At 46.5% G+C, this 288,358-nt stretch overlaps 2 protein-coding genes and 1 long non-coding RNA gene across 4 annotated transcripts; all 3 read left to right on the top strand.

Moving 5' to 3' along the window:
- Nucleotides 1-53,460: 53,460 nt before the first annotated feature.
- LONRF1 (LON peptidase N-terminal domain and ring finger 1) lies at nt 53,461-89,019 on the top strand. Of its 2 annotated transcripts, XM_073583590.1 has the most exons (13): nt 53,461-54,028; nt 63,870-63,988; nt 64,179-64,301; nt 66,965-67,120; nt 70,409-70,649; nt 74,178-74,274; nt 74,628-74,742; nt 76,468-76,589; nt 78,475-78,633; nt 79,182-79,344; nt 79,452-79,598; nt 83,880-83,971; nt 88,509-88,640. In XM_073583590.1, the coding sequence occupies exons 1-12, from the start codon at nt 53,611-53,613 to the stop codon at nt 83,937-83,939; spliced, it is 1,920 nt and encodes a 639-aa protein (XP_073439691.1). In that variant the 5' UTR covers nt 53,461-53,610; the 3' UTR covers nt 83,940-83,971; nt 88,509-88,640. The 2 variants fall into 2 exon arrangements, with proteins under 2 accessions (XP_073439691.1, XP_073439690.1); XM_073583589.1 differs by lacking the exon at nt 83,880-83,971 and having other exon boundaries at nt 53,462-54,028; nt 88,509-89,019.
- Nucleotides 89,020-110,451: 21,432 nt separating this feature from the next.
- Nucleotides 110,452-153,540, top strand: LOC141096783 (uncharacterized). Its single transcript, XR_012233774.1, has 3 exons — nt 110,452-110,562; nt 110,663-110,722; nt 153,243-153,540. It is a non-coding gene; the product is annotated as an uncharacterized lncRNA (long non-coding RNA).
- A 14,368-nt stretch (nt 153,541-167,908) lies between these two features.
- On the top strand, nt 167,909-201,205 carry LOC141096782 (amidophosphoribosyltransferase-like). Its single transcript, XM_073583588.1, has 11 exons — nt 167,909-168,281; nt 178,856-178,922; nt 179,245-179,451; nt 185,886-185,998; nt 188,951-189,093; nt 191,599-191,671; nt 197,693-197,847; nt 198,535-198,662; nt 198,741-198,962; nt 199,629-199,749; nt 200,622-201,205. Exons 1-11 carry the CDS (start codon nt 168,154-168,156, stop codon nt 200,795-200,797), a joined length of 1,533 nt encoding a protein of 510 aa, XP_073439689.1. The 5' UTR covers nt 167,909-168,153; the 3' UTR covers nt 200,798-201,205.
- Nucleotides 201,206-288,358: the final 87,153 nt, after the last annotated feature.

Here is a 288,358-nt window from a genome sequence, read left to right as displayed (position 1 = left end):
ATTACTGTTTTGCAATGATAACAGAAAACAAACTGTAGGAGATAATATTAGTGGTAAATATTCATCCTACAAGAAGAGTCAATACTTCAGACAACAGTGCATGATTCTGGGCCTACTCAATTTATTTTCTGGCATAATTAAGAAGAACTGCTGTGCTATCACACATGCTTTTTCATGTTATGTTTTCGGTATTGAAGATGAGCTAAACCAAAGTGAAAGGAGCTGAGTAACAAGATCACACACAACTTGTGGACAGATCTGGTGCTTTTATTAAGAGAGCAGCATTTTTTCTAATCCTGGAAATCATATGAAAACAACTTAACAAGTGAGGAACCAAGGACATATTTTAAAGGAATTGGATACCTGGCTCCTAGCCTGTGTCCAGCCCTGTCTCACCTGGGTTACACTTGTTATACTATGGATGGGCTAGAGAAGAAACATGACAGGTTATTGCTGCCATATCATGTCTTTATAACATTGATTTAGTGCACATAATAGCAGGTTTTCCACCACCAATTTTTAGTTCCAGTATGTTAATGAGAAACTGATAGTGAATACATACTGCCCAAACTACGGGTGGCATGTATTATATACTGGCTGCATGATTTCAGCTGTGCTTGTTGAATTTTGAAGCACAGCGGCATTTCAGACATAACAGCAAACATACTTTAAAAGCCACTGAGGAGCAGACCACACAGAAGACTAGTTGGAAAGGCAGGTCCGTGGCGGCTTCTCTTACACTCCCCATTAAAGATTTGTGATGCATTCCTTTTTATTAACTGTTGCCGGATTAAGGGACTTGATTTGCTAATGTTCAGAGGTCCTTACCGAGAAGGACTGGGTCACCTGTGCCTAATAGGAAGAAGACGATCCAGAACTGTTTAGTTAAAATGTATTATATGATGTGTGGTGGTGGTGAAGCTGTTTTGCAGATTTTGGATGGCCGAGAACGGCCATCATTATAGAAGGAAACAATGTAAGGAAGTGGAGGTGTTGCCCAAGCTCCCCCTTGAAGATATGTGATGTGATGCATTCCTGTTTATAATCTGCATTGCTAGTGATAGATTTGTCCTCTTCCCAGGGGAAGACTTCCTTGTAGAATATCAGATAGGGATTAACTTGCAGCTATAGCAGACCTCCTCAGGTCTTGCTAGTTAGCAGAACTGCATGGAGTGGGTGTCCTAGTGGAAAGAGGCAGACAAAGAAGCTGGATAGTAAGACCCTGTAAAGAATAGACACCTGGAAGAATAGTGAGTAGCAGTCAGGAGTCGGGACAGATCTAGTGAGAAAGCAAGGGAAGAAGTATCGGGGCATGGGGCAGGAAGCCTAGCAGGTCGATAAAGGGTTAACTGTCAGAAAGGTAACAGAATGAAAATCAGAATGTACCGTTTATATTTGCCATAATTACTTATATCCTCTTGAACCTGTTGTGAGCTGCTTTCAAAATTCGGACACAGTTGTCAGCAAATATAGATTCAGGCTGCATACCGCCGACTGTGCCATCATCCCTGAAGTTCCATAATTCTGCACAAGAACCAGCATCAGATCCACATTGATGATGTGAGCCATGTTGCTGGTTTCCGTTGTGGCGTGTGTCAAATGATGAGCTTCCTAGGTTGTCCTAATGCAATTTTCTGGTTTTGGATATATAGGTACGTTTTAAACGGACCCATTATGAATGGCATACGCATGGTCTGTATGCTGTTCGATTTTTTTCTTGAACTATTGACTTGTCTTGCCGAGTCTCGTACGAAATACGCGGCCACTCGCAGCATGCTGCAATTGTTTTCTCGGTCCAATAGACACAAAATCATTGACTAACATTAGTGAGAGTGCAATACGATTTTTTTATTGGATTACACTAGTCCGTTTTAAATGCAGAAGAGTATGAGCCCTAACAGTTTACAGTTTTTGAGCCCTGTAAATAACTCAGCACACGGTCTAAACCGCTTGCAACAAAAGTGAGTACACCCTTAAGTGAAAATGGCCAAATTGTGTCCAAAGTACATATTTTTTCGACCACAATTATTCTCAAGCACGGCCTTAACTTTCCTGGGCATAGCGTTAACTATAGCTTCAAAGGTTGCCAGTAGAATCCTGTTTCACTCCTCCATTACAACATCCCAACTTTGGTGGATGTTGGAGACCTTGCATTCCTCTACCTTCTATTTGATGATGCTCAATAGGGCTTAGGTCTGGATACGTGGTTGGCCAGTTCAGCACTTTTAATCTCGGTTTCTTTAGCAAGGCAGTGGTAATTTTGGAGGTGTGTTTGGGGTCATTTTCATGTTGAAATATTGCTCTGTGCCCCAGTTTTCAAAAGGAAGGGATCATGCCTTGCCACAGTATGTCACAGTACATGTTGGTATTCATGGTTCCCTCAATGAACAGTAGCTCCCCACAGCCGACAGCACTCATGCAGTCCCAAACCATGACACTTCCACCACCATGCTTGACTGGAGGCAAGACACACTTGTCTTTTGTACTCCTCACCTGGTTGCCACCACACACTGACACTAACTGAACCAAATAATTTTCTCTTGGTCTCATCAGACCACAGGACATGGTTCCAGTAATCCATGTCCTTAGTATGCGTGTCTTCAGCAAACTGCGGGCTTTCTTGTGCATCATCTTTAGAAGAGGCTTCCTTTTGGGACATCAGCCATGCAGACCAATTTGATTCAGTGTGCTGCCTATGGCCTGAGCACTGACAGGCTGACTCACCACCCCTTTATCCTCTGCAGCAATGTTGGCAGCACTCAAACTTCTATTGTGAAAAGACAACCTCTGGATATGATGCTGAGCACGTGAATTCAACTGCTTTGGTCGACCTTGGCGAAGCTAGTTCTGAGTGGACCCTGTCTTCTTAACCTGCTATATGGTCTTGGCCACCATGCTGCAGATCAATTTCAGGGTGTTAACAATCTTCTTATACCCTAGGCCATCTTTATGTAGAGGAACAATTCTTTTTTTCATATCCTCAGAGATTTATTTGCCATGAGGTGCCATGTTGGACTTTCAGTGACCAGTCTGTGGGAGTGTGAGAGTGATAACACAAAAATTAACACCCCTGCTCCCCATTCACACCTGAGACCTTGTAACACTAATGAGTCATATGACATCGGAGAGGCAAAATGGCTAATTGGGAACAATTTGGCCATTTTCTATTACGAGTGTACTCACTTTTGTTGCCAGTGCTTTAGACCAGTGGTCCCCAACCTTTTTTGCACCAGGGACCGGCTTCAAGCAAGACCATTCTTCCATGGCCCGGCGGGGCGGGGATGGAGGTGTGACAGGGGTGGGGCTTTGGTCATAAGGGGGCGGGGCTATGGACGCGGTTGTAGTTTAGCAGTGCATACTTATCATTTAATTATAACTTTTATAATGTGACTCAACTCACCATAGGTTTTGAAGGAGTGGGAGCACCTGGCTTGTTTCTCTGTTTCAGTGGGAGCACTGGGCTACTTCTACTGATGACCGTCACTGCTAATGATGATTGGAACCTACAAGGAAATGGCGCATTGAGCACTTATGAAAGATTGTACTGGAGTACTGTACATGCTGATTATTTTCTAATAATCAGACAATGTATGTGTGGTTCCCCCCGTCCTGTCCAGCTCTGTGTGGCTCCCCCTGTTGTATGCATGACTCCCCTGTCCCATCCCTGTATACATGGCTCTGCTCCCACTCTCCCTCCCTTGTATACATGGCTCTGCTCCCATCCTCCCATCCTTGCATACATGGCTCCGCTCCCACTCTCCCATCCTGTATATATGGCTCCGCTCCCACCCTCCCATCCTGTATACATGGCTCCGCTCCCACTCTCCCATCCTGTATACATGGCTCTGCTCCCACTCTCCCATCCTGTATACATGGCTCTGCTCCCATCCTCCCATCCTTGCATACATGGCTCTGCTCCCACCCTCCCATCCTGTATACATGGCTCCCCTGTCCCATCCTGTATACATGGCTCCCCTGTCCCATCCTGTATACATGGCTCCCCTCCGACTCTCCCTCCCTTTCATATATGGCTCTGCTCCCACTCTCCCTCCCTTGTATATATGGCTCTGCTTCCACTCTCCCGGCCTCCCCTGTATATACAGCTCCGCTCCCACTCTCCCTCCCTTATATATGGTTCCGCTCCCACTCTCCCTCCCTTGTATATATGGCTCCGCTGCCACTCTCCCTCCCTTATATATATGGCTCCGCTCCCACTCTCCCTCCCTTATATATGGCTCCGCTCCCACTCTCCCTCCCTTATATATGGCTCCGCTTCCACTCTCCCTCCCTTGTATATATGGCTCCGCTTCCACTCTCCCTCCCTTGTATATATGGCTCCGCTTCCACTCTCCCTTCCTTGTACAGTATATATGGCTCCGCTCCCACTCTCCCTCCCTTGTATATATGGCCTCCGCTCCCACTCTCCCTCCCTTGTATATATGGCTCCGCTCGGCTTCCCCTTCCTCCCCCATCATACTTACCCTCACATCGCTGACCTTCCTTCGGCTGAACTTCCCTCCCTGCATCTCGCGGCACTTCAGCTCCTGTGCGGAGCGGTCACGTGCTACCGCTCATTAACGTCTATGAATATGGACGCCACGCCTATGGGAGATGAGTGGAGTCCATATTCATGACCTTAAATGAGCGGTACACTTGACCGCTCAGCGCTGGATGAAGCCGCCGCGCCGACAGGGACCGCTAGGTGAGTATCAGCTGCTGCACCGCCGCCAGCTCCCCTTGTGTCCGCGGACCAGCAAGGGCACTGTAACGGCCCGGTGCTGGGCCGTGGACCGGTGGTTGGGGACCCCTGCTTTAGACATTAATGGTTGTTGAGTTATTTAGAGGGCACACCAAATTTGCACTATTATATAAGCTTTACACTGACTACTTTACGTTGTATCAAAGTGTCAGATCTTCCAAGTTGTCCCATGGAAAAATATAAAATATTTAAGAAAATGTGTGGGGAGTACTCACTTTTGTGATATTTATACTGTATGTAGGAATTTTAGTTAAAACATCCTATTAAAGATGGCAAATCAGATTACATAACAGAGTGCGATGAAATCAGGTTTCAGCTTGTAGCTCTATAGCTTCACTCTTTAGAGAGACAGTTGCATAATCACTGATTATATAAAATCTCTTTATCTATATAACTAGCTTTTCTACTCCAAAACTGTCCTGTATGGCACTTCTTGGAGCACAATATTACATGAATCACATTTCTCAGTTATTCACTACATACAATGCTCTCTGTTATGTGCTTCCTTGGTACATGGATCTGCATTTTAAGATCACATGTTTAAAGATTTTACAGAACCATTTCTGCAAAAAGCATATTCAATGTTGAATAAGGACAAGGTTTATCTGGAACTTTAACATTCACAATGCCATTTCTCAGAGCCATAACAGTGATATATTTGAAAAGGTTTACAGAGTGGATGGAGTGACGAGACACAAGACACCCTCCAGCCTGGGAGTGGAACGTGATTCTAAATCTTTCATGTATAGTCACGAGTCACCCTACCTGGTGCCCTCCTGATGCCTCCTTCTCATGAATGTGCCACATTCTGCTGGCACCTGTAGTACATTTGAGATTAGAAGATCGTGGCAATTAGCTGACCACAGGTCCTTTTAAAATCCTCACGGTCATTCATGAGTTAATAGGTTTCTTGTGGCATGGAAATTGTATAGAGTTCTGATCTTGGGGGTGAAGTATTGAAGGCTCAGGGGGACACTCCTGTTTCTAGTCCTTCAAGAACTTAAAATTTTTAAATGTAATGGAAGTAATATCCATTACATTTTACATTTAAAAATTTTAAGTTCTTGAGGATCATCCTGGTAGCAAGGCTATTGTGGGTCTAATTTCTCATTGTTTCTGGGCGACTAGGCTGGGTGAGGATATGGTGGATTTTGTGTCTACCTGTAATACTTGTGTGCGTTTTAAGACCCTGCATACTCGTCTGTCCAGGTCTCTCCTACCTTTAGTTACAGTGGGGAAAAAAAGTATTTAGTCAGTCAGCAATAGTGCAAGTTCCACCACTTAAAAAGATGAGAGGCGTCTGTAATTTACATCATAGGTAGACCTCAACTATGGGAGACAAACTGAGAAAAAAAATCCAGAAAATCACATTGTCTGTTTTTTTTTTCATTTTATTTGCATATTATGGTGGAAAATAAGTATTTGGTCAGAAACAAGCAATCAAGATTTCTGGCTCTCACAGACCTGTAACTTCTTCTTTAAGAGTCTCCTCTTTCCTCCACTCATTACCTGTAGTAATGGCACCTGTTTAAACTTGTTATCAGTATAAAAAGACACCTGTGCACACCCTCAAACAGTCTGACTCCAAACTCCACTATGGTGAAGACCAAAGAGCTGTCAAAGGATACCAGAAACAAAATTGTAGCCCTGCACCAGGCTGGGAAGACTGAATCTGCAATAGCCAACCAGCTTGGAGTGAAGAAATCAACTGTGGGAGCAATAATTAGAAAATGGAAGACATACAAGACCACTGATAATCTCCCTCGATCTGGTGCTCCACGCAAAATCCCACCCCGTGGGGTCAGAATGATCACAAGAACGGTGAGCAAAAATCCCAGAACCACACGGGGGGACCTAGTGAATGAACTGCAGAGAGCTGGGACCAATGTAACAAGGCCTACCATAAGTAACACACTATGCCACCATGGACTCAGATCCTGCAGTGCCAGACGTGTCCCACTGCTTAAGCCTGTACATTTCCGGGCCCGTCTGAAGTTTGCTAGAGAGCATTTGGATGATCCAGAGGAGTTTTGGGAGAATGTCCTATGGTCTGATGAAACCAAACTGGAACTGTTTGGTAGAAACACAACTTGTCGTGTTTGGAGGAAAAAGAATACTGAGTTGCATCCATCAAACACCATACCTACTGTAAAGCATGGTGGTGGAAACATCATGCTTTGGGGCTGTTTCTCTGCCAAGGGGCCAGGACGACTGATCCGGGTACATGAAAGAATGAATGGGGCCAGGTATCGTGAGATTTTGAGTGCAAACCTCCTTCCATCAGCAAGGGCATTGAAGATGAAACATGGCTGGGTCTTTCAACATGACAATGATCCAAAGCACACCGCCAGAGCAACGAAGGAGTGGCTTCGTAAGAAGCATTTCAAGGTCCTGGAGTGGCCTAGCCAGTCTACAGATCTCAACCCTATAGAAAACCTTTGGAGGGAGTTGAAAGTCCGTGTTGCCAAGCGAAAAGCCAAAAACATCACTGCTCTAGAGGAGATCTGCATGGAGGAATGGGCCAACATACCAACAACAGTGTGTGGCAACCTTGTGAAGACTTACAGAAAACGTTTGACCTCTGTCATTGCCAATAAAGGATATATCACAAAGTATTGAGATGAAATTTTGTTTCTGACCAAATACTTATTTTCCACCATAATATGCAAATAAAATGAAAAAAAAAACCGACAATGTGATTTTCTGGATTTTTTTTTCTCAGTTTGTCTCCCATAGTTGAGGTCTACCTATGATGTAAATTACAGACGCCTCTCATCTTTTTAAGTGGTGGAACTTGCACTATTGCTGACTGACTAAATACTTTTTTTCCCCATTGTATACCTAATAGACCATGGACTCATCTATTCATGGATTTTATTACCGACCTTCAGGCATCTGCAAGTAAAACGGTGATTTTAATTATTGTGGATTGGTTCAGTAAAATGGCACATTTACCAGCTATGCTGAGTTCAAATGTTCATCAGCGAGATCATGAAGCTTCACAAGGTTCCGTCCAATGTGGTCTCAGATCAGGGGACCCAGTTTTGTCCCTAAAATTTGGAGGGCTTTTATTCTCAGTTGGGAGTGCATCAATCATTTTTCTCTGCAATTCATCCTCATTCAAATGGTCAGAATGAACATATGAACCGAAGACTAGAGACATACCTTAGGTGTGTTGTTTCTTAGAATCAGGAGGATTGGTCACCATTCCTTGATGCAAACGTGCTTTACCCGCAGTTCTGTACTTTCAGTAGGGAGGAGTTTTCAAGGGCTCCTGGGGAAGAAAGTTTCCCTTTGTCGCTCTTTTCCATGTGGCAAGGTGTACCGAACAACTTGAAGGTGATGGGAGAAAGATACAAACTCATGACGGATAAAAAACATATTTCAGATCTGGACCTTTGTTTGAATGACTATGTGTGGTTGTCCACCAGGAACATTAAGTTGAAGGTTCCTCCCTGGAAACTTGGTCCTAAGTTCATTGGTTCATATAAGATAATTGCCATTATCAATCAGGTGGATTTTTATTTTCAGTTGCCACTAGCACTTAAAATCCATAATGTTTTCTATAGCTCTTTGTTCAAAAAATAAATGGGGTCATCTGAACCGGTACTTTTACCTTCACCTCCTGTCATTGTAACTGGCAATTTAGAATTTCAGGTTTATAAAATTGTCAACTCTCGTCTTGTCTGTTGCTCTCTCCAGTACCTGGTGGAAAGTTATGATCCTGTGAGGGACGGAGAGGGCTGTAGTCGTGGCTATGAACCTGCAACAGTGTGCCCTGGCCTCCCATCACATGAACACGCTGCCTATCACTCAGCATACCTACAGCACCTTTCTCACCTTCATCAGGGTCCTTTGTACGTTTCTGGAGGACTTTGGGAAATAACGGAGTCACAGTCCAGTTCAACTTTAAGCGGAACAACTTTACTGAGACTTGTACACAGCATATTCATATTCTTTCCATCGTCATCATCAGTGTTCACAGCATACAACTCCTCTTCTGTCCCTTTCCTCCTCTCTCTATCACTAGGCCCGCTTCCGGGACGGACCGTGTCGAAAGGTCCCACAACATCTTCAGTGCCCAGCCACACTCCAGTCAGGTGTTCCTTCAGACGTTTTGCCCCGGCTTTGAAGGCATCAGCCCACGAGATAAGCTGCCACATGAGGAGTGTTGTGCCCATACTGCCTAGTCTTCACCTGCAACTGCAGACTCACTTTAACTGCACTGCACTGCTGCTGCAACTCCTTCCTGTAACAATCCCGGTCACAAATATATGCTGGGTTCTGAGCTTGCCAAACGTTATGTGGCACAGTGTGGCCTAGGGCTAGTAAACCCTCCTGAGCTAATGGCTGTCCTCACCCCGACTGACTCCTATCAGGAAGTATCCTGCACCTTTCTATACTATGTACTACAATTCCCCCATCTAGTGGCCCATCTGGGGGTAATGCTCCCCTTTTACATTATGCCCCATCTAGTGGCCGGCGAGGGGAAACTCACATAAATATAACATGCATTTGACACAACATACATAGCAGTACAATAGACAAAACAACTTACAGAGTTATGTACTTTAGATACACTAAGATAAACATGCATAGCGAGCTTAAAGGGGTTAAAGAGAAATGCCATACTTTGCAACCCTTTACAGTTTGGAAGAGAAAACATGGGTACCCACATCCGAAGTTAATGCCGGTAGATTCATTCGTACTTTCCATATAACAAATCTGATATACCTGGTCCTGAGGCCCATCATAGAAGAGGGGGTATTGTAATGAATGAAGCCACATTAATGTGTGGGTCAATTTTGACAATTCTGACCACTTTATGAGGTAATAAATCTGGAACGCTTCAACGGATCTTGGTGATTCTGAGATTATTTTTTCATGACATATTGTACTTCACATTAGTGGTAAAATTTCTTTGATACAACTTGCGTTTATTTGTGTAAAAAAACAGAAATTTGGCGAAAATTTAGCAATTTTCAAACTTAGAATTTTTATGCCCTTAAAACAGAGAAATATGTCATGTCAAAATAGTAAATAAATAACATTTCCCACATGTCTACTTTACATCAGCACAAATTTTGAAACAAAAACTTTTTTTGTTAGGAAGTTATAAGGGTTAAAATTTGACCAGTCATTTTTCATTTTTGCAACAAAATTTACAAAACCATTTTTTTAGTGTCCACCTCACATTTGAAGTCGCTTTGAGGTGTCTATATGGCAGAAAATACGCAAAAGTGACACCATTGTAAAAATTGCACCCCTCAAGCTGATCAAAATTACATTCAAGAAGTTTATTAACCCTTCAGGTGTTTCACAGGAGCAGAAGCAACGTGGAAGGAAAAAATGAACATTTAAACTTTTTAGTCACAAAAATGATCTTTCAGCAACAATTTTTTTATTTTCACAAGGGTAAAAGGAGAAAATGGACATATAACGTTGTTTTCCAATTTGTCCTGAGTACGCTGATACCCCATATGCGGGTGGAAACCACTGTTTAGGTGCACAGCAGAGCTTGGAAGGGAAGGAGCGCCGTTTGACATTTTCAAACCAAAATTGGCTGGAATTGAGATTGGATACCATGTCGTGTTTGGAGAGCCCCTGATGTGCCTAAACAGAGGAAATCCCCCACAAGTGACCCCATTTTGGAAACTAGACCCCCCAAGGAACTTATCTAGATGTGTAGTGAGCACATTGAACCCCCAAGTATTTCACTAAAGTTTCTAACGTCCGGACGTGAAAATAAAAAATCATATTTTCCACAAACATTATCTTTAGTCCCAAATTTTTTTTATTTTCCAAAGGGTAACAGAAGATATTGGACCCCAAAGGTTGCTGTCCAATTTGTCTTGAGTACGCTGATATATCATATGTGGGGAGGAACCACTGTTTGGGCGCACGGCAGAGCTCAGAAGGGAATGAACGCCGTTTAACTTTTTCAAACCAAAATTGGCTGGAATTGAGATCGGATGCCATGTTGTGTTTGGAGAGCCCCTGATGTGCCTAAACTGCTTTGAACCCCAAACTGTTTCACCTAAGCTTATAACGCCCGGGTGTGAAGATAAAAAATCATATTTTTTTCCACAAACATGATCTTTTAGTCCCCAATTTTTTTATTTTCCCAAGAGTCGCAGGAGAAATTGGACCCCAAAAGCTGTTGTCCAATTTGTCCTGACTACGCTAGTACCCCACATGTGGGAGAAAACTACTGTTTGGGCACACAACGAGGCTTGGAAGAGAAGTAGTGACGTTTTGGAATGCAGACTTTGAAGGAATGGTCTGCAGGCGTTATGTTCCGTTTACAGAGCCCCTGATGTGCTTAAACAGGAGAAACCCCCCACAGGTGACCCCATTTTGGAAACTAGACCCCCTAATGAACTTATCTAGATGTGTGGTGAGAACTTTGAACGACCAAGTGATTCACTCAAGTTTATAATGCCCGGTCATTTAAAAAAAAGCTAAAACATTTTTTTTCCACAAAAACAATTTTTTAGTCCCCAATTTATTTTCCCAAGGGTAACAGGAGAAATTGGACCCCAAAAGTTGTTGTCCAATTTGTCCTGACTACGCTAGTACCCCACATGTGGGAGAAAACTACTGTTTGGGCACACATCGCGGTTTGGAAGGGAAGTAGAGATGTTTTGGAATGCAGACTTTGATGGAATGGTCTGCAGGTGACATGTTCTGTCTGCAGGGCCCCTGATGTGCTTAAACAGTAGAAACCCCCCACAAGTGACCTTATTTTGGAAACTAGACCATCTAAGGAACTTATCTAGATGTGTGCTAAGAATTTTGAACCCCCAAGTGTTTCACTCAAGTTTATCATGCCCGGCCGTGAAAAAAAAAACATTTTTTTCCACAAAAATGATTTTTTAGTCCCCAATTTTTTATTTTCCCAAGGGTAACAGGAGAAATTGCACCCACAAAGTTGTTTTACAATTTGTCCTGAGTACACTGGTACCCCATATGTGGGAAAAAAACTACTGTTTGGGCACACGTCGGCGCTCAGAAGGGAAGTAGTGACGCTTTGGAATGCAGACTTTGATGTCATGGTCTGCAGGTGTCATGTTCCGTTTGCAGTGCCCCTGATGTTCTTAAGCACAAGTGACCTCATTTTGGAAACTAGACCCCCAAGGAACTTATCTAGATGTGCCTAAACAGTGGAAATGCCCCCTCTTTGGAACTAATCTACTGTTTCCTGTTATGTAAATTAGTAGTGTATGGAGGTGTGGTACAGTTTGAAGCATTCTTTCATATACAGGCCAGGTTTTTTGGGGCAGGTGTCGCATTGATAAATGGTGTCCTTGCGTATTCCCCTTTTGTAACACACTCGGCACCTTTTTTGCGACTTACCTTTTTTTCGACTTACCTTTTTTTCCAGTTTGCGGGACCTCCCCCGGGAAATAATGACCTGGTACGATACTAGCACCTTCATTTCCGGAAGTACTGGTACTGATTTTCAAAGATTAAGGGCTTAATCACTACCTCCTTGAACTGAAGGTATAACGTATTGGTGTGGCTTGCACATCATGACAGCAGGAAAGCGTTGAGCATTGCCATCTGTACGATGTGCACGGCCTGCTTTTTTGTACCACACCTTGGCCTTTCTCAAAGCACTGTACAGCTGGTGGAGTTGATCAGAGAGATCAACGCCCCCCATGTTTTTGTTGTACCCCAGTACACAGGTCGGTTTGCTGACCTGTGCAGAGGTACCTCGCACAGTGCCGAGGGCACTGCCATCACCATGTATGGTGGTCAAGAAAAAGACATCCCTCTTGTGCTTGTACTTGACCACCAGCAAGTGGTCACTACATTGGGCTCTGCTGTCACCCCTTCTGAGCATCTGCCCAAGTAGCGTTTTCGGGAGGTCGCTCTGATTTTTGCGGACAGTATGGCAGGCTGCGGTATCTCGTGCAGAGAGGCATTTGAACAGTGGAATGCTGGTATAAAAGTTATCCGTGTAGAGGTGATAACCTTTATCCAGCAGTGGGTGCACCAAATCCCACACAATTTTCCCACTCACTCCCAGGACATAGGGGCATTCAGGAAGTCGAATCCTGGTGTCCTTCTCTTTGTAAACTCTAAACCTGTGGGTGTACCCTGAGGTACTCTCACACAGTTTGTAGAGTTTAATTCCGTGCCTGACTCTCTTGCTGGGCAGGTATTGATGGAATCTGAGCTTTCCCTTAAAATAATTTAAGGACTCATCCACGCAGATGTTCCTTTGGGGCACGTACACTTAAGCAAACTTTTTTGTTGAAGTGTTCGATGACTGGCCGAACTTTGAACAGATGGTCAAAGTTGGGGTCATCTTGTGGGGGATACTGTGCATTATCGGTATAATGCAGGAATTTGTGGATGGCCTCAAAACGTGTCCGGGCCATGACCATTCGAAACACTGGAGTGTTGTATAAAACATCAACACCCCAATATTGCCAAAGTTCTGACTTTTTCAGGATCCCCATGTGAAGGACCAGGCCCCAAAACTGCATCATTTCAACCTCTGTCCTGCAACGTCTGTGTGGCGGATCAGCAGGACCTGAGGAGGAAGATGAGGAGGTGGAAGAAGAGGACAATGAATCTGAGAAATAAAAACCTGTGGTATCCTCTCCCTCGCTATCAGTGTTGGAGTCAAAGAAAGCATATGCCTCCTCCACTGAATAGTATTGTTGGGATGAACTGGATGGGCAGGACAACATTTTATGAATATGGTGATTGTGTCAGCACTTTATTTTTAAGTGTTTGTGTGTGGGGGGGATAGTGCTTGGTGCAAACTTTGTCTGAAAAGGAAAAGCTAAAAGAAAAAAAGCAAATAGGGAGAAAAAATGTCTGTGAAAAGAAAAGTGTAAAACAGCAGGCACGACCTCTGATGAGTGAACTGTGTCGTTTATCAAAGTTCGGCGGCTGCTGGATGTGCACACTGAGGTGGCGAAAATAAAAGTGTCTGAAACAGCAGACGTGAGCTCTGATGAGTGAACTGCGTCACTTATCAAAGTTCGGCGACTGCTGGATGTGCGCACGGGGGTGGTGCAAGGGGGTGAGAAATAAAAATGGAAAACAGCAGGCATAAGCTCTGTTTAGTGAACTGCGTCACTTATCAAAGTTCGGTGGCTGCTGGATGTGCGCATGGAGGTGGCGCAAAGGGGGGTGAAAAAAAGGTGGAAAACAGCGAACACGAGTGTTAATCGGTGAACTGTGTCATCAATCAATACTCGGCGGCTGCTAAATGTGCGCACGGAGGCGGCACAAAGGGGGTGGAGGGGGTAAAAAAAGGAGGAAGGGGAGAGGGAAGGGGGAGAAGGTTGTTTGGGGTGGATGAAGAGAGATCAGGCAGGGATCAGGGATCACAAAACACTTACAGTTGTTGTCTCTCTTCTTTCTTCCGTCTTGTCTTCTTTCTTCTCTGTTCTTTGTTTTTCAGCAGGGATTGTGGTCACAGGCTTCTATGGCACCACAAGACCCAGCACAGAAGCACAGCAGAAGATTCTGTAGCGTGACCGCTCTGCAGGAATCCTCAGCAAGTGTGAAGACCTGCAGTGCGGTCGCAGACAGGTGAAAAGACAGGTCACAGACTGGTCATACCGCTGCTCTGACCTGTCATTGGTGTGATTGATGATGACATCGATCACACCAATTAAAGCTGGCCCTGGTAACCCTGACAACAGTCTAAGATCAGAGCTCACAACTCATGCCGCGGCTTTGCCTGCGATTGGCGCGATCGATGTGATCGCAATCGCGCCGATCTGGGTGCTTTCCGGCCATGCCTGGCGTTGCCAGGCACCAGCCTAGGATCGGTGCTCAATCCTAGGCTGGGACATCAGTGTTTCAGCCAATCTGATTGGCTGAAATACTGATAAACGCTGCGATTGGCTGTTCAGAATTGAACAGCCAATCACTGCGATCGTGGGAGCAGAAGGGTGGCAACACCCCCCAGGATGACGGCACTATCCATCCACAGGTAAGATGGCGCCAGAATTTTAATGAGATCACCGCGACTTCAGTCCCATTGTCGCATTAAAGATATGACGTAATATTCCGTCCATGGTCAAATTGTCCCAGGTCACATGGATGGAATATTACATCGGATGTCAGAAAGGGGTTAAAGGGAACTTGTCAGCAGGATTGTGCACTGTAACCTACATACAGTTTCAGGTCGGCTCTGTTGTACTGATAAGGGCTCATACCCACGTGTGAGAAAAAAGCGGTCCGTAATCTGGACCGAAAAAATGGAGGAGTGTCATGCGAGTACAATGCGATTTTTACACCTAGCATCCGATTTACATCAGAGTATAGTGCAATTGCTATCCGATTGTAATGCGATTTTAACATGAGCAGTTCTCTGTCATTTACACATTGTTTTCAAAGGAAATATTCGGCAAAACACACAAACACACATACATATAATTTACAGGTAGATAGATAGACAAAATACGACCAGCACCTCCTAATGTGAACACGTACAAGCTGCCAAACTGCATTGCATAGACAAAAAAGAGCACAGTAGCACATGTGCATGAATCTAGGCCATGTGAAAACACAGAAAAACATTAAAAAACATTGAATTTAGATTATACTTTTTGAAAAAAATCTCTGCAGAATGTTTTATTTTACGTATATAGATATTCATTATGCAAACTAGGGGGCAGGTCAGTAAGGGTGACCTGTCAGCAGTCTGCATTATGAATACCTAGTCAGAGCACCACATATACATACACCACCTTAGGGCACAAGAATCTCATTAACACAAAATTGAAAATAAAGATTAAATAACAACCATAAGATTTCATCAACTCAAGTAACATTTTAATCAGTATAATGACGCCGACCTGACACTGTCTGTAGGTTACTGTACCCAATTCTGCTGACAGGTTCCCTTTAAATCCTCACAGTCATTCATGACTTAATAGGTTTCTTGTGGCATGGGAAGGGATTAGAGCTACTCATAATCAATTGGCTATTCTGCTTATTAGAACCACACCCTTCCATTCTATAAACCTGTGTCTGGCTTCTCTCCACATGAGCAACAGAATCTTCATTCTGTTCTTGGCTGCATTGGAGAAGGTGTTTCTGGAGTGTCACGCTTGTCTTCTTGAGATGGTTGCATGCGGTTTGTTGTGAATACCTTCCTTCTTCTTGTTGGCATTCCTTTGTGTTACTTTTCTGCCGAGTTACTGTGTGCCCATTTTCTCTTTGTATTTTACCTTGTGTGTCTGTTGTTTGTGTTATGCGCCGGGATCCTGCAGCTGCACAGCGTGAATCCAGAGCCTTGCATCCTGCGGTCTCCCATTCTTCTCCAACCGCTCATGAGCCTGCACAGCAATCTCGGCGTCACAGGCGCTCTGCTCAGACCAGCTCTGTAGGACTGGTTGTTGCTGCCACCTCTGGGTCAGCAATAGCAGTGCAGGCTGCCCTGCAGCAAGCCACTCTAGTGGCTGTCCTCTCGTCACGCTACTGCGCATGCTCATGAGATGATCTCCCATTGGAGATTGGGAGTCACGTGCTCAGGTCCTTCTCCTGATCTGATTGGTCCATCCCAGAGATCTGGAAGGTCCCGCACGGCTATAAACAGTCCGCATGGCCGCTTGGCCATGCGCTAGTGTAGTCTCTAATTGCTACTGTGTGAATGATGATGGATGCATGAACCTCTGATATTACGTGTGTGGATAGGGACTTAGCCTTAGAGTCAGCGCCAGTCAGTGGCATGCTACAAGTCACAGTGCTCATCTCCACAGAGCTAGTGTCCGACAGTGCGCCCCTCCTGGGCATTGTCGTATAGCGGCTGAGTCAGTTGCCATGCTGCGGTCAGCAGCACTTGTGGGCGTCCGCAGTAGCGACGCCGCACGCACGGTAGGTCTAGACGGACACCGACCCTGTGTCTTGGGCCCGAGTCCTGTGAGGTCAACAGGCTCGGCATTTATATTGATGTCTTAAAGCGACTCTGTGAATATAACAGAGTACACCCAGTGCACACCGGGTGACGTTCAACCCGTGTGCGATATACCGCCATATTGTGCGTCTACCATTATATAGCAGCAGTTTAACACCTCTGCACGGTGGACCCCGGGCGGCGAACGCACTTTCTATTATTTTATATTTAGTGCGTTCCACCGTCCCTAACAGTTTGATTGTGCCTTAGTTTGCCCGTCTGTCCAGCTAGTGTTACCCCTTATACTCCAGCCCTTTCCGTCATTGGAGGAAGGGTGGAAGTTGCATAGGATTTCATAGCAGCACAGAGAGGTATGAGAACCAGGCATCTCCACCTTCAGGAGAAACTCTGGGGTTAGGACTTCCTTAAAGACAGTATAGGTGTCATGATCCAGGACGGGGTTTCGCTTTGGCCCGTCCTGATCAGACTGGGGGTTAATTGTTCCGCCTCTCTCTGGCAGAGGGCGGCTATTTAATGCTCACTGGACCTAGGTCCGGTGTCAGTTATACTCCTGCCCTCGGCTGAGTTAGTTGACCTTGTGCGTACATGTGCCTTGTGCCTGATTTCTTGCTTGCTTGTTTGGTTTTGATCCGGTTCTGTCCCTGTTACGAGTTCTGCCTGGCCCTCTTGTACTGCGCTACCTCTCGTGTATGACTCTCTGCTTGTGACCCGACTTCTCTCTGCTCGTCCCCTTCGTACCACATCGCCTTCTTGTGTATGACCTTTGGCTTTGTCTGACCAACCGTCTGTTTGTCCCTCCTGTGCCTCGTTTGCCCGTACTGTTGTGACCTCCGTTTTGCCTGACTCTGAGTTGTTGTATGGTGTCCTGTCATATCTGAAAGGACGCTAACCCCGCCCCCTTGCAGTCACCTGACCATACTTCCTGTGCCAGCTTGCTAATTTCAGTGTCCGCAGGTCCTGTGCCTCTTTACTTTCTAGCGCTGACTGGACCCTGACACTAATAGTTTGAAGCACGCATTGTCACCTCTGCTGCCCTGCTCCACAGGTAACTTTTAGCACTGTTTCTGTACTCAGGACACGCGCACTGGCTCTGTGAGCGTGTGTAGTGCGGTGTCTCTGACATTATAACTGACCCATACCATTTTTTTTTCTCTGCTCCCATTCTCCTGTGTATGTGATGGATCCTATGCACGCTCTTTCTGAGCAGGTGAGACACCTGACTCAGATGTCTCTGAAACTCCTTGGAGAACGAGTCTTGGCTCAGTCGCAGCAGCTGATCGCTGACACTGTGCAGGGGGTATTCTCATCGGGGGCTTGGGATGTTACATTAGTTTCCCCTGAGTCTCCGGTTAAGTTACCAGATACCTTTTCTGGAGATAAAAGGAAATTCAGAGTTTTCAAGGAGGGCTGTAAGCTTTTTTTTTCATTGAGACCACACTCTTCTGGGGATGAAGGTCAGAGAGTGGGGGTCATTATGTCTCTGTTTAGGGGAGCCCCCCAAGATTGGGCTTTCTCCCTTCCGACCACGGCCCCTGAGCGTATGAATGTGGATGCATTTTTTGAAGCCCTGGGGCATATTTATGATGAGCCTGATCGAATGCGTATGGCTGAGGACATGGTGATGAGTGTGTGCCAGGGAAAGCACTCAGCCGAGTGGTTTTGCTCAGAGTTCAGACGCTGGGCTGCTGAGGTCTGCTGGAATGACACCGCCCTCCGGGGTTTGCTCCGTAGAGGCCTGTCTGAACATCTGAAAGATGCCTTGGCTCTCCACCCTCCGCCTGATTCCCTGGAAGAGGCTATGACACAGGCCGTCCGAATGGATCGCAGGCTACGGGCGAGGGGAGTGGTGCAAATTGAGAGACCGTTATTGTCCCAAGGAAGGGGAGCCAGTCATACATTGGAAGTCACGGAGATGGGAACCATCGACCTCAAAGAAAATGAAAGGAGACAACGGCGCATGGGAAAATGCTGTTTTCACTGTGGCGATTCTGGACATTGGAAAAAGGATTGCCCCTCCGGTCCACTGACCAACAAGCGACTGAGCCCGGGTGATTGTCATGGAGGTCACACAGGCTCTCAGGTACCCTTTTCTGCCTTCTCTAAAATGTTGTTACAAGTGGAACTTTGTTGTGGGAGTGTCTCTACATCCACTTCTGCCTTCGTGGATTGCGGTTCATCATTGAACTTTATTGACTCGGACTTGGTGGCCAGGTGTAAGTTAGGGACAGTCAGGTTGGAGACTCCTATTCGCATTGTTGCCATTGACAAAACACCACTGGTTAAGAATAACGTTATGTTTCGCACTGAAGAGTTTCTCCTTAAAGTGAGTTCCTTACACCAGGAACATATTTCATGTTTTGTTATGGACAACCTGCCTGCAGGACTGGTGTTAGGGTTCCCCTGGTTACAATTGCATAATCCTGTAATTAATTGGGAATATCGGGACATTGTTAAATGGGGTCCCTATTGTTCTGAAAAATGTCTTGTTACGGTGTCTGTGTCGTCCGTGGGTCTGGAAGGTATTCCGGAGTGCTTTAAAACTATACGGACGTTTTCTCCGAAAAAGAGGCTGAGGTTTTACCACCACACCGCCCATTTGATTGTGCCGTTGACCTGGTTCCAGGTGATAAATTGCCCAAAGCCCGCTTGTATAACCTTTCGGGTCCAGAACGGGCCGCGATGAAAGAATATATTTCCGAGAGTCTCCGTAAGGGACACATTCGTCCTTCTGTTTCTCCCGTAGCGGCGGGGTTCTTTTTTGTAAAGAAAAAAGATGGTGGTTTATGCCCATGCCTCGATTTTCGTGAGTTAAATAAGATAACTGTGAGGAATACGTATCCCCTTCCACTTATTCCTGATTTATACAATCAGTTGTCCGGAGCTAAGTGGTTTTCAAAGTTAGATCTATGGGGAGCGTATAACCTTATCCGAGTCCGGGACGGAGATGAGTGGAAAACCGCTTTTCTCACTACTGAAGGGTTGTTTGAAAACTTGGTCATGCCTTTCGGTCTGACCAATGCTCCAGCAGTTTTCCAAAAATTCATTAATCATGTGTTCTCTGATTTCATTGGATGTTTTAAGGTGGTATATTTGGATGACATATTGATCTACTCTCCTGATAAACAGGCTCACATTGGTCATGTTCGGGCAGTTCTCCAAAGGCTCCGGGAGAACTGTCTCTTTGCTAAATTAGAAAAATGCTTATTTTTTGTCCAGGAACTGTCTTTTCTGGGGTTCATTGTGTCTGCTGAGGGGTATCGCATAGATCCTAATAAGGTGCAGGCCATTGTCGAGCGCGTTCAGCCTTGTGATTTGAAGGCTCTGCAGCGTTTCCTAGGATTCGCCAATTATTACCGTAAATTTATAAGGGGGTTCTCACAGGTGGTTAAACCCCTCACAGACATGACTCAAAAGGGGGCCGATATCAAGAATTGGTCAACCGCAGCGGTAGCGGCGTTTCAGTTTTTAAAAAAATATTTCATGTCTGCCCCGGTTCTTATTCAACCGGACCCGTCAGAACCATTTATTGTTGAGGTAGATGCCTCAGAGGTGGGGGTGGGGGTGGTATTGTCCCAGGGACCCGCCACTTTGACCAATTTGAGACCTTACGCCTTTTTCTCAAAGAAGTTCTCCCCTGCGGAGAGAAACTATGATGTGGGGAATCAAGAACTTCTGGCCGTAAAGTTGGCCTTTGAAGAATGGAGGCATTTTTTGGAGGGGGCTGTCCATCCTATAACAGTAATTACGGACCACAAAAACCTAGCTTACATTGAGTCAGCTAAAAGGTTGACTCCCAGACAGGCTAGATGGTCACTTTTTTCTTCTCCCGGTTCAGTTTCTCGATCACTTTTCGGCCAGGTCTAAAAATGTAAGAGCGGATGCCATGTCACGCAGTCTAGATCCGGTGTCCCCCCCGGAACCTCCGTCCTCCATTCTTCAGCCTGGGGTGGTGGTGGCAGATATTTCTAATATGTTGGAACGGGAGATTCGGGAGGCTCAGTCTCTGGCACCTCCGACTAAGCCGGTGGATAAGCTTTTTGTGCCAGCTCAGTTTCGCCTCAAGGTCCTCCAGGAGTTCCATGACTCAGTTCTGGGTGGACATCCAGGGATCTCAGCTACCCGGAAGGCCATTGCTACAGTATTCTGGTGGTCTGCTTTAGCCTCTGATGTTGGGGAATGTGTCTGCTTGTGATGTTTGTGCCCGTGCGAAAACTCCCCATAACCGGCCGGCCGGGGAATTCGTACCACTGCCAATTCCTGAGAGACCATGGACTCATTTGTCCATGGATTTCATCACCAACCTTCCCCCCTCCAAGGGTAATACCGTCGTTTGGGTTGTGGTGGACAGGTTTAGTAAGCAGGCACATTTTGTACCTTTGGCAGCTCTACCTAATGCGGAAACGTTGTCCAGATTGTTCGTTGAGCATGTGGTGCGGTTGCATGGGGTACCCTTGAATGTGGTGTCAGATAGAGGAGTGCAATTTGTTTCCAGATTTTGGAGGGCTTTTTGCAAGAGGTTGGGTATTGGTCTGTCCTTTTCATCCATTTATCATCATGAGACTAATGGGCAGACCGAGCGGACCAATCAATCTCTGGAGCAAATTTTGCGTTGCTTGACCTCAGCCCGACAGGATGATTGGTGTTCTGTGTTACCATTGGCCGAGTTTGCATTTAACAACCGTATTAACCAGTCTACGGGTACATCTCCCTGTTTCTGTAATTATGGGTTTCATCCTCATTTTGGAGAATTTTCCCATTTGAATTCTGGGTGTCCTGGGGCGGATAAGACGATCCAGCGGTTGGGGGAGGTATGGCGGGAGGTCCAGAGTAACATTACGAAGGCCCAGGACAAATTTAAGCTTTTTGCGGACAAAAAGCGATCCGCGGGACCGGTGTTTCAGATTGAGGATAAGGTATGGTTGTCCACCAAGAATATAAGGCTCAAGGTCCCCTCTGCGAAGCTTGGACCCAAGTTTATAGGTCCCTATGTAATTACCGAAGCAGTTAACCCGGTGGCTTTTCGGTTGCGGCTCCCGCCATCTCTGCGTTTCCCAAATGTTTTCCATAAGACCCTTTTGAAACCTGTGAGGTCCGGTGGGGAGGGATCATCAGCTTCCCCACCACCGCTTTTGGTAGACGGGCAGTCGGAGTACGAGGTGGAACGAATCATCGACTCTAGGTTGGTCCGTCGTGCCCTTCAATATCTGATACATTGGAAAGGCTACGGTCCTGAAGAACGGTCGTGGGTTCCTGCTCGATCGGTCCATGCGGATCGGTTGGTCCGGGCCTTTCACGCCAAGTACCCTGAGAGACCTGGGGGTCCGGTGGCCCACCATTGAGAGGAGGGTACTGTCATGATCCAGGACGGGGTTTCACTTTGGCCCGTCCTGATCAGACTGGGGGTTAATTGTTCCGCCTCTCTCTGGCAGAGGGCGGCTATTTAATGCTCACTGGACCTAGGTCCGGTGTCAGTTATACTCCTGCCCTCGGCTGAGTTAGTTGACCTTGTGCGTACGTGTGCCTTGTGCCTAATTTCTTGCTTGCTTGTTTGGTTTTGATCCGGTTCTGTCCCTGTTATGAGTTCTGCCTGGCCCTCTTGTACTGCGCTACCTCTCATGTATGACTCTTTGCTTGTGACCCGACTTCTCTCTGCTCGTCCCCTTGGTACCACGTCGCCCTCTTGTATATGACCTTTGGCTTTGTCTGACTACCCGTCTGTTTGTCCCTCCTGTGCCTCGTTTGCCCGTACTGTTGTGACCTCCGTTTTGCCTGACTCTGAGTTGTTGTATGGTGTCTGTCATATCTGAAAGCAGGACGCTAAGCCCCGCCCCCTTGCAGTCACCTGACCATAGGTCCTGTGCCATCTTGCTAATTTCAGTGTCCGCAGGTCCTGTGCCTCTTTACTTTCCGGAGCTCACTGGACCCTGACACTAATAGTTTGAAGCATGCATTGTCACCTCTGCTGCCCTGCTCCACAGGTATCTTTTAGCACTGTTTCTGTACTCAGGACACGCGCACTGGCTCTGTGAGCGAGTGTAGTGCGGTGTCTCTGACAATAGGGTCCCTCTTCCCCGGCATTCTCATGGTCGCAGCGTGTCACGCCTCTGTTCAGGTCAGAGATCTTTACCTTCTGCTTATAAAATGGCAGCCAGTTTTGTCAGGTGGAATATTCCCAAATTCCGACAAACTATTGTGAGAAGCTAGTGGAAGGATATCCCAAACGTTTGACCCAAGTCATTCAGTTTAAGGGCAATGGTACCAAATACTAATGAAATGTATGTAAACTTTTGACTTTGCAATAAGTAATAAAAATGCATCAAACATTCTCTCTCTCTCATTATTCTGGCATTTGGAAAATATTAATTATGGTAATCCTAATTGACCTAAAATGGGAAAAAAAATTCTGATTTCATGTCAGATATTGAGGAAAAACATGCATGTGTCTTTTTATATAGTGTATGCAAACTTCTTTGTTTGATTTGCTTTTTTACTGAAACCCAACATTATACGTTAAAAAAAATCTAAATGTGTGATTTTAAATAATTATATGTAGTGTGATGAAACACTCCGGGATCGCCTTTGCTAGGGTCAAAGGTCACGTGCATTCAGCATGAAACTCAGGCGCAGAGCTGGGAGTCGGGTATAACTGACCCTGGGTCAGGTTTATTAACGGTGAAAGCAATGCAAAAGGAAATAAAACATAAAACAAATCCTTGCCTGTCCGGCACTAACTAAACAATGGACAACCTAACTACCAACTGGCGGGCTTCTCCCGTCCAGCCAAACCACAGTTGCAGTGGGCACTGCTTTCACTCACGCGTGTCTCTCACACAGACAGGCTCTCTGTGTTCCCAGGCTGAGACACTCACACAACCACCTGGCATCCTTTTATATCCACCTCCCATTATCCATTAGCAAGCAGGTGCGATACTGACCAGACTAGGCCACATAGGAAAGGTATCTGGGCGAGATATACCTGCCCTCATCCACTATTCCCACATGATTCTCACATATCCCCCCCCCTCTGCTCAGACCACTCCGGTCGAGCAATGACACCCGCCAAACAGTGCACTCGGGACAGGGCATCTGCATTTCCCATCTGTACTCCTGGGCGGTGCTCCACCGTAAAAGTGTAGGCCTGCAGGGCAAGGAACCACCGGGGCAGCCGGCTATTCCGTTCCTTGTTCAAGTGCATCCACTTGAGAGGGGCATGGTCAGTGATCAGCCTGAACTTTCGGCCGACCAGGTAATATTTGAGGGCCTCTAGAGCCCACTTAATGGCGAGGCACTCTTTTTCTACGACTGCATACCTTTGCTCGTGTTTATTCAGCTTCCTGCTGAGATAGAGGACTGGGTGTTCCACTCCGTCCCTCACTTGTGAGAGTACGGCCCCGATACCGGTATCAGAGGCATCTGTTTGTACCACAAACTCGCTGCAGAAGTCCGGAGTCACCAGTACGGGCTGAGAGCAAAGTGCCCGTTTTAAGCTATGGAAGGCTTCTTCAGCCGCTAAACTCCATTTAATCATGACGGAGTCTTTCCCTTTTGTAAGATCCGTCAGGGGGGTAGCGATGGCTGCAAAATTGGGTATGAACCGGCGATAATAGCCGGCGATCCCCAGGAAGGCTTGCACCTGCTTCTTGTTGACAGGTTGTGGCCAGTCCTGAACCGCCTGAATCCTATCAACCTGGGGTTTAACAACACCTCTCCCAATTACATACCCCAAATACCAGGCTTCTTCTAGCCCGATGTGACATTTCTTGGGGTTCGCGGTTAGACCTGCCTCCCACAGGTCGTCAATCACAGCTTGTACTTTCTGGAGATGAGTCTCCCAGTCCAAGCTGTAAATGACAATGTCGTCCAAATAGGCCGAAGCGTACTGCCTATGTGGCCTCAGGACTCGATCCATCAGTCTCTGGAAGGTCGCCGGTGCTCCGTGCAGTCCAAACGGCATATACACATACTGAAATAGACCTTCTGGGGTAGCAAATGCTGTCTTTTCTCTGGCAGCCTCCATCAGAGGGATCTGCCAATACCCCTTTGTTAGGTCTAGGGTCGTAATATACCGGGCTTTTCCTAACCGATCTATTAACTCGTCGACCCGGGGCATGGGGTAGGCATCAAATTTTGAGACCGCATTCAGTTTCCTGAAGTCATTGCAGAACCGGATGGTGCCATCCGGTTTAGGAATTAGCACAATCGGGCTGGACCAAGCACTGTGCGATTCCTCAATGACACCTAACTCTAACATTGCCTTCACTTCTCGGGAAACGGCTTCACGGCGCGCTTCCGGGATTCGGTAGGGCTTTACGTGAACTGTGACACCAGGTTCCGTTACGATGTCATGTTTTATTAGCGTAGTCTGCCCGGGTTTTTCTGAGAAAAACTTTTGGTTGTGAAGTAGAAACTGCCTGACCTCAGTCTTTTGCCACTCCGAGAGAGTCTCTGCAACCCGTACCTCCGGTACGGCATGCGAGCAGACAGGACGGGCCAGCTCCCCTGACAAGGCAGACCGATCCTTCCAGGGCTTTATCAGATTTACATGATAAATCTGTTCAGGTTTCCGTTTACCTGCCTGGTAGACTTTGTAGTTTACTTCACCAACTCTTTCCTTGATCTCAAAGGGGCCCTGCCACTTTGCCAGGAACTTACTGTCCACCGTGGGGACCAGGATCAACACCCTATCTCCGGGTGCAAACGTACAGATCTTGGCGCCCCTATCATAGATTCTTTTTTGGGCTCCTTGAGCCTGTATCATGTGTTCTTTGATGATAGGCATAACAGCCGCAATACGGTCCTGCATTTGTGTGACGTGATCTATCACTGTTTTAAACGGAGTGACCTGACCCTCCCAGGTTTCCTTTGCAACGTCTAACAGTCCGCGAGGACGTCGGGCGTACAATAACTCGAAAGGCGAGAATGCCGTGGAAGACTGGGGTACTTCCCTGATGGCAAAAAGCAAATACGGAAGTAAATAGTCCCAGTTCTTCCCATCCTTGTCTATCACCTTTCTCAGCATCTGCTTCAGAGTTTTATTGAACCGTTCGACCAACCCGTCTGTTTGAGGGTGATACACGGATGTGCGTAACGGTTCGATTTGTAACAATCGGCAGAGCTCCTTCATTACCCTGGACATAAAGGGGGTCCCCTGGTCGGTGAGTATCTGTTTTGGTATACCGACCCGACTAAACATATGCACCAGTTCCTTGGCAATCGTCTTGGTGGCCGTGTTACGCAAAGGGCTGGCCTCCGGGTAACGAGTGGCATAATCCAAGATGACCAGGATATGTTGGTGTCCACGTGCAGACCGTGGAAGGGGCCCAACTAAATCCATCCCAATCCTCTCAAACGGGACTTCAATAATAGGTAGGGGTACCAAAGGGCTACAGAACCGGGGCTTAGGTGCAGAGGCTTGGCAGTCAGGACAAGACTCACAATATACACGGATATCATGATGCATGCCTGGCCAAACAAAACAGTGTAATATCCTTTCGGTGGTTTTCTGGACTCCCAGGTGACCTCCCATCACATGTCCGTGGGCCAGGTCCAGCACCTGCCGCCGGTAGGGTTTTGGCACGACTAATAGTTGCACCGTATCTTCCCCCTTTTTCTCTATCTGATAGAGTAAATCATTCTCCAGAACCATGTAAGGATATGCCAGCCTAGAGCCAGGTTCTACGGGTACCCCATTTATCACTTTTACATTTGTCCTAGCCTGAGAAAGGGTAGGATCCTTTATTTGCTCGCTTTGGAAGTCATCTTTCTGAACTTCTAAATCCGGCAAACGGGGAGGTGGACGGCTGTCAGCCTCCTCCTCTTCCCCGGTCTCCTCCATATCACCCTCCATGACTGAAAACGGGAACTGCAGGTCATTTCCCGCAGACTCTTCCCCCGAGTCTTCCGGGGAGACCTCTTCCCGGGGTTCGGGACCCACACGCGCCCTGGGAGAAGAATCATGTACACTATTACCCGAAGGCATCAACTGATTCTCCCACAATTGCCAGAAGTGGGGAAAATCCCGGCCCAGGATAACATCATGCAATAACGCCGGGACGAGTCCCACTTTATGTTGCACAGACCCATAGGAAGTTGTAATGCATATGACCGTGGTGAGGTACGAACAGGTGTCTCCATGCACACACGTTACAGAAAATTTGTCTGATGGTCCAGTCGGGGCTGACACCAGACTGGCCTTCACCAGAGTCACCACACTTCCCGAATCTAACAATGCCACCACATTTTTGCCATCAACAGTTAAATCACACAAGTGTCTTTCCACATCCTTTTGACCGGCATTCACACTCACTACCCGTGCAACCATAGACATGCGGTTTTTGACCGGACAGTTCGCAGCAATATGTCCCATCTCTTGGCAGCGGAAACACCTAACGGGCCCCTTGCTTAGACCATAGTTCGTTACTCTCGGCCTCGCAGTGCGGGCAGTCCCGTTTTCCTCCCCCACTGTCTTAGGGATTTTTCCATCTCCCCTACTCCCTGGAACAGTCTTACCGGTTGCACGTGGAGATGATGAAGAACGAGGTGGGGTAGCGTCGTCTCGGAGTCCTTCCGCCACGGAGTAACGTTCAACCAGATCCACCAGTTGATCTGTCGTCGTAGGATTTCCATGGCTTACCCACTTCCTCAGGGCTGGCGGTAGAGCTCTCAGGTACTTGTCCATGACGACTCTCTGGATTATCTCTGGCGATGTCAGCACCTCGGGTTGTAGCCACTTCTTCGTCACGTGGATCAGGTCGAACATCTGTGACCGCGGTGGTTTATCCGGCTGATAAGTCCATTGATGCACTCTCTGTGCACGGACAGCGGTCGTCACTCCCAGCCGGGCCAAGATCTCGGCTTTCAGTTTGTCAAAGTCCTGCGCAGCTTCAGGCTCTAAGTCATAATAAGCCTTTTGGGCCTCACCGGAAAGAAACGGGGCAATCAGGCCAGTCCATCTTGCCTTCGGCCATTTTTCTCGCAACGCCGCCCGTTCAAACGTAGTCAGGTATGCCTCGACGTCATCTTCTGTCGTCATCTTCTGCCAGTACCGACTCACGTGAATCACTCTCGACTCGGCTTCCAGGTTAACCTCAGGTAAGCTTGCCAAGCGCTGCTCCACCTGCTGGAGAAGCGAACGATCGGTAACTGTCATGTCCACCAACTCCTTCAGCTGGGCCATCATCACCCGATTAGCTTCTTGCTGGACGGCGGTGGACTGTACCAGCGCTTTCACCACGTCCTCCATGCTCATGCTTGCAACGTGATGCCCGCGTTCTCCACCACAATGTGATGAAACACTCCGGGATCGCCTTTGCTGGGGTCAAAGGTCACGTGCATTCAGCATGAAACTCAGGCGCAGAGCTGGGAGTCGGGTATAACTGACCCTGAGTCAGGTTTATTAACGGTGAAAGCAATGCAAAAGGAAATAAAACATAAAACAAATCCTTGCCTGTCCGGCACTAACTAAACAATGGACAACCTAACTACCAACTGGCGGGCTTCTCCCGTCCAGCCAAACCACAGTTGCAGTGGGCACTGCTTTCACTCACGTGTGTCTCTCACACAAACAGGCTCTCTGTGTTCCCAGGCTGAGACACTCACACAACCACTTGGCATCCTTTTATATCCACCTCCCATTATCCATTAGCAAGCAGGTGCGATACTGACCAGACTAGGCCACATAGGAAAGGTATCTGGGCGAGATATACCTGCCCTCATCCACTATTCCCACATGATTCTCACAGTAGCAAAAACCATTGGTGATTGGTCATAATGACCTAACTAAACATTCATTTATTTCTCCCGTGCATGATTATACCAAATGTGTGTTTATCGATTTTTGTTCTTACTGGGCACTTGGCATGACGTAGAACAAAAGGTGCCCATTTTGACCCAAAGATTTTCAACCATCATGTTGCCTTTGCGGAGACCTTATTGTGTCAGATTTTTCAGCCTAGCATCAATGTAAATTGGGAAACCTGAGGGTAAAAATGTGTTGCCAGATCCCAAAAAATATATTGCAGCGCTATATGAAGACTAATTCAGCATTGAACCTGGAACTTTTGCAACTGAGGCATGCTCCATAGTGTTGTCAGTCCATTAAATGCTCCGCTCTGAAGTGGTTTTCATGTCAATGCCTAAATCAGAGCTTGAGGCCAGCGCTGTCTGGGAAGTCTAGTTATCTATTCATTGGAAGATTAAAATCCCCCCTATTAGTTATAGACCTTTAGCAAAGTCATTATTTTTGTAGAAAGAATCTAAGGAACCCAATCTGGGAAGAAATAGGTGCATAAACAGAGGCTATAGTAAATTGGACACTATTTAGGGAGCAGTGGAGTATAATAATAAATCTACCCTCTCGGTCTTCTATTTTGTTATGAAGGGAAAACGGAACAGTTTTTAACCAGTATACCAACACCAGCTCGCTTGTTATTGTGGCAAGGAAAACAGTCTGTGCGGGAATCTATCACTGTTTAATCTACTTGTGTCTGGTTCCTGTAGATGAGTTTCTTGGATACAGATCACATCTGCTGCCATTTTGTGGATCTCTTTCCACAGGTGGGATCTCTTACCCAGGGGGGGTCTTGGTCTTGGTTCATACTTCGGTGCCATATGAGGTGGAAGTGCGACTGGATAAGGATGGTATGTGTGTCTGGCTGCAGCGTATTTTCCGCCACCATACATAGGAACAAAATTGCATGAGATTCTGGAACTCACGGCGCACAGAGTGGGGATACTGCTGTTGATAGTTGGAGAAATGAATAATATTTTGCACCGGAAGCTGGAAAGGCATGGGGGTGGCATGAGAGGCAAGGAAGGGGACGATGAAACATCCTTTGCAAAACATATAAAAGAAGTTGGATTGGTGGACTTGTGGAGAGTTAGAAATTTAAATGTGAGATGTTACTCGTGCTTTTCGGCTTCTCACAATACCATGTCGCGAATAGATATGTCTCTTGGAGATAGACTTATAGATGCATGGGTTAGGAAGGTAGATTATTTACCTAGAGTGGCCTCAGATCATAAACCGGTAGAGGTGGTATTACAGATTGGGTCGGGAAGTGTGGGACAAAGAGGGGAGTGGAATGTTCATCCAGCCTGGTTAAAATCTATTGATTTGGAGAAAATATTGTGGAGGTGGAATTGTTTTTCCAGGATAATGAAGGGAGCGCGCATGAGGAAATTGTATAGGTCGCCATGAAGGCATTTGTTAGAGGCCTGTTCATTAGGGATATTTCCAGATGTAAGACCAAATCTAGGCGGGAGGAGCAAGAGGCGTTGGAGGACTTGAGGAGTGTAGAGAGTGAGGCGGTGAGTTGGTCCACCCCAGAGACACAGGGGCGCCTAAAGGGGGCCCAAGAAGCACTGGACAAAATTCATTTAAAAAACGCTAAAAAGAAACAGGGTTTTCAAAGGGTGTCATTCTATGAGGATGGTGAAAAAGTGGGTCATCTCTTGTCACTGATAGCGGATGCTCAGAAGGGGTCATCCTATGTGTATATTCTGCATGATGAGGAAGATAGACTGGTGGTGGAGACAAGAGATATTTTGGGTGTATTTGGAAGGTTCTATGGAGAGCTGTACAGTTCTGAGCTCTTGGCTTCTAGGGAAGAGATTTTAAGCTTTCTGGTGAGGGTGGGCCTGTTGCAGCTCAGTGCGGAGGATAGGGACAGTGTGGAAAACCACTTAACAGTAGAAGAGCTGGAGGAGGCATTGGCTTCCATGGCAAATGATAAGGCTCCTGTGGCAGATGGCCTCCCAGTTGAAGTATATAAACAGCTTAAAGATGTGTTGCTACCTAGATTATGTGATGTATTTGAGGTTGCCCTTGGGGAGGGATGGCTGCCGGAGTCTATGAGGTAGGCAACAATTTTGGTTCCGCCTAAGGAAGAGAAAGATGCTCAGAGACAGGATTCGTATAGGGCCATCTCACTTCTGTTGGTAGATATCAAATTATTGGCAAAAGTTCTGGCAGGCAGGCTGGCGAGGGTGGTTACTAGTGTGATTCACCCGGACCAGTCTGGGTTTATGCCTAATAAATAAACAGCCATCAATCTGAGGAGGCTATTATTGAATATTCAATTGCCTGCGGATAATGCAGGATGCAGAGCGGTGGCTTCTTTGGATGCTCATAAGGCGTTCGATTGTGTAGAGTTGGAGTATTTGTGGATGGTGCTTGGGTAAATGGGTCTTGTGCCAATTTTCATTTCTTGGGTAAGGCTGCTCAATTCCTCCCTGGTGGCTAGAATAAGGATAAACGGAGAGAGATTGGATAAATTTGATCTTACCAGAGGGACTTGGCAGGGATGTCTCTCTCCATTATTGTTCGCCCTAGCGATTGAGCCACTAGCTGCTCATATTAGCTAATACTAGAGAAGAGAGAGAGAGGATTCAAAAAGATATAAATAAACTGGAGAAGTGGGCAGCAACTAACAGAATGGTTTTTAACAGGGAGAAATGCAAAGTACTACATCTGGGCAATAAAAATGAAAAAAGCATATACAGAATGGGAGGAATAGGGCTAAGTGACAGCACATGTGAAAAAGACTTGGGTATACTAATAGATCACAGTATGAATATGAGTCAACAGTGTGATGCAGCAGCAAAAAATGCAAATGCAATTCTAGGATGTATTAACAGAAGCATACAGTCTAGATCACGTGAAGTCATTATTTCTCTCTACTCCTCTTTGGTCAGACCTCATCTGGAATACTGTGTCCAGTTTTGGGCACCACATTTTAAAAAAGACATCAACAAACTGGAGCAAGTTCAGAAAAGAGCGACCAGAATGGTGACCGGTCTGCAAACCCTGTCTTATGAGGAAAGGTTGCAGGATTTGTGAATGTTTAGTTTGCAAAAGAGAAGACTGAGAGGAGACTTAATAGCTGTCTACAAATATCTAAAGGGCTGTCACATTGTAGAAGGATCAACTTTATTCTCATTTGCACAAGGAAAGACTAGAAGCAATGGGATGAAACTGAAATGGAGGAGACACAGATTAGATATTAGAAAAAACTTTTTGACAGTTAGAGTGATCAAAGAGTGGAACAGGCTGCCACGAGAAGTGGTGAGTTCTCCTTCAACGGAAGTCTTCAAACAGAGGCTGGACAGACATCTGACTGGGATGATTTAGCGAATCCTGCTTTGAGCAGGGGGTTGGACCAGATGGCCCAGGAGGTCCCTTCCAACTCTACGATTCTATGATTCTATGATTCTATATTCAGAGAGCAGCTGAAGTTAAAGGCTTTAAGTATGGCCCAGTGGAGGAAAAGATTGCACTCTATGCAGATGTTCTTCTGTTTTTGGAGGATCCCCTCGAGTCATTGAGCCAGGCAGTAGCTATTGTCGAATGGTTTGGGGGAATGTCTGGATTGAACATAAATTGGGATAAACCCAATCTTATGATGGTAGCCAGGGATAGATTGGGAGAGTTGGGAGAGTTTGGATGTACTAAACTTAGATTGGTTGACCAGTTTAAATATCTAGGAATACAGATTGCTTTATCGATCACGGAATATTCTAGGCTGAATGTGCTTACGATGGCCCAGATTTGGTGCAAGCTGCGTCTCTCAGTGGTGTGTAGGACGAACCTGTCTAAAATTATACTTATGCCGAAGCTCCTATATGTACTTCATAAGTCGCCGATGTGGCTCCCGTGGGGTATATTCCAGAGACTTAATTCCATATTTCGAGACTTGGTTTGGGGTGGATTTCAACCCAGGATATGAAGATCTGTTACACACCTTTTTGATGCAACACCCTATTCGAGCACGGGACAAATGGGAGGAAGAATTGGTAGTATTGGATGATGAAATTTGGGAGTCTATTTTAGAATATATTCCAAAATTGTCACTTAGTGAGCCCAGTGGTTTGTCACAATTATTTACCTTTCAAAGAGGTTACAGATCCCCTGAGTTTGGTGTGAGAAGCACTTCTGAATGGCCGAGATGTATGAATGAGGGCGCGGGTATTTTTGGATTGTGGTGATTAGTCTGATTGAGGGGAGGTATGAATGTGTAGTGCCTAAGACTCCATTAGTGTGTGTTGGGGTACGTTGAAGAAATTGGAGTTAATACCTCAAAGAAGTTGGCTGTAGCTAGGCTGCTGTTCATGGCCAGGAAATTAATTGCCAGATATTGGGTGAGGGCTGAGCCGCCCTCTGGAAAGGAATATATCCAGCAAGTGGATTACACAGTTTGTATAGAAGGAAGTATATATTGGAGAAGGAATGCTGTAAAAACGTTTGAACAAATTTGGGCATCATGGTTGAAGATAATGTAGGGAGGTGTATGGACAATTAAGATATATTAGAGGTTGCGTTAAGGCTCCTGAGTGGAGAGTCCTGTTCCAGCTACATATTACAGAGTAGTGTGTATATTGCAAAATCTGTTGGGTTTTTTTGGTACCCAAACGGAGGTGGAAAATGTGATTGCTGTCTACTAAGGGGGGAGAGGGGAAACCAAAATCTTTTAAATGCCTAATTGTATGTTATTGTGTATACGTTGTCCTTGCTTTACTTGTTGAATAAAAAATACTGTATATACTCGAGTATAAGCCGACCCCCCTAATTTTGCCACAAAAAACTGGGAAAACTTATTGACTCCAGTATAAGCCTAGGGTGGGAAATGCTCCATAGATTATTCCCCCATATGCTGCCCCCATAAGAAGCTCCATAGATTATTCCCCCATATACTGCCCCCAATAAGAAGCTCCATAGATTGTTCCCCCATATGCTGCCCCCATTAAAAGCTCCATATTGTTCCCCCATATGCTGCCCCCATTAAAAGCTCCATATTGTTCCCCCATATACTGCCCCCCATTAGAAGCTCCATATTGTTCCCCCATATACTGCCCCCATAAGAAGCTCCATATTGTTCCCCCATATGCTGCCCCCATTAGAAGCTCCATATTGTTCCCCCATATACTGCCCCCATTAGAAGCTCCATATTGTTCCCCCATATACTGCCCCCATTAGAAGCTCCATATTGTTCCCCCATATACTGCCCCCATAAGAAGCTCCATATTGTTCCCCCATATACTGCCCCCATAAGAAGCTCCATATTGTTCCCCCATATGCTGCCCCCATTAGAAGCTCCATATTGTTACCCCATATACTGCCCCCATTAGAAGCTCCATAGATTATTCCCCCATGTGCTGCCCCCATTAGAAGCTCCTTAAGAGTATTCCCCCATGTGCTGCCGCTGCTGCAGCATGTAAAAATAAAAAAAATGACATACTCACCTCTCTGTCGCTGGGTGTCAGATACTCACCTGTCCTGCGTCCATGGCTGCTCACCGCTATCTGCCACATCATCAGTCAGTGACGATCAGACTGCAGGGGGCGCGGCACGCACTAACCACGTCACCGCGCCCTCTGCTGTCTGAAGTCACTGACCGATGACAGACACAGACAGCAGCAAGCAGCCATGGACACAGGACAGGTGAGTATCGCTATACTTACCCGTCCTGATGCTGTGTCTTGAGCCCCCAGCTTCTCCGCGCTCTCTCTTCCTGCCTTCAGCGGTCACGTGGTGCCGCTCATTAAAACTCATGAATATGCGCATATTCATGAGTTTTAATGAGCGGCACCACGTGACCGCTGAAGGCAGGAAGAGAGAGCACGGGGAGAAGCTGGGGGCTCAAGAGACAGCGTCAGGACGGGTAAGTATGACCTGACACCCCCGCCCCCCTTCCCCCTCTGACCCCCCCGGTGTATATGACTCGAATATAAGCCGAGAGGGGGACTTTCAGCCCAAAAAAATGGGCTGAAAATCTCGGCTTATATTCGAGTATATACGGTATCTGATTTTTAAAAAAAAAACAACAATTAGATTTGATCCAGGGTTGTTGGACTGATCGCCTTTTCAAGAAGGAATTTTTTCCCTGAGAAACAAATTGTCTGAAGGTGTCCTGGGGATTTTTGCCACCTTCTGGATCAACACTGTAGGCATAGGGTAGTATTAACTACTACTCCCTTCAGGACGTCGCTTCAGAGTCCCCAAATGCAGCACCAACCGCCATATGAACAGCTTCTATCCACTCTCTGTTCAACAATTAAATCGTCATGTGTAGACTATATACTGTATCTGTCTTGTTAGATGTTACTTGTTGTATCTGTTGTTATATATTATGTTGCCTCTTTGCCACAAAGAATTCCTTGTATATATGTAATATGTACTTGGCGATAATAAATTTGATTGATTGATTAGTAGTGATAGGGAAGGAGGATAATACTGTAATAAGAGAGCAAGATGCTAATATTAGTTGGAATATAAAAATAATTATAGAAGTAGCTCAATCGTTTTAAGTAGTTATAGAACAGTTAGATTAGTAATGTAATAAGATAGAAGGGCATAGGACATAAAGATAAAATCTATAAAAATAACAAAAAACTAAATCCAAATATTAATAAGATAATAAGATAACTAGTAATAACATTATTAGGTTTGATTCAGGGTTCTAGGACTGATCGCCTTTTCTCAGGGTCATGAAGGAATTTTTCCCCTGAGACACAAATTGGCTGAAGGTGTCCTGGGGTATTTGCCTCCCGCATCAAAAACCATTAGGCATTATTAGGATTTTAGTAGTACCACCATTAGAATAAGAAGGGTAATAAAAAAAAAATAACATCAGGTGTAAATTTCTAAATATAATAGTGCAGTAATAATAAAAATGTTAGAGATTCTAAGAGATTAATGAGGCTTAGTCCTAGTTAGTAAGTCAGTGTTAAGTTAGTGTAGGGACCCATATGAAGAGGTCACCTAGATGTTTGCAGATGGGCTCGCACAAACTGATCTCTATGTGCGCTAACAACCTCATATTTACTTGTAAAGAGAATATAGCAGAAATACCATTTAGAATATATATATATTGTATACATATTCCTTAGTGCTCCCAGGCTATTGTAGTTTTTGTTATAAACTGTTGTGCTGCACCAAAAGCAGCAGGTATGAGGAGCTCGTAACTAGTAATAGTGTTACAGACTAGTGATCTTATAACTCAGAGGCAGGGGTGTAGCTGTATTACACAGCCCGCTGCTTATCTGCCATGAACGGAGATGGCCCCAATTCTGGAGCCTTAACCCCCTCAACTGCCTAAGCCAATAGTGACAGCAGCATCTAGGTGGTTATACAGAAGGTGAGGACTTTCCCTGCATCTAATAGCTTCCCATAAATTTGATCAAGGGTATTGATGGATTGCTGCTGTTTATCCTTCATAGTCGAAGATGACCATGACTTCAGGGTTTAGCGGAGGATCAGTGACTGAGTCTGGAGGCCCCATGACTACCATATTACTGCCTCTTTTTGACCCTGCCAGAGACCTAATACCATACCTGTCACAGTTATGCTGACTGTTCTGCAGCTATTAGTCATAACGCTGCTGCCCATCAGCTCTGACACACTTCTGCTATATCCAATGTGAGCACTTTACAGTGTGAGCCGGCCGACATCATACACACTGCCTTTCATGTATAGGGCAGCTCGATGGTTCAGCGTTTAGCACTGTTGCTTTACCTCACTAGGGTCCTTGGTTCTAATCCCACCAAGAACAACATTTGCAGGAGTTTGTATGTTCTCCCCGTGTTTGCTACAGTTTCCTCCCACACTGCAAAGACATACTGACAGGAAATCTAGATTATGAGCCCCAATGGGGACAGCGATGACCATATTTGTAAAGTGCTACAGAATATGATGGTGTTAGGTAATTAAGCATAATAAAATAATAGACCATGAGCAGGTAAATCGACTTGATAAACAAAAATCATTGAATCCAACCTTCTGCTGTCAATTGACCCAATTGGTATATATTTTAATGAAATACTAAGTGAAGACCAGATATTTACTAAACTCCAAACTTTATTATTTTGCACTTACAGCCTTTTACAGCATGAACAGATGCCATCATGCACCGTTCTCAGGGCTGGGTTCAGGCCCCAAATGCTAACATATTGCACTATCACACAGAAGCATTTTGGTTGTACACAGCAGTCTGTGTCTCCTATCTAATGTACTGTATATACAGCAGGCTTGATGTATCCTATGTGCTGTGTATTCAGCAGTCTCAGTATATTTTATGTAATGTGTATACAGCAGTCTTAGTATTTGATCTTTATTTTTTTATATAGCGCTAACAAATTCCTCAGCGCTTTACAGTTTGCACACATTAGCATCACTGTCCCCGAAGGACTCACAATCTAAATTCCCTATCAGTATGTCTTTGGAATGTGGGAGGAAACCGGAGTACCCGGAGTAAACCCACGCAAACACGTGGAGAACATACAAACTCCTTGCAGATGATGTCCTTGATGGGATTTGAACCCAGGACCCAGCGCTGCAAGGCTGCAGCGCTAACCACTGAGCCACCGTGCCGCCCCAGTATTTCCTATGTGATGCATATCTAACAGTCTCAGTCAGGGCCGGCATTGGCGGCAGGCAGACCAGGCAGCTGCCTAGGGCCCCCTGCTCCCCCAGGGGCCCCCAGCTAGCGGCACATCACACAGCCGCTATGGGGTCCGTGAGGTAGGGGGGCCCGCCTGCCGCCAGCGCCGACTCCCCCCGCCGGCGCATTGAACTATACCGGGCGTAAGCCTTTACAGTTCAAAGCAATGATGGAGGAGAGCGTCAGCTGACACTCCCTCTCCCATCATTCCCTGCTCTGCCTCTGACACTACTCACTGTGTACCAGGCAGTGCAGGCTGAGGCAGGAGACAACCAGGAGCAGCGCGGACACGAGGAGAGGTGAGGATTGTGTTGCTTTTTTCAATGTGAGTACTGGACTGTGGGGCCATGCTCAGGGGGGTGTTGTATGCTATGTGGGGTTGTGCTGTATACCATGTGGTGCTGTGCTATATACCATGTGGTGTTGTGCTATGTACCATAGTACTGTGCTACAGTTGTGGCCAAAAGTATTGATACCCCTGCAATTTTGTCAGATAATACAAAATTATTGCAAACACAAATTCTTTGTTATTATTATCTTCATTTAATTTGTCTTAAATAAAAAAAAACAAAAAGAATTGTCCTAAAGCCAAATTGGATATAATTCCACACCAAACATAAAAAAGAGGGTGGACAAAAATATTGGCACTGTTCTAAAATCATGTGATGCTTCTCTAATTTGTGTAATTAACATCACCTGTAACTTACCTGTGGCACCTAACAGGTGTTGGCAATAACTAAATCACACTTGCAGCCAGTTGACATGGATTAAAGTTGACTCAACCTCTGTCCTGTGTCCTTGTGTGTACCACATTGAGCATGGAGAAAAGAAAGACCAAAGAACTGTCTGAGGACCTGAGAAACCAAATTGTGAGGAAGCATGAGCAATCTCAAGGCTACAAGTCCATCTCCAAAGACCTGAATGTTCCTGTGTCAACCGTGCGCAGTGTCATCAAGAAGTTTAAAGCCCATAGCACTGTGGCTAACCTCCCTAGATGTGAACGGAAAAGAAAAATTGACAAGAGATTTCAACGCAAGATTGTGCGGATGTTGGATAAAGAACCTCGACTAACATCCAAACAAGTTCAAGCTGCCCTGCAGTCCGAGGGTACAGCAGTGTCAACCCGTACTATCCGTCGGCATCTGATTGAAAAGGGACTGTATGGTAGGATACCCAGGAAGACCCCATTTCTTACCCCGAGACATAAAAAAGCCAGGCTGGAGTTTGCCAAAACTTACCTGAAAAAGCCTAAAACGTTTTGGAAGAATGTTCTCTGGTCAGATGAGACAAAAGTAGAGCTTTTTGGGCAAAGGCATCAACATAGAGATTACAGGAGAAAAAAAGAGGCATTCAAAGAAAAAAACACGGTCCCTACAGTCAAACATGGCGGAGGTTCCCTGATGTTTTGGGGTTGCTTTGCTGCCTCTGGCACTGGACTGCTTGACCGTGTACATGGCATTATGAAGTCTGAAGACTACCAACAAATTTTGCAGCATAATGTAGGGCCCAGTGTGAGAAAGATGGGTCTCCCTCAGAGGTCATGGGTCTTCCAGCAGGACAATGACCCAAAACACACTTCAAAAAGCACTAGAAAATGGTTTGAGAGAAAGCACTGGAGACTTCTAAGGTGGCCAGCAATGAGTCCAAACCTGAATCCCATAGAACACCTGTGGAGAGATCTAAAAATGGCAGTTTGGAGAAGGCACCCTTCAAATATCAGGGACCTGGAGCAGTTTGCCAAAGAAGAATGGTCTAAAATTCCAGCAGAGCATTGTAAGAAACTCATTGATGGTTACCGGAAGCGGTTGGTCGCAGTTATTTTGGCTAAAGGTTGTGCAACCAAGTATTAGGCTGAGGGTGCCAATACTTTTGTCTGGCCCATTTTTGGAGTTTTGTGTGAAATGATCAATGTTTTGCTTTTTGCTTCATTCTCTTTTGTGTTTTTTCATTTAAGACAAATTAAATGAAGATAATAATACCAAAGAATTTGTGATTGCAATCATTTTCAGGAAGAAACTGAGTATTATCTGACAAAATTGCAGCGGTGTCAATACTTTTGGCCACAACTGTATATACCATGTGAGGCTGCGCTATATACCATGTGGGGCTGTGCTATATATCATGTGGGGCTGTGTTATATACCATGTGGGGCTGTGCTATATACCATGTGGGCTGTGCTATATACCATGTGGGCTGTGCTATATACCATGTGGTGCTGTGCTATATACCATGTAGGGCTAGATTGTATTCTATGGAGGGGCTACATTATACTATATAATGGTCTACATTATGTTCTATAGGGGGCTGCATTATACTCTGAGGGGGCTGCCATATATTCTATGGAGGGGCTACATTATACTATATAAGGGTCTACATTATGTTCTATAGGGGGCTGCATTATACTCTGAGGGGGCTGCCATATATTCTATGGAGGGGCTACATTATACTATATGAGGGGGACTGCATTACATTCTATGGGGGGGTTACATTATATTCTGTGGGGCGGCTAATTGTGCTACAATATATTGTATGGCAGGGCTGCATTATACTCTGTGGTGTCTGCATTATAGTCTGTGGGGTGGCTACATTATGCTCTATGGGGTGACTGCATTATACTGTATCGAGGACTGTTAGGCGCCGGATTCCTGCAGCTACACAACAGGAATCCAGAGCCTCACATGCTGCTCTGCAGCAAGTCATTCCTGAGGCTAAGTTCCCCTGCCGCTCCACTGAGCATGCTCACGAGACGATCTCCCATTGGAGGTCGGGAGTCACGTGCGCAGGTCCTTCTCCAGATCTGATTGGTCCATCTCAGAGATCTGGAAGGTCCCGGCAGCACACAGCTATAAAAGGCCCGCATGGCCGCTCGGCCATGAGCTAGGATAGACTCTTCTTGCTAGATGTGTGAATGGTGATAGATGTATGATTCCCCTCTCTCTGATATTACGCATGTGGATAGGGAACTATAGAAAGAGTCAGCGCCAGTCAGTGGCAAGCCATAGGCCACTGTGCACACCGCACCTCTACACTAGCGTCTGGTGGTGTCTCGTCTCTCACGGCACTATCGCATAGCGGCTGTGTTTGCCGCCGAGCTGCTTTCAGCAGCACTTACCGGTGTCCGCAGTAGTGACGCCGCATGCACGGTAGGTCTAGACAGACACCGTCCCCTGTCTTGGACTCGTGTCCTGTGACCTGATACCGTGCGTGCAATTTCGCTGAGACCTGTGAGTCTAACAGGCTCAGTGTTTATGTTTATGTTACAGCGCCTCTGCGAGTTAACAGAGTTATCTCTGCGCACATCGGGTGACGTTGAACCCATGCGCATTATACCGCCATATAGCGCGTCTGCCATTAATTAGCAGCAGTGTTAACACCTTCTGCACGGTGGACTCCGAGCGGCGAACGCACTTTATTATTTATTTATTTAGTGCGTTCCGCCATTCCAAACAGAGGACTATGGGGAATACATTATACTATATGAAGAACTATAGGGTGCATTATACTATGGGAAGTGAATTGTACCACATGGATGACTGGCAGTGTATTATACTATATGGAGCACTATGAGGAGTGTATTATACTATATGGAGGACTGAGCAGTGTATTTTAATACATGGAGGACTATGAGGAGTGTATTATGTTATATGGAGGACTGGGTAGTGTATTATACTACATGGAGGACTGAGTGTATTTTAATATATGGAGGGATATGAGGAGTGTATTATACTATATGGAGAACTATGAAGAGTTTATTATCCTATATGGAAGACTATGGGGAGTGTATTATACTATATGGATGACTGAGGAGTGTATTATACTATATGGAGGACTATGGGGCACATTATATTATATGGAGGACTATAGGGAGTGTATTATACTATATGGAGGCCTATGGGGAGTAAACTGTAGATGTGCTGCTGATAACATGATACTGTATGGTGATCTGTTAGTGATCCATTAGTGACTGTTCTGTTCCCATCATTCTTTCTCAGATGGTGGAAAGAGGCCCAGAAACAAGTGTTGAACTACTTCAATAATGTCAATCACACTCATTTAGCGGCCTGAACTCAGCACACGTAAATACAATCGAAATGCTTCTGTGTGATGTTCAATATGTTAGCATTTGGGGCCCCATTTTAAACTTTGCCTAGGGCCCCACTTTACCTTAAACCAGCCCTGGTCCCAGTGTATCCTATGTGATGTGAATACAGCAGTCTGAGTGTTTTCTATGTCAGGGGCGTATCTAGGGGGGCATGAGGGTCACTTGCCCAGGGCACAGCCGACTGGGGGGGCGCCATTGGGCCCCCTTGTGCAGCTGTCTAAAATGTCTCACTGCTGGCTCCCAGTGATCAATTGTTTTGCGTCTTTCAGAAGGGAGTACAATTGAAGCGCTGACCACCGAGTCAGGGCAATATCTGCAGCATGATCAGGTCATGTGATCATGCTGCTGACATCACTCACCGACACTGCAGAGGCACAAACAAAATTGGTGGTAGATCCTCCAGTGGAACAGAAGAGTCCAGTATTTAGTGAAATGGGGATGGGGAAGATTTAAGGACACAGTTTAGGGAGCATGGAAGGGATAGGTGAAGACTCAATATGGGGAGCAGGAGAAATTTGAAGACACAATATGAGGAGCAAGAGGTGGATGTGGGCATGTATAAGGAAATAGTATGAGAGAGGATAGGTGCAGACACAGTATGATGAGTGGGAGAATGGGTGTGGAGACAGTATGAGGAGCAAAGGGGAATGTATGAGGGAACAGTATGAGAGGGGGATGACTGTGTGATACAGTATGGTGAGTGGGGGGATTGGTGCGGACACAGAATGAGGAGGATGGGTGCAGACAGAGTATGGTTAGCGAAGGCGAGAATGTATGCAAACACAGTATGAGGAGTGAGGGAGGGGATGGATGCACATACAGTATGATTATTGGGGGTTGGGTGCAGACACAGTATGGTGAGGGGGATGAGTGTGGACACAGTATAAGGACTGAAGAGGAATGTATGTGGACACAGTATGTGTAGCTAGGGAGGAATGTTTGTGGACACAGTATGAGGAGCAAGGGGCAGAATGTATGCAGACACAGTATGGGTAGCAAGGGTGATGGGATGGGTGCAGACATAGTGTAGGAAGTGAGGGAGTTGATGGGTGCAAAGCCAGTATGGTGAGAGGGGGGATGCGTGTGGACACAGTATGAGGAGACGGGAGGGGAAATGTATGTGGACACACTATGAGAAGCGAGGGAGGAATGTACATGGACACAGTATGAGGAGCAAGGGGAAGAATGTATGCAGACACAGTATGGGTAGCAAGGGTGATGGGATGGGTGCAGACATAGTGTAGGGAGTGAGGGAGTTAATGGGTGCAAACCCATTATGGTGAGAGGGGGATGGGTGCAGACACAGTATGAGAAGCAAGATGAGGAATGTATGTGGAATCACTATGAGAAGCGAGGAGGAATGTATGTGGACACAATATAGAAAACGAGGGTGATAGGATGCGTGCGGACACAGTATGGGGAGTTAGGGAGATGTGTGAGGAGGCAGTATGGAAAGGGGGGAATATATGAGGAGACAGTATGGTTAGCAGGAGGGATGTGAGAGGAGACGGTACGAGGAGAGAGGGGGAAATGTGTAGGGAGACTATTGATAGAAATAGTGTGAGGAGACAGTAAGGGGAGAAAAGTGTGAGTGGGAAAAGAATAGAGACTCAGTAGTGTGGAGGGGGTAGAATGGGGGACAGTGTAAGGGCACAGCCAGGAGGCGACAAGATGCCAAGGAGTGTGATGAGGCAACACAGTATAGAGACAGGGCCCTATAAAAAAACCACTTGGGGGGCACCAAACTGAATTCTTGCCCATATGCAGAAAAACCTAGATACACCTCTGATGTATACACACAGCAATGTCAGTGTCTCCTATATAATGTATATACAGCAGACTTGGTGTATCCTATTGATGTATGTACAGCAGTCTCAGTGTATGCTATGTAATGTGCGTACAGCAGTCTTGGTGTATCATGTGTAATGAATAGATAACCATCTGTGTATGCTATGTGATATATATATATACAGCAGTGTTAGTGTTTCCAATGTGATAGGTATACAACAGTGTCTCTATGTGATGCGTACCGCAGTGTCAGTGTCTCCTATGTGATGTATATGATGTATATGCAGCAGTATCAGTGTCTAAGTGATGTATATACAGCAGTCTCGGTGTATCCTATGTCATATATATATACAGCATTCACAGTGTATCCTATGCTATGTGTAAACAGTAGTGTTGGTGTATCCTATAGGCTTAGTAATTCATATGTGATGTATATACAGCAGTCTCAGTGTATTCTATGATGTATATACAGCAGTGTCAGTGTTTCCAATGTGATGTGTATACAGCAGTGTCTCCTATGTAATGCGTGTACAGCAGTGTCAGTGCTATGTGGTATATATGATGTATATAAAGCAGTGTCAGTGTCTCCTACAGCAGTGTCAGTGCTATGTGGTATATATGATGTATATAAAGCAGTGTCAGTGTCTCCTATGTGATGTGTAAACAGTAGTCTTGCGGTACCCTATAGGCTCGGTAAATCGGATGTGATGTATATACAGCTGTCTCAGTGTCTCCTATATAACATGTAGGCAGCAGTCTCAGTGTCTCCTATGAGATGTATATACAGACTTTTCAGTGAATTGTATGTGATGTATACACAGCAGTCTAAGTGTCTCTTATGGGATGTATATGCTGCAGTCTCAGTGTATCCTATGTGATGTATATACAGCAGTATCAGTTTCCTATGTGATGTGTAAACAGCAGTGTTGCCTACTTGCAGGGGTGAACCTAGCCTCTCTGCAGCCTGAGGCGATCAGCAAAATGACGTCCCCCCCCCTCGCACACAAAGTAAATTTTCATATCTATCCTGTAAAACTGAGTACAACAGTGGACATTTTGATTTAGATAAATAGAAAAAAAAAGGTGTCCAAACACAAGGATGTCAGCGCCATCACACGCACATACAAGAACAACACAGAAGTATCCAGAACAAGGGTCATTAATGGCAATGGTAGGCCTGGCACAGGGCCGGACTGGGACAAAAATGCAGCCCTGCCACACAAATCCCACCAGCCCACAAACTATAGCACTCATCACCCCGATCAGTGAATTTTTGCTATACTTTGTCGTCCCCATATCATTCTCTTTACAGAGTTATTTGAAGAGCCACATGTGAATGGCACCACAGTGCGTATGATTGACCACAGCTCCATTTACATGGTGCTCTTCAAAGCTATGTTACCTAGGATCATGGGGGTCCCAGTGGTCAGATCCACAACAAACAAAGTCATCCTCTATCCCCACATAATGCGCCATACAGTATTATGGGCCCCATACATTACTGCATACAGTATAATGGGCACCATATACTACTTCATAGTGTAATGGGCCCCATATATTACTGCATACAGCATAATGGGCCCCATATAATGCTCCATACAGTATAATGGACCCCATATATTACTTCATACAGTGTAATGGGCCCCATATATCACTGCATACAGCATAATGGGCCCTATATAATGCTCCATACAGTATAATGGTCCCCATATATTACTTCATACAGTATAATGGGCCCCATATATTACTTCATACAGTATAATGGGCCCCATATATTACTTCATACAATGTAATGGGCCCCATATAATTCTTCTCCCCAAACCCCGCTGCTCTGGTCTCCTCAGTGTATTCTGATCCTCCGCACTGCTTGGCACAGGGACATCATTACCTTTACGTATATAATTGTCCATTTGGACTGATAGTAATAGTGATTTGTTTGTACCCTGTTGTCTGGGGCTAGCCCTCTTTATGGGGGTGCTCAAGGCATATGATTATACACCAATAAAAAGTATGAGAGGCTCAAAGTGAGCAGTGCCACCTAGTTTCCTACCCCCCTTATTCTACTGGTACTGTGGGCACGCTGACTGGTACTGAGGAAAAGAAAGAAAGAACAGAGAGAAAAATTAAAACAGAGAGAGAAAGAAAGAACAGAGAGAGAGAAAGAAAGAAAAGAAGAAAGAAAAGAAAGAAGAAAGAACAGAGAGTGGGAGAAAGAAAAAAAGAAAGATTAGAGAGATAAAGAAACAGAGAGAGAAAGAAAGATTCTATAAAAATACTATAGCAGCCCAGCTCCCACTGTAGTGCCCACATGAGCCTCCCGATGCAGGACATATCATGATCCGCTCACATGGCCAGCATCCCCGAGTTCAAGGTGATCCTGCTATCTGCGCTGTTGGAGGAGAACACTGTGATGGATCTGAAGCATTCCCTGAAGTGCCTCCATGGTTCCGTCACAATCTCCTCCCAAAATTACCTCATTTCCGGTCAGCTTCTAGCATGTCACCTCCGGTGGAACGTCACGTGCGAATTTTAAAGTGCTCCTCGGGGCTCCGCCATGTACTCCTGTGTCCGCGGGAAAAGTGCGCTCCCGGCCGGCAGTATCTCTCAAAATCGGGACTGTCCCGCTGGGAGGTATGAATGCTCCCCACCATACACCTTGTACACGTATGGCTCCGCATACATCCTACACACACTGTTCCGCTTTTTATGCCTCGTACACACGGCTCCGTTCTGTACACCTCGCACACACACGGCTCCACTTAGTACACACATGGCTCCACTCCGTAAACCTCGTACACCTTAAACGCACGTGGCCACGCTCTGTAAACCTTGTACACAAATGGCTCCACTCCGTAAACCTATACACATGCGGTTCCGCTCCATACACCTCACACACATGCGGCGCCGCGCCATACACACACGTGCGACTCCGCTCCGTACACCTCGTACACGTGCGGCTCCGCTCCGTACAACTCACACACTCGCGGCTCTGCTCCGTACACCTCGCACACACAGCTCTGCTACATCCACACTGTAAACCCTCCCTTACCCCACACATAAACTTCACCTCATCTAGGACGATGAGAACCAGCACAGACAGCAGAGTCCTGCATAAACCAAGGGCTGATACTGGGTACTGGGGGAACATTATACTGTGTATGGGGGGGATGGCGGTACTGGGGGAACATTATACTGTGTGGGGGCTGACGGTAGTGGGGAACTATATACTGCGTGTGTGTGATGGCGGTACTGGGGGAACATTATACTGTGTATGGGGGGATGGCGGTACTGGGGGAACATTATACTGTGTGGGGGGCTGACGGTAGTGGGGAACTATATACTGCGTGTGTGGGATGGCGGTACTGTGGGAACATTATACTGTGTATGGGGGGGAAGGTAGTACTGTGGGAATATTATACTGTGTGGGGGGGTGACGGTAGTGGGGAACATTATACTGCGTGTGGGGACAGGAAAGGGACATTGCTATATGTGTTTCGTTACTTCCTATTTTCTATACTTGGGTCATATGTATATATCAGAGGAAAAGGAACAAAATGCTATGATTCTTAGAAAGTGACAACAAAAAAGTACCAAGATAGTCTCAGCTCTGAAAAGGTTACTTCCCCCTGCGCCCATTAATGGGGAGCCTCCGGCACCGACCTCCACCTGCAGAGCCCCACTCCACATAGAGAATAATGGAGCCTCCGGCACCGACCTCCACCCGCAGAGCCGCACTCCACATAGAGAATAATGGAGCCTCCAGCACTGACCTCCACCCGCAGAGCCCCACTCCACATAGAGAATAATGGGGCCTCCAGCACCGACCTCCACCCACAGAGCCGCACTCCACATAGAGAATAATGGAGCCTCCAACACCGACCTCCACCCGCAGAGCCGCACTCCACATAGAGAATAATGGGGCCTCCAGCACCGACCTCCACCCGCAGAGCCCCACTCCACATAGAGAATAATGGGGCCCCCAGCACCAACCTCCACCTGCAGAGCCACACTCCACATAGAGAATAATGGAGCCTCCGGCACCGACCTCCACCCGCAGAGCCCCACTCCACATAGAGAATAATGGAGCCTCCAGCACTGACCTCCACCCGCAGAGCCGCACTCCACATAGAGAATAATGGAGCCTCCAGCACTGACCTCCACCCGCAGAGCCACACTCCACAGAGAATAATGGAGCCTCCAGCACGGACCTCCACCCACAGAGCCGCATTCCACATAGAGAATAATGGAGCCTCCGGCACCAACCTCCACCCGCAGAGCCGCACTCCCCATAGAGAATAATGGGCCCTCCGGCACTGACCTCCACCCGCAGAGCCCCACTCCACATAGAGAATAATGGAGCCTCCGGCACCGACCTCCACCCGCAGAGCCGCACTCCACACAGAGAATAATGGAGCCTCCAGCATAGACCTCCACCCGCAGAGCCGCACTCCACACAGAGAATAATGGGGCCTCCAGCACCGACCACCCGCAGAGCCACACTCCACATAGAAAATAATGGAGCCTCCAGCACCGACCTCCACCCGCAGAGCCCCACTCCACATAGAGAATAATGGGGCCTCCAGCACCGACCTCCACCCGCAGAGCCCCACTCCACAAAGAGAATAATGGGGCCTCCAGCACCGACCTCCACCCGCAGAGCCGCACTCCACATAGAGAATAATGGAGCCTCGGCACCGACCTCCACCCGCAGAGCCGCACTCCACATAGAGAATAATGGGGCCTCCAGCACCGACCTCCACCCGCAGAGCCCCACTCCACATAGAGAATAATGGAGCCTCCAGCACTGACCTCCACCCGCAGAGCCGCACTCCACATAGAGAATAAAGGGGCCTCCAGCACCGACCTCCACCCGCAGAGCCCCACTCCACATAGAGAATAATGGAGCCTCCGGCACAGACCTCCACCCGCAGAGCCCCACTCGACATAGAGAATAATGGAGCCTCCGGCACCGACCTCCACCCGCAGAGCCCCACTCCACATAGAGAATAATGGAGCCTCCAGCACTGACCTCCACCCGCAGAGCCGCACTCCACATAGAGAATAATGGAGCCTCCAGCACCGAATTCCACCCGCAGAGCCCCACTCCACATAGAGAATAATGGAGCCTCCGGCACAGACCTCCACCCGCAGAGCCCCACTCGACATAGAGAATAATGGAGCCTCCAGCACTGACCTCCACCCGCAGAGCCACACTCCACATAGAGAATAATGGGGCCTCCAGCACCGACCTCCACCCGCAGAGCCCCACTCCACATAGAGAATAATGGAGCCCCCAGCACCGACCTCCACCCGCAGAGCAACAATCCACATAGAGAATAATGGGGCCTCCAGCACCGACCTCCACCCGCAGAGCCGCACTCCACATAGAGAATAATGGAGCCTCCGGCACCGACCTCCGACCGCAGAGCCACACTCCACAGAGAATAATGGAGCCTCCGGCGCCGACCTCCACCTGCAGAGCCGCACTCCACATAAAGAATAATGGGGCCTCCAGCACCGACCTCCACCCGCAGAGCCGCACTCCACATAGAGAATAATGGGGCCTCCAGCACCGACCTCCACCCACAGAGCCACACTCCACATAGAGAATAATGGAGCCTCCAGCACTGACCTCCACCCGCAGAGCCGCACTCCACATAGAGAATAATGGAGCCTCCAGCACCGACCTCCACCCGCAGAGCCGCACTCTACATAGAGAATAATGGAGCCTCCAGCACCGACCTCCACCCGCAGAGCCGCACTCCACATAGAGAATAATGGAGCCTCCGGCACTGACCTCCACCCGCAGAGCCGCACTCCACATAGAGAATAATGGAGCCTCCAGCACCGATCTCCACCTGCAGAGCCGCACTCCACATATATGGCTGCTCTGTGCGCACAGGACCCGTGATGAGGTCACAGGAGGGGAGGAGTCAGGGGTCACATGATCAGGGGGCCCTTACTACTTCCCTCCTGTGACCATCAATTACAGCCTCTTGCACGACCGGCCGCAGCACCAGAGTGCAGACTCAGAGGCTAAATTGTAGGTGCTGCAGGTAGAGGAGCGCATAATGCCGCCCACTGCTGCCTGCCGCTTCAGCAAGTCGCTCAACTTGGCTCATTATAGCTGCGACCCTGCCTACTTGATGTATATACAGCAGTCTCAGTGACTCCTTTGCAATATATACGAGTACACTACCGTGTAAAAGTTTAGGGTCACTTAGAAATTTCCTTATTTTTGAAAGAAAAGCACAGTTTTTTCCAATGACGCTAACATTAAATGATTCAGAAAAACACTCAATTCATTGTTAATGTGGTAAATGACTATTCTAGCAGGAAACGTCTGGTTTGTAACGCACTATCTTCATAGGTGTATAGAAGCCCATTCCCAACAACCATCACTCCAGTGTTCTTATAGTACTTTGTGTTTGCTAACTGTGTAAGAAGGCTAATGGATGGTTAGATTACCCTTGAAAACCCTTGTGCAAGTAATAGCACAGCTGATAACAGTTTGGTTGATTAGAGAAGCTATAAACCTGCTCTTCCTTTGAGCTAGTTGAGAATCTGGAGCATTACATTTGTTGGTTCCATTAAACTCTCAAAATGGCAAGAAATAAAGAACTTTCATGTGAAACTTGACAGTCTATTCTTGTTCTTAGAAATGAAGGCTAGTCCATGCGAGAAAAAGCCAAAAAACTGAAGATTTCCTACAACGGTGTGTACTACTCCCTTCAGAGCCGAGCACAAACAGGCTCTAACCAGAGTAGAAAGAGAAGTGGGAGGCCCCATTGCTCAACTGAGCAACAAGACAAGTACATTAGAGTCTGTAGAGAAAATTATTATTTCAAATGAAAATCTTTTTTTCGAAACTTGTCAATGTCTGGACTAGATTTTAAATTCATTTGGCAACTCATTTGATTAATAAAAATGAGTTTTCATGTAAAACACAAAATTGTCTGGGTGACCCCAAACTTTGGAACAGTAATGTGAATATATATACACACCATCCCCAACAGGATCGGACTGAGGCACCGGGATACCGAAGCATCTTCCAGTAGGCCCCGCCCTCAGTCCTGGCTCCTGCCTCCTTCATTAGTCACTGCCCTGCATATCAATAGTGTGTCCCCATTTTAACCCCCCCACCCGCTTTCCCACTCGTGAGTCTATTTTTTTCCGCACTGCAGTAAGATGAGCCACACGCCCCCCCAAGCACCCCATCCTCGCCCTCCTGGAGAGACCCACTGCAGCCCCTCACAGCCTGCAATGACGTCGCTAGGCTGTTCTCTTCTGTGCGTACAGGACCTGTGATGAGGTCACAGGAGGGGGGGTCACATGATCCGGGGCCTGGTGTATGCAGGACTCTGCTGTGATGGGGGAAGTTTATGTGTGGGGTCAGGAGTGGTTTACAGGGTGGATATAGCAGAGCTGTGTGTGTACAAGGTGGACCGAGCAGAGCTGTGTGTGTACGAGATGTACGGAGCAGAGACGTGTATATGGAGTGTACGGAGCAGAGCCGCGTGTGTACGGGGAGCCGCGTTTGTATGGGGTGGGCGGAGCATAGCCGCGTGTGTACAAGGTGTACGGAGCGTAGCCATGTGTGCACTTGGTGTACGGAGTGGAGCCGTGTGTACGGGGTTACGGAGCGGAGCCGTGTGTTTGGGGTGTTCGGAGCGGAGCCGTGTGTGCACTTGGTGTACGGAGTGGAGCCATGTGTGTACGAGGTGTGTATGACGTGTACGGAACCGTGTGTGTGTGCACGGAATGTAATGTGAATGTAAGTCCGCAAGGACAGGGTCCTCTCCCCTCTGCACCAGTCTGTCATTGTAAATTTGTTTACTGTTAACGATATCTATAACTTTGTATGTAACCCCCTTCTCATGTTGTCAAAGAAATGGTTAATCTTAGTTCTCTAAAGTCTAGAAAAATAACTGAAAAACAACTGGTAACCCATGACACCATTTTAATTGTTATCATCTGTCTACATGGTTGGATAATTCTGCCAGTGGTCAGTTCCAAATTCCCCTCTTTTTCCTTTGAATAATGTCTAAATATGTCAAGGCCAAATATCTTTTGGCCAAAATGTACTAACAGGATAACAGGTCTGCAAACCCTGTCTTATGAGGAAAGGTTGCAGTATTTGGGATTGTTTAGTTTGCAAAAGAGAAGACTGAGAGGAGACTTAATAGCTGTCTACAAATATCTAAAGGGCTGTCACATTGTAGAAGGATCATCTTTATTCTCATTTGCACAAGGAAAGACTAGAAGCAATGGGATGAAACTGAATGGGAGGAGACACAGATTAGTTATTAGAAAAAACTTTTTGACAGTTAGAGTGATCAATGAGTGGAACAGGCTGCCACGAGAAGTGGTGAGTTCTCCTTCATTGGAAGTCTTCAAACACAGGCTGGACAGACATCTGACTGGGATGATTTAGCGAATCCTGCTTTGAGCAGGGGGTTGGACCAGATGGCCCAGGAGGTCCCTTCCAACTCTACCATTCTATGATTCTATATGGTTCCACGAATTGTTAAATTGACATAAGGGAAATGCCAAAACCCCCACAGATATTCTCGTCAACTCCAATTAAATATATCTCATAACTCATGATGTAGTTGACATATCGTTATATAACTATCATTCTTGCCAATTATTGTGTAAGCTCTCCTCCATTTTTTTCAATTGTTGCACAATGTTACGGAATTGTCCATATTTGTTAATTTTCTCTTCTGGTTTGCTATAAAAGATCAAGCCCCCACCTTAATAAAGGATGAGATTTACTTGATAGACATGCAACCTGTGTCTCTCATTTTATTTCTCCACTCCTAGGTTCCTAGGCAAGAAAAGCTCTACCTGAGCTCCACCCGAGGTTGGTGACTAGAGAAAAAATTCCGATGCTGACAATGTACAGGACCGGTGTTATATAAATAAATAATAATAATACGGGCTGTACGGAGCGGAAGCGCGTGTGTATGGCATGTACGAAACGGAGCCTGTGTGTACAAAGTGTACAGAGCTGAGCCCTGTGTGTACGGAGCGGAGCAGAGCCATGTGTGTACGAGGTTTACGAGTGGAGCCGTGTGTGTGCGAGGTGTACGGAGCGGAGCCATGTGTGTACAAGGCATACAAAGTGGAACCGTGTGTGTATGAGGTGTGCGGAGCCACGTGTGTACAAGGTGTATGGTGAGGAGCATTCCAAGGAGCACTTTAAAACTTGCACGTGACGTTCCATCGGACGTGACATGCTGGAAGCTGACCGGAAATTAGATAATTTCGTGAGGAGATTGTGACGGAACAATGGAGGCATTTCAGGGAATGCTTCAGATCCATCATCGCGTCCTCCTCCGACAGCGCGGACAGCGTGATTGTCTTGGAATCGGGGATGACGGCCATGTGAGCAGATCATGCTATGTCCTGCATCTGGAGGCTCAGGTGGGCACTACAATGGGAGCTGCTATAGTATCTTTATAGAATCTTTCTTCTCTGTTTCTTTCTCTCTTTGTTCTTTTTCCTCTCTAATCTTTCCTTCTCTCTGTTTTTCTTTGTTTTTTGCTGTTTCTTTCTCTCTCTCTCTGTTCTTTCTTTCCTTCTCTAATCTTTCATTCATTCTCTCTGTTCTTTCTTTCCCTCTCTAATCTTTCTCTCTGTTCTTTTCTCTCTGTGTTCTTTCTTTCCCTTCTTTCTTTCCCCTCTTTCTGTTTTCTTTCTTTCCCCTTTCTCTCTGTTCTTTCTCTCTAATCTTTCTTTCTGTTCTTTGTTTTCTTTCTCTCTCGTTTCTTTCCCTTCTTTCATTCCCCTCTTTCTTTCTCTCTGTTTTCTTTCTCTCTGTTCTTTCTCTCTCCCTTTCTTTCTCTCTGTTCTTTCTTTCTCTCTATGGTCTTTGTTTTTCTGTTCTTTCTTTCACCTTTCTCTCTCTGTTCTTTCTCTGTTCTCTCTTTGTTTTGCTGTCTGTTCTTTCTCTCTTTCTTTCTTCTCCCTCTCTGTTCTTTCTTTTCCTCAGTACCAGTCAGTGTACCCATAATGCCAGCCTCTGTGCCCTCAGCACCAGTCAGTGTAATCAGCAGTGCTAAATGGGTGCAGGGGCGTGGCCTAAAATTCAGCCTTGTCCCTCTTTGCCTTCTTCAAAAGTTGGGAGGTATGATGGTGGGCCCCAAGAATGATTTTTCTCTGGTGGGCCCAATGTACTCCAGGCTGACGCTGATCCCCCGGCTTAGCCCAGTTGATGAGTGAAGCCTCTGTGACTGCAGATTGTCCGTCACGACTCCTTGTTGCATGCTGTTCCAGTACAGTTTGTGAAGCCTATCACTATCCCGGTTTGGCAGCTCCCTGCAACAAGTGCCGCGGGCCCTCCGAGCTCGGGCGCCCGTTACATAAACTGCTGTCTCCGTGTTTACACAACACGGGAGCCCTGGTGATTCCCGGCGGGGCGGGGCCATGATTACATATACGCGCTTACGGGCCGCCCCGGTCTCTTTACGTCTTGTTATGAAACTGGGCAGCGACGTGTTTTGTATCCTTCATCCGCGCCCTAGCCAATCACAAGTGTCTCCGACGGTCAGCTGACCGGCTGGTCGCGCGGCACGTTATGTAATGCGGGTGATGCGCCGAGCAGTGTGTGCGGCTGACAGCGCTCACAGTTATGTCTGCGGCCACTCCGCGCTGCGCCCTCATAGACTCCCTCAGCACGTCCCGCCCGGTGCAGCTGGAGCCGCTGCTGGAGTGTCTGCTGCGGCGGTACCGGGGCTCCGTCATCGTCCGGGAGGAGGCGGCTTTTGTGCTGCGGTGTCCGGGCTGTGGCTGCTTCCTGCGGGACCCGGTGTCAGTGCAGTGCGGGCACACCTACTGCTGGCCCTGCCTGCGGGGAGAACCCAGGAGGCGCTGCCGGCTGTGCCAGGGGGACACGGGGCATCCTCCCCGCCGGACCTGCGTCCTGCTCAAGCGGCTGGCAGACAAGTGTCTTCCCGGGAGGAGCTGGCAGCACCGGGACATCGCCGAGCTGCTGGAGGCCGGGGAGCACCGAGAGGCCCTGCACCGGATCCGCTCCGTCCTGCAGACAGGTAATGCCCGGGCTAGGCAGTACCCCCCCCAGCTGATGGGCAGCAGCGCCCCCCCCAGCTGATGGGCAGTAACCCCCCCCCAGCTGATGGGCAGCAGCGCCCCCCCCCAGCTGATGGGCAGCAGCGCCCCCCCCCAGCTGATGGGCAGTAACCCCCCCCCAGCTGATGGGCAACAGCAGCAGCCCCCCCCCCCCAGCTGATGGGCAACAGCAGCAGCCCCCCCCCCCCAGCTGATGGGCAACAGCAGCAGCCCCCCCCCCCCCAGCTGATGGGCAACAGCAGCAGCCCCCCCCCCCAGCTGATGGGCAACAGCAGCAGCCCCCCCCCCCCAGCTGATGGGCAACAGCAGCAGCCCCCCCCCCCAGCTGATGGGCAACAGCAGCAGCCCCCCCCCAGCTGATGGGCAACAGCAGCAGCCCCCCCCCCCCCCAGCTGATGGGCAACAGCAGCAGCCCCCCCCCCCCCCCAGCTGATGGGCAACAGCAGCAGCCCCCCCCCCCCCAGCTGATGGGCAACAGCAGCAGCCCCCCCCCCCCAGCTGATGGGCAACAGCAGCAGCCCCCCCCCCCCCCCCAGCTGATGGGCAACAGCAGCAGCCCCCCCCCCCCCCCCCCAGCTGATGGGCAACAGCAGCAGCCCCCCCCCCCCCCAGCTGATGGGCAACAGCAGCAGCCCCCCCCCCCCCCCCCCCCCCAGCTGATGGGCAACAGCAGCAGCCCCCCCCCCCCCAGCTGATGGGCAACAGCAGCAGCCCCCCAGCTGATGGGCAACAGCAGCAGCCCCCCAGCTGATGGGCAACAGCAGCAGCCCCCCAGCTGATGGGCAACAGCAGCAGCCCCCCAGCTGATGGGCAACAGCAGCAGCCCCCCCCCCCCCCCCCCCCCCCCAGCTGATGGGCAACAGCAGCAGCCCCCCCCCCCCAGCTGATGGGCAACAGCAGCAGCCCCCCCCCCCAGCTGATGGGCAACAGCAGCAGCCCCCCCCCCCAGCTGATGGGCAACAGCAGCAGCCCCCCCAGCTGATGGGCAACAGCAGCAGCCCCCCAGCTGATGGGCAACAGCAGCAGCCCCCCAGCTGATGGGCAACAGCAGCAGCCCCCCAGCTGATGGGCAACAGCAGCAGCCCCCCCAGCTGATGGGCAACAGCAGCAGCCCCCCCGCTGATGGGCAACAGCAGCAGCCCCCCCGCTGATGGGCAACAGCAGCAGCCCCCCCGCTGATGGGCAACAGCAGCAGCCCCCCCGCTGATGGGCAACAGCAGCAGCCCCCCCGCTGATGGGCAACAGCAGCAGCCCCCCCGCTGATGGGCAACAGCAGCAGCCCCCCCGCTGATGGGCAACAGCAGCAGCCCCCCCGCTGATGGGCAACAGCAGCAGCCCCCCCGCTGATGGGCAACAGCAGCAGCCCCCCCGCTGATGGGCAACAGCAGCAGCCCCCCCGCTGATGGGCAACAGCAGCAGCCCCCCCGCTGATGGGCAACAGCAGCAGCCCCCCCGCTGATGGGCAACAGCAGCAGCCCCCCCGCTGATGGGCAACAGCAGCAGCCCCCCCGCTGATGGGCAACAGCAGCAGCCCCCCCGCTGATGGGCAACAGCAGCAGCCCCCCCCGCTGATGGGCAACAGCAGCAGCCCCCCCGCTGATGGGCAACAGCAGCAGCCCCCCCCGCTGATGGGCAACAGCAGCAGCCCCCCCCGCTGATGGGCAACAGCAGCAGCCCCCCCCGCTGATGGGCAACAGCAGCAGCCCCCCCCGCTGATGGGCAACAGCAGCAGCCCCCCCCGCTGATGGGCAACAGCAGCAGCCCCCCCCGCTGATGGGCAACAGCAGCAGCCCCCCCCGCTGATGGGCAACAGCAGCAGCCCCCCCCGCTGATGGGCAACAGCAGCAGCCCCCCCCGCTGATGGGCAACAGCAGCAGCCCCCCCCGCTGATGGGCAACAGCAGCAGCCCCCCCCGCTGATGGGCAACAGCAGCAGCCCCCCCCGCTGATGGGCAACAGCAGCAGCCCCCCCCGCTGATGGGCAACAGCAGCAGCCCCCCCCGCTGATGGGCAACAGCAGCAGCCCCCCCCGCTGATGGGCAACAGCAGCAGCCCCCCCCGCTGATGGGCAACAGCAGCAGCCCCCCCCGCTGATGGGCAACAGCAGCAGCCCCCCCCGCTGATGGGCAACAGCAGCAGCCCCCCCCGCTGATGGGCAACAGCAGCAGCCCCCCCCGCTGATGGGCAACAGCAGCAGCCCCCCCCGCTGATGGGCAACAGCAGCAGCCCCCCCCGCTGATGGGCAACAGCAGCAGCCCCCCCCCGCTGATGGGCAACAGCAGCAGCCCCCCCCGCTGATGGGCAACAGCAGCAGCCCCCCCCGCTGATGGGCAACAGCAGCAGCCCCCCCCGCTGATGGGCAACAGCAGCAGCCCCCCCCGCTGATGGGCAACAGCAGCAGCCCCCCCCGCTGATGGGCAACAGCAGCAGCCCCCCCCGCTGATGGGCAACAGCAGCAGCCCCCCCCGCTGATGGGCAACAGCAGCAGCCCCCCCCGCTGATGGGCAACAGCAGCAGCCCCCCCCGCTGATGGGCAACAGCAGCAGCCCCCCCCGCTGATGGGCAACAGCAGCAGCCCCCCCCGCTGATGGGCAACAGCAGCAGCCCCCCCCGCTGATGGGCAACAGCAGCAGCCCCCCCCGCTGATGGGCAACAGCAGCAGCCCCCCCCGCTGATGGGCAACAGCAGCAGCCCCCCCCGCTGATGGGCAACAGCAGCAGCCCCCCCCGCTGATGGGCAACAGCAGCAGCCCCCCCCGCTGATGGGCAACAGCAGCAGCCCCCCCCGCTGATGGGCAACAGCAGCAGCCCCCCCCGCTGATGGGCAACAGCAGCAGCCCCCCCCGCTGATGGGCAACAGCAGCAGCCCCCCCCGCTGATGGGCAACAGCAGCAGCCCCCCCCGCTGATGGGCAACAGCAGCAGCCCCCCCCGCTGATGGGCAACAGCAGCAGCCCCCCCCGCTGATGGGCAACAGCAGCAGCCCCCCCCGCTGATGGGCAACAGCAGCAGCCCCCCCCGCTGATGGGCAACAGCAGCAGCCCCCCCCGCTGATGGGCAACAGCAGCAGCCCCCCCCGCTGATGGGCAACAGCAGCAGCCCCCCCCGCTGATGGGCAACAGCAGCAGCCCCCCCCGCTGATGGGCAACAGCAGCAGCCCCCCCCGCTGATGGGCAACAGCAGCAGCCCCCCCCGCTGATGGGCAACAGCAGCAGCCCCCCCCGCTGATGGGCAACAGCAGCAGCCCCCCCCCGCTGATGGGCAACAGCAGCAGCCCCCCCCGCTGATGGGCAACAGCAGCAGCCCCCCCCGCTGATGGGCAACAGCAGCAGCCCCCCCCGCTGATGGGCAACAGCAGCAGCCCCCCCCGCTGATGGGCAACAGCAGCAGCCCCCCCCCGCTGATGGGCAACAGCAGCAGCCCCCCCCCGCTGATGGGCAACAGCAGCAGCCCCCCCCCGCTGATGGGCAACAGCAGCAGCCCCCCCCCGCTGATGGGCAACAGCAGCAGCCCCCCCCGCTGATGGGCAACAGCAGCAGCCCCCCCCGCTGATGGGCAACAGCAGCAGCCCCCCCCGCTGATGGGCAACAGCAGCAGCCCCCCCCGCTGATGGGCAACAGCAGCAGCCCCCCCCGCTGATGGGCAACAGCAGCAGCCCCCCCCGCTGATGGGCAACAGCAGCAGCCCCCCCCGCTGATGGGCAACAGCAGCAGCCCCCCCCGCTGATGGGCAACAGCAGCAGCCCCCCCCGCTGATGGGCAACAGCAGCAGCCCCCCCCGCTGATGGGCAACAGCAGCAGCCCCCCCCGCTGATGGGCAACAGCAGCAGCCCCCCCCGCTGATGGGCAACAGCAGCAGCCCCCCCCGCTGATGGGCAACAGCAGCAGCCCCCCCCGCTGATGGGCAACAGCAGCAGCCCCCCCCGCTGATGGGCAACAGCAGCAGCCCCCCCCGCTGATGGGCAACAGCAGCAGCCCCCCCCGCTGATGGGCAACAGCAGCAGCCCCCCCCGCTGATGGGCAACAGCAGCAGCCCCCCCCGCTGATGGGCAACAGCAGCAGCCCCCCCCGCTGATGGGCAACAGCAGCAGCCCCCCCCGCTGATGGGCAACAGCAGCAGCCCCCCCCGCTGATGGGCAACAGCAGCAGCCCCCCCCGCTGATGGGCAACAGCAGCAGCCCCCCCCGCTGATGGGCAACAGCAGCAGCCCCCCCCGCTGATGGGCAACAGCAGCAGCCCCCCCCGCTGATGGGCAACAGCAGCAGCCCCCCCCGCTGATGGGCAACAGCAGCAGCCCCCCCCGCTGATGGGCAACAGCAGCAGCCCCCCCCGCTGATGGGCAACAGCAGCAGCCCCCCCCGCTGATGGGCAACAGCAGCAGCCCCCCCCGCTGATGGGCAACAGCAGCAGCCCCCCCCGCTGATGGGCAACAGCAGCAGCCCCCCCCGCTGATGGGCAACAGCAGCAGCCCCCCCCCGCTGATGGGCAACAGCAGCAGCCCCCCCCGCTGATGGGCAACAGCAGCAGCCCCCCCCGCTGATGGGCAACAGCAGCAGCCCCCCCCGCTGATGGGCAACAGCAGCAGCCCCCCCCGCTGATGGGCAACAGCAGCAGCCCCCCCCGCTGATGGGCAACAGCAGCAGCCCCCCCCGCTGATGGGCAACAGCAGCAGCCCCCCCCCCCACCAGCTGATGGGCAACAGCAGCAGCCCCACCAGCTGATGGGCAACAGCAGCAGCCCCCCCGCTGATGGGCAACAGCAGCAGCCCCCCCGCTGATGGGCAACAGCAGCAGCCCCCCCGCTGATGGGCAACAGCAGCAGCCCCCCCCGCTGATGGGCAACAGCAGCAGCCCCCCCCCCCACCAGCTGATGGGCAACAGCAGCAGCCCCCCCCCACCAGCTGATGGGCAACAGCAGCAGCCCCACCAGCTGATGGGCAACAGCAGCAGCCCCCCCGCTGATGGGCAACAGCAGCAGCCCCCCCGCTGATGGGCAACAGCAGCAGCCCCCCCGCTGATGGGCAACAGCAGCAGCCCCCCCGCTGATGGGCAACAGCAGCAGCCCCCCCGCTGATGGGCAACAGCAGCAGCCCCCCCCGCTGATGGGCAACAGCAGCAGCCCCCCCGCTGATGGGCAACAGCAGCAGCCCCCCCGCTGATGGGCAACAGCAGCAGCCCCCCCGCTGATGGGCAACAGCAGCAGCCCCCCCCGCTGATGGGCAACAGCAGCAGCCCCCCCCGCTGATGGGCAACAGCAGCAGCCCCCCCCGCTGATGGGCAACAGCAGCAGCCCCCCCGCTGATGGGCAACAGCAGCAGCCCCCCCGCTGATGGGCAACAGCAGCAGCCCCCCCCCCCACCAGCTGATGGGCAACAGCAGCAGCCCCACCAGCTGATGGGCAACAGCAGCAGCCCCCCCGCTGATGGGCAACAGCAGCAGCCCCCCCGCTGATGGGCAACAGCAGCAGCCCCCCCGCTGATGGGCAACAGCAGCAGCCCCCCCCCCCACCAGCTGATGGGCAACAGCAGCAGCCCCCCCCCACCAGCTGATGGGCAACAGCAGCAGCCCCACCAGCTGATGGGCAACAGCAGCAGCCCCCCCGCTGATGGGCAACAGCAGCAGCCCCCCCGCTGATGGGCAACAGCAGCAGCCCCCCCGCTGATGGGCAACAGCAGCAGCCCCCCCGCTGATGGGCAACAGCAGCAGCCCCCCCGCTGATGGGCAACAGCAGCAGCCCCCCCGCTGATGGGCAACAGCAGCAGCCCCCCCGCTGATGGGCAACAGCAGCAGCCCCCCCGCTGATGGGCAACAGCAGCAGCCCCCCCGCTGATGGGCAACAGCAGCAGCCCCCCCCGCTGATGGGCAACAGCAGCAGCCCCCCCGCTGATGGGCAACAGCAGCAGCCCCCCCCCCACCAGCTGATGGGCAGCAGCCCCCCCCCCACCAGCTGATGGGCAACAGCAGCAGCCCCCCCCCACCAGCTGATGGGCAACAGCAGCAGCCCCCCCCCCACCAGCTGATGGGCAACAGCAGCAGCCCCCCCCCCCACCAGCTGATGGGCAACAGCAGCAGCCCCCCCCCCCACCAGCTGATGGGCAACAGCAGCAGCCCCCCCCCCCCACCAGCTGATGGGCAACAGCAGCAGCCCCCCCCCCCACCAGCTGATGGGCAACAGCAGCAGCCCCCCCCCCCCCACCAGCTGATGGGCAACAGCAGCAGCCCCCCCCCCCACCAGCTGATGGGCAACAGCAGCAGCCCCCCCCCCCCCCACCAGCTGATGGGCAACAGCAGCAGCCCCCCCCCCCCCCACCAGCTGATGGGCAACAGCAGCAGCCCCCCCCCCCACCAGCTGATGGGCAACAGCAGCAGCCCCCCCCCCCCAGCTGATGGGCAGCAGCGCCCCCTGCCACCCCAAGACAGGCTGTGACTTGCAGAGGTTCCCATGTAAGTGTCAGCTCTGTGTGCCGTCCCTGCCCTTTATGTGAGTGGGTGAGTGCACGGCCTGGCTGTCTGCTCTTACGTCTGTGCTAACGCTGTGTGAACAGGGCCAACGTCTGGGGTTCTGTCAGACAGTGGCACCACCTGACAGCTGCAGACTGCAGCGAGGTGACCGTTGTCCTCCATTTGTGTACTTTGCTTTTTGAAGTGTCGTCTTTTCAGACCGGCACCAGAATATATCAACCTACAAAGAGCGATAGTGTAACTATGAGGAGGGTGCGTTACTGCGCAGAGCGTGCACACACGAGTGAGAGGAGCAACGAGACTTGGGGCGTGAAAGAAAACTGCTCCTCTTTTCTTTCACTAGTATGGTTACACACATTGTTGTGCTCGTCTGGAAAGACACGAAGGATACGATATATAATTGAGATTTTAAAAAAAGTGTTTGCTTTTTTTTGTTTTGTTTTTTTTTATTTATTTTCTTTTATTTGGGGTGGGGGGGGGGGGGTATATATTTTTCTTCCTTGACATGAGGTCCTCCTAAAGATCAATGTGACCAGCCCCATAGATTGTGATGGGGATACATGTTCTCTCTGTGAAAAAACACTGCACCGTCTGAACGAGGCCTAAGGCGCCTTCTCGCGCTTCAGTGCCCATTGACACAAGTTGGGGAGGTTCCTGAGCAATCCATCCAGAGATCGTTCTCAGCAGGCGGAGGTGATTTTCGGGACCCGCAGTGATGTCATACATGGTCTGATCAGTGATGTCATGGCAATGTTCTGAAGTCGTTGGGTTGGGTTGATTTTGAGTTGGTATATTTTCTGACTCCAGTATTAAAAAAAATACATCCATTACTGACATTGGCTAATTAAATGTTAGTAATATAAACACTTATTAGTTGTAGTGGGGGAAAAATGTGATCAGGATCGGGGAACCTTTGCTTTCTGACTCCTAAATCATGTGTCGCCATACAGGAATACCGCAATGATGTCACAACGTATAAAGGCACCCAGTGATGTCCTATCATAGGGAGACGGCAGGCCGTGCATGTCTGAGTGCAGGGACAAGTGACTATTCCCATCATTCCTGTAGGCTCCGCACCTGTCAGTCACAAGATGCATGAAATTCCGATAGATGCAGGGAGGTATAGGAGTCACATCTTGTATGAATTTACACAGATACCATCGAAAACATTTATGTGCTAAACTTGTGCATGACTGAATATATGTAGAACAGGTGTAATAATCTCACTGATCAGTTTTTTACATCAGTATGTCTAAGCCAAAGACAAGAGTGGGTGATCAATGCAGAAGTGGTGCCGTGTCTCTATTATACTTTCCTCTGAATATTCCATTCCTGGTTTTGGCTTATAAATGCTGATGTAAAATGCTCAGTGTGTGATTGTAGTCTTCTCCTGTATCCAGCACCCCTCTGGTCCTCTTCTGAGTCACATAACGGAAGTTCACACCTTCTGGGTCACACTGTGCTCTGCGTGACCTGGAAGTGGGTTCTACAATGTAAGCCTATGGCGCGTCAGAACAAGGCTCCATAGCCTTACATTGTGAAAGAGTCCTCCGGCTCACATATAGAAGCGCGGTGTGATCCGGGAAGTCAGAATAGCCGCCATGTGACCCCAAAGAGGGTCCAAGAATATTCACCAGATTTCCAGCACAGCTACAATCACCTGGAATATGCAGTTCAGTTCTGGGCATCAGTTGGTAAAAAGAATAGACTGGAGCTAGAAAAGGTAGAAAGAAGAGGCACAAGACTGGTCAGGGACATGGAGGATATTGGTTAAGAGGAAAAATTAAAAGCATTTTAGTCTTGAGAAGAGATGAATAAGAGGGGTCATTATTAACTTGTACAAGTACATAAGTGGCCCATACAGGAAATATGAGCAAGCAAAAGCTGTTTCATGTAAACCCCCTCAAAATATAAGGGGACACTCCCTCCATCTGGAGCAAAACAGGCTCCCTCTCCCTTAGGCCTGTTTCACACATCAGTTTTTTCTGTCAGTCCAAATCCGCCAAAATAGCGGAAAACGGATCGGCAGGCGGATGTACGGATCCGCCGATGGTAAAAATTTAAAGGAACCGCGGCAGGGAAAAATAAAAAAAAATTAATACCGGTCATCTCGCGGGATGGGGCTGGAGATCACGCGGTCATCTCGTGGGATGGGGCTCGTGTGACCATGTCGCGCAGTGGGGCTGGAGATCGGTCATCGCGCGATCAGAGATGGGGGTTGGAGATCCCATCGCGTGAAAGGAATGGAGGTTGCGGGTAAGGAGAGAGAGAGATGAATTTTCAACCAGGAGTGAGACTTTTTTCGGGGTTAAAAGGCAAAAATGTGGATCTGGACTGCAAAAAAAAAACGTTGCATGGTCCGTTCGGTGATCTCTGCGGACGCCAAAATTTTGGCGGATCCGCAGAAATACGGATGCAACGGACAGTCATCAGTCAAAATCCGCCGATAATGAAAGTCTATGGGGAAAAAAACGGATCCACAAGGAAAATTGGCGGATCCGTTTTTTTCACAAAACGGCGGATCTTGACTGTGAAAAACTGAAGTGTGAAACAGGCCTTAGACAGCAGGTCTGTACTGTGAGAGCTATAATCTGTGGAATTGTTCCTGGACCTACACAACATGGCAAGTCCTTTTTTTTTTTTTTTTTTTTTTTTTTTTTTTTTTTTCCCCATTGTGTATATCCGATCTTCGTTGTTTCTGACTTTTTCTCGCCTATAACTAGATGTGCAGCCTTGTTTCTCTGTATGGGTCTTTCTCGTTTGATACTTGGTTGGCTGGCACTCCACATTCCATAAGTGGTGCCCACTCGTGTTAGGACCTCCATACATGCAGCACTGTTCTCAGTGTTTATATAGTTGCTTCAAGAAAGGCGTGTAAGTCCACGTTCAGGCCATGAGGGATGTGATAGCGTCTGGTGTGAGCAGGTATAACCTTCTGCCCGGGGATGAAGCCGGCTGTCTGGGCTCACGTGACTGCTGGTTATGAAATAATCCTCTTGTGATGTCATATGTTATACAACTAGCACCCGGGAGAGCAGAGGAGGGCGAGGGTATCGCCGGTGTGTCCGCTCCTGGATTACACTGTAACTCACTCATTGTGTGCTCTCATTATGTCTGAATTTGTCTTTCTACCCTCAATATTTCAGCATCTTCTAGCACACCATGATAAAACAAAAACATACGATACCATAGACTATAATGGGCTGCGTATTCTGTCCATGAAAAAATGGGGCTAGAACCACCTACGTGACACCGATGTCTGTGTGAGGCCTGGATTTGGGAATTGTGCACCATGTAAATCCCCATTCCCAATGCTTGTTCTGATACGAGTTCCCCTCTTGCAGATCCCGGTGACTTGACACTTCGTGTTTACAGAGCAGAGTCCTATGCCGCACTATTTGAGTATGGGAAAGCACATGAGGATCTGGACTTCGTCCTTTCAAAGCAACGTGACTGGCCAGAGGTGAGAACATGTGAGGAAATGTCCTCTCTGAATTATCTTGAGAGATGTAACTTAGAGTGGTTTTGGTATTGTAACTTTACAGCACATGAGAGGGGGCTGTCCGAGTACTTGTGCAGTGCCACATTCCCACCTAATTTTTGCCTTTAGCTTGTTTTGAGGTAACGTTCAATCACTTTGTTTGCTTCCATAGGTGTACTTCAGGAAAGCCAAAGTACTGCAGGAGACTGGCAATCTGTACGAATCATTAACCTTTTATCTCCAGTGCCTGGCTTTAGATAAGGAGTTTACATCTGCCAGGAGCGAGATAGAGAAGGTAACTGCTCATTGTTTGCGATTTGTCTGATCGCCTCTATAAAGTCTATAATGTTCTGCCTGCCATGTGCCCCGTAGTAAATCTGGCTTTCCCTTTACCGTGCGCCTCATGAAGTATAGCATTGCTGGAAAGCTGGCATGTAAAGTAGCTTTTCATATGAGCTAATAAGTTCAACCAGTATTAGGCCGAGGATTAAGACATGATAAAGTCGTACGTTGAGGTTGTGAATGGATTTCACGTGCTCGCACCATCTAATATGCAGAGCTAAACTGCGTATCTCAAGGAAACAAGAGGCCCATTGATTTCTACATTCATTAAATCCCCAGGTAGAAATGTTTGATCATGCAGAGGACCTACAGGAAGGGGTTCTGAGCCAGGCGACAATTATAAGACTTCACCACTATTGCCCTTATTTTATGTTTTGTGTTTTTATTGTACAATTCTCTTAATGGGAACCTGTCCCCCCCCCCCCCCCCCCCCCCCCCAGGGCGTTAAGTTAAAAGAACCACCTTCCGCAGCACCAAGGCTGCAGTCTGTGAAGGTGGCTCTTCTGTTCTGATCCCCAGGAACGCCAAAATATTAACTTTTATAAATGTCCCCATATCTGTAATACGTCCCATAGGTATGGTGCGTCCCCCTGTAGCAGCCGCCTCCCCGCCGTCAATCATGCCCGCCCTGCGCCGCCTCCTCCTGCCTGGCTTTCGTTACATGGCACAGCACAGGCGCCCGCCGGCAATGGTTCTCGGGCATGCACAGTGCAGGCAGTAGCCTGATGTTAGTGCGGGAACTGACATCAGGCTATCGTGCCTGCGTGTTTCGCAGGCGCCAGATCTCGCCCCGCAGTGTGTTATAATATGTTATGTTATAATGTATTCACACTGCAGGGCTGGGAATCTGAAGCCTGCAAAACACGCACTGCACTGTGCCATGTAACGGCGACAGCAAGGCAGGAGGAGGCGGCGCAGGGCAGGCATGATTGACGGCGGGAAGGCGGCTGCTACAGGGGGACGCACCTTGAAAAATCTGGTGGTTCAGCCCTATCTCCCCTACCTGCACTTTAAGGCCAGGTTCATACTGCGTTAATGCAGTCTGTTAAACGCATAGCGTTGACGGACTGCATTAATGCTATAGCATAACGCGTTCGTTGTGACGGACCCTCTGATGCTGCAGACCGCGTCCAAGGGTCCGTCACAGAATGACGGCACATCGCTAGCGCATGCCGATTATGGCATGTGTTAGCAATGCGCTCATTAATGGGAGTGAATGGCTGCAGTAACGGATTGCGTTACATCGCGTTATGCCACGGTGTAACGCAATCCGTTAAACGGACTGGATTAACGCAGTATGAACCCAGCCTAAGTAAGACTTATTTCAGTCACTGTTTCAGTAAAAATCCCTAATTTTGGCACACAATGAAGCAGATCAAACCATTTGCTTTATACCTCAAAATATTCAAAAAGGTACATTTTAAGGGGGTTGTCCTGTACTTTTTTTTATATTTATGACTCGCCCATCGATCTAATATTGATGATCTATCCTATGGATATCTGGCACCCCACTGATTAGCTATGATCACCTGTAGTGGTGGCTGGATGTAGGCAGTGTAACCGCAGTGCCCCTTACAATGTTTAGTCTCCACCTCTGGGCACTGAAGACAGGCTCTTATTGGAAAGAATAGGCGCTGAGCTTTAGTACCCGGCAGCAGTGTAAACGAGGTATGGAGCTGTGCTGTTCACTCCGTTCATTGCTTACATCCGACTGCCACCTGGGGGCGGTACTGGGTATTGGACCCTCACTAATCTGGTACTGATGACCTATCCAGTCTATAGGCAGTCAATATACAAGACAACCCCTTTAATCTACTGATGTGAGTACGAAGGGTGAAGTACACAACATTGGAAGGTGAGATTCCTGAATCAGATTGAATATTAAACCTCTATTTCGGGTTTATAGGTATATGTTTAATGGTGGGATATGATAAGCGCTGGGTTTTGCCTGCTTCTTGACATTTATAATCCAAGGTTATATTAATACATGATCTGAACCTGCTGCTTGATACCTGATGTAAAGGCCCTGTCGCACTAAGCGAGATCGCTAGCGATATCACTTAAGCGTCACCGATTTTGTGACGCAGCAGCGATATTGCTAGCGATATCGCTATGTGTGATACCTCCGACCGGCTCCCTCGCTGATCGCGCGAGAACGTCCAGGGCCGTTTCTCGTCGGCCGCTTCCTGCTGGCGTGGATGCGGGCGGGAAGACGTCTTCATCGCCGCGTCTGACAGATAAGTAACGACCGCTGCTACGTGGCTGGTGAGATCTGCCTGTTTGGCAGCTCACTAGCGACCATTTAGCGATGCACCAGCGATCCTGACCGGGTCGTATCGCTGGTGCATCGCTAAATGTGACGGTACCCTAAGACTAGTCATTGTACAGAAAATGCTATACAATGATCGCCCTATCAGTCCTGATACATGCCCAGAGGGCCTTTTTTTTTTTTTTTTTTTTTTTTTTTTTTTTTTTATATATATATTGGGCCAGCTGCTGCCTTGCACTCTTCATGGGTTACATCAGTCGCTATGTATTAGCACAATGTCACTATAAACCAGTTCCTGTGGCCGTTCTGCACTAAACGTGGCGGTGTCTATTGATTTCTCCACGCAGATTCTCCGCGACTTCCTCTTTCCTGTTCCAGAAACCATAGAAGATATTCTGCGAGATCTGGAAATAAAGCCTTTGCCAAATCTGCCACCGAAACCTTTTGTATTAGAAACTGATAGAAAAGAAACTACATATCATTTGCACACAAGTCGGGAACAGGTAACTCTCTGAAGCGTGCCTTCATTACGGATTGAATCTCCTGTTATCGCTTGTGCTGTTATTTATACACTAGAGGTGTGCCCAATGCTATCGCATCTGGAGGGATGTGTGTGTGTGTCCCGCAGCTGCCTGCCCACCCACCTCTGTGCAGTCACAGACGGCAGGAAAGAGGGTGGTTTGCGGCCTGTGCTGAAGATGTGAGTATGTGTGTGTATATGTACATGGTTGGCAGGCAGTGGCGGGTCCGGCGACATGACCAGCAGCGGGGGGGTTTAGCGGTGGCAGGGGTCCTGGTGGCAGCCAGCCGGCAGGAAAGACCACGGTTTGCGGCCTGTACTGGAGATGGGGTGCGGCGCAAGCCACAGTCTTTCCTGCCGGCTGTGACAGAGGTGGGTGGGTCGTCAGGCTGCGGCGGGGGGTCCCGGCGGTGTCCCGCTGGTGGTACTGTGGAAGGGCCTAGGTACCACCAGCGGGTGCTATATTGGAATACCCATCACTTGGGTATTCCAATATGGCGGTTGGCGTACTCCCGATGCGGTGGATTGTGGGATTCGGGGACATCCAGACGGAAGTGGATGACAGGCAAATAATAAATATATACGCGCGCGCTGAAGAGCCCGGTGCTGCCCGGGCATAGTTGCTAACTGTGGTTATAACAAATTATAATTATCCTCCATCCCATAGTCCCGTGCCCATATACCCATCATACATATCCACCATCCCATAGGCCCGTGCCCATATACCCATCATACATATCCTCCATCCCATAGTCGAGTGCCCATATACCCATCACACATCCTCCATCCCATAGTCCCATGCCCATATACCCATCATACATATTCGCCATCCCATAGTCGAGTGCACATACACCCATCACCCATCCTTCATCTCATAGTCCCATGCCCATATACCCATCATACATATCCTCCATCCCATAGTCCCGTGCCCATATACCCGTCATACATATCCGCCATCCCATAGTCCAGTGCCCATGTACCCATCACACCACCTCCATCCCATAGTCAACCATTATGACATCATAATGAGAGGCGGGGCTTGCAACCTATGATGACATCAGCGTCGCCATGGCAACCATTATGACATCATAATGAAGGGACGGGGCTTGACACACACACACTTTTTCCACATTATGTAGATAGGGGCAAAAATGTTTGGTGAATTGGAACGCGCGGGGTTAAAATTTCACCTCACAACATAGCTTAGGACACTCTCGGGGTCCAGACGTGTGACTGTGCCAAATTTTTTGGCTGTAGCTGCGACGGTGCGGATGCCAATCCCGGACATACACATATACACACTATATATATATATATATATATATATATATATATATATATATATATAATATATATATATATATATATAATATATATATAATATTAGTGCCTACAAGTAGTATTCAACCCCCTGCAGGTTTGATAAGATGCAAATAAGTTAGAGCCTTCAAACTTCACACAAGATCAGGATTTATTAACAGATGCATAAATCTTACAAACCAAAAAGTTATGTTGCTCAGTTAAATTTTAATAAATCTTAAACATACAAGTGTGGGTCAATTATTATTCAACCCCTAAGTTTAATATTTTGTGGAATAACCCTTGTTTGCAATTACAGCTAATAATCGTCTTTTATAAGACCTGATCAGGCCGGCACAGGTCTCTGGAGTTATCTTGGCCCACTCCTCCATGCAGATCTTCTCCAAGTTATCTAGGTTCTTTGGGTGTCTCATGTGGACTTTAATCTTGAGCTCCTTCCACAAGTTTTCAATTGGGTTAAGGTCAGGAGACTGACTAGGCCACTCCAACACCTTGATTTTTTGCCTCTTGAACCAGGCCTTGGTTTTCTTGGCTGTGTGCTTTGGGTCGTTGTCTTGTTGAAAGATGAAATGACGACCCATCTTAAGATCCTTGATGGAGGAGCGGAGGTTCTTGGCCAAAATCTCCAGGTAGGCCGTGCTATCCATCTTCCCATGGATGCGGACCAGATGGCCAGGCCCCTTGGCTGAGAAACAGCCCCACAGCATGATGCTGCCACCATCATGCTTGACTGTAGGGATGGTATTCTTGGGGTCGTATGCAGTGCCATCCATCCAAACGTCACGTGTGTGGTTGGCACCAAAGATCTCGATCTTGGTCTCATCAGACCAGAGAACCTTGAACCAGTCTGTCTCAGAGTCCTCCAAGTGATCATGAGAAAACTGTAGACGAGCCTTGACATGACGCTTTGAAAGTAAAGGTACCTTACGGGCTCGTCTGGAACGGAGACCATTGCGGTGGAGTACGTTACTTATGGTATTGACTGAAACCAATGTCCCCACAGCCATGAGATCTTCCCGGAGCTCCTTCCTTGTTGTCCTTGGGTTAGCCTTGACTCTTCGGACAAGCCTGGCCTCGGCACAGGAGGAAACTTTCAAAGGCTGTCCAGGCCGTGGAAGGCTAACAGTAGTTCCATAAGCCTTCCACTTCTGGATGATGCTCCCAACAGTGGAGACAGGTAGGCCCAACTCCTTGGAAAGGGTTTTGTACCCCTTGCCAGCCTTGTGACCCTCCACGATCTTGTCTCTGATGGCCTTGGAATGCTCCTTTGTCTTTCCCATGTTGACCATGTATGAGTGCTGTTCACAAGTTTGGGGAGGGTCTTAAATAGTCAGAAAAGGCTGGAAAAAGAGATAATTAATCCAAACATGTGAAGCTCATTGTTCTTTGTGCCTGAAATACTTCTTAATACTTTAGGGGAACCAAACAGAATTCTGGTGGTTTGAGGGGTTGAATAATAAATGACCCTCTGAATAAACTTTTCACAATTTAAAAAAAAATTAAACAAATAACATTCTTTTTTGCTGCAGTGCATTTCACACTTCCAGGCTGATCTACAGTCCAAATGTCACAATGCCAAGTTAATTCCGAATGTGTAAACCTGCTAAATCTGCAGGGGGTTGAATACTACTTGTAGGCAATATATATATATATATATATATATATATATATATATATATATTATATATTTTACACACTTTATAGTCATTTATCAAAAAGGACTGAAAAATGTGGTTACTGTGGGTAAAAGTGATTGGAGCTCAGCCTTAATTTCCTAAACTGATCTGGAAAAATGAGGGCTGCACAGGGAACGGTGGAAAGTCGCTGCATGGCTTTTATAAATTGGGCCTGTTGCTTTACTAGGTGGATCTTCTGTCCCTCATTTACATATATTGATTGAATGTAGGCAAGGTATGTCTTGTGTTAGTTACTCATTTGTGTTCACTTACAGCAGGAGGGCCCACCAGAACTAATGAAGAGCCCGAGCAGTAGTGGCCTGCAGCGTGCACGGTCTGTGCATGTTCTGCATTGTGAGGAGAAGACAGACTCTGAGGAAGGCTTGAAAAGGGTTGCGTCAGAACCCCTCTTATCAAGCCAAGAAAATGGCGCATTGCTAAAAAGAAAGTTTTCCCTCTCTGAGCAAGATGCAAATAGATGTGAAGACGGTCGTAAGAAGCATTTACGTCATGGAGGTAAAAACTCTACAGTAAAGTGAAAAAAAAAAAAAATGAGATGTGACATATCTACCAGTGTATTCTCTATGGGGATGCGGCGATGGCATGTGTGGAGAAAAAAAAATGCTACACAGTAAGAATTCTTTAAAACAAAAGTGTTTTTCATAGTTTGCATTTTGTTAATAAAGTGAATAAACATAGAAAAATCAAATCAATGTATAGTGTGACAACATTTTGCCTTTGTATGCCTATAGAACCCTGGAGATCAATACAGGACAGCTTTGTATGGTGTACTCAAGACCTCTGCCTTATTAGCACATGTAGGCGCTTAAATAGAAACATATTACAAAATATATACACTGCTCAAAAAAATCAAGGGAACAACAGAATATAACTCCAAGTAAATCAAACTTCTGTGAAATCAAACTCTCCACTTAGGGAGCAACACTGATTGACAATCAATTTCACATGCTGTTGTGCAAATGGAATAGACAACAGCTGGAAATCATTGGCAATTATCAAGACACCCTCAATAAAGGAGTGGTTCTGCAGGTGGGGACCACAGACCACATCTCCGCACCAATGCTTTCTGGCTGATGTTTTGGTCACTTTTGAATGTTGGTTGTGCTTTCACACTCATGGTAGCATGAGACGGACTCTGCAACCCACACAAGTGACTCAGGTAGTGCAGCTCATCCAGGACGGCACATCAATGCGAGCTGTGGCAAGAAGGTGTGCTGTGTCTGTCAGCGTAGTGTCCAGAGGCTGGAGGCGCTACCAGGAGACAGGCCAGTACACCAGGAGACGTGGAGAGGTTCGTAGGAGGGCAACAACCCAGCAGCAGGACCGCTACCTCTGCCTTTTTGCAAGGAGGAACAGGAGGAGCACTGCCAGAGCCCTGCAAAATGACCTCCAGCAGGCCACAAATGTGCATGTGTCTGCATAAACTGTTAGGCTATGTGCACACGCTGCAGATTGGTCTGCGGATTTGTATCTGCGGAACCGCAGGTAAGGCTGGTTTCACATTAGCGTTGAAACAACGCTGCGCACTGCGTCGGTAAGCCCCGCCCCGATCTGGCTCCCTGCCCGCCCCATCCGGGATCACCGCCTACTTTCGCATTTGCACGCATGCGATTGGCGCACCCTATCTTTAGCATAGGGTGCGCAGATCATGTGCTGCCAGTGTGAAAGTAGCGTGCTGCGCACTTTTGACGGTGCGCCGTGCGCGCCGAAATGCAATTTCGGCGAACCGTCAAAAGTGCGCAGCACGCTACTTTCACACTGGCAGCGCATGATCTGCACACCCTATGCTAAAGATAAGGTGCGCTGATCGCATGCGTGCAAATGCGATAGTAGGCGGTGATCCCGGATGGGGCGGGCAGGGAGCCGGATCGGGGCGGGGCTTACCGACGCAGTGCACAGCGTTGTTTCAACGCTAATGTGAAACCAGCCTAAAATGACCTGCGGATTGGCCTGCGGTTTTCCCCTGCGTTTTATCACCTCTACAATAGAGGAGATGGTAAACCGCAGTGGAATCCACAGAAAAGTGACGTGTCATTTCTTTCTGCGGATTCAAAGCCGCAGCTTTTCTGCAGTTAAAAATCCGCAGCATATGCACAGCAGATTGTAAATCACATAGTGTACAGCAACATGTAAATCTGTCTGCAGAACTACTGCAGATCCGCAGTGGCCAAAACCGCATCGGATCCGCAGAAAAAAACGCAGCGTGTGCACATAGCCTTAGAAACAGATTCCATGAGGATGGTCTGAGTGCCCAACGTCCACATATGTACTGTGACACATGCGGCTGCGGCGCTGATCAGCTGGTGCGATCCAGGAAGTCAGGTTCCCTCTAAAGCTTATTCGGTAAGCGCTATAGCTTGCTGAATAAGAGGGAACCCGAACAAATTCACTCAACTTTAGTCCAGATCATCTACTGATAATATTTCTGCACCCTGGTTCCTGTTTTTGTGCATGGTTGACTTTATTGCCCTTGTTTCCATTTCAAAGCTATAGCTTTTGTCCACAATTCTTCTATGAAGACTACTTCTGGACAGATTCTTAAAGGATTTAGCTGGGTCCCACTGATTGCTGCAAGTTCTGAGCTGATGGCATAGCTGGACATGTTGCAATTTCAAAGGGAATTTAGCATGATGCTTCTTTCCTTAGCTAACCACTGTGTCTACAGTCCGCAAAGTTGCCTGTTTCGTGGTGCTCCTTCAAAGTGCATGAAGGCACTTTTATCATGAAATCCCAATCTGCTTTAGAATCTTGGCCTTGGTGAACCTTTTGCTGATGCAGTATAACTACATTGTGTTTTGTTGCAGGGCTCAGTCTTGCCATGATGCATGAATGATTTGTGACATGAAAGGTCATCCACATGATCACCTTCTGTAGGATTTTGACTGTTCCTCACCTGGTTTTAAGTCTCCAACACAGCTTTTTTTTTTTTTTTTTTTCAGTTAATGGCTATTGTAACCCACAAGTAAAAATGATGATCATTATCACCTGTTAAAATCGATTACTTGCACACTTGACTGTAATCCTACAAAATCCCTGACTTTGCTTGCACAGGTGTGTCTAGAAAAATTGATGTTGTTTTGAAGGCAAGTGGTGGTCACATCAAATATTGATTTGACTTTAGTTCAGTCATTTTGCATTTTCTTCATTGATAAAAAATAAAAAGGTAGTTTATTTTTAACACATTCCTACTTTTTAGCATTTTCTTCCACTCCAGCCTTAAACTTTTGCACCATACTGTGTGTGTGTGTATTTGCATTTTAGTTTTCAAGCCATAGATGTTGAATGCATTATTCAGAATAGTATATCAATTGTTCAATCTGTAGAATAGATCCTCACTGATCTCATAGTGGTTGCCTAAATTGCCTGATTTTGTGACACCACAGCGATCTCGCCAGCGAGATCGCTGTGTGTGACGGGGATCAGCGATCGGCCCCCCCTGCCGGGTATCGCTGATCGTGCTCAATCGGCCTGGGCCATATTATTTATTTATTTTTTTTTTTTTATCGCTGGTCTCCCGCTGGCCAGCGCGCATCGCTGCGTGTGGCAGCGGGAGCCAACGATCAGCGAGGCTCTCAGCGCTCTAAGCAGGCGCTGGGAGCTGGTCTCTAAGGTAAATATCGGGTTACTAAGCGCGTGCCATCACTTAGTTACTCGATGTGTACCTTAGAAACCTGCGTGCTGGCAGCTCCCGGCGTGAGCACGCAGGTTTCTAAGGTACACATCGGGTAAGTAAGTGAAGCACGCTGCTTAGTAACCCGATATTTACCTTAGAGACCAGCGTCCTCGCTGGTGCTGATCGCTGGTGAAGGTGACTGTTTGGCGGCTCACCAGCGATCATGTAGCGATGCACCAGCGATCCTGACAAGGTCATATCGTTGTCGGGATTGCTGGTGCATCTTTGTGTGACGGGGCCTTAACTCTTAAGACTTCTTGCCTTTTTGGCTAAGGATTATTAAGATCTAGCCTCCACGGCCTGGTAATTATAAAATTCAGCACACTGCAATTATTTCTGTTCTGTTCTAGAAAGCTCGTATGGTGACTTCTCCAGCTTCACAGCAGACCCGTCCACCCTATATAAGCTGATTGATGGAAATGACTTTGAGTGCTCCCTTTGTATGAGGTTAGTGACAGTGTGGCAATACATTGCTATTACAAAATATTACCTGGGGCTGTATCAGGTATTGCATTCAAGTGATAAGGACTGAGCCCCGCAGTACCAGATATAGTCCTTGGACAAGAGGGGCGCTGTTTGTGTGTAGTCTCCAAATGTTGCACAACATCCTGTATGCGGATTAATTTATGACTAGAGATGAGCGAATATTGTAATCGCCGTATTTGCAATATTCACCTAACATAGCCAAACGCCATTGGAGTAAGTTGGAGTGACGTGTGTTTTGGTTGGTATTCAGATTTTTTGTTTTCTGTGTTTGCAGAATGAATTGCTGAGTTCTAAGCACATTATTCCATTTGCAGGTTATTTTATGAGCCTGTGACCACACCTTGTGGGCACACCTTCTGTAAGAAGTGCTTGGAACGCTGCTTGGATCACACACCTCAGTGCCCCCTGTGTAAGCAGAGTTTAGCAGAGGTGAGTGCTCGCTAGTAGATCAGACCTGTCTGTGCAGAGCCGCGGATCCACACCTGAGGAGTGTCTGTAGTCCATACTGCACAATCTCCCCGTCCAGGTGCATATGACCTGTGAAAACCTGTTCATACAGCATCTAGTAATCCATAGAATCTCACACTTTATCACAGTACAAGGAACAGTACATATATTATAACAGTCCTTGTGCTTCCTCTGGGTACGTTCCCATGATCAGTATTTGATGCATTATTAGGTTTCGTCTGTTTTTTACATGTGGTTTTTATCATGCTTTTCATGCTGCAGCTTTCATTTCTTTGGTATGTGCTGCATTAAATTAAGCTTTTGTTTTTTATGTTGTGTACCCTATGACGAAGGCTGGTTTCACATTGGTGTTTCACATACCGGCGTCGGTCTGCGCACGTCCTCCGGTTAGTTCCACCTATGGGCGCATGACGCTGCATGCGGCCTGCGTCCCCTATCTTTAGCATTGGGGACGCAGGCCGTGCGCAGGTATGCGTTTGGCAGTGCATGTGTCCTTTTGACGGTGCGCCAAGCGCACCAAAATGTAACAGGTTGCGTTTGGCGCTGGTCGGCGCACCGTCAAAAGGGTGCATGCCCGCCAAACGCATACCTGCGCACGGCCTGCGTCCCCAATGCTAAAGATAGGGGATGCAGTTCGCATGCAGCGTCATGCGTCCATAGGCGGAGCTAACCGGAGGAAGCGCTGCAAGGGGCGGAGCTTAGCGGCAGCCGTGCGCAGACCAACGCAGGTCTGTGAAACCAGCCTAAGAGTGCAACAAGCGCACTTGAAACGCGTCAGTTACTCATACTTTATTGCGGCAATTCAAGCCATATTAAGAATTTTTACTTCTTGGTGTGCCGTCACCTCCCTTTTTACCTTTATTTTTTATACTTCCCAGTATTTGTCTCTGACAACTTAATTGATGTGCTGATTACATGGTTTTTTTTTTTTTTGGTTTTTTTGTGCATTTCTGCAGCAAAAATGAATATGCTGCTTTTATCTGCAGACTTTCCATGTCTAATACACTTCTAAGGGTAGGTCCGTTTCACAGCGTAAAATGTGGATTAAAAAAAAAGTGCATGGGATTTAAGACCCATCATCCACTTTGGTGTAACTCGAAGGTGCAGCATTTTTTTTTTTTCTCTATGAAAATATTCAACGTTAAAAACTCGTAGTGGGAACTTGACATTAGAGGAGTTTATTTTGTTTTGCGCTTTTTATTTTTTATTATGCAGACATGCATTTTCTTGCCTTTTTCTAAAAAAATCATAAATGCATTAAGTGCGTAGAGGAGAATAAGGCTGGGATCACACATGCGAGAAATACGGCCAAGTCTCGCATGGTAATACCCGGCACTGCCGCGGGCATTCAGGAGCGGAGCGTGCGGCTGCATAGAAATAAATGGAGCCGCACACTCTGCTCCCGAGTGCTGACAGCAGTGCCGGGTATTACCATGCGAGACTCGGCCGTATTCCTCGCATGTGTGATCCCAGCCTAATGATAAAAAGCTATCAAATAGTGCTGGGGTCTGTAAATCCACTCTTATCCTAGTTAAGTCTTGAGGGTTTGCTAAGCATTTTGCTGCCCTCTTGTGGCCATGTTTGGGATCTTATGCCAATTATGAAAACATTGCCACATGTGGCCCATTGCTGATCTTGTGGACTTTTTGTGAATTCCTGCTTTTAACATTATTTCTTTGGCCTTAGTATCTGGCACGCAGAACCTTCAATGTGACCTTCTTGTTGGAAGAATTAATTAAGCAATATCTTCCTGAAGAGTTATGCGAGAGGAAAAGACTTCATGAAGAAGAAACCATAGAACTATCAGAGTAATTATATTGAGTTTGTTTTATGTGTAACGTTGCTTTGTATTTATTCTCGGAGCGGGATTAAGGGTGATGGTGCAAAGAAATCCTGATGTGAGACACCCTTTCCACCACCCCCATATTTTAAATATATACATACTGATCTACATTCAAATAGCAGCACCAAGAAGGAAGTCGTGGAATTTTGGAACTATCAGGATGGATAGACATGTTCATGATATACAAATGACTGAAACTTTTGTATCCAGTTTTAACTTCTTGATTTGTTCAGCATCGAGAATTGGCGCCATGTGCAGAAATTTGGCTGCTATCGATGAAGTTTAGTGGTTGTCTGAGGAATGTTCTGCTGTGCGGAGTGCACTTGGTCAAAATCATCAAGATCCACTGCTGGCCGCTCCTTCTGTAATTGCCAACCAATAAATCTTAATGGATCTGGAGATGCAGCAGGCCATGGTAGCACGTTTAGGCCACGCAGGCTCCTCACATTTCTGCACAAGGAATTCAAACTAGATGAAATGTTTCACTTTTCTTTTTTTATATCTTGCATATCCTTAACATGTCTATGCATCTTCTGATTTCCATGATTACCGGACTTTTCTTTTTTGCTGTGGTGTTTTGTTTTTTGTTTTTTTTTTTTTTTTTTTGTAGCTAGAACACTACATAGCTCTCCACTCTTAGTAGTGGGTAATAAAACCTCTGGGCTGCATGGCGAAATGCAGAGGGCCAGAGCTGGCAATTGACAGAAGCTGTGAAGCAAAGCTGTGAGGGGTCTAGGTGGGTGTATCAGCAGGTAGAGCAGAAGTTACCCAGGCAGAAACACTACCACAATATAGCAGACAGTCTGGGATCTATAGTTTGAGGACCAGGTTATATATATTGTATTATATAGGGGTCACTAAAGAATGGTTTGCATGGCAGCTCTTGTCACCCTGGGGTCTGTAATGTGTCTATAGGCTGTTTTATAGAAGAAAGAGGGTTGTCAAAACTGTGTAGCAAATGTTGCCTTGACCAGAGTGACTGCCCAGAGGACGTAGTTGCTGCGTCGCATAGTGTAGAGCACTTCTCTAAAAGATCATGCAGAGGGATCTTGACCCACAAGGGGCCGCCGAGTTGGCTTAAGTTCCCACAATGAGTTTGTCACACTGCTCAACAAGTGCAAAATCTCACAATTCCAGAAAAGTGGATGGGATTTATAAAAAAAAAAAATCTCATACACTCTGGTTTTTGGTTGTTTTTTGCGCTACGTAAACTGACCGGCGTTGCAGGTTTGAAATCCCCAATATGTCAATTTCTCTTGTGAGTATGCAGTTTTATGTGGTGGTCTTCCCCATGATGTTGCATTAAATGCGGAAAATCTGCAGCTGAAAAGCATGTAATCTGCACGTGACTGTATCAAGAAAGGATTTGTCAAAGGAAAATACTAGGAAATAATATTTAAAACGTGACATGCCAAAAAGACAAACTGCAGCGTTAACGCGATAAGACGCAAGTCTCTTAATTTACCGAATAGGCGGTATAAGACCCATGTAATGAAAAGATTTTGTTTCTTGCTAAAGAGTTTAGTTGGACAACACATAAACAGTCTAAGTAGTCATACGTAGACGAACGCCATCTTGCCTGCCTTACAGGCATGCCAATGCTTCCATAGCTCTTGCCTCTGGCGCTGCCAATCCTTTCTCTTGGCGACTTTGCTGCCCTCTGATACCACTGATGGCGACATCACTGCAGCAGCCCAGATTTAGGCAGGAGATCCTCACTCTGCTGCACGGGTATGGATGTTGTGGCGGCCTTGGGGCACAAGCTCTGGGTCACCTCCCAGTTAATGCTATATGTAGAACGTGCCTCATCAGATACAAAATACTCATCACCTTTTTTCCTTTTAATTTAGCTTAACAAAAAATGTGCCTATGTTTGTATGCACCATGGCCTATCCTACCGTGCCTTGTCCTCTTCACGTGTTTGAACCACGATACCGACTCATGATTCGGAGATGTATGGAGACCGGTACGAAGCAATTCGGAATGTGCATCAGTGACCCTGAAAAGAGGTAATTCTGCGTGTAATAAAGAAAATATAACCTGCCTATATACACACACACAGTGAAGCAAAACTGAAAAAAATACATACGGTTTTTATACTGAGTGTAGTTCTGGCCATTAGCTCAGACTGACATTTCAGTGTTTTTGCAGTCGGAGTATGGATTGTGATGGATGGACCGCCCATGGGTCTCCTGACCCAGACTCAACAGCAACATAGGCATAGATGAGGCTGGCAAGCTCTGATCAGAGGACTTTCAACCAATCTGTGCATCACAGTCAGAACTTAGGTGAATCTGGCTTTAAAGTCATTGCTCAGAAATGTCTACCATCCGCACGCAGCAGCATACACCTTTTCACAGTGTTTATATGTACCTGCTGTGGTGATATAATTCTTTGCAAAGGATGAAATCCATAGGAAAACTCCATGTCTGTAGCCTGCAGCATATAGACATATACACCAGACAAGCCTAAATGTTGTTGCTGTGTAATGCTGACGTCTGGCCATGTACGGACCACCTTGTCAGCGCAGATTGTGATGTACCATATCCTCCTTCAGTTTTGCAGATTATGGTTGCATGCTGCAGATTCGGAACGTACATTTTCTCCCCGATGGTCGCTCTGTGGTTGATACAGTTGGAGGAAAAAGGTTTCAGGTTTTAAATCGAGGCATGAGGGATGGTTACTGCACCGCTGACATTGACTACTTGACTGACACTCAGGTAAGTCATCGTTTGTTCCTCTCGGACTTCAAATCATTGATGTTTACTTTGCGTATATGGAAAGACTGAAAATCTGACTTTCGTGGTAATCCTAATTTTATGGATAGGTTGATGAAGAACTGCAGCAGCTCAGAGAACTTCATGATGCCGTCTACACTCAGGCTTGTCACTGGTTCCAGAACCTCAGATACAGATTTCGAAGCCAAATCCTTCATCATTTTGGCTCCATGCCGGAGAAAGAGGACAATATACAGGTACATGTAGGCTGTGTCTGGATAAACTCTGATCACTATGCATGCACTTCAGATAAAAGGTGACACATTAAAGTGAGTAGGGTAACTCTGTAATATCTTACATCATAAATGGTAAAGTTATGGTGCAGATATGGACGATGTAAACGATGAAAAGGCTGCATCACTTCATGAGCACCACCATGTGCTTGAAGAGATGATTTTGCCTTCATTGCTTTAACAACTTTCCAACGTCTGTTGCATACTTATGGCGCTTGTTGGGTGCTGGTGTGTTTGGGCTCAGGAGGTGAGCCTTCACCATGCCTGGCAGATGTTGGCAATGTTACTCAACTGGCATCTACCTGTAACAGCAATTGCTGCTGTTAACCTCTTAAATGTAGCTGTCAGTCTGACGGCATTTAAGGTGCGTGGTCCTGTGGATGCACCATTCCGCACGCCCATCGTATCCTTCCAAAGCGATCACAGGGTGTCAATGGATTGTTATATTGCAGTATATAGAACACTGGTTCAAGTCCTCTTTTTGACGGTGCGCCGGCGCAACCAAACTGCAGCAGGTTGCGCAGGTCGGCGCACCGTCAAAAGGACGCATGCGCCGCCAAACGCATACTGCGCACGGCCTGCGCCCCCAGTGCTAAAGATAGGGGGGCGCATGCAGCGTCATGCGCCGGTAGGCGGAGCTACCAGCGGGGGCGGGGCTTAGTGGCGGCCGTGCGCAGGCCGTCGCTGCGCTCAAAAATGCTAGTGTGAAACTAGCCTTAGGGAACTAAAAAAAAAAAAAAAAAAATCTAAAAATTTGAATTGCTCAAATAGGAGTGTATTCTCTTTTTGTCTTTTCTCATTCTCGGGTTCTCTACCAGAGGCCTGGGAATTTGCGGGTTTTGTGCAGGATCTTGGTTGTTCCCAACATTGCGCTTTTCTGGACAGCGAGCTCAGATGTTGCTCCTGGGATCTGTTGTAGCCATTCTTCCAACTTAGGAGCACTTGGAGCAGTGACCACTATCACCACTTGAATCACTGTTGCCTTCACCTTCCACATCTTCTCCAGTTCTCCTTTGAGGCCCTGGTATATCTCGAGCTTCTCATACTCCTTTCTGCTGTTGCTGTCACTTGTCACTGCCACATCTATTAGCATTGCCGTCTACTATGACAATGTCTGATTAGCCAACACCTGCTTATCCATCTGGATGTTGAAGTCCCACAGGGTTTTAGCCCTTTCCTTCTCCACCACTTTCTCTGGGGTCTCCCACCTGGACTTTTAGGGGGACTTGGCCCATATGCTGTGCAGATGTTCCTGCATACTTGGTTGTGGCGTTCAGTATACGCTGTTCCTGCTTGCATTTTGCATCCCGCCACTCTGTGTTGGATGGTTTCTGAGGTTTCTTTGCATAGTCTGCACCTTTGGTCTTGTCTTGTTTGATAGATTCCTGCTTCTTTTGTTCTTGTACTTAGTGCTTGCTCTTCTGCCGCTATGATTAGTGCATCTGTGCTGTCTCTGAGTCCAGCTGTCTCCAGCCATTGGTAGCATTTCTCCATGTCAGCCACTTCCATTATCTGTTGATGGTACATTCCATGCAGCAGCTTGTCTTGCCATGGCGCTTTATGTTCCTGTTCTTCCTTACAGATCTGTTGTTGTTGCTGCTTTAGGCTTTCTCTCAGCATCTGATCTTTTGATGCCGTTTTTCGGATGTATTCCTGGATACTCCTTGTTTCATCCATGATGGTGGCTTGGATGCTTATCAAGCCTTGACCACCCTCCTTTCTGTTGGTATACAATCTTTGGGTGCTAGACCTAGGGTGGAGACCTCCATGCATTGTGAGGAGCTTTCGTGTCTTCACATCTGCAGCTTCCATCTCTTCTTTTGGCCAGCACACTATGCCAGCAGGGTATCTGATAACTGGCAGGGCATATGTATTGATGGTGTGAATTTTATCATTCATTCATTATTCCCATTGAGCTGGATCTTCAGGACCTGTTTTACCCTTTGATGGTATTTGGATGTTGCGGCTTTCCTTGCCTTTTCATTATGGGATGTCGAGGTACTTCTAACATGACTGTACATCTGCTATATGCCTTGCTGGTAATTCCACTCCATCAGTCTTGACTACCTTGCCTCTCTTTACCAACCGGCCGCACTTCTCCTGTCCGAAGGACGTCCCGATGTCTTCGCTGTAGATCCTTGTCAGGTGGATCAGTGAATTGATGTCTCGTTCGTTTTTTGAATACAGCTTGATGTTATCCATGTAGAGGAGGTAGCTGATGGTGCTTTCACTCTTGAACTTGTATCCATAGCCAGACTCTGTAATTATCTGACTGAGGAGGTTCAAGCCTATGCAGAACAGCAATGGGGACAGTGCATCACCTTGGTAGATGCCGCATTTGATGGACATTTGTGATAGTTGTTTTGAGATGACTTCCAGTGTTGTTCTCCATAGCCCCATTGAGTTTCCGAGGAAGGTTCTTAATTTCCTGTTGACATTGTCGAGAGCCAAGCAGTCACAGATCCATGTGTGTGGCATTGAGTCATATGCTTTCCTGTTGTCAATCCAGGATGTGCTGAGATTGGTCTATCTATTAGGAGCTGGTGCTTAGAGCCTCTAGTGTTGGTCCCAATGCCTTTCTGAGCTGGATTCATGTACTGGTTCATATGATTCTGTAGCTTGGTGGCTATGATGCCGGACAGGATTTTCCATGTTATAAGACAGGTTATTGGGTAGTAGTTGGATGGAACTGTTCCTTTGTGAGGATCCATCATGATGTGTTGGCCAAGCTGGGTGGTAGCCTTCTTCTAGTGGTTGGTTCATCTGCTTTGCCATTCGTTCATGTACCGCTATTAATTTTTTTAGCCGGTAGGTGTGGATCATGTCTGGGCCAGGTGCTGTCCAGCTCTTCATGTTCTTGTCCTGCTGTTGATGTCTGCTTCTGTAATGGTGACTGACTCTCGCTCTAGGTCGTTGCTGTGTTTCATTCTCAAATCTTGCAGCCACATTGCACTTGTGTTGTGTATTATTTTTTTTTTTTTTTTTTTTTTTTTTTTTTTTTCCTTCTCCCATATGTTCCTCCAGTATTGTTCAGTCTCTGCTATTGGTGGAGTTGCTGCCTTTGTGCTATTGTTCTGTAGTTGGGAGTACACCTTAGATGATTCTCTGGAGAACAGGGTATTTTCTTGGCCTCAGCTTCTCTAGTGTATCTCCCTAGTCTTGCAGCGAGTGCGGTGAGCCTTTGTTTAGCAGTCTCTAGAGTTTCAGTTGGGGTCAAACCTTTGTACCTGTCCAGCTTGGTCTTATTCTTGACCTTTACACCCTTCTGTATTTCTGTTAATTGTCTGACTTCCCTTTGTGTCACCTTGATCTTTGTCTCCAGTCTTCTTTTCCAAGGGGGCACGTACTTCTGTTCTTGCTGGTTGAATAGCCAAGCATTTCCATGATTGCTGAGGCAGTAGCATAGATCAGTTTATTAGTTTGCGTAATTGTGATGGTAGGTATTGATGCAAGTGCTCTATTGGCATATTCTAGCATACTGTCTGGGGTTGTTCCTTTGCTGGGCCTTGGCAGTCGATCTCTGGTATTAATGGTATTTTGATTATGAAAGATCTTCTGTTTCAGATCAGCTGCAGTGCTCTCTATTTGCAGGATTGGATCAGGATTTTCGGGGTTGCACGTTCTTCCAGGTGTTCATGTGGGATAGATCTGCAGTGCAGTTCTTCTCAAGTTGTGAGAATCAGGGCTGTGGAGTCGGTAAGCCAAACCTGCGACTCCGACTCCTCAATTTCCCTTACACCGACTCCGACTCCAACTCCGACTCCACGACTCCGACTCCCACACATATTGCTTATATTTAAGTGAAAAATTTATTGTAGTACAATGTGAACCTCAGACATTTAATCATTTTTATGATCCCATAAACAAGATATTTAGATAGAACAGAATATATATTGGTGTACTACCCGGTTTTCATTCTTTTTGGTACAGATACGATATGGATAGACAGATATGGATAAATGGATAGATAGAGCAGATTTCTAATCTGCTTTTGCTATTGAAAACATTATCTATGAGCTCAAAAACCTTTCAGGTGATGCGGTTTTTTTAAAAAGATGATCAGCTTTTGCAGCTGAAAAACGTATCCTCAAAAAACACAGGAAAAACGCTGTGTGTGAATGTAGCCTTAGATGAGGAATAGAACAGCCATTTATAGGACATTTCATGACTTTCCCAAATTCCTATGAAAAAATATTCAGCACATCCTGCATTGAATTACTGTACCCAATTTATTATATATTTTAGGAGTCTGAGTCGGTCCATTTTATACCGACTCCAACTCCGACTCCGACTCCACCAAAATGAGCACCGACCACGACTCCGACTCCACAGCCCTGGTGAGAATAGCTTTCTCTTTATGACATTGAAACATTGGGTGACTAGTTGTTTCTCAGTCAGTGGACATGCAGGTCTTGTATCCATCCAGAGTTTCCTCACAATTCATATAGCCTCTTTCATTTGGCCTACTGCTGTAGTAGCATTTCATCAGATCCAGGCTCTCTTGCCTTGTTCATGTATGGTTTGTTCCAGTAGCCCATTTATCAGATTGTCCTGGTTCTTCAGCATCTGACGCGGAATTGTTAATCCGGGCGACGTCCGAGCCGGCATGACTTTGTTCGTGGCTCTCATGTTTGAGGTAGGCACTAGTCTTGCTCAAGTACCTCTACTGGTATAATAATTCCAACTCAACTGGGATTTGAACCCCAATCTCCCCACGGTGGTGGTTGTGCACTTTAACCATTACACTGGAACAGCCACCTAAGGTACGTATAATTGCGTTGGGAACCTAGGTATTATTTATATAGCACCATTGATTCCATGGTGCTGTACATGAGAAGGGGGTTACATACAAATTACAGATATCACTTACAGTAAACAGAAACAATAATAGACTGATACAGAGGGGAGAGGACTCTACCCTTGCGGGCTTCCATTCTACAGGATGGGGGGGGGGGGGGGGAGATTGCAGCAGCTCCGGTGATCGTGAGGCAGTAGTTCCGGTAGTGGTGAGGAGGCATTGCAGGCTGTAAGCTTTATTGAAGAGGTGGGTTTTCAGGTTCTGTGTGAAGGATCCGAATGTGGTTGATCGTCGGATGTGTTGGGACACAGAATTCCAGAGGATGGGAGATATTCGGGAGAAATCTTGGAGGCGATTAGGTGAGGAGCGAATAAGGGAGGAGAAGAGAAGGAGGTCTTCTGAGGACTGGAGATTACGTGAGGGAAGATATCGGGAGATTAGCTCAGAGATATAGGAAGGGGACCGGTTATGGATGGCTTTGTAGGTCAGTATTAGTAATTTGAACTGAATACGCTGAGGGAATGGGAGCCAGTGAAGAGATTTGCAGAGGGGAGAAGAGGAAAAGTATCGAGGAGAGAGATGAATTAGTCGGGCAGCAGAGTTAAGGATGGACCAGAGAGGTGCGAGAGTGTTGGCAGAGAGACCACAAAAGGATGTTTCAGTGTAATTGAGGCGGGAGATGATGAGGGCATGCACAAGCATTTTAGTAGATTGAGAGTTGAGGAAAGGATAGATTCTGGAAATATTTTTGAGCTGTAAGTGGAAAGAGCTTAGATGTGCAGTTTGAAGGACAGAGCAGAGTCAAGGGTTACTCCGAGGCAGCGGACTTCCGGTATGAGGGAAACCGTGATGTCATTGATTGTGATACATCAGGTAAGGAAGATCTGTGAGATGGGGGAAATATTTATTTAATTTTTCCACAGGGCAGAGCTGGGATTTGTACCTCTGTCAGTGTGTGTGTGTGTGTGTATGTATATGTATATATATATATATTATATATATATATTATGGACAAAAAGTTTGGACACACCTCATTCAAAGGGTTTTCTTTTCATGACTATGAAAGTTTGTAGATTCACTCTGAAGGCATCAAAACTATGAATTAACACATGTGGAATTATATAATTAACAAAAAAAAGTGTGAAACAACTGTAAAAATATGTCTTATATTCTAGTTTCTTCAACGCAGCCACCTTTTTGCTTTGATTACTGCTTTGCACACTCTTAGCATTCACTTGATGAGCTTCAAGAGGTAGTCACCGGAAATGGTCTTCCAACAGTCTTGAAGGAGTTCCCAGAGATGCTTAGCAATTGTTGGCCCTTTTGCCTTCACTCTGCGGTGCAGCTCACCCCAAACCATCTCGATTGGGTTCAGGTCTGGTGACTGTGGAGGCCAGGTCATCTGGCGTAGCACCCCATCACTCTCCTCCTTGGTCAAATAGCCCTTACACAGCCTGGAGGTGTGTTTGGGGTCATTGTCCTGTTGAAAAATAAATGATGGTCCAACTAAACGCAATCTGGATAGCATGCCGCTGCAAGATGCTGTGGTAGCCATGCTGTTTCAGTATGTCTTCAGTTTTGAATAAATCCCCAACAGTGTCACCAGCAAAGCACCCCCACACCATCACACCTCCATGCTTCACGGTGGGAACCAGGCATGTAGAGTCCATCCGTTCACCTTTTCTGCGTCGCACAAAGACACGGTGGTTGGAACCAAAGATCTCAAATTTGGACTCCTCAGACCAAAGCACAGAGTTCCACTGGTCTGTCCATTCCTTGTGTTCTTTAGCCCAAAACAAGTCTCTTCTGCTTGTTGCCTGTCCTTAGTAGTGGTTTCCTAGCAGCTATTTTACCATGAAGGCCTGCTGCACAAAGTGTCCTCTTAGCAGTTGTTGTAGAGATGTGTCTGCTGATAGAACTCTGTGTGGCATTGACCTGGTCTCTAATCTGAGCTGCTGTTAACCTGCGATTTCTGAGGCTGGTGACTCGGATGAACTTATCCTCTGCAGCAGAGGTGACTCTTGGTCTTCCTTTCCTGGGGCGGTCCTCATGTGAGCCAGTTTCTTTGTAGCGCTTGATAGTTTTTGCCACTGCACTCAAAAGTTTTCCCAATTTTTCAGCCTGACTGACCTTCATTTCTTAAAGTAATGATGGCCACTTGTTTTTCTTCACTTAGCTGCTTTTTTTTTCTTGCCATAATACAAATTCTAACAGTCTATTCAGTAGGATTATCAGCTGTGTTTCCACCAGACTTCTGCACAACACAACTGATGGTCCCAACCCCAGGCAAGAAATCCCAGTTAATAAACCTGACTTGGGCACACCTGTGAAGTGAAAACCATTTCCGGTGACTACCTTTTGAAGCTCATCAAGAGAATGACTTTGATTACTGCTTTGCACACTCTTGGCAAAGGTGGTTGCTTTGAAGAACCTAGAATATAAGACAAACAGTATTTTCAGTTTCACACTTTTTTGTTAATTATATAATTCCACATGTGTAAATTCATAGTTTTGATGCCTTCAGAGTGGATCTACAATATTCATAGTCATGAAAATAAAGAAATCTCTCTGAATGAGAAGGTGTGTCCAAACTTTTGGTCTGTACTGTAATATTAAAATATGCTATTTTTACCGACCATGGCAGTACCCCGTATGTGGGTGTAAACTACTGTTTGAGGGATCGGATGGGAAGGAGCGATACTTGGCATTTAGAACGCAGATTCCGTTTGAATAGATTGTGGACTTCATTAGCCGATCCCCTGAGGTGTCAGATCAGCAGAAACTTCCACAAGTGACCCTATATTGGATACTCTGTGAAATGTAACAAAAATAAAGTACATTTAAGTATTTCAAATTTTACTAAATACCTTTTTAATAGGCAATCTTTAGTGCACTTTTTGCCAATCAGGATTTTAAATGTTGTCGTCTCCCAGCTGTGAGGTTGTAGGACGGGCTAATAAAGAGGTCTGCTCGAGACATACGTTGGGTGAGGACAGCGACCTGTCAGGTTTCCTGAACACTTATCCTGTCAGGTTTGGTGGACAGAGGAATAAGTGGAGGAGTGAGTCGGACTAAAGCCAGAGATAAACATAGTCTCAACGAGCTAGAAAAGTTCTCATTGGCCTGACTGTTTATTGGGGGGCAGGAGGATGTTGTGGAGCTCCTGGAATAAGCTATACAAACTGTCTTTAGCCTATCCTTTCTAGATGAGTATAAACTGATATTGGTAACATTTTGGGGTACATAATAATTTTGATCTTTCAGCAATGGCTGGGATTACATTGTGTTCTTATGGGTTTGTGTAAATCTCACACAAATACAATTCAGATGAGACCACCGACGGAACCACTCAGTATAATGAGGCAGATGGAGACACTTTGCACTCCGTTTGCTGTCTGTTCCGGCAGCATCCTTCTTTTCAGGTGTGCACAGATCTGTGGTCGAATCTGTCACCCCTTTTTTGAGATATCATATAATGATATAATTCAATTGTGTGTCACATAAGGATTCTCTTAGTACTTTTACTTCCCCCTGACCCCGCACCTTTCATGCATAAATACCTTTATATCAGTTCAGATGTATGTAAACTGCCGCTGTCCGGTCCACTGGGCGGGGCTTATTCATCTGCTTCCCCCCTCCCTGTCTTGCTCTACACAAGAAGAAATGCGTAGAGCAAGACAGGGAGGGGGGAGCAGTTGAATAAACCCCGCCCAGCGGACCGGACCATGGCAGTTTACATACATCTGAACTGATATAAAGGTATTTATGCATGAAAGGTGCGGGGTCAGGGGGAAGCAAAAGTACTAAGAGAATCCTTATGTGACACACAATTGAATTACATGAGATCTCAAAAAAGGGGTGACAGATTCCCTTTAATACAGGAGTGCAAATGTGTCCGTTTCAGATGTACGCATGACAGTCTGCAGGATAATGTGACTGATCATGGTATGCTGACTGTGCTCTGTACATGATTTAAAAACCAAAAATGGTGCTTCCCATAGCAGCCGTTAAGAGTTTAACTATTATTTTGCAACTGTAAGGTTAAGGAAGAATAATGGCTCCCATTTTGCTTTCAGGGCTCCCCCAGTGGACCAGCGTGGTGCTGGTGGCTCCTTGCTGTGTTACCTGTGGATCCTAGGTATCAGCTCTCTGTTCTTTCAATGAGATCATTAGAGGACCGTCTACTGAAAATCCAGCATATTCTGACGTATTTTTCTAGAGACCAGACCAAATGACTAACCGCCTGGAGCTTCCTCAAAAGACATCCAGTCCTGACCCTGATCACTGCTGGAGTCTTCGCTGTCTTTGCACATATGTCATTGGTGTGACTCTGGACTATGGTGGATGACTGCCCGATGTGGAATGGATCTGCTTTTTTGTTACAAGAAACCTATTGCACTATGTATAAAGATATCATTTGTTTGTATTTTAAAGACTGTAAACTAATTTGGTATCAATTGAATTATTTGTATACTGCTGCTCTGATCACATGTGAATGAATTGTAAGAGACTGGTCCAGTGGGGAATCTGCTACCTGGTCATCTTTGTGAGGATTATTATTCTTTTATAAAACTATGCAGTATTTGAGTTCTTGCGTCCAGAGTGTTTCTTTCCAGATAAATCGCCAGAAGATGCATTGTCCCATCATTACCCTCTGTAGAGTTTGTGAATTTCACTCCAGTAGAAGTTGGGGTCATCCCTGGCATTTGCAGTATTTTGGTGCACAGTTTTTGCCCAGCTGCTCCACATGTGAACAGTATAGTTCTTGTAAATCCTGTTGGCGCCTGATATAACATGGTGGATTCTCAATGTTTTTATGGCCTTTTGTTTAAACTAGTGGTAAAAGTTTACCAGCATGGTATTTGTAAAGAAGCGGATTAATCACAGCTTTATAATGTCTTTAGTAAAGGCCCTGTCACATTAAGCGAGATCGCTACCGATATCGCTTAAGCGTCACCGATTTTGTGACACAGCAGCGATATTGCTAGCGATATCACTATGTGTGATACTTACCTCCGACCGGCTCCCCCGCTGGTTATCGCTGATCGCGCGAGAACGTCCTGGGCCGTTTCTCATCGACGAGCGACGTGTGGACGCGGGCAGGAGGACGTCTTCATCGACGCGTCTGACAGGTAAGTAACGACCGCTGACTGCTGCTACGTCGCTGGTGAGATCTGCCTGTTTGGCAGCTCTCTAGCAACCATTTAGCGATGCACCAGCGATCCTGACCGGGACATATCATTGTCAGGATCGCTGGTGCATCGCTAAATGTGACGGTGCCCTAACTTAAAGCAACCCCTCACTTTGGCAAATAAGTGACTATATTTTTTTGTAATGTATTGTCACCCTACCTGGTGGCCTTCACTTGGCTCCCACTGTCGCTCCAATCTGGCATCTAAGATGACCTCCAGAGTAGCATGGAGACCAAAGTAGGCTCAAGAGGTAGGCGGATGTCCCCTTATATACCATATAAGATCACACACAGCCCCCCCCCCCACATACAATAGGAGTCCACATAGCTCTCTATATACAGTATGAGCCCCACATAGCCTTCCTATATACATGCAAACATTTTTATTTTACTCCTTTTATATAGCACCATTAATTCTACAGCACATTAGACATCGTTACTGTCCCCATTGGGACTCACAATCTAAAGTATCAGTATGTTTTTGTATCATAGGATGAAACCAGGAAACCCAAGGGAAGAACATATAAACTCCTTGCAGAGGTTGTCCTTGAGGGGCATGGGTTCAATTCCCACCAGCGCTGCAAGAGTATAGTTCTAATCACTGAGCCACTGTGCTGCCAAACATCCCATACACATGTTTAAAAAAAAAAAAAAAAAAAAATCACACATACTGACCTTGCTCCCGTTCCCCCGGAGCTTTGCTACTGTCTCCAGTGCACTGACTACTCTGCTCTGCTCCCATCTCGGTCATAGTATCGTAAGTACGCAAAACTTTTTAGAATCTTCAAGTGAGTGAGTGGGAGTGATGTGCGTGTCAAATTTTTCTACGCTTAGGCAACCATGTCTGTCATAGTACTGTGGCAAAAAGCACGGTTTGTATTTGTGAACCCACGTGTAGGAGTAGTTTGCCAAAAGCTGCTGTGTAATCTGCAACCCTGCATCTCTGGGTATTGTGTGCCATTGGGTGTAAAATTTATCAGCTTCTGTGGGGAAAATTTTGAAGCATGCTCTGTGGGTGCACTTTTAAACAATACTGCCTGTAGTAAGCCTCCCGCCAGCTCGATCCAAGATCATGCCGCTGATGAAAAGCAGGTAATATTTCGAACAGACGTTACTAGAGCTGACATTTTGGAGATGTAGGGGTACACTGTCCCATGTTCTTTGGGTGAAATTTGTAAGTTGTTTCTGCAGGGATACTCTCTGATGTTTCTTGGTGAAATTTGTAAGCTGCTAATGTAATTTGCCCTGTGGTCTGTGGGTTAAATTTGTTGCTTCTGAGAGGGTACACTGCCCCATGTTCTGAGGGTGAAATTTGTAAGCTAATGTAGGGGTACAGTGCCCCAACTTTTTTCTTCACCTACTGACAGGAGTGTCTTAACAGTAAAGGCCATGTATAATATAGCGTGGCACTACTGCAGGGTGCGCAAGTAGGTTACCCAAACCAAAGCTCAATAGTGAAAAGTAACTTGGCACTCAACTTTAAGGGTCCATAGAAGAAAATTTCTCTAGTCACCTTCCACGACAGCTACATCGGAGGATGTCTACCCCGCCCTAATAGGGGACAGGAACAGGTTAAATATCCCTCCCCTTCCTGCAACCACCAGTGTTTTCCTGTCCCCTATGGGGCATGAAGAGGTCGACGATAGTGCTGCCGTGGCCGGCGATCGGGAGCACCCCACGCCCAGTATCAGCTGGGATACCTGTCAGATGCCGGGCAGCCGAGGTCAGGGGCCTTGCTCTCCGATGGCTGCTCCCGTCTCCGCCTGCATGGTGGGACTCGGGACTCTCCCGCCTCTCCTGTGTCTCCTTTGGGGGTAAAGCGAGGAGGTGATGTGCACGCCGGGGTCCTCCAGATAGCTCCCCGGCTTCCTCCTCCTCCGTGCTGCCGGTTCCTGGGGGTTCACGCTGGCCGGGGGTGGCGTTCCTCCACTTCAGGCGTTACTGGGTATTCCACTGGGGCGCGCGTCACTTCCGGTCTGTCCCTATGTGTTCCACGGTGGAGCGCGTTACTCCTGGGACCGGCGGTCACATTCTGGGGCGTCCTCATGTGGTTCCCCCCATTGGGCCAAAGGGAGGAGGTGCACAAACAACGTTGGATCCACGATCTTTCAAGGTCCAGGTGAGGAGATCACCAGGTAAGACCTGTCTGACACTGACTGTAGACGGCATGGACGGTGACAAGCCCTCTCTGCGTCTGCAGAGCCCAGCATACCCCCTCCTACTGTAAGTAGCAGGCGTCGGCCCTGGCTATCCAGCATTATTTTCTAAAATGGCGAAGCATACCTCTCTCTTTCTAATATGGGGAGAAAAGGTCTCTGACCCTATGAGAACCAGCCACAAGTGTAAAATGTGTGCTGCCAGACTCCCTCGACATACGGGGAAAACTCCGCCCCTCCTGTACAGAGAGGTCCTTCGCGCTGAGCAACTCTCTCTCCTGGATAGCATCAAATCCCTCATAATACAGGAGGTTCACTCCTCCATGGCTCCCTTCTCCCAGACTGCCTCCCGCTAGGAGGAGGAAGAAAGCTCTGATAGAATCAGACTCAGATGAAATTCAGTCCTCGGATTCAGAGGACGCTTGGGAGATTGAGGGTTCCTCTTCCACGTCCACCCCTAAAACCAGGGAACAAGAAATATCACTTGGTTCTGGGAATGTGGGTGAGCTAATCAGTATGGTTAAGAGCACCATAGGGGTGGAGGAGGAAGAAGTTAAATACACAGTACAGGGCGAGATGTTGGGCTGAAGCCCAAAGGAGGTGTCCTGTACACAAGAACGTACAGAATCTGATCCTCCATAAAAGGAAGCCTCCATATATAAAAATGAGGGCTCCTCCCAGCTCAAAGATCCAATGGATCGAGGAAAAATATATATATTTGAGAGCTTATCAAGGAAGTCCTGGGACACCTCTACAAATCTGCTAGAAAGCTAATATGGCTTTCACATGCCCTGTCTCTGTGATTACGCACAGACTCAGGACACCTTAGGGGGAAAGATACCTGATGCCCTACCTGTACTGCAGAAAGCAACGAGGTTCCTAGCCGATGCTTCCGCTGGCGGTCGCTAACAACTTGGGACCAGGCCGGGACCAGGAAGACCAGCCTGTAATTCGCAGGTCTCGGGTAATTCTTTAATGTATCGGTTCTTCTAGGCTGAGCATGACTGCTCTCACTAGGTCCGGGTAGCCGCAAAAGCGGCCGTCCTTTCTAACTCCTCTAGAGGAGTGCCCTGGTTAAAATCCTAGGGGAGGCGACTTATCTCCAAATGGTGCGCCATCCCCTTCCAGGGCCACTATGGGTTCAAGTCTGTCCTGGATAACATCCTGGACAGAGCTTCGGACAAAAGCATCTCTTCCGAAACATAGAAATCCTAGGAGACGGATTTTTCGTCCCTCCCGTGACCAAACCTCTGTCAACAGCTAATCTAAGCTGAATTTGCATGCCCTCATCAGATCACAGCCGCTAAGCAGCTTGAGGCTGGGCCAGTACCGGCATGAAAGACTGGCTGAGATTCCCTGGTCCTGTTGACATACTCAGGAAGAGTGTAGGGAGACAAGGGCAGGAACATCCTTGTCCCTAACCATCAACAGACCCCAGATAAGCAATGACGCCCGGTTGGGGGGTCATCTCTCGCTCTTTTTAGCCGCTGGCAGTCCATCTCCACAAATCAGTGGGTCCATCGTACCATATGAGATGGACTAAAAAAAATAAAAAAAAATTGGGTTTGAGAGTCCTTCCCCGTAATGCTTAGGGGTAACCTCCCTACAGCCTCCACTCCTTCAGGGCTCCTTACCAAAGATCTGCTCCGGTAGAATGCGAGGGTGCCAAAGCGGGAGAAGGACACGACCATTATGCACGTCCCTTCCTGGTGAGGAAGCCATCAGAGAAGAACCGAATCATCATAAACCTGAAGCCATTAAACAAATCGGTCCGGTACAGGCAAGTCAAAATGGAGTCAATCAGGGGCAGTCCCGCTCATCGGACTGAGCTCGGTAATGGCAACGGTAGAGCTGAAGGGTGCATATTACCATGTGCCAATCCATCCGACCATGTATCTCAGATCATGGCGGAAGCAGTGATTTTTATCCGGCGCCAGGGGATAGGCATTATCCCATATCTGGACAACTTCCTCTTCTCTATACCATCTATCTCATGTCAGAAGATGGACGTAGGAAAGACCCGGGGATATTAAGATCCCTGGGTTGGATACCGAACCTGGTCTATCCCTCCACGAGAGGGAAGCTTCTGGGAGTTCTCTCTGACTCAAGGGGAAAGACATCCTTCCTACCTGGTTTGTCAGGTCGACCTTGTCCACCAAGGACCTGGTTCAGGACTAGCGGGCACTGACCCTCAGAGTCAATGTATGCTCTAGGATCTCAGACCACATGCACCCAGGCGGTTTCTTGGGCACAGGCCCACAAATTGCTTTTACATTCCAGGATCCGCCTGGCCTACGCGGCTACAAATTCCATTGTACTGAAGGATTCCCCTCCCTGGTCAGGTTAAACCGGCCCTGAGGTGGTGGTTGAACTACCGAAATCTTCAGAAGGGAGTCAGCCAGAGTCAGCTTCCCCTGAAAACACTCCGCTCAGATGCCATCCAACGAGGCGGGGGCGCAGTAGTAGAGAGATCCTATTTCCAGGGGCGATGGCTGCTGAGCATCAGCACCAGTTCCTCAAATCTGAGAGAACTGAAGGCGGTAGGAAAAGCGCTAAAAGACTTCATCATCGCTAATCCAAAATCGGCACGTCTGCGCCTACTCAGACAACATGACCACAGTGGCCTATCTCCAGCCAAGGGGGTACGAAGTACGCCAGCCTGAAAGCAATAGCAACAAGGACCTTCTCCTGGTCAGTGCGTCTGAAAGGATCAGACAACACCCAGGCAGATTTCCTCAGTCAAGAAGACGTTCATCCGGAGGAGTGGTGCCTGGACCAGATGGTATTCTTGTCCCTAGCCTCAAGATGGGGTGGAGGTGGACCAAGCCACCAGCAGACAAAATGCGAAGACGGGTATTCGTCTTCCTCAACCACATGGACGGAGTGCAAGGAATAGGTGCCCTTCACCCAATGGTAGGATTCCAACCTCTCATATACCTGCCCACCCACACCGATGCGGGCAAAAAACATCTCAGGAAATCCAGACGGACCGAGTTCCCACAATACTAATCGCCCCGCAGTGGCCTGGAAGAAGTGGTACAGTGCCCTACCTGCCATGGCCCAGGAAGGTCCTGGCTTCTGCCCCAAAAAGGGCGACCTCCTTCACCAAGGTCCTCTGCTACACCCAGACGTAGGCAAAGGGAACCTGGCAGCATGGTTATTGAGGCCGAATTCCTAAGAGCCAAATAGCTCTCGGATAGGGTAATCCAAACCCTTCAGGAAAGCCAAAAACCAATAACCAAGGCCATCTATGCCATGGTCTGGGAAAGGTTTACGCCCTGGTGCTCTCCAGGCACCCCTGATCCCTTCCATCTCAGTGCAGCACAGACCCTAGATGTTTACAAAAGGTCTGGAACAGAGCCTTATCCCCCGCACTAAAGGTATAAATATCAACTCTTAGCACCTTTTTTGATCTTGACCTGGCCAGCCACCGCTGGATCCTACGGTTTATGGCTTCTGCAGCCGGGATTCATCCCATACTCCGCAGTCAGGGGCTTCCTTGGGATCTCAACACCGTACTCAAACCTAAGATCCATTTGAGCCTCTAGATTCCTTGACCATGGAAGCCTAACCCTTTAACCGTCCTCTTAGTCGCAATTACTGAGGCTAGACGTATGGGAGAATTGCAGGCCATGTCAATTCAAGAAGCTTACCTTGCAATCAATACAGATATTATCCTGAGATTAGATCATGCCTGTCTTCTCAAAATTTCATAGGAATCAGGACATTGTACTGTCCTCATTCGGCCCAAGCTCTCCCAACCCTAAGGAAGAGACCTTCCACACTCGACATTTGCAGAGTGGTCCTGTCTACCGACAATAGAGTGAAGCCTAGCGGATTCACCAGAATCTATTCATCCAGTTCTCAGGACGAAATAAGGCAAGAAGGAGTCAAAGAACACGATCGCGAATTGGATCACACAATCTATCTGCCTGACTTTCGCATCACAGAAGCTGGCTCCACCCGCCTCACTGAGGCACATTCTACCCATGCGATAGCAACATCATGAGCAAAAAAAAAAAAAGGGGAATGCTTCGTCAGAGCGGATATGCAGAACCGCCCCTGGTCGTCCATCCACACGTTCACCAGGCGTTACAGGCTAAATTTCAATGGGGATTTAACATTTGGCAGACGAGTGCTGCAGGCCGTGATTCCCCCCCTAAAGAAATTGGCTGTTGGTATTACTCCGATGTAGCTGTCGTGGAAGGTGACTAGAGAAAATAGAATTAGACTTACCGGTAATTTGGTTTCTAGGAACCTTCCACGACAGCACTAATTTCCCTCCCTATCTGATATTCTTATTGGATGATTCCTGCACTTTGGTGGTAACTATTCATACTGGTGTCCAGGAAAACGCTGGTGGTTGCAGGAAGGGGAGGGATATTTAACCTCTTCCTGTTCCTGTCCCTTATTAGGGCGGGGTAGACATCCTCCGATGTAGCTGTCGTGGAAGGTTCCTAGAAACCGAATTACCGGTAAGTCTAATTCTATTTTTATTATGCAGTCCGCAAAATGTTTCGGCCTACATGGCCTTCATCAGTCCGACTGCTTAAAAGTATTGTGGAGAAATGGGGAACAAGCGTGAGTTCCTACTGTAATGGAAAACTTGTAGGTGAGCTGTCCGGCTCCTTAGTATCGTATATTAATTCAGAATAGTTGTAGGAAGAACCTGTTACGTTGAAAAGGAGGCTTGTTACCAGTTTCTCTGTAGTTATATTAGTTGCCGTGTGGCAGTATAGCAGGTCCTGATGAGGTATGGGAGGTCAGTGGTGATGGGCGTCAGGCTGGACGCGGTTTCCTCCGCTTGTCTCGTGTCAGAGCCTGACGCCCATCACCACACGGCAACTAATATAACTACAGAGAAACTGGTAACAAGCCTCCTTTTCAACGTAACAGGTTCTTCCTACTACTATTCTGAATTAATATACGATACTAGGGAGCCGGATAGCTCACCTACAAGTTTTCCCATTACAGTAGGAACTCACGCTTTTTCCTCATTTCTCCACAATATTTTTAAGCAGGTGGACTGATGAAGGCCATGTAGGCTGAAATGTTTCACAGACTGCATAATAAAACTTTCTTCTATGGACCCTTAAGTTGAGTGCCAAGTTATTTTTCACTATTAACAGTAAATGCCAGCCTGCAGTAAGAGGTGCCTGCCCAAGGAGGGTGAAGTGGAAGGAGAAGAGGTGCCAGCAAAACCGGATGGTGCGCTGAAGGAAACGCTACCTAGTGAAAAGTGGAGCAGTGATGTAAGATGTGCAGTGACACAAAGGCTGGTGACCTTAGTCTGATGGGAGTCAAGGAGTGGATAGTACTCTGTAACGATGGTGAGAGAAGCCCAGAGAGGTGATTGCTGTGTGCTATGAATGGGTCACTAAGGAGGAAAGCACAAAAGGCTATGCCACCAGAACACCAGAGAGGTTGGTCACTCTCAGCGGATTGCAGACCCCTGATCTTAACACAACTAGCAGTAGCCATGGAGCATTTCTACGATGCCCTAGACGCTTCTTCACAGCCGGAGGACTAACTAAGCCTAAAGACAGAAAGGTGAAATCTAAACTGCCCCGGAGCAGATCCCCAAAGGAATAGACAGCCCCCAAACATATATTATCGGTGAGACAAGATGAAACACAGAAAGACAGAAAATAGACTGAGCAAATGATGGGGCCCACACTGACTAGATAGGACAGAAAAGGCACTGTCTGCAATCACGCAAAAACCCTAAAAATTCCAACACGACTGAAGCACAAAATACTGAGGTTAGCACAACCTCGCCCCCACTATATAATAATAATACATTTTATTTTTATAGCGCCGACATATTCTGCAGCACTTTACATTTCAGAGGGGATTTGTACAGACAATAGACATTACAGCATAACAATAATCACATACAGTAGATTATAACAAATACCAAGAGGAAAGAGGGCCCTGCTCGCAAGCTTACAGTCTATGAGGAAAGAGGTAGACACGAAAGGTGGGTGGTAACAATTGCCCTGATTGTATGGACCAGCCATAATGTTAAGTGTGCAACAGTACAGACACAGAGGGCTAATGGATGCATAAAGCATGTGGGAACATGATGCGGGAAACTTTTGGCTGTGCCACACAGGGATAGATTAGGTTAATGTGTTGAGGCAATAGGCCAGTCTGAATAAATGCGTTTTCAGGGCACGCTTAAAATTTTGGGGATTGGGGACTTATCGTATTGACCTGGGAAGTACATTCCAAAGAATTGGCACGGCGCGTGTAAAGTCTTGGAGACGGGAGTGGGAGGTTCTGACTATTGAGGATGCTAACCTCAGGTCATCAGCAGAACGGAGGGCGCGGGTAGGGTGGTATACTGAAACAAGGGAGGAGATGTAGGGTGGTGCTGAGCCATGGAGGGCTTTGTGGGTGAGGGTAATAAGTTTATAATGAATTCTGGAGTGGATGGGTAGCCAGTGTAATGACTGGCACAAGGTAGAGGCATCGGTGTAACGATTGGTGAGGAATATTATCCTGGCTGCAGCATTCAAGACAGATTGGAGAGGGGAGAGTTTGGTAAGAGGGAGACCGATTAGAAGAGAGTTACAATAGTCCAGACGAGAATGAATAAGAGAAACAGTAAGAGTTTTTGCAGAGTCAAAAGTAAGAAAAGGTCGAATTCTAGAAATGTTTTTGAGGTGCAGATTACAAGAGCGAGCCACTGATCGAATGTGGGGGGCAAAGGAAAGCTCGGAATCAAGTATGACCCCAAGACAGCGGGCCTGTTGCTGGGGAGTAATAGTGGAACCACACACAGAAATGGCAATGTCGGGTATAGGTACATTAGTAGAGGGAGGAAACACCAGGAGTTCAGTCTTTGACAGGTTCAGTTTCAGATATAGTGAGGACATGATGTTAGACACAGCGTTTAAACAATCGCCGGTGTTTTCTAGAAAGGCTGGCGTGATGTCAGGAGAAGAAGCGTATAATTGGGTGTCATCAGCATAGAGATGGTACTGGAAACCAAATCTACTGATTGTTTGACCAATAGGGGCAGTGTACAAGGAGAAGAGGAGGGGGCCTAGAACTGATCCTTGGGGGACCCCAACAGTAAGGGGAAGGTGAGAGGAGGAGGAACCGGCAAAAGATACAGTAAAGGAGCGGTCGGAGAGATAGGAGGAGAACCAGGAGAGAACGGTGTCCTTGAGGCCAATGGAACGGAGCATAGTGAGGAGGAGCTGATGATCCACAGTGTCGAATGCTGCAGAGAGATCCAAGAGAATTAGCATGGAGTAATGACCATTTGATTTAGCTGTTAGCAGATCATTAGAGACTTTGGTGAGGGCAGTTTCAGTGGAGTGTAAAGAGCTGAAACCGGATTGGAGAGGGTCGAGAACAGAGTTTTCTGAGAGATAGCGGATAAGACGGGAGTGGACCAGACGTTCCAGGAGTTTACAGATGAAGGGAAGATTAGAGACAGGTCTATAATTAGCTGCACAGTTTTGATCGAGGGATGGTTTTTTAAGTAGTGGATGTATGATGGCATGCTTAAATGAGGAGGGAAAAATACCAGAAGAGAGAGAGAGGTTAAATATTTTAGTTAGGTGAGGGGTGACAGCAGGGGACAGGGACTGGAGGAGATGTGACGGAAATGGGTCACTGGTGCAAGTAGTTGGGCGAGAAGATGCAAGGAGCCTGCTAACTTCTTCTTCTGTGACTGGTTCAAAATCAGAGAGTGAGCTAGATGCAGTGGGGGAGGGAGGACAGTGCATGGTATGAGATGATTGGGAGATAATTTCCTGTCGAATCTGGTCAATTTTTTCTTTGAAGTAATTGGCCAGATCGTTAGCTCGGAGCTCTGTGGTTGGGGCCTGTACTCTTGGATTGAGTAGAGAATGAAAAGTGTCAAAGAGACGTTTCGGGTTATTGGACAGTGAGGTGATGAGGGTGTTGAAATAGATTTGTTTTGAGAGGTGAAGGGCAGTGTTGTATGTTCTAAGCATAAACTTATAATGGATGAAATCTTCGTGTAGATTGGATTTTCTCCACAGTCGTTCGGCGCACCTGGAGCACCGCTGCAGGAAACGTGTTTGCACCGTGTGCCAGGGCTGTCGCCGTCTGCGTCGTGGTGTTCTATTTATAGGGGGTGCAAATTCATCCAGGGCACTTTGAAGTGTTTCATTGTAATGCTTCAATGCAGAATCAGGACATGAGAGGGAGGAGATAGGGGCCGATGAAGACTGCAAGTTCTGCATAAGTTTCTGGGTGTTAATGGCCTGTATGTTTCTATAAGTCTGGACAGTGGGGGTGACCTGAGCGGCCTGGCAGTTCTTGATAGAGAATGAAAGAAGATTGTGGTCAGAGAGCGGGAGAGGGGAGTTTGCAAAATCATCCACTGCACAAAGCCGAGAGAAGACCAAGTCAAGGGAGTTTCCGTCTTCATGCGTTGGAGAATTAGTAAGCTACGAAAGGCCAAATGAGGAGGTTAGAGATAAAAGGTGAGTAGCAGATGGGGAGAGGGGAAGAGCAATGGGGATGTTGAAATCTCCCATGATGAGGGTAGGGATGTCACAGGAGAGAAAATGTGGAAGCCAAGTGGCAAAATGATCCAGGAACTGATGGGAGGGGCCGGGAGGACGATACACCACCGCCACTCGCATGGAGAAGGGAGTGTAGAGTCTGACGGCATGGACCTCAAAAGAAGGGAAGACTAGTGAGGGTACTTGAGGGATAACCTGAAAGGTACATTTTGGTGATAGGAGCAGACCAACGCCTCCACCTGCTCTACTGTCTGATCTTGGGGTATGAGAGAAGTGTAGCCCCCGTATGAAAGAGCAGCAGCAGCAGTAGTGTCTGACTGCTGGATCCAGGTTTCAGTAAGAGCCAGGAGGTTAAGAGAATTAGAAAGGAAAAAGTCATGGATGAAGGAGAGTTTGTTACACACTGAGCGCGAATTCCAAAGTGCACAATTAAGAGAGACAGATGGCATGCAGGGAATATTAATCAGCACTATATCAGCACTCAGGTGTGAACTGGCAGCTAGCAACAGGCTAATACAGCAGGGGACTGAGCAAACAAACACAAGATACAAAAATACAGGGCAGGAGCCAGCTGACTCCTGACAGCAAGGCAAAATCAGAGGCAAAGGATTTAGCAAATGACACTAAAGGGGGTTTTACACTAAGCGATATCGCTAGCAATATCGCTAAAACGTCACTGGTTTTGTGACGTTATAGCGATATTGCTAGCGATATCGCTAAGTGTGATACTTACCAACGACCGGCTCCCCCGCTGTCCATCGCTGATCGCGCGAGAATGTCCGGCTCCATTTCTCGTCGGGCGCTTCCTGCTGGGACTTCCTGCTGTGACGTCCAGCGACGCGTGGAGGCGGGCGGGAGGACGCAGGATCGCTGTGTGTGAATGGTAAGTATCGTGCGCTGCGTCGCTGCTGCATCGCTGTGAGGTCTTTCTGTATGAAAGCTCACTAGCGATCATTTAGCGATGCACCAGCGATCCTGACCGGGTCGGATCGCTGGTGCATCGCTAAATGTAAAAGGACCTTTAGGCTATGTGCACACGTTGCGGATTCTGCTGCGGATCCGCAGCGGATTTGGCCCTGCGGATCCGCAGCAGTTCTGCTGACATGGTACAGTACCATGTTAACCTATGGGTTTTAAAATCCGCTGTGCCCACGCAGCGTTTTTTTCCGCGCGGATTTGCTGCGGATTACAATCCGCAGCACGTCAATTGTTTGTGCGGAATCCGCAGTGGTTTCACACCTTTAACATTGTAGAGGTGTTAAACCACAGGCTAATCTGCAGATAAACCGCAGGTCTTTTGACCTGCGGATTTTGCCAAATCTGTGCAGGAAAATCCGCAGCCCAATCCGCAACGTGTGTACATAGCCTTAGCTAGAAAATGCAGGATCAGGCAGGAGACAGATATCCTCACTATGCACAGACAGGAGTATCACTGGCAGCCACTGAGTTAAGCTTGCTCGCTTATATACTCCCTGTCACTACCCCCACTTCTCCAATTATCCTCTGCAGCTGTTGGATTAACATCATGTTGACCAGCTCCACTACCAGCAGTATCCACCAGAGGGAGCCCTGCCTCAAAAGTCGGATTAATATAATGAGACTAGGAAACAAAAGAGCGCAATAGGGTCTTATCTGGTGATAAATGGAATAGATATGAAAAAAGTCTACTCACCCTTTCCAGGAGAGGTATAAGCATATAGACTCGCCGTCAGCTTGCTGCACGCCCGAAGGTCCACTGCGTGACCTCCAATGCAAATCCTTAAGGATATAAAGTTATTCTCGGGCTTACTGTGCGCTGCTTGACCGTAATGAAATCACCACAATGTAAGAAATTTGACCATTTAATTCCCTACGCGTTTCAAAGTGTAAACCACTTCTTCTTCAGGGGTTGTCAACCCCTGAAGAAGAAGTGGTTTACACTTTGAAACGCCCTACGCGTTTCAAAGTGTAAACCACTTCTTCTTCAGGGGTTGTCAACCCCTGAAGAAGAAGTGGTTTACACTTTGAAACGCGTAGGAAATTAAATGGTCAAATTTCTTACATTGTGGTGATTTCATTACGGTCAAGCAGCGCACAGTAAGCCCGAGAATAACTTTATATCCTTAAGGATTTTCAAAAGTCGGATTAAGAGAGTTCACAACAGTACCCCCCCCTTGAGGAGGGGTCTCCGAACCCTCATCCACACCACCAGGCCGATCAGGATGGGCCCGGTGAAAAGCACGAACCAATCTCTCGACATGAATATCGGAAGCAGAGACCCAAGAATTATCCTCCTGGCCATAACCTTTCCACTTGACCAAGTACTGGAGTCTTCGTCTAGCCAGACGAGTGTCCAGTATTTTCTCTACCTCATACTCCAAATTACCTTCAACCAATACAGGGTCAGGGGGATCCGCCACAGGAACTACTGGCTCCACAAACCTTTTCAACAATGATTTGTGAAAAACATTATGAATCTTGAACGTACCTGGAAGAGCCAAACGGAAAGAAACGGGGTTAAGGATTTCCAAAATCTTATAAAGTCCAATGAACCTTGGCTTGAATTTTGGAGACGCAACCTTCATTGGAATATTTTTTGAGGACAACCAAACCATATCACCCACTTTGAACCGTTGACCAAAGGTCCTATGCCGGTTGGAAAACTGTTGGGCCTTTTCCTGAGAATGGGACAACTTGTCCACTACTTGGTCCCAAATCTGCTACATTCTGTCCACCACAGAATCCACACATGGGCAAGCGGAAGCCTCCACCTGCCCCGAAAAAAATTGAGGATGAAAACCAAAATTACAGAAAAACGGAGACATCAAAGTGGCAGACCTAGCTCTATTGTTTAGAGCGAATTCGGCCAAGGGCAGAAATGAGACCCAGTCATCCTGATCAGCAGATACGAAACATCTCAAATAGGATTCCAAAGTCTGGTTTGTTCTCTCAGTTTGTCCATTGGTCTGAGGATGAAATGCAGAGGAGAAAGATAACTGAATTCCCAGTTTAGAACAAAAGGCCCTCCAAAATCTGGAAACAAATTGGACTCCTCTGTCTGACACAATATTCTCAGGAATCTCGTGCAAACGAACCACTTCTTGAAAAAAAGGGGCATCAACTCAGAAGAAGATGGCAACTTCGGGAGTGGTACAAGATGGACCATCTTGGAAAATCTATCACAAATCACCCAGATAAGTCATTCTCTGAGAGACAGGGAGATCAGAAATAAAATCCATTGAAATGGTCCATGGCCTCCTGGGCACCGGCAGGGGCATTAACAAACCACTAGAACGAGAACAGAACTTGGACCTGGAACAAGTCCCACAGGACTGCACAAAATTCCTGACATCACGAGATAAGGCAGGCCACCAAAAAGACCGATTCACCAAATCTCTGGTACCAAAAATACCCGGATGACCAGCCAGCGCGGAGCAATGAATTTCAGCCATCACTCTTTTCCTCCACTGGTCAGGGACATACAATTTCCCCACAGGGCATCGTTCAGGTTTGTCCTCCTGAAATTCCTCTAGGGCAAGTCTCAAATCGGGTGAAATGGCGGAAAGAACCACACCCTCACCTAGAATGGTAGTAGGCTCGGTCACATCATGAGAATCCGCAAAGAAACTCCTAGAAAGGGCGTCCGCCTTAACATTCTTAGTGCCTGAAAGAAAGGTGACCACAAAATTAAAACGCATGAAAAACAAGGCCCACCTAGCTTGTCTAGGGTTCAGGCGTTTGGCTGATTCAAGATAAATCAAATTCTTGTGGTCGATAAGGACCACAACTTGATGTCTAGCTCCCTCCAACCAATGTCTCCACTCTTCAAATGCCCACTTCATGGCCAACAACTCCCGATTCACCACGTCATAGTTACGTTCAGATGGGGAAAATTTTCGAGAAAAGAAGGCACAGGGATTCATCTTAGAGGTTACCGGATCCCTTTGAGATAAAACGGCTCCTGCACCAATCTCAGAAGCATCTACCTCCACCTAAAATGGAAGTGAAATATCAGGTTGCCGCAGAACCGGAGCAGAAGAAAATCTCAGCTTAAGCTCGAGACTGCCTCTGGAGGCCAATTCACCACATCAGCGCCTTTTTTGGTCAAATCTGTCAGTGGTTTAACAAAACCAGAAAAATTACTTATAAATTTACGATAGAAATTAGAAAAACCCAAAAACTTCTGGAGAGCCTTCAAAGAAGTGGGCTGAACCCAATCATGAATGGCCTGTACCTTGGCCGGGTCCATTTCAATAGCAGATGGGGACAAAATGAATCTCAAAAACGAAATCCTCTGTACAGCAAAGAGACATTTCGATCCCTTAACATACAGAGTATTTTCTCTCAAGATCCGGAACACAATCCGTACATGTTCCACATGAGAATCCCAATCACTGGAAAAAAATCAAAATATCATCCAGATAAATTATCAAAAACTTATCCACAAAGTCCCGGAAAATATCGTTCATAAAAGACTGGAAGACGGAAGGGGCATTAGTGAGCCCAAAAGGCATCACCAGGTGCTCAAAATGTCCCTTCGGAGTATTAAAAGCCGTCTTCCATTCATCCCCGTGCTTGATGCGAATAAGATTATACGCCCCTAAAGTCAAGTTTGGTAAACCAACAAGCACGTTTGACCCTGGAAAATAAATCAGAAATCAGGGGTATCGGGTACTGATATTTAACAGTGATCTTATTAAGGGAGCGATAGTCAATACATGGCCTTAATGAGCCATCTTTCTTGGCCACAAAAAAAACCCAGCACCTAAAGGTGAAGAGGATGGTCTTATATGACCCTTCTCTAATGACTCCTTGATATAAGATCGCTTAGCATCATGTTCAGGTACAGATAAGTTGAAAAGCCGACCTTTGGGAAATTTACAACCGGGCATCAACTCAGTTGCACAATCATAACTCCTATGAGGAGGCAAAGACGCGGACTTACTCTCACTAAATACATCAGAAAATCAGCCAAATAGTCAGGAACATCTTGAGATTGGGGAGCGGTGGAGAAAACAGGAGTGTCACCAAGAGCACATTGACAACCCCAACTCACCACAGACACAGATTTCCAATCCAACACAGGATTATGGGTCTGCAACCACGGAAAACCCAGTACAATAATATCATGTAAATTGTGCAACACCAAAAATTTACAATTCTCTTGGTGGTCCGGGGCGACCCGCATAATCACCTGGGTCCAAAACTGGGGTTTATTTTCCGCCAAAGGGGTAGCATCAATACCCCTCAAAGGAATAGGGGTCCGCAGGAGTACCATAGGAAAACCACAATGCTTGGCGAAGTCAAAATCCATCAGATTCAAAGCTGCTCCTGAATCCACAAACGCCTTAGCGGAAAATGTAGACAAGGAGCAGATCAAGGTAACAGCCAAAAGAAACTTAGGCTGCGCATTGCCCATCGCAAATGAGTGAGCAAAACGTTTCTCTCGTTTAGGGCAGACTGAAATAGCATGAGAAGCATCTCCTCAAAAGAAGCATAACTTATTACACCTTCTAAACTCTTGATGTTGCACCCTAGACAAAACCCTATCACATTGCATGGGTTCAGAGGTTTGTTCGAATGGTGGCACCACCTTTCGCGTAGTTTTACATTCTCGTAAACGTCGATCAACTTGAATGGCCAACGACATGGAGTCGTCAAGACCAGAGGGGACAGGAAATCCCACTATAACATCCTTTACGGATTTTGCCAGACCTGTTGTGAGTTCATTCTCTGGTTCACCAGTTGTGAGTTCTCCTTCCAGACTCCCTCTGGTGGTAACAGGAGGTAGTGAGGCTGATTTGATCGGTGGAGGTCTGCCACCTGAGAATGAGGATGACGATTGGATCTCAGGAGTCTCAGATTGGATTTAAGACAGCCGACGCCCTATTCATTTGCTGGTGATTCCTTCTGGCTTGTCAGCTCTTGGTTTTCAGCTCTGTTCCAGTCATCTAAAGCTAAGTTTTTCTGCTAATGTTCACACTTGATTTTGTTGGTCTATTCAGTGCTTTGTGTGGTCAGCCAGCCCCAGCTGGGGGCTGTGCTGAATTTCCACTCTTATTTATCTGTATTTGCCAATTTGCTTTTTGTCCCTTACTAGATTTGCCTCCTTTTGCTCTGTCTCAGAATATTTCAGAGTGCTGATATAGTGGGTGAAGTCTAGTGACTTCAGGGTTAATTTTGTAGGGTTTTGGGCAGGTTGCAGACAGTGCCTTTCCTCTCCTTTCTAGTTAGTCTGGGCCCCATCGTTTGCTCAGCCTATTTTCCTACCTGTGTTTGTGTTTTCATCTTGTTTCACCGTCAAAACATGTGTGGGGGCTGTCTATTCCTTTGGGGTCTGCTCTGGGGCAGTTAGTTTTCCCTTTTCTTGCTTTAGGCTTATTTAGTCCTCCGGCCGTGATGAGGCGTCTAGGAACATCGTAGGCACGCTCCACAGCTGCTGCTAGTTGTGTGGTAGGATCAGGGATCTGCAATCTGCATAGTTACCAACCTCTCTGGTTTTTCTGGGCTTAGCATGTTTAGGTTTTTTCCTCCTCGGCGACCCATTCATAACACAGACCTTTCTGAAAGAGAGCTGCTAGGGCATCATCATTCCATTTAGTAAGGACCGCCCACTTTTGGAATTTTTGACAATATAACTCAGCAGCATCTTGACCCTGTTTTAATGCCAATAAGGTTTTCTCAGCTTGATCAATAGCATTAGGCTCATCATACAATAACCCCAGGGCTTGAAAAACTGCATCTACATTAGCCAGAATAGGATCTCCAGGTGTCAGAAAAGGCCCAGTCCTGAGGATCGCTGCGCAGCAGGGAAATTACAATTTTAACCTGCTGCACCGAGCTCCCCAAGGAGTTAGGCTTCAAAGCAAGAAATAGTTTAAAATTATTCTTAAAGTTCAGAAATTTTGACCAATCCCCAGAAAACACATCAGGAGTAGGGATCTTAGGTTCTACAACAGATGATTGAGCAAGATCAGCAGATTCTCCGCACTTCAGCAGCGAGCTGCTCAACACAATTGGACAATTGCTTTGTCTCCATTAAAGGGGTTGTCCGGGCTTTTCACATAATCTCAATACATATCTGGGCTGCAGAATTATGACAATAAGTAATTTACTTTCTGTCACTAGTTTGCACAGTTTCCTAGATATTCTGAACAGAATGTCCAAGGGGGGGTGTGTTATGGCATTGAAATGAGAACTAGTCGTAACCTCCTACTCTACTTCAAACATGCCCTCTTTAGCAACAACCCCACCCTCCATAGCTACAGGCCCTCCCTGTCCACATGAAGAAGCCCTCATCACACAGTAATGAATTCTTCCCCTCCAGCAGCCTCACTGCAGAGAGCAGCTGCTCCTCCCCCAGACACACACTGAACAGTGTTCTATGGAAAGTGAAACCAAACCAGTGAGGAGGGAAAATCGTCCTGTATTCTGGTCCACTCCATGATTACAATACATAACTCATAATCAGTAATTCCTTCCCTCACTGTCCAAGGCTGCTGGCAGAAGTGAGAACAGACTGTGTGATGGCCAGTGATGGGGGTCTGCAGCTTCTAATCTGCACAGGGGATGGCAGTCACTGATGTAATCTGTTGTGTGACAAAGCCTCTGCTGTGTGAATGGGACAGCTCTGTGTCACTGATGTCTTCACACAGCAGCAGATTTGGTGCAGTTGTATGTGTGAGCACTGTGTCTCTAATGACACAAATACTGATGGGAGCAGCCTGTCCCAGAATACAGGACGATTTTCCCTCCTCACTAGTTTCACTTTCCATAGATCAACATGTGTCTGGGGGAGGAGCAGCTGGGTGGTCTGCTCTCTGCAGTGAGGCTGCTAGAGGGGGGAGGATTTGTTACTGTGTGATGAGGGCTTCTTCATGTGGACGGGGAGGGCCTGTAGCTATGGAGGGTGGGGTTGTTGCTATAGAGGGCATGTTTGGAGTAGAGTAGGAGGTTACGACTAGTTCTCATTTCAATGCCATAACACCCCCCCTTGGATGTTCTGTTCAGAATATCTAGAAAACCGTGCAAACTAGTGACAGAAAGTAAATTACTTATTGTCATAATTCTGCAGCCCAGATATGTACTGAGATTATGTGAAAAGCCCGGACAACCTTTTTAAGGAAAAAATCCTCCTACGACCCAGAGAAAAAGAGGGAAAAAATATATAAAAAACACTTTTTTTTTTTTTTTCAATTCTTTCCTTCTTTTCTGTACCGTAGAGTCTACAGTTTGTCCGGTGATTCTGTTATGAATGGGTCACCGAGGAGGAAAGCGCTAAAGGCTATGCCACCAGTACACCAGAGAGGTTGGTCACTCAGCGGATTGCAGACCCCGATCTTAACAACACAACTAGCAGTAGCCGTGGAGCGTTCCTACAATGCCCTAGACGCTTTGTCACAGCCGGAGGACTAACTAAGCTTAAAGACAGAAAGGTGAAGTCTAAACTGCCCCGGACCATATCCCCAAAGGAATAGACAGCCCCCAAACATATATTGTCGGAGAGACAAGATGAAACACAGACGCAGACAGAAAATAGACTGAGCAAATGATGGGGCCCATACTGACTAGCAGCGTCAGACTGGCCCACTGGAGAACTGGAGGATTCTCCGGTGGGCCCTGGCACCTGCTGGCATACAGGGCCAGCAGTTGCTTAGGGCCCCCACTGCTCCAGGGACCCCCAGCCATTGATCTGCCACTAATAGCGGCACACCACACAGCTGCTGTGGGGCCTGTGCCAGCGGAGCAGCAGCGAGTGTCAGGAGGCAGTAGAACCTGTCCCCGCTACTAAAGAGAAATGAATATTCACTGCATCCCATGCCCACATGGGCGTGGGAAGCAGTGCATATCATTTCACTCTCGGTCTCCACTCCCCTGGGGCCCCGCCCCCCAGCCTAAGCAGCCGGCGCCGCCCTCAATTGCAATGGAAGAGAGAGCGTCTCTCTCCCATCAGTCCCCTCTGCTCCTGACTCACAGCCGGTGCACAATGACGACACTTCATTGCGCACCCGCTGTGTGTCTGGCAGACGGGACAGCTTCTGAGTCTGAAGCAGGCATCAGCGTGGGAGCGAGGAGGAGAGGTGAGTATTGTGATTTTTTTTTATATCTCTATCTATGTCTATATCTATCTATCCATCCATCTATATCTATCCATCCATCCATCTATATCTATCCATCCATCCATCCATCTATATCTATCCATCCATCTATCTCTATATCTATCTCTGTATCTATTCTCTGTATCTATCTATATCTATTTCTATATCTATCTGTCTATCTCTATATATCTCTCTATCGCTCTCTGTATCGATCGATCTATCTCTATATCTATCTATCTCTATATATGAAAAGAGCACAGCAGCACCCTGTAAATGCCAAGACATATGATGTCAATGGAAATAAAAAATTTCAAACGCTCTGTCCCTCAGCAAGATGTACTTACAAAAGCGAAGGTTCTTAGCGCATGATTTCGCCAATTCATGTGTGCCCGTCAGCCGCGGCAAGGTGACACTTCTCTGACGGGTCCTGTCTAAACCCTTCCATATCCTACTGTATATGCCACTTTCTGGTTAAAAAAAAACCTACTATAATGGACAGACATGTCTCTCCTGCGCTGCAAGCCTACAAGTGAATTGGCTAGTAGAACTGGTTGAGAACACCTGCAGGTTAACCGGAGGAGTGCAAGTGTCTGGCAGAGGGAGTCACACCCCCCTATAAATAGCTATACAAAAAAACCTGACCAGCACGTCCAAGTGTGAATAGGTGCAAGCTGCAGTGACTGCAAAACATATATGAAAAAAGGAATAGGTTTTAGCATGCACTCGGTCTTATTATGAACGAGGAGCTGGTGTAACGGACCTGGTGGTCCCAATATAGAATAATTATATAATTCACCGAGAGGTTAATATCACCAACAACAGTTATACCTTATCCTGTCATCTTGCATAATGTGCCCATTTATACACTCACCAATAGCCCTGTACATATTGCCTATACTTATACTTCACCTACATTATGCTACCACTTCTATTTAGAATGCTAGTGCCATTTCTCCTATGCAGGAAAGCACACACAGCCACCACCATTTGCTATACATGTGTTGCCAATCCTCCGGCTGCCCTAGCAGCGACCATAGTATGCACACAGCAGCTGCATGACGTCACTTCCGGTCTGGGCCGCTCACTTCCGGTCCTGCGTCACACAGGGGCTTTAAAATGCTCACCAGGAGCCATGCAGGCACACACGCCGACTCGGCCAGGTGCGGGAGCGCTGCTTCAGACAGCAACCCCTGCAGGTAAAGACTCTCCACCACTCATGCTCTGCCTTGTGACTGCTCCTAGGCGCTTTGGGCTTATTTTAACTGAACACACATTTTCCTTATCTAACATTTGCAGATCCCCACTAGCCATTGATGGTGATCCGGCACCTTTATAAGGATTTTAGCATATGACTAGGTACCATACATTCCTTTTCTATGGTTTCTGTACTGTGTCTCACACATGCTAATTATTTTCACCATTCTTTGTGGTCTCTGTGACACCACAGGGATTTTCATCCCTCTTCTCTATACCCTTCTCTTGTATGGCACTGGATTAAGGTAATTACATACCTCTCTCTGCTTTTAATTATACCTCATTTGTTACCAGTTGTCTTGACAGTCTAATCAGTGTATATATATATATATATATATATATATATATATATATATATATATATATATATATGTAAATACTTTATTTAACATGTGCTCTACATGCTGTGATCCATGGATTAGTGTACAAGTATGCACCAGGATGACCTTCTTATTTATTTTTTGTTCATATTTTTATTTTTATTCTGCAAATTTTTGTTACTTATATGTCTTTTTTTACTTTACAGCGATTGTGTGATAAAGGCTCTGGTGGAGCCGAAACGTTCTATATATCGCTTCCATTGCAGTATTCTGTTACGCTCCCAGATTGTGTGTTAATAAAATTTAAACTATTTGGCATGAGAATCCACAAGAGGGTGCGGTGAATTATATAATTACTCTATATGAAAAGAGCACAGCAGCACCCTGTGAATGCCAAGACATATGATGTCAATGGAAATAAAAAATTCCAAACGCTCTGTCCCTCAGCAAGATGTACTTACAAAAGCGAAGGTTCTTAGCACATGATTTCGCCAATTCATGTGTGCCCGTCAACCGCGGCAAGGTGACACTTCTCTGACGGGTCCTGTCTAAACCCTTCCATATCCTACTGTATTTGCCACTTTCTGGTTAAAAAACCTACTATAATGGACAGACATGTCTCTCCGGAGCTGCAAGCCTACAAGTGAATGGGCTAGTAGAACTGATGGAGAACATCTATCTATGTCTATTTCTATATCTATCTATCTATCTATCTATCTATCTATCTATCTATCTATCTCTATATCTATTTATCTCTATATCTATCTATCCATCCATCTCTCTATATCTATCTATCCATCCATCTATCTATATCTCTTCTCTCTATCTATCTCTATATATCTATCTATTTCTATATCTATCTCTATATCTATCGCTCTACAATATATCTATCTATCTCTATATCTATCTATATCTCTATCTATCCATCCATCTATTTATCTATCTCTATATCTATCTCTATATCTATCGATCTATGTCTATATATATCTATCTCTATATCCATCTATCTATATCTATCTCTATATCTCTCTATGTATCTATCTATATCTCTATCTGTCTATCTCTATAGCTATCTTTCTATCTATCTGTATATCTCTCTCTATCTATATCTCTATCTATCTCTAGCTATCTATATATCTATCTCTTTATCCATTATCTGTCTATCTTCTATCTATATTGTTATACCCTATGAGGGGGCAGCATTATACCCTATGAGGAGGTACAGTTGTGGCCAAAAGTATTGACACCCCTGCAATTCTGTCAGATAATACTCAGTTTCTTCCTGAAAATGATTGCAATCACAAATTCTTTGGTATTATTATCTTCATTTAATTTGTCTTAAATGAAAAATCACAAGAGAGTAAAGCAAAAAGCAAAACATTGATCATTTCACACAAAACTCCAAAAATGGGCCAGACAAAAGTATTGGCACCCTCAGCCTAATACTTGGTTGCACAACCTTTAGCCAAAATAACTGCGACCAACCGCTTCCCGTAACCATCAATGAGTTTCTTACAATGCTCTGCTGGAATTTTAGACCATTCTTCTTTGGCAAACTGCTCCAGGTCCCTGATATTTGAAGGGTGCCTTCTCCAAACTACCATTTTTAGATCTCTCCACAGGTGTTCTATGGGATTCAGGTCTGGACTCATTGCTGGCCACCTTAGAAGTCTCCAGTGCTTTCTCTCAAACCATTTTCTAGTGCTTTTTGAAGTGTGTTTTGGGTCATTGTTCTGCTGGAAGACCCATGACCTCTGAGGGAGACCCATCTTTCTCACACTGGGCCCTACATTGTGCTGCAAAATTTGTTGGTAGTCTTCAGACTTCATAATGCCATCCACACAGTCAAGCAGTCCAGTGCCAGAGGCAGCAAAGCAACCCCAAAACATCAGGAAACCTCCGCCATGTTTGACTGTAGGGACCATGTTTTTTTCTTCGAATGCCTCTTTTTTCTCCTGTAAACTCTAGGTTGATGCCTTTGCCCAAAAAGCTCTACTTTTGTCTCATCTGACCACAGAACATTCTTCCAAAACGTTTTAGGCTTTTTCAGTTAAGTTTTGGCAAACTCCAGCCTGGCTTTTTTATGTCTCGGGGGTAAGAAGTGGGGTCTTCCTGGGTCTCCTACCATACAGTCCCTTTTCATTCAGACGCCGACGGATAGTACGGGTTGACACTGCTGTACCCTCAGACTGCAGGGCAGCTTGAACTTGTTTGGAGGTTAGTCGAGGTTCTTTATCCAACATCCGCACAATCTTGCATTGAAATCTCTTGTCAATTTTTCTTTTCCGTCCACATCTAGGGAGGTTAGCCACAGTGCCATGGGCTTTAAACTTCTTGATGACACTGCGCACGGTAGACACAGGAACATTCAGGTCTTTGGAGATGGACTTGTAGCCTTGAGATTGCTCATGCTTCCTCACAATTTGGTTTCTCAAGTCCTCAGACAGTTCTTTGGTCTTATTTCTTTTCTCCATGCTCAATGTATTACCCAGTATAGTCCCTGGTCACAGGTGAAGCCGAGTAGGTCATAGTACCACAGCGAGGGCACATAAACCTCATCTGTGCCGGCACCCGACTTCCTCGACTTCTCCACCTTGTTCAGCTCCTTATTATAAACGGTGTGGAGAGACTGGATTTTTTTTCACCTTCTTGTTTGAGTTATGACGCTTAAAGAGGCAAATCATCTTCTCATACGCCTCCCTTTTTTTGATCCTATTACTGTACTCAGCGGACTTTATTTTCCAAAGACATGGAAGTGACCGATACAGCTCAATCATCTCCCGAACGAACTCCTCACTATTGTAAGACATCTGTAAAGAAAAAAATGGGTTAACAAACTATGAACATGAATGGAACTTTGTTTAAAGTAATAAAAAGTAAACCACAAAAAAAAAATAATTACAGAAAAATACAGGGTGTTGGGTGTGTTCACTTCATACAGCCTAAAATGGCTGCCCATGCATGACCCTTTGTTCTCACAAAGAAAAGAAAAGAAATAAAAAAAACACCCTCCCATCATAGCAACTGGAGCACAAATTTAAAGAGTTTAAAAAAATAAAACAAAAAAAAAATTATATATATGTGGAAACGCTGTTGAGACCCCAAAATATACCTACCATAAAATGGCTATAGAAGCAACGCTGATGGTAAAGCAGATGAGACAATGTGGAGTCGCAGCCGTTGGATGCAAACAGGATCTGAACTAGGACACACCCGGGTCAGGAACAAAGAACTGAAGCGCTACTATGTTGGCGAGCTTTCTTTTAAAAGAAGCTAATCAGGACGCTGTAGTGACCACAAATCGGAGCAGAGGGAGGCGTGGAAATGGGAACGCAAATCCACGCCTTTGTCTTGCTTGTGAGTCGCTAATGAGGTCGCTGGGCTACGTGTCAAAAGTGACGATACAAGCGACGCTGCGGGACATGAGCGACCAAAAAAATGTCCAGACATTTCGGGCACGATCAGCGATACCCTGCAGGGGGGCCGGTCGCTGGTCACTGTCAAACACAGTGATCTCGCTGGTGAGATCGCTATAACGTCACAATACTAGTGACTCAGCAGCGATTTCGCTTAGTGTGACAGGGCCTTAATGGACAAAGAGAGTGGAGCAAGCTCAGGAAGAAACTGAATGTGTATTAAAATGTCTGATGTTCCAAAAGGAACGTCCACAAAGTTTTGCACCTGCTATCCCCTGGACATACCAATCCCTATGTTAATGTTCAATAAGACAGTTTATTTTTGAGTGGTGGTATCCCTCACTGAACTCTACAATATCTGGTTCTGACCAGCCAAAGTCACCCTTATCATGGGGTCTGCAAGGGCATAGGTCCTCTACAACTAAAGTCCACACACTCAGCCAGGACCCCCATTTTCATGTAGCATGCCGAGGCGAGAAGCATGAGTACCTCGCCCACAGCTACTGACCCGTACCACGTTACACAATGATAGTTAAAGATTGGCAATGAAGAGGCCTTTAGGAGAGAATGTGATACTGGTCCCTATAGTCTTCAGTTCAAGTACACTCACAGCTCGGTGTTACATTGATTTGGTGGTCAACCCAATGATATGGCCATTTCTCCAGTCCCACGAGATGTTTTCCAACACCACGATGCCGGGCTGCATGTTGCTTAAGCTACTATGAGCAGCCTATGTGCTGCCAGGCCATTATATTACTTTGTTTTTTTCTGTTGTTCTGTTGAATCACAATTCAATAGCAATATCTGGTTTTCATTAGTTGATATTCAGTAAGCTTTACTCCCAAGGGTGGTTTACACGCTAATGCCCGGGCCAATTTTTACAATTCTGACTACTGTCCCTTTACAAGGTCATAACTCTGGAACACTTCCATGGATCCTGCTGATTCTGACATTGTTTTCTCGTGACATATTGTACTTCATGTTAGTGGTAAAATTTAATTCATATAACTTGCGTTTATTTGTGAAAAAAAACGGAAATTTGGCAAAAGTTTTGAAAATTTTGCAATTTTCCAACTTTGAATTTTTATGCCCTTAAATCACAGAGATACGGCACACAAAAAAACTTAAGTAACATTTCCCACATGTTTACTTCACATCAGCACAATTTTGGAACCCAAATTTTTATTTTTTTAGGAAATTATAAGGGTTAAAAGTTGACCAGCGATTTTTCATTTTTACACCATTTTGTTTTTAGCGACCACTGTTTACTATGAGATATTTTTAATGGTTTCAACACTCCAATTAATTATTTTACTAATTAGATATATATCCTTCTAACCTCCTTGAACCTTCCCAGAAGGTCATTGAATCTTGTTCAACCAGATGGTCAAACTGTCCAAGCAGAACAAATAACTGGTTTCTGGTACAATCTTGACACTTATCTGCTAAAACAAAGAAGTCTTTTGAATTTCAAAGATGAGAGTATTCTAATCAGTACCTTCCCAGGAATTTTATCTTGTTAACTATATGTTAGTTAGATACTGTACAGGTATCTAAAGGCCCTTTTACATTTAGCGATGCACCAGCGATCCGACCAGCGATCCCACCCGGTCAGGATCGCTGGTGCATCGCTAAATGATCGCTAGTGAGCTTTCATACAGAAAGATCTCACAGCGATGCAGCAGCGACGCAGCGCACAATACTCACCTTTCACACACAGCGATCCTGCGTCCTCCCGCCCGCCTCCACGCGTCGCTGGACGTCACAGCAGGAAGTCTCAGCAGGAAGCGCCCGACGAGAAATGGAGCCGGACATTCTCGCGCGATCAGCGATGGACAGCGGGGGAGCCGGTCGCTGGTAAGTATCACACATAGCGATATCACTAGCAATATCGCTATAACGTCACAAAACCAGTGACGTTTTAGCGATATTGCTAGCGATATTGCTTAGTGTAAAACCCCCTTTACTAAAGGCCCCGTCTCACTAAGCGACTTACCAGCAATCCCGACACCGATATCAAGGTGTCAGGATCGCTAGTAAGTCGCTATGTGATCGCTGGTGAGCTGTCACACAGACAGCTTCACCAGCGATCAGCACAGCGATGCCGAGCGCCCGGCATTGCTGGCCATCCTGTAAAAAATAGAATCAAAATAAAAAATATAGTTATTCTCACCTTCCGACGTCCCGTTCAGTCATCCTGCCTCTCTCCACGCTCCGGTCCCAGTGATCCTTTGCACGAATGACCGCGAGATGTCACGGTCTCGCTGGATAACAAAGTCTCGCGGTCATTCGTGCAAAGGATCACTGGGACCGGAGCGTGGAGAGAGGCAGGATGACTGAACGGGACGTCGGAAGGTGAGAATAACTATATTTTTTTATTTTTTTTATTATTTTTTACACCTGATCGCTGGTCTCCCGCTGTCACACACAGCGATGTGTGCTGGCCAGCGGGAGACCAGCGACCAAAGAAATGTCCAGAGGTTTCTTCCAGCGATACCGGCAGGGGGGCTGCTCGCTGATCGCTGTCACACATAGCGATCTCGCTGGTGAGATCGCTGTTACGTCACAAAAGTTGTGACTCAGCAGCGATCTCGCTACCGAGATTGCTTAGTGAGACGGGGCCTTAACATATAGGTACACACAACTGGGGATATTAAAGGCTTTAGGCTAGTTTTACATTTGCATTTGGAGGCGCAACGGACACTTGTCGTGAAGCTCCGCCCCCTGCTGCGCTCCTCAGGTCAGCTCCGCCAGGCCAAGGAAATTAAATTAAGCTTTTTGTTACACATGTAAATGAGGTGGCAGTGTTCTACTAGAGATCTGAAGACAGTTCACACCTCCACAAGAAGGTCTTCAGATCTCTAATAGAATACTGCCACCTCATTTACATGTGTAACAAAAACCTTAACTTAATTTCCTTGGCCTGTATCACCTCATGTCCTGTTGTAATTTCTATTTAAATGTTGCCATCTCTTCTCAGTAATTCACTTGTAATCTAGCCTGATGAAGGGGCCTTCTGAGCCCTGAAAGCTTGCTTGCAAATATAATTTCTCTGGTTAGCCAATAAAGGTATCACTGCTTGAATACTTTGGGGGGGGGGGACATAAGTATTTACATCTATTTTTCTGGCTAACACGGTACCACAATATTATTTTGCATTGTACATCGCAGGAGTAAAAGAAGAAACCTTGGCCATTTAATTAACATGTAAATAGCTCATTTCTGCAGCAGTCCATCTGCCTAAAATAAGGGTACACTTAGTGATGCACCAGTGATTCCGACAACGATATGATGCGGTCAGGATCGCTGGTGCATCGCTAAGTGGTCGCTAGTGAGCTGCCAAACAGGCAGATCTCACCAGCGACATCGCAGCGGTCGGGGGTATCTACTTACCTGTAACACTAGGCGATCCTGCGTCCTCCCGCCCGCGTCCGCGCCACAGGAAGCCCAGCAGGAAGTTGACGACGAGAAACGGCCCAGGATGATCTCGCGCGATCAGCGATGGACAGCGGGGGAGCCGGTCGGAGGTAAGTATCAGACATAGCGATATCGCTAGCAATATCGCTGCTGCGTCACAAAACCAGTGATGTTATAGCAATATTGCTGGCGATATCGCTATGTGTAATGGGCCCTTAAGAAGATATCTTATTATTTATTTTTGAGTTTTTAACATTTTTTATTTTAGGCGCTCCCGTGCATATTGGGTTTTGAATAATTTATGCGTTAAAGAAATGATTTCAGTGAATGTTTGTTTGTTGATGTCAGTCTTTTGATCTTGATATAGCTTTGTTCACCTACACCTGAGTCATGCAATACAAATGTGTGGTTACTCAGTGTGTGTTTGTCTATATGTAAATGAGAATCTCTCCTGCAAACTGAATGAATGCATTAGGTGAAGCCAGAGTGTGTTGTTGATGTAATGTGAATGTTATGATGTAAAAAATAACTAATTTGCTAGAATTGGTTAATAGCATATTGGTTTGGGTTCTGTTTTCCTTAATATGTAATTGTACTTATTTTGATTGAGTAGTAACATTATCTTGTGATCTCAAATAACATGATTGTACTGGAAATTATGGTCATTATTATGCAAATGAGATTGACAAGAATTTGATGTGTTTGATATTCTGGAGTTCTGATTTATTTCTGTGTTTGTGTGTATATATATATATATATATATATATATATATATATATATATATATATATATATATATATAATATGTCCATACATATTATCTAGAAAAAAATATTTGCTACGGTAGAAAATTTCAAAGGTCATTCTGGGCACAATTAATTTGGACCAACAAACCTACAGTAATTTTGTGTTATTCATTTGATCAAGGGGTGGAAAACAAGCCACCAGGACTGAGTACAAGTTAATCTATCTTGGACTGTTGCTTTTTGACTGAGTTAGCTCTGCCAAGACTTTGGAAGTTTTTGCAAGTATGATTGTGAATTTCACTTTCCCACACTGCAGGCTGTGTCTTGTGCGTAGACTGAAGATGTCCAATTGAGCTCTGAGACTGAGCCCAGATGCTGCTGAACCGTCACCAAGGTGAAGGCCCTGAACAGTGGCAGCAATAGAAGATGAAGGGACTCTTATGCTCAGCCATGGACACCTGCACTCCCCTCACCCATTGCTTTGGAGAAACGAGGGGATAATGTCATGAAGGGCAGGGACAGATTGCTCTTTCAGGCCTCGTCACACACATCGATCTCGCCAGCGAGATCGCTGTGTGTGACGCGCCAGCGAGATCGCTGTGTGTGACAGGGATCAGCGACCGGCTCCCCTGCCGGTTATCGCTGATCATGCTTGATCGTCCTGGGACATTTTTTGATTGTTGGTCTCTCGCTGTCCAGCGCGCATCGCTGCGTGTAGCAGCGAGAGACCAGCGATCAGCGACGCTGGACACTGGTTTCCAATGTAAACATTGGGTATCTAGGAACCGCGCGGCTCCTAGACACCCAATGTTTACCTTGGAAACCAGCTTGCACACTGCTGCTGATCGCTGGAGGGGCTGTCTATGTGACAGCTCACCAGCGATCAGCTAACAATGTCCCAGCGATCCCATCCATGTCGGATCGTTGGTGGGATCGTTGGGACATCGTTATGTGTACTGGGGCCTTTAGAGTCTGTTCTTTTGCTAACCAGGGAACATAGTGTAGTCACCTTGTCATTAAGTTTTTGGTGATGAGGGCATAATACTCCCTGTGCTTCCCTGCAACAGAGATCCAATAGGATTGTGGTCTAAGAACATCTGAAGAAAGAAGATTTCTACAAAGACATTTCATATTTCAGAACCTCCTGGTCCAATGCTTGTTTTTTGTATTGTTTTTTCCCTTTTAAGCCCAGGATGTTGTTTTTTTTTACCAAAGCAGTTTTCTATTGGTAGCAAATAAATATATAGGAACAATGCAATAACTGGTATAGTTTAGTGGCAGGTTAATAAATTAAAGTGATTGAAACCAGGGGTGGAATGTATACTATGAGTTATTTTTAATGGTTTCAACACTCCAATTAATTATTTTACTAATTATATATATCAAGAGAAAATGGAACAGCACAATCCAAAATCTTCAGGTGCACAGGCCTCCCAAGCAATTATCCCAAAAGCCAAAATTCACATATGAAAAAACTGAAGGCAGCACTCCTTTTCAAAGAGTAAAAAATGTGGTTTTATTTCAGACCCACATGGTTGGTGACGTTTCGGCTCATGAAGAGACTTTATCAAGCAGTGAATCTAATACACTTGTATGTATATATATATATATATATATACACACACATGTATTTTTCAAGTGCTCCAATTAATTTACAAATGTGCATATCACATATTAATTCACATATTTTCATATTTGTAAATCATAAACAGTGATTACATAATATCCTCCGTTACATTAAATGCATTGTGCATAAAGTGCTTACAAAAAACTGTGCTAATCTTACAAAATAGTATTGCATTGCTAATCTCAAAATAGTGCAGCTGTGTACACAAAAACACTCACTTAATTCAGGAATCCACTGCACATATGGAGGACGCCATTAGCCATCTCGCATTCATTATAGTCTCTCATTCACATAACGCCAGTAACACCATGGCCAATCATATCTCTTGTGTGGCATTTCACTCAGTGCACTTGCCCAGTGCACACTATACAGCATCTCAGCGCCATCTTGGAAGAGGCATATGATCATGATTCACTATTTTTTTGCATACTAAATAAATATTTTTAATTCTATTATTTATGCCAAACGGTACTTTTAAAGTTCCAACAATCACTTCTATTTCAGCGCTGTGCATATGCTCTTATTTAACCCCTTCCTGACATCAGACGTACTATCCCGTCCATGGGACCCGGGCCTCTATGCCCATGGACGGGATAGTACGTCTAGCGCGATCGTGGCCGGGTGTCAGCTGATTATCACAGCTGACACCCGACACTATGTGTCAGGGGCGGTCACGGACTGCCCCCGACACGTTAACCCTTTGCACACCGCGATCAAACACGATGGAGGTGTACCGGGGGTTAAAGGGAAGCATCGGCAGGGAGGGGGCTCCCTCCGTGCTTCCCTGAGCCCCCCACAGCAGCGCTGCTGCGGGGGACTCTTTCCCTGCAGGCCTCCAGATCCAAGATGGCGACGGGGACCTTCGGGGGCCTGCAGGGAGCTGGCTTCCTCAGTGCCTGCAAAGCGCAGGCATGAGGAAGCCTTCTGCACTGCCTGTGACAGATTTCTGATCTGTCACAGTGATCTGTGATGTTACAGATCAGCGACCTGTCACGGGACAGTGATGTCCCCCCTGGGACAACCTAATAAAGTTAAAAAAAAGGTGTAAAAATAATTTTTTTAAAAATCGCTAAATAAAAAAAAAAAAAAATTCCCTAATAAATTCATTTTTTGGTAATAAAAAAACAAACAAACAATAAAAGTACACATATTTGGTATCGCCGTGTCCGTAACGACCTGCCCTATAAAACTGTCCCATTAGTTAACCCCTTTAGCAAACCCCTTAAAAAATAAAAATAAAAAAACGAAGCAAAAAATAATGATTTAGTATCATACCGCTGAACAAAAAGTGCAATGATGCGCAATCAAAAAGATGCATATAAATATCCATGGTACCGCTGAAAACGTCATCTTGTCCCGCAAAAAACAAGCTGCTGCACAGCATCATCAGAGAAAAAATAAAAAAGTTACAGCTCGCAGAATAAAGCGATGCAAAAATTATTATTTTTTATATAAAATTGTTTTTATTGCATAAAAGCGCCAAAACATAAAAAAATGACAAATGAGGTATCGCTGTATCCGTACTGACCCGAAGAATAAAACCGCTTTATCAATTTTACCGCACGCGGAACTGTGTAGACGCACCCCCCCAAAAGAAATTCATGAAACGCTGGATTTCGTTCATTCTGCGTCCCAAAAATCGGAATAAAAAGCGATCAAAAATTGTCACGTGCCCGAACATGATACCAATAAAAACGTCAACTCGTCCCGCAAAAAATAAGACCTCACATGACTCAGTGGGTCAAAATACGGAAAAATTATAGCTCTCAATATGTGGTGATGCAAAAACTATTTTTACAATAAAAAGCGTCTTTTAGCGTGTGACAGCTGCCAAAAATAAAACCGCCATAAATAGTAAATCAAACCCCCCGTTATCACCCCCTTAGTTAGGGAAAAATAATAAAATAAAAAATTGTATTTATTTCCATTTTCCCATTAGGGTTAGGGCTAGGGTTAGGGCTGAGATTAGGGTTAGGGGTGTGTTGGGGTTAGGGTTGGAGTTAGAATTGGGGGGTTTCCACTGTTTGGGCACATCAGGTGCTCTCCAAACGCAACATGGCGTCTGATCTCAATTCCAGCCAATTCTGCGTTGAAAAAGTCAAATGGTGCTCCTTCCCTTCCAAGCTCTGCCACGTGCCCAAACAGTGTTTTACCCCCACATATGGGGTATCAGCCTACTCAGGACAAATTGCAAAACAACTTTTGGGGTCCTATTTCTCCTGTTGCCCTTAGGAAAATAAAAAATCGAGGGCAAAAATATCATTTTTGTGGGAAAAAAATGATTTTTTTATTTTCACGCCCGGGCGTTATAAACTTCTGTGAAGCCCTTGGGGGTTCAAAGTGCTCACCACACATCTAGATAAGTTCTGTGGGGGGTCTAGTTTCCAAAATGGGGTCACTTGTGGGGAGTTTCCACTGTTTAGGTACATTAGGGGCTCTCCAAAGGCAACATGACACCCGCAGACCATTCCATCAAAGTCTGCATTCCAAAACGTCACTACTTCCCTTCCGAGCCCCGACGTGGGCCCATACAGTAGTTTTCTCCCACATATGGAGTATCAGGGTACTCAGGAAAAATTGGACAACAACTTTTGGGGTCCATTTTCTCCTGGTACCCTTGGGAAAATAAAAAAATGGGGACTAAATGATCATGTTTGTGGAAAAAATACGATTTTTTTATTTTCACGCCCGGGTGTTATAAACTTCTGTGAAGCACTGGGGGAGTTCAATGGGCTCACCACACATCTAGATAAGTTCCTTAGGGGGTCTAGTTTCCAAAATGGGGTCACTTGTGGGGGGATTCCACTGTTTAGGTACATCAGGGGCTTTCCAAACGCGACATGGTGTCCGATCTCAATTCCAGCCAAAAAAGTCAAATGGCGCTGTTTCCTTTCCGAGCTCTGCCATGCGCCCAAATAGTGGTTTACCCCCACATGTGGGGTATCAGTGTATTCAGGACAAATTGCACAATAACTTTTAGGGTCCTGTTACCCTTGGGAAAATAAAAATTGGGGGTGAAAATATCATTTTTGTGGAAAAAATATAATTTTTTAATTGTACCGCTGTACGTTATAAACTTCTGTGAAGCCCTTGTGGGTTCAAAGTTCTCACCACTTATCTAGATAAGTTCCTTGGGGGGTCTAGTTTCCAAAATTGGGTCACTTTTGGGGGGGTTTCCACTGTTTAGGTACATCAGGGGCTCTCCAAACGTGACATGGCGTCCGATCAGAATTCCAGCCAATTTTGCATTGAAAAAGTCAAACGGCGCTCCTTCCCTTCTGAGCTCTGCCATGCGCCGAAACAGTGGTTCCCCCCCACATATCAGGTATCAGCGTACTCAAGACAAATTGCACAATAACTTTTACAGTCCAATTTCTCCTTTTACCCTTGGTAAAATAAAAAAAATTGAACCTGAATTATTTTTTTTGTGAAAAAAAGTTAGATGTTCATTTTTTTTTAAATATTCAAAAAATTCCTGTGAAGCACCTGAAAGGTTAATAAACTTCTTGAATGTGGTTTTGAGCACCTTGAGGGGTGAAGTTTTTAGAATGGTGTCACTTTTGGGTATTTTCTAGACTCCTCAAAGTGGTTTCAAATGTGATGTGGTCTGTAAAAATAAAATGGTGTTGTAAAAATGAGAAATCGCTGGTCAACTTTTAACCCTTATAACTTCCTAACAAAAAAAATTTTGGTTCCAAAATTGTGCTGATGTAAAGTAAACATGTGGGAAATGTTACTTATTAAGTTTTTTGTGTGCCGTATCTCTGTGATTTAAGGGCATAAAAATTCAAAGTTGGAAAATTGCGAAATTTTCGCCAAATTTCCGTTTTGTTCACAAATAAATGTAAGTTATATGAATGAAATTTTGCCACTAACATGAAGTACAATATGTCTCGAGAAAACATTGTCAGAATCACTGGGATCTATGGAAGCGTTTCAGAGTTATTACCTCATAAAGGGACAGTGGTCAGAATTGTAAAAATTGGCCCGGTCATGAACGTGCAAACCATCCTTGGGGGTGAAGGGGTTAATAAAACCTTCGGGACTTTTTATTTTTATTTCATCCAGGTATGCTTGACGGTCCCTTACTCAGGTGACCTCCTGCAACCTTATGGATACCTCGGGTGACTCTAGTCCGCCAAGACCGAAGTGTCTCAACCAAGGTCCATATTGATGTATATTTAAAAAATCCCACATCATGCGCAATGCAACATCTCAGCGCCATCTTGGAAGAAGCATATGATCATGACTCACTATTTTAATTGCATGCTAAATAAGTGTTTTTAATTCTATTGTTCATGCCAAACGATACTTTTCAAGTTCAAACAATCACTTATATTTCAGCGCTGTGCATATATATTTTTTTTAGTAAGACCTTTGGGAATTTTTTTTACTTTTATTTTTTTCATCCAGGTATGCTTGACGGTCCCTTACTCAGGTAACCTCCTGCAACCTTATGGATACCTCGGGTGACTCCTCAGTCCGCCAAGACCGAGGTGTCTCAACCATGGTCCTTATTTTTCGGACCATAAGATGCACTTTTTTCCCCAAAAATGTTTGGGGAAAGTGGGGGGTGCATCTTATGGTCGCAATATACTCACTGGTGCGGGTGCGGCGTGGTTCTGTCGTGTGGTGGTGGTAGCGGGCTGTGCTCCGGTGCAGGGGCAGTGGCTCTCTGGTCTCCGTGGGGGGCTCCGCTGGCATTTCCTCAAAGCCGTTGCTGCCATGTTGTGGTGGCCGCCGGGAAGATGGCCGCCGGTCCGGGTACGGCGCATGCTCAGGTACAGATCTCATCCCAAGATCTCGGGAAACGAGATTCAAATCTCGGCATCGAGAGCTCGTACCGGGACGAGATCTGAACCTGAGCATGCGCCGACCCAGGACCAGCGGCCATCTTCCCGGCGTCCATGTTCCCGGAGGACACCGCAACAAGGCAGCAACGGATGTGCAGGCGGCTTTGAGGAAATGCCCACAGCGCCCCTGCACCTGAGCACAGCACAGCACCGTGCCCCAGCACAGCCCCCCAGCACAAGCACAGTGCCCCCAGCACAGCCCCCCAGCACTGCACGGTGCCCCCAGCACAGCGCCCCAGCACGGCGCCCCAGCACAAGTACAGTGCCCCCAGCACAGCACGGTGACCCTAGCACAGCGCCCCAGCATAAGCACAGTGCCCCCAGCACAGAACCCCTACCCCAGCACAGAGCCACCACCGCACCAGCTTGGGATGGGATTTCCTAGAGGCCACCGCACCAGCCTGGAACACCGAACGACCCCTGTGACCACTCCTCCACCTGTGCTGGATCCCTTCCCTGGTAAGCTGAATTTGGACTGTAAGACGGATCCCCATTTGACACATTATTTTTTTCCCTATTTTCCTTCTGAAATTTGGGGTGCGTCTTATGGTCCGAAAAATACGGTATATTAACCCCTTCATGACCCAGCCTATTTTGACCTTAATGACCTGGCCATTTTTTGCAATTCTGACCAGTGTCCCTTTATGAGGTAATAACTCTGGAACGCTTCAACGCATCCTAGCGATTCTGAGATTGTTTGTTTTTTCGTGACATATTGGGCTTCATGTTAGTGGTAAATTTAGATCGATAATTTTTGCGTTTATTTGTGAAAAAATCAGAAATTTGGCGAAAATTTTGAAAATTTCGCAATTTTCAAATTTTGAATTTTTATTCTGTTAAACTAGAGAGTTATGTGACACAAAATAGTTACTAAATAACATTTCCCACATGTCTACTTTACATCAGCACAATTTTGGAAGCAAAATATTTTTTTATTAGGAAGTTATAAGGGTTAAAAGTTGACCAGTGATTTCTCATTTTTACAACAAAATTTACAAAACCATTTTTTTTAGGGACCACCTCACATTTGAAGTCACTTTGAGGGGTCTATATGGCAGAAAATACCCAAAAGTGACACCATTCTAAAAACTGCACCCCTCAAGCTACTCAAAACTACATTCAAGAAGATTATCATAGAATCATAGAATCATAGAATCGTAGAGTTGGAAGGGACCTCCTGGGCCATCTGGTCCAACCCCCTGCTCAAAGCAGGATTCGCTAAATCATCCCAGTCAGATGTCTGTCCAGCCTCTGTTTGAAGACTTCCATTGAAGGAGAACTCACCACTTCTCGTGGCAGCCTGTTCCACTCATTGATCACTCTAACAGTCAAAAAGTTTTTTCTAATATCTAATCTGTCTCCTCCCATTCAGTTTCATCCCATTGCTTCTAGTCTTTCCTTGTGCAAATGAGAATAAAGTTGATCCTTCTACAATGTGACAGCCCTTTAGATATTTGTAGACAGCTATTAAGTCTCCTCTCAGTCTTCTCTTTTGCAAACTAAACATTCCCAAATCCTGCAACCTTTCCTCATAAGACAGGGTTTGCAGACCGGTCACCATTCTGGTCGCTCTTTTCTGAACTTGCTCCAGTTTGTTGATGTCTTTTTTAAAATGTGGTGCCCAAAACTGGACACAATATTCCAGATGAGGTCTGACCAAAGAGGAGTAGAGGGAAATAATGACTTCACGTGATCTAGACTGTATGCTTCTGTTAATACATCCTAGAATTGCATTTGCCTTTTTTGCTGCTGCATCACACTGTTGACTCATATTCAGTCTGTGATCTATTAGTATACCCAAGTCTTTTTCACATGTGCTGTCACTTAGCCCTATTCCTCCCATTCTATATATGCTTTTTCCATTTTTATTGCCCAGATGTAGTACTTTGCATTTCTCCCTGTTAAAAACCATTCTGTTAGTTGCTGCCCACTTCTCCAGTTTATTGAAATCTTTTTGAATCCTCTCTCTCTCTTCTCTAGTATTAGCTATCCCTCCTAGCTTTGTGTCATCAGCAAATTTAATCAGTTTACCCTCAATTCCTTCATCTAAATCGTTGATAAAGATGTTGAACAATACAGGGCCCAGGACAGAGCCCTGTGGTACCCCACTTGAGACATTCTTCCAACTGGATGTGCAGCCATTTACGACCACTCTTTGGGTCCGATCACTAAGCCAGTTATGAATCCACCTAACAGTTGCCTTGTCCATTCCATACTTAATCATTTTTTCAATAAGGATTGTATGAGAGACTTTGTCAAATGCTTTGCTGAAGTCAAGATATACTATATCTACAGCATTTCCTTGATCCACCCAATCAGTGATACCGTCATAGAAGGAAATTAAGTTAGTCTGACATGACTTATTAGTTACAAACCCATGCTGACTCTGTTTAATCACTTCATTCTTATCCAGGTATTGACATACATGTTGTTTAATTATTTGTTCAAAGATCTTTCCTGGTATAGAAGTCAGACTCACCGGCCTATAGTTACCTGGGTCCACCTTCTTCCCCTTTTTGAAGATAGGAACAACATTTGCTCTTCTCCAGTCTTCTGGCACTTCTCCTGTTCTCCAAGAATTTTCAAAGATTATAGAGAGGGGTTCAAAAATTTCTTCTGCTATCTCCTTCAGTACTCTGGGGTGTAATTCATCTGGACCTGGAGACTTGAATTCATTTAGGTTAGCTAAGTGTTTCCTCACTATCTTTCTGTTTATAGATATCCTGGATTCTTCTATTCCCTTAATAGGACAGTGAATAACAGTTGATGTTACATTTCCTTTCTGAGAGAAAACAGATGCAAAATAGGAATTTAAAAGTTCAGCCTTCTCAACATCCTGTCTTACCATTTCATCATTTTCATCCTGTAAAAATCCTATAGCATCTTTGACTTTTCTTTTACTTTTGACATATCCCCAAAATCCTTTATTATTGCTTTTGACATCTCTTGCAAGCCTCAATTCATTTTCAGCTTTAGATAATCTGATTTGTGCCCTGCAGGTTCTGCAGACAGCATTATATTCTTCTTTAGATATGCCTCCCTCTTTCCATTTTATAAACATTTTTTTCTTCCTTTTTAGCATGTGCTTAAGTTCTGTGTTCATCCATCCTGGTTTCCTTAAATGCTTCCTATTCTTCCCTCTTTTCGGAATTGTTAACAACTGTGCTTTGAGAATTTCATTTTTCAAGATTTCCCATCCTTCCTGGACATTTTTGTCTTTAAGGATATCCAGCCATTGGATCCCTCCAATTCTCTTTCTGAATCCCTTAAAATCTGCCTTTCTGAAATCTAACCTTGACGTCTGAGTCTTCACAGGTCTTCCGCCTCTAGTTATCCAAAATTCTAAAATAGCATGGTCGCTACCTCCTAGGGTCCCAGCCACTTTTACCTCCTCAACCATTTCCTCCCTGTTTATAAGGATTAGATCCAAGGTAGCAGTTCCCCTTGTTTTCTCCCTTACCTTTTGGAAGATAAAGTTGTCAGCAAGAGAGGATAAGAATTTCCTTGACCTGTTAGTTTTGCCTGAGAGAGATTCCCAACAAATGTCTGGATAGTTGAAATCTCCCATGACAACTATGTCATATTTTTTGGAGAACTTGGCCATTTGATGCATAAAGAGTTCATCCATATCTTCAGCTTGCACAGGCGGCCTGTAGTAAATGCCTACAATGGTGTCCTTTCCATTGTTCTGTCCTTGTATTCTTACCCAAACAGTTTCCACAGAACTCCCAGTCTCTGAAGCTTCAATCTCTGTGCAGATATACGCGTTTCTAACATACAATGCGACACCCCCTCCTCGTTTATCAAGTCTGTTTCTTGCAAATAAGTTGTATCCTTCTAGTCTTGTATTCCAATCATGTGTATTGTCCCACCAAGTTTCAGTGATTCCAATGACATCATATTTCTTTTCCTGTGTTAGTAGTTCCAATTCTCCTTGTTTGTTGCCCATGCTTTGTGCATTAGTATAGAAACATTTTAGTTTGTGATTGGTTTCTCTTTCTCCAATATTTTTATTAATTAGATTCTTTCGTCTTTGTTCTTCCTTTCCACTTCTAATTGCAGAGTTCTCAATAGCATTTGTCAGGTGTATGGCTTTTTCTGGTCTTTTGCTTCCCTTCCCATGTTGTTCTAGTTTAAAGCTCTCCTTACAAGTGTAGCAAGGCGACTTCCAAATACCTGCTTTCCAGTCTTCGTAAGGTGCACCCCATCTCTAGCAAGTAGTCCATCGTATAAGTAGTTCACTCCGTGATCCAGAAATCCAAATCGTTGCTGACGGCACCATCGACGTAGCCAGTTGTTCACCTGCAGAATCTTATTCCACCTCCTTAACCCTTAATTATTAACCCTTTAGGTGTTTCACAGGAACTAAAGCAACATGGAAGGAAAAAAAGGACATTTTAATTTTTCCAACAAAAATTTTCTTTCAGCATCAATTTTTTCATTTTCACATGGGCAACAGGATAAAATGGATCCTAAAATTTGTTGGGCAATTTCCCCTGAGTACACGATACCTCATATGTGGTCAAAAACCACTGTTTGGGCGCACGGCAGGGCTCAGAAGGGAAGGAGTGCCATTTGACTTTTTGAATGGAAAATATGCTGGAATATTTAGTGCTTGCCATGTCGCGTTTGGAGAGTCGCTGTGTGCCTAAACACTGGAGCTCCCCCACAAGTGACCCCATTTTGGAAACTAGACCCCCCAAGGAACTTATCTAGATGCAAAGTGATCACTTTGAACCCCCAGGTGCTTCTCAAATTGATCCGTAAAAAAAAAAAGTACTTTTTTTCACAAAAATTATCTTTTAGCCTCAGTTTTTTCATTTTCACATGGGCAACAGGATAAAATGGATCCTAAAATTTGTTGGGCAATTTCTCCTGAGTACACCGATACCTCATGTGTGGTCATAAACCACTGTTTGGGTGCACGGAAGGGAAGGAGCGCCATTTGACTTTTTGAATGGAAAATTAGCTCCAATCGTTATCGGACACCATGTCGCGTTTGGAGATCCCCTGTGTGCCTAAACATTGGAGCTCCCCCACAAGTGACACCATTTTGGAAACTAGACCCCTTAAGGAACTTATCTAGATGTGTAGTGATCACTTTGAACCCCCAAGTGCTTCACAAAAGTTTATAACATAGAGCAGTGAAAATAAAAAATCATTTTTTTTCCTCAAAAATGATTTTTTAGCACGCTATTTTTTTATTTTCACAAGGGTAACAGGAGAAATTGGACCCCAAAAGTTGTTGTCCAGTTTGTCCTGAGTATGCTGGTACCCCATATGTGGGGGGGGGGCACTGTTTGGGTGCACGGCAGGGCGCAGAAGGGAATGAGCGCCATTTGACTTTTTGAAATGAAAATTAGCTCCAATCGTTAGCGGACACCATGTCGTGTTTGGAGAGCCCCTGTGTGCCTTAACTTTGGAGCTCCCCCACAAATGACCCCATTTTGGAAACTAGACCCCCTAAGGAACTTATCTAGATGCATAGTGAGCACTTTGAACCCCCAGGTGATTCACAGAAGTTTATAATGCAGAGCAGTGAAAATAAAAAATCTTTTTTTTTCCTAAAAAAAAATTTTTTAGTTGGCAATTTTTTATTTTCACAAGGGTACTAGGATAAATTGGACCCCAAAAGTTGTTGTCCAGTTTGTCCTGAGTACGCTGGTACCCCATATGTGGGGGGGAACCACTGTTTGGGCACACGTTGGGGCTCAGCAGGGAAGTAGTGACATTTTGAAATGCTGACTTTGATGGAATGGTCTGCGGGCGTCATGTTACATTTGCTGAGCCCCTGTGTGCCTAAACAGTAGAAACCCCCCCCAAGTGACCCCATTTTGGAAACTAGACCCCCCAAGGAACTTATCTAGATGTGTGGTGAGCACCTTGAACCCCCAAGTGCTTCACAGAAGTTTATAATGCAGAGCCGTGAAAATAAAAAATCATTTTTTTTCCCTCAAAAAAAATGAATTTTAGCACGCAATTTTTTTTTCACAAGGGTAACAGGAGAAATTGGACCCCAAAAGTTGTTGTCCAGTTTGTCCTGAGTACGCTGATACCCCATATGTGGGGGATGACCACTGTATGGGCACACGTCAGGGCTCGGAAGGGAAGTAGTGACGTTTTGGTATGCAGACTTTGATGGAATGGTCTGCGGGCATCATGTTACATTTGCAGAGCCCTTGATGTACCTAAACTGTGGAAACCCCCCACAAGTGACCCCATTTTGGAAACTAGACCCCCCAAGGAACTTATCTAGATGTGTGGTGAGCACCTTGAACCCCGAAGTGCTTCACAGAAGATTGTAACGCAGAGCCATGAAAATAAAAAATCTTTTTTTTTTCCTCAAAAAATGAATTTTTAGCTCGCAATTTTTTATTTTCACAAGGGTAACAGGAGAAATTTGACCCCAAAAGTTGTTGTCCAGTTTGTCCTGAGTACGCTGGTACCCCATATGTGGGGAGGAACCATTGTTTGGGCACATGTCAAGGCTCGGAATGGAAGTAGTGACGTTTTGAAATGCAGACTTTGATGGAATAGTCTGCGGTCGTCATTACGTTTGCAGAGCCCCTGATGTGCCTAAACAGTGGAAACCCCCCACAAGTGACCCCATTTTGGAAACTAGACCTTCCAAGGAATGTATGTAAGATGTGTTGTGAGCACTTTGAACCCCCCAAGTGCTTCACAGAAGTTTATAATGCAGAGACGTGAAAATGAAAAAATCATTTTTTTCCACAAAAATAATTTTTTAGCCCCAATTTTTTATTTTCCCAAGGGTAACACGAGAAATTAGTCCCCAAAAGTTGTTGTGCAATTTTTCCTGAGTACGCTGATACCTCATATGTTGGGGTAAACCACTGTTTGGGCACACGTCAGGGCTTGGAAGGGAGGGAGCACCGTTTGACTTTTTGAACGCAAAATTGGCTGGAATCAATGGTTGCAACATGTCGCGTTTGGCGACCCCCTGATGTGCCTAAACAGTGGAAACCCCTCAATTCTAACTCCAACCCTAACCCCAACACACCCCTAACCACAGCCCTAACCCTAACACATCCCTAACCACAAGCCTAACCCTAATTCCAACGCTAACCCTAATTCTAACCCTAATCCTAACCCTAACCCTCTTTCCAATCCTAACCCTAACCCTCTTTCCAACCCTAACCCTCTTTCCAACCCTAACCCTCTTTCCAACCCTAACCCTAACCCTCTTTCCAACCCTAACCCTCTTTTCAACCCTAACCCTAACCCTCTTTCCAACCCTAACCCTCTTTTCAACCCTAACCCTAACCCTAATGGAAAAATAAAAATAAAAATATTTTCTTTATTTTATTAGGTCTGCCTACCTATGGGGGTGATAATCGGGGGTTTTATTTACTTTTTCTTTCATTTTGATCACTGTGAGAGTGATCAAAATGAAAGAATGGAATCTGCAGCCGGCAGATTCTGGCGGGCGCACTGCGCATGCGCCCGCCATTTTCTAAGATGGCGGCGCCCATGAACCGGACCCGCCGGACACCGGGAGCGACAGGGGGACTTAGAAGGTGCCGGGGGAGGTGAGAGGGGGTGAGGGGGGGATCGGAGGCTGGCGGGGAGCAGAGGGAATGGGAGGGGGGCAGATGATGACAGCGGCGGCAGATCGCCGCTGTCATTCAGTTGCGGGGGGGCGATCGCCGGTGGGGGGGATGGAATCGGTGTCTCCAGCCATGTCCGATGCTACAGTAGCATCGGCCATGGCTGGATTGTAATATTTCATCAATTTTCATTGATGAAATATTACTATCGCTCTGATTGGCTGTTTCACTTTTAACAGCCAATCAGAGTGATCGTAGCCACGTGGGGGCGAAGCCACGCCCCCTGTGGCGAAGAACAAAGCCCCCTGTATCTGCGGGTCGGGTGACCTTTCAGTGACCCGCAGGGGGGCTTTAAAGTCATGACTAGTGTTGAGCATTCCGATACCGCAAGTATCGGAATTCCGATACCGACTTCCGATATTTTTTCAATATCGGAATTCGGCATCGGAATCGGAAGTTCAAAGTTGATTGACAGACTGACGTCATCATGATGCGCGGTGTGTGCGCATCATGATGCGCCGTCATTTCGGGCCTTCCGGGGGTCTCTGCCGGCCTGCCGGGGGGCTGTGCCGGCCTGCCGGGGGGCTGTGTGGACTGCCCGGGGTCTGTACCGGCCTGCCGGGGGGCTGTGCCGGCCTGCCGGTGGTCTGTGCACCCTGTGGGGGTCTGTACCGGCCTGCCGGGGGGCTGTGCCGGCCTGCCGGTGGTCTGTGCACCCTATGGGGGTCTGTACCGGCCTGCCGGGGGGCTGTGCCGGCCTGCCGGTGGTCTGTGCACCCTGTGGGGGTCTGTACCGGCCTGCCGGGGGGCTGTGCCGGCCTGCCGGGGGGCTGTGCTGATGTCCGGGGGGTCTGTGCAAGCATCGTCCGATGGGACTACAAGTCCCATCGGGCGATGCCTGCTACCATGACAGTGATTGACACATTAGCCAATGATGGGACAGTAGTAGTCCCATCATCCGGCTAATGTAATAAATGTTAAAAAAAAAAAAAAAAAAATACTACATACATACTACATGCATGCTACATACATACTACATGCTACATACATACTACATATATACTACATATATACTACATATATACTACATACATACTACATGCATGCTACATACATACTACATGCTACATACATACTACATATATACTACATATATACTACATACATACTACATACATGCTACATACATACTACATGCTACATACATACTACATGCATGCTACATACATACTACATGCTACATACATACTACATATATACTACATACATGCTACATACATACTGCATGCTACATACATACTACATACATACTACATACATACTACATGCATGCTACATACATACTACATGCATGCTACATGCATGCTACATACATACTACATGCTACATACATACCACATACATACTACATACATACTACATACTACATATATACTACATGCATGCTACATACATACTACATGCTACATACATACCACATACATACTACATACATGCTACATACTACATACATACTACATACATACTACATGCATGCTACATACATACTACATGCATGCTACATACATACTACATGCCACATACATACCACATACATACTACATACATACTACATACATACTACATGCTACATACATACTACATATATGCTACATACATACTACATGCTACATACATACCACATACATACTACATAAATGCTACATACATACTACATATATACTACATGCATGCTACATACATACTACATATATACTACATGCATGCTACATACATACTACATGCTACATGCATGCTACATACATACTTCATACATACTACATGCTACATACATACCACATATATACTACATACATACAATACATTCATACAATACATACATAGACATACAGTACACATAACATAGAGTAACATACTTACCAATACTTGTCACATTGTTCCCCGAAGCCATTGTCTTTTCCGGAATAAATATTAACATAACAAACCACAAAAATACTCACCCACGATCCGAAGCAGTCCACGAGTGTGTCCCACGACGATCTTGGGTAGAGAACGGCAGCATCAGATGATGCTGCCGTTCTCTACGGGCTGCAGGAATCCAATGACGGAAGGTAGGTATCCTTTCGCACTGTATTCCTCCGCCACTTAAAAAAAAAAAAAGTCCCTAGTCTCACTTTATGCCATTGCTGCGTGGGAAATTCCCACACAGCAATGGCATAAAGTGAGACTAGGGACTTTTTTTTTTTTTTAAGTGGCGGAGGAATACAGTGCGGAAGGATACCTACCTTCCGTCATTGGATTCCTGCAGCCCGTAGAGAACGGCAGCAACAGCTGATGCTGCAGTTCTCTACCCAAGATCGTCGTGGGACACACTCGTGGACTGCTTCGGATCGTGGGTGAGTATTTTTGTGGTTTGTTATGTTAATATTTATTCCGGAAAAGACAATGGCTTCGGGGAACAATGTGACAAGTATTGGTAAGTATGTTACTCTATGTTATATGTACTGTATGTCTATGTATGTATTGTATGAATGTATTGTATGTATGTAGTATATATGTGGTATGTATGTAGCATGTAGTATGTATGTAGTATGTATGTAGCATGCATGTAGCATGCAGTATGTATGTATGTAGCATGCATGTAGTATATATGTGGTATGTATGTAGTATGTATGTAGCATGCATGTAGTATGTATGTAGCATGCATGTAGTATATATGTAGTATGTATGTAGCATGTAGTATGTAGCATGCATGTAGTATATATGTAGTATGTATGTAGCATGCATGTAGTATGTATGTAGCATGCATGTAGTATGTATATGGTATGTATGTAGCATGTAGTATGTATGTAGCATGCATGTAGTATATATGTGTTATGTATGTGATATGTATGTAGCATGCATGTAGCATGCATGTAGTATGTATGTAGTATGTATGTAGTATATATGTAGTATGTATGTAGCATGTAGTATGTATGTAGCATGCATGTAGTATATATGTAGTATGTATGTAGCATGTAGTATGTATGTAGCATGCATGTAGTATATATGTAGTATGTAGCATGTAGTATGTATGTAGCATGCATGTAGTATATATGTAGCATGTAGTATGTATGTATGTAGCATGCATGTAGTATATATGTGTTATGTATGTAGCATGTAGCATGCATGTAGCATGCATGTAGTATGTATGTAGTATATATGTGGTATGTATGTAGCATGCAGTATGTATGTAGCATGCATGTAGTATATATGTAGTATGTATGTTGCATGTAGTATTTATGTAGTATGAATGTAGCATGTATGTAGTATGTAGTATGAATGTAGCATGTATGTAGTATGCATGTAGTATGCATGTTGTATGTATGTAGCATGTAATTTTTTTTTTATTTTTTTTTTACATTTAACACATTAGCCGGATGATGGGACTACTACTGTCCCATCATTGGCTAATGTGTCAATCACTGTCATGGTAGCAGGCATCGCCCGATGGGACTTGTAGTCCCATCGGACGATGCCTGCACAGACCCCCGGAGCCTGCACAGACCACCGGCAGGCCGGCACAGCCCCCCGGCAGGCCTGCACAGCCCCCCGGAGCCTGCACAGCCCCCCGGCAGGCCGGCACAGCCCCCCGGAGCCTGCACAGCCCCCCGGCAGGCCGGCACAGCCCCCCGGCAGGCCGGCACAGCCCCCCGGAGCCTGCACAGACCACCGGCAGGCCGGCACAGACCACCGGAGCCTGCACAGACCCCCTGGCAGGCCGGCACAGCCCCCCGAAAGGCCCGTACAGACCCCAGAGAGGCTGTACAAGGGCAGGAAAGGGTTTTTCTTATTCCGATACCGGAAGTCCCATAGACTTGAATGGGACTTCCGGTATCGGAATCGGCGATACCGATACTTTTTTTAAAGATCGGCCGATACCATCCGATACGATACTTTGAAGTATCGGACGGTATCGCTCAACTCTAGTCATGACGCCACATAGGCGTCATGGGTCGTTCTGACACGACTTTTCATGACGCCTACGTGGCGTCAAAGGTCGTGAAGGGGTTAAACAATCCCATATCGTGGTCTAATATTAGATATATGTTGGCCAATAGTTGTTATCACATAGAAAAAATATAAAAAATACAAAAAATTACAGCAGCACTCATCCTCCATTTGCTCTTATGTCTCCATCTGACATTGTGCAATGTATATCTAAAAAGAAGGATAAATAAGTTAGTTTCATAGATTCAGGAAAGATGTTTCATAGATTTCATAGATAAATATTATCCTTCATAAATAAAGATAGAAAAAAATCCTTCTACAGCGTTCTGATGAGTTAAACGAAAAAAGTGGTTTGGTACCGTGTTAGCCACTAGAAAAAAATATATAAAGTGCTCTCAGTGAGAGAAACAAAATAAGAATCTTGTGGGTATGATACCTTTTAATGGCTAACAAATAATAGTGCATGTTGTTACAAAGCAAGCTAAGCATACATCAACATATCTCAATGATTAAAAGACAGAGTGTATCTTGAAATCAGGAAAGATGTATTTGAAATCAGGAAAGATTTGTATTAGTCAATGCCTGATGAAGAGACCTGAGTAGTCTCGAAACCTTGCAATGTGTTACCATCTTTTCAGTTAGCCATTAAAAGGTATCAACCACTGAGGACTCAAAATTCTGAATATTTTTCTATCTTGAAATCAACATTCAACCCCATAGGTTTTAATGTATTTAGTTCATATATCCAATTTAGTTCTTTTTGTTTCAGCATACGCTCCCTGTCTCCCCCTCTTCTCTGTATTGGTACCATATCTAATATTCTAAATCTCAGATCCTTCCCTGTATGTTTTAACGCAACAAAATGTTTGGGGACTGGTAGATCCATCCATTTCTTTCTTATGGTAAAACTATGCTGATTAATGCGTGTTTTAAAATCGCACGTGGTTTCCCCAATATACCACAGATTGCAAGGGCATTGCAACAAGTCTATAACATATTCTGAATTACACGTGAGGAAGTGTTTTATTCTATATCCTTTTTTTGTAATAGGATGTGAAAAAACACTTCTTTTCATCATCAGAGGACAGTTAACACATGCTAAACAAGGATCCTAGAATTGCATTTGCCTTTTTTTGCCGATGCATATCATTGAGGGCAGCACGGTGGCTCAGTGGTTAGAGTCCTGGGTTTGAATCCCACCAAGGACAACATCTGCAAGGAGTTTGTATGTTCTCCCCATGTTTGCGTGGGTTTCCTCCCACATACTGATAGGGAATATAGATTGTGATCCCCATCGGGGACAGTGATGAAAATGTGTGCAAACTGTAAAGCGCTGTGGAATATGTTAGCGCTATATAAAAATAAAGATTACTATTGTTATTATTCAGTCTGTGATCTATTAGTATACCCAAGTCTTTTCCACATGTGCTGTTGCTTAGCCCTATTGCCCTATTCCTCTCAGTCTGTATATGATTTTTTCATTTTTATTGCCCAGATGTAGTACTTTGCATTTTCCCTGTTAAAAAACATTCTGTTAGTTGCTGCCCACTGCTCCAGTTTATTTATATCTTTTTGAATCCTCTCTATCTTCTCGAGTATTAGCTATCCCTCCTAGCTTTGTGTCTTCAGCAAATTTAATCAATTTACCCTCAACTCATTCATCTAAATCATTGATAAAGATGTTGAACAATACAGGGCCCAGGACAGAGCCCTGTGGTACCCCACGTGAGACATTCTTCCAACTGGAAGTGCAGCCATTTACGACCACTCTTTGGGTCCAATCACTAAGCCAGTTATGAATCCACCTAACAGTTGCCTTGTCCATTCCATACTTAGCCATGTTTTCAATAAGGATTGTATGAGATACTTTGTCAAATGCTTTGCTGAAGTGAAGATATACTATATCTACAGCATTTCCCTGATCAACCCAATCAGTGATTCTGTCAAAGAAGGAAATTAAGTTAGTCTGACATGACTTATTAGTTACAAACCCATGCTGACTCTGTTTAATCACTTCATTCTTATCCAGTTACTTACATACATGTTGTTTAATAATTTGTTCAAAGATCTTTCCTGGTATAGAAGTCAGACTCACCGGCCTATAGTTGCCTGGGTCCACCTTCTTCCCCTTTTTGAAGATAGGAACAACATTTGCTCTTCTCCAGTCTTCTGGGACTTCTTCTGTTCTCCAAGTATTTTCAAAGATTATGGCGAGGGGTTCAAAAATTTCTTCTGCTATCTCCTTCAGTACTCTGGGGTGTAATTCATCTCGACCTGGAGACTTGAATTCATTTAGGTAAGCTAAGTGTTTCCTCACTATATTTCTGTGTATAGATATCCTGGATTCTTCTATTCCCTTAATAGGACAGTGAAGAACAGTTGATGTTACATTTCCTTTCTGAGAGAAAACAGATGCAAAATAGGAATTTAAAAGTTTGGCCTTCTCAACATCCTGTCTTACCATTTCATCATTTTCATCCTGTAAAAATCCTATAGCATCTTTGACTTTTCTTTTACTTTTGACATATCCCCAAAATCCTTTATTATTGCTTCTGACGTCTCTTGCAAGCCTCAATTCATTGTCAGCTTTAATAATCTGATTTGTGCCCTGCAAGTTCTGCAGATAGTATTATATTCTTCTTTAGATACAGTTGTGGCCAAAAGTTTTGACACCCCTGCAATTCTGTCAGATAATACTCAGTTTCTTCCTGAAAATGATTGAAAACACAAATTCTTTGGTATTATTATCTTCATTTAATTTGTCTTAAAGGAAAAAAACACAAAAAGAATTGTCCTAAAGCCAAATTGGATATAATTCCTCACCAAACATAAAAAAAGAGAGTGGACAAAAGTATTAGCACTGTTCGAAAAATCATGTGATGCTTCTCTAATTTGTGTAATTAACAGCACCTGTAACTTACCTATGGCACCTAACAGGTGTTGGCAATAACTAAATCACACTTGCAGCCAGTTGACATGGATTAAAGTTGATTCAACCTCTGTCCAGTGTCCTTGTGTGTACCACATTGAGCATGGAGAAAAGAAAGAAGGCCAAAGAACTGTCTGAGGACTTGAGAAACCAAATTGTGAGGAAGGCATGAGCAATCTCAAGGCTACAAGTCCATCTCCAAAGACCTGAATGTTCCTGTGTCTACCGTGCGCAGTGTCATCAAGAAGTTTAAAGCCCATGGCACTGTGGCTAACCTCCCTAGATGTGGACGGAAAAGAAAAATTGACAAGAGATTTCAACGCAAGATTGTGCGGATGTTGGATAAAGAACTTCGACTAACATCCAAACAAGTTCAAGCTGCCCTTCAGTCCGAGGGTACAGCAGTGTCAACCCGTACTATCCGTTGGCGTCTGATTGAAAAGGGATTATATGGTAGGAGACCCAGGAAGACCCCACTTCTTACCCCGATACATAAAAAAGCCAGGCTGGAGTTTGCCAAAACTTGCCTGAAAAAGGCTAAAACGTTTTGGAAGAATGTTCTCTGGTCAGATGGGACAAAAGTAGAGCTTTTTGGGCAAAGGCATCAACATAGAGTTTACAGGCGAAAAAAAGAGGCATTCAAAGAAAAAAAACGGTCCCTACAGTCAAACATGGCGGAGGTTCCCTGATGTTTTGGGGTTGCTTTGCTGCCTCTGTCACTGGACTGCTTGACCGTGTGCATGACATAATGAAGTCTGAAGACTACCAACAAATTTTGCAGCATAATGTAGGGCCAGTGTGAGAAAGCTGGGTCTCTCTCAGAGGTCATGGGTCTTCCAGCAGGACAATGACCCAAAACACACTTCAAAAAGCACTAGAAAATGGTTTGAGAGAAAGCACTGGAGACTTCTAAGGTGGCCAGCAATGAGTCCAGACCTGAATACCATAGAACACCTGTGGAGAGATCTAAAAATGGCAGTTTGGAGAAGGCACCCTTCTAATATCAGGGACCTGGAGCAGTTTGCCAAAGAAGAATGGTCTAAAATTCCAGCAGAGCATTGTAAGAAACTCATTGATGGTTACCGGAAGCGGTTGGTTGCAGTTATTTTGGCTAAAGATTGTGCAACCAAGTATTAGGCTGAGGGTGCCAATACTTTTGTCTGGCCCATTTTTGGAGTTTTGTGTGAAATGATCAATATTTTGCTTTTTGCTTAATTCTCTTTTGTGTTTTTTCATTTAAGACAAATTAAATGAAGATAATAATACCAAAGAATTTGTGATTGCAATCATTTTCAGGAAGAAACTGAGTATTATCTGACAAAATTGCAGGGGTGTCAATACTTTTGGCCACAACTGTGTATATACCGTATTTTTCGCTTTATAAGACGCTCCGGATTATAAGACGCACCACAATTTTTGAGGAGAAAAATAAGAAAAAAAATATTTTTTAATAAAATGGTGGTGCCTCTTATAATCCTTGCATCTTATTGCTTACCGGGGTTGGTGGCTGCGGTGTAGAGGGGTCCCAGGCTCGCTGCTGGAGGAGGCAGGCGTGGAGTGATGCTGCAGGCCGCATTCAGGGATGAGGGGGGGCTCCGATGTGTGCTGTTGCTGCTGCAGAGACTTGTGCTGGTGTCAGGTTTCTCCACTTGTCCGGCGGTTGGAGGCCGGTGCTGCGGGTGCTCCGGTGCGGCGTTGTGTGCCCATCGATGCCCGGGGCTCTGCCGACATTGTTCGACAGACCAGAGCCCCAGCATTTCCTCGGTTCCCTGTATATGTGCGCTGAAGTGCCGGTAAAAAAAAAATGGCCGCCGGCGCATGCGCAGATGGGATCTCGGGACCAGTTCTCGAGAGATGAGATCTGAAATCTCATCTCTCGAGAGCTGGGTCCCGAGATCCCATCTGCGCACGCGCGGCGGCCATTTTTTTGCAGGCACCACCGCGCGCACACAGGGAACCCAGGGAAAATGGCCGCCGGCGCGTGCGCAGATGGGATCTCGGGACCCACCTCTCGAGAGATGAGATTTCAAATCTCATCTCTCGAGAACTGGGTCCCGAGATCCCATCTGCGCACGCGCCGGCGGCCATCTTTTTACCGGCACACAGGGAACTGAGGAAATGCCGGGGCTCTGGCCTGTCGCACAATGTTGGCAGAGCCCCGGGCATCGACGGGCACACAACGCGGCACCGGACACACCCGCAGCAGCGGCCAGCAACCGCCGGACGCCCCCGATCACAGCCTAGGTAAGGCATGTCCGCTTTGTAAGACGCACCCCTGTTTTCCCCCCAAATTTTGGGGAAAAAAAGTGCATCTTACAAAGCGGAAAATACGGTATATATATTGTGAGAATCATGTGGGAATAGTGGATGAGGGCAGGTATATCTCGCCCAGATTCCTTTCCTATGTGGCCTAGTCTGGTCAGTATCGCACCTGCTTGCTAATGAATAATGGGAGGTGGATATAAAAGGATGCCAGGTGGTTGTGTGAGTGTCTCAGCCTGGGAACACAGAGAGCCTGTCTGTGTGAGAGACACACGTGAGTGAAAGCAGTGCCCACTGCAACTGTGGTTTGGCTGGACGAGAGAAGCCCGCCAGTTGGTAGTTAGGTTGTCCATTGTTTAGTTAGTGCCGGACAGGCAAGGATTTGTTTTATGTTTTATTTCCTTTTGCATTGCTTTCACCATTAATAAACCTGACCCAGGGTCAGTTACACCCGAATCCCAGCTCTGCGCCTGAGTTTCATGCTGAACGCACGTGACCTTTGACCCCAGCAAAGCCGATCCCGGAGTGTTTTATCACTATATATATATATATATATATATATATATATATATATATATATATATATATATATATATATATATATATATATATAATCTCCTTCAAACCTCCTTGAACCTTCCCAGAAGGTCATTGAATCTTGTTCAACCAGATGGTCAAACTGTCGAAGCAGAACAAATAACTGGTTTCTGCTACGATCTTGACACTTATCTGCTAAAACAAAGAAGTGTTTTGAATTTCAAAGATGAGAGTATTCTAATCAGTACCTTCCCAGGAATTTTATCTTGTTAACCATATGTTAGATATATACTGTTTAAGTACACACAACTGGGGACATCAAAGACTTTAGGCTGGTTTCACATTTGCGTTTTTTTTCGCTGTATTTTAGCGCTAAATAGCGCATGCGTTTTTTTTTTCCTATACTTTGCATGGGATGCACTTATGTGCGCATACACATGCGTTTGTACGCGTTTTTCCGCGCATGCGTTTTTTGCGGTATGCGCTCGGGTGCACAAAATGCAACCTGTTGCATTTTTTGGGCGTCCAACTTGCCTCAAAAAAACGCATGCGCGCGCAATGCGTTTTTTTACTGCAAGACACCCATTATAAGTCTATGGTGAGCATATGTGCGCATTGGCATGCTTATGTATGCGTTTTTTTGCACATGCGTTTTTTTTTTTACCATTAGTTTAGACAATGGAATTTAGGGGTTTGGGTTAGAGTTAGGGTTAGTTAAGGGGGTTTAGGGTTAGGGTTAGGGTCAGGGTCAGGGTTAGGGTTAGGATCAGGGTATGGTTTGGTTAAGGGTTAGGGTCAGGGTTAGGGTTAGGATCAGGGTATGGTTTGGTTAGGGTTAGGGTCAGGGTTAGGGTTAGGGTCAGGGTCAAGGTTAGGGTTAGGATCAGGGTATGGTTTGGTTAAGGGTTAGGGTCAGGGTTAGGGTTAGGGTATGGTTTGGTTAAGGGTTAGGGTCAGGGTTAGGGTTAGGGTTAGGGTCAGGGTCAAGGTTAGGGTTAGGATCAGGGTATGGTTTGGTTAAGGGTTAGGGTTAGGGTCAGGGTTAGGGTTAGTAAAGTCATGGTTTGGGTTAGTGTGAGGGGCCACCTAATGTTTGGAAAAAACGCAAACGCGGTAAAAACGCACTAAAAACGCATACAAACGCATAAAAACGCTGCGTTTTTTTCATGCATGCTCACAAAAATGCTTGGAAAAAACGCAGCAGTTGTATGCTTTTGTATGCGTTTTTTCAATGCGTTTTTTTGCGGGAAAAACGCGCTGCAAAAAAAAGCAAGTGTGAAACTAGCCTTAGAGAAGTTTTTTTACATATAAAAAGAGCACAGAGGATTGAAGGGGACACACACAGAGGGCAGAGAGGATGATGGGAGAGAGAGGTGGACACAGACTAACTTCTACCTGAATAATGTAATGTATGTTTAATGCATATAATAATAATAATAAATTGTATTTTTATAGCGCCGACATATTCCGCAGCACTTTACATTTCAGAGGGGATTTGTACAGACAATAGACATTACAGCATAACAATAATCACATACAGTAGATTATAACAAATACCAAGAGGAGTGAGGGCCCTGCTCGCAAGCTTACAGTCTATGAGGAAAGAGGTAGACGCGAAAGGTGGGTGGTAACAGTTGCCCTGATTGTATGGACCAGCCATAATGTTAGGTGTGTGACAGTACGGACACAGAGGGCTAATGGATGCATAAAGCATGTTTGAACATGATGCGGGAAATCTGGTTATGGTAAAACTTTTGGCTGTGCCACACAGGGATAGATTAGGTTAATGTGTTGAGGCGATAGGCCAGTCTGAATAAATGCGTTTTCAGGGCACGCTTAAAATTGTGGGGATTGGGGACTAATCGTACTGACCTGGGAAGTGCATTCCAAAGAATTGGCGCGGCACATGTAAAGTCTTGGAGACGGGAGTGGGGGGTTCTGACTATTGAGGATGCTAACCTCAGGTCATCATCAGAACGGAGGGCACGGGTAGGGTGGTATACTGAAACAAGGGAGGAGATGTGGGGTGGTGCTGAGCCATGGAGGGCTTTGTGGGTGAGGGTAATAAGTTTATACTGAATTCTGGAGTGGATGGGTAGCCAGTGTAATGACTGGCACAAGGTAGAGGCATCTGTGTAACGATTGGTGAGGAATATGATCCTGGCTGCAGCATTCAAGACAGATTGGAGAGGGGAGAGTTTGGTAAGAGGGAGACCGATTAGAAGAGAGTTACAATAGTCGAGACGAGAATGAATAAGAGAAACAGTAAGAGTTTTTGCAGAGTCAAAAGTAAGAAAAGGTCGAATTCTAGAAATGTTTTTGAGGTGCAGATGACAAGAGCGAGCCACTGATCGAATGTGGGGGGCAAAGGAAAGCTCAGAATCAAGTATGACCCCAAGACAGCGGGCCTGTTGCTGGGAAGTAATAGTGGAACCACCCACAGAAATAGCAATGTCGGGTATAGGTACATTAGTAGAGGGAGGAAACACCAGGAGTTCAGTCTTTGACAGGTTCAGTTTCAGATATAGTGAGGACATGATATTAGACACAGCGTTTAGACAATCGCCGGTGTTTTCTAGAAAGGCTGGCGTGATGTCAGGAGAAAAAGCGTATAATTGGGTGTCATCAGCATAGAGATGGTACTGGAAACCAAATCTACTGATTGTTTGACCAATAGGGGCAGTGTACAAGGAGAAGAGGAGGGGGCCTAGAACCGATCCTTGGGGGACCCCAACAGTAAGGGGAAGGTGAGAGGAGGAGGAACCGGCAAAAGATACAGTAAAGGAGCAGTCAGAGAGATAGGAGAGAACGGTGTCCTTGAGGCCAATGGAACGGAGCATAGTGAGGAGGAGCTGATGATCCACAGTGTCGAATGCTGCAGAGAGATCCAAGAGAATTAGCATGGAGTAATGACCATTTGATTTAGCTGTTAGCAGATCATTAGAGACTTTAGTGAGCGCAGTTTCAGTGGAGTGTAAAGAGCGGAAACTGGATTGGAGAGGGTCAAGAACAGAGTTTTCTGAGAGATAGCGGATAAGACGGGAGTGGACCAGGCGTTCCAGGAGTTTAGAGATGAAGGGAAGATTAGAGACAGGTCTATAGTTAGCGGCACAGTTTTGGTCGAGGGATGGTTTTTTAAGTAGTGGATGTATGATGGCATGCTTAAATGAGGAGGGAAAAATACCAGAAGAGAGAGAGAGAGAGGTTAAATATTTTAGTTAGGTGAGGGGTGACAGCAGGGGAAGGGACTGGAGGAGATGTGACGGAAATGGGTCATTGGTGCAAGTAGTTGGGCGAGAAGATGCAAGGAGCCTGCTTACTTCTTCTTCTTCTGTGACTGGTTCAAAATCAGAGAGTGAGCTAGATGCAGTGGGGGAGGGAGGACAGTGCATGGTATGAGGTGATTGGGAGATAATTTCCTGTCGAATCTGGTCAATTTTTTCTTTGAAGTAATTGGCCAGATCGTCAGCTCGGAGGTCCGTGGTTGGGGCCTGTACTCTTGGATTGAGTAGAGAATTAAAAGTGTCAAAGAGACGTTTCGGGTTATTGGACAGTGAGGTGATGAGGGTGTTGAAATAGGTTTGTTTGGAGAGGTGAAGGGCAGTGTTGTATGTTCTAAGCATAAACTTAAAATGGATGAAATCTTTGTGTAGATTGGATTTTCTCCACAGACGTTCGGCGCACCTGGAGCACCGCTGCAGGAAACGTGTTTGCACCGTGTGCCAGGGTTGTCGCCTTCTGCGTTGTGGTGTTCTATTTATAGGGGGTGCAAATTCATCCAGGGCACTTTGAAGTGTTTCATTGTAATGCTTCAATGCAGAATCAGGACATGAGAGGGAGGAGATAGGGGCCAATGAAGACTGTAAGTTCTTCATAAGTTTCTGGGTGTTAATGGCCTGTATGATTCTATAAGTCTGGACAGTGGGGGTGACCTGAGCAGCCTGGCAGTTCTTGATAGAGAATGAAAGAATATTGTGGTCAGAGAGCGGGAGAGGGGAGTTTGCAAAATCATCCACTGCACAAAGCCGAGAGAAGACCAAGTCGAGGGAGTTACCGTCTTCATGCGTTGGAGAATTAGTAAGCTGCGAAAGGCCAAATGAGGAGGTTAGAGATAAAAGGTGAGTAGCAGATGATGAGAGGGGAAGAGCAATGGGGATGTTGAAATCTCCCATGATGAGGGTAGGGATGTCACAGGAGAGAAAATGTGGAAGCCAAGTGGCAAAATGATCCAGGAACTGATGGGAGGGGCCGGGAGGACGATACACCACCGCCACTCACATATGTATTTATAGTTTTATATTGTTTATTATTTAATCTTATCATTTATTAAGTAAATCAATTTAAGTAAATTCAATTCTTGTGTGAGCATTTTCTTATTCATTACAATCCATTGGAACCCTTTACAATACAACCACATCACATTTGAAGTCACTTTGAAGGGTCTATATGATAGAAAATACCCAAAAGTGACACCATTCTAAAAACTGCGCCCCTCATGGTGCTCAAATCCACATTCATAAAGTTTATTAACCCTTCAGGTGCTTCACATGAATTTTTTGAATGTTTAAAAAAAATGGAAAAATATTCAGGATTGAGAGTCCTCAGTGGTTGATACCTTTTAATGTCTAACTGAAAAGATGGTAACACATTGCAAGCTTTCAAGACTACTCAGGTCTCTTCGTCAGGCATTGACTAAGATATACATCTTTCCTGTGTTAAAAAAATGAACATTTAACTTTTTTTTCACAAAAAAAATTACTTCAGGTCCAATTTTTATTATTTTACCAAGGGTAACTGTTATGATTGAGTCACCGTAGAAGGCAAAAACAGAAATGCTAGCTAAGTCCAGAAAACCAGAGAAGTTGGCAGCTATCGGATTGCAGACCCCTGAACCTATCAACACAACTAGCAGTAGCCGTGGGGGGTTCCTACGATGCCCTAGACCCCTCGATCACAGCCGGAGAATTAAATAGGCCTAAAGAAAGAAAGGGGAAATCTAAACTGCCCCAGAGCAGACCCCAAAGCAATAGGCAGCCCCCAACATATAATGACGTTGAAGCAAGATGAAAATACTAACACAGACAGAAAGATAGACTGAGCAAAGAGGGGCCCAAGCTAACTAGATAGAAAAGGACAGGAAGGCTGCTGTCTGCAATCCGTGAAAAACCCTATGAAAATAAGAGCCAACAGACTGACAGTGAAAAAGGCCCTGAAGACGCTAGGCTTCAAAAAAGCTATGTCAGTACTCAGGAATATACTGAAGACAGAACTACAAGCAAAAGGAGATTCAGCTCACCCCAGCAGGGAATGGCAGAATACTGGAAAGCAAGGAAAACAAAAAAACAAAACAAAAAGCTAACAGGCAAAACAGAAAACTTAGCTTTAGAGGAGCAGGAATCAGACTGGTGTCCTAGAAGTCCACAGAGAAATCACCCGCAGGGCAGAAGGGCGTCGGCAGCCTTATATCCAGTCCGTGACTCCACTCAGCCAGTCATCCTCATTAGACTCAGCTGCCTGATTATCAGGCTCATTACCTTCCTTTACCAGAATAGGGAGTTCACCAGACCCCAGTGACGAAGGGGAAAATGAACTCACAACAGGTAACACCAGAAATTGGACTGCAAAAGTTAATGTGCAATTTGTCCTGAGTACGCTACCTGATATGTGGGGGGGAACCACTGTTTCGGCGCATGGCAGAACTTGGAAGGGAACGAGCGCCGTTTGACTTTTTCAACGCAAAATTGGCTGGAATTGAGATTGGACGCCATGTCATGCTTGGAGAGCCCCTGATGTGCCTAAACAGTGGAAACCCCCCACAATTTACCCCATTTTGGAAACTAGACCCCCGAAGAAATTTATCTAGATATGTAGTAAGAACTTTGAACCACCAAGGGCTTTACAGAAGTTTATAACATACAGCCATCCAATTAAAAAAATCATTTTTTTTTTATCGCGCGTTATTGCACTTTTTGTTTGGCGGTATGATGTTAAAGCATTGTTTTTTTTTGTTTTTCTTTACGAGATTCACTAAAGGGGTTAATTAGTGGGGCACTTTTATAGGGCGGGTCGTTACGGACGCGGCAATACTAAATATGTGTAGCTTTATTGTTTTTTGGGGTTTTTTTATTTACAAGATAATGAATTTATTAGGGAATATTTTTTTTTATTTATTTAGGAATTTTTTTAAAATTATTTTTACAGGTTTTTTTTTTTATTTTTTTTACTTTATTACTTTGTCCCAGTGTGGGACATCACTGTCTAGTGTCAGATCGCTGCACAGGCTTCCTCAGTGCCAGCTCTCAGGAGGCACTGAGGAAGTCGCGTCCCTGCGGGCCCCCGAGGCTATGTTGGATCCGGGGGCCTGCAGGGAGGAGACCCTCGGTGCAGCGCGGCACATCGCGCTGCTCCGGGGGTCTCAGGGAAGCACGCAGGGAGCCCCCTCCCTGGATTACGGCGGACACATGGAGTATATTGTTGGTTTATTATTTAATATTTTTTTGCAGGTGAGCGAGGGCTTCGGGGATTAGGTGTAGATGGTGAGTATAGACTATATGTGTACTGTATGTGGGTTTTTTTACATTCAACACATTAGCCGGATGATGGGGCTACTACTGTCCCATCATTGACTAATGTGTCATTCACTGTAACAGGCATAGCCGGTCCCATCAGACGATGCCTACATATATACACACACATACACACAGACACAGCCCCGACGACCACGCACACAGCCCCGCAGACCCACACACACATACACGCAAACCCTCCCACACACATTCTCCGCCCACACACTTCACTCCTCCCGGTCCGCATCATTTCTCACACCCACATCTGCAGCAAAACTGCAGATCTTTTTTACATCTGCCGTTTTGCTGCGGATGTGCCTGACTAAGTGCAAGTCAATGGGTGCAGAAACGCTGCAGATATGCACAAAGAATTGACATGCTGGGGAAAATAAAACGCTGCGATTCCGCGTGGATTTTTCCACAGCATGTGCACAGTAGTTTTGGATTTCCCATTGATTAACATTGTATGCACTCTGCACTGCGGATTTGATGCAATTCCGCGAGTCCAAAAACGCTATGGAGACGTATCTAAAGCCCCCGTCACACATGAGTCACAAGTTTTGTGACGCAACAGCGATCTCACCAGCGAGATCACTGTGTGTGACACTGACCAGCGACCGGCCCCCTGCCAGTTATCGCTGATAGACCTGGAATAGCCAGAACATTTTTTTGATCGTTGGTCTCCCGCTGGCCAGCACGCATCGCTGCGTGTGACAGGCGGGAGACCAGCGATCAGCGCGCTGGTAACTAAGGTAAATGTTGGGTTTCTAAGCGGCGCGCACTGCTTAGAAACCCGATGTGTACCTTAGTTACCAGCGCGCTGGTGCAGGGAGCTGGTAACCAAGGTACACATCGGGTTTCTAAGTGCCGCGCGCCCCTTAGAAACCCGATGTGTACCTTGGTTACCAGCTCCCTGCATCAGTGCGCTGGTAACTAAGATACACTGCGGGTAACTAAGCGACGTGCGTCGCTTGTTACCCGTGTGTCGCTGATGCTGATCGCTGTGAAGCTGTCTGTTTGACAGCTCACCAGCGATCACATAGCGACTCATCAGCGATCCTGACAAGGTGATATCATTGTCGGGATCGCTGGTGAGTCGCTATGTGTGAAGGGGCCCTAAATCCGCAACATGTGCACATACCCTTAGGGAACATTGCCTGAGCAGAAGGAATCAACTGTTTTTCCAGGATAACCTTGTATGCGGCTTGATTTATACATCCTTTGCAAAGATTAGCCTGCCCAATTCCAGCCTTGCTGAAGCATCCCCAGATCATCAGCGATCCTCCACCAAATTTCACAGTGGGTGCAAGGCACTGTGGCTTGTACGCCTCTCCAGGTCTCCGTCTAACCGTTAGTCCACCAGGTGTTGGGCAAAGCTGAAAATTAGACTCATCAGAGAAGATTACCTTACTCCAGTCCTCTATGGTCCAATCCTTATGGTCTTTGGCAAACTTCAGCCTGGCTCTCCTTTGCTTCTCATTGATGAAAGGCTTTTTTCTACCATTATATGACTTGTGCCCTGCCTCTAAGAGCCTGTTACGAACTGTTGTGCACTTCACCCCAGCTGCCATTTGCCATTCCTTTTGTAGGACACTTGATGTCATCCTGCAGTTGCTGTGTGACATTCGAATAAGATGATGGTCATCCCAGTCAGTGGAGAGTCGTTTTCGCCCTCTGCTGGTTTGTAACTTTGCTGTCCCCAATGTCTGCTGCTTGACCTTGTTGTAATGGACTGCCATCTTAGAAATTTTAAAGATGGAGGCAACATGACACTCACTGTATCCCTCTGCTAGTAAAGCCTGAATTGAGCCCTTATTTTCCTCACTCAAGACTTTTCAACTCCTTTGGCATGGTTAAAAGTTATTTTTTCATTGCTATTACTTTTGGGATATTACTAGCACTTGTTTTGCCATCCAGCTTGTCCTATAGCAAGAGGATTGTGAACACAACAGCAGGGTTTTTATACTTTCCTTCCTTAAATAAGATTTGGTTCAGGTGATCACCTAATCAGAAGCACATTAAGTAGAATGAGGTGTACTCTGGTTGAAATTCAACTGACACTGGAATGGAATGGCTGTAAGACATGTGAAAAAGCTGATTTTTATAAAACTGTGCAGTGGTCTCTTAATTTTTGCCAGAGCTGTATATGTATTCTGTGCAGTGGCGCACCTATAATGAGGCGAGTTGAGCCAGCTGCCTCAGGTGGCAGGCAGATGCTGTGCACAGGGGGCGGCATTATAAGCTCTGCTACCCGCAGCACCAACAATTTAGCCTCTACACGCTCGTGCTGCAATAGTGTGCAGAGGCTTATAATTGATGAGGTCAAATGAGGGAAGGAGTCAGGGCCCCCTGATCATGTGACCCCTGACTCCTCCCCTCCTGTGACCTCAACACAGGTCCTGTGGAACAGCCCTCAGTGTGTGCAGGACTCTGCTGTGCTGGTTGCCATGGTGCTGAATGAGTAAGTTTATGTGTGGGGTCAGGGGGGGTTTACAGGGTGGATGTAGCAGAGCCGCGCTTGTGCGAGGTGTACGAAGTAGTGCCATGTTTGTACAAGGTGTACATGTGACGGACTCAGCTCCTGGTGAGCCCATTTTTTGAGTGGACCCTCTGGGTCGTGGCACCCACCCACCGAGGGCGAGCTAACCTTGTGAGAATCCACCCCCTATACAGGGAGTGTCAGGGGCAAGACCATGGGGGTGAGCCACCACGACTGCTGGGACCAGACGGCCGGCTCAGGGGACACTAGACGAGTGTCTGACGACAAGGACGAGCAGAAAGCAAGACGAGACAAGACGTAGGTGCAAGGTATCTTCATTAGAATAACTTAGGATCACATACAGTGTAAACAAGCAAAACGTGCAAGGTGCGCGAGTGGGCACGCCAAGGTCCATAACATGGTACGTGCCAGGTGGCACGCCTAGGTACAGGTAATGGCATTGGACTCCGGACTGCTGGCAACGATCGACATCATCAAGGCATCAGGCTGCGGACATCAGCTCCGGAGGTCAGGCCGCAGTCATCCAGCTCATGATCTCTGGCAGCGATCGACAGGTTCCGGGCATCCGGCAGGCAAACCAGGGTTCAGGCAAGGAGGCACGAAGATATCCAGGCAGGGCGCGTGTTAGAGAACATGCCAAGGTCCAAGGCTAGTTGCGCGTGTAGGGGACACGCCAGGGGTCAAGGCTAGGTGCAAGGCAAGGTGCGTGCGTAGGGGACACGCCAGGGTTCAAGGCTAGGTGCAAGGCAAGGTGCGTGCGTAGGGGACACGCCAGGGTTCAAGGCTAGGTGCAAGGCAAGGTGCGTGTGTAGGGGACACGCCAGGGTTCAAAGCGAGGTGCGTGTATAGGGGACACGCCAAGGTTCACAAACAAGACAGGGTGCGTGTGTAGAGCCGCGCCAAAGCACAGGATAAGACAGAGCGCGTGTAGAGACACGCCAAGGCACAAGGTACAAGACAGGGTGCGTGTAGAGACACGCCAGGGTCCAAGGTACAAGACAGAGTGCGTGTAGAGACACGCCAAGGTTCAAGGCAGGGTGCGTGCTAGGAGCGACGCCAGGGTTCAAGGCAGGGTGTGTGCTAGGAGCCACGCCAGGGCACAAGGAAGGACTGCGTGCTAGGAGCCACGCAGGGGGCACGCCACACTGGCCAGTGCACACGGCTGTACACAAACACGTGGCACTTACCACGGCACAGGAGACGGCCAAGGGGAACCCACGCCGGGGTTCAATGCAAGGACAAGGCAGGGAACAAGGCAAGGAACAAGCAGAAACAGAGCCAGGTCAGAGCGAGGACAGAGTCTAGCAGCGGAGCGTAGGCAGAAGCCGGGCCAAGAGAAGACCTTGGGACTAGACATAGAAACGAGCACTAAGGAGAGGAGAAATGGTGCGTGTGCCAGGGAGCACTACAGATAGGATAAAACTAAGGAAAGAAAAAGCGCAATAGGGTCTTATCTGGGTAAAAAATGAAATAAATTCAGATGGAATCTACTCACCTTCCCCAGAATGAATAGAAGCATATAAGTCAATGTCAGCCTGCTGCACGCCCGAGGTTCACAACCGTGACCATCAATATAGTTCCTTTTGGATAAATAATTTTAGGCTTACTGTGCGCTGCTGAGATCAGGATAAAGTCACCACATGAGAGACTTTTAAATTCTTTATTCCCAACGCGTTTCGAAATGAAAAAACATTTCTTCCTCAGGGGATGACAAGTGGTGAATAGATACAGCCTTCTCTGGTTAAATACATAAAATGTTTGAATTTAGGCGCCAAAAACCACATGGGATGAAAGGACAGATGTCAGAGTTCAGGGGTTAATGGAGCGTAAAAAACTTTTTACAATTGTTCATATTATTTAACCATTATACTTTCTTGATTTTCATTTACAGATAATATAAAAATCTTTATTACAAATATTGAAAGAAGAAAAAAAGAGAAAAAAGAAAAAAAGAGTAAAAATGGAACGAACCCATTGAAAAATTATATGTATATATCTCATGGTCCAGAGCCTATACCATTCGGACAGAGCGGAATTCGTTTGAAAAAGGAGGCTGCAAACGTCAGATGAGGGAAAAAATGAAGAAATATTAAAACTGTGTATATAATAAAATATCTTTTAATAAAAATGTAAATGTGTTTAAAATATGTATAAAAATTATGTGTAATAAAATTGCATTGGATCGATAATTGTTTAAAATAATTTCTTTCTGTATTAGTTTAGAAATAAATTTCTAGTGAAAATGTCAAAATGATTGATAGGTACATGACACAAGGAGCGGACCTACAAAAAAGAACTCAAGAGTTACCATACGAGAACGGGTTCGTATCCTGGAAGGGAAACACACTTGAGACAACATAATTTCTTTAAAAGAAAAAGGAGAATAATTAAAATTAGATTAATAAATTAGTAAAAGCGCTCTACCAGAAGAAAAAACAATTATGCGTAAAATTCTCTCTCAATGTATTCCAAAAATTTGTTAAAAGAAATATTTTAAAAAGAGAAGGTTAAAGGAAAACTTCAATGTATGGTGACACCATCTGCAGCAAGATGATGCTGCAGGTCTTTGGAGGTGGTCTGTGGATTGTCCTTGACTGTTCTCACCATTCTTCTTCTCTGCCTTTCTGATATTTTTCTTGGCCTGCCACTTCTGGGCTTAACAAGAACTGTACCTGTGTTCTTCCATTTCCTTACTATGTTCCTCACAGTGGAAACTGACAGGTTAAATCTCTGAGACAACTTTTTGTATCCTTCCCCTGAAAAGCTATGTTGAATAATCTTTGTTTTCAGATCATTTGAGAGTTGTTTTGAGGAGCCCATGATGCCACTCTTCATAGGAGAATCAAATAGGAGAACTACTTGCAAGTGGCCACTTTAAATACCTTTTCTCATGATTTGATACACCTGGCTATGAAGTTCAAAGCTCAATGAGGTTACAAAACCAACTTAGTGCTTCAGGAAGTCAGTAAAAAGTAGTTAGGAGTGTTCAAATCAAGAAAATGATAAGGGTACCCATACTTTTGCACCGGTCAAATTTTGTTTAAATGCAGATTGCACATTTTCTGTTAGTACAATAAACCTCATTTGAATCCAGAAATATAACTGAGTCCATCAGTTATTAGATATATGAAACTGAAATAGCTGTTGCAAAAACCAAAATTGTTATAAAGAAAAAAGGTTAACATTAATAGGGGTGCCCAAACTTTTACATATGACTGTATTTAATGAGGGTATATGAGTCACCATAATTCTGTCAATATACTGTGACAGGTTGCTTGTAATGGAACCAATACTGGATATAATGGGTCGACCAGGAGGGTTATCCATATTTTTATGGATTTTTGGAAGGTGATAGAAAAAAGGTGTGCGAGGATTTGATACAGTTAAAAATTTGTATTCATTTTTATCAAAAATATGATGATACTTTCCTTCTAAAATAAGTTTGTCATAATTTATCTGGATTTTTGTTAGTGTTTCAAATGTAGCTTTCATTTTATTCATATTACATGTAGCTACATCAGAGATTCCACACATCTTATTCAAATACTACAAACAATTAGATGGAAACCGCAATATGTGTTTTTAACCATGGATGTGTCCTCCCTATACTCCAATATTCCTCATGATTTAGGACTGGCTTGTTTTAATAAGGTTTTAGTGAAAGATAAGAGATTATCACCTATGCAAAAAAAGTTTTTACTAAAAGGGATGGAATTTATTTTAAAAAATAATTATTTTACCTTTGATGGAAGCCTGTATCACCAGCGGCTTGGGACTGCGATGGGGTCCCAGGTCGCACCTACAAAAGCAAATATCTTCATGGGGGCATTCGAGGATTTTTATATTTTTAAATCTAAATTTTATAACAATATCATTACTTACAAGAGATTCATAGATGATTTGTTTTTTGTGTGGGATAATTCCAAGAATGATATTGATGAATTTATCATGGATATGAATAACAATTCCTGGGGTCTGTCCTTTTCCTCATCATATAATTCCTCTACTATTAATTTTTTAGATATTACTATTTTTATTCAGAGCAATAATATTTCAACGAAAACTTTTTTTAAACATGTTGATACAAATAGTTATATTCCTTTCAGTAGCAGTCATTACAGCAAATGGTTAAAAAATATACCGGCAAACCAATACAAAAGAATCAGAAAAAATTGCACTGACACGAGGGATTTCAAAAATCAAGCTGAAATATTGAGGAATAGATTTAAGGCTAAGAAATATCCCGAGGGATTGGTAAAAGATGCCTATAACACCAGTAAGAGTCTGTCCCAGAACTCACTAATTTATGGAACCAAGAGAACAATAACCGATAATAAGAGGTTCACAGGAAATTTTATCACACAATTCTGTGCTGAGAACATTAAAATTAGAGAAATTCTGACACGCAATTGGCATGTTCTTTTAAATGATCCAATTTTATGTAAAATTCTCCCGAAGATTCCTGGCATCACCTTTCGTAGAGCACCGACCATCAAAAATATAATTGCTCCAAGCCGTATCAGAATAAAACCATTTTCCTCTCCCTTAAATTCAGTAATAGGGATATATAAATGTGGTAAAAGGAATTGCTTATGTTGCGGTATCATTTCCCATAAAGTAAAATCCTTTGAATCCACTTTCACTAAAGAATGCTTTCCCATTAGAAGTTTTTTAAATTGTACTACAGAATTTGTGATATATGTAATAGAATGCGATTGCAAAAAACAATATGTGGGAAGAACAACCCAGCCTTTACACCGAAGGGTTAATTCCCACAGACATAATATCAAAATAGGCTTTATGCAACATGGCTTGTCCAGGCATTTTGCACTGAAGCATGGGAAAAACTATAATGGGTTAAAAATAAGTCCCATTGAACATATACCCAGCGATCACCCTGACAGAATGGGACAACTGAATCGTAAGGAGATTTTTTGGATCTATAGACTAAATACATTGAAGCCAAATGGTCTTAACGAAATCACAGAAGTTTTCCTTTAACCTTCTCTTTTTAAATATTTATTTCTTTTAACAAATTTTTGGAATACATTGAGAGAGAATTTTACGCATAATTGTTTTTTCTTCTGGTAGAGCGCTTTTACTAATTTATTAATCTAATTTTAATTATTCTCATTTTTCTTTTAAAGAAATTATGTTGTCTCAAGTGTGTTTCCCTTCCAGGATACGAACCCGTTCTCGTATGGTAACTCTTGAGTTCTTTTTTGTAGGTCCGCTCCTTGTGTCATGTACCTATCAATCATTTTGACATTTTCACTAGAAATTTATTTCTAAACTAATACAGAAAGAAATTCTTTTAAACAATTATCGATCCAACGCAATTTTATTACACAATTTTTATACATATTTTAAACACATTTACATTTTTATTAAAAGATATTTTATTATATACACAGTTTTAATATTTCTTCATTTTTTTCCCCTCATCTGACGTTTGCAGCCTCCTTTTTCAAACGAATTCCGCTCTGTCCGAATGGTATAGGCTCTGGACCATGAGATATATACATATAATTTTTCAATGGGTTCGTTCCATTTTTACTCTTTTTTTCTTTTTTCTCTTTTTTTCTTCTTTTAATATTTGTAATAAAGATTTTTATATTATCTGTAAATGAAAATCAAGAAAGTATAATGGTTAAATAATATGAACAATTGTAAAAAGTTTTTTACGCTCCATTAACCCCTGAACTCTGACATCTGTCCTTTCATCCCATGTGGTTTTTGGCGCCTAAATTCAAACATTTTATGTATTTAACCAGAGAAGGCTGTATCTATTCACCACTTGTCATCCCCTGAGGAAGAAATGTTTTTTCATTTCAAAACGCGTTGGGAATAAAGAATTTAAAAGTCTCTCATGTGGTGACTTTATCCTGATCTCAGCAGCGCACAGTAAGCCTAAAATTATTTATCCAAAGGGAGCACTACAGAGCACCATAGGAGAGAGCGAGGCAGAGCAAGCAAAGACTGAGACCATAGGGAGGAACACAAAGCAAGGAATAGCAAGGCAGAGAACACAGGGAGGACTACAAGTCAAAGCATAGCAAAAGCAAGACATGGCAAAACAGGCGAGGCAGAGAACAAAGGAAGGACTACAAGTCAAAGCATAGCTAAGGCGAGACATAGCAAAACAGACTAAGACAAAGAACAGCAGAAGGACTACAAGGCAAAGCAAGGCAAAGACAAACATGGCACGAGAGACAACACAAGACATGGCACAAGACAAGAGGCGGAATACGAGCACGGAGCGTGTGCAGAGACGCACTACAGAGCAAAGTACAAGGGCACAGAATAGAGGGAGCAACCCCACAGACCCAGAGCCTTGCAGGGAAGCAACACAATAATCAGGCACTGAACATAGGAAGAGGCGGCCTGATATAGGGCATAGCACCTCCTCCTCCAGGTCAGGACCAGGGGAGCACTTCCGGGATTCTAGACATGACGAGATGATAGCAGAACAAGACAGTGCAGGATCTTAGGAAACGTCACATGATCAGGGTTTCAGACATGACGAGATGATCACCGAACCAACCAGTGCAGGATCCTAGGAAGAACACATGATCCGGGATTCTAGACATGACGAGATGATTGCAGAACCAGACAGTGCAGGATCTTAAGAAATGTCACATGATCAAGGACTCCAGACATGATGAGAAGATCACAGAAGGCAGAGCAGAAACGCAGGCATCCTGTAGCTCAGACATGAGGTGAGTGTGCACACTGCTCTAGGGGACATGCAGGACAGCAGACAAAGCATGCGCATGCACATCGCTCCAGGAGTTCTTGAGACAAACAGACATGGTGGACGTGACAGTACAGAGTGGAGCCGCGCGTGTGAGGTGTACGACGCAGAGCCACGCGTGTGCGAGGTGTACAGAGCAGAGCCTTGTGTCTACAAGGTGTACAGTGCGGAGCCGCTTGTGTGTGAGGTGTAATGGAGCAGAGCCGCGCGTGTACAGGGTGTACGGAACGGAGCCGCATGTGTATAAGGTGTATGGAGCAGAGCCGCACGTGTACAGGGTGTACGGAACGGAGCCGCGTGTGTACAGGGTGTACGGAGCGGAGCCGCGCATGTACAGGGTGTACAGAGCGGAGCTGCGCGTGGACAGGATGTACGGAATGGAGCCACGTGTGTACAGGATGTATGGAACGGAGCAGGGCGTGCACGAGGTGTACGGAACGGAGCCGTGCATGAACGAGGTGTACAGAACGGAGCCGCGCGTGTACGAGGTGTACGGAACGGAGCCGCGCGTGTACGAGGTGTACGGAACGGAGCCGCGTGTGTGAGGTCTATGGAGTGTAGCCGCACGTGTATAAGGTGTACGGAGTAGAGCCATGTGTGTATAAGGTGTACGGAGCGGAGCCATGTGTTTGCGAGGTGTACGGACCGGAGCCGCGCGTGTGTGAGGTGTACGGAGCAGAGCTGCGCGTGTACAGGGTGTACGGAGTGGAGCCGCGCGTGTACAGGGTGTACGGAGCGGAGCCGTGCATGTGCGTGGTGTACGGAGCAGAGATGTGTACGAGGTGTACGGAGCAGAGATGTGTACAAGGTTACGGAGCGGAGATGTGTACGAGCCGCGTGTGTACGAGCCGCGTGTGTACGAGGTGTACAGAGCGGAGCCATGTGTGTACGAGGCATAAAAAGCAGAACCGTGTGTATGAGGTGTGCGGAGCCATACGTGTACAAGGTGTATGGTGGGGAGCATTCATACCTCCCAGCGGGACAGTCCCGTTTTTGAGAGAGAGTCTTCCCCACTGCCCCAGCTGGGAGCTTACTTTTCTGACAGACACAGGAGTACACGGTGGAGCCGCGAGGAGCACTTTAAAATTCACACATTTAACGTTCCACCAGAAGTGACGTGCTAGAAGCTGACCGGAAATTAGGTAATTTCGGAAGGAGATTGTGACGGAATCATGGAGGCACTTAAGGGAATGCTTCAGTTCTATCACCAAGAAAGAGGGGAAAGAAAGAACAGAGAGCGAAAAAGAACAGAAAGAAAGAAAGAGGGGAAAGAAAAAAAGAAAGAACAGAGAGAGAGAAAGAAAGAACAGAGAGAGAGAAAAGAGGGGACAGAAAAAATGAACAGAGGGAGAGCGAAAGAAAGAAAGAACAGAGAGAGAAAGAAAGAGGGGAAAGAAAGAACAGAGAGGAAGAAAGAGAAAAAAAAAGAACAGAAAGAGAGAAAGAAAGAACAGAGCGATAGAGAGAAAGAGGGGAAGAAAGAACAGAGAGAAAGAGAAAGAGAAAAAAAACAGAGAAAGAAAGAAAGAGGGGAAAGAAAGAACAGAGATAGAGAGAAAGAAAGAGGGGAAAGAAAGAATAGAGAGAGACAGAGAAAGAACAGAGAGAGAAAGAAAGAAGTAAAGAAAGAAAGAAAGAAAGAGGGGAAATACAGAACAGAGACAGAAAGAAAGTCCAGAGAGAGAGAGAGAAAGAAAAAAAGAAAGATTAGAGAGAAAGAAATAAGAGAGAGAAAGAAAGAGAGCGAAAGACAGAACAGAGAATGAGAAAGAAAGAACAGAACGAAACAGAAAGAAAGAAAGAAAGAATAGACAAAGAAAGAAACAGAGAGAGAGAAAGAAAGAAATAAAGAAAGAAATAAAGATTCTAGAAAAATACTATAGCAGCCCGGCTCCCATTGTAATGCCCACCTGAGCCTCCTGGTGCAGGACATATCATGATCCGCTCACATGGCCGGCATCCCCGATTCCAAGGCGATCCTGCTGTCGGAGAAGGACATGGTGATGGATCTGAAGCATTCCTGGTTCTGTCACAATCTCCTCATGAAGTTACCTCATTTCCGGTCAGCATTCAGCACATCACTTCCGGTGGACCGTCATGTGCGAGTTTTAAAGTGCTCCTCGGGGCTCCACCATGTACTCCTGAGTCCGTGGGAAAAGCCTGCTTTGTATGCCTCGTACACACTTGGCTCCGCACATCCCGTACACATATGGCGCCACTCAGTACACACACGGCTCCGCTCCGCATACCCCATACACATGGCGGCTCCGCTCCGTACACCAAGTACACACACTACTCCGCTCCGTACACCTCACACACGCGTGGCTCCGCTCTGTACACCTCATACACGTGCGGCTCCGCTCCGTACACAAGCAACTCCACTCCGTACGCACCGTATACGCGCGGCTCCGCTCGTACGGAGCGGAGCCGCGTGTATACGGTGCGTACGGAGTGGAGTTGCGTGTGTACGGAGCAGAGCCGCACGTGTATGAGGTGTACAGAGCGGAGCCGCGCGTGTATGAGGTGTACGGAGCGGAGTCGTGTGTGTTCTTGGTGTACGGAGCGGAGCCGCCATGTGTATGGGGTATGAGGAGCGGAGCCGTGTGTGTACGGAGTGGAGCCATATGTGTACGGGATATACGGAGCGGAGCCATGTGTGTACTAGGCATACAAAGCAGGCTTTTCCCATGGACTCTGGAGTACATGGTGGAGCCCCGAGGAGCACTTTAAAACTTGCACATGACGGTCCACCGGAAGTGATGTGCTGGAAGCTGACCGGAAAGCTGTACCGAGCGGAGCCATGTGTGTACGAGGTGTATGGAGCCATGTGTGCATGAGATGTACGGAGCGGGGCCGTGTGTGTACGAGGTGTGCGAAGCGGAGCCATGTGTGTACAAGGTGTACGGAGTGGAGCCGCGTGAGTACGAGGTGTACGGAGGCACGCGTGTTATGAATGAGTCACCAGAGGAGGAGAAAACAAAAATGCAAGCTAAGTCCAGAAAACCGGAGAGGTTGGTATCTAGCGGATTACAGACCCCTGATCCTATTCACAACAACTAACAGTAGCCGTGGAGCATTCCTACGGTGGTCCTAGACGCCTCTTCACAGCCGGAGAACTAAATAAGCCTAAAGAAAGAGGAAATCTAAACTGCCCCAGAGCAGACCCCAAAGCAATAGACAGCCCCCAACATCTATTGTCGGTGAAAACAGATGAAAACACAAACACAGACAGAAAGACAGGCAGAGAAAACGATGGGGCTCAACTAACTAGATAGGAAAGGACAGAAAAGATGCTGGCTGCAATCTGCAAAAACCCTACCAAAAATGTCCCAACACGTCTGATAGGAAAAACGGCCCTGAAGTCACCAGACTTCAAAAATCCCTATATCAGCACTCTGATATATCTGAAGACAGAGCAAAAGAGATTTAACCGATCAGGGACAAAAATGGAAATTCAGCAGAGCCCCAGCCGGGGCTGGCAGAACACAAAAACTAAGCAAATCAGACAAAATCTCATGGAACAATAACAGAGCAAAACTTAGCTTTAGAAGACAGGAACTGAACTGGAGGCCAGAGCTCAGAGCAGAGAAATCACCAGCAACCCTACAGGGCGTCGGCTGCCTTATATCCACTCAGAGATTCCGGATGTCCAATCGCAATCCACCTGTTCAGGTGACAGGTTTCTCCCATCCAAATCAGTTTCACCACCCCCTTTCATGAGCAGAGGGAGTTCATCGGACATCAAAGGTGAACGAGAAAATGAGCTCACAACAGTACCTCCCCCTTGAGGAGGGGGTCACCGAACCCTCATCCACGCCACCAGGCTGATCAGGATGGGCTCGATGAAAAGCACGAACCAATCTTTCGGCATAAATATCAGATGCAGAGACCCAAGAATTATCCTCCTGGCCATAACCCTTCCACTTAACCAAATACTGGAGTCTCAGTCTAACCAGACGAGAATCCAGTATCTTCTCAACCTCATATTCCACATTACCTTCAACCAATACAGGGTCAGGAGGTGCCACCACAGGAACTACTGGCTCAACAAACCTCTTCAACAGAGACTTATGAAACACGTTATGGATCTTAAATGTAACAGGAAGAGCCAATCGAAAAGAGACCGGATTAAGAATCTCCAAAATCTTGTAAGGTCCAATAAATCTAGGTTTAAACTTTGTAGAAGCCACCTTCATAGAGATATTCTTTGATGACAACCAAACCATATCACCCATCTTAAACTGGGGACCAATGGTCCTATGCCGGTTGGAAAACCGCTGGGCCTTTTCCTGGGAGAGAGACAACTTATCCACCACTTGGTCCCAAATCTGGTGCATTTTCTCCACCACAGTGTCACACTTGGGCAGGAAGAAGACTCCACCTGCCCTGAAGAGAATCGAGGATGAAACCTAAAGTTACAAAAAAAAGGTGACATCAAAGTGGCAGAACTAGCTCTATTATTTAAAGCAAATTCGGCCAAGGGCAAAAATGAGACCCAATCATCCTGATCAGCAGAGATAAAACATCTCAAATAAGACTCCAAAGTCTGGTTTGTTCTCTCCGTCTGCCCATTGGTCTGAGGGTGAAACACAGAGGAGAAGGACAACTGAATTCCCAGCTTGGAACAAAAAGTCCTCCAAAATCTAAAGACAAACTGAACTCCTCTGTCAGATACAATGTTCTCAGGAATCCCATGCAACGGAACCACCTGTTGCAAAAACAAGGGCACCAACTCTGAGGAAGATGGCAATTTAGGGAGTGGTACAAGATGGACCATTTTAGAGAATCTATCACAAATCACCCAGATAACAGTCATTCTCTGAGAGACAGGCAGATCAGAAATAAAATCCATTGAAATATGGGTCCATGGCCTCCTGGGCACCGGCAAAGGCATCAACAACCCACTAGAGCGAGAACAAGGTTTAGACCAGGAGCAAGTCCCACAGGACTGCACAAAATTCCTGACATCACGAGATAAGGCGGGCCACCAAAAAGACGGACTCACCAAATCTCTAGGACCAAAAATACCTGGATGACCAGCCAAAGCGGAGCAATGAACTTCAGACATTACTCTCTTCCTCCACTGGTCAGGAACATACAATTTTCCAATGGGGCAACGCTCTGGTTTGTCCTCCTGAAACTCTTCCAGAGCACGTCTCAAATCGGGCGAGATGGCAGAAAAAACTACCCCCTCACCTAAGATGGTAGCAGGCTTGGTCACAATAGGAGAATCAGCAAAGAAACTCCTAGAGAGGGCGTCTGCCTTGACATTCTTAGTGTCCAGAAGAAAAGAGACCACAAAATCAAAACGTGTGAAAAACAAGGCCCACCTAGCCTGTCTAGGATTCAAGCATTTGGCCGACTCAAGGTAAATCAAATTCTTGTGGTCAGTGAGGACCACGACTTGATGTCTAGCTCCCTCCAACCAATGTCTCCACTCCTCAAATGCCCATTTCATGGCTAACAGTTCCCGATTCCCCACATCATAGTTGCGTTCAGATGGGGAGAACTTTCGGGAAAAGAAAACACAGGGATTCATTTTAGATGTTACCTGATCTTTTTGGGACAAAACAGCTCCTGCACCAATCTCAGAAGCGTCCACCTCTACCTGAAACGGGAGTGAAACATCAGGTTGCCGCAAAACCGGAGCAGAAGTGAACCTCCGCTTCAGCTCCTGAAAGGAAGAAACAGCCTCTGGAGACCAATTCAGCACATCAGCACCCTTCTTAGTCAAATCAGTCAATGGTTTGGCAATAACAGAAAAATTAGCTATAAATTTCCGATAAAAATTAGCAAAACCCAAAAACTTCTGGAGGGCCTTCAAAGAAGTGGCCTGAACCCAATCATAAATGGCCTGTACCTTGGCTGGGTCCATTTTAATAGTTGACGGAGACAAAATAAATCCCAAAAATGAAATACTCTGTACACCAAAACGGCATTTCGACCCCTTAACATACAGGGAATTCTCCCTCAAAATCCAGAACACAGTCTGAACATGTTCCAATGTTAAGGGTTAATACTAAAATCAGAGTTGAAGTTTCGTTTTATCCATTCAATGTAAGGTTTCGTTTCTCCGTTTTTGTTGCTGTAAGATACATTTTTATAATTGGCATGGGCTGTCATGAAACCAGATTGTTCTCATCAGGTGCAAAGATAAGGGAGGTGGGAATGTTAAACTCTGAAGAATATGCCATTATACTACTTTTCCGGTTTTCTTGCAATATTATTGGCTTATAAAGTGAAATGATGCTATTGGTACTTGAGAACCTTGCATAATTAAGCAAAAGATTATAAAAGATGTGACTAAAATAAAGGGGCTTAGTGATCTGCCTCGATCCTCCCGTACAGAGACCCCAGTCTCCGTGTGGTCATTTGAGTTGCTAGCAATACTGGAATAATTTGGAAATCACTGGCTCAACCGTGAAGGGTTAATTTAGCCCTCCCTAAATAGCTACCTCGACACCACATGAGCGTCCCAATCCCTGGAAAGATCAAAATATCATCCAGATAGATGATCAAAAATTTATCCACAAAGTCCCGGAAAATATCATTCATGAAGCACAGGAAGACAGAAGGGGCATTAGTGAGCCCAAAATGCATCACCAGGTACTCAAAATGTCCCTCCGGAGTATTAAACGCCGTCTTCCATTCATCCCCATGCTTAATGTGAATAAGATTATACGCCCCCCTGAGGTCAAGCTTGGTAAACCAGAAAGCACCTTTAACTCTGGAGAATAGATCAGAAATAAGGGGTAACGGATACTGATATTTAACAGTAATATTGTTGAGGGAACGATAGTCAATACAAGGTCTTAATGAAATGCACAAAAGGAAATTTTCTGCTCACCCCTCTTCACTCCTTATCACACCTCCGACACACGGAAACACCCTGACCCGGGTGTATAGTGCATGCACAACATAGAAAAAGATTTTCCAGCGTCTCCAGGAGATAAAATAACAATTGCTTTATTGAAAATATAAAATCTTCTTACCACAACTATGAGGTATGAGGTGTACAGAGCGAAGCCACGTGTGTATGGGGCGTACGGCCCCATACACACATGGCTTCGCTCAAAACACCTCATACACACGTGCCTCTGTACACCTTGTACACACGCGGCTCCACTCCGTACACCTTGTACACACACGGCTCCGCTTCGCACACCTCGTACACACACGGCTCCGCTCCGTACATCTCATACACACATGGCTCCGTACACCTCGTACACACATGGCTCCGTTCGGTACACCACGTACACACGCGGCTCCGCTCCGTACACCTTGCACATGGGTCGCCCTCCCAGGGCTGTGGGGTACTCGATAGCGGGCCGGTCTCTCAGAGGGGAATGTCACAGCAGCGGTGACCCGGTCCGTGGCCCTGGGCGCCCATGTAAAAGGGGTAGAGTTAGGAATAAAGTTTGTAAAGGATTCGTGACACCACCTGTGGTGTTCGGCAAGGGAGGTGTTAAGCCGACGCTGCATGCAGAGCCTCTGGGACTGATGGTGTGGTGCAGCAAAGATGTTGTAGCCCTCCACAGGCAGGGCTGTAGTCCCAGGGCAGAGTAGTAAATGAAGAGACAGGGAATAGGCGCAGACAGTGTACATTAGTGGATGGCACCGAGTTGTAGCCGTGCTGAAAGTGTTGGTGCAGGAATAAGTGGAGGACACCAGGGCATGTAGTTCCAAAGCTTTACTCACAGTCTGTTGTGCAAACAGGTGCCCGCTTCCGTGCCGTGTCCTCCGGGTCAGGGACTCAGTCAACCTCCAGGCCCGATGAAGCACTCCTTTCCAACACTCCGCCAACATGTGCCTTTCTCTGAACGTCTCCTCTTATACCGCCTAAGAATGAAGTACTCTCAGTACTGAGTTACACTGGAGTGCCTCCTGTCAGATGTTCCTATGAACTCTACTTGTACGGCAGACAGCTGTAGGCTGCTTCGGGGACTCCTTGCTCCTGAGTCCCGGCTCACTATTATGTTGCTGTTGTGCCCCCAAGTCTTGTGTGGGAATAAAGTGGTCACTACTTCTATTCCTCCGGTGTCTGCTGCAGGACCATTAGTATCCGTACAGCCTCGAGGACCGGGCCCCGGCCTTGCGCTTAGAACTTTTAGGAAAGGTTCTCCTCTAACCCAAGTCCTCTGTTCTCTTTTCTCCTCACGTTCCGAACTAATCTTTCCTTCTTATGGAGAATTAGGCTTTCAGTCTTTGTCGCTCTCTCTCTCCTTTCCTGTGCCAGCAGACCCAGGTCACTGGGATCTGCTGCAGCACTTCCATCCATCCCTCTCTCTAGGGATCCACTCAGCCGCGCTCGCTGGCTGACTGCTCACTCTCAGACTACCAAAAGACCCCTAAAACTTCCCGCTCTTTCAATATATACTAACTCCACCCGCCTCCCAGCACGTTTCCTGTTCCAAGCAGGGAGCCACCAATGGGTGCTATGCTATACTCCAAGCAGGGAGCCACCAATGGGTGCTTTGCTATACTCCAAGCAGGGAGCCGCCAAAGGTGCTTTGCTACACTACTTTGTGGTGCAGGGTGCAGGTGTTGGAGTGTGGTTAGGAGTCTCCACCTTACCTGGATGGTGGGGTACCACACCTCAGGAGGAGGTGCAGTACCTCTGTGGCGACTGAGCCTCAGGGGTGCCACATACACACACGGCTCTGCTCCGTACACACACGACTCCACTCCGTACACCTCATACACAAGTGGCTCCGTACACCTCGCACACATGCGGCTCCGCTCTGTACACATGCAACTCCACTCCGTACGCACCGTATACGCGCGGCTCCGCTCCGTACACCCCATACACACGTCGCTTCGCTCTGTACACCTCATACACACATGCCTCCGTACACCTCGTACACATACGGCTCCTCTCCGTACACCTCATACACATATGGCTCCGTACACCTTGTACACATGCAACTCCACTCCGTACACCTCATACACATGTGGCTCTGCTCCGTACACACACGGTTCCGCTCCGTCCACTTCGCACACACGTGGCTATGCTCCGTACACCTCGAACACACACAGCTCTTCTACATCCACACTGTAAACCCCTCCTGACCCCACATAGAAACTTACCCCATCCAGCACCATGCCAACCAGCACAGCAGAGCCCTGCATACACTGAGGCCCCTGATCATGTGACCCCTGACTCCTCCCCTCCTATGACCTCATCACAGGTCCTGTGCACACAGCCACAGAACAGTCCAGCCACATCATTGCAGGCTGCAGTGGGTCTTTGGGAGGGAGAGGATGGGGTCGGTGGATGGGGGGGCGTGGTGGCTCAGTGCAATGCGGAAAAATAGCGTCCCGGGTGGGAGGTGTCAAAAACGGGACTGTCCCGCGAGGATGGGGACAGTTGGGAGTTATGCTTTAGCGTTTTTCGTGCACTTTTCTCCTCACTCATCTCAATGGGTGACACTGTGAGGGTTTGTGTCCATGGGGCGTAATCCTTGCGCTTTGGAGGCAGCGGATTCCTGGCGGCGCCCCCTGTTGTATGAGCGGTGATCCCGCATGTGGTCTTAGACTGGGTTATTTATATGGCGGAGGTGGAGCGTCTCCACAAGATAGACATGCTGCGGTCTAGAAAGATGATGTGCCCCATGTGCGCAGCGCCCAATCCGCAAGAAATACACCCTGAGGACGCAGAAAGCAGCTACATGCTGCAGACTCCAAAAACGCTCTGGAGATTAAAATCTGCAAGAAATGTCTACAGGAGCGCTCAGAAATCTCCTTCACTGTGCTGGTGCTGCAAATGATGAGTTTAGTTTGTGGGAAACCCCCCCTCCAATACCGGCCGCGCTCAGCCCCGCCCCTGGCTCCTCCTCCTGGGTCCGCCCCTCCTCTCACATGGCCTCGGTGCTGAGGGTGCTCCGTGCACTTCTGCTCTGAGCGCTCCGGTGCGGCCGCGGTTCTGCGCCTTCCTTCCTCGGACACACGGTGCAGTCCGCCGCCCTCCTTACAGCGCCCCCCGGTCCGGCCTGCTGAGCCCCCCGCCCAGGAAGTGTTTGCTGCTGCGGGGACTCCACGTGTGCGCACCATGGAGCTGGAGGAGCTGGGGATCCGGGAGGAGTGCGGCGTGTTCGGCTGCCTCGCCTCGGGGGACTGGCCCACACAGCTGGACGTGCCGCATGTCATCACGCTGGGGCTGGTGGGCTTACAGCACAGGTAAGGGTGGGGGGCGCTGAGCACGTGATGCCGTGTGTGTGTCCGCAGCCCCCGGTCACTTCCCTCCTTGTGGGAAGCCTCGTCTTCTCCTCTGGGGGGCGCTTCTGGGGTCCTCAGGTTGTGGCTAGTTATACTGCGCGGGATCTTTGTACCTTCCTGCTCCCTCGGGCCATGGGGGCATCAGATGGCCGCCCACCATTGTTAGTGATGCCTGGCGGTGGGGACAGGCTCCTGCCCCTATAATTGGGACTGCATCGTCCTATCTGGGACTTTCTCTGCTGCTGTAGTGGTGGTGAAGGGGTTAACATTTGGAAGAACAGAATGTTATAAATCTGCGCCTGGTCCTAAATCTTCCGACCTTCTCCGTCCTCGGCTGGTCGTGGTCTGTGACCTCTCACCTGTGGCGGCAAATAAGACCCCAAATCCTGCAGGTTGCCCCCCGCCTGTGATGGACGGTCCTCTGGGTGCTTCTCCTAGGTTCACCTTCAGGTGCCCATCCTGATTATTGGTGGCCCGTCCTCTTGTTACGGCCATTGAGCAGGAGTCCTGGCCGCGACCCCCGACGCCCCTATCGCCTTCCCCTGGTCCTACAGATACAGTGGCCGGGGGTCGCTCAGTCCTTGCGGCACAGGACCGGTTGTGGTGCCAGGGACACTTTCCGAATCCTAAGGCTGTGTGCACACGCTGCGGATTAGGTGCGGATTCTGTAAAATCGCAGGTCAAAATACCTGCGGATTGCTCTGTGGTTTTGCCCTGCAGTTTTTCATCTCAATGGAGGAGATGGTAAACCGCAGCGGAATCCGCAGAAAGAATTGACATGTCAATTCTTTCTGCGGATTGAAAACCGCAGATAATCCGCGCGGAAAATTCCGCACTGTCTGCATTGCGGTTTTTGATTCCCATAGGGAATCATGGTACTGTACACCGCAGCAAAAACTTCTGCGGGTCCACAGCGGCCAAAACCGCTGCGGAAGCGCAGCAAAATCCGCAGCGTGTGCACACAGCCTAATAGTGGCCCGGCCGTGTCTGCGGCCATCACTGGTCACGTCTTACACCTGCAGGGGCCACTTGAGCTTATTCTGGAGGTTTCTGGTTACAACATGCGCCTTCCAAAATGTTGACCATCTACTGTGACCAACCAGGAGGAGCTGGCCCTGCTCTCCCAGAATTAGAAGGCGAATTCCAGAGAGGTGTAATGAGGGCAGAGAGCAGGACCCCTTGGGGTGGGGGGTTGGTGTTACCCCATTATCTGCTGGTTTGCTACACTCTGTAAATCTGTTTTCATAGAGCTAAATGTCTTGGGTTATGTTCACATGCAGCGTGTTTTTGGTGCACAGTTTTTACAGTAAAACTCTAAAATGCAGGTTACATAATTTATCTACAGTAATAGTTTATTCAACAACGTATGTGTTTGCATGAGAAGCCGCTGCATGTGAATGAAGCCTTACTTGTCAGTCTGGCACAAGAATAAATGTGTGATAATAATAATATAATAATAAATTTTATTTTTATAGCGCCTACATATTCCGCAGCACTTTACATTTCAGAGGGGATTTGTACAGACAATAGACATTACAGCATAACAATAATCACATACAGTAGATTATAACAAATACCAAGAGGAAAGAGGGCCCTGCTTGCAAGCTTACAGTCTATGAGAAAAGAGGTAGACACGAAAGGTGGGTGGTAACAAGTGCCCTGATTGTATGGACCAGCCATAATGTTAGGTGTGTGACAGTACGGACACAGAGGGCTAATGGATGCATAAAGCATGTGGGAGAATGATGTGGGGAACCTGGTTATGGTAAAACTTTTGGCTCTGCCACACAGGGATAGATTAGGTTAATATGTTGAGGCGGTAGGCCAGTCTGAATAAATGCGTTTTCAGGACACGCTTAAAATTGTGGGGATTGGGGACTAATCGTATTGACCTGGGAAGTGCATTCCAAAGAATTGGCGCGGCACGTGTAAAGTCTTGGAGACGGGAGTGGGAGGTTCTGACTATTGAGGCTGCTAACCTCAGGTCATCAGCAGAACGGAGGGCGCGGGTAGGGTGGTATACTGAAACAAGGGAGGAGATGTAGGGTGGTGCTGAGCCATGGAGGGCTTTGTGAGTGAGGGTAATAAGTTTATACTGAATTCTGGAATGGATGGGTAGCCAGTGTAATGACTGGCACAAGGTAGAGGCATCGGTGTAACGATTGGTGAGGAATATGATCCTGGCTGCAGCATTCAAGACAGATTGGAGAGGGGAGAGTTTGGTAAGAGGGAGACCGATTAGAAGAGAGTTACAATAGTCGAGACGAGAATGAATAAGAGAAACAGTAAGAGTTTTTGCAGAGTCAAAGGTAAGAAAAGGTCGAATTCTAGAAATGTTTTTGAGGTGCAGATGACAAGAGCGAGCCAGTGATCGAATGTGGGGGGCAAAGGAAAGCTCGGAATCAAGTATGACCCCAAGACAGCGGGCCTGTTGCTGGGGAGTAATAGTGGAACCACACACAGAAATGGCAATGTCGGGTATAGGTACATTAGTAGAGGGAGGAAACACCAGGAGTTCAGTCTTTGACAGGTTCAGTTTCAGATATAGTGAGGACATGTTAGACACAGCGTTTAGACAATCGCCGGTGTTTTCTAGAAAGGCTGGCATGATGTCAGGAGAAGAAGCGTATAATTGGGTGTCATCAGCATAGAGATGGTACTGGAAACCAAATCTACTGATTGTTTGACCAATAGGGGCAGTGTACAAGGAGAAGAGGAGGGGGCCTAGAACCGATCCTTGGGGGACCCCAACAGTAAGGGGAAGATGAGAGGAGGAGGAACTGGCAAAAGATACAGTAAAGGAGCGGTCAGAGAGATAGGAGGAGAACCAGGAGAGAACGGTGTCCTTGAGGCCAATGGAACAGAGCATAGTGAGGAGGAGCTGATGATCCACAGTGTCGAATGCTGCAGAGAGATCCAAGAGAATTAGCATGGAGTAATGACCATTTGATTTAGCTGTTAGCAGATCATTAGAGACTTTAGTGAGGGCAGTTTCGGTGGAGTGTAAAGAGCGGAAACCGGATTGGAGAGGGTCGAGAAGAGTTTTCTGAGAGAGCGGATAAGACGGGAGTGGACCAGGCGTTCCAGGAGTTTAGAGATGAAGGGAAGATTAGAGACAGGTCTATAGTTAGCGGCACAGTTTTGGTCGAGGGATGGTTTTTTAAGTAGTGGATGTATGATGGCATGCTTAAATGAGGAGGGAAAAATACCAGAAGAGAGAGAGAGGTTAAATATTTTAGTTAGGTGAGGGGTGACAGCAGGGGAAAGGGACTGGAGGAGCTGTGACGGAAATGGGTCACTGGTGCAAGTAGTTGGGCGAGAAGATGCAAGGAGCCTGCTTACTACTTCTTCTTCTTCTGTGACTGGTTCAAAATCAGAGAGTGAGCTAGATGCAGTGGGGGAGGGAGGACAGTGCATGGTATGAGGTGATTGGGAGATAATTTCCTGTCGGATCTGGTCAATTTTTTCTTTGAAGTAATTGGCCAGATCGTCAGCTCGGAGCTCCGTGGTTGGGGCCTGTACTCTTGGATTGAGTAGAGAATGAAAAGTGTCAAAGAGACAGGGTTATTGGACAGTAAGGTGATGAGGGTGTTGAAATAGGTTTGTTTGGAGAGGTGAAGGGCAGTGTTGTATGTTCTAAGCATAAACTTAAAATGGATGAAATCTTCGGGTAGATTGGATTTTCTCCACAGACGTTCGGCGCACCTGGAGCACCGCTGCAGGAAACGTGTTTGCACCGTGTGCCAGGGTTGTCGCCGTCTGCGTTGTGGTGTTCTATTTATAGGGGGTGCAAATTCATCCAGGGCAGTTTGAAGTGTTACATTGTAATGCTTCAATGCAGAATCAGGACATGAGAGGGAGGAGATAGGGACCAATGAAGACTGCAAGTTCTTCATAAGTTTCTGGGTGTTAATGGCCTGTATGTTTCTATAAGTCTGGACAGTGGGGGTGACCTGAGCAGCCTGGCAGTTCTTGATAGAGAATGAAAGAAGATTGTGGTCAGAGAGCGGGAGAGGGGAGTTTGCAAAATCATCCACTGATCTTTGGGGCAGAGGAGGAAAGACCAGATGTGACCCCACTGTGGAGTACTAATCTGGCAATTATGAAGTTCGGCCCTCATCTAGTACAGTACTGTTCTATCGCCATTCCTTTTGCCTTTACATGTGCTGGTTCAGTGGTTAGCACAGGAACCCAACCACACTGGAGTCTGCATGTTCTCCCTTTGGCAATACTGGCAGGTAAAAGGGTCTTCCCATGGCCGTAGTGCCCATGCATTCTAGATGGGGCAACATTGGATTGCGAACGCTACACTTGAGGATATCTGGTGTTAAAGGGATTGTTATATTTTTGAGACATCCTGGTGTGTGGGGGTTAATTATGGGGGAGTCCTCTGCTCAGGATCATTATTTGGTGGTTGTAAAGACCTCCTTTTGATTTACGAAAATATGGTGGTGCTCTATGCAATCTAATGTTTAGGCTGTAGATTACACGGTGTCCAAGCACCACAAATTTGTGTTTCATTCCGTGTGCCACATTTAGTTTAAGTTGGTTTACGTTGTGCTAAAACTTTAGTGCAATTTTGTGCCCCATAGCCCCAATTTATTATTTTGTTTGTTTTTTTTGTAACTATAATGTAGAATATCATGTGACTTTTACGGCACATTCCAGAATCTTCCCTCTACACTTTCTAGGAGGATGCATAGCTGCCCAGAGATAAGCAATTTCCCCTCCCTCTCCCATTTTTCCCTTCTCACACATTGCAGCTTTGTCTTCTCACCCCCAACCTGCATCTTCTTTTACAGCTTGTAATACTACACTAGCTTAGCTCCCTCCTCCCCCCACGAATGTTAACTAGCAGAAAGGAATGTTCTTTGTCTAAGCACATGTGGTCTTATGTATGTATGGGAGATATTACAGAGGCCATAGCTCTGGCTCCGTCAGCGACAGAAAAATGAAACTGACATATCTGGGACATGCGTAGACTAAGCTTCATGGCCTGGGTTTTTCACGGTTCCAGCGCCAACAGAACCAGAGAAATGGATTTCTCCTGAACCGTGTGAAATAACTAGTTCGAGTTTGGTTTTGAATGATCGTCAAACGACAAACTGGAAAAGATAATACTATGTGCGTTTCTATATAAGGTACCCTCTGCGAGAGATGGTTATTATAAGTTTCAGAACCACATCTGTAACTAGAGCTAGGGGGAGGACTGTCACAAGCAGCCCCTTTGGTGATTTCACCAGCCCAAAATTATAAGGTATTTTCCCCTACCCCCGCCCCTCATTCTAGCTTGGGATGCCATGACAATAGGATATCGAATGGTGACGTCTGGCTCCTCCTCCCCACATGGTTTTGCCTGAAATGATCTAAGCATTATGTAAGTGTATTTCTGTTTTACTCCTTTTATTTTATTTGTAATTGCATTGTATATAGTTTAATTGTCTCCCATTGTAAAATCTTATTTCTCTGTAAACACTGCCTACCTTTTGGAGTAAATATAAAATTTTAGTCTCGGCTCCTTGCTCTGTGACGAATTCACGTGCCTATAAGCTAATTATGCTACTAATTTGGGTTTGCTTCGAACCCCGCTATTAATTTAAAATATTGATGAGAGAAATCTGAAGCTGGTTGCAGCGACATGTGCTCTAGACAGGTGGGCCAGTTGGCAGTGTCAAAACTGGTTTTATAAGCTGATTTGTCTTGCTGCGGCCAGGCCTAGTTATAATTCCTTCACTGCAGTGGCCTAATAGCCAGTGCACAACAAGTAGCCCGTCCGGCGACTAATTATCCTAGGTGTAGTTCCTGGACTGACCTGAGGGTAAGGAGAGCGCCAGCAAGCTGCGAGTTCCAAAGTGGAACTGAAAAGTGGGATATACATAAATCCTGGCAGCTTGTAACATAGTGTGGCAGCAGTGGGGTACCTACAAAAAAAACCCTGCGATAAATTATAAGGGCAAGGCTAGCTTGCTGTTTTTCATCAGTGTGGCAGCGGTGGGATAACGAAGATAAGCCCCCCCCCTGCACATGTGATAGCTGTGTGCGGCCGAAGGTCATATAAAACCCCCCTGATCGTGACAACTACAAATAAAAGGGATTTAAAACAAAGCAGAGATAAACTTACATATTGCTTACATCATTTCAGGCAGAACCATGAGGGGAGGAGGCGGAGCCAGACATCACCACTCATTTGCAATCTTATTGCCACGGCATCCCAGGCTAGAATGAGGGAGGGATGGGGGAAAATACCTTATACCTTTGGGCTTGTGACATCACTAAAGGGGCTGGCTTGTGAAAGTCCTCCCCTTTCTCAAAGTGCAGATTTGGGTTCTGAAAACTTATAACAATCATATCTGGGCATGAGAACCTAGCAGAATATCGGCAGAACCATCATTCATCTTGTATTGAAATTAGCTTTGTAATGACATCAAACACTAGCTGTCTATTCCGCTCTGTTCAGGAGAAATTCATTTCTCTGGTTCTGTTGGTGCTAGAATTTAGCAAGAACCACTGTAGTGAGGCCCGATCGGAGCACGTCCCAATATGTCATTTTCATATTTCTGTCGTAATCTGGCAGCTTTTTATGACCAAATGACTAGACTCTCATTATTGTCTGAGAGTAGCTTAGCACATTTTGGAGACAGAAGACCCCCTGCTGTGAGGCGAGAATTCTCTCTGCTAATTAACATTCCTGAGGAAGGAGGGGGGACAGGAAGGAGTGAGTGGATCAACCCTGGAGTTTCACATTACAGTCAGGCAGAGGGAGAAAAAGCTGCAGCTGTGACAGGCTAAGGAAAGGAAGGGGGGGGGTCAAGCCCTCACCACTGACATAGGAGTGTTCAGTCTGCGAATAGAAGATTCTGCAATCTGATAATCAGGGGAATCTTGCGTCATATTTTACATTATCGTTACAGGGCAACATTGGATTGTGAACGCTACGCTCATGAATAGCTGATGTTAAAGGGATTGTCAGATTTTAGAGACATCCTGTTATGTGGGGGTTAATTTTGGGGGAGTCCTCTGCTCAGGATCATCATTTAATGGTTGTAAAGACCTCCTTTGATTTACGAAAATGTGATGAATGTTTAGACTGTAGATTACACGGTGTCCAAGCACGACAAATTTATAAGTGTTTCATTCCATGTGCCACATTGTTTAGTTTAAGTTGGTTTACTTTGTGCGTTTTTGTGCCCCATAGCCCTAATTTATTGTTTTGGGGTTTTTTGTGATTATTTTTCTTGTCACTTTTCCTTTGTCTTGTGGTATTAGTGACTATTTTTTGTGCCAAATTCTTCAGAATAGTGCAGATGGGTTGATGAAATTTGCATAAAATCAAAGTAGATTTTTGTGTTTTTGTCACTTATTACACTGAAGTCGCGTCATTGTGTTGTTCAGCTGCGTAAAACTATACCTTTTGTACTCCAGTTGGGTACTAGAACACAACTGCACAAATATTTTGCAACATTTAGAAAAGTCACGAACTATTAGGATAAAAATCTGCGGGATAAAGAAACCCCCATAAGGCAAAAAAATGGAAAGAAAAGTAACATAAAAAAATAGGGATGTATAAGACCTGGAGCAGTAGACTTTCCCTAGGTGGGAGGGAGTATGCACTGGACTTCGGAAGGTGAGAATAACACATTTTTTTTTATTTTTTTACATCCTATCTATTACTATTAATCCCGCATAGGCAGCCTCAGTAGTAAAAAGTTGGTCACACTTGTCAAACACTATGTTTGACGAGTGTGACCAACCTGTCGATAAGTTCTCCAAGCGATGCTACAGATCGCTTGGAAAACGCTAGCATTCTGTAAACTAATTACGCGTGCAAATCGCTAACGGTAACTTCCGCTGGAATTCCGCTACGTGTGAACTTTAGACTAAGGCAATTTTCATCCAGTAGAAAGGGAACAATGCGTTTATCTTTGAATTACCTACATGACCATATAAACAGTTATGGGTGGAGGGTAAATCTTTCTGACAGGTTTCCTTTAAACCAACATTCAATGTACAATGGATTTTGCATCAATTGGTCAAGACCTGTTGTCCTTGAAGGTCGCCTGGAAATTAAGGCTTTGAGGAATGGAGTCATTGACAGGGCTGTGGAGTTAGTAAGCCAAAACTCCAACTCCTCGATTTCCCTGACTCCGACTCCACAGCACTGGTCACTACTGAGCATGGACATAAAGTGCAGCACAGATTCATCTCATCTACGACCCCATAGCACTGGTCACTACAGAGCATGTACGTAAAGCGCAGAACAGATTCACCTCATCTACGACCCCACAGCACTGGTCACTACTGAGCCTGTACATAAAGTGCAGCACAGATTCATCTCATCTACGACTCCACAGCAACGGTCACTACTGAGCATGTACATAAAGTGCAGCACAGATTCATCTCGTCTACGATCCCACAGCACTGGTCACTACTGAGCATGTGCATAAAGCGCAGAACAGATTCATCTAATCTACGACCCCACAGCACTGGTCACTACTGAGCATGTGCATAAAGTGCAGCACAGATTCATCTCGTCTACGATCCCACAGCACTGGTCACTACTGAGCATGTGCATAAAGCGCAGAACAGATTCATCTAATCTACGACCCCACAGCACTGGTCACTACTGAGCATGGACATAAAGTGCAGCACAGATTCATCTCGTCTACGACTCCACAGCAACGGTCACTACTGAGCATGTGCATAAAGTGCAGCACAGATTCATCTCGTCTACGATCCCACAGCACTGGTCACTACTGAGCATGTGCATAAAGCGCAGAACAGATTCATCTAATCTACGACCCCACAGCACTGGTCACTACTGAGCATGGACATAAAGTGCAGAACAGATTCATCTCCACTGAAAGCAGAGATCCTTGGATCAGGAACAGAACAGACATTTATAGGACATATCATAACTTTCCCAAATTATAAAAAAAAAAAAAAAAAATTACACCAGATCCTGCATTGTACTCCTGTACCCAATTTATTGTGTTCTAGCAGTTGGTATTTGGTCCATTTTTGTACAGACTCCACAGCCCTGGTCATTGGGCTCTTTGGAAAATGATGGTCATTACCTCATTAGTGCCGTAATCGACTCTTCTTTCCTTTTGCCCTGTTGTTGATGGCTCTCCCTCATTGTGAGCTAGAGAACTTCGTGCCTACGTACAGTGATTGAAATGTTTCTAGACGAGCCATGGTATGTGACTATAAATCACAGACGGCTGGGCTAGTGCAATGTGAATTCCTGGTATACTTTGAGCCTCCATGATAAGTCCTTGGCCTTGAGGATTGCTTCAGACTTGGTGACCTTCAGCGTGTGGGTCAGGGCATGTTAGGACATATCGTTTTTCACTTGTTCGGGAGGTCATACCAGTTTATATTTCTTCCTCATTGGTTGTTACTTATCTGATTGGCTTCTATGAATACAACAGACATTAGCGCATAGGCTAGTATTACCTAGTGTCACCATATGGCTTCTGGGGTAGGTCACCCCTTTTATGGGATTATAGGTCATAGTGACTTAAAGGGAAGCGTTCAGCTAACTTGAGCTGCCCGAACCACAGGACGTATGAATCGGACGGCGGTTGCGTTTTTACTCTGAAACACTGCGGTATTTCAGAGAAAATGTATTTATATAAGCGACTGTGAGCTATAGTGCTAACATGGGAAGTCCCCACCACAATGTGTTTTTATATACGTGTCAGTCTATGGGATCGGGGAGGGGAGAAGCTGCCAGGGATCTACCGCCCAGACTAGACATGTGAGACGCATAGATAAACCTTGCATGTCAGCAATAACGCAGCCAGAAGGATTCATGCTGCCCGTGGTTTGGGCAGCACTCAATAGCTCCCATTAAACTCAAGGTAAATAACAAGTACACAACCAGGTGAATGATGAAATAATTTGACACAATTTCAATATTAATGAAAATGTATTTACGGTATCTGAATTAAAACCGTAAATTTCTGAAAAATTTCAATAAGCTCCAGCTATTACAAAATTAACTCGAGCAATTTTATCTTTGGTCTAAATAAAGGGCCATGATGAAAAACATATAGGAAAGGGCAGGAGCGCTCTCCGATCTGCAGACAGCCATGCTGCACAATGCTCCCCATCTTTTCGCTGCACCAGTCAGGACACACAACCTGGATTCATGGGGGTCGGGCGAACACCCCCTTTACAAGCTGATCCCCCTGAGCCCAAAGCTTCAGCGAGTCGGTGAACATTGTCAGCTAAAGGCAAAACTTAGTTATTGATGTAAAAGGGAGTAGCGACACCGTTAGTGGTGCTGGTGAGATGGCCGACCGTGTCTGGCTGTGTATGGGATGGGGAATGTAGACGGAACTTTATTGGGGGGTTAGAAATTGAGAAAAGTTACTTATGATTGCAGAATCACTGTCATCACTTGATGGATATTTGTATATTATCTTTATTGTAATATATTCCTTTCTAAAAATGATCAGCAAAAAAATCTAAAATAAAATTGTATCAGTTGTGGAATAGGCCTAATACCAATCAATTTTAATCTCCACCAGGGGACAAGAAAGTGCTGGCATTGTGACGAGCGATGGAGCCGCGGTGCCAACATATAGAGTACACAAGGTGAGCTTTGCCGCATATCTTTGGCTTCTCCTTAAGACAGGCCGTTAATATCAGTCATGGTGCTAATAGTGTAACTGTTCCCTGATGAGCAGGCACCACAGGCAGAGTGAAGATGTACTTTACAGTAGTCTGTATTGTGTCTCCGCCAGTCACAATATGGTGAGGAGCGGCTGGACGCTGCTTGCGGCACCTGCCACGACACTTTATATTAGGATCGTTACTCCCATTCCTCATGATCAGTGTGATTAATAAGCCACACACTAAACTTCTGGGAATACTTGTAAGTGACTAACACTGACCAATTTTCTTCTCCTCCCTTAAGGGCATGGGTCTGGTCAACCATGTGTTCAGTGAGGAGAGTCTGAAGAAGCTGAACATAAGTAATTTGGGGATTGGCCACACAAGATACTCTACATCCGGAAATTCTGCGCTAGAAAACTGCCAGCCATTTGTGGTTGAGACTCTTCATGGAAAGATCGCGGTAGCTCATAACGGGGAGCTAGTAAATGCCCGCCGGCTCAAGAGAAAGGTAAATGGTGATGTGAGCCCCCATACATGTATAATACTCGCACGGCACCTGTAGTGTCCCTGTCAGCACGATCACGGGGTGCCAATGGGGTGCTGTGGTAATCGGACGCCTGACATTGGCCTTCAGGTCTGCTGTGTACATTAGGCCATTACAGAAGCACTGCCATAAAAGTTTTTATCCTCTTAATATATAGCAATCATTATATAGCACTGTGTACTTACAATTGCTCATTTTGCTTTTCTATCCAGGTAATTATTTCTTTTCTCTGCTCTATGTAGAAACAGAGGAAGTCTTGTGCATTTGGGTCGCCCTCCCAGGGCCGTGGGGTACCCTGTACCGGGCCGGTGTCAGCGGGATGTGTCACAGCAGCGGTGACCCGGTCCGTGGCCCTGGGGGCCCAATTAACAGGGGAAGTTGAATGGTGGAATGTAGTTAATGGAATAGTTCGTGACGCCACCTGTGGTGTTCGGCAAGTGAGATGTTAGGCCAACGCTGCATGCAGATCCTCTGGGACTGGTGGGGTGTTGCAGCCAAGATGGTTAAGCTCCCCACAGGTGGAGCTGTAGTCCCAGGGCAGTGTAGATGTGGAATTAGAGGAGAGGCACAATCGGTGTACAAGCTGGTACCCAGATGTAGCAGTACTGGGTGTGTTGGTGCAAGAATCAATGGAGGACACCAGGGCTTTTAGTTGCAAAGCTTTACTCAGTCTGTAATACACACAGGTGCCTGCCTCCGTGCCGTGTCCTCCGAGTCAGGGACTCGGTCAACCTCCAGGCAAGATGGAATGCTCCCTTCCAACACTCCGCCAACGTGCCTTTCTGAACGTCTCCTCTATAGCGCCTTCAAGTGTGAAGATCTCCTAGTACTGAGTTACACTGGAGTGCCTCCTAACAGATGTTCCCAAGAACTCTACTTGTACGGCAGACAGCTGTAGCCTGCTTCGGGGACTCCTTACTGCTGAGTCCCGGCTCACTATCCAAGTTGCTGTTGTGCCCCCATGTCTTAGATGGGAGTAGTGCATTTACAGCCCACTACTCCACCGGTGTCTGCTGCAGAACCATTAGTGTCCATACAACCTCGGGGACTGGGCTCCGGCCTTGCGCTTTGTACTTCTAGGCAGACTTCTTCCTCTAACCCGCGTCCTTTGTGTTCCCTTTTACTCCTACGTTCCGTACTTGTCTTTCTTTCCTTTGGAAGCTCAGGCTTCAGTTCAATGTCTTTCTCCTTCTTTCCTTTCCTGTACCATCTGGCTCAGATCACTGAGGCAGCTGCAGCACTCCTTCCTCCATCCCTCTTCCAGGGATCTCCTTTCCTCACTCCTCTCTGAATGACTTCCTCCCTCAGACTGACCTACTGACTGACTGAAATTCTAAACCTTCCCGCTCTTTTATGTATTCTCAACTCCACCCGCCTCCCAGCACGTTTAGTGTTCCAAGCAGGGAGCCACCAAAGGTGCGCTGCTACTCTCCAAGCAAGGAGCCACAATGTGGCTTTGCTGAACTACTGTGTTGTGTGGGATGCAGGTGTTGGAGCGTGGTCAGGAGCATCCAACCTACCTGGAGGAGGTGCAGTACCTCTGTGGCGGCTGAGCCTCAGAGTCGACACACATTTATCATTCCTCTTCAACTCCTGATCCAGCTGCTCCCTCCTCCCCCTTGCCATACACTTTTGCAGTGACTCATGAGTCATGCAGGAAGAAGAGACTTCCTATTTTTATATAAATCTTAGAAGGATTCAGCTAGTCAGTTTTTAATCACGTGATGTCATCGATATAATGGAATAGAGAAGAATTAACTGGGTAGAAAGGCAGAATGAGCAATTGTAAGTACACAGTGCTGTATAATATTATTGCAATATTCTAAGAAGATAAAAATGTTGATTGGGGGAGTAGGAGGAGGAGTGCTTCTCTAAACCCTGTCTGTGGATCTAATATTCTGCCTGGCAGTAAAGTACCCACTGACTCAATACACTGACCTACATAAATGGTGCATTATGCGAAGGATCACGAATTTGTGTCTCCTCTCAGGACCAGCATATGTTGTAAAAATCTACTCTATTATTTCTAAACACTGTTTTCCGGTGAGTCCTTTGTATCCCCGTTCATACTGCACCCACACACACAAATGATACACAATTTGAAAGGTAAACTTGCCAGCAAGAAAATAACCAAACAAACCACACATCCACGATTTTATTACAAAATACAGTTTAAACATTAATTTTCATAAACCTGCAGTAAGGAAAAATGGCCTGCAGGTGGCACCACAGTACTCCAAAGCACACTACCAACACATTTGTAAATTTGCACTGCTATTTCGCCCCACACACACAAGTGATACACCATTTGAAGGTAAACTTGCTCCCTTCAGCAAGAAAATAACCAAACAAACCACACATTCACGATTTTATCACTAAATACAGTTTAAACATTCATTTTCATAAACCTGCAGAAAGACCGGAAGACATTTTTTGGCCTCTACTTGTCAAACCAATGTATTGTATTACCAATCTACATATATAAATACCTGTCTGTGTTCATGAGCTCATGAAATACATTTACATGTGTCCAGCTTGCTTTTGCTGAAACTGCCTGCGCCCCCGACGACCAATGTGGGAAAATTTAGCACGGGCCAAGCTAGTAAATAAATTAAAAACATGCTGAAAAAATCTTTTGATAGATTCGTCACGTTAGCCGACCTCCCCCCCTTTCATACCACATTTTTGTGCACAGGATAGCACGGTGGCTCAGTGGTTAGCACTGTTGCTTTGCCTTACTGGATTCAACCCCCTCACTCTATGGACAAGATCTGCAAGGAGTTTGTGTGTTCGCCTCACATTTGGGTGCTCTGGTTTCCTCCCACCCTCCCAAAACATACCTATGGGGGAATTTAAGATTGAGAGCCCCAATGGGGACATCGATGTCTGTGAAGTGCTGTGGAATGAATGGCGCTACATAAATAGGCATAAGGCTGCTTTTACACTTGCCGTATTTTTGCAGGCTGATTTGCGGCTTTAATAGATTTATATGGGACTGCAAAAATACATCGGAGCGCCGTGTCCCGTATGGCCGTAAGGGCCGTATATACGGCCGTGAAAAAATATTGAGCTTGCTCGATATTTTTCACGGCTCATGGACATGGCCTCTATTTAAATCAATGGTGGCTCAAAAACAACGGTAGCTTGTTTTTGCGGTACACCGTATTTGCGGATCGCCGTTTTTTCCCTGTAGTTTGTTACAGCAGGGAAAAACAGCGAACTGAGAAGATTTTTTGCGGCTGCAAAAACCTGGCATGTTTAAAAGTAGCCTAATAATTCTAGCTGAGCATTCATAAATGCACGTGTCTCCAGGAATGCCCAAATATGTCTAAAATGATTGGCGCCAGAATTCTGACTGTCCATGGGGTTATCCCCTTATCACATAATTGGCAAGGATCTGCCATAGAACATGGAGAAAGAGACCTTGAAAATAACAAGTCTTATCTAACAACTTCGATAAGCTGCGGTACAGATGCAATTTCTCGGAATGCATTTAGTTGTAGTCCAAGCTGGTTTTGTCAAAAGGGCAATACTTTAGGAAATGCTCAAGGTCTACTTTAACTGTTTAAAGGGGTCCTCTAGGCCTTTAATCTTGGGGGAGAGAGGTGAATGGTTGCTTATTATAGCGCTGCAAGCATTGCATGCCGTTCATTATTTGCACAGTCTTGTCAATTGTGGTGGCTTTGTCTGGTTCTGTATCTGTCATTCATGGGTGCCTATCTGCAGGGGTCCCAGATCAGTGACTACTGTCACACTAAGGGTACCGTTACACCTAGCGATGCACCAGCGATCCCGACCAGCGATATGACGCGGTCAGGATCGCTGGTGCATCGCTAAGTGGTCGCTAGTGAGCTGCCACACAGGCAGATCTCACCAGAGACATCGCAGGGGTCGGGGGTCGCTACTTACCTGTCAGACACGGCGATCCTGACGTCCTCCCGCCCGGCTCCATGCGTCGCTCGTCGTCACAGCAGGAAGCACCGCAGGAAGTGGCCGACGAGGAATGGTCCAGGAGCTTCTTGCGCGATCAGCGATAATCAGCGGGGGAGCCGGTCGGAGGTAAGTATCACATGCAGCGATATCGCTAGCAATATCGCTGCAACGTCACAAATTATAGCGATATTGCTAGAGATATCGCTTAGTGTGACAGTACCTTAAGACCACTACATATCAAACATTGATGGCCTCTCCGTACAGGGGTTCTCCAGCACTGGGGTACAGACATCTGTTTTTCTAGAGGTGGGTTTCTTCCTTTAGGCTGGGGCTACATGAAGACCATGGCTGTGACTCAAGTATTGCTCTGCCGCTGCTACACATTAGGATAAGGCAAGTTAGAAAGTTTCATTGTGACCTGAAAAGTTACCACAATGAACAAGTTGGGACCAGTTACATTTTTCTTTTTTTGTGACTTTAATTCCTTTGCTGCGACTACATAATGCGGGTGCACAAGCGGCCATGTATGACTGCACGACCTTATCACCTCCCACTCCCCTATAGGAATAATACCCTTGTCTAATATGTTATGTCAGCCTTGGAAATGGCCGTAAGAATTATCTGATGCGTGGACACAATGTGACTTCCAGATGAGTGAATTGAACGTGGTGGGACGTATGCTTGTTACATTCGATCTGTCCATTATGTCTTCCTGCACTGCTGCGTTACAGATTTGTGGGTTGTCACTTATGTCCGGTGGTGATATATTCTGGTGCAGAACTAATAGCTGCTCCACTAAAAGATTAAGATTCTTCATGATGAACATGGCGATTAACCCTAGCAGCCACGTGTTTTGCGTATATTGAATGAGGGAATGAAAATATTTTCTTTTTCAGAAAAAGGGGCATGTAGTGTGGCTCCAAGACATCTCTGTAGCTGGTAAAAATTCATGCGAGGTCAGCAGACCCCCCCCATACGTTTAAGAAACCGCCTCCTCCACCCTTTTAGGCTGCGTGCCATGTACAGTGGATGGGAATAATAGAAATCCCATGCCTACTGTGCTTTTTTTTTTTTTTTTTTTAATCTGCAGTAAGGGACTCCGAGCTGCAGCATGTCGATTTCTCTTGTGAGAACAGTCTTCTGTGCGGAATTTTCCCATAGGCTTGCATTACATGTGTTAAACCCGCAGTTCAGGGGGAAAAAGAAAACACCGCATGCGTTGTAAGTGTGTTTATGCAGGTGTTTACAGCCTGGTTTAACCTAAGAAATAATTTAAAAAAAAAAAAATCTTTCCTCCTTCCTTGGTTTTGATAACCACCAGGCAAGGTAAAGCAGACAGCTGTGGGCTGATATCAGGCTGGGAAGGTCCCTGATTATTGGGCCCTTCCTAGCTTAAAAATACCAGCCTGAAGCTGCCCTAGAATTGGCGCATTACATTGATGTGCAATTGTGGCACTTTGCCCTGCTCTTCCTGATTGCCACCACACTACTAAAATTCCATGCAGGCCTGCAGTAACCCACCAAATCTGCAGTAGTCCAGAAAAGGACACCTGAAAGACCTAAAAAGATATTTTTTAAAAAGACAGTCCCTTGTTCATCAATTTATTACCCAGAATGCACAGGTCCAATGTGCTCCACATTCACCTATTCTGTCTCCGGAGTCTGTGAATAGCAGTAAAGTGACCACTATCCACAGGCGCAGGTTAGTGATGTCGGCCCTCATGATTGTCGCCGGGTCTTCATGAATGCAGGCAGACTCTGTGGCTCTGCGTCGTTGTCACGCCTGTGAATAGCGGTCACTTTACTGCTGTTTAGATGCCGAGACAGAATTGAGGAATATAGACTGTATACAAGTACAGCAATAGCAATTAAACTCTGCCTGTATGCCGGCTCTGATCTAAGCTCTCCCTCCTAGATCCGCTCTCCCTGAACTGCTCCCAGAGGAGAGTGTGCCGGGCATCGCGTCACCGGGTCTGTATAAGACCCGATGGCGATGAGGCCGGCCAATCACAGTAAAGAATTAGTGTGTGGCAGGCAATCCCTGCATGTTTATTGGCCAATAGCCGTGAAACGTGTGGTGGGGACTCAAGTCCCCGCGATACTAGACGAGTAACCAGCGTACCCGATGCTCGATCGAGCTGTGAGCGTGCGCTCATCACTAGTTCCTTCCTGCTAGTCTCTTGTAAGGATGTACCTGCTTTTACTGAGCCGTAAACCTGGTGAATTGTCTGTTATGTCAGTTCTTCTGCAAACACTGCCGCCATCTATAATGTCATGTAGTCTTGTGTATAAGGATCCTCTGTACGGCTGTCTGTTTTATAATTATGTGGTGCTGTGAGCCGGACTTGTCGCTTTTGCTTTATTTCCTCGTCTCTAGTATCTACAGTAAGTAATTGCCCCATTTTTCAGGATGAGGTTTGTGTGTTGTATGGGTGTAGCCTGATGGGACTTGTGCTTCTCCACAGCTGATGCGGCACGGCATTGGTCTGTCCACCAGCTCCGACAGTGAACTGATCACGCAGCTCCTGTCCTTCACACCGCCTATGGAAGAAGACCACTCCGCGGATTGGGTGGCTCGGTAAAGTATTGTTTGCATTGTTAGAAGGGGGCATCGTTTTAATGTATTATCAGAATTTGTATTAAACCAACTTTACTTAGTTTTCCATCTTCTTTTTTTCAATCTGGAAGAGAGAACAATAAGATATTGACAGTTAGTTCAAGGCAGAAATGATATTTGTGTGTATAATGTCAATCAAAAACAACAATAAAGCAACAGGAATATGTGTAACTAATGAATCCATCCAACCAAGAGCTGATTAGTGTCCTCCATCCTTCCACTTTGCATCTTTGAGAGTCCCTTCTCTTCTCCATTGTATTCATTACACTTGCTAGTCCTATTTATTACTAGTCTAATACTAGATATTAGAACACTAAATGTGCTGCCATCGATTCTTATGTAGAAAATTTTAGTTTGTTACTAGTGAATCTGTTATTTCTGTGCGTTAGAATTATTTTTTTCTATTTTTTGTCATGGCTCTGTTGCTTGTTTTATAGAACAGTAAGCCATTCCTTAATTCTCTCAATTCTGTGTTCTCCTATTGGGATAATATGGGGAAACACATCTATATAATCGTCTAATTATGTCTGTAACGGAAATCCTGCGACCAAACAGACAATACTGTATGGTAATGGGTATAGCGCCGGAGATCGCGGTACGCGTAGACACTGAATGCATACCACCATCTCCGGCGCCATCAGTGCATACTTACCTCACCGGGAGGAGCGTTGCCGCAGCGCTTCTCTTCCGGTGACCGGGGCAGGAGTGCGCGTGAGAATCGCACATGCGCATAGCCCTATCCGGTGCCATTTTTCTGAAGACACATTTGCAGTGTGTCTTCAGCAATATGGTGCCGGACAGCGCGGTATGGGCATGCGCGTACTCCGGCGCCACACTCCTCCCCGGCAGAATGGGAGTGCGCTGGAGCACAGGAAAGAAAGGTGCAGTTTAATAGGGGTGAGGTGGACCATGCATATCAGGATAGAGGGGGTGAAAGGTAGCATGCATACCAGGAAAGGGGGGGGGGTGAGAGGACCATGTATACCAGGATTGGGGGGTGAGTGGACCATGTATACCAGGATTGGGGGATGAGAGGACCATGTATACCCAGGAGTGGGGGGGTGAGAGGACCGTGTATACCAGGATAGGGGGGTGAGGGGTAGCATGCATATCAGGATAGGGGGGTGCAATATTGCATTATTCTTAAATCTTCATAAATAAACTACATACATATTCTAGAATACCCGATGCATTAGAATCGGGCCACCATCTAGTTCTGTTATAATTTTATAACCTTTCTGCCTCCTTCACTATCTTGAGCTGCCGTCCGCCCCTTGCCTATAGTGGGAAATAAAAATGACCTGGAAACGTTGATTTTCACCTTAACTACTTAATTGGCCTTTAGGATCAATATTACCTTGTATCATGTAGGTTGTTTTGTTTGTTTTTGTGCAGAAAGTCTAGGGTTAACAATTCAAGCAAAGTAGATGGTTTTGTAGAAAATCGAGCTCACTGTGCATTTGAAAACAGGGGGGAAAAAAGAAGCAAATAAACTTTTTTACACTTCCATGGGGTTTTTAATAAGAGTGTAAAAGACTCAATTGCATTTAAAGGGAATCTGTCAGTAGGATCACCCCTCCTCAGCAGTCTATATGAGCATATAAGTCATAGGAAGCGGAGTAATAAAATACCTTGATGTCTGTTATTCGATGTCTTATGAGAAAAATGTGGCTTTCTCTGAAATATGTAATTGAGCTGTTCAGGGCTATGGGCTGGGCACTGGTCTGTATGAGACTCCGCCTCCAGATATTATTGTGGCATATGACGTTACCATGCGTCCAGTCATGGGCACGCCGACGTCAGCTGATGGCCTTTGATTCACTATCGGCACAGGGTGCAGACTGGTTCCCTTCGCCACAATACATTTAAGCTAACTCTCCGCCCTCTGACTCGTATCCAGCTGAAGCTCTCGCTGGTGCTGGAGGCCTCCTCTCCACCTCCGGACCACCAGCTACACTGGTGGTATGTCCCTGGGGTGATTATACCTGACACATCTACAGGTTGCTCTCGGCTTCCAGCTCACAGGTAGACAGGGCTGCAATATTGTTGCAATACAGCAGAGCTTAGAGGGAAGCAAAAGTGTTTGTAAGAAGACAAGGTTCAGTTCTCCTGTTCTGTTAGTTACTTGTCTCACGCTGGGAACTCCTCCTTCATGTAAGATACTCTAGGGGTGGAGTAATCTTCCAGGCAGCGTTTGCCCCCAGAGCCTGGAAGAGGTAATTTACATACAAGAAAAATGTGGATTTCTCTGGAATAAAACATCGGATCACAGATATCAAGGTATCACTTTATTCAGCTTCCTATGTCCTACATGCACATATAGACTGCTTAGGAGGGGCGACCCTACTGACAGATGCCCTTTAAGTGCAGACTCCCAAATGCAAAAAATATGTAAATTCTGCACCAAAAATCCAACATCTGAGCGTATTAATATTGCTTATTATGGTACAGACTATATACTGCAGCTTATGTATCATCTTTGCATGTGGGATCATGGCCTAATAATGCACTGAGATACCAAATCTGTGTATGAAATTCTATGTGGACTTTAAGCCAGCAAGGATTGTGGGCCGATGTCTGCTCTAACCGAAATGTGGACTGCAGCTCTGGCCTTAATGTGGACTGCAGCTCTGGCCTTGAACACTGACACTAATTCTGGATCCGCATATAAAGTAATGCAACGTATTTTTAAAGCCCTTATGTAGTAATGTGTGACGTGCACACTGTTTATTCCAGTGTCTGTGTTAGCCCCCTACCTAGGTTTTTATCCAACATAATAATGTATGCGCTACATTTCCATCATGTCCTATAGTTGTGTAAGTGCTTTCCCCTGGACTGGGCAGAAGGTAACAAGCCCACCTCGTTACTGGTAGCCAATGTGACCGGTCCGCTAACTCTCTTCTATTCCTCTAGGATAAGAAACTTGATGAATGAGACTCCGACCTCGTACTCGCTGCTCATCATGCACAATGGGGATATCTTTGCTGTACGTGATCCATACGGCAATCGTCCTCTCTGCATTGGGCGGCTCATCCCTGTGAACAGTGAAGAAAGAGGTACGGCTAGTGTAGTGACTGCGGTCACCTACAATCTATCCTTATAGACGCAATGACTGTTAATGTGATGTAAACGTTTGAGACTTGTGGCATCAAAGTGAAGACTGCAGGGAAGGTTCAGAAGCCATGCTGAGGGCAAAGTGGCCATGTATGTGGTTACATGTTACATGGCCACCTAATCCTCCTTTGTGTGTAGAGGACTTATGGAGCCAAATATTAGAGCCCAGAATATTACAGCAAGACACGTTTTGTAGGACCCTATAGTGTGTACAGATCTATAGCTTTGTGCTCGGCTTCAAAACTACTCCCTGTTTGTTCATCCCTCTGCTCTCGGACACAGTCTGGTGGTAATGTTGTGGGATGGATTTTCTTTTTTGGAGTCTGTCAGCATTGGGGTGTTTTGTTTTTATTTTTAATCAGTACCTTCAGAGACTTTCCAGCTAGTCAAGAAGCTCTTCCATTTTTCTGGAGTTTCCCATCCAGTTGGCACGTATGCATAAGAGGCATGTGGGCAGTGACCTCAATTGTGACAGAATTTTCACAAATTGGTGAAGCCTAGCCTGCCTTCATTGTATTGACTATATATCTTTTCCCACAATATATTCACAAGATTGAGTCACCAGAGAAGATAAGATTATAAATCCCTAAAACAAACTGCTTCTATCCATAGCATAGTGCATTGTGCAACTCTGACCATGAAAATATCTTCCTGCTCTGCTCATGTCATGTTGCAAAGCTTGAGGTACGTGAGCAAGTGTTTTTACATTCCTAGTTTGAATGTCCCATCTTCCGTCTCAAATTTTCATCTATGGTTATAAAATTGTTAAATTGGCTGTCATCAATATTACATAGGTGGGGGTCTGACACCCATCACCTACACTGATGAGCTGGTATTTGCTCCAGAAGCTTCTGGATGGAAACTCAGAACTCCACTGAAAAGCTGAGCTCCGTTTAGTGTGTAGCACTCACTGCCAGATACTGCAGAATCTCTGCTACCTTTATGAATAGAAGCAGTTCTGCAATATCCAGTAGTGGGTGCTACACACGATGGAGCTGCACTTTGCTGCTTCATTCCAAGTATTTGCATCTGATCATTAAGGGTGTCGGGACCCCATGTGTCCTGTGGGTAAGTCCTCAATATGCTGTGATTTGGTTAAAGAGTGCTTAGGAACCTATACTGAGCAATAGCATAAACCTCCCTTCACATGTCCTGATATTTTCAGTACTGGAAATACCAGTACCAGGGCCATCCGAGTACAATCCGTGTGACACATACTGAAATAGAATTCAGAATAACAACAACACATTTAGATGTGCAAAGATAACGAGGTATATGTTTGTCAGATGCATAATTGGTGCAATGTGTGTGTAGTTTACTGTACATGTATTTAGCTAATAAAGGACAAATGGCATGGAGTCCCCTTTTTTTTTTTTTCTTAAATAAACAGCTAAGGGAAAGCAGGCAGCTGTGATCTGGTCTTATGCTGGAAAGGGCTCGATATACATGGAGCTTTTCAGAATATTATCAGCTCACAGCTGTCTGCTTAACCTTTACTGGTTTTCAAAAAGTGGGGACCTTAACATAACGCTAATAACCAGCTGTGGGCTGATATTAATAGGAATATGAATATTGGCCCCTTCTCAGCTGCTGTTATTGTGTCAGGGAGGGTCCAAGGTCTATGGACCTTACCAACCTATTATCAGCCTGCAGCTGTTTGCTTTGCTTTTGCTGGTTAATAAAAATATGGGGGACACCACTCCATATTTTTTTTTTTTTTTTTGCTAAATACATGTATAATAAGCTACACATGCATAGCACTAATTGTATATCTCAGGGACATCTTTTTATCTACACTATATTTATCTCTATATTTGCACATCTAACACCTAAACATCTATGATTTCTATTCCAGTATGTGGCACATGGACGACACGATTTGTGTGCTGGACGTATTGACATCCATGATGCTGGAAAAAAACGGACATGTGGGTCACATAGAACACACTGACATGCACAGACCCATAGATTTAAATGGGTCTACTTGTGTGTCTCCAGTACATGTGAAAACTGTACCAGAGACAGATGTGTGAAGGGGACCTAAAGCTATTAGTGTAATGGGTGGGGTGGGGCTGTCCAGAGCTGAAGATCATATGGCACAACCTCCTCATTGACCAGATTAGTATTACTGCCGATAGGGGTGAGGGGGAAATTTCAGATTTAAAAAATGGCCATTGCTTACAGATCGGCTTGCTCTTAATGGCAGTTGGATAGTACGATTTTTACCATTCAAAATGTGCGGTACGTTTCTATAGATCCTAGTACAAAAAGCTGTTCTAATGATCAGATGTGCCAGTGCTGAGAAATTGATTGAAGCCATGCACATTAGCCTGGGTGTGCTTTGGGGGTATGTAGATGTACTTGTAGTGTATTGATGCATCCCTAATGTACTTCTGGAGAAGTGTTCACAATGATTCATTTTTGCAATCTCTCCTGTTTCTATGTAGAGACGAACCGATCAGAGACGGAGGGATGGGTGGTGTCTTCAGAATCCTGCAGCTTTCTCTCCATTGGTGCGGAGTAAGTATTGGGAGTGTATGCAGTGCTGACGACTAACCTGGCTTTTAAAGGGGAATGTTCAAATAAAGCTCAATGTGGGTGTGTGTGTGTGTGTGTGTGTGTGTGTCCGGTATTGGCATCCGCACCGTCACAGCTACAGCCATAAAATGTAAACACACTATAGTATCCTCAACACTGCTATAATGGCACTTCTATAACTATGAACACATCCACAGGGAAATAAGATGAAAATAATATCCCAGAAAAATGAAGGGAACCAATAAATATTCTGTGATAAAATCACAATATTTTTATTTCATGAAAAGAGAATTAAAAAAGACCACATGTCATTTTAAACATAATATACCCCTAGGGCAAAATTGCACAGCCCAAAATTTCATAATCCAATTAATCAATATATTAAATATATCATAATTTAAATGTCACAGGAGGTATAATCAAAAAAACCGCTTCCTAATGTTAATTTCAAATATCATATAAAGTTAACAATTAAAATAACTCCATGATACACATCAATAAGGTCTATAATATAGTCTCCATATATGCAATAATTTTATCCACAAGATATTATATAATCAAGCAGGAGACCCCGAAAAAAAAAATATATAAGATAGAAGCAGTTGTTACACAGTATGGAATAAAAGTATAAAACTTAATTACCTTCTCTGCAATATGACCATAAATAGGAGCCGTGCAAGAGACCCCCGTGCCCCGACGCGCGTTTCGCCCTCTTGCTTCTTCCGCCACGGAAAAAAGCGCAGCATTAGCACAGCATGTGCGGAATGCCATAGGAATGCATGGGGTGCGTCATGTACAAGATTTTTAAACGCTTTCGCACCGAAAATCACGGCAAAAACGCTTAAAAATCGCATCGTGGGCACACAGCCGAAATGTCGCACATGCTGTAATTCCATCCTGGCTGAGCTGTTATTTAACTTTACACAAGATCTGTTTTGTTGAGATATATATATATATATATATATATATATATATATATATATATATATATATATATATATATATATATATATATATATATATATTATATTTTCAAACAATGTAAAAAACATATAGCCAGCTCACCATAAAGGAGTTCCTCTTAATGCAATAGTCGGTGTTCACCTTATATTCTGCACGGATCCAGGCAGGGAGTGTGCCCCAACAAATAGGAATATAAGAGAATTGGGATCCAGCAAAAAGATGAAAGTTCACCAGAATTATAAAATCTTCTTCTTTATTTATCCATCAATTCATATAAAAAATATGAGGAACTCCAAGCAATTGGTAACATTCCAGCAAGGGACTACATGTTTCAGCACTATGTGCCGCCTTCACGGTCCTATTTGAACTGAGCTCCAACACTGGCAATATATCCTCCTTTGTGAAACATATTCAAATGACCCTTAATTAAAAGCAGTGAAACAAACCAGTTAAAAACACCTGAGTAAATGGTTGAAACTCAGTTCAAAAATATTGCTGGAAAAATATATATATTGAACATGTTCTATACATAGACCAATGATATAAACATTAAGTAATAAATCAACAGTGATATGGAATAACTGCTGCAAAAATAAAGACATTTTTATATAAACATATATGAAAAAATGCATCATGTAGTAGGCGCGATCTAAGTATCAGAGACCATCACAAATATAATGGTTGGGGCACACTACCTGCCTGGATCCGTGCAGAATATAAGGTGAACACCGACTATTGCATTAAGAGGAACTCCTTTATGGTGAGCTGGCTATATGTTTTTTACATTGTTTGAATATTGCCTCTGGGAGTATTAGCCGAGCACCCATAATCAAAGTATTGAACTTGAAATTTCATTACATATGACTGATCCCATTAGTAAAAAATCCTTTTTTGCTATGGAAGTGGATTACTGCAACACAAGACGCAATAAACTTGCCTTGATATTCAATGTCAATGGAGTGGATATAGCACCTGGGGGATTAAATTCCATCATGTACAATTTGGAACGTATTATGATCAAGGAACAGAAATTATGGTGGGACCACAATTCTCTCAGCTGCTACTGGAAGAGGAAGATGATCCCACGTGGTCTGAGATTAAAAAAAAGTGGCTACAACAGCTTATGAGTTCCAGACCAGGTGGGAAAATGTTCTTAGTGAATGCTCTCTGTCTTATAAAATTAATCATTGAAGAGGAGGAGACTGAACTTAAAAAAACTCAGTGATGAAATTAAGATTGTGAAAGATTCTCTGGAAATTTATCAAGGCAATGATTCTTACAAATTATTATATGAAAAAATGCAACAAAAATTAAATAAACTAGAGGATACCATCATTGAGACTAAAAAAAGAAAATATACACGAGATTTGGAGGATTACAACAGTAAATGTGTATATAATTGGAGTAAGAATCCGTCATCAATATTAAAAAAACAGAAACCTTGGTTCATCAAACATAAAGTGACTTTTCAAAAAACTCAAGAAAATATGGACACTACTTTTGGAGATACTTCAGATGATTATTCAGATTCATCAGTGGCTTGTGCATCTAATAAAAGTATGGAAAAAAGAAAAAAATCTTACCAAAGAAATTACAACAAAGAGGGAGCTAAACCAAAAAACGGATTAGAAGGAGAGGAGGAAGACACCATAAGAGAACAGGCTTATCAGGACAGACTCCGGAAACAGAAGAAGTAACTGTACCAGTCTACAACCTCTCCAGTTATATACTTTCAGCACCGCAACTTTCACTTTTGTCAAAAGGACTTGGTTTTTCCCCGGCATGTAAGTTCAATGTATATGACACAGTGATGGATGTCAATCGTCTAGCACGTAGTTTAACCTTAAAATGTCATTTTAGGGATAATATGGGTACTGACAATTTTTGTTCTGTAGAAAATAGGGATGTTGAAAGGTTACTTACGTTTGAGGAACAGGTGGGTTTGTACAATTTGAGACAACTAGAATCTGAAAGCTCCAAAGAATATCAGGTTAATTTAAATGATTCTTTTCATGTAAAAAATACAAAATTTTACCCACTTAAATCCAGACCTCCGATGCTGGATGTTTTTCAAGAAGCGGTGGAAAGGGATTTGGTAGAATTAAATAACAGAGTGGAACTGACCCATCATAATCTGACATTTCATGAGCATAAAGCTCTTCAGGAATTGAGTAAGAATAAAGGTCTAAAAATTGTCCCGTCGGATAAGGGTGGATCAATTACCATTCTGGATGTGGGTTTATATAAGAAACTTAATTTAACCGCATTGGGAAACTCCAGTGTGTACAGGGAATTAAATGAAAATCCCACTCTCCCTTTTAATAAGGAAATTAAAAAAATTTTGCAGGAAGGTGTATCTACAGGAGCTATTTCAGAGAAATTGAGTGAAGCTTTGTATTGTGACCATCCCATTATACCCATTTACCACTCACTCCCCAAGGTGCACAAAGAAATTTTTCCTCCCCCACTAAGGCCTGTTTCACACTTCCGTTTTTTCAAATCCGTCAAAATCCGTTGTTTTCCGTAAAAAAACGGATCCGCCATTTTTTGCAGGATCCGTTTTTTTTGTCCCATAGACTTCCATTACGGTTACCGCGGATCCGTCAAAAAAACGGATCCGGTTTTTTAAAAACGGATCCGTTGGCATCCATTTCCGTCAAAAAAACGGAAACGGATCCGTTTGGCGGACACAAAAACGGAAGTGTGAAACAGGCCTTAGACCTATCGTTTCAGGGATAGGATCTTTTAGTGAACGCCTTGGGGAGTGGGTGGATCATTATCTACAACCCCTGGTGGCTTTCACTCCTAGTCACTTGAGAGATAGCAAAGCAGCTATTAACATGGTAGAAAAAATAGAATGGGGGAATGATTTTCTGTGGCTTTCATGTGATGTTATTGGATTATATCCATCAATTCCACATTCTGTTGCATTGGAGAGCCTCAGATATTATCTATCTAAATACAGTGAGTATACATTTGAAATTCAACATTTTTTATTGCTTGCAACTAATTTTTTGCTCACTCATAATTATTTTATTTTTGATGAGAAATATTATTTGCTGATACAGGGAGTGAGCATGGGGGCCAAATTCTCACCGTCTTTAGCAAATTTAACTATGTCAGTATGGGAGGAGAGGTATATGTTTCATTTTAACAATCCATTTAGACATAACATTTTTTGGTTGGGACGCGTCATTGATGATTTGGTTTTTGTGTGGAGGGGGAACAAGGATTTAGCATCTTCCTTTTTTTCATATTTAAATAAAAATAGTTTCAATCTCAAATTTACATGTCACATGAATGAGCTGTCAATTAACTTTCTTGATTTGACCTTGAAAATAGATTCAAATCGGAAAAAAGTGTTGGTGGAACCTTATCGCAAATCTACAGCTGTGAATAGTATATTGATGGCAAATTCATGTCATGCCAACCATGTAATTAGGAATATACCCACAGGTGAACTGATTCGAACAAAAAGAAACAGTACAGAAAAAGATACCTATATGAAAGAATCTGAATTTTTGGCAAAAAGATTAAAATCCAGGGGTTACCCAAACTGGTCTCTAAAAAGAGCGAGAGGCATAGTAGACAATTTAAATAGACAGGAATTGTTGGAATATAAAAATATCAAAGAACATAACAATGATTTGGGTATAGTTTTCAGCACTAAATTTAGTCCACAGTATCAAGAAATATTCTCCATTTATTAAAAAACATTTACCCATTTTAGAACAAAGTGGTGAATTGAAAGAAATATTAAAAAAATATTCAATTAAATTTGTTGCGAGGAGAGCTCCTACTATAGGATCTATGTTGACGGCAAGCTTATTTACTGATCCAGACAAAAAATTGAAACAAAATTGGATGAAAAGTGTAGGCTGTTATGGTTGTGGAGCAAAAATTTGTAAGTGTTGCAAATATATTGTTAAAACGAAAACATTTTCTTCTATAAAAAATGGAAAAAACTTTGAGATTTTTTTTCTTTTATGAATTGTAATACAGAAAATGTAATATCTTATTGATTGCAATATTTGCGGACTTCAGTATGTGGGTTGCACCACTAATTCATTGAAACAGCGTATGCGAAAACATTTGTCGGATGCAGTTAATTTGCCTATTGCAGGAGCCTCTGCGGTTTCCAAACACTTTGCCAATGTGCATAAAAGAGATCTAAAAAGCTTTTCCTTTAGGGAAATAGAGGTGGTTACAAAACCACGTAGGGGTGGTGATTATAAAAGTAAAATCCTCTCTAGAGAAAGTAGGTGGATCTTTTTATTAGAGACTAGAGTTCCTGACGGATTGAATAGTAGAATGGATCTTATTACACAATATTAAGTAAGCAAACATCAAAAAAAAATATTTTTTTTTTTATAGATTGAGTGCTTACATTAGTTTCTAAAGATTATATCTCTATCTTAAACCTACTCCAATATATTATTCTCTTGAGTCATATTTGTGATGGTCTCTGATACTTAGATCGCGCCTACTACATGATGCATTTTTTCATATATGTTTATATAAAAATTTCTTTATTTTTGCGGCAGTTATTCCATATCACTGTTGATTTATTACTTAATGTTTATATCATTGGTCTATGTATAGAACATGTTCAATATATGTATTTTTCCAGCAATATTTTTGAACTGAGTTTCAACCATTTACTCAGGTGTTTTTAACTGGTTTGTTTCACTGCTTTTAATTAAGGGTCATTTGAATATGTTTCACAAAGGAGGATATATTGCCAGTGTTGGAGCTCAGTTCAAATAGGACCGTGAAGAAGGCACATAGTGCTGAAACATGTAGTCCCTTGCTGGAATGTTACCAATTGCTTGGAGTTACTCATATATTTTTTATATGAATTGATGGATAAATAAAGAAGAAGATTTTATAATTCTGGTGAACTTTCATCTTTTTGCTGGATCCCAATTCTCTTATATTCCTATATATATATATATATATATATATATATATATATATATATATATATATATATAATTAGGCTTCTGTATGATGTGGATGTATTTCTTTCTGCTTTTATAGGTACTACCGTGAAGTCCTACCTGGGGAAATAGTGAAAATCTCTCGTGCCGGAGTACAGACTTTGGACATAGTACCCAGATATCGAGAGAGAGACCCATCTGCATTTTGTATATTTGAATATGTTTACTTTGCACGGCCGGACTCCATATTTGAAGGTATTTCTTTTTTTTTTTTTTTTTTTTTTTTTTTTTTCTTTCCCCTGTGGTATGGATAATCCGCAAAGTGGTTTCCTGCATAACCTATTTTACCATTCATACTATGATGTATTTCAGTCGTCTTGTTTTTACTCCACAAGATTTTGCTCATTAAATCAAATCACTTTTATAGAGCGTTCCCTAAGGTTCTTAAGGTGATCTTTGAATTATGGTTGGCCCTAACTTAAGAGACTGGACCTGCCAAACCATGCAATTTCATGGCTGTCAGGGTGTTGGCACAGTTTCAGCAGTGTCTGGACTGGCTTTCTCGGGGATCGGGATCGTGTGTGACATTAGCCACAGTGATTATCTGACTTAATTGGCTCTGGCTTCACCCTCTCCTCCTTTGACAAATCAAGACATCCAGAGGAAGTGAGCGAGCAGCCGCAGCTCTCAATTCCTCCAGATGTCAATTACGTCTGTAGAAGGAGATTGAAGCCAGTGTTGATTAGCCACAGGGATCTAATGACTTGAAAATGTCGCGTGAACCCTGGGAGTCGGTGCCGACAACAGTGGAATTGCACCAGAAAGTAGTATGTTATTTAACCAAGATTAAGAAGGGAAGGCAATGGATTAAAGTTACACAGAAGTGTTTGATCTTCAGCTGCTAAGTTCAAGACATTAACGGATTACTATTTTTCTACAAAGGACAAATGGTGTATTCGGTGAGAAGGCGATGTGGCCAACAGTTGGCTATTGAGGCCCCGATGGAGGCGGACCTGGTCAGTGCTGTGCCAGAATCTGCCACCCCCGCAGCTCTGGGCTATGCAGAGAAGGTAAACTCTTATTTAAAACTTCATTTATTGCCCATAAGTTTCATATTTGTAGCTAATACTCTCCTTGCCCCTTTGCAGTGCGGTATTCAGTATGTGGAGGTGCTGTGCAAAAATCGCTACGTCGGTCGCACCTTTATTCAGCCCAATATGAGGCTACGGCAGCTTGGAGTGGCCAAAAAGTTTGGAGTCTTGACTGACAACTTTGTTGGCAAAAGAATAGTGCTGATTGATGACTCCATTGTGCGAGGAAATACGATTTCTCCCATTATTAAACTTCTGAAGGATTCTGGCGCTAAGGAGGTTTGTGGGATCACGTGGCTGCTTTTATACTGTCTTTTTGGCTTGGTGGTACTTTTATCTCCAGTGTGTTTTTGTGCTTAGAATATGTTTGTAAGAGGAGCCCTCTGGAGTAAGGATACTTTGTCTGCCATATAGCTCAATAGATATACTGTCACCGTTCGCTTTTGATGGACAATTAGGTACATGAGTAATGGCGCCTTTTGATGTTTGTGCGAGAGCTGAAAGTCTTTTACAACTTAACCCTTTGAAGCCTGGTTCCGATGCTCCATATTGTAAAAGCCACTTCAGGCTCACACACCAACCCAAACATCTCTAACTACAAACTGTACCGTCGGGCGAGATTACTGACATTTCATTGTTTATCCCATCTGCAGTCTATGAACTGTGATATATTGAGGCTATGGAAACCAAACGGTCCAAATTTTTTATTTTTTACTAAAATAAAATTTTCCAGATTTAAGTAGAAAAAAGGATCTGTAAACCTTTTGGACCAAACAAAAGGGGACAGAACAATAAACCACAGAGCAAGGGAGAAATGTCCAACATGTAAAGTAGCAATGTCGGGCAGCTATACTTGTATATTTGAGTCAAAGACGTGTAAAAACTGTGGCCGCTTCTAGCGTGATTCCTAAAATGATCAGTGCTGTATTCTCTTGCCCTCCCCAGGTCCACATTAGAGTGGCATCGCCACCAATAAGACATCCCTGTTATATGGGAGTTAATATTCCTACAAAAGAGGAACTGATTGCCAACCGCCCGGAGTTCAATGACCTGGCAGGGCATATTGGTAAGCACATTTATACCAGTCTGACACTGCGCTGAAGGGGTTTTCTGCTGTAGTTGTAAGGCTAGTTTCACACTAGCGTTTATGAGCGCAGCGACGGCCTGCGCACGGCCGCCGCTAAGCCCCGCCCCTGCCGCGCCTCCTCCCGTAGCTCCGCCCACCGGCGCATGACGCTGCATGCACCCTGCGTCCCCTATCTTTATCACAGGGGGCGCAGGCCGTGCGCAGTATGCGTTTGGCGGCGCATGCGTCCTTTTGACGGTGCGCCGACGCAACCAAACTGCAGCAGGTTGCGTTTGGAGCAGGTCGGCGCACCGTCAAAAGGACGCATGCGCCGCCAAACGCATACTGCCCACGGCCTGCGCCCCCTGTGATAAAGATAGGGGACGCAGGGCGCATGCAGCGTCATGCGCCGGTGGGCGGAGCTACGGGAGGAGGCGCGGCAGGGGGCGGGGCTTAGCGGCGGCTGTGCGCAGGCCGTCGCTGCGCTCATAAACGCTAGTGTGAAACTAGCCTAAGTGGTCACCGGGAAGCTATTCTGCTGAAAGGAAGGGAAAAAAGCGTACTTGCCATAACTTTCTGCCTTCCCACCCTCTAATCCATTTCTGCCTCTGTACTTGGCCTGCACCTGAGCAGAGGAATAAATGTTAAGACCACCAATGACTTGGCTACAACCACCAGCTGTCAGGTCATCAGTGTCACTAAACTTTTTAGCGGAGGGTGGATTATGATTGGTATACACTGCTTTTTTTTTTTTTTTTTTTTTTTTTTTTTTTTTTTCCTCCTCCCTTCCCCATTTACAGCAGGGTAGCCTCTTAGCCTCTAATTTATATTTTACATTAAAGGGGTTAATTGTAATGCCTTTTATATTTTAGGTGCGAACAGTGTGGTTTACCTGTCGGTGGACGGCCTCACATCAGCAGTGCGTGAAGGCATTAAACATTTCAAAGATCAGCAGAACGGATTAAATTGCACCAACGCCTTCCCCGGTTCTCACAGCCACTGTACGGCGTGCCTTACTGGGAACTACCCAGTGGACCTGGAGTGGTGACCGCTCATCTGTACACCTCGTAGCTGGACAATAGGGTTGACATGGATAAAGTTGGGATTTGTTACCCATCGCAACCACTGACATGCAGATCACCATAGACTCTTCTCGCTGTACTGGTTACTGCGGCCACCATCTTGTCTTGTTTGGGCCTCACTGCTTTATTTATTTGTAGAAGAACTGCTGCTACCAGAAGACACTGCCATTCTCAGTGTTGGAGGGTGGACCGAATATTCAGTAACCCCTTCTAATCCTGTATATATATTTTTTTACTTTTTGTTGGACTTTTGTTCTTGGCGTACGATACGTTGTCACTGAACGTATCTGTTTGTTTCTTTTTGTATTCGGTGTGTTGTGGTCAGGTTCTTTTATTCTGCTGAAGGACTGGAAATAAAGCACTTTTTTACGTTGCTTCGGGTTAATTCTAACATGAATCTGCATTTGGTGGGGAAGAAAAAACTGCGCTTATCCGGAAATAAAACCGGTTTGCAATAAAGTCTGTACTCGACCATGTTAATATGGTCTATGCATCTATAGAGAGATTTCCTCACATTAGACAGCATTTCTAATGTGCATCACGGGAAGAGAAAATGCAATTAGGTAATTGTTTTAAATGAAGTTTGTTAAATACCGTATTTTTCATACTCTAAGACACTTTTTTTTTTTTTCTTACAAAAATGTGGAGGAAAAGGGAGTGGGTTGATGTACTGGCTCTGGCCTGTGGTGGGGAGGTGTGGGGAGCGGCAATGGCAGAGCAGCGGGTCACAGGAGTCAAAAGCCAGTGGCTGCTGCTAAAGAGAAATAAATAGTTACTGTACAAGATCCCACTCCAACGAGATTCAAACAGTCCCTCACTACTTTCAAGACCACACTCGCCACAGCTAAACAAACCTACTTCTCATATCCTCCCTGTCTCACAACCCTAAACAGTTATTCAACACCTTCAATTCTCTCCTCCGTCCCCCAGCACCTCCTCCCTCCCCACTCGTTTCAGCTGAAGACTTTGCCTCATTTTTCAAGCAGAAGATTGATAACATCAGAGACAGTTTTGGTCATCAACCCCCAGAGCCCTTCCTCCCGACTTCCCAGCCCTCCACCTCCAAAACCAACTTCTCCACCATTACAGAAGATCGACTCTCCACTCTACTCTCAAGATCACATCTCACCACCTGTGCACTTTACCCGATCCCATCCCACTTCATCCCAAACCTCACCACAGTCTTCATCCCAACCTTAACCCATCTCTTCAACCTATCACTAACAACTGGTGTTTTCCCCTCAAGCTTTAAACATGCCTCCATCACACCTATCCTCAAAAAGCCCTCTCTTGACCCATCCTCTGTATCTAGCTATCGCCCTATATCACTTCTCCCCTATGCCTCCAAGCTACTGGAACAACACGTCTACCTTGAACTGTCCTCCCATCTCTCTTCTTGCTCCCTCTTCGACTGCTTACAATCTGGTTTCCGGTCACACCACTCCACTGAAACTGCCCTTACTAATGTCACCAATGACCTCTTAACCGCCAAGAGCAAGCGACACTACTCTGTCGTCCTCCTGGACCTGTCGGCTGCCTTTGACACAGTGGACCATTCCCTATTATTACAGACCCTCTCATCCCTTGGCATCACAGACTTGGCCCTATCCTGGATCTCATCATACCTAACAGACTGGACATTCAGTGTCTCCCACTCACCACCTCCTCACCTCGCCCCCTATCTGTCGGGGGTCCCACAAGGTTCAGTCCTAGGACCCCTGCTCTTCTCCATTTACACCTTTGGCCTGGGACAGCTCACAGAATCACATGGCTTTCAGTATCATCTCTATGCTGATGACACACAGATCTACATCTCTGGACCAGATATCGCCTCCCTACTAACCAGAATCCCTCAGTGTTTGTCCACTATTTCATCCTTCTTCTCCGCTAGGTTTCTGAAACTTAACATGGACAAAACAGAATTCATCATCTTTCCCCCATCTCACGTGACCCCCCCCCCCCAAAGAAACTATCCTTTACAGTAAATGGCCGCCCACTCTCCCCAGTCCCACAAGCTCGCTGCCTCGGGGTAATTCTTGACGCTGATCTCTCCTTCAAACCTCATATCCAAGCCCTTTCCACTTCCTGCCGACTTCAACTCAAAAATATTTCATGAATCCGTTCATTCCTCAACCAAAAATCTGCAAAAACCCTAGTCCATGCCCTCATTATCTCTCGCCTTGACTACTGCAACCTCCTGCTCTGTGGCCTCCCCTCGAACACTCTCGCACCCCTCCAATCTATTCTAAACTCTGCTGCCCAACTAATCCACCTGTCCCCCCGCTATTCCCCAGCTTCTCCCCTCTGTCAATCCCTTCACTGGCTCCCCATTGCCCAGAGACTCCAGTACAAAACCCTAACCATGACATACAAAGCCATCCACAACCTGTCTCCTCCATACATCTGTGACCTCGTCTCCCGGTGCCTTCATGCACGCAACCTCCGATCATCACAAGATCTCCTTCTCTACTCCCCTCTTATCTCCTCTTCCCACAATCGCATACAAGATTTCTCTCGCGCATCACCCCTACTCTAGAACTCTCTACCACAACATATCAGACTCTCACCTACCATCGAAACCTTCAAAAAGAGCCTGAAGACCCACCTCTTCTGACAAGCTTATAACCTGCAGTAACCACCGATTGACCAAACCGCTGCATGACCAGCTCTACCCTCGCCTACTGTATTCTCACCCATCCCTTGTAGATTGTGAGCCTTCGCGGGCAGGGTCCTCTCTCCTCCTGTACCAGTTATGACTTGTATTGTTTAACATTATTGTACTTGTTTTTATTATGTATACCCCTCCTTACATGTAAAGCGCCATAGAATAAATGGCGCTATAACAATAAATAATAATAGTATTCTACACCCATGGGAGTGGAGGGCAGTGAATATTCATTTCTCTTTAATAGCAGACACGCTGTTGGCCACAACTGCCGGCTTCCTACAGCTGCTGGGCACTCGAGTGTCCACGCTACATAAGGCAATAAATATTCACTGCTCTCCACTCCCATAGGTGTGGAATACAGTGAATATTCCTTTAGCAGTGGCACACGCCAACGGCAGGCAGCTGAACGAAGCTGTCGGCTGCATCCAACACAGCCCGCAAAGAGCAATGAGTATTCACGTCTCCGAGCACATAGTCCCAGTGTGGGGAGCAGGGAGTATTCCAGCAGTTGTCCTCAGCTTGTAAGCAGGGTATGACGTCCCTTCCATGCGCTGCTTATAAGCATACAGTGGGGAAAAAAAAAAAGTAGCCAGCCACCAATTGTGCAAGTCCTCTTAAAAAGATGAGTCCTGTAATTGACATCAAAGGTAGAATACAACTATGAGAGTCAAAATGAGAAAATAAATCCAGAAAATCACCTTGTCTGATTTGGCAAGATTTATTTTGCAAATTATGGTGGAAAATAAGTATTAGGTCGTTATCAAAAGTTCATCTCACTATTTTCTTATATATACTTTGTTGGCAATGAAAGAGGCCAAACGGTTTCTGTAAGTCTTCACAAGGTTGGCACACACTGTTGGTTGCTATGTTGGCCAGTCCTCCATGCAGATCTCCTCTACAGCTATGATGTTTTGGGCTGGTCTTGGGCAGCACGGACTTTCAAATCCCTCCAAAGGTTTTCTATGGGGTTGAGATCTGGAGATTGGCTAGGCCACTCCAGGACCTTCATATGCTTCTTATGATGCCACTCCTTTGTTGCCCTGGCGGTGTGCTTGGGATCATTATCATGCTGAAAGATCCATCCACGTTTCATCTTCAATGCCTTTGCTGATGGAAGGAGGTTTGCACTCAATCTAACGATACATGGCCCCATTCATTCTTTCATGTACGTGGACCAGTCGTCTTGCTCCCTTTGCAGAGAAACTACCCCAAAGCATGATGTTGCCACCCCCATGCTTCACAGTAGATATGGTGTTCTTTGGATACAACTCAGCATTCTGTCTCCTCCAAACATGACATGTTTTGTTTCTACCAAACAGTTCTAGTTTGGTTTCATCAGACCATATGACATTCTCCCAATACTCTTCTGGATAATCCAAATGTTCCCCAGAAAACTTCAGATGGACCCAGACATATACTGGCTTAAGCAGGGGAATACGTCTGGCACTGCAGGATTTGAGTCCCTGGCGGCGTAGTGTTACTGATGGTAGCCTTTTTTATGGTGGACTCAGCTTTATGCAGGTTATTCACTAGATCCCCTGTGTGGTTCTGGGATTTTTGCTCACTGTTCTTGTGATCATTTTGACCCCACGGGCTGAGATCTTGCGTGGAGCCCCAGATCGAGGGAGATTATCAGTGGTTTTATATGTTTTCCATTTTCCTATTGCTCCCACAGTTGATTTCATCACACCAAGCTGCTTGCCTATTACAGATTCAGTCTTCCCAGCCTGGTGCAGGATTACAATTTTGTTTCTGGTGTCCTTTGACAGCTCTTCGGTCTTCACCGTAGTGGAATTTGGAGTGTGACTGTTTGAGGTTGTGGACAGGTGTCTTTTATACTGATAACAAATTCAAACAGGTCCCGTTACTACAGGTAATGAGTGGAGGACAGAGGAGCCTCTTAATAAAGAAGTTACAGGTCTGTGAGAGCCAGAAATCTTGCATGTTTTTAGGTGACCAAATACTGTATATACTCGTGTATAAGCCGAGTTTTTCAGCGCTTTTTGTGCTGAAAATGCCATTCTCGGCTTATACACGAGTCAATTGTCCTAGAGGGCTGGTGGAGGAGGGGGAGCAGCAGGTCACAGAGGCAGTAGCCGGCGGCTGTGGCTAAAGCCTGCGCCAGCTGCAGCCGCCGGCTTCCAGCAGACATCCTACTCGCTTACAAACGTGCCCTCGCTGGCACTGCATCTCGTTCCAGCGCCAGCAGCTCTTCCTGATGGGCGATCACATTGCTCTGCTCATTAAGGTAATAAATATGCACGCCTCTCCATTCCCATAGGCATGGAGTGCATATTCAATACATTAATGAGCGGGGCCACGTGATCGCTCGGCCGGAAGAGCTGCTGGCGCCTTAACGAGGTGCAGTCCCAGCGAGCGCACGCAGGCAGGTAAATAGGATATTTTTTGTTTTGGTTTTTTTTTAGTTTGTTTTTTTAACAAGGGTCATGCATACGAGGATAGGAGATAAGGAGCCATGCATACCAGGACAGCGATGGGGGAGCCATGCATACAATGGAATGCCCTTTCCATCTGCAATAAGCTTCATGTGATTCATAACCTCTCTCTCGCAATCTAGCTTTTCTTGGCCTCACGGAAACATGGCTGACACCCTCCGACACCGCCTCCCCTGCTGTGCTGTGTTATGGCGGCCTCCACTTCACCCACATGCCTCGCCCCGGCAACAGACATGGCGGATGAGTGGGTCTTCTTTCCGTTAACTGTACCTTCACCCCAATCTCACCTTTACCATCCCTTATTCTCCCCTCTTTTGAAGTCAACTTGGTCTGCATCTACTCTCCCTCCAAGTGGCCGTCATATACTGACCTCTGGGCCTGGCCACTGCCTTTGACCAATTCTCTACCAGACTTCCTCTCCACTGACATACCCACTATCATCATGGGTGACATCAACATCCCCACTGATACCCTTCAGTGAACAGCCTCCAACTTCTGTCTCTTACTTCATCTTTTCGTCTTGCTCAGTGATCCTCCTCAGACACCCACACAGACGGACATACATTAGACCTGGTCTTCACCCATCTACTCTGTCTAACTTCACCACCTCTCCTCTCCCTCTATCTGACCACCATCTACTCACTTTCTCATCCCTTTCACCCATGTCCAGCAACATGCGCACCCCCACGGAAGCCTCGCACACCTAGATACCCACATGCTCCCTGACTATTCTACCACTGGCATCCATATCCTCACTCCACGACACAGACAGTACAACTGCTTTCTACAATGCTACTCTTGCATCAGCTATTGACACGGTCACCCCTCTCGTTCATGGCAGAGTGTGACGTATCAATAGGCAACCCTGGCACAATAACATCACTAAAAAGCTCCGGCAGGTTCCAGGGTTGCACAGCGATGTTGGAAGAAATCAAATTTGCGAGATGCGTTTACTGCATTCAAACAGGCAACACTCTTTTTCAAATCTGCCCTCACCTCTGTTAAACAGGCCTACTTCACAACCCTTGTATCTTCCCTATCCTACAACCCCAAACTGTCAGGCCCCTTTTACACATCAGTTTTTTGACGTCAGTCACAATCCGTTGGCTCGACGGATCTGTCGCAGGTTGTGAAAAACTGATGTGACGGATCTGACTAGTGGATCTGGCGACAAAACAGATCCGTCGCATCAGCTTTTTCGTTTCTTCCGTTTTTTGACGGATCCGTTTTTTAAACCATGAATTTTTTTTCTATTTTAACCAAAGTATTGTACCTTATTAAATAAATGAAATTCAGCTTTTTTTTAAAAAATATTTTTATTTATTAATGAATTATAAATTAAGATAGTTTGGGGTGGAGATAGTAATCGGAGCATGCTCAGTTTAAAAAAAGAAAAATAAAACATCTCCGGATTCCATCGTTTGACGGATTACGACATAGGCCTCCATTCTAGCAAACGACGGACGGCGACGGATCCGTCTATGTATGATTTTTCGACGTAGACAAAAAACGTTACTTTGTTCATTATCTCCTTCCAACGGACAAACCATTTTCGGCGAACGACGGATGAAATGCGAGGCCATCCGTCGCTAATACAAGTCGAGAAAAAAATGGTTCCAGCAGCATCAGTCATTGGATCCGTTTTTTTTCAAAATTCGACATGCTGAACAATTCCTCTCACTGCTCATTAACTTGCTCTTTGACAATCTACAATCTTCTTTGCATCCCATCATTCCACTGAGACTGCCCTGACCAAAATTACTAACGACCTACTTACAGCCAAAGCTAACGGACAATACTCTTCCTTCTAGACATGTTCTCTGCTTTCAACACAGTTGACCACTGCCTCCTACTACAGAACCTCTCCTCCTTTGGCATCAAAGACCTCGCCCTATCCTGGATCTCATACCTTTCCAGCTGCACATTCAGCGTCTCCCACTCCAACACTACCTCCTCACCCCGCCCTCTCTGTTGGAGTCCCCCAAGGCTCTGTTCTGGAACCCCTACTCTTCTTAATCTATACACTTGGCCTGGGACAACTCAAAGTCCCATGGATTCCAGTACTACCTGTATGCTGACGACCCTCAATTCTACCTCTCTGGCCCAGACGTCACCTATCTACTGTCCAGAATCCCAGAGTGTCTCGGCCATATCCTCCTCCTCGAGCTTCCTCAAACTCAATGTGGACAAACTTGAAATCATCATTTTTCCTCCATCTCACAGATCTTCCTTACCTGATCTATATAACAAAGCCCTGTTTTCCCCTGTACCGGAAGTCCTCTGCCTCGGAGTAACCCTTTTCTCTGCCCTGTCCTTCAAACCGCACATCCAAGCTCTTTCCACCTCCTGTCACCTCCAGCTCAAAAATATCTCCAGAATCTATCCTTTCATCAAACATTAATCTACTAAAATGCATGTGCATGCTCTCATAATCTCTTGCAAGGGTAGGGTTCTCTCTCCTCTGTATCAGTCTGTTATTGTAGTTTGTTTACTGTAAGTGATACCTGTAATTTGTATGTAACCCCTTCTCATGTACAGCACCATGGAATCAAAGGTGCTATGATAATACAATGACAGGGACGGGGGAGCCAAACCAGGATAGGGATGAGAGGGACAATGCATACCTGGCTTATATGCGAGTCAATAAGCTTACCCATTTTTTCGTGGCAAAATTTGGTGCCTGGACTTATACTCGAGTATATACGGTACTTATTTTCCACCGTAGTTTGAAAAATGAATCTTGCCAAATCAGACAAGGTGATTTTCTGGATTTGTTTTCTCATTTTGATTCTCATAGTTGTGGTCTACCTATGATGTAAATTACAAGCCTCTCTCATCTTTTGGTGGCTGCCTAAATACTTTTTTTTCCTCACTGTAAATCAGCTGCTGGCATCGGAACAAGACGCTGCGAGGGAGCGCCGGGAAGGTAAGTATAATGGTTTTGTTTTATGTTTTTCTGATCAGGGCCGTGCATACCTGGATAAGGGGATATTAGTTCGGAATTGACCACATTTTTTTGTTTCAATTTTTTTTTTTCTGATTTCCTCCTCTAAAACTTAGATGCGTCTTATAGTCTGAAAAATATGGTACATTTTTCCCTGTTTCTTGCGATTTTCCAATATTACAATTTTTCTAACCGGCCATTATAACTTTATAGACTCTAATTTCCAGTTATTTAAGGATATCCACATGTACATTAGTCACTGAATAGACTTTGACACAATCTTTTGAATTGCAGCATGTTTAATTGCGCAAAGGTAAGAGGTGCTGTGTCAGGTGTGACCGATCATTGTGATTGCTGGATACTGCTATCAGCGGTCTATAGAGGTGTTGCATACCATTATAACACGGTCTATGCAAAAAAAAATAGTAACAGTGGCCAGTGTGAAAATTAAGCAAGATTACTCCTTTTTGTTTTTTATTAAATTGCCCAAAAAATAGCAAAAAACATGCACCACATAAATCTGATTCTAAACAGGTCCTTGTCTCCACTATGAGTTTGCTGCAGTGGAAATGTTACAGTAGACTTTAAAGAAGTCTATTCGCCTTATTTTAGAGGAAATACTTCTGATAAAGGGAACATGTTTTGACTCAGAAAGCTATTGACCTGCAGATATAGGGTTAATGGCATTATAAAGCTACCTGGCTGTAGTCCTGAAATTGTGGCTACTGGGGGCCTTTGGTAAGGCGGACAGTATTATCCTGCAGATTGATGCCTCCTGGACATTTTTAGGGACCAGGCCCTATGTCCAGAAGCCCATGGTTATTGTTGTTTTTCTTTGATTCCAACACTTTTGCGCAGTCACACAACCACATCATAGCCCCGTTTCCTTATTCACAATGACCCACGGATCTTGTGACCAGGACTAACCACATCAGCTATGCCTGTAATGCTGGTTATTCCAGTCATATGATGTGTTCCGGAACTGCAGGCCCCAATTTCATCATGTTCATAAGCCCCTGGTCAGATTTTGTTTTTTCTATTTCTTTTATTCTTTTCAAATATATATTTGATTTGAATACTTTGACACCTTTACCTTCTTTATCCCTGTTGTATTCTCCGTTGGTGAGAAAATAGCAAGTCCATGATTGAGGCCAAAAATGGGTAAAGAATAGTGTTGAGCTAACGTGCTCTGATAAGGTGTTATCTCAGCATGCTTGGGTGCTAATAGCGTCTTTGCCATACTCTATCACTATGTTTGAGTCTCTGCGGCTGTTCGACATCCACAACACATGCAGGAGTTGCCTAACAAACAGCCAATCCTTGCATGAGTTGCAGTTGTCGATCAGCCGCATGACAAACAGCGACTAGAAGATAGTATTCGCGCATGCTCAGATATCACCTCATCCGAGCACGTTGGCTCAACACTAGTAAGGGTAGTTTCACATTAGCGTTTATGGCCGCCGCTAAGCCCCGCCCCCTGCTGCGCCTCCGCCGGTAGCTACACCTATGGGCGCATGATGCTGCATGCGTCCTGCGTCCCCTATCTTTAGCACTGGGGACGCAGGCATTCATTTGGTGACGCATGCGTCCTTTTGACGGTGCGCCGACCAGCGCCAAACGCAACATGTAGCAATTTGGTGCGGTCGGCGCAGCGTCAAAAGGACGCATGCGCCGCCAAACGCATATCTGCGCTCGGCCTGCGTCCCCAGTGCTAGCGATAGGGGACGCAGGACGCATGCGCCCGTAGGCGGAGCTACCGGCAGAGGCGTGGCAGGGGGCGGGTCTTAGCGGCGGCCGTGCGCAGCCCGACGCTGCGGCCGTAAACGCTATTGTGAAACTAGCCTAAGATGTAATGGGAAACATAAAAGGATTTGGTCTTCTACCCACTCGATTCTATTTGTGCTTCCTCTTTTGGATGGAACATGAGGGGGCAGTATTTCTGGCCGAATGGTGAAGATCTGTGCAATTTATGCAGTTTTATGGTGTCTGAATGAATTTTCTTTTCTCCCATTTCCCCACCACAGCTTATAAAATGTTTTATAATCAATCATGGGAATAACCCCTAAACATTGATATTGGGGAATTAGTGACTATGGCCGTATTTACACATCACTATTTCATCGAATGTTGTATTCCAAAACCAGAAGGACTTATAGGTATGAAACACTGTGGTCCTGATGCATCAACATCTGCGGTTTTCTCACTGGTCTTGATGAGGGGGTGTAGGAGTCAAGATACTCATGATTTATTAAAAGGCCCATGCTTCTTAACCCCTTACTGACCCCGCTGTACATGTACCGCGCAAGTTGGTAGTCTGGGCTAACTGGCTGTGTCACAGCTGTGACTTGCCTTTAGGCTCTACCCATGGCTCCACACTATATCCACAACAGTTAACCTCTTAGATGCCGCTGGTGAACACTGATAGACACATTAAGAGCACTCCGTTTGGGAAATGACCAGTGGCTGGATGGCACTTTTCAGCCTGGGGGGCAATCACAAGGCAGTGGCCCTCCAGTTGCGGTGCTTTTGCCCTGCTATCTCGGGCCGCTGCATTAAAGAAACAGAGATAACAGGCTTTAAAAACAGGGTGGTACATGGATATGGGAACAGAACGGAGCTAGCTGTATATACAATATATGGAAGCAGAACCAAGTTTGTTGCCTACATAGATACTGTAACAGAAGCAAACTGACAACATAGACACGAGACCGGAACCAAGATTGCTACATAGATAAGGAAACTGACTGAAGCTTACTACAGAGATATGGGAGCAGAACCGAGCTTACTACAGCGGTAGGGGAGCAGAACCGAGCTTACTACAGAGATATGGGAGCAGAACCGAGCTTACTACAGAAGCAGAGGAGCAGAACGGAGCTTACTACAGAGATATGAGAACAGAACGGAGCTTACTACAGAGATATGGGAGCAGAACGGAGCTTACTACAGAGATATGGGAGCAGAACGGAGCTTACTACAGAGATATGGGAGCAGAACCGAGCTTACTACAGAAGCAGAGGAGCAGAACGGAGCTTACTACAGAGATATGAGAACAGAACGGAGCTTACTACAGAGATATGGGAGCAGAACGGAGCTTACTACAGAGATATGGGAGCAGAACGGAGCTTACTACAGAGATATGGGAGCAGAACCGAGCTTACTACAGAGATATGGGAGCAGAACCGAGCTTACTACAGAGATATGGGAGCAGAACCGAGCTTACTCCAGAAATATGGGAGCAGAACCGAGCTTACTACAAAGATATGGCAGCAGAACCGAGCTTCCTACAGAGATTTGGAGCAGAACCAAGCTTACTACAGAGATATAGGAGCAGAACCAAGCTTACTACAGAAATGGGAGGATAACCAAACTTACTACAGAGATATGGGAGCAGAACCGAGCCCTAAGAAAAAAAAATAATGGAACCTGAGTGCCCCTATCAAAACTAATAATGTCCCCATTTATAACAAATAATGTCCTCTGAGTGCTCACAAAGCTCTGAATATACAGAATGATGGTCCTACATACCACAAAACACAATATGATGGTCCCCAAAGCCCTTTATTATACATTGAGGATGCCAGGTCTCCCTATATATAGTAAAATGGCTACATAGCCCCTATATAAAATAAGATGTTCCCGTTGCCCCCAAATAGAATATGATAGTCCCCAATGACCCTATATACAGCATGAAGGTCCCCCTGCCCCCTATATATAGTATGAAGGTCCCCACTGCTCCCTTTATATAGTATGAAATCCCCACTGCCCCCTATGTGTATACAGTTGAAACCAGAAGTTTACATCCACTATATACTGTATAAAAATTCAAATCTGCATGTTTTTCTCTATTTGACATGAAATCAGAATAAACCTTTCCCGTTTTAGGTCATATGTGTCTTTTTATATAGTGTATGGAAACTTCTGGTTTCAACTGTATAGTATGATGGCCCCACTGCCCTGTATATATAGTATAAAGGTCCCCACTGCACCAAATAAATAGTTTGGTGGCCCCAGTTGCCCCCATGTATATAGTGGGATGGTCCCAGTTCCCCCGTATATATAGTATGATGGCCTCAGCCCCCATATATACAGTATGGTGGTCCCAGTTCCCACATATATATATAGTATGATGACCCCAGTTCCCCCATATATAAAGTATGATGGTCCCACAGCCCATATATAAAGTATGAAGGCATCAGTTCTCCCCATATATAAAGTAAGATATCCCCAGCTCACCCCATATATATGATGACCCCAGTTTCCTTTTATATACACTGCGTGCAGAATTATTAGGCAAGCTGTATTTGAGAGGATTCTTTTTATTATTGAACAACAACTATGTTCTCAATCAACCCGAAAGACTCATAAATGTCAAAGCTTAATATTTTTGGAAGTTGGAGTGGGTTTTTTTTTTAGATTTGGCTTTCTTAGGAGGATGATATCTGTTTGTGCAGGTAACTATTACTTTGCAGATTTATTAGGCAACTTAATAAAAACCAAATATATACCCATCTCACTTGTTTATTTTCACCAGGTAAACCAATATAACAACACAAAGTTTAGAAATAAACATTTCTGACATTCAAAAACAAAGCAAAAAAATCAGTGACTAATATAGCCATCCTTCTTTACAATGACACTCAAAAGCCTTCCATCCATAGATTCTGTCAGTTGCTTGATCTGTTTACGATCAACATTGCGTGCTGCAGCCACCACAGCCTCCCAGACACTGTTCGGAGAGGTGTACTGTTTTCACTCCCTGTAGATCTCACATTTTATGAGGGACCACAGGTTCTCTATGGGGTTCATATCAGGTGAACAAGGGGGCCATGTCATTATTTTTTCTTCTTTTAGACCTTTACTGGCCAGCCACGCTGTGGAGTATTTGGATGCATGTGATGGAGCATTGTCCTGCATGAAAATCATGTTTTTCTTGAACGATACTGTTAGCGTGGGTGGTCTGGAGCCGGAATCACCAGGAATGGACCCTCTGGGCCGTGGCACCGAGGGGCCTCGGGCGAGCTGCCAGGTGGAACCGACCCCTATACAGGGACTGTTAGGAGCAGGCCCAGGGGTTCGAGTACCACGGTAGCCGGTATCGAGAGGGGCGGCTCAGGATGGACTGGAGTAGGACAGTGGGACTGAAGTGTAGATGACAGAACAGAGCTGGAACACAGGAGACAGGAGTAGAGTAAGACAGTAGACTGGAACGTGGAGGGATGGCTGGAGCAGGAACACAGGAGACAGGATTAGAGGAGGACGGAAGGACTGGAGCAGGATGGAACTGGAACACCGGAGGCGGGACTGGAGTAGGACGGAAGGACTGGAGCAGGATGGAACAGGAACACCAGAGGCAGGACTGGAGTAGGATGGCAGGACTGGAGCAAGATGGAACAGGAACACCGGAGGCAGGGCTGGAGCAGGAGGGAATACGGATAGCCGGACTGCGAGGCTGCTGCAGGGAGCACACGAGAACGGGACTGTGAGACTGCAAAGAGCACACAAAGAAGCGATGCCCAGTGTGCTAGGAAACACAACGATCAGGCGCCTCCCTCAGGGGGAAACGGCCTGATATGCCCCTGTCTGGTCTGCCATTGGTCAGAGGGTGCTTCCGGGTAAGGGCATAGCCGGAGCACAAGAAACAGAAGGGAGGAGCAGCCTATGGCGCATGCGCATTGCATGTAAAGACGCCGTCGGCTGAGCGCCTGTCAGAGGTGACTGCCGTGGCTATCGGGCGGTGTGATGTGATGTGTGATGGGTATATGGGCATGGGACTATGGGATGGAGGATGTGTGATGGGTATATGGGCACTCTACTATGTGAGGAAGGATATGTATGATGGGTATATGGGCACGGGCCTATGGGATGGTGGATATGTATGATGGGTATATGGGCACGGGACTATGGGATGGAGGATATGTATGATGGGTATATGGGCATGGGACTATGAGATGAAGGATGTGCGATGGGTATATGGGCACTTGACTATGGGATGGCGAATATGTATGATGGGTATATGGACACGGGACTATGGGATGGAGGATAATCATAATTTGTTATAACTATCCACAGTTAGTTACTATGCCCGGGCAGCATCGGGCTCTTCAGCTAGTCTAATATATAAAGCTCAAGTGTGTGTATGTATGTATGTATGTCCGGGATTGGCATCCGCATCGTCGCAGCTACAGTCACAAAATTTGGCACAGTCACACGTCTGGACCCCGAGAGTGTCCTAGGCTATGTTGTGAGGCGAAATTATAACCCCGCGCGTTCCAATTCACCAAACAATTTTGCCCCTATCTACATAATGGGGAAAAAGTGTGTGTGTATCAAGCCCCGCCCCTCATTATGATGTCATAATGGTTGCCATGCGACGCTGATGTCATCATAGGTTGCAAGCCCTGCCGCTCATTATGATGTCATAATGGTTGACTATGGGATGGAGGATGTGTGATGGGTATATGGGCACTGGACTATGGGATGGAGGATATGTATGACGGGGTATATGGGCACGGGACTATGGGATGGAGGATTTGTGATGGGTATATGGGCACTGGACTATGGGATGGAGGATATGTATGACGGGTATATGGGCACGGGACTATGGGATGGCGGATATGTATAATGGGTATATGGGCACGGGACTATGGGATGGAGGATATGTATGATGGGTATAAGGGCATGGGACTATGAGATGAAGGATGCATGATGGGTATATGGGCACTCGACTATGGGATGGGGAATATGTATGATGGGTATATGGGCATGGGACTATGGGATGGAGGATGTGTGATGGGTATATGGGCATGGGACTATGGGATGGAGGATGTGTGATGGGTATATGGGCACTCGACTATGGGATGGAGGATATGTATGATGGGTATATGGGCATGGGACTATGAGATGAAGGATGTGTGATGGGTATATGGGCACTCGACGATGGGATGGCGAATATGTATGATGGGTATATGGGCATGGGACTATGGGATGGCGAATATGTATGATGGGTATATGGGCATGGGACTATGGGATGGAGGATACGTGATGGGTATATGGGCACTCGACTATGGGATGGAGGATAGGTATGTTGGGTATATGGGCACGGGACTATGGGATGGAGGATAATTATAATTTGTTATAACTATCCACAGTTAGTTACTATGCCCGGGCAGCGCCGGGCTCTTCAGCTAGTCTAATATATAAAGCTCAAGTGTGTGTGTGTATGTATGTATGCATGTGGGTCGCCCTCCAAGGGCTGTGGGGTACTCGGTACCGGGCCGGTGTCAGGGGAATGTGTCACAGCAGATGTGACCCGGTCCGTGGCCCTGGGCGCCCAAATCAATGGTGATTTGTAGCCAATGGAATGGAATAGTTCGTGATGCCACCTGTGGTGTTTGGCTAGCAAGATGTTAAGCCAACGCTGCATGCAGATCCTCTGGGTCTGATGATGTGTTGCAGCATAGATGGTGTAGCTCCCCACAGGTGAAGCTGTAACCCCAGGGCAGTGTATAGGTGCAGGTGGTGTGAGGAATGTTGGTACCCAGATGTAGCAGTGCTGACGGTGTTAGCGTACAAATGAATGGAAGACACCAGGGCTTGCAGTTCCAAAGCTTTACTCACAGTCCGTGGTACACACTGGTGCCTGCCTTCGTGCCGAGTCCTCCGGGGCAGAGACTCAATCAACCTCCTGGGCAAGTCAGGATTCTCCTCTCCAACACTCCGCCAACATGTGCCTTTCCTGAACGACTCCCCTATTGCGCCTTTTAGTGTGAAGAGCTCCAGTACCATGGTACTCTGAAGTTCCTCCTGTCAGATGTTCCTAACAACTCTACTTGTATGGCAGACAGCTGTAGCCTCTCTCGGGGACTCCCTTCTCCGGAGTCCTGGCTCTCTATTCAGTTGCTGTTGTGTCCCAAGTCTTAGATGGAGTAGTGCATTTACAGCCAACTACTCCGGTGTCTGCTGCAGAACCATAAGTGTCCATACAACCTCGGGGACCAGGCCCCGGCCTTGCGCTGAGAACCTATAGGCAGGGTTCCTCTTCCAACCCACGACTCCTCTCTGTTCTCTCTACTCCTCTTTCCTAAGGAAGCTTAGGTTGCAGTTCTACGTCTTTCTCCTTCTGTTCCTTTCCCGTGCCAGCTAGCTCAGATCACTGAGGCAGCTGCAACACACCTTCCTCCATCCCTTCCTCCAGGGATCCCCACTCCTCCCGAGTGGCTTCCTTCCTCCCTGACCTTCCGTCAGACTGAACCTGTAATTCTAAACCTTCCAAACCTTTTATACGGATCTCCACTCCACCCACCTCCCAGCACATCAGTGTTCCATGCAGGGAACCACCAAGGCACTCCTAATGTCTAGGAGGAGACACCTCACTGTGGATGTGCAGAACTACGCTATTGTGTGGGATGCGAGTGTTGGAGTGAGGAAAGGAGTTCCTAACTTACCTAGTTGGTGGGGCACTACACCTTAGGAGAAGGTGCAGTACCTCTGTGGCGACTGAGCCTCAGGGTCGCCACATACCCCCCCATTAAACACAGCACGTCCGCGGGCTGCAAGACAACAAAGTTGACAGTACAGGAACATACAAAAATTCTATAATGCTGCATAAACAATTCTTATACTAAGCTTCCTAGTATAGGAGGTACGTATTCTTGAACGTTACAAACAATTCTTATTTAACTATCTAAGGTTCAAGTCAAAAAGTGCAATTTTTCATTCTAAGTGACATTATGTGTGGCTCACTATCACTTCAGTATTATTCAGCTTTTCCTTCTCTAGTACACGTTTCTTTATCATTTTTCCTACTTTCACTGTATCTTCTAGACGCAAGACGCTGACCGCAAATACCTGGTCCGTCACCTGTCTACTTTCAATTCTTTATTCTGCATTCTATATCAAAACATTCTCAATTCTCTATAAAAGCCATTTCTCAGTTACTAAAACTCTTATAAAACACATTATCAAATACTTCACAGTAAAACATTCAACAATTATTCTTGTAAGTGCTGGACACCGCTCCCAGCCGGGATTTCTTGAAGTGTCCTTAGAGGTAGACATCATCTTCGAAAAGTGTCCATGCAAAACATCATCTTCGCAAAGTGTCTTTATGTAAAACCAAGAGAGAGCACCTAAAGAGGTGCAAACTATTTACAAGAGAGTTTGTGATACACTCCAAGTTCATGATCACTGTAGTTCAAAATTGAAGAACGCTGCCACTGCAGAAACTAGGCAACAAAAGTGCTACCAGAAAAAGATGATATCAAAAATAGAAACAGGCACAACGGTGCAACAAACCCTCCTAGGTAACGAGAGTTACTGTATATTTTTCTTAATTGTGGTCCCCTCCTGGGGTTTTGGAAGCCGAACGGGAACTGCTACCAGGTGCGAGGTACTCATTGGCCATCCTCAGGTACTCCTCTTCCCAAGGTGTCAAGTTGGGGATCTTTGGCTTAGGCTGCCGGGTTGAAGCTGATGTAAGGGCAGCCGGATTTCTAGGAGCAGGGGTGGCAACTGTGGGTGGAGGGACAGCAGGTCGCTTCAACTTATATCTCTCCAGAAGCTCCTCCGGGATACGGCGGATATTTAGGGCGTACCACCCCCTGAGTCCTTCATGCCAGGTGAATGTTACGTACTCCCCAGGTTGCAGATTCCTATCAGGATGCCCCTTCCTCAGATGGGGCTCCATGTCCCGCCGGTTGAAGAAAAGGTCACTGAATCTTTTGGGGTCTGCAATGAACCCGAGACCCTTCTCCTGGTTCACGTTCAAAACCTGCCCCCAGCCAAGTGCGTCCCGGGGCCCGTAATGACCAGCACGGGCCCTCTCCTTCTCTGCTCCCTCTCCCGATATTCAGCTGCCGGATGGTGGCCTGACAGCTGGCCCAGTTCTCTTCTTCTTCCCGCTCTTCCCGGGACCTGCTCTCTCCCACGGGACCAGCATCCCGGTCCCAGACCAGATCCAGTACGACCTGGCCAGCCACTGCAACCGCGGTACACCTAAGGGCCTTCCCAGGTGGAAGGACAGCTGACGTACCTGGGGCCTCCTGGCGGTGCGGCCTCTGATCCGGTGCAGGCTTGATCACCGGAATGGTTGGTCTGGGTGCCGGGGGCAGAGGTGCCGATGGCGGTTCTGGGTCCGCGGGGGCCTCGGTAGGGACCTGCGCAGCCGCGACAGGTCCAGGCAATAGCGCAGTTCCGGAACACATCATATGACTGGAATAACCAGCATTACAGGCATAGCTGATGTGGTTAGTCCTGGTCACAAGATCCGTGGGTCATTGTGAATAAGGAAACGGGGCTATGATGTGGTTGTGTGACTGCGCAAAAGTGTTGGAATCAAAGAAAAACAACAATAACCATGGGCTTCTGGACATAGGGCCTGGTCCCTAAAAATGTCCAGGAGGCATCAATCTGCAGGATAATACTGTCCGCCTTACCAAAGGCCCCCAGTAGCCACAATTTCAGGACTACAGCCAGGTAGCTTTATAATGCCATTAACCCTATATCTGCAGGTCAATAGCTTTCTGAGTCAAAACATGTTCCCTTTATCAGAAGTATTTCCTCTAAAATAAGGCGAATAGACTTCTTTAAAGTCTACTGTAACATTTCCACTGCAGCAAACTCATAGTGGAGACAAGGACCTGTTTAGAATCAGATTTATGTGGTGCATGTTTTTTTGCTATTTTTTGGGCAATTTAATAAAAAACAAAAAGGAGTAATCTTGCTTAATTTTCACACTGGCCACTGTTACTATTTTTTTTTGCATAGACCGTGTTATAATGGTATGCAACACCTCTATAGACCGCTGATAGCAGTATCCAGCAATCACAATGATCGGTCACACCTGACACAGCACCTCTTACCTTTGCGCAATTAAACATGCTGCAATTCAAAAGATTGTGTCAAAGTCTATTCAGTGACTAATGTACATGTGGATATCCTTAAATAACTGGAAATTAGAGTCTATAAAGTTATAATGGCCGGTTAGAAAAATTGTAATATTGGAAAATCGCAAGAAACAGGGAAAAATGTACCATATGTTTCAGACTATAAGACGCATCTAAGTTTTAGAGGAGGAAATCAGAAAAACGAGGGTTTGTTGCACCGTTGTGCCTGTTTCTATTTTTGATATCATCTTTTTCTGGTAGCACTTTTGTTGCCTAGTTTCTGCAGTGGCAGCGTTCTTCAATTTTGAACTACAGTGATCATGAACTTGGAGTGTATCACAAACTCTTGTAAATAGTTTGCACCTCTTTAGGTGCTCTCTCTTGGTTTTACATAAAGACACTTTGCGAAGATGATGTTTTGCATGGACACTTTTCGAAGATGATGTCTACCTCTAAGGACACTTCAAGAAATCCCGGCTGGGAGCGGTGTCCAGCACTTACAAGAATAATTGTTGAATGTTTTACTGTGAAGTATTTGATAATGTGTTTTATAAGAGTTTTAGTAACTGAGAAATGGCTTTTATAGAGAATTGAGAATGTTTTGATATAGAATGCAGAATAAAGAATTGAAAGTAGACAGGTGACGGACCAGGTATTTGCGGTCAGCGTCTTGCGTCTAGAAGATACAGTGAAAGTAGGAAAAATGATAAAGAAACGTGTACTAGAGAAGGAAAAGCTGAATAATACTGAAGTGATAGTGAGCCACACATAATGTCACTTAGAATGAAAAATTGCACTTTTTGACTTGAACCTTAGATAGTTAAATAAGAATTGTTTGTAACGTTCAAGAATACGTACCTCCTATACTAGGAAGCTTAGTATAAGAATTGTTTATGCAGCATTATAGAATTTTTGTATGTTCCTGTACTGTCAACTTTGTTGTCTTGCAGCCCGCGGACGTGCTGTGTTTAATGGGGGGGTATGTGGCGACCCTGAGGCTCAGTCGCCACAGAGGTACTGCACCTTCTCCTAAGGTGTAGTGCCCCACCAACTAGGTAAGTTAGGAACTCCTTTCCTCACTCCAACACTCGCATCCCACACAATAGCGTAGTTCTGCACATCCACAGTGAGGTGTCTCCTCCTAGACATTAGGAGTGCCTTGGTGGTTCCCTGCATGGAACACTGATGTGCTGGGAGGTGGGTGGAGTGGAACGGTGTTAGCGCACAAATGAATGGAAGACACCAGGGCTTGCAGTTCCAAAGCTTTACTCACAGTCCGTGAAACACACTGGTGCCTGCCATCGTGCCGTGTACTCCGGGGCAGAGACTCAATCAACCTCCCGGGCAAGTCAGGATTCTCCTCTCCAACACTCCGCCAACATGTGCCTTTCCTGAACGACTCCTCTATTGCGCCTTTTAGTGTGAAGAGCTCCAATACTGTGGTACTCTGAAGTTCCTCCTGTCAGATGTTCCTAACAACTCTACTTCTCCGGAGCCCTGGCTCTCTATTCAGTTGCTGTTGTGCCCCAAGTCTTAGATGGGAGTAGTGCATTTACAGCCAACTACTCCTCCGGTGTCTGCTGCAGAACCATAAGTGTCCATACAACCTCGGGGACCGGGCCCCGGCCTTGCACTGAGAACCTATAGGCAGGGTTCCTCTTCAAACCCATGACTCCTCTCTGTTCTCTCTACTCCTCTTTCCTATGGAAGCTTAGGTTGCAGTTCTACGTCTTTCTCCTTCTGTTCCTTTCCCGTGCCAGCTGGCTCAGATCACTGAGGCAGCTGCAGCACTCCTTCCTCCATCCCTTCCTCCAGGGATCCCCACTCCTCCCGAGTGGCTTCCTTCCTCCCTGACCTTCCGTCAGACTGAACCTGTAATTCCAAACCCTCCAAACCTTTTATACGGATCTCCACTCCACCCACCTCCCAGCACATCAGTGTTCCATGCAGGGAACCACCAAGGCACTCCTAATGTCTAGGAGGAGAGAGACACCTCACTGTGGATGTGCAGAACTACGCTATTGTGTGGGATGCGAGTGTTGGAGTGAGGAAAGGAGTTCCTAACTTACCTAGTTGGTGGGGCACTACACCTTAGGAGAAGTTTCAGTACCTTTGTGGCGACTGAGCCTCAGGGGCGCCACATATGTATGTCCGGGATTGGCATCCGCATCGTCGCAGCTACAGCCACAAAATTTGGCACAGTCACACGTCTGGACCCCGAGAGTGTCCTAGGCTATGTTGTGAGGCGAAATTTTAACCCCGCGCGTTCCAATTCACCAAACAATTTTGCCCCTATCTACATAATGGGGAAAAAGTGTGTGTGTGTCAAGCCCCTCCCCTCATTATGATGTCATAATGGTTTCCATGGCGACGCTGATGTCATCATAGGTTGCAAGCCCCAACGCTCATTATGATGTCATAATGGTTGACTATGGGATGGAGGATGTGTGATGGGTATATGGGCACTGGACTATGGGATGGAGGATATGTATGACGGGTATATGGGCACGGGACTATGGGATGGAGGATATGTATGACGGGTATATGGGCACGGGACTATGGGATGGCGGATATGTATGATAGGTATATGGGCACAGGACTATGGGATGGAGGATATGTATGATGGGTATATGGGCATGGGACTATGAGATGAAGGATGTGTGATGGTATATGGGCACTCGACTATGGGATGGCGAATATGTATGATGGGTATATGGGCATGGGACTATGGGATGGAGGATGTGTGATGGGTATATGGGCATGGGACTATGGGATGGAGGCTGTGTGATGGGTATATGCGCACTCGACTATGGGATGGAGGATATGTATGATGGGTATATGGGCACGGGCCTATGGGATCGTGGATATGTATGATGGGTATATGGGCACGGGACTTTGCTATAACTAACTATGCCGGGGCAGCGCCGGGCTCTTCAGCTAGTATATATATATATATATATATATATATATATATACTGTATATATAATGGCTCCAGTTCCCCCATGTATATACTAAGGTGGCCCCAGTTCCCCCATATATGTGGTACGATGACCCCAGTTCCCTCATATATATAGTATGATGGCCCCAGTTCCCCCACATATATAGTAGGATGACCCCAGTTCCCTTATATATAAAGGATGATAGCCCCAGTTCACTCATATATATAGTATGATGGCCCAGTTCCCTTATATATAAAGGATTATAGCCCCAGTTCCCTCATATATAAAGTATGAAGGTCCCACAGCCCCATATATATAGTATGATGGCCCCAGTTCACTCATGTATATAGTAGGATGGCCCCAGTTCACTCATATATATAGTAAGATGGCCCCAGTTCACTCATATATATAGTATGATAGCCCCAGTTCACTCATATATATATAGTATGATGGCCCCAGTTCACTCATATATATAGTATGATGGTCCCAGCACCCATATATACAGTATGGTGGTCCCAGTTCCACCCCATATACATAGTAGGATGGCCCCAGCCCCCATATATACAGTATGATGGCACCACAGCCCGTTCATATATACAGTATGATGTCCGCAGTTTCCCCCCATATATACACTATGATGGCCGCAGTTTCCCCCATATATACAGTATGATGGCCCCACTGCCCATTCATATATACAGTATGATGGCCACAGTTTCCCACCATATATACAGTATGATGGCCGCAGTTTCCCACCATATATACACTATGATGGCCGCAGTTTCCCACCATATATACAGTATAATGGCCCCACAGCCCATTCATATATTCAGTATGATGTCCACAGTTTCTCCCCATATATATAGTAGGATGGCCCCAGCCTCCATATATACAGTATGATGTCCGCAATTTCCCCCATATATATAGTAGGATGGCCCCAGCCCCCATATATACAGTATGATGGCCGCAGTTTCTCCCCATATTCATAGTAGGATGGCCCCAGCCCACATATATACAGTATGATGTCCGCAGTTTCCCCCCATGTATACAGTATGATTATGATTGCCCCACAGCCCGTTAATATACATAGTAGGATGGCCCCAGCCCCCATATATACAGTATGATGGCCGCAGTTTCCCCCCATATATACAGTATGATGTCCACAGTTTCCCCCATATATATAGTAGGATGGCCCCAGCCCCCATATATACAGTAAGATGGCCGCAGTTTCTCCCCATATTCATAGTAGGATGGCCCCAGCCCCCATATTTACAGTATGATGTCCGCAGTTTCTCCCCACATATACAGTATGATGGCCCCACAGCCCGTTAATATGCATAGTAGGATGGCCCCAGTCCCCATATATACAGTATGATGTCCGCAGTTTCCCCCCATATATACAGTATGATGACCGCAGTTTCTCCCCATATACACAGTAGGATGGCCCCAGCCCCCATATATACACAGTATGATGTCTGCAGTTTCTCCCCATATATAGTAGGATGGCCCCAGCCCCCATATATACAGTATGATGTCCACAGTTTCTCCCCATATACATAGTAGGATGCCCCAGTCCCAATATATACAGTATGCTATCTGCAGTTTCTCCCCATATAAATAGTAGGATGGCCTCAGCCCCCATATATACAGTATGATGGCCGCAGTTTCTCCCCATATATATAGGATGGCCCCACAGCCCGGTCATATATACAGTATGATGGCCCCAGTGGCCCCCATATATACAGTATGATGTCCGCAGTTTCTCCCTATATATATTAGGATGGCCACACAGCCCGTTCATATATACAGTATGATGGCCCCAGCCCCCATATATACAGTATGATGGCTGCAGTTTCTCCCCATATATATATAGTAGGATGGCCCCACAGTCCATTCATATATTCAGTATAATTGCCCCAGCCCCCATATATACAGAATGATGGCCGCAGTTTCTCCCCATATATATAGTAGGATGGCCCCACAGCCCGTTCATATATTCAGTATAATGGCCCCAGCCCCCATATATACAGTATGATGGCCACAGTTTCTCCCCATATATATATAGTAGGATGGCCCCACAGCCCGTTCATATAAAAAAAATAATAAAGTTTATACTCACCTCATCCTGTTTACCGGCACTGCGACCTACGCTTCCACTTCTGGCCTGTAGAACGTCACGAGACAATGACGTCATCGCGCCGCCTGCGTGCACAACACATCTGTCTCATAAGGCCTGTTTCACACATCCGTTTTTGGTCATCAGTCAAAATCCGCCAATTTTATAAAAAAAAACGGATCCGCCAAAAAAGGGGCGGATCCGTTTTTTCCCCCATTGATTTGCATTATTGGCGGATTTTGACTGATGGTCGTCCGTTGGGGCTGTTATTTGACGGATCCGTGAGAATTTTAGCGGCTCCCGGGCGGACCAGACTCTCTCTCTTCTCTCTCTCTCCTCTCCACGGGTACCTTTAAAATTCAACCTTTGCCGGATCCGTAAATACAACGGTCCAGTGCCACAAGTTGCTGTCAATCCGCCGATGCGCCTGCGTAATCTGGACCCAGAGTGACGCATCCCCCCAGGAGATCGCGGTAATGCGAAAGCACTGAACGCATACCGTGATCTCCGCAACACTTTACCAAACCCAGTGTTGCTGTTGCAGGCGGGGTCTTGCATCATCAGCTGATGTCTGTGGGTCGCCCTCGCACACCCAGAGCAGCGGGGTTACTCGGTACCGGGCTGGTGTCAAGGCGGGAATGTGTCACAGCAGCGGTGACACGGTCTGTGGCCCTGGGCGCCCAATATCAATGGCGGTGATGTTAATGGTGTTAAAGTTTATTAGAATAGTTTGTGACGCCACCCATGGTGTTTGGCAAGTAAGATGGTAAGCCAACGCTGCATACAGATCCGCTGGGACTGATGGTGTGGTGCAGCAAAGATGGTATAGCTCCCCACTGGTGGAGCTGTAGTCCCAGGGCAGTGTAGGTGCAATGGATGAGGAGAGGCGCAGAATGGTATGGAGGCTGGTACCCAGGTGTAGTGGTGCGGGAATAACTGGAGGACACCAGAGTATGCGGCTCCAAAGCTTTACTCACTGTTTGCAGTTCACTCAACTGCCTGCCTCCGTACTGTGTTCTCCAGGTCAGTGCTCCAGCCAACCTCCAGGCAGGATAGGATTCTCTCTTCCACACTCCGCCAACATGTACCTTACTGAACGACTCCTCCAATGCGCCTTTAGGTGCGAAGCACTCCAGTACTTAGTTACCCTGGAATGCCTCTCTCTAGGTGTTCCTAGTCTTTACTTGTATGAAAGACAGCTGTAGCCTGCTTCGGGGACTCCACTCTGCATCCCGGCTCTCTATTCAGTTGCTGTTGTGTCCCAAGTCTATGATGGGAGCAGGGCGTTAGCAGCTCACTTCTCCGGTGTCTGTTGCCGGACATAGAGATCAAATCAACCTCAGGGACCGGGCCCCGGCCTTTGCGCTCTCCGGACTGGAAGGGTTCTCTCTCTTTCTCAACCTGCTTCCCACCGTCCTTCTATTCTCCTTCGTTCCGATCTGCTCTCTCTCTCTTATGGAAGGTTAGGTTATCAATCTTATCAGTCTCTTTCTCTGGTCTTTCTCGTGCCAGCAGCCCAGATCACTGGGACCTGCTGCAGCATGTCCCTCAGACACCCATGTTCTCTCTTCTCTCTCCTCCAACCAACTAACTACTAACTTTCACTCTTCCCACTCTTTTGTATCATCTCTCTCCACCCGCCTCCCAGCACATCTCGTGTTACGAAGCAGGGTTCCACGAGGGGTGCTCTGCTAACGCCCAGCATGAAGCTGTTAGGTGGCCCCACTGAACTATCCTGTGTGTGGAATGCAGGTGTGGAGCGTGGTCAGGAGTTCCCACCTTACCTGGATGGTGGGGCACTACACCTTAGGAGAAGGTGCAGTACCTCTGTGGCGACTGAAGCCTCTGGGGCACCACATATCCGCTATCACTCCCTGAGAAAGAGGCTATGTCTCAATATATGCGGGAGAACCTGGCTAGAGATTTTATCAGAAAATCGGTGTCGCCGGCTGGTGCAGGGTTGTTCTTCGTACAGAAGAAGAACGGAGAGTTACGTCCCTGCATTGACTACAGAGGTCTCAACGCTATCATGGTCAAAAACAAATACCCTCTCCCGTTGATCTCTGAATTATTTGACAGGTTGCGAGGGGCCCGGATCTTTACAAAATTAGATCTACGGGGGGCGTACAACCTGATTCGCATTCGCGAAGGAGACGAGTGGAAGACAGCTTTTAATACCAGGGATGGCCACTACGAATATTTGGTCATGCCCTTCGGCCTTTGTAATGCGCCTGCTGTCTTCCAGGATTTCGTCAACGACGTCTTCCACGACATGCTTTCTACCTCGGTGGTGGTCTATCTGGATGACATACTCAACTTCTCGCCAGATCTAACCACCCACCGGAGAGACGTCTGCAGGGGCTTCGACCGTCTCCGGGCGAATTCTCTCTACGCCAAGTTGGAGAAGTGCCAGTTTGAGCAGGAGTCCTTGCAGTTCCTGGGCTACATCATCTCGGCCCAGGGGTTGGCTATGGATCCGGCCAAACTACAGGCGGTAATGGACTGGCAGGAACCCCATTCACTCAAAGCGGTGCAGCGCTTTTTAGGGTTCGTGAATTATTACCGCCAGTTTATACCACACTTTTCCACACTGGTGGCTCCTTTGGTTGCTCTCACCAAAAAAGGAGCTAATCCCAAAGCTTGGTCTGAAAAGGTCTCCAAGGCCTTCGCATCTATAAAATCTCATTTTGCTGGCGCTCCCATCCTACATCATCCCGATGTGAATAAACCGTTTATTCTGGAGATAGATGCCTCTTCCATCGGTGCAGGAGCAGTCCTTTTCCAGAAGGATGCTCAAGGTCGGAAGGATCCCTGCTTCTTTTTCTCTAAGACCTTCTCACCGGCGGAGAAGAATTCCTCCATCGGCGACAGGGAGCTGCTAGCCATGAAGCTGGCCTTTTCCGAGTGAAGACATCTCCTGGAGGGAGCCCGGTTTCCCTTTCAGGTGTATACGGACCATAAAAACCTGGTGTATTTGCAGACGGCTCAGCATCTGAACTCTCGTCAGGCTAGGTGGTCGCTCTTCTTTTCCCGCTTCCGCTTCACCCTGCACTACCTTTCAGGTGAGAAGAACGTCCGTGCGGATGCTCTCTCACGCTCGGTAGTTTCAGCGGAAGAAGGAGAAGCTGAGCCTCGGCTGATTCTCCCGTCAGAGAGTTTTACGACCGTGGCTCCAGTTGCTCTTGAGTCAGTGCCACCAGGCAAGACCTTGGTGCCTCCTCAGCTACGGCCGGAGGTTCTCGCCTGGGCACATGCCTCCAGGGTGGGTGGTCATTTTGGCAATAAACGGACCACAGAACTCCTGGCTAGGTCGTATTAGTGGCCGCATATGGTTTGAGATGATAAGGAATATGTGCAAGCATGCGTTTCGTGTGCTCGGAACAGATCCTCTAGACAGAGGCCGGCAGGGCTATTGTACCCTCTGCCAGTGGCAGATAGACCTTGGGAGATGGTTGGCATGGACTTCGTGGTTGGTTTGCCCAAGTCCGGTGGCAGTACTGTCATCTGGGTGGTCACCGACCATTTTTCTAAAATGGTGCATTTGGTGCCACTTGCACGGTTGCCTTCCGCTCGTGGTCTTGCCACTCTGTTCATAAAACATGTATTCCGCCTACATGGCATGCCGGACAAAATTGTTAGTGATCGAGGTCCCCAGTTCGCGTCTCGGTTTTAGAGGGAGCTCTGCAGTCTACTCAGCATCGAGCTAAACCTCTCCTCTACTTACCATCCCGAGACGAACGGCTTGGTTGAGAGAGCCAATCAAACCTTGGTCACGCACCTGCGGCATTTTGTCTCTGCCAGGCAGGATGACTGGGCATCCTTGCTACCATGGGCGGAGTTTGCCCTGAACAATGCAGTGGCTGATTCCACTGGTCAGACGCCCTTTCTTTTAAACTATGGCCAACATCCACGCATCCCTGTCCCGATGCCAGTGTCCTCCACTGACTCCAGGGTGGCAGACTGGGCAGTGGAGGCTCGCGACATATGGGATCACACTCAGGATGCTATTCGGGCCTCTAAAGAAAGGATGAGGGCGACTGCCGACACACATTGGCGACCCGCTCCAAGCATCTCCCCCGGCGACATGGTGTGGCTCTCTACTCGGAACATCAAACTGCGAGTCGAGTCCCCCAAGTTCGCGCCGCGATTTATTGGACCTTTCAAGGTTCTCGAGTAAATCAGCTCGGTGGTCTACCGCCTGGCTCTTCCTCCACACCTAGCCATTTTGGACGTTTTCCATGTGTCCCTCCTCAAACCAGTTCATATGGCCCGGTTCTCCGAGTCATCTGCTGGGTCATCAGACTTGTCGTCTGACGAGTTCGAGGTTAACGCCATTGTGGGACGCAGGAATGTCCGTGGCAAAAAATTTTATTTGGTGGATTGGAGGGGTCGTGGACCAGAGGCTCGGACCTGGGAGCCGGTGGAGAATATCCACGCTCCACTCCTGATTGTGGCCTTTGAGTGCAGCGAGGCTCAGAGGGGGGGCCCTATGAGGGGGGGTAATGTTAGGTGTCGGATTCCTGAGACTGCACAGCAGGAATCCAGAGCCGTACATCCGGTGGTCTCCCATTCCCCTCCGACCGCTCAGGGACCTGCTCGGCAATTCCGGCGATCCAGGCGTCCTGCTCAGACTCGCTCTGGAGCCTGGATGTTGCTGCCACCTCTGGTGCAGCAACGGTAGCGCAACCTGCCTTGCAGGGAACCGCTCCAGAGGCTAAGTCCTCTCGCCGTGGTACTGGGCATGCCCGCAAGATGACCTCTCAGTGGAGAGCAGGGGTCACATGCTCAGGTCCTGCTAATGATCTGATTGGCCCTTCCCAGAGTACTGGAAGGTCCCGGAAGCGCATGGCTATAAAAAGCCCGCATGGCGGCTCGGCCATGCGCTAGTGTAGACTATTATGCTGTGTGTGAAAGGTGATGGATGCATGTGTCTGGTGACTGACTTATTTGAAACCCCTTCCCTCTGATATTACGAATGGTGACAGAGTGTTGGTTATAGTCAGCGCCAGGTAGTGGCAAGCTATGCGCCACTGTGCTCATCAAACCTTGCACTAGCGTCCGACGGTGTCCGGCTCCTCGGCACCATCGTCTAGCGGCTATACTTACCGCCGCGCTGCAGTAGCAGCATCTATTGGCGTTCGCGGCTGCGACACCACACGCCGGCTGGACCTGTGTAGTGAACAGGCCCAGCGTTTATTCCTAAGTGTACTCTAGGGCATCTCTGTGTCTTTAACAGAGCCGCTCCTTGCACCTCGGGTGACGCTAACCCGAGTGCAGCGCTCCGCCTTCTAGCAACTCTGCTTTTATCCAGCAGCGATCTTTACATCTACCGCACGGTGGACCCCGGGCGGCGAACGCACCTATTATTTATATTTGGTGCGTTCCGCAGTCCCTAACACTCTGTTCCTAATACTAAGGTCATGTCCGGAGTGGTAATCATACCTTGCGCTTCCTGATGAGGTTCCGGTCCCGGCACATGGTGGTGAACGGCAGCGGCCGCAACTCCCGGAGTCGTCTGCGGGGCAGGTCTCAGTTGGATCCGAGCAGGAGTAAGGTTGGTCTCTGCTAAGGCCGTCTGTATAGGCCTGCGCGGCCGCACCAAGTCCAGACGGGAATGCGGCCCCTGTCCCCCGTTCTGCTCCGGGACCCTCATATACCTCCTCCAGGCAGGCCTCATCCAGTGGCAATATCTGCTTTGAGGTGGTGACGGGCGCTGCAGAAGGTATCTCAGCGGTCGTGTACTCCGCAGGGGCGGCCTTGGGGTGAGTTGCCTTTCCTCCCCACATTCTTCTGGCCTCTTCCCTCCTTCCATTATGGCGTTCTGGCGTTCTCCTTCCTGCCTGGGCTCTTTTCCTGCCACTGGCTCTCGCCCCTCCTTCTGAGGGCGGCGTCTTCTTCCTACTCCTCCATACCAGGCCAGTATACGAACCCCTCGTGGGGTGGACCATGTAGCTGTCACATAGAAGTTCAGACAGGGGAGGCCCAGGACAGTTCGCGGTCTTTTCTTAGGACCACCCATGTTGTCACGCTCTTCTTCACCGCACCGGTGGCCATTTTTAGCGTTCATTTTACAGTCTATTAAATTGGGTCTTCTGCACATTTTCAAACGATTTGAGTCTTAGGCACACAGAACCCGATGGCATTGGGTCTCGTCATCCTGTTCGTGATGCCAAATAATGGGTCGCTCTCCCAGAGCTGTGGGGTACTCGGTACCGGGCCCGATGAGCTTCAATGGGAGATGTCACGGCAGCTGGGACCCGGCCCGTGGCCCTGGGCGCCCATTGTAAAAGGGGTTGTTGCAGTGTGCTTATTGTGAAGAAAGTTTATAAGTGATTCGTGACGCCACCTGTGGTGTTCGGCAGTGGAGATGTAAGCCGACGCTGCAGACAGATCCTCTGGGACTGATGGTGTGGTGCAGCAATGATGTTATAGCCCTCCACAGGCAGGGCTGTAGTCCCAGGGCAGAGTCGGTGAAGTGACACGTAGATGGTTTAGTGTCTGGCGCATGGGATGTAGCAGTGCTGGGCGAGTTGGCGCAGGAATGAGTGGAGGACACCAGGGCATGCAGTTCCAAAGCTTTACTCACAGTCTGTTGTACAAACAGGTGCCTGCCTCCATGCCGTGTCTTCCGGGTCAGGGACTCAGTTAACCTCCAGGCCAGATGAAGCACTCCCTTCCAACACTCCGCCGACATGTGCCTTTCTGAACGTCTCCTCTTATAGCGCCTTTAAATGAAGTACTCCTAGTACTGAGTTACACTGGAGTTCCTCCTGTCCGATGTTCTTATGAACTCTACTTGTACGGCAGAGAGCTGTAGCCTGCTTCGGGGACTCCTTGCTGCTAAGTCCCGGCTCACTATCCAGTTGCTGTTGCGCCCCCAAGTCTAGTGTGGGAATAAAATGGTCACTACTTCTATTCCTCCGGTGTCTGCTGCAGGACCATTAGTATCCATACAACCTTGGGGATCGGGCCCCGTCCTTGCGCTTAGAACTTCTAGGAAGGGTTCTCCTCTAACCCACGTCCTCTGTTCTCTTTTACTCCTCACGTTCCGTACTAATCTTTCTTTCTATGGAGAGTCAGGCTTTCAGTCTATGTTGCTCTCTTTCTCTCTTCCTTTCCTGCGCCAGCAGACCCAGGTCACTAGGATCTGCTGCAGCACTTCCATCCATCTATCCCTCTCTCCGGGGATCTTCTTCTCTCTCACTCCCTAACCAACTGACCTCTGAATCCTAAACTCTCCCGCTCTTTGTAATGTAAACTAACTCCACCCACCTCCCAGCACGTTTCGTCTTCCAAGCAGGGAGCCACCAATGGGTGCTTTGCTATACTCCAAGCAGGGAGCCGCCGAAGGTGCTTTGCTACACTACTTTGTGGTGTGGGGTGCAGGTGTTGGAGTGTGGTCAGGTGTCTCCATCTTACCTGGATGGTGGGGTACCACACCTCAGGAGGCGGTGCAGTACCTCTGTGGCGACTGAGCCTCAGGGGCGCCACACTAGCAGCACCCAATCGTCCATGACAAAACAGTCTACTGTCCATACAGAGAATGCTGGGTCATCCTATTCTCAACCTGTTCCTAGTTTATCACCCGGTCAGGAGTCACAGGAAACATTTGACCCCAACCTTGTTCACTCCGAGGATCTGTTTGATCCATTACCTTTCGTTGCCTCTGGCCTCTCACCACACGACATTGAAGAGGAACGTGAGGAGGTATCATCTGTTGATGATGGCCAAATATTTGAAACCCCATGGCCAGAAGAAAGCCACTTTCATCCACGTGATATACCGGGTGAAGAGATGGAGGCTAATGGTGATGACACACAGTTGCCATCTGGCCAGTCGCCAATATGAACACGGAAGGAGGATGATATGGATGACGAGGTGGTCGATGATGAGACCACCGATCCGACCTGGATGGTTGGCACACATGGCCAGCACAGCAGCACAGAGGAAGAAGGTGGATACGTAGCACCAACAAAGGCACCAAGGGCTACTGGTTTGAACAAAGTGTGAAGTGTGTCAACTGTTGTCAAGAGCAATCCCTCTGTGCCCCAAGTCAAAGCAAGGGTGCATTCAGCCGCTGTCTGGAAATTTTTTTCCGATAGCATTTCTGAACCAAATGTTGTCATCTGTTGCATCTGCCATACGAAGCTGAGCAGAGGCCAGAGCAAAAGAAACCAAAACACCACCAGTATGGGGAAACACATGGCAGCCAAGCACCTTAATCGGTGAGCTGAACAACAGGGTACCAAATCAGTGTCTGCGACTGCGGGTCAAACCATTAGCCATGTCGCCTGTGATACGTCCTTTCCAATCTGCTAGGCAGGAAGCAAGTGATCATCATACCTCTTGCTCACAAGCTGCGGTTGCACAGACACAGGCCACAACAAGCTCATTCACTTGTTTGTCCCAGGAAAGCGTCCAATTGTCCGTGCCCCAGATGTATGAAAGGAGGCGTAAATACCAAGCCACGCACCCACAAGCACAAATACTGAACGCACACATTGCCAAGTTGCTAGCCGTGGAGATGTTGCCGTTTAACCTTGTGGGGACACAGTCTTTCCGTGATCTTTTGGCTGTGGCTGCCCCACGATACTCGGTTCCCAGCCGGCACTATTTTTCCCGGTGTGCCGTCCCCGCTGTACACCAGCACGTCTTAAAAAATCTAAAGCATGCTCTCACCAACGCCGTAACTGGGAAGGTCCATCTTACAACAGACACTTGGACAAGTTCTTGTGGCCAAGGAACAATACATCTCTGTCACGGCACACTGGCTCAACCTGGTGGAGGGTGGGACAAAGTCTCAAACTGGACCATCAACACATATCCTACCCACGCCACGAATAGCGGGCCCAACCTCAATCAGGTTTTCCGCCTCATCATATATGTCCAGTCTCCCCTCTTCCTCCTCCTCCTCCGCCTCGTCATCCTATGCTGAATTACCCTCCACATCACTCCCAAGTTGGGAGCTGTGCAGCAGCGCATCAGCAAAGCGGCAAAACGCTCTGTTGAAGCTGATCTGCTTAGGTGAAACACCACACACTGCAGCAGAGCTGTGGCAAGGACTAAAAGAACAGACCGACCAGTGGCTCTTCCCAATGCAACTCCAACCTGGTCTGGTTGTCTGCGACAATGGGCGTAAACTGGTGGCGGCTTTAAAGCTCGGGAAGCTGGTACACATGCCATGCATGACTCACGTGCTGAACCTAGTGGTGCATAAATTTATAAAAACATACCCTGACTTGCCGTACCTACTTCATAAGTTGCACCGTATTTGCGCCCATTTCCGCCATTCCTCAACCGTTGTTGCCAGTCTTGCAGTGCTTTAAAAGCAATTTAATTTGCCAAACCACAGACTCATTTGCAACCTGCCAACACGGTGGAACTCAACATATCATATGTTGGCAAGGTAAGTGAGCAGCAGAGGGAACTTGATGAATACCAGCTTAAACATGCCCGTCACACTGAGACTCTTACAAGACACATAACAATTGTCGAGTGGGTGTGGATCGCTGATGTTTGTGAGGTGCTTGATAACTTTGAGTACTGCACCAAGCTTGTGAGCGGTGATCAGGCTATTATCAGCGTAACCATCCCTATGCTATATCTGCTGAAAAAAATCGCTGCAGAATCAAAAAATGGAATCTTTGCGAGCCCAGCAGCTGGCTATGGAGCAAGATTTCACAATGGGTGATCCTACCCAGACCAGCCAATATCATCAGGTAACATTGGGGGAAGAAGATGATGATGAAAATGGGTCATGAAGGGGTTAAGAGAGGCCTGGGGTCAGAACCAGAGTGCTGAGTGGCATTGCCCTAACTTCCATACCAATGATCCCCTTAAGAGAGACCGGGGTCAGAACCAGAGCGCTGAGTGGAATTGCCCTAACTTCCATACCGGGGGTCCTTTTAAGAGAGCCTGGGATCAGAACCAGAGCGCTGAGTGGATTTGCCCTGACTTGCATACCAATGATTCCTTTAATAGAATCCTGGGGTCAGAATCAGAGCACTGACGGATTTGCCCTAACTTCCATACAGGAGATCCCAGAGAGCCTGGGGTCAGTACCAGAGCATTTGAAGGCAATTGCCCTGACTTCCATACCTGGGATCCCTTTAAGAGAGCCTGGGGTCAGAACCAATGTGCTGAGAGGAATTGCCCTAAATTCCATACCGGAGATCCCTTTAATAGAAGCCTGGGGTCAGAATCAGAGCGCTGAGGGATTTGCCCTAACTTCCATACAGGAGATCCCGTTAAGAGAGGCCTGGGGTCAGAACCAATGAGCTGAGTGGAATTGCCCTAAATTCCATACCGGAGATCCCTTTAATAGAAGCCTGGGGTCAGAGCGCTGAGGGATTTGCCCTATCTTCCATACCGGAGATCCCTTTGAGATGCCTGGGGTCAGTACCAAAGCGCAGAGTGGATTTGCCCTCACTTCCGTACTGGGATCCCTTTAAGAGACCCTGGGATCAGAACCACAGAACTGAGTGGAAAGGTCCTAACTTCCAAACCGGAGATCCCTTTAAGAGGGAAGATGTGCCTATGGGACAATGGGATGGAGGATGAGTGATGGGTTTATGGGCAGGGAGGGGGTAATTCATTTCTGTCATGTGCTCTCTGCTCCTTTCTGGGGGGCAGACAATGTCTGGGAGCTTATGTTCCCGGGGAAGCTAGATTTCTCCCACCTGGTCAGTGTGTGCTGAGGTGTTGTCGTGGAGTGGGAAAACTGTTGCTCATAGCAACCAATCACAGCTCAGCTTCTTTTAAACAGCTCTGGTGAAATGAAAGATGCTTCGTGATTGGTTGGTAATACACACATACACACATACATTCAATTTAATATATACTAGCTGAAGAGCCCGGCGTTGCCCGGGCATAGTAACTAACTACGGTTAGTTATAACAAATTGTAATTACTATATCTATATATATAAAGCTGAGTGTATAGCCCATCCCATACCGCATAGCCGCATTCACTATAATATCCCACATTATCCCATCAGCCAGAGCTACCGGACTACTACCCCTAATATCCCACATGGTCCCGTTAGCCAGAGCCACCGAACTACTAATATCCCACATCATCCCGTCAGCCATAGCCACCGGACAACTACCCCTAATATTCCACATCGTCCCGTCACAGCCGCTGGACTACTACCCCTAATATCCCACATTATCCCGTCAGCCAGAGCCACAGGACTACTCACCTTAATATCCCACATCATCCCTTCAGCCTGGGGTCAGAACCAGAATGCTGAGTGGAATGGCCCTAACTTCCATACCAGGGATCCCTTTAATAGAAGCCTGAGGTGAGAATCAGAGCGCTGAGGAATTTACCCTAACTTCCATACTGGAGATCCCTTTAAGAGAGGCCTGGGGTCTGTACCAATGCGCAGAGTGGATTTGCCCTCACTTCTCTACCAGGGATCCTTTAAAGAGGGGCCTGGGGTCAGAATCAGAGCGCAGAGTGGATATGCCCTCACTTTCATACCGGGGATCCCTTTAAGAGAGCCTGGGATCAGAACCAGAGCGCTGAGTGGATTTGCCCTGACTTCTATACCAATGATCCTTTTAATAGAATCCTGGGGTCAGATTCAGAACGCTGAGGGATTTGCCCTAACTTCCATTCAGGAGATCCCTTGAAAGAGAGCCTGGGGTCAGTACCAGAGCATTTGAAGGCAATTGCCCTGACTTCCATACTGGGGATCCCTTTAAAAGAGCCTGGTGTCAGAACCAGAACGCTGAGTGGAATTGCCCTAACTTTCATACCGGGGATCCCTTTAAGAGAGGCCTGGGGTTAGAACCAAAGCACTGAATGGATTTGCCCTGACTTCCATACCAATGATCCCTTTAATAGAGGCCTGGGGTCAGAATCAGAGCACTGAGGGATTTGCCCTGACTTCCATACCGGAGATCCCTTTTTTTTAGATCAGATAAATTTTTATTGCATATCAAAATACAAAATAACAAACATATTCAATCTCTCAACAGTAGACAAGTTATGAATTTTTCATTGTCTTCCCCATTCCTTTCCCCCATCCCCCTTCCCTCTATAAAGCACATATATAATTATTCAAATAAAAATACACATATACAGTAATGCAGCATAGATCATCCGAGGTCAGCTCCTCTCCGCCCAGGGATTCCATATTGTTTCAAAGGTACCAGCCCTTTTCCTTTTAGCGTATATACTCTTTTCTATATCCATAATGTAGTCAGACTGCCTATAGAACTCCCGCATTGTCGGTGGTTCTTCACTAATCCAACATCTGGCAATCAATTTCCTCGCAATATACAACAGTCTAGCTATTGCTAGTTTATGGCAACTCGATACCCCAATCTCCTCAACATACCCCAAAATACATATCAGAGGGTCCCTTTCAATTGTACAGTTATATACCCTTCCAATAGCGGCATTCACTTCCACCCAAAATGTATTTAATTTTGGGCATTGCCATAGCATGTGAGTGTGGCGCCCCTGAGGGTTCAGTTCCCACAGAGGTACTGCACCTCCTCCTGAGGTGTGGTGCCCCACCATCCAGGTAAGTTGGAGGCTCCTGACCACGCTCCAACACTTGCATCCCACACAACACAGTAGTTCAGCAAAGCCACATTGCGGTTCCCTGCTTGGAGTGTAGCAGAGCACCTTTGGTGGCTCCCTGCTTGGAACACGAAACATGCTGGGAGGCGGGTGGAGTTAGAATACATAAAAGAGCGGGAAGGTTTAGGATAGTCAGTCAGTGAGCAGTGAGGGAGAGAGGATCCCTGGGAGAGGGATGGAGGAAGGAGGTGCTGCAGCAGATCTCAGTGACCTGAGTCTGCTGGCACGGGAAAGGAAAGAAAGAGAAAGACATTGAACAGAAACCTGATCTTCCATGAGAAGGAAAGACTAGTACGGAGCGTAGGAGTAAAAGGGTACAGAGGACGTGGGTTAGGAGAGAACCCTGCCTAGAAGTTCTAAGTGCAAGGCCGGGGACCGGTCCCCGAGGTTGTATGGACACTGATGGTCCGCAGTAGACACCGGAGGAGTAGCAGGCTGTAAATGCGCTACTTCCATCTCAGACTTGGGGGCGCAACAGCAACATTGATAGTGAGCCGGGACTCAGGAGCAAGGAGTCCCCGAAGCAGGCTACAGCTGTCTGCCTGTGACGTCCGCCTACGGGTCTGGGCTGCAGCCAGGCAACACCCCGAGTAACACTGATACCCTTTACCCCTATACAGGGATCTGGATTTATAGCAGAGCCCAGGAGGCGCTGTCTGAATAGGAGCAGTGACCAGAGCAGGACGGTCGCCAGAAAGGTGCTCCAATACGGGACACAAACGTGGAGATATGCGAGTCTAAACCAGTCGGGCAGCAATGGTACAAAAACGGTAGACAGAAGCAGAGTCAGATTCAGGCCGAGAGTCATAAACCAGGAGAGTAGCAGAGGTACAGAATCGTTAGGCAGAAGCAGAGTCAGATTCAGGCCGAAAGTCATAAACCAGGAGAGTAGCAGAGGTACAGAATCGTTAGGCAGAAGGAGAGTCAGAAGTCCAGGCCAAAGTCAGTCAGTCAGAAAGTAATTCACACAGTAACACACAGGGGAACCAAGAATATATCCGGCGGCTTGCAAGACCAGTCCCAAGGTATTTCAAGGATCAGGTCACCCCTCATAGGTTCCTGGACTGATGATGTCATCAGTACCGCCCCCAGGAGCAGGCCAGATGGAGATGCAGTAACCTCTTGATGACTGACAGAGGGGTGGAGCCTGCGTCCACCAGATGCCTGCGCAGGTGCCCTTACTCTGTCAGCACCATAACTCCCGGGCGAGCCATGGCGCCTCCTAGTGACCGCGACAGGAGCAGCAGACCCAGAATTTAACGGCGACGTGACAGACCGGCGCCTCCTAGAGGCTAAAGCCGGGACAGTAGGCTCTGAGCCTGACGTGACAGAAACACGGCCCCTTCCAGTGGCCGAGGCAGGAAAAGCCGTCCCTGAGTCTGACGATAAAGTGGCGGTCCGGCGCCTCCTAGTGGCCGCGACCGGAACAGCAGGCCCTAAGTCTGGCGGAAACGTGACAGTACCCCCTCTCCAAGAGGGGCCTCTGGACCCTCAAAACCCGGTTTATCAGGGTGAAGGAGGTGAAACCTTCTAATCAACCCCTTGGCATGAATGTCACTAGCGGGGACCCAGGACCTCTCCTCTGGGCCATTGCCTTTCCAATGAACTAAATATTGCACAGACTTTCTCAATAAACGGGAATCAAGGATGCCCTCGACTTCGTACTCCAAGGCACCCTTGACCAAAACTGGAGGAGGAGGGGACTGGACGGGATGAATTGGGGAGCGGTACACCTTGAGAAGGGATTTGTGGAAAACATTAGGAATTTTAAAAGACTGAGGGAGCCTTAAACGAAAGGCTACCGGGTTAATTACTTCTAATATCTCGTAGGGACCAATAAACCTGGGCCCCAGTTTGGCAGATGGCACCTTAAGCTTAATGTTTCTGGTAGACAGCCAAACTTTGTCCCCAACTCCTAGGTGCGGCCCCGTGGACCTCCGTTTATTTGCGGCCGAAGCCTGCCTGACCTGGGACCCTTTCAAGTTTGTGTTCACCTCCGACCAGATTGTCCTTAAGTGACGTATGGAATTCTCTACTCCCGGAAGCTCCGACATCTTGGCCGAAAATGAACCAAAACGTGGGTGCAAACCATGATTGCAGAAGAACGGGGTGGTTTTGATAGATTCCTGGTACTGGTTATTTAGAGCGAACTCAGCTAATGGGAGATGTTCTGCCCAATCAGACTGATGTTCCGAAACGTGACACTGCCGTACAAGGAAAGTTCATGGGAACATCTGTCAGGAGGAACTCCAGTGTAACTCAGTACTGGGAGTACTTCACCCTTAAAGGCGCTATAGAGGAGACGTTCAGAAAGGCACATGTTGGCGGAGTGTTGGAAGGGAGCATTCCATCTGGCCAGGAGGTTGACTGAGTCCCTGACCAAGAGGACACAGCACGGAGGCAGGCACCTGTGTGTACTACAGATTGTGAGTAAAGCTTTGGGAACTACAAGCCCTGGTGTCCTCCATTTATTCCTGCGCCAACACACCCTGTACCGCTACATCTGGGTACCAGCTTCTACACCGCCTGCGCCTCTCCTCTACCCCTACATCTACACTGCCCTGGGACTACAGCTCCACCTGTGGGGAGCTTCACCATCTTGGCTGCAACACACCACCAATCCCAGAGGATCAGCATGCAGCGTCGGCTTAACATCTCACTTTCCCAAACACCACAGGTGGCGTCACGAACTATTCATTCCATTAACTACATTCCACCATTCAATCTCCCCATTACTTGGGCGCCCAGGGCCACGGACCGGGTCACTGCCGCTGTGACACATCCCGCTGACACCGGCCCGGTACCGAGTACCCCACAGCCCTGGGAGGGCAACCCATGAACAATCCCAGCCTCTTCGGTCCGACACCTCTGGCATTCAGAGGTTTGTCTCAGCCTGGCCTTGTATAGCCTATCTGGAGTCCTATACACTCTATGGAGCACATATAACTGCGAAAAGTCTGGCCGGTTCGCTCAGTGATAACTTAGGTATATACTCCATTATTGTTTCCCATTTATCTTCCTCTATGTCCCCTACCTCTTTTTCCCAGTTCTCTTTTGCTTTAATTGGAGATCTTTGAAGGAAGGCAAACAGTAGATCCCTATATATACCTGAAACAACACCTCTCGTTCCCCCTTTTGCACAGACATAGTTTACCAGAATATCCGCCTGAACCCTCATATTAACTGTTTCTGAGTTCTGTAAGCGTGGTGAAATTGCCTGTACTGAAACCTACAGATCTCCGGCAGTCCATACACCTACTGTAGTTTTTCAAAAGGTAGCAACTCCTGCCCGTCCTGTACCTGGCCAATATAACATATTCCCAAACCATTCCAAATTTTAAAGTCCCCCATTGTGACAAACTCCGGTAGATTATAATTTTGCCATATTGGAGAGAAGTCAGTTAGATATTCTACCCCCCTAATCTTCTTAATTTCCTCCCATACCTTATGGATCAGTAAACAAGTGGGATAGATCAGTCCTAATTTCCAAAAGCCACTTGCTTCCAGACCCTGAATCAGTGGGCTCCTATCTAGAACATGGGCCAAGACCCTTTGTGTTGAACCCATATTATCAATTTCTCTCCAGCCCCTTATATGTTGCCCCTGCGCAGCTAGATAGTAAATCCAAGGGTTCGGAAGTGCCAAGCCCCCTTCATCCTTAGGTCTCTGCAGAATTTCCAGTCGAAGCCTTGCCTGTTTTTTCCCCAAACCAGATCTCTGAAAATGAAACTAATGGTACGAAACCATCTTTTGGGAATCCAGAGAGGGGCATTATGTAGTACATATAGTAGCTGAGGCATTAAAATCATCTTGACAAAATTGATTCTCCCCACCACTGAGATATGCAATCTGCTCCATGTCCCTTTTTTGTTTCTGAATTTCCCCAACAGTGGAATCAGATTGAGATCAATATAACTAGAAAGTGGAAGTGACACCTGAACACCCAAGTATTTAAATCTCTGAACCACCGCCAGTTTCGCACCCTCTCCCCCCAACATGAGCTCATCCTCCCCACCATCAACTGCCATAATATTGGACTTCTCCCAGTTAATGACTAGGCCCGACACATTCCCAATGTTTTAAGAATGTTCATCACACCCAACAATGAATCTCCAGAGTCCTCCAAGAAGAGCAACACGTCATCTGCATACAAAGCTATTTTCTCTTCTATCCTCCCATATTTAAATCCCCTGACCGAGACCGCATTTCTAATTGTCTGTGCCAGGGGCTCCACTGCCAATGCAAAAAGTAGCAGGGACAGTGGACACCCCTGCCCAGTCCCTTTGTGAAGGCCGAAACTGTCTGACAATTGCCCATTAACATTAATCTAAGCAGTCGGAGATGTATATAATAACTGAATCCATGAAATAAAAGTTGGCCCAAACCCTAAACTCTTCAACACTTCCCATAGATACCCCCATTCAACACTATCAAACGCTTTGCGCGCATCCAACGATACCACCACCCTACGACTCCCATCGTCAGCAGCTGCAAATTCAAGAACAGTCTGCGTAGATTAATTGCTGTGGACTTATTTGGCCTGAAACCAGATTGATCCGGATGAACCAGATCCTGGATCACACTCGTCAATCGGTTAGCCAGGACTTTAGCAAGAATCTTAACATCCGCCGTCAGCAACAAGATGGGCCGATATGATTCAGCTAACTCCGGATCCTTACCCTCCTTTGGAATAACCACCACCGCCGCCCCCCTCATGGTCATCGGCAGCTCCCCATCCTTCAGTGCCTCCTCAAAAACTGCCTTCAACTGACTCATTGTCATCCCCTTTAATTGCTTATAGACTTCTCCCGGCAGGCCATCCGCCCCAGGGGCCCTATTATTGGTCATTGACATGATGGCAGATTCAATCTCCTCTTCCGTTATGGGCTCCTCCAACCTAAGTCTGTCACACTCTTTAATATTAGGGAGTCTCGCCCTCTCAAGAAAGTCTTTAATGTCCCCAACAAAAGCCTCCAGTCCAGATGTATACAACTTTTTATAAAACTTCCCAAATTCTCCCAAGATATCCCCTGTGGTTTCCAGCAGTACTCCCTCATCCGTCCTTAATTTGTACACATATGAAGAATCTCTCTGTGCCGCCGACACCACTGAAAGTAAGTGTCCCACTTTTTCTCCCTCCTCATAAAATTGCGTTTTCTGAAAAGCTCTCCGTCTCTCCGCCTTCTCCAAGTATAACTTATTAACTGCTTCCTGGGCCCCCCTAAGCCTTCTCTGATTTTTCTCCGATGGGTCCGCCACCATATCTATCTCCGCTCTCTCCAATGACTCCACAATCAACTTATCCTTTAATCTAGTTTTAGATTTACACTCAGAAAGGCTTTCATGGCATCCCAAACCACCCGTTTACTAGCACTACCTTCATTGACCTGCCAGTATTCTTTCATCTCTCTTTCTATGATGTCCATATTTATATGTTCGAACCATAAGGGGTGCATTCTCCATCCCCCCCTCGCCCCATCCCCCCATCGACTTTTTGATAGATAGTTCAATAGGCTTATGATCTGAAATTATCCTCGGGAGATATTCCACCCCACAGACCATCCGTGTCATTAACTCATTGCCCAACGCTATATCTATCCTTGAGAGGGACCCATGAGTAGCAGAGTAACAGGAGTAACAAACTTCATTCTCGTTCCTTACTCTCCAGAGATCCACCATCCCCAATTCCCTCATGAACATACCAAATGGCGATAGTTTCTTTGCCCCTTTATCCACTCCCTTTTTATGCCTGTCCCATCCTTCATCAATTACATTATTAAAGTCTCCAATAAGCAGCAGCGGTAATCCCATTCCCTTCTTAAATAAGTCAAATATTTCCCGGATCTTAGTCCTCGAGAATGGGGGCGGTATATACATAGCCGCCACACACATCGGCTGCCCATAGATTCAACAAATTAAAAAAACATATTGTCCCTCACTGTCCACATGACTCTCCACCTCCTCAAATGGCGTAGATTTCCCTATGAGCAGGGAGACCCCCTCTGGCGTATGAAGAATATGTGGAATGATACGCCTTCCCAATCCACCTCCTTTGTAATATCTCCACCTTTTCCCTCAGTAAATTCGTCTCCTGAAGGCATATCACATCCGGCCCCCTCTTTCTAATATATTCCAGAATTGCCGCCCTCTGTGTCCCTTCAGACAATCCTCTTATATTCCAGCTGAGTATTTTAATTTTATCCCCCATCATGTATACTCAGGTGGATAATTTCCCAGACCACATGAAATAGGCCACCGCTAGATGTGCTTTTTAGAACTTGTTCCAAAACAACAAACCTCCACTCCCCCCTCCCTCCACCCTCCCCAACATTTAACACTACAATAGCCCATAAACATAACTTTTATATATATTCAACCTCTCCTCTCGGAGAGTGGGTAAACCTGATACTGATTACCCTCTTAACGTTACCTCTAAGTTGCTGTCAATCCAGCACACCCCAGCAACTCCTCCGCTTATACAAAACTATAATAATACGTTTTTTTTGGACATAAAACTATCCCTCCTAAATCTGCATCCTATATTGAAAACAGGAACCATCAGACTCCACAGGGCGGTGATTGTTCAATTTTGCCATATAAATCTTCCTCTTCTCACTTCCCTCTTTCCTTTCCCGCTTTAAGTTTCTTAGTGTTTGAGTCCAACCATTTGGTAGCCTCCTCCGCTGTTGAGAAGAAATGGACCGTGCCCAGGGCCACCACCCTGAGCATTGCTGGGTATAGTGTGGAGTAGCTCACTGCCAAGTCTCTCAGCCTGCTCCGTATTTAATCCTCTGTTTTTGCACTTCAGCCGAGTAGTCAGGATAAATAGAGATTTTTTGACCATTGATACACATATCATCAGCCTTTCTGGCTTTCCTCAGTATGGTGTCTCTGTCTCTGTAATTAAGGATTTTGGCAATTATGGTACGAGGGGGAGATCCAGGAGGAAGGGGTATCACGGGGACACGATGGGCCCTTTCCACTGCAAACAATTTAGACAAATTGGTGACGCCAATCTTATTTTGAAGCCATTCATCAATAAGCTTCGTAGGATCAGTCCCTTCAGCCTTTTCAGGGATGCCCACAAGTCTCATGTTATTCCTTCTGGACCAGTTTTCCAAGTCATCGTTTTTATCAGACAGGGCAGCACATTTCTGCAGACATTGAATGTGAGATTTCTGCATCTTAGCAAGCTGATCTTCCAGCACACTCACTCTTTCCTCCACTGAACCTATTCTGGTATCAACTTTATTCATGGCCGCTTTCAATTTAGTCACCTCACTTTTAACCCCATCCACTCTGTGTGTAAGGGACGTTAATGTGGTTTTACAGAATTTAACCAAGTCATAAATGTCACGCAGCGTGGGCTCCCCCACTTCATGCTCCACATCATCCTCCTGCTCCATGTTCTCCTGCTCCTGGCGCTCTCCCTCCCCCTCTGACTACCCAACACCACTTCTTCTTCTACTGAGTCTTCATCATTATTTATTCCTGACTCTCTGTCATTCTCCCTCCTCCCCTCAGCCATCTCCTTCGCAGATCCCTCCACCCAGGCATACTTTTCCAGCCTGGCTGCTACCTCTAACCTCCTTGCGTAGGAGGCATTGGTGGCGTCTGCTCTCTCCCTCGCCTCAGTGCTGCCGGCGCCATCTTGAGCCTGGTTCCCTGCTCCCGTCTTGGCGTCCTGCTGTCTTTTCTGACCCATCACAGCCGTTCCTGACAAAGCTGCATGTGGCACCCCTGAGGTTCAGTCGCCACAGAGGTACTGCACCCCCTCCTGAGGTGTGGTGCCCCACCATCCAGGTAAGTTAGAGGCTCCTGACCACGCTCCAACACTCGCACCCCACACAACACAGTAGTTCAGCAAAGCCACATTGCGGCTCCCTGCTTGGAGTGTAGCAGAGCACCTTTGGTGGCTCCCTGCTTGGAACACGAAACATGCTGGGAGGCGGGTGGAGTTGAGAATACATAAAAGAGCGGGAATGTTTAGGATTACAGGTCAGTCAGTCAGTAGGTCAGTCTGAGAGAGGAAGCCACTCAGAGAGGAGTGAGGAAAGAAGATCCCTGAGAGAGGGATGGAGGAAGGAGTGCTGCAGCAGACCTCAGTGACCTGGGTCTGCTGGCACGGGAAAGGAAAGAAGGAGAAAGACATTGAACTGAAGTCTGAGCTTCCATAAGAAAGAAAGACAAGTACGGAACGTAGGAGTAAAAGGGAACACAGAGGACATGGGTTAGAGGAAGAACCCTGCCTAGAAGTTCTAAGCGCAAGGCCGGGGCCCGGTCCCCGAGGTTTATGGACACTAATGGTTCTGCAGCAGACACCGGTGGAGTAGTGGGCTGTAAATGCACTACTCCCATCTAAGACTTGGGGCACAACAGCAACTTGGATAGTGAGCCGGGACTCAGGAGTAAGGAGTCCCCGAAGCAGGCTACAGCTGTCTGCTGTACAAGTAGAGTTCTTGGGAACATCTGTCAGGAGGAACTCCAGTGTAACTCAGTACTAGGAAATCTTCACACTTAAAGGCGCTATAAGAGGAGACGTTCAGAAAGGTACACGTTGGCGGAGCGTTGGAAGGGAGCATTCCATTTTGCCTGGAGGTTGACTGAGTCCCTGACCCGGAGGACACGGCACGGAGGTAGACACCTGTGTGTACTACAGACTATGAGTAAAGCTTTGGAACTACAAGCCCTGGTGTTCTCCATTCATTCTTGCGCCAACGCACCCAGCACCGCTACATCTGGGTACCAGCTTCCACACCGCTTGTGCCTCTCCTCTTCCCCTACATCTACACTGCCCTGGGGCTACAGCTCCACCTGTGGGGAGCTTCACCATCTTGGCTGCAACACACCACCAGCCCCAGAGGATCTGCATGCAGCATCGGCCTAACATCTCACTTGCCGAACACCACAGGTGGCGTCACAAACTATTCCATTTACTACATTCTACCATTCCCCCCATTGATTGGGCGCCCAGGGCCACAGACCGGGTCACCGCTGCTGTGACACATCCCGCCGACACCGGCCCGGTATCGAGTACCCCACAGCCCTGGGAGGGCGACCCATGCACGTCGGAGTCAGACTCTGCTCCCTTCCCCCACCAGCACCAACCAGTCCCGGGACTCTGGAGGGATTTTACTGCAGGATAAAAGGTTTTGCACAGCGGAGGAATGCCAGCAGCAGTCCGCTCACATCAGGTGCCAGGCCACGCCCCCACCGGAGATCCCTTTAAGAGAGGCCTGGGGTCAGTACCAAAGCGCTGGATGGATTTGCCCTGACTTCCATACCAATTCCATACCAATGATCCCTTTAAGAGGGAAGATGTGCCTATTGGATGGAGGATCTGTGATATATATATGGGCACGGGAGGGGGGATTCATTTCTGTCATGCTCTCTGCTCCTTTCTGGGGGCAGACAATGGCTGGGAGCTTATGTTCCCAGGGATGCTAGATTTCTCCCACCATGTCAGTGTCTGCTGAGGTGTTTTCTGGAGTGGTAAAACTGTTGCTCATAGCAACCAATCACAGCTCAACTTCTTTTAAACAGCTCTGGTGAAATGAAATATGCTTCGTGATTGGTAGGTTATACACACACAGACACACACACACATACACATTCTTTTTTATATATAGATAGATTTTTGGGTAAAATTTAAATTGCTCTTTTATTCTATAAACTACTGACAACATGTCTCCAAATTTCCAAGCACTAAATTTTGTATTTATTTTCAGAAAATGAGAAATGGTCAAAAGAACAAAACAATGCAGTGCTTAAGCCAGTACATGTCCGGGTCCATCTGAAGTTTTCTGGGGAACATTTGGATTATTAAGGGCAACACGGTGGTTCAGTGGATAGCATTGCAGCGCTGGAGTCCTAGGTTTGAATCCCACCAAAGACAACATCTGCAAGGGGGTTTCCTCCCACACTCCAAAGACATACTGGTAAGGAATTTAGATTGTGAGCAAAAGCGCTGCAGAATATGTTAATGGTATATAAAGATTATTATTATTAAAAGAACAAAACAATGCAGTGCTTGCAGACATTAGATAATGCTAAGAAAACAAGTTCATAATCATTTAGAAACAACAATACTAATGTTTTAACTCAGGAAGAGTTCAGAAAACAATATTTTGTGGAATAACCATGATTTTTAATCACAGCTTTCATGCACCTTGGCATGCATTTCAATAGTCTTTCACACTGCTCTTGGGTGACCTTATGCCACTCCTGGTATAAAAATGTAAGCGGTTCTTCTTTGTTTGATGGCTTGTGACTATCCATCTTCCTCTTGATTACATTCCAGAGGTTTTCAATGGGATTCAGGTCTGGAGATTGAGCTGGCCATTACAGGGATTTGATGTGGTGGTCCTTCATCCACACATTGATTGACCTAGCTGTGTGGCATGGAACATTGTCCTGCTGGAAATACCAGCCCTCAGAGTTAAGGTATGTGCACATGTTGCAGATTTGCCTGCAGAATTTTTTGCACAGAATCTACACCTCTTGGCAGAAAACGCAGGTAAAAATCTGCACATTTTCATGCGGTTTTGATACGGATTTTCATGTGTTTTTTTCATGCGGATTGTATGCATTTTTGTAAGCTAAATAAAGATGCTATTTAACAAAAAAAAAAAATATGTGATGTCATTTCTGGTCCAACCTCCTCTTTCACATTTATCCAACCGACACTCCATTACAGATAGATAGATCTATAACTATCTTTTGATATAGCTCTGGATAGATATAAATAGATAGATAAATAATAGCAAGGCCGATGTTTATTAATGAACAATGTTTAATTTTGAAAAAAAAAAAACGGGAAAAAAAAAGGCGTGAGCTCCCACGCAATTTTCTGCGCCAGAGAGGGAAAGCTGACGGCCAGGGGCCAATATTTGTAGCCTGGGAAGGGGATAATACCCATGGATCTTCCCAGGCTATGAATACTGCATAGCCTTTACTGGCTATTAAAATAGGGGGACCCGCCTCCCCAAACAAATGAACTAGGGTCCTCCTATATTTTATAGCCAGATGGGCTACGCAGAGAGCTGCAGGCTGATATTCATAGCCTAGGAAGGGGCCATAGATATTGGCCCGCCCTGGCTACAAATACCAGCCTGCAGCCACCCCAGAAATGTACGACGCGCCCATTATGGCACTTAGCCTCTTTCATCCCACTGCCATGTAGCGGTGGCATAAGGGGTAATAAGGGGTTAATGTCACCTTGCTATTGTAAGGTGACATTAAGCTCAGTTAATAATGGAGAGGTGTCATTAAGTTGCCTATCCATTATTACATTTTTTAGTATCAAAAGGTTTAAAAAAAGACACAACCTGAAAAAAGCATTTTAATGAGATAAAACACGACCCATTTTTTCATTATTTTTATTAAACGCCTAAATCAAAACACAGCTGTCCTCGCCTTTAAAAAAAATAAAAAAAAAACAAACTAACACAAATACTCCTTGCCCGACGCAGTCCCTCTTTAATAACGAGTGTCCCACGACGATCTCCCCTATAGAGCAGTCCCATCAGCAGATATGACCGCTCTATAGGCCTCCGATGACACACTGACCGGAGATAACTCTCCCACAGTGTGTCATAGGAGTTAAGCCTCTCGCATTACTGCACTACAGTGTGAGAAAATTCTCACGCTGTAGTGCCGCAAAGTGACAGGTGAACGCAGGTGACCTGTCAGTGGCAGTGATACAATGCGTAGGATTATCTCTGTCATTGTATCACAGGAGCCCCTGGAGAGCAGTCGCATCAGCTGATGTGACAGCGCTCCACGGGAGATCGTCCTGGGACAAACGTATTAATTGGATTACGGCGGACACATGGAGTATATTGTTGGTTTATTAATTTTTTTCTTGCAGGTGAGCGAGGGCTTTGGGGATTAGGTGTAGATGGTGAGTATGGACTATATGTGTACTGTATGGTTTTTTTTGTGTTTTTTTTTACATTCAACACATTAGCCGGAAGATGGGGCTACTACTGTCCCATCATTGGCTAATGTGTCACTCACTGTCACAGGCATAGCCATATGGGAATTGTAGCTCCATCGGATAATGCCTGCATATTTACACACACATACACACACAGAGCCCAGCAGACCCCCGCATACAGCCCCGCAGACCCACACATACACATTCTCCGCCCACACACTTCACTCCTCCCGGTCCGCATCGTTTCTCACACCCACATCCGAAGCAAACCCGCAGATCTTTTTTTACATCTGCGGTTTTGCTGTGGATGTGCCTGACTCAATGCAAGTCAATGGGTGCAGAAACGCTGCAGATCCGCACAAAGAATTGACATGCTGGGGAAAATAAAATGCGATTCCATGCGGATTTTTCCACAGCAGGTGCACAGCGGTTTTGGATTTCCCAATGATTAACACTGTATGCACTTTACACTGCAGATTTGATGCAATTCCACGCTTCCAAAAACGCTACGGAAACGCATCTAAATCCACAACGTATGCACATACCCTCAGGGAACATTGCTTGAGCAGAAGGAATCAACTGTTTTTCCAGGATAACCTTGTATGCGGCTTGATTTATAAATCCTTTGCAAAGATTAGCCTGCCCAATTCCAGCCTTGCTGAAGCATCCCCAGATCATCACCGATCCTCCTCCAAATTTCACAGTGGGTGCAAGGCACTGTGGCTTGTACACCTCTCCAGGTCTCCGTCTAACCGTTAGACCACCAGGTGTTGGGTAAAGCTGAAAATTAGATTCATCAGAGGAGATTACCTTACTCCAGTCCTCTATGGTCCAATCCTTATGGTCTTTGGCAAACTTCATCCTGGCTCTCCTTTGCTTCTCATTGATGAAAGGATTTTTTCTACCTTTACATGTCTTGAGCCCTGCCTCTAAGAGCCTGTTACGAACTGTCGTGCACTTCACCCCAGCTGCCATTTGCCATTCCTTTTGTAGGTCACTTGATGTCATCCTGCGGTTGCTGAGTGACATTCGAATAAGATGACGGTCATCCCAGTCAGTGGAGAGTCGTTTTCGCCTTCTGCCGGTTTGTAGCTTTGCTGTCCCCAATGTCTGCTGCTTGACCTTGTTGTAATGGACTGCCATCTTAGAAATTTTAAGGATGGAGGCAACATGACACTCACTGTATCCCTCTGCTAGTAAAGCCAGAGTGGAGCCCTTCTTTACCTCACTCAAGACTTTTCAACTCTGTTGGCATGGTTAAAAGTTATTTTTTCATTGCTATTACTTTTGGGATATTACTGGCACTTGTTTTGCCATCCAGCTTGTCCTATAGCAAGAGGATTGTGAACACAACAGCAGGGTTTTTATACTTTCCTTCCTTAAATAAGATTTGGTTCAGGTGATCACCTAATCAGAAGCACATTAAGTAGAATGAGGTGTTACAGGTCTGTGAGAGCCAGAAATCTTGATTGCTTGTTTCTGACCAAATACTTATTTTCCACCATAATATGCAAATAAAATGAAACAAAAACAGACAATGTGATTTTCTGGATTTTTTTTTCTCAGTTTGTCTCCCATAGTTGAGGTCTACCTATGATGTAAATTACAGACGCCTCTCATCTTTTTAAGTGGTGGAACTTGCACTATTGCTGACTGACTAAATACTTTTTTTCCCCACTGTACATATACCAAACAGGCAAATGTGCAAGTGAAAAGACTTGCAGACTAGTGGATACATAGTCATGATGAAATACAAATTTATGCTCAAATGAATAAAGGGTAATACGTGAAAGTGATAAATCATTACTCAGCAGGAGAAGAAAACATCTGCAATGGGCAAACTCACAAAGATAGAAATATATCAGAGCTGAATGGTACTAGCAGCTAATAAATAAAGGAGTGCTCCTTATTGGACTAAATAGTGTTAATCCATAATACCCAGATAGGTGCACTCACAAAGAATAGCAATGTATCAAAGCTGAACAATACTGACAGCTAATAATAAAGGAATGTTCCCCATTCAAGTATATAGGGTTAATCCATGATGCCCAAGTTTTACTCTCGTGCTGTTCAGATGGAAAGAAAAAATATGCAATATACAATCACATATAGTTACCCAGAGATCACACTGTCCCCAACGCGTGTCGCTGCATCCAGCAGCTTCGTCAGGGGAAGTAGCTATGAGGGGTGTATATGACCCTTAAATAGTGCAATTGTAAATCACCACAGTGGGTTCCGACACCTGTGTTCGGCATCCACTGAGTGAAGGAGATAATGTAGGTGTGTTTGCATAAAACCATTGACAAGAAATGACAAATTCAGTAACCAACACCACAAGGTAAATCATATAAATGCATGGAATGTAAGATATCCATGATGATATCTTCATTGTTTGCAAGCTCCAAATATACTTCTATCTTTGGGAGTGCGCCCATTGCATGTTTTCTTCTCCTGCTGAGTAGTGATTTATCACTTTCACGTATTACCCTTTATTCATTTGTGCATAAATTTGCATTTCATCATGACTATGTATCCACTAGTCTGCATGTCTTTTCACTTGGTTTTAATGATGTTTTATTGTGCACATTTGCCTGTTTGGTATATGTATGTCTAATAAAAGCCTTTTTTGATACTGATTCATGCTGTGAGTGCATGTTTTTCTGTACTTCTACTTTTGATTTTCCATTCTCTTGGTACAGAGTTGCACCCAGCATCAATATTGTTTGTTACATTCTGTGGTGCCCGCCTATATCTCATTACAGATACAGTTACATTCTGCGGCCGAGCAGGGAGAATCTATCTCCCTGCTCTGCCACCCGGCTGCTATGGGTCACCTGAGGAGACGGTGGGGGCTCGGTGCCAGCAGTGGGCCCCCCACTCGTCATTGCAGGGTCAACTGCCGATACAGCTGACCACATTGATGAGAGAGGGAGCGTTACGCTCCCTCTCCCATCATCCCTCTCTCAGCGTCTGACGTCACAGATGCCAATGCTGACAGGGGGTCGCGATGATGTCAGTACTCGGCACCCACGGTCCGGAGATGAGCGGGCGCTCAGAGCACCATGGGAACAACAAGGAGGAAAAGAGGTGAGTATTGGATTTTTTTTTTTTTTTTTTAAATCTGGGTGCATTATACTATACAGGCTGCCTTTGTGGGTGCATTATACTATACAGGCTGCCTATGGGGGTGCCTTATACTATACAGGTGTAAGGGGGTGAAATAATACTATTTCCTTGCTCTTCCTTCCATAGTAGTTCTTAATGTGTCTCTACTGTGTATTGTTAATAATCCGGTGGTACTGCTACATGTCGTCATATTACCACCCAGAATCAATGGTATTGCCACTCTTTTACATTTCTTGTAAATGTGTTGTGATACATTATATTTTAGATAGGGTAAGTGCAGTGCACCCATTGGACACCAGGGGGGGCACTTTAGCATGTAGAGTTCTTAGCGAGTTAGGTGTAAGTGTAGGAGGGTCTGCCGAGAGTTAAGGCTAGGCTAGAAGGAAGTTAGTTCAGACGGGGCCAGGTGTCACGCTGCTCTCACCTAGGGGCGGGGCCTCGGGTCCGACATCACCTCTTTCAGGGCCGCGCCCACTCCGGGGTTCTCGTTGGGTGTGCACGCGCACCTCTCACACTCAGTCCCATGGTTTGTGCTGCGTTCCTGTACGCACACGTCTTCTCTGCTCTGCCTCTGGTCTCGTCCTCTCTATGTCCTTGAGGACCTGACCCGGAAGTCCAAGTGATCATGTGCTATATCAGGCTACCTCCTCCTGTGGGAGGTGCCTGATTATTGTTGTGCTTCCTGGCTTGGTCGGTTCGGTCCTTGCTTGGCTGCGCGCTGTACTCGGGTCCTCTGCCTTTTGCCCTGTCTCTGTGCTTTGCCCTGCCGTGCCTCCTGGCGCATGCTCTGTACTTGCGCTCTGCTCTGTGCTATGTCTGTCCCTTACTTTGGTGTGCTTCCTTGCACGCATCCTTCTTTGCCCGCTCTCGGGCGTGTTCACCCGTACGTGCCACACGTGCTCTCGTACACCGGCCTTGCACGGTTCAATATCTAGCGCACTCCCGTGTACACTCTCTGTACGGTTCTATACCCTGTTAGGGACGGCGGAACGTACTAAATAATAAGTGCGTTCGCCGCTGCAGAAGGTGCTACACTGCTGCTACAGTTGTGGCCAAAATTATTGACACCCCTGCAATTCTGTCAGATAATACTCAGTTTCTTCCTGAAAATGATTGCAAACACAAATTCTTTGGTATTATTATCTTCATTTAATTTGTCTTAAATGAAAAAACACAAAAGAGAATGAAGCAAAAAGCAAAACATTGATCATTTCACACAAAACTCCAAAAACGGGGCCAGACAAAAGTATTGGCACCCTCAGCCTAATACTTGGATGCACAACCTTTAGCCAAAATAACTGCGACCAACCGCTTCCGGTAACCATCAATGAGTTTCTTACAATGCTCTGTTGGAATTTTAGACCATTCTTCTTTGGCAAACTGCTCCAGGTCCCTGATATTTGAAGGGTGCCTTCTCCAAACTGCCATTTTTAGATCTCTCCACAGGTGTTCTATGGGATTCAGGTCTGAACTCATTGCTGGCCACCTTAGAAGTCTCCAGTGCTTTCTCTCAAACCATTTTCTAGTGCTTTTTGAAGTGTGTTTTGGGTCATTGTCCTGCTGGAAGACCCATGACCTCTGAGGGAGACCCAGCTTTCTCACACTGGGCCCTACATTATGCTGCAAAATTTGTTGGTAGTCTTCTGACTTCATAATGCCATGCACATGGTCAAGCAGTCCAGTGCCAGAGGCAGCAAAGCAACCCCAAAACATCAGGGAACCTCCGCCATGTTTGACTGTAGGGACCGTGTTCTTTTCTTTGAATACCTCTTTTTTTCTCCTGTAAACTGTATGTTGATGCCTTTGCCCAAAAAGCTCTACTTTTGTCTCATGTGACCAGAGAACATTCTTCCAAAACGTTTTAGGCTTTTTCAGGTAAGTTTTGGCAAACTCCAGCCTGGCTTTTTTATGTCTCGGGGTAAGAATTTGGGTCTTCCTGGGTCTCCTACCATACAGTCCCTTTTCATTCAGACGCCAACGGATAGTACGGGTTGACACTGTTGTACCCTCGGACTGCAGGGCAGCTTGAACTTGTTTGGATGTTAGTCGTGGTTCTTTATCCAACATCCACACAATCTTGCGTTGAAGTCTCATGTCAATTTTTCTTTTCCATCCACATCTAGGGAGGTTAGCCACAGTGCCATGGGCTTTAAACTTCTTGATGACACTGCACACGGTAGACACAGGGACATTCAGGTCTTTGGAGATGGACTTGTAGCCTTGAGATTGCTCATGCTTCCTCACAATTTGGTTTCTCAAGTCCTCAGACAGTTCTTTGGTCTTCTTTCTTTTCTCCATGCTCAATGTGGTACACACAAGGACACAGGACAGAGGTTGAGTCAACTTTAATCCATGTCAACTGGCTGCAAGTGTGATTTAGTTATTGCCCACACCTGTTACGTGCCACAGGTAAGTTACTGGTGCTGTTAATTACACAAATTAGAGAAGCATCACATGATTTTTCGAACAGTGCCAATACTTTTGTCCACCCTCTTTTTTATGTTTGGTGTGGAATTATATCCAGTTTGGCTTTAGGATAATTCTTTTTGTGTTTTTCCATTTAAGACAAATTAAATGAAGATAATAATACCAAAGAATTTGTGTTTGCAATCATTTTCAGGAAGAAACTGAGTATTATCTGACAGAATTGCAGGGGTGTCAATACTTTTGGCCACAACTGTATGTAATGGCAGACGCAGTATATGGCGGTATAACGCACGCGGGTTGAACGTCACCTGGAGTGCGCTGGGTGATCTCTGTTCCTTCACAGAGACGCCGAGGCGTTAAACACAAAGGCTGAGCCTGTTGACATCACAGGACTCAAAGGAATGTACGCACGGTATATGGTCGCAGGACTTGGCCCAAAACATAGAGTCCACGTCAGTCTAGACCTACCGTGCGTGCGGCGTCGCAACCGCGGACGCCAAGAAGAGCTGCTGACTGCAGCACGGCGACAGACACTGCTGCTATACGGCAATGCCTGGTAGTAGGTGCACTGTCGGACGCTAGCACTGTGGAGATTGCACACTGTGGCCTGTAGCTTGCCACTGACTGGCGCTGACTCTCACTAGTTCCCTATCCACACACGTAATATCAGAGGGAGGGGAATCTTAATGAGTCATTTGCAAGTCCATACATCCATCATCATTCACACAGATAGCAACTAGAGTCTATACTAGATTAAAAACACATGTGACATGCACAAGTGTGAACAAGTCTGTAAGACAATTCTCACACCACCCACTAACTGAAACACAAACAAAGCACAGAAAGAAAAATGTGCAAAAATACCTTGCAGTAAGACATATAATAGTAGTCAGCAAGTGCTGATGAAAAGATGACAACAAATACAGGGTATTTAGTCGATACTTTTTTTGCAAAAAAAATGTATGCCAAGCTGCTCCATCATGTCAAGGTAACCCCTATTGAAGCAGTCCCTATCTAATATATTTAAAACCTGAAAATGTGAACAGTGTCTAAATGAGCAGGATTAAGACAGGTGCTTACCTGTATAGGCTCGTGGTGTGAGACAGCTCCTTTTGTGCATGTCACACAAGAGAGGGGTGGGGGTCTCTCAAATCATGCATAAGCACGAAAAAAACTGGATTAAAAACACATGTGACATGCACAAGTGTGAACAAGTCTGTATGACAATGTTCACACCACCCACTAACTGAAACACAAACAAAGAACAGAATGAAAAATGTGCAAAAATACCTTGCAGTAAGACATATAATAGTAGTCAGCAAGTGCTGATGAAAAGATGACAACAAATACAGGGTATTTAGTCGATAAGTTTTTTTGCACATTTTTCATTCTGTGCTTTTTTTGTGTTTCAGTTAGTGGGTGGTGTGAACATTGTCTTACAGACTTGTTCACACTTGTGCATGTCACATGTGTTTTTAAACCAGGTTTTTTCGTGCTTATGCATGATTTGAGAGACCCCACCCCTCTCTTGTGTGACATGCACAAAAGGAGCTGTCTCACAACACGAGCCCATACAGGTAAGCGCCTGTCTTAATCCTGCTCATTTAGACACTGTTCACATGTTCAGGTTTTAAGTATATTAGATAGGGACTGCTTCAATAGGGGTTACCTTGACGTGGTGGAGCAGCTTGGCATACATTTTTTTGCAAAAAAACATATCGACTAAATACCCTGTATTTGTTGTCATCTTTTCATCAGCACTTGCTGACTACTATTATATGTCTTACTGCAAGGTATTTTTGCACATTTTTCATTCTGTGCTTTGTTTGTGTTAGAGTCTATACTAGTGCATGGCCGAGCGGCCATGCGAACCTTTTATAGCCAGGACCTTCCGGAAGCTTCCAGATCCCTGAGATGGACCAATCAGATCTGGAGAAGGACCTGTGCATGTGACTCCCGATCTCCAATGGGAGATTGTCTCGTGAACATGCTCAGTGGAGCGTCGGAAGGACTGGAGCGATTTGCTGCTGAGCAGCCTGCATTGCTATTTGTAATATCCACACGTTATGAAGAATTCAAGGTATTAAACTTTAGATATGTTTTATTCTTCGTCCTCCATCACACAGCATAACAGTTGCATTCCCATGCTACACAGAAGTGAAACTGAAACTTCCCTTCTCATCCCTCTTGTCTCCACCCCCCAAGTCCCATAAGTCTGGCTTGCTTAAAGAGACAGATCTAATTATTATACATTACATCATCCCCTTTTTTTTTTTTTTTTTTTCTATAAATAACCCATATTACTGATAAATGCAACAACATGAAAACGTCCAAAGAAATCATATGTCCGTTTTGTCTTATTTGTTCAATTCCAAAACCAGAGAAACAAACAAAAAAAACAAAAAACAAAACAAAAGTGTAATTACACTTCTTCAATAAGCCTCGATTGAGCTCTTCTCTCTCGTGTAGGATAACGTCTGGGCTCATTGAGAGGGTTCATTATTGATGGACCAGTTGCCTCTTGTTGGTCCTCTCCACCATCGGATACCAAATCTTCCACCAAAGAGAGTTCATTGTCATCATTCTGCGGTATGACTTTAAAATATGAAGAATTTCGCGTTATGGAGTGTCCATCTTGTTCAGCTGTGATCATGCTGCCTTTCCTTTTAGTAACATAATATTTTGCAGGACCATATACAGGTGAGGTCTTGTTGGTTGGTCTTTGACGTACCACCACGACATCCCCTCTTTTGATGGCACTAGACTGTGTCCTTCGCCTTCTGTCTGCATAACGTTTCATGGCTTGTTTGTTGGAGAAATCTGTGGATCTCACTGAGGAGTCACTCGGTCGGGGATGGCTGGTCACATCAGGGAGACGTATACGCAGGGTGCTGCTGAACATTAAATGATCTGGAGCAGCATTAGTAGTGGAGTGTGGCGTATTGCGGTAATTACGCATGAATTTGTATAATGACTGTTTCAGTGGGATGTGCTCCAGACTCGCTGCCTTGATACGTTTCCCCAGAGTGCGCATAAAACGTTCCACAATTCCATTGGCTTGCGGCCAGCAAGGTGTGATTTTCCTGTGATTGAATCCCAAGTATTCAGAAAATTGTGTAAACATATGTCCATTGAATGGAGGTCCATTGTCTGTTTTGACCACTCTTGGAATACCATATGCCGAGAAAATGTCGTCCAGCTCTGGTATAACATTATTAGCAGATGTTGAAGAGATAAATGAAATGACAGGGTATCGAGAATATTCATCAATTGTTATGAGAATGTATTGGCCATTTGGCAATGGTCCATATATATCGACTGCCACTTCCTCCCAGACAGCAGTGGGTAACGGAGACATTTGTAATGGCTCTAAGGTTGATGAAGGAGTGATTAATTGACAAGTAGAACAGCGTCTAATCTTTTCTTCCACCAAGTGATCCATATTTGGGAACCACACTTTTTCTCTGAGTAACTTTGTGCCAACAATTCCTAAATGACCTTCATGTGCTATCTGTATGACTAAGTTACGCAAAGTCTTAGGTACAACTAGCTTGGTACCTCGAAGAATGAGGTGTTCTTCAGTGACTGATAATTCCTCACGTACGTTTGAGAATAGTTTTAACTCTTTCAGATCAATCTCAGAATCAGGAAATTTTTCCTTTTGAATTTCATGCCACCTTCGATTTTGGATGATTTGTATTAGGGCACAGAGTGTTTTGTCTTTTGTTGTTTCATTTATAAATTGATCAAGAGAAAGTGCTTTTGGCACGGCATGATCTGTAACAAAACGTAGGTATTCTTCAATGGAGGAATGCACAGGTATATCATCATTAGTAGGATGTCTTGAAATATAATCAGCCGGATTGCTGTATTTTCCAGGTTTGTGAACAATTTTATAGTTGTAGTCCTGTAGACGTAGGCCCCATCGTTCAATTCGTGCAGGCATTTTAGCTCTGGGATTTCCAAAAATTGTAAGAAGTGCTTGATGATCTGTGACAATGGTGAAGGGAGCTCCATAGAGAAATAAGTGAAAATGTTCACATCCCCAGACAACTGCCAAGCTTTCTTTTTCAGGTTGAGAATATTTTCTTTCAGTGTTTGTTAAGCTCTTACTTGCATAAGAAATGATGTGAGGATTTTGATTGTTATCCTTGTACTGCGCTAGAATAGCACCCAGTCCCACGGGACTGGCGTCCACAATCAGTTCAGTTCGAAGAGCTGGATCAAAATAAGCCATAGTGGTTGTCGAGCAGAGTTCATTTTTAATTGTTTCAAAAGAGGCCTGACAGTCTTGAGACCATTGAAAAGTACAACTTTGTTTTGTAAGTTCCCGTAGTGGATTGCTGATTGTTGAAAAATTCGGAATATATCTAGCACAGTAACTTGCCATTCCAAGGAAAGAACGCACTTCACTGGCATCCTGTGGAATTGAGGCTGTTCTGATAGCTTCCACTTTCTTGGGGTCTGGTTGTACTCCTTTTGCCGAGAAGATGTGACCATAGAATTCTAATGAACCCTTGTCAAACTCGCACTTCTCTTTGTTTAAAGTGAGTCCAGCAGAAAGCAGACATTCGAAGATAGCATATAGAGCACGATTATGCTCAGCTTGAGTTTTACCAAAAACCAATATGTCATCACTGTAATTAAAGGCATTTGGGATGTGTTGAATGACACTCCTTATTGCATCCTGAAAAATTTCTGCTGCTGAGCAGACTCCAAAAGTCAATCTTTTGTATCTTCTGAGGCCCACATGGGTGGAAAATGTGGTCAAGTGTCGGGACTCTGGACTCAGTTCTAATTGATGATATCCCTTATTGAGGTCGAGCTTTGAGAAGACGGTGGCTCCATTTAATAAATGAATAATGTCATCAATCGTAGGTGAGATATGTCTTTCCCTCTGGATAGCGGTGTTGGGCAGGCGCATGTCAACACACAGTCTCACTTGATCAGGAGTCTTTGGTTTTGGAACTACCACAAGTGGAGAGACCCACGGAGTGGGACCAGTAACAGTTTCAATAACGTCCTCATCCATGAGCAATTGGAGTTCCTTTTCTACCTTCTGTCTCAGGTGAAATGGAATACGCCTGTGAGGCTGGGCTACTGGACGAACATTGTCATCCACATGAAGGTGTACTTGAGAGTCCTTTAGTTTTCCCAAACCACTAAATAGGGAGGGAAAGCTGTTCACCATAGTTTGTACATCCATATCCGCAGGGTCAGTTATGGTATGAATAATCTGGATGAGCCCTAGCTCCAAGGCAGTGTGATAGCTGAGAAGACAGCCTCCCGATCCTTGTAATGTGTGGAAAGTGGTTTTCTGCCTGTTTTCTTTATATCTAATTTCAGCATCAAATTGTCCCATTATAGCTAGAGGTGTTTTAGATCCATAAGGAAAGATTTTAGTCTGCACTTGTTGTAAGACTGGCCTTGTTTTCAATTGTTCATATGTAGTGCCATCTATGATATCCACTGAAGCTCCTGTATCTATTGTAAAGGTAATGTCAGTGTTGCAGATTGAGAGTGTAACACAGGGAGACTGTACTGAACCAGTGACAGAGGTAGTGAACACATAGTTCTCAGTCGCAGACATTTCTTCTGTGTCCTGATTTATCACTTTTACATCTGCAGATTTTGTCATAGGCAGCGGAGGCTTGTAGTGCGCTGATTTGCAAACAGCTGCAAAATGATTCCCTTTTCCACATTTACTGCAGGTTTGTCCCATAGCTGGACATTTGTTCTGGTGGTGAGGGAAATCCTGTCCACATCTATAACATTTATTCTGTTTCTGGGCTTGTTTGTCTGGTAAATTTTTCTGTTTGAGATTATGCACATGTAATTTATCCCCATTCTCCATTACGGTAGCCTGATGATCTGCTATTTCTATAGCACGGGCCATTTTGAGCAAATCATGTAGAGAGATATCCTGCTGCAGAGCCTTACGCCTTAGGTTATTAGACGAGCAGGTGACAATTATTTGAGTTAGGATTTCATCATCTACATCTGTAAAGGCACATCCATGTGCTAACTCTTTCAGCCGTGTGACATAAGTGTCTATGGACTCTTCTGGAAGCTGCTTGGCAATCCTGAATTTATATCTTTCATATCTGATGTTCTGTTTGGGGTTGAAGTAGCCAGTGAGAGCTTTAGTGCAGTTGCTGTATGTGTCTGTTTCTGCTGCAGGTAACGTACTGTATATGTCATAGACTCCTGTGCCTGCACAATGCAGGAGCAAAGCTCTCTTTCTTTTCGCCTCCTTTATGTCCATGGCTTCTAGGAAATTCTCAAATCTGTTTAGCCATTTTCTCCAGTTATGGGAGAGATTAATGACATCAGTCATATCAAATTGTGGGAATGTGTGCAAGTAGTCAGCCATGATAGAGTCTCTCAGTGGTGCTGGCGTGTGAAGCGGTAAAATATAGTCTGTACTCACAGCAGTAGGTGATTATATCCCATCCTCGTCGCCAGTTGTAATATCCACACGTTATGAAGAATTCAAGGTATTAAACTTTAGATATGTTTTATTCTTCGTCCTCCAGCACACAGCATAACAGTTGCATTCCCATGCTACACAGAAGTGAAACTGAAACTTCCCTTCTCATCCCTCTTGTCTCCACCCCTCAAGTCCCATAAGTCTGGCTTGCTTAAAGAGACAGATCTAATTATTATACATTACACTATTGCTGGCCCAAAGGTGGCAGCAACAGCCAGACCCACAGAGCAGGTCTGGGCAGAGCGTCAGGAATGACAGGGCTGCTGAGCAAGCTCCTCTGCAGTTGCAGGAGAATGGGAGACCGCAGAATGTGAGGCTCTGGATTCCTGCTGTGCCGCTGCAGGAACCTGACGCCTGTTGTGAGTTCATTTTCTGGTCCACCAGTTGTGAGTTCTCCTTCCATGCTCCCTCTGGTGGCAACAGGAGGTAGTGAGGCTGATTTAATCAGTAGAGATCTGCCACCTGATAATGAGGATGACAATTGTACCTCAGGAATCTCAGACTGGCTTTAAGACAGCCGACGCCCTATGCTGGTGCTGGTGATTCCTTCTGGCTTTTCAGGTCTTGGTTTTCAGCTCTGTTCCAGTCATCTCAAGCTAAGTTTTTCTGATAATGTTCACACTTGATTTTGTTGGTCTATTCAGCTTTTTGTGTGGTCAGCCAGCCCCAGCTGGGGCTGTGCTGAATTTCCACTCTTATTTATCTGTATTGGCCAATTTGCTTTTTGTCCCTTATTAGATTGGCCTCTTTTTACTCTGTCTCAGAATATTTCAGAGTGCTGATATAGTGGGAGAAGTCTAGTGACTTCAGGGTTAATTTTGCTATCAGAAGTGTTGGACATTATTTTTGTAGGGTTTTTGGCAGATTGCAGACAGTGTCTTTCCTTTCCTATCCTTTCTAGTTAGTTTGGGCCCCATCGTTTGCTCAGCCTATTTTCCTGCCTGTGTTTGTGCATTCATCTTGTTTCACCGTCAATACTTGTGTGGGAGCTGTCTTTCCTTTGGGGTCTGCTCTGGGGCAGTTAGTCCGGCTGTGATGAAGCATCTAGGATAATCGCAGGTACGCTCCACGGCTGCTGCTAGTTGTGTGGTTAGGATCAGGGATCTGCAATCTACATAGTTACCAACCTCTCTGGTTTTCTGTGACTTAGCTTTAGTTTTTTTCTCCTCGGTGACCCATTCATAACAGATGCCTAATACCCTGCGTACTCCTGAGGCCACGCTTTGAGCTCTCCTGTTTCCAGCTCATGCTCCATTGCATCCTGCAAACACACTCATTCCTGTCTCCTGTGAGCAAGCCACCTGGTTCCAGCAGTTGTGGTATCTTACTCCCTTGGGCTTGCCCCTGACACTCCCTGTATAGGGGGTGGTCCTCACTAGGCAAGCTCGCCCAGGGAAGGTGGGTGCAAAGACCCAGAGGGTCCACTCCGGAGTCATCTCGGTATAACACCAGGGTTCCTGAAGTGTCCACATGGGCTATAGGCCTAGGACGGCTTGGCAGCCACGTAACATTATTCAGCAAAAGTCCCAGTTATGCACAGCTATTGGACATTGGTACAGTGAGCCAGAACAACAGCTAATATGTGGTGACTCATCGCTTGGATGGAGGCTCTTAGGGCCAGAGTTGGATGGGCTGAGGAACAGAAGGATGCTGTAGCTTCATCGGGAGTAGCACAGATGGATTGGATGCTTTTCCAGAGGCAACTAAACTAGGTGGCTGATGATTTCAAGTCTGGGGCGAAAAAGAAGAATTTGTCATCATGGCAAGGATAGGCTAGGAAGAAGATGGAGGGCAGTCTAAGACGGTCCAGGTACGTGCTGTGTGGAAGTGTCAGCAAAGTAGGGAAAGGTGAGGAAACATATCAAGACGGATGTGTTAGAAGTGATGTGCCTACTGTGGATATATTGTGTGAAGTAGTCAGTAAAGAAACCATTCACGTTACCATGGCCTGTGTGTCAGTTATTTGGAGTCTCCTCAAAGAGGGGCTATCGCCGCTGGGGAAGTGCCCAGAGGGTCCTGAACCTGGAGACATAGGTATGCTGAATAGATGACTTTGCTTTTCTGTGGGGAAAGGTCTGGCCGATGCTTTAGTGTTTCTGGCCACGACTACAGTCCTGGCTGACCCTTACACAGGTTGCCTGGGGCTGCCTATGTAGGTGCATTATACTATGCATGCTGCCTATGGGGATGCATTATACTATACAGGCTGCCAATAGGGATGCATTATACTGTTCTGGCTGCCTACGGGGGTGCATGATACTATAGAGGCTGCCTATGGGTGTGCATGATACTATACAGGCTGCCTGTTGTGAGCTCATCTGTTCATTCACCTTTTGTGTCCGAGGATCTCCCTCTTCTGGTGAAGGAAGGTAGTGAGGCTGATTTGGATGAAAGAAACCAAACATCTGATCAGGTGGATTGTGACTGGGTAACAGGAACTTCAGACTGGATATAAGGCAGCCGACGCCCTTCTGAGTGGCTGGTGATTTCTCTGTTGGATTCTTGGAGACCAGTCTGATTCCTGCTTCCCAAAGATAAGTTTTTGCTCTGCTATTGAACTTATTAGTTTTGGCTTTGTTTACCTTGTTTTTTTGAGTTCAGCCATCCCCGGTCGGGGGTGTGCTGGATTCTTATTCCTTGATCAGTGTTCTCTTTTGCTCTGCTTTCAGAATATTCTGAGTGCTGATATAGGGTTTGAAGTCCAGTGACTTCAGGGTCCTTTTTGCTTATCAGTTGTGTTGGTAATATTTTTAGCAGGGTTTTCTCAGATTGCAGACAGCAGCTTTTCTGTCCTGACCTTTTTAGTTAGCTTGGGCCCCATCATTTGCTCAACCTATCTTTTTATTTGTGTTAGTGTTTTCATCTTGTTTCACCGTCATTATATGTTGGGGGCTGCCTATTGCTTTGGGGTCTGCTCTGGGGCAGTCAGTTTTTCTCTTTTCTCTCTTTAGGCTTATTTAGATCTCCGGCTGTGACGAGGTGTCTAGGATCACCGTAGGAACACTCCACGGCTACTGCTAGTTGTGTGATAGGATTAGGGGTCTGCAATCCGCTAGTTTCCAACCTCTCTGATTTTCTGGGCTGAGCTTGTGTTTTGTTTTTTCCTCCTCGGTGATTCAATCATAACAGAATCACCAGCCAAACCGCAGATTCTAGAGTACTCAAAAGCAGGAAGGAATTGTTAAACAAAAAAAAAAAAAGGTGTCAGAATTTTTTTTTTGTGTATATTTTTTCCTCTTTTTCTCTGAGGCCGTAGGAGGAATATTTTTTTTTTTTTCTGATGGAGTTTAAGCAATTGTCTGATCGTGTGGAGCAGCTTGCTGCTGAAGTGTGAGGAATTTCCACCTATCTTGCTCATTCACACGCTGCTGAACCAAAAATCCCCACTCCTGATGTGTTTTTTGGGGATCGGTCTAAGTTTTTGAATTTTAAGAATAATTCTAAATTATTTCTTGCCTTGAAGCCTAACTCATCGGGGAGCTCTGCGCAGCAGGTAAAAATTGTCATCTCCTTTCTGCGCGGCGATCCCCAGGATTGGGCGTTTTCTTTAGTACCAGGTGATCCTTGTTATGACAGAGTCACCATAGGAGGCAAAAACTGAAATACTAGCTAAGTCCAGAAAACCAGAGAAGTTGGCAGCTATCGGATTGCAGACCCCTGAACCTAACAACAACAACTAGCAGTAGCCGTGGGGGGTTCCTACGGTGCCCTAGACCCCTCAATCACAGCCGGAGAACTACATAGCCTAAAGACAGAAAGGGAAATCTAAACTGCCCCAGAGCAGACCCCAAAGCAATAGGCAGCCCCCAACATATAATGACCGTGAAGCAAGATGAAAAGAAAAACTCACACAGATAGAAAGATAGGCTGAGCAAATGATGGGGCCCAAGCTAACTAAATAGGACAGAATAGAAAAGGTGCTGTCTGCAATCCACCAAAACCCTCTCAAAAACAAGAGCCAACAGACTGATAGGGAAAAAAGCCTTGAAGACGCTAGGCTTCAAAAAGACTATATCAGTACTCAGGTATTATCTGAAGACAGAGCAAAAAGGAATTCAGCTCACCCAGCAGGGAAAGGCAGAAATCCAGAAAAACCAGGGCGATCAGGATGAGCCCGATGAAAGGCACGCACCAATCTTTTGGCATGAATATCAGAGGCAGAGACCCAGGAATTATCCTCCTGACCGTAACCCTTCCACTTAACCAAATACTGGAGTCTCCGTCTAGGCAGACGGGAATCCAGTATCGTCTCTCCCTCATATTCCATGTTACCTTCAACTAATACAGGGTCCGGAGGTGCCACCCCACGAACAACTGGTTTAACAAACCTCTTCAACAAGGACTTATGAAACACATTATGAATTTTAAATGTGACAGGAAGAGCCAAACGAAAAGAGACTGGATTAATAATCTCCAAAATCTTGTAAGGTCCAATAAATCTAGGCTTAAACTTAGGAGAAGCCACCTTCATAGCGATATTTTTTGATGATAACCAAACCATATCACCAACCTTAAACTGGGGACCAATGGTCCTATGTCGGTTGGAAAACCGCTGGGCCTTTTCCTGGGAGAGAGATAACTTATCCACCACTTGGTCCCAGATCTGGTGCATTCTCTCCACCACAGTGTCAACACCTGGGCAGGCAGAAGGCTCCACCTGCCCTGAAGAAAATCAAGGATGAAACCCAAAGTTACAAAAAAAAGGTGACATCAAAGTGGCAGAACTAGCTCTATTATTTAAAGCAAATTCGGCCAAGGGCAAAAATGAAACCCAATCATCCTGATCGGCGGAAATAAAACATCTCAAATACGACTCTAAGGTCTGGTTTGTTCTCTCCGTCTGCCCATTGGTCTGAGCGTGAAAAGCAGAGGAGAAGGACAACTGAATTCCCAGCTTGGAACAGAAAGTCCTCCAAAATCTAGACACAAATTGAACTCCTCTGTCAGATACAATGTTCTCAGGAATCCCGTGCAAGCGAACCACCTGTTGCAAAAACAGGGGCACCAACTCAGAGGAAGATGGCAACTTAGGGAGTGGTACAAGATGAACCATCTTAGAGAACCTATCACAAATCACCCAAATAACAGTCATTCTCTGAGAGACAGGCATATCAGAGATGAAATCCATTGAAATATGGGTCCATGGACTCCTGGGGACCGGCAAAGGCATCAACAACCCACTAGAGCGAAAACAAGGTTTAGACCGGGAGCAAGTCCCACAGGACTGCACAAAATTCCTGACATCACGAGACAAGGCGGGCCACCAAAAAGACCGACTCACCAGATCTCTAGTACCAAAAATACCTGGATGACCAGCTAATGCAGAGCAATGAACTTCAGACATTACTCTCTTCTTCCACTGGTCAGGAACATACAACCTTCCACCAGGACAACGCTCAGGTTTGTCCTCCTGGAACTCTTCCAGAGCACGTCTCAAATCGGGCGAGATGGCAGAACGAACTACCCCTTCGCCTAAGATGGTAGCAGGCTTGGTCACCACAGGAGAATCAGCAAAGAAGCTCCTAGAGAGGGCGTCTGCCTTGACATTCTTAGTGCCAGGAAGAAAAGAGACCACAAAATCAAAACATGTAAAAAACAAGGCCCACCTAGCCTGTCTAGGATTCAAGCGTTTGGCCGACTCCAGGTAAATCAAATTCTTGAGGTCAGTGAGGACCACGACTTGGTGTTTAGCTCCCTCCAACCAATGTCTCCACTCCTCAAATGCACATTTCATGGCTAACAGTTTCCGATTCCCCACATCATAGTTACGTTCAGATGGAGAGAACTTTCAGGAAAAGAAAGCACAGGGATTCATTTTAGATGTTACAGGATCCTTTTGAGACAAAACAGCTCCTGCACCAATCTCAGAAGCGTCCACCTCTAACTGGAACGGGAGTGAGACATCAGGTTGCCGCAGAACCGGGGCAGAAGTGAATCTTCGCTTCAGCTCCTGAAAGGAAGAAACAGCCTCCGGAGACCAATTCAACACATCAGCACCCTTTTTAGTCAGATCAGTCAATGGCTTGGCAATACTAGAAAATTTTGCTATAAATTTCCGATAAAAATTAGCAAAACCCAAAAACTTCTGGAGGGCCTTCAAACAAGTGGGCTGAACCCAATCATAAATGGCCTGTACCTTGGCCGGGTCCATTTCAATAGTTGACGGAGACAAAATAAATCCCAAAAAGGAAATCCTCTGTACCCCAAAAAGTCATTTCGATCCTTTGACATACAGGGAATTCTCCCTCAAGATCCGGAACACAGTCCGAACATGTTCCACATGAGAATCCCAATCCTTGGAGAAGATCAAAATATCATCCAGATAGATAATCAAAAATGTATCCACAAAGTCTTGGAAAATGTCGTTCATGAAGCACTGGAAGACAGAAGGGGCATTAGTGAGCCCAAAAGGCATCACCAGGTACTCAAAATGTCCTTCCGGAGTATTAAACGCTGTCTTCCATTCATCCCCATGCTTAATGCGGATAAGATTATACGCCCCCCTGAGGTCAAGCTTGGTAAACCAGCAAGCACCTTTAACTCTGGAGAATAGATCCGAAATCAGGGGTAACGGATACTGATATTTAATAGTAATTTTGTTGAGGGCACGATAATCAATACAAGGCCTTAATGAACCATCCTTTTTGGCCACGAAAAAAAACCCGGCACCTAAGGGTGAAGAGGATGGTCTAATATGACCCTTCTCCAATGCCTCCTTAATATAGGATCGCATAGCCTCGTGCTTGGGTACAGATAAATTGAAGAGCCGACCCTTAGGAAATTTACACCCCGGGCTCAGTTCAATTGCACAGTCATAACTCCTATGAGGTGGCAAAGACGCAGACTCATTCTCACTAAATACATCATAAAAGTCCGCCAAATAGTCAGGAACATCATGCGACTGAGGAGAGGTGGAAAAAACCGGAGCCTCACTAAGGGCACACCGACAACCCCAACTCACCACAGACATCGATTTCCAATCCAAAACTGGATTATGAATTTGCAACCAGGGAAACCCCAGAATAATGGTATCATGCAAATTATGCAACACCAAAAATCTGCAATTTTCTTGATGGTCTGGGGCGACCCGCATTACCACATGGGTCCAAAACTGAGGTTTATTGTTCGCCAAAGGAGTAGCATCAATCCCCCTCAAAGGGATAGGCATCCGCAGAGGTGTCACCGGAAATCCACAACGTTTAACAAAATCCAAGTCCATTAGATTCAGGGCTGCTCCCGAATCCACAAAAGCCTTGGCGGAAAATGTGGACAGGGAGCAGATCAGAGTAATTGCCAGAAGAAACTTAGGTTGAACACCACCCACAGAAAACGTGTGTGCAAAACGTTTCTCTCGTTTAGGACAGACAGAAATAATATGCGAGGCATCTCCACAAAAAAACACAGCTTATTATGCCTTCTGAACTCCTGACGTTGCTCCCTGGACAAAACTCTATCACATTGCATAGGTTCAGACACTTGTTCAACAGGTGGCAACACCTCTCGTGCAGTCCTGCGTTCACATAAATGCCGATCAGCCTGAATGGCTAATGACATAGAATCGTCGAGACCAGAGGGAACAGGAAATCCCACCATAGTATCTTTTACGGCTTCTGACAAACCCTTCCGAAAGAGAGCTGCCAAGGCATTATCATTCCAGGTAGTAAGGACCGCCCACTTTCGGAATTTTTGACAGTACAATTCTGCAGAATCTGGACCCTGGCTCAATGCCAACAGGGTCTTTTCAGCCTGATCAATAGCATTAGGTTCATCATACAACAACCCCAAGGCTTGAAAAAATGCGTTCACATTAGTCAGAATAGGATCATCTGGTTTCAAAGAAAACGCCCAATGCTGGGGATCGCAGCAAAGAGATGACAATTTTAATCTGCTGCGCGGAGCTCCCTGACGAGTTAGGCTTCAAGGCAAAAAATAATTTACAATTATTTTTGAAATTCAAAAATTTAGACCGATCCCCAAAAAACACATCAGGAGTAGGGATCTTTGGTTCAGCAGCATGTGAATGAGCAAGGTAGGCGTTAATTCCCCGCACTTCCGCAGCGAGCTGCTCCACACGATCAGACAATTGCTTTATCTCCATTGAGAGAAAAAAAAATTCCCCCTACAGCCTCAGAGATATAGAGGAAAAAATATACACACTTTTTTTTTTTTTTACAATTCTTTCCTGCTATTGAGTACCCTAGGATCTGCGGTATGGCGGGTGATTCTGTTATGACAGAGTCACCATAGGAGGCACAAACAGAAATACTAGCTAAGTCCAGAAAACCAGAGAAGTTGGCAGCTATCGGATTGCAGACTCCTGAACCTAACAACAACAACAACTAGCAGTAGCCGTGGGGAGTTCCTACGGTGCCCTAGACCCCTCAATCACAGACGGAGAACTACATAGCCCAAAGACAGAAAGGGAAATCTAAACTGCCCCAGAGCAGACCCCAAAGCAATAGGCAGCCCCCAACATATAATGACCGTGAAGCAAGATGAAAAAAAACCTCACACAGATAGAAAGATAGGCTGAGCAAATGATGGGGCCCAAGCTAACTAAATAGGACAGAATAGAAAAGCTGCTGTCTGCAATCTGCCAAAACCCTCTCAAAAACAAGAGCCAACAGACTGATAGGGAAAAAAGCCCTGAAGACGCTAGGCTTCAAAAAGACTATATCAGTACTCAGGTATTATCTGAAGACAGAGCAAAAAGGAATTCAGCTCACCCAGCAGGGAAAGGCAGAAATCCAGAAAAACAAGGAAAAACAAAACCAAAACACAAATGCAAAAAGTAGAGCAGAAAACTTAGCTTTTGAGGAGCAGGAATCAGACTGGTCTCCAAGAATCCCTCAGAGTAATAACCCGCAAGGCAGAAGGGCGTCGGCTGCCTTATATCCAGTTAGCAATCCCAGTCACCCAGTCATCATCATTCTGCTCAGGTGCTTTGTAATCAGCCTCACTACCTTCCTTCACCAGAAGAGGGAGTTCATCAGACCTCAATGGTGAAAGGGAAAACGAACTCACAACAGATCCTATTCTAACTCATGTGGACGCATTTTTTCAGGCCTTGGGGTTGTTGTATGATGAACCTAATGTGATTGATCAAGCTGAAAAGACCCTGTTGGCATTGAGCCAGGGTCAAGATTCTGCAGAACTGTACTGTCAAAAATTCCTAAAGTGGGCGGTCCTCACCACTTGGAATGATGGTGCCTTGGCAGCTCTCTTTCGGAAGGGTTTGTCAGAAACCGTAAAAGATACTATGGTGGGATTTCCTGTTCCCTCTGGTCTTGACGATTCTATGTCATTAGCCATTCAGGTTGATCGGCGTTTACGTGAACGTAAAATTACATGGGAAATGCTGCCACCTGTTGAACAAATGTCTGAACCTATGCAATGTGATAGAGTTTTGTCTAGGGCGCAACGTCAGGAGTTTAGAAGGCGTAATAAGCTGTGTTTTTTCTGTGGAGATGCCTCTCATATTATTTCTGTCTGCCCTAAACGAGAGAAACGTTTTGCACACACATTTGCTGTAGGTGGTGTACAATGTAAGTTTCTTCTGGCAATTACTCTGATCTGCTCCCTGTCCACATTTTCTGCTAAAGCCTTTGTGGATTCAGGAGCGGCCTTGAACCTAATGGATTTGGATTTTGCTAAACGTTGTGGTTTCCCTATGACACCCCTGCGGACGCCTATACCTTTGAGGGGTATTGATGCTACTCCTTTGGCGAAGAATAAACCTCAGTTTTGGACCCAGGTGGTAATGCGGGTCGCCCTAGACCATCAAGAAAATTGCAGATTTTTGGTGTTGCATAATTTGCATGATACCATCGTGCTGGGGTTCCCCTGGTTGCAAATCCACAATCCAGTTTTGGATTGGAAATCTGTGTCTGTGGTGAGTTGGGGTTGTCGATGTGCTCTTAGTGACACTCCTGTTTTCTCCACCTCTCCCCAGTCGCATGAGGTTCCTGACTATTTGGCTGATTTTTATGATGTGTTTAGTGAGAGTAAGTCTGCGTCTTTGCCTCCTCATAGGAGTTATGACTGTGCAATTGAGCTGAGTCCGGGGTGTAAATTTCCCAAGGGTCGACTTTTTAATTTATCTGTACCCGAACATGAGGCTATACGTTCTTATATTAAGGATTCGTTGGAGAAGGGTCATATTAGACCATCCTCTTCACCCTTGGGTTTTTTTTTGTGGCCAAGAAGGATGGTTCATTAAGGCCCTGTATTGACTATCGCTCCCTTAACAAAATTAATGTTAAATATCAGTATCCGTTACCCCTGATTTCTGACCTATTTTCTAGAGTTGAAGGTGCTTGCTGGTTTACCAAGCTTGACCTCAGGGGGGCGTATAATCTTATTCGCATTAAGCATGGGGATGAATGGAAGACAGCGTTTAATACTCTGGAGGGACATTTTGAGTACCTGGTGATGCCTTTTGGGCTCACTAACGCCCCTTCTCTCTTCCAGTGCTTCATGAATGATATTTTCCGGGACTTTGTGGATAAGTTTCTGATCATCTATTTGGATGATATTTTGATCTTTTCCAGGGATTGGGACTCTCATGTGGAACATGTTCGGACTGTGTTCCGGATTTTGAGGGAAAACTCCCTGTATGTTAAGGGATCGAAATGTCTTTTTGGGGTACAGAGGATTTCATTTTTGGGATTTATTTTGTCTCCGTCAACTATTGAAATGGACCCGGCCAAGGTACAGGCCATTTATGATTGGGTGCAGCCCACTTCTTTGAAAGCTCTCCAGAAGTTTTTGGGTTTTGCTAATTTTTATCGGAAGTTTATAGCCAATTTTTCTGTTATTGCCAAACCATTGACTGATTTGACTAAGAAGGGCGCTGATTTGCTGAATTGGTCTCCAGAGGCTGTTTCTTCTTTTCAGGAGCTGAAGCGGAGGTTCACTTCTTCTCCGGTTTTGCGACAACCCGATATCTCACTTCCATTTCAGGTGGAGGTGGATGCTTCAGAGACTGGTGCAGGAGCTGTTTTGTCCCAAAAAGTTCCTGTAACATCTAAGATGAACCCCTGTGCCTTATTTTCCCGAAAGTTCTCTCCTTTGGAACGCAACTATGATGTGGGGAATCGAGAACTGTTGGCCATGAAGTGGGCATTTGAGGAGTGGAGACATTGGTTGGAGGGAGCTAGACATCAAGTTGTGGTCCTCACTGACCACAAGAATTTGATCTACCTTGAGTCGGCTAAACGCTTGAATCCGAGACAGGCCAGGTGGGCCTTGCTTTTCACACGTTTTGATTTTGTGGTCTCCTTTCTTCCAGGCACTAAGAACGTTAAGGCTGATGCCCTCTCTAGGAGTTTTTTGGCTGATTCTCCTATTGTGACCAAGCCTGCTACCATCTTAGGTGAGGGGGTGGTTCTTTCTGCCATCTCGCCTGATTTGAGACGTGCTCTGGAGAGGTTTCAGGAGGATAAGCCTGAGCGTTGTCCCAGTGGTAGGTTGTATGTTCCCGACCCGTGGAGGAGGAGAGTGATGTCTGAGGTTCATTGCTCCGCGTTGGCTGGTCATCCAGGTATTTTTGGTACTAGAGATTTGGTGAGTCGGTCTTTTTGGTAGCCTGCCTTGTCTCGTGATGTCAGAAATTTTGTGCAGTCCTGTGGGACTTGCTCCCGACCTAAGCCTTGTTCTCGTTCTAGTGGGCTGTTGATGCCTTTGCCGGTGCCCAGGAGGCCATGGACCCATATTTCAATGGATTTTATTTCTGATCTGCCTGTCTCTCAGAGGATGACTGTTATCTGGGTGATTTGTGATAGATTCTCTAAGATGGTCCATCTTGTACCGCTCCCTAAGTTGCCATCTTCCTCAGAGTTGGTGCCCTTGTTTTTGCAACAGGTGGTTCGCTTGCACGGGATTCCTGAGAACATTGTATCGGACAGAGGAGTTCAGTTTGTCTCTAGATTCTGGAGGACCTTTTGTTCCAAGTTGGGAATTCAGTTGTCCTTCTCCTCTGCATTTCACCCTTAGACCAATGGGCAGACGGAGAGAACAAACCAGACTTTGGAGGCTTATTTGAGATGTTTTATATCTGCTGATCAGGATGATTGGGTCTCATTTTTACCCTTGGCCGAATTTGCTTTAAATAATAGAGCTAGTTCTGCCACTTTGATGTCACCCTTTTTCTGTAACTTTGGGTTTCATCCTCGATTTTCTTCAGGGCAGGTGGAGTCTTCTGCCTGTCCAGGGGTTGACACTGTGGTGGAAAGAATGCAGCAGATTTGGGACCAAGTGGTGGATAAATTGTCTCTTACCCAGGAAAAGGCCCAGCGGTTTTCTAACCGGCATAGGACCATTGGTCCTCGGTTTAAGGTGGGTGATATGGTCTGGTTGTCATCAAAGAATATCTCTATGAAAGTGGCTTCTCCAAAGTTTAAACCTAGATTTATTGGACCTTACAAGATTTTGGAGATTATTAATCCGGTCTCTTTTCGGTTGGCTCTTCCTGTCACATTTAAGCTTCATAATGTGTTTCATAAGTCCTTGTTGAAGAGGTTTGCTGAACCAGTGGTTCCTATGGCGACACCTCCTGACCCTGTGTTGTTTGAAGGTAACATGGAATATGAGGTAGAGAAGATACTGGATTCCCGTCTGGCTAGACGGAAACTCCAGTATTTGGTTAAGTGGAAGGGTTATGGTCAGGAGGATAACTCCTGGGTCTCTGCCTCTGATATTCAAGCCGAAAGATTGGTGCGTGCTTTTCATCGGGCTCATCCTGATTGGCCTGGTGGCTTGGATGAGGGTTCGGTGACCCCTCCTCAAGGGGGAGGTACTGTTGTGAGCTCATCTGTTCATTCACCTTTTGTGTCCGAGGATCTCCCTCTTCTGGTGAAGGAAAGTAGTGAGGCTGATTTGGATGAAAGAAACCAAACACCTGATCAGGTGGATTGTGACTGGGTAACAGGAACTTCAGACTGGATATAAGGCAGCCTACGCCCTTCTGAGTGGCTGGTGATTTCTCTGCTGGATTCTTGGAGACCAGTCTGATTCCTGCTTCCCAAAGACAGAGACAAAATAAATCCCAAAGATAAGTTTTTGCTCTGCTATTGAACTTATTAGTTTTGGCTTTGTTTACCTTGTTTTTTTGAGTTCAGCCATCCCCGGCCGGGGGTGTGCTGGATTCTTATTCCTTGATCAGTGTTCTCTTTTGCTCTGCTTTCAGAATATTCTGAGTGCTGATATAGGGTTTGAAGTCTAGTGACTTCAGGGTCCTTTTTGCTTATCAGTTGTATTGGTAATATTTTTAGCAGGGTTTTCTCGGATTGCAGACAGCAGCTTTTCTGTCCTGTCCTATTTAGTTAGCTTGAGCCCCATCGTTTGCTCAACCTATCTTTCTATCTGTGTTAGTGTTTTCATCTTGTTTCACCGTCATTATATGTTGGGGGCTGCCTATTGCTTTGGGGTCTGCTCTGGGGCAGTTTAGATTTCCCTTTCTGTCTTTGGGCTATGTAGTTCTCCGGCTGTGATTGAGGGGTCTATACCTTTGAGGGGTATTGATGCTACTCCTTTGGCGAAGAATAAACCTCAGTTTTGGACCCAGGTGGTAATGCGGGTCGCCCTAGACCATCAAGAAAATTGCAGATTTTTGGTGTTGCATAATTTGCATGATACCATCGTGCTGGGGTTCCCCTGGTTGCAAATCCACAATCCAGTTTTGGATTGGAAATCTGTGTCTGTGGTGAGTTGGGGTTGTCGATGTGCTCTTAGTGACACTCCTGTTTTCTCCACCTCTCCCCAGTCGCATGAGGTTCCTGACTATTTGGCTGATTTTTATGATGTGTTTAGTGAGAGTAAGTCTGCGTCTTTGCCTCCTCATAGGAGTTATGACTGTGCAATTGAGCTGAGTCCGGGGTGTAAATTTCCCAAGGGTCGACTTTTTAATTTATCTGTACCCGAACATGAGGCTATACGTTCTTATATTAAGGATTCGTTGGAGAAGGGTCATATTAGACCATCCTCTTCACCCTTGGGTTTTTTTTTGTGGCCAAGAAGGATGGTTCATTAAGGCCCTGTATTGACTATCGCTCCCTTAACAAAAGTACTGTTAAATATCAGTATCCGTTACCCCTGATTTCTGACCTATTTTCTAGAGTTGAAGGTGCTTGCTGGTTTACCAAGCTTGACCTCAGGGGGGCGTATAATCTTATTCGCATTAAGCATGGGGATGAATGGAAGACAGCGTTTAATACTCTGGAGGGACATTTTGAGTACCTGGTGATGCCTTTTGGGCTCACTAACGCCCCTTCTCTCTTCCAGTGCTTCATGAATGATATTTTCCGGGACTTTGTGGATAAGTTTCTGATCATCTATTTGGATGATATTTTGATCTTTTCCAGGGATTGGGACTCTCATGTGGAACATGTTCGGACTGTGTTCCGGATTTTGAGGGAAAACTCCCTGTATGTTAAGGGATCGAAATGTCTTTTTGGGGTACAGAGGATTTCATTTTTGGGATTTATTTTGTCTCCGTCAACTATTGAAATGGACCCGGCCAAGGTACAGGCCATTTATGATTGGGTGCAGCCCACTTCTTTGAAAGCTCTCCAGAAGTTTTTGGGTTTTGCTAATTTTTATCGGAAGTTTATAGCCAATTTTTCTGTTATTGCCAAACCATTGACTGATTTGACTAAGAAGGGCGCTGATTTGCTGAATTGGTCTCCAGAGGCTGTTTCTTCTTTTCAGGAGCTGAAGCGGAGGTTCACTTCTTCTCCGGTTTTGCGACAACCCGATATCTCACTTCCATTTCAGGTGGAGGTGGATGCTTCAGAGACTGGTGCAGGAGCTGTTTTGTCCCAAAAAGTTCCTGTAACATCTAAGATGAACCCCTGTGCCTTCTTTTCCCGAAAGTTCTCTCCTTTGGAACGCAACTATGATGTGGGGAATCGAGAACTGTTGGCCATGAAGTGGGCATTTGAGGAGTGGAGACATTGGTTGGAGGGAGCTAGACATCAAGTTGTGGTCCTCACTGACCACAAGAATTTGATCTACCTTGAGTCGGCTAAACGCTTGAATCCGAGACAGGCCAGGTGGGCCTTGCTTTTCACACGTTTTGATTTTGTGGTCTCCTTTCTTCCAGGCACTAAGAACGTTAAGGCTGATGCCCTCTCTAGGAGTTTTTTGGCTGATTCTCCTATTGTGACCAAGCCTGCTACCATCTTAGGTGAGGGGGTGGTTCTTTCTGCCATCTCGCCTGATTTGAGACGTGCTCTGGAGAGGTTTCAGGAGGATAAGCCTGAGCGTTGTCCCAGTGGTAGGTTGTATGTTCCCGACCCGTGGAGGAGGAGAGTGATGTCTGAGGTTCATTGCTCCGCGTTGGCTGGTCATCCAGGTATTTTTGGTACTAGAGATTTGGTGAATCGGTCTTTTTGGTAGCCTGCCTTGTCTCGTGATGTCAGAAATTTTGTGCAGTCCTGTGGGACTTGCTCCCGACCTAAGCCTTGTTCTCGTTCTAGTGGGCTGTTGATGCCTTTGCCGGTGCCCAGGAGGCCATGGACCCATATTTCAATGGATTTTATTTCTGATCTGCCTGTCTCTCAGAGGATGACTGTTATCTGGGTGATTTGTGATAGATTCTCTAAGATGGTCCATCTTGTACCGCTCCCTAAGTTGCCATCTTCCTCAGAGTTGGTGCCCTTGTTTTTGCAACAGGTGGTTCGCTTGCACGGGATTCCTGAGAACATTGTATCGGACAGAGGAGTTCAGTTTGTCTCTAGATTCTGGAGGACCTTTTGTTCCAAGTTGGGAATTCAGTTGTCCTTCTCCTCTGCATTTCACCCTTAGACCAATGGGCAGACGGAGAGAACAAACCAGACTTTGGAGGCTTATTTGAGATGTTTTATATCTGCTGATCAGGATGATTGGGTCTCATTTTTACCCTTGGCCGAATTTGCTTTAAATAATAGAGCTAGTTCTGCCACTTTGATGTCACCCTTTTTCTGTAACTTTGGGTTTCATCCTCGATTTTCTTCAGGGCAGGTGGAGTCTTCTGCCTGTCCAGGGGTTGACACTGTGGTGGAAAGAATGCAGCAGATTTGGGACCAAGTGGTGGATAAATTGTCTCTTACCCAGGAAAAGGCCCAGCGGTTTTCTAACCGGCATAGGACCATTGGTCCTCGGTTTAAGGTGGGTGATATGGTCTGGTTGTCATCAAAGAATATCTCTATGAAAGTGGCTTCTCCAAAGTTTAAACCTAGATTTATTGGACCTTACAAGATTTTGGAGATTATTAATCCGGTCTCTTTTCGGTTGGCTCTTCCTGTCACATTTAAGCTTCATAATGTGTTTCATAAGTCCTTGTTGAAGAGGTTTGCTGAACCAGTGGTTCCTATGGCGACACCTCCTGACCCTGTGTTGTTTGAAGGTAACATGGAATATGAGGTAGAGAAGATACTGGATTCCCGTCTGGCTAGACGGAAACTCCAGTATTTGGTTAAGTGGAAGGGTTATGGTCAGGAGGATAACTCCTGGGTCTCTGCCTCTGATATTCAAGCCGAAAGATTGGTGCGTGCTTTTCATCGGGCTCATCCTGATTGGCCTGGTGGCTTGGATGAGGGTTCGGTGACCCCTCCTCAAGGGGGAGGTACTGTTGTGAGCTCATCTGTTCATTCACCTTTTGTGTCCGAGGATCTCCCTCTTCTGGTGAAGGAAAGTAGTGAGGCTGATTTGGATGAAAGAAACCAAACACCTGATCAGGTGGATTGTGACTTGGTAACAGGAACTTCAGACTGGATATAAGGCAGCCTACGCCCTTCTGAGTGGCTGGTGATTTCTCTGCTGGATTCTTGGAGACCAGTCTGATTCCTGCTTCCCAAAGACAGAGACAAAATAAATCCCAAAGATAAGTTTTTGCTCTGCTATTGAACTTATTAGTTTTGGCTTTGTTTACCTTGTTTTTTTGAGTTCAGCCATCCCCGGCCGGGGGTGTGCTGGATTCTTATTCCTTGATCAGTGTTCTCTTTTGCTCTGCTTTCAGAATATTCTGAGTGCTGATATAGGGTTTGAAGTCTAGTGACTTCAGGGTCCTTTTTGCTTATCAGTTGTATTGGTAATATTTTTAGCAGGGTTTTCTCGGATTGCAGACAGCAGCTTTTCTGTCCTGTCCTATTTAGTTAGCTTGAGCCCCATCGTTTGCTCAACCTATCTTTCTATCTGTGTTAGTGTTTTCATCTTGTTTCACCGTCATTATATGTTGGGGGCTGCCTATTGCTTTGGGGTCTGCTCTGCGGCAGTCAGTTTTTCTCTTTTCTCTCTTTAGGCTTATTTAGATCTCCGGCTGTGACGAGGTGTCTAGGATCACCGTAGGAACACTCCACGGCTACTGCTAGTTGTGTGACAGGATTAGGGGTCTGCAATCCGCCAGTTTCCAACCTCTCTGATTTTCTGGGCTGAGCTTGTGTTTTGTTTTTTCCTCCTCGGTGACTCAATCATAACAGCTGCCTATGGGGAATGCATTATACTATGCAGGCTGCCTATTGGGAATGCATTATACTATGCAGGCTGCCTATGGGGAGTACATTAAACTATACAGGCTGCCTATGGGAGTACATTATACTATACAGGCTGCCTATGGGGAATGCATTATACTATACAGACTTATGGGGAGTGCATTATACTATACAAGCCTATGGGGAGTGCATTATGCTATAGAGGCCTATGGGGAGTGCATTATACTATATTGAGGACTATCTGGTAAATTATGCTATATGGAGGCTATCTAGGAGGACATCACACAATGTGGGGATTACAGTGAAGGGGCCATCAAGCAGTTTGGGGGATACTAAGGGGTCAGTATAATGGGTAGGGGTACACTACAGTGAGGAGACATCATCTATATATATAATTGCCTTAAATTGTCTGTCATCCACTTCCGTCTGGATGTCCCCGAATCCCACAATCCACTGCTCTGCACCGGAAGTACGCCGACCGCCATTTTGGAACACCCAAGTGATGCCGCTCGGACCAGGACGCCGCTGCGATCCCGAACGTTACTGCAATCCCGACCGCCGCTGGGATCCCAGCTGCCGCTTGGATCCGGCCCACCGCTGCGATCCCAACTGCCACTGGGATCCAGGCTGCCACTGTGATCCCGACCGCCGCTTGGATCACGAGGCTGTGAAAGGGGTGTAACGAGGGGCTATAACGAGAGGGGTGTAATGAAGCGGGTATAATGAGAGGGTGTAATGAGAGGGATGCCGCCGCCGGACCCCCGCCAGGACTCACAGCCTGACTACATGCACCGGATCCCGCCGCTGCCTGCCCACCCACCTCCGTGCAGTCACAGCCGGCAGGAAAGACCGCGGCTTGAGGCCTGTGCTGGAGATTGGGTGCGGCCACCCTCTGGTGGCGCCACATACCATCTCCAGCACAGGCCGCAAAAACACCATCTTTCCTGTCGGTTGCGACTGCACGGAAGTGGGTGGGCCGCCACCCCCAGCGCCACATAGCTGCCCCCATCGTGATGTTACTGCCCTCCCGTTGCGATAGCATCGGGCACACATCTAGTGTTATGTATAAGAGAGCATCATGCTGTGTATAGGGGTGCTGTACAGGTGGGAGACTCAGGACATTATTCAATGTTAAATGCGCATTTATTGTTATGAGGGAACTCAAGTTACTGTGACTATCAAAGGGGCACACAGGGTCTTAGGCGCCAAGGTTCTCCCACTGCACAGGGGCAATCTCAAGCCATGTCCTCTACCGTCTCCCATTCCTCTACAGCTGCAGATGTTCCTGCTCAGCACAGACGTCGGTCCCAGCATCTAGCCCAGGCTAATGTTATGCGTCTGGTTGCTACTCCAGGTTCAGTTATTGTACCGTGCATGAGTCAGCGGCGAGCAGACGCTCCTGGGACTAAGTCCTGCTTTTCTCCTTCTGAGCATGCCCGTGGGACGACCTCTTATTGAAAGTCGGAGGTCACATGCTCAGGTCCTATTGCAGCTCTGACTGGACCATCAGGAAGGTCCCGGAAGGCTACGTCTATGAAAGGATCGCACGACTGCACGGCCGTGCGCTAATATAGAAAAAGATTAGACCATGTGAAGTGAGTGTTGTATGCATCTATCAATGTCTCTGGTGAATGACAAATTATGAAACCCCTACCTTTGGTACGCATGTGTTGTGTAGCCTAGCCTGTTAGCGCCCAGGCTGAGGTCAAGGTAGAGGCAGGGTCAGAGACTGGCATCAGCATCCACCGGTGGCTTTGTCTGTACGCCACGGTGCACATAGTCTGCACTCCTCGCTCGTCAGTGTTCATTAGAGGCGTCCGCAGGTGCGACGCCGCACGATCAGTAGGTCTAGAGGGACTCAGACCTCATGTCCTTGGGGCTGAGATATGTGACCATTTACTGAGCGCTGTCTTGCCGAGTGCTGTGTGTCTTAACAGGCTCTGGCAATTTATGTTCCGCGATACTACTGCTCTGTGACGTATCAGAGTCTGCTCCTGTTCACACCGGGTGACGTTATCCCGTGTGTGACCTTTTGTTTACCGCTATATCCATCCGCCATTACTAAGCAGCAGTTTACCACCTCTGCAAGGTGGACCCCGGGCTGCGAACGCGCCTTACTATTATTTTATTATTTGGTGTGTTCCGCCAGCCCAAACATTATATTAGCGCCAGGGTCTGGCTAGTAATGGTGGACGAACAGTGACTGCAGCGGTACATCCAGCAGCTGGAGGGCAGGTTGGCGGCTCTTGAGCGCACAACCTCAGCCGTGGATGTTACCGCAGTAGCTGTTCAAGCTGCTAGCCTAGCGGCAACTAGGTTATCCACTGCCACCCCTGTTCCGACATTATCCCGCTGCCAGATAAATTTTCTGGCGATTCTAAGTCTTGTAGGGGATTTGTGAGCCAGTGAGCTATACACCTGGAGCTCCTGGCTGCACGTTTTCCCTCAGAGCGGGCTAAGGTGGGGTTCATAAAATCCCTCCTGTCAGACAGGGAGTTGGAGTGGGCCACGCCACTCTGGGAGCGCAACGATCATGTGGTACAGAGTGCTCCGCGGTTCCTGAGCACTCTGAGGCAGGTCTTTTTGGGACCCCAGGTTACTCATGATACGGCGCTCCAATTGCTGGCTTTGACACAGGGCTCGTCCATGGCCAGTCACTTTGCCAACCACTTCTGGACTCTTGCTTCTGAGCTGGAGTGGCCGGATAAAGTTCTGATCCCGGTATTTTGGAGAGGGCTGGCTGACCATGTGAAGGACGCTCTGCCCACTAGGGAGATTCCCGCCACACTGGAGGAATTAATTACAGTTTCTACCCGCATTGACCTCCGCTTTCACGAGCGAAGGTTGGAGCGTGCCCATTGTTGGCAGAAGTTTCGGCTGGCACCCACCTTCGCCAAACCTCTGGAACCTCCGGTCCGGGTGTCCGAGCCACATGAGGCCATGGAGATGCCTCGAGCAGGATCCACGTCCCGGATCGCTCGTGCACTCATGGTCTGTCATGATTGCTGGCAGTCGGGACATCTCGCCTCCAGATGTCCTCGTAGACTAGGAGAGCATCCGCGTTTGGTGACCTTTGGAGCTGGTTCACTAAACGCCATGGCGCCTTCTTCCAAGCTGACCTTTAAAGGGACAATTTCCATTGGTCCATCCACCCATGTGGTACAGCTTTGCATAGATTCCAGGGTGGAGGGCAGCTTCATGTCTTCTTTCTTCGCCCGACGGCACGCAATTCCTCTTGTTATGCTTGCCAAGCCAGTGACCATACGGGTGATAAATGGATCAACACTACCATCGCAGATAACCCATCAGACCATCCCTTGTACTTTATCCATGTCTCCTTCCCATCAGGAGATCATCTCCCTACTACTTTAGTCATTCCCGAAGGATTTGACAAGGTCCTCTTAGGGATGCCGTGGCTACTGTAGCACCCCTGGGGGTTCGGTCGCCGCGGAGGTGCTGCGCCTCCTCCTGTGGTGTGGTGCCCCACTGTCCGGGTGGGGTGGGGACACCTGGCCGCACTCCAGCGCCAGCACCCCACACCGCAAAGTGGTGTAGCAGGGCACCTTTGGCGGCTCCCTGCTTGGAGTGTAGCATGGCGCCCCTTGGTGGCTCCCTGCTTGGAGCACAAGGCGTGCTGGGAGGTGGGTGGAGCTGAGTTTACATAAAAGAGCGGGAAGAGTTGAGTCAGTCAGTCATTCATTCAGTCAGTGAGTGAAGATGTAGAAGGACAGAGAGTGAGACAGAGAAGATCCCCGGGAGAGGGATGGAAGGAGGAGGTGCTGCAGCAGGCCACAGTGATCTGGGTCTGCTGGCACAGGAAAGAGACAGAGAAAGGAAGCTTGATTCTCCATTGGGAAGAAGGATTAGCACGGAATGTGAGGAGAATAAGAGAACAAGGACTAGGGGTAGAAGAGAACCCTTCTCAAGTTCTAAGCGCAATGCCGGGGTCTGGTCCCCGAAGTTGTACGGATACTAATGGTCCTGCAGCAGACACCGGAGGAATAGAGGTTGTCACCACTTTTTTCCCACACAAGACTTGGGGGCACAACAGCAACATACGAGAGAGCCGGGACTTAGTAGCAAGGAGTCCCCGAAGCAGGCTACAGCTGTCTGCCGTACAAGTAGAGTTCATAGGAACATCTGACAGGAGGAACTCCAGTGTAACTCAGTACTAGGAGTACTTAATTCAAAGGCGCTATAAGAAGAGACGTTCAGAAAAGGCACATATGTTGGCAGAGTGTTGGAAAGGAGTACTTCATCTTGCCTGGAAGTTGGCTGAGCTCCTGACCCGAAGAAACGGCACGGATGCGGGCACCTGTACCTGCAACAGACTGTGAGTAAAGCTTTGGAACTACATGCCCTGGTGTCCTCCACTTATTCCTGCTCCAACCCGCCCGGCACTGCTGCATCCCTTGCGCCTGACACTATGCCAACTAAGTGTCACTTCACCTACGCTGCCCTGGGACTACAGCCCTGCCTGTGGAGGGCTATAACATCATTGCTGCACCACACCATCTGTCCCAGAGGATCTGTCTGCAGCGTTGGCTTACATCTTCATTGCCGAACACCACAGGTGGCATCAGGAATCACTTATAAACTTTCTTCACAATAAGCACACTGCAACAACCCCTTTTACAATGGGCGCCCAGGGCCACGGGCCGGGTCCCAGCTGCCGTGACATCTCCCATTGAAGTTCATCAGGCCCGGTAGCGAGTACCCCACAGCCCGGGAGGACAACCCACTACGGTATCATTCCTGTCGTATAGAGTGGTCCTCAGGGAGAATTCTGGGATGGCGTAAAACCTGTGTTGGTAGATATCAAAGGGAGTGTGTTCAGGTTGCTACTACTGAGGTACCCGCAGATCTCTCCTCTCTCCCCAAACACTATTGGCCCTATGCGGACGTGTTCTCCAAGAGGGCGGCGGAGACCCTTCCGCCTCATCGTCCCATATGACTGTCCTATCGACCTCTTGCCTGGTGCTGAGCCTCCTCGGGGTCGAGTTTATCCACTCTCTCTCCCGGAGACAGAGGCAATGTCTCAGTACATCAGGGAGAATCTGGCAAGAGACTTTATTAGGAAGTCAGTGTCACCTGCAGGGGCGGGGTTTTTCTTCGTGCAGAAGAAGAACGGAGAACTACATCCATGCATAGATTACAGGGGTCTTAACGCCGTCACCGTTAAGAACAATTACCCTTTGCCCCTGATATCGGAGTTCAAAAAAGGATCCTCACAAAGAATGAGCATGTCTGTTTGTGCGGCATTTTTCTAATCTGCTTTTGCTATTGAAAACATTATCTATGAGCTCAAAAAACTTTCAGGTGATGCGGTTTTTTAAAAAGCTGATCTGCTTTTGCAGCTGAAAAACGTATCCGCAAAAAACGCAGCAAAGACGCTGTGTGTGAATGCAGCCTTCGATCAGGAATAGAACAGCCATTTATAGGACATCTCATAACTTTCCCAAATTCCTATGAAAAAATATTCAGCACATTCTGCATTGAACTACTGTACCCAATTTATTATATATTTTAGGAGTCGGTCCTTTTTATACCGACTCCGACTCCACCAAAATCAGCACCGACTCCGACTCCTCGACTCTGACTCCACAGCCCTGCTTTTCAACCTTGGTAGCTCCCTTGGTGGCCTTCACCAAGAAGGGAGCAAATCCTAAATTGTGGTCAGAGGAGGTCTCCAAGGCCTTCCTCTCTATTAAGTCTCATTTTGCCAGCGCTCCCATTTTACATCGTCCCAATGAAGATAAACCGTTTATTTTAGAGGCGGATGCGTCGTCCGTCGGTGCTGGAGCGGTCCTGTTCCAGAAGGACGCTCAAGGTCGGAAGCACCCTTGCTTCTTCTTTTCTAAGACCTTCTCACCGGCGGAGAGGAACTATTCCATTGGGGACAGGGAGTTGCTGGCCATGAAATTGGCTTTTTCTGAATGGAGACATCTCCTGGAGGGGGCCCGTTACCCCTTAAAAGTCTACACTGACCACAAAAATTTAGTGTATTTACAAACTGCCCAGTGGCAAAATTCTCGCCAAGCCAGATGGTCCCTGTTCTTCTCCTGGTTCCATTTCACCCTACATTTTCTCTCCGGGGAGAACATTCATGCCGACGCTCTCTCCCGCTCCGTAGTGTCATCTGAGGAGGAGGAGCCTCAGTTAATTGTCCCTTCAGAGAGCCTGAGAACTGTGGCCCCGGTGTCGCTAGAGTCTGTGCCCCCGGACAAGACCTTAGTTCCACCTAATTTGCGACTGGAGGTTCTCTCTTGGGCTCACTTGTCCAGGGTGGGTGGACATTTTGGGACCAAGAGGACATCTGAGCTCCTGGCAAGGACGTACTGGTGGCCGCATATGGTCTGTGACGTCGGAGATTATATTCGGGCGTGTGTCTCCTGCGCCCAGAATCGATCTCCTCGGCAACGGCCTGCTGGGCTGCTTTACCCTCTGCTGGTGGCAGACAGGCCCTGGGAGATGGTCGGGATGGACTTCCTGGTGGGCTTACCCAAGTCCCGTGGCTGCACCGTTATCTGGGTAGTCTCTGACAATTTCTCCAAAATGGTGCGCTTGGTGCCTCTTCCTCGGGTGCCTTCTGCGCGGGCCTTGGCGACGTTGTTTTTAAAGCATGTGTTCCGTCTACATGGCATGCCTGACAAAATGGTCAGTGACCAGGGTCCCCAGTTTGCGTCTCGGTTCTGGAGAGAGCTTTGTCGTCTGGTCAGCATTGAGCTGAATCTCACTTCAGCTTACCACCCCAAGATGAATGGGTTGATAGAGAGGGCCAACCAGACCCTAGTCACATATTTGCGGCCTTTTGTTTCAGCCAGGCAGAATGACTGGGTGTCCTTGCTACCGTGGACGGAGTTTGCGCTAAACAATGCCGTAGCGGATTCCACTGGACAAACCCCATTCCTCCTCAATTACGGCCAGCATCAGCAGGTTCCTGTGCCAATGCCCATGTCTTCCACTGACTCTAGGGTGGCAGACTGGGCAGTGGAGGTACGTGACATTTGGGACCGCACACAGGATGCCATCCGGGCCTCCAAGGAGAGGATGAGGGTTTCCGCCGATGCTCATCAGTGCCCCGCTCCGACTTTTGCTCCTGGCTGTCATGATCCAGGTTGGATATGACAGGTTTTGAATAAGTAACCTTTTTTTTCCTTTGAGCTGGTTGCTTAGAGTTGGTTTTGCCCCCGGTGGCCATTAGGGTTATTACACAGTGGTGTATTTTGTTCTAGTTTGCCCCCGGTGGTGGTGAGCGTTATTGCACGGGAATCTCAAACAGGTGTGAGACTCTGGCTCCTAACTATAAAGGTGTGTCAGGTGTTCTCACTCACTATTGGTGATATTGGTCTTTTCCAACCATCCTTGGTGAAGGAAGGAGCTAGAGAGAGTTCCTGGCAGCTCAGTCAGAATCCTGGAGTGGCAGCTATGGTGTCAGCAAGGAGTGCTGGCAAAGCTTGGAGGAGTGGCAGCTATGGTGTCAGTGTGGAGTTCTTGCAAAGCTTGGTGGAGTGGCAGCTAAGGTGTCAGCGAGGAGTTCTTGCAAAAATTGGTGGAGTGGCAGCTATGGTGAAAGCTGCACTCAGATGCTGGACTCTGTTGCTGGAAGAAAGCTGCACTCATATGCTGGACTCTGTTGCTGGAAGAGAGCTGCACTCAGATGCTGGACTCTGTTGCTGGAAAGCTGCACTCGGATGCTGGACTCTGTTGCTGTAAAGCTGCACTCAGATGCGGGACTCTGTTGCTGGAAAGCTGCACTCAGGTGTTGGATCCAGTTGGAGGAAAAGATGCACTCAGGTGTCGGACTCTGTTGCTTGTAGCATTAGCAACAAAGCAAAGCTAAGTGGTGTTTCCCTGTTTGTCACTTTCCTCAATGTGTGTTTTAGTGCAGTGATGGGATTAGTTTCTGCACCGTCCACTTCAATAGTAGGGGATTGGTTCAGGGCGAGCTAGGGATTTCAGGTATCCTGATCGGCGCCCGGTGCGGAACCGGCCTAGGGATCATTAGGAGTGTAGAGACACTGACTCTGGGGAGTGCAGGAGGTCTCCACGTCCCCGTTCCCTATCGCAGGGACACCATTGTAATTGATTTCCTGGTTTTCCCCTTTATTCTGAAATTCGCCCTGCTGGAGGCAGTGTATCCAGACATACGTGTACTACTGAAATTCGCCTGCTGGAGGCGGTGTATCCGGCTGCACTTTCTATTATTTAAATTCGCCCTGCTGGAGGCGGTGTATCCAGACATACGTGTACTACTGAAATTCGCCTGCTGGAGGCGGTGTATCCGGCTGCACGTTCTATTATTTAAATTCGCCCTGCTGGAGGCGGTGTATCTAGGGTCATGCGTGTCATATAAATTCGCCCTGCTGGAGGCGGTGTGTCCAGTCTCACGTGACCATGACACTGGCAACCTAGTGTGGCTCTCCGCCCATAATATCAGGCTGCGAGTTGAGTCCACTAAGTTCACGCCTCGCTTTATTGGTCCCTTCAAGGTCCTAGAGCAGGTTAACCCTGTCATATACCACCTGGCTCTTCCTCCACACCCCGGTACCACTGACACCTTTCATGTGTCCTTCTTAAAAGCCGTTCACATGTCCCGGTTTTCCGAGTCATCTGCCGGGACATCGGGCTCATCTACGGATGATTATGAGGTGAACGCCATTGTTGGGTGCAAGATGGTACGAGGTAAAAAGTACTACCTGGTGGACTGGAAGGATCATGGTCCAGAGGACAGGACCTGAGAACCTGTGGAACACATCCGTGCTCCTTAGCTCATTGTGGCTTTTGAGCAAAGCAAGGCCCAAGGAGGGAGGGGGGGGACCCTAGGAGGGGGGGTAATGTTAGGCACCGAGGTTCTCCCACTGCACAAGGGGAATCTCAAGCCATGTCCTCTGCGGTCTCCTATTCCTCTACAGCTGCAGAGGTTCCTGCTCAGCAAAGACGTCGGTCCCAGTGTCTTTCCCATGCTAATGTTAGGCGTCTAGTTGCTACTCCAGGTTCAGCTATTGTACCATGCATGAGTCAGCGGCGAGCAGACGCTCCAGGGACTAAAGCCCCCATCACACACAGAGATCACAAGAGATCGCTGTGTGTGACAGGTATCAGCGACCGGCCCCCCTGCCGGGTATCGCTGATCGTCCTGGAATGGCCAGGACATTTTTTTGATCACTGGTCTCCCGCTGGCCAGCACGCATTGCTGCGTGTGGCAGGCGGGAGAGCAGCGATCAGCGAGCTGATAACCAAGGTAAACATCAGGTTTCTAAGCGCCGGGCGGCGCTTAGAAACCCGATGTGTACCTTAGTTACCAGCGCGCTGGTGCAGGGAGCTGGTAACCTAGGTACACATCGGGTTTCTAAGTGCCGTGCGGCACTTAGAAACCCGATGTGTGCCTTGGTTACCAGCTCCCTGCACCAGCGCGCTGGTAACTAAGGTACACAGTGGGATCGCTGTAGGGATCGCTGGTGAGTCGCTATGTGTGAC

The sequence above is a fragment of the Dendrobates tinctorius genome, unplaced genomic scaffold (assembly GCF_039654945.1).
Source record: "Dendrobates tinctorius isolate UK_male_01 unplaced genomic scaffold, ASM3965494v1 ptg000079l, whole genome shotgun sequence".
Classification (NCBI taxonomy): domain Eukaryota; kingdom Metazoa; phylum Chordata; class Amphibia; order Anura; family Dendrobatidae; genus Dendrobates; species Dendrobates tinctorius.
Note: the sequence above shows the minus strand (reverse complement) of the source record. Positions and strands in the feature narration are given on the sequence as shown.

Coding starts and splice junctions, on each gene's coding strand:
- LONRF1 (XM_073583589.1), top strand. CDS start 53,611: ATGTCTGCGGCCACTCCGCGCTGCGCCCTCATAGACTCCCTCAGCACG. Junction 54,029..63,869: donor CCGCTCCGTCCTGCAGACAG/GTAATGCCCGGG, acceptor CCCCTCTTGCAG/ATCCCGGTGACTTGACACTT. Junction 79,345..79,451: donor ACTACTTGACTGACACTCAG/GTAAGTCATCGT, acceptor TTTTATGGATAG/GTTGATGAAGAACTGCAGCA.
- LOC141096782 (XM_073583588.1), top strand. CDS start 168,154: ATGGAGCTGGAGGAGCTGGGGATCCGGGAGGAGTGCGGCGTGTTCGGC. Junction 189,094..191,598: donor TGTGAACAGTGAAGAAAGAG/GTACGGCTAGTG, acceptor GTTTCTATGTAG/AGACGAACCGATCAGAGACG. Junction 198,963..199,628: donor AGGATTCTGGCGCTAAGGAG/GTTTGTGGGATC, acceptor TGCCCTCCCCAG/GTCCACATTAGAGTGGCATC.